This window comes from Odontesthes bonariensis, chromosome 3 (genome assembly GCF_027942865.1).
Source record: "Odontesthes bonariensis isolate fOdoBon6 chromosome 3, fOdoBon6.hap1, whole genome shotgun sequence".
In the NCBI taxonomy this organism is placed as follows: Eukaryota; Metazoa; Chordata; class Actinopteri; order Atheriniformes; family Atherinopsidae; genus Odontesthes; species Odontesthes bonariensis.
The window spans coordinates 5,855,571-6,143,928 of NC_134508.1; the positions used below are offsets into that span (position 1 = coordinate 5,855,571).

General features: G+C 41.3%; 6 protein-coding genes across 7 annotated transcripts; 2 read left to right on the top strand and 4 right to left on the bottom strand.

Annotated features, from left to right (window-relative positions):
• The first annotated feature begins 14,160 nt into the window (after window positions 1-14,160).
• Window positions 14,161-87,798, top strand: cdk18 (cyclin dependent kinase 18). Its single transcript, XM_075460140.1, has 16 exons — window positions 14,161-14,534; window positions 43,916-44,051; window positions 60,059-60,195; window positions 65,518-65,649; window positions 67,618-67,674; window positions 69,333-69,447; window positions 70,563-70,657; window positions 70,765-70,827; window positions 71,356-71,479; window positions 71,916-72,036; window positions 75,736-75,833; window positions 77,412-77,517; window positions 77,853-77,895; window positions 77,987-78,077; window positions 82,176-82,253; window positions 86,035-87,798. The coding sequence occupies exons 2-16, from the start codon at window positions 43,934-43,936 to the stop codon at window positions 86,067-86,069; spliced, it is 1,413 nt and encodes a 470-aa protein (XP_075316255.1). The 5' UTR covers window positions 14,161-14,534; window positions 43,916-43,933; the 3' UTR covers window positions 86,070-87,798.
• An 8,025-nt stretch (window positions 87,799-95,823) lies between these two features.
• Window positions 95,824-114,571, top strand: mfsd4aa (major facilitator superfamily domain containing 4Aa). Its single transcript, XM_075461992.1, has 9 exons — window positions 95,824-96,129; window positions 102,820-103,018; window positions 103,283-103,537; window positions 107,128-107,257; window positions 107,343-107,458; window positions 108,559-108,732; window positions 111,093-111,240; window positions 112,262-112,332; window positions 113,968-114,571. Exons 1-9 carry the CDS (start codon window positions 95,897-95,899, stop codon window positions 114,112-114,114), a joined length of 1,473 nt encoding a protein of 490 aa, XP_075318107.1. The 5' UTR covers window positions 95,824-95,896; the 3' UTR covers window positions 114,115-114,571.
• A 3,678-nt stretch (window positions 114,572-118,249) lies between these two features.
• elk4 (ETS transcription factor ELK4) lies at window positions 118,250-140,163 on the bottom strand. Its single transcript, XM_075460141.1, has 6 exons — window positions 139,934-140,163; window positions 131,886-132,100; window positions 127,868-128,623; window positions 126,257-126,496; window positions 121,465-121,584; window positions 118,250-121,373 (listed from the first exon to the last, which is right to left on the bottom strand). Exons 2-6 carry the CDS (start codon window positions 132,090-132,092, stop codon window positions 121,275-121,277), a joined length of 1,422 nt encoding a protein of 473 aa, XP_075316256.1. The 5' UTR covers window positions 132,093-132,100; window positions 139,934-140,163; the 3' UTR covers window positions 118,250-121,274.
• A 10,553-nt stretch (window positions 140,164-150,716) lies between these two features.
• LOC142376678 (Krueppel-like factor 15) lies at window positions 150,717-169,580 on the bottom strand. Its single transcript, XM_075460142.1, has 3 exons — window positions 169,439-169,580; window positions 164,701-165,857; window positions 150,717-153,584 (listed from the first exon to the last, which is right to left on the bottom strand). The coding sequence occupies exons 2-3, from the start codon at window positions 165,789-165,791 to the stop codon at window positions 153,416-153,418; spliced, it is 1,260 nt and encodes a 419-aa protein (XP_075316257.1). The 5' UTR covers window positions 165,792-165,857; window positions 169,439-169,580; the 3' UTR covers window positions 150,717-153,415.
• An 18,232-nt stretch (window positions 169,581-187,812) lies between these two features.
• Window positions 187,813-211,756, bottom strand: nucks1a (nuclear casein kinase and cyclin-dependent kinase substrate 1a). Of its 2 annotated transcripts, none has more exons than XM_075460144.1 (8): window positions 211,440-211,756; window positions 199,270-199,319; window positions 196,303-196,393; window positions 195,262-195,308; window positions 194,246-194,398; window positions 190,956-191,105; window positions 190,623-190,775; window positions 187,813-190,390 (listed from the first exon to the last, which is right to left on the bottom strand). In XM_075460144.1, exons 1-8 carry the CDS (start codon window positions 211,454-211,456, stop codon window positions 190,134-190,136), a joined length of 918 nt encoding a protein of 305 aa, XP_075316259.1. In that variant the 5' UTR covers window positions 211,457-211,756; the 3' UTR covers window positions 187,813-190,133. The 2 variants fall into 2 exon arrangements, with proteins under 2 accessions (XP_075316259.1, XP_075316258.1); XM_075460143.1 differs by having other exon boundaries at window positions 196,282-196,393.
• A 1,397-nt stretch (window positions 211,757-213,153) lies between these two features.
• On the bottom strand, window positions 213,154-220,473 carry LOC142377981 (uncharacterized). Its single transcript, XM_075462317.1, has 3 exons — window positions 220,248-220,473; window positions 213,556-219,994; window positions 213,154-213,302 (listed from the first exon to the last, which is right to left on the bottom strand). Exon 2 carries the CDS (start codon window positions 219,758-219,760, stop codon window positions 213,878-213,880), a length of 5,883 nt encoding a protein of 1,960 aa, XP_075318432.1. The 5' UTR covers window positions 219,761-219,994; window positions 220,248-220,473; the 3' UTR covers window positions 213,154-213,302; window positions 213,556-213,877.
• Window positions 220,474-288,358: the final 67,885 nt, after the last annotated feature.

The following is a 288,358-nucleotide window of genomic DNA, read 5'->3' on the forward strand; positions in this document are numbered from 1 at the left end:
GTTTTTTGGACATATGCGTCTGAAAAAATACATCTCATCCTATATGAGATTGAAATGAATGTGATGTTTTTGTAATTAAATTATGAGTGCATAAGGCTGTGCATGAATACTTGCTGCTGTGTTCTGACACTGATGATCATAGCCGTGGCTAATGTAAAACTTTCCAACTTTGATGACACTATCCTACCGCCTAAAAAGGACATGTGAATTCTGGACCTGTTCCTGTTGTTAGTGCTGCTTAGGGCAGATGGAATGGTAGGTAATAATTAAACCTAAACTTCATAAGCCTCAATAATGAACAGTTTTGTCTGTGACATGTTTCAGGACATATTCAGTGGAGTACAGTTGTGTATGATTGAGTCAGTCATCGTGTTGATAGTAAGGTTTTTCATTATAGCCTTGTGCATGTTTGAGTTTGTGTGCGTGATAACGGAGAATGACCAGCCACAAACACGATCCAGTAAACAGTTCACGTCAGTCTATGTGACTTCTTGTTCATAACTCATGGAAGGTTTATACTGTTGATAAACCAGTGTCAACAAAGCCTTACCTCTCCCCCTTTGTGTGTTGTGTGTCACAGGAACAATCCTTATTGGATCTTCCTTGTTGTGAATCCAGCTTCAGTTCAGAATACAGTTCTTTGCTGTTACAGTCCTCGCTGTATTCTGCAGCCTACACCGTCATGGCTGACATATCATAACATATCTTTGATGGCCTGTGTGTTGTTGTTGGTAAAGAGGTGCCAAGGACTTATTGATGGAAACTGTAGTGACTATTTGTCTATGAAAATAATAGAAAAAACTTTTGACTTTGACCGAACTAAAATTAAACATAACTCAAATAGTCACTTGACGCACTGTGGGTTTCTGGTTTACGCAGTACAAAAGGTCCAAAACGTCAAAAATATAGTTCATCATGGATTTATTCCAAGTTTCCAGGCAAAACCAAACATGGCAAGCTTCACCGGATCCCTCCCTGCCTCTCCTGCTCTGATTCCTGCTCTTGCTCTTTCTGCCTGCTTGCCTCACCTGTTCAGCCACCGATTGACTGACGACTGAGAACTGGTAAAAATGTGACCACCCAAGTGCGTCCAGAGCTCCCTTAAAACCCAAGTATTTATGTGTGAAACGCCCATTTCCCAAACTAAAAATGAATTAAATTAATTACAAACCAATTTATCCTATATTCTATATTATGAAGAAACAATAGCATTTCCAGCAGCATTTTGGCATATTTTGTCAGGTTTTCAACACGTTGGGGATCTAAACGACTACTTTCTCGCCTGAAAATGTTTCAAATGTTGCTTAAGTTTACAGAGTTTAGAGCTTAAGTGAAGTCAGCTTCAGGCCGGCTGATTTCGGCTCGGGCAGGAACGAAATGCATTGTGGGTAAACGCTCTGCATACTGTCTGATCGATGAGTATGTAGTATGTAGTATGCAGTTTTGAACACAGCCTGTGTGTGAAGCTCACGGAGCTAACCAGCGCTACTTCCGGCGCAACAACTTAATTGTTTCAACATAAAAGCACGTATTTCAAAATAAAAAATCTCCTGCATTTACAGCCAAGTTGAATTGTCTTCTCAGCGTAGTAGTTCCAGTCTAAAATATCACTTAAAGGCAAAACACACAACTGATAGCAGCAAGTCATTCAAGGAAACAGACAGTGGAGCGAGGCTTCTACATAAAAACTACAGAAAGATGCTGATGTTAAAAGTGTGTTTGCACAACAAATGTTATGGCACTTTCATTCATATGGCAGCACATTTAAAATAAAACTAAATGCTAAAAGCTATACACTACTTTCAAATTAATTCTTGGATTTTGCGTACAAATGCGATTAATTGTGATTGATCAGGGAAATCATGTGATTAATTAGATTAAAAATTGTAATCGTTGCCAAGCCCTAGTCATAAGGATATATTAATACTGTGAGATGCCTTCAGATTCATATCATATAAAGCCTGATCAGAGATGTTACAGTAAAGGTGTACTCTGGTTTAAAACTGGTGTTTGTTTTTGGGGTTTATTTGGACCTGCAGTGTTGGAAATTTGGCTATGGGAGTGTCTGCAGCACACGGCCAGCCTCATCTCGCTGAAATTGAACTGACTGCCAAAGACACTGATTGCTGAGCCCTCGGCTGATTAATCAGGACTAATGACTGCCTCTGAGTTGCAAATGATAACTGATCTGGCATGATTCTAAAATTACTAAGGGACAGCCATGCGTGTAGAGGCAGCATGACTTTAGCTGGAGTTTTTATACAGACTGGCACCTGTGCATGCTGTGACACCCCAGCAATAATGAGTTACTCTGCCTGCTGCGATTTTCTGACCCACAGCTGACAGACTTGCTCTGCTTTATATGACTCGGCTGTCTGTTGCTTAGTCAGGTGCACATTGAGATGACAAAAATAACCACCAGTTAGTTTGCTGTAGTAACACATTGCATAGTTGTGCGATTCAATAGGTTTTAAGGTATAATCAAACAATGTAACTTAAGAACGTAGACAACGTGAACACAAGTTTATGAAAATTTGCTTCAAAACCAAACTTTAGCCAGTGGGCCCTCTACAAGATGAATTCTTCCCTCAATGATGCTGTTCTCAAGTAGCACAAGTCAGGAGAAAAATGAACCAATAACTAAACTTCTAAACTAACATTAGATCAGAAGGCCCAGTAAAGCTAGTCCAAACACGACTACACCAGTAAGGTTATATCCACTACAATCATTTTTTCTTATCTAACCAACTTAATTAATGTGACCTGATAAGCTTAATGGAAACATGGAAGTCTTGGATATCTAAGAATGAGTTCCCAATAGACTTTAACTCCTCCACTTGAGGCAAGACCAAACCCTGACCTGGAGGGAGCCCTCCACACTTTTCCATTTTTGAACCATAGTCTCAGATCTAGACTTTTAAATAAATTTTTCTTTCTTTAGATATTTCAGCTTTGCTCTCACTTGCAAATGGTTACAGTTAGGAGTTAGAAACACAGGGTAAGTTGTTAAAATCTTGACTTTTGATGATTTACGGGTCCAGGGTTAATGCCACATGGACTCTGTCCGACAAAAAAACAGCAGGACTGGTTGTCACCCTTGTTGTGACAACATTTAACTTTGAAAATGTGGACAAACGTACCTGCTACATGCTACATGCTAAAACGTGCAAACACGATGTGACCTTTTAGAATCACAGATTTCAGATTCCATGCAATCTGTTGGTTTCCTAAACTTTGGGCCTTTCAGCTGCTCATGTCCAGTTTTTTTTTTTCAACAACAGTTACTCTCTGTCTCCTCCATCCTTTATTGCCTGAAGGAACTATTGAGCATTTCTGATTGAATTTGTCGGTGATTGCATCATCAAATTTAAACTATTTCTTCTGCAGCTTCGTCCAGGGTTTCCCAATCCAGTCTACAAAATAAATTTAACTGGACTTGATATGGTTAATGACAGATTAAGACAATGTTCACGTGCTATTCAGATGTCTTTTCATTTCATTAGAATGACACAGTACATGGTGAGGGTCTCTACACCCTCAGCAGGGTCCTAGAGGGTGCATGGGAGTTCGCCCAAATGATCTACATGTGTTTCGTGGACTTGGAGAAGGTGTCCCTTGGGGAGTCCTGTGGGGGGTGCCCCGGGAGTATGGAGTGCCGGACCCCTTGATAGGGGCTGTCTCTGTATGAGCAGTGTCAGAGTCCGCAGTAAGTCGGATGTGTTTCTGGTGAGGGTTGCCCTTTGTCACTGATTCTTTAATATGTATGGCATTGTTTTTGCTGGCATTGTTAGTGATTGTAGGACTGTTTAGGTGAGTTTGTCTGCTGAATCTGCTAGTGTGTCTTGTCTTGCCTCCATCTCTGGCACCCTCTATATTTTCATTACCCCCTACCCGAACCAGGGTTCGCATCTCCACCCCGCTGTGACTGGTGTGCAGTTTGTGAGAGGTAGCTTGTGGCTGTAAAAGATGGTTGTTGTGGTGTGAGGAGCAGTGTTGGCTGGCATTAGGGGGGTGACTCTGGGACGCCAGTGGTCATTGTCTAGCCTCCTGGAGGTGTCGTGGGCCCAACTAGACGAAACACTGATGAAAGGAGGTTCCCACCTGATGACCCCAATGACATGTTGGTCAGCATTGCTCACTGATCTATAGGGAGTATAGGGAATTATTCAGAGTCTGGTCCATTTTTTTTATTTTTTTTCCTTTAGCACAAGTTTCTTGCGTTTACCTTGAATCCATCATTTTTGTGGACAGAATTTCTAGGTGCAACCAGGGCGTTTAGGGAATTTGGCGACCTCAAAGACGGGTCTCTGCTTTTTGCGGATGATGTGGTTCTGTTAGCGTCGTCGGGCCGTGATCTTCAGCTCTAACTGGAGCGGTTCGCAGACAAGTGTGAAGCATCTGGGATGAGAATCAGCACCTGCTGCTGCCCCCGCGACCCGACCCCCGGAGAAGCGGCAAATAATGGATGGATGAAAGAATTATTATTATTATTATTTTTTCATTTTGATTAGTATTCTTTTTCATCTTTGTCATTAATATCATAATCATTAATATCATATCGGTTCATTTAACTACTTTGCATTTCTTCTTGTCTAACTTTGTAAAACGTGCTGTCTGATGGGTCACGGTGGGGGGTTTTGTTTCTGTGTTTGTATTGTTTATGTTTGAAAAACTATGAAATATGTTTAAAAAAACAAACAAAAAATTCTACTGAATTTGTTTATTCTTTTGCATGACAGAATCGCCTCACTAGTTCTTTCTTGGTCTGTGTAATACATGCACTCAGCTCCAACTGCACCTATAAAATTATCTTAGAGATTGGACTGCTGCTGGAGTCTACGGAAGCCCAGAGCGGACGTGGTACGTATAAACTTTTTTTTGATGGTTTTCGAGATCACGAGATGACTATCTTTTCTTGAATGCTCATGATCAGTTTCTCAGTGTTCTTAAAGCCTTTCCAAGAACGGACTCAAGCTGAAAATGTCAGATTTTGGAGAAACCGACATAGACCAACACATCAGACTTTACTTCTGTCAAGGTCTAACAGCTGAAATTGCAATTTGTTTGTCTTGTGGAGATAACTTTCATATCAGCCCGCGTCCTTTAAGGAGACGGCCGGCTCGACTGCAGCTCAGCAGGCGTTTACACCTCAGGGATCCTGCTGATATAGTCAACTTCATCAGTGACCAGCTGAGGGGACCAGGCCGTCTCCATGGTTACCGAATGATGCACGAGGTGCCGTTATCGTTTTCTCGAGATAACGAGATAAATAACTCGTTATCTCGAGAAAACGAAATGCTTGTCACACCAGTGGGATTTGCTTTGTGCATTTTCACAGCAGAACTGTTACACAAACGCTCCACATTCCATGTTTGATTCATAGGCTACTTTATTCAGTTTTCAATGAAAGGGGGGTAACAATGGGTACACCTTTGCCAGAAATACATATAAACACATATAAACAGGGGCGGACTGGGGAGAAAAAGTGGCCTCGAAAACCATCAGTAAATTATCTCGTTATCTCGAGAAAACCAACAGAAAAAAGTACCACGTCCGCTCTGGGCTTCCGTAGTCCTCGGTCTTTATCGGACAAATATTACATAAACACCACATTGGGTTTGGTACAGCATCTTGTCTCTTGTCTTCAGGTGTCACAAAGTGTGAATGAACCAACTCATAACCCTTGTAAGGAAGTCCTGTGAACAGAAAACAAGTTGGTATGAATCATGTGCTCTCCTACTGCTTTCTATAAATCACCACTGAAGGAGACAGAAAACAGCGGGGCTGCTGTTTTTTGTACAAAGCTATCCACTTGAATTGTGTGCAAATTACTTTTGACTGTTACCTGGAAGGGGGAGAGAATGGCCTATCATTCTTGTTTTTTCGTTATTGCATCACACATGGGTGCGTGTCTCTTTATCTCAACCTCATTAAGTCAAACACCAACACAGAACCACAGGTCTTCAACACCAAGCAGAGAGGAGATAGCTATGCAATTCACATTTTAAAAACATTCAATAATAAATGTTGATTTGTTTATTGAAGTAAAAAATGTATTTGATGGATTTAGGAATAGAAAATTTAAAAATATTCAAATGATTAAAGTGTTTATGATTATTTTGGTTGTCCACCTTCATTTTCTACATTTACCTCTTGCAAAGAATTTGGTTTGGTTCTTTCTGCCATAGTATTTGATTCCTTTAATTATTCTTTAACTTTACTCTTTAACTCTTTTGATTTTCTCATTTATTGACTTGTATTTCGAATGTGGCAACTTCTCGATCCAGCATATATCAGCTCTTCACAAAGCGTACTTCATTTCTAAAAAAGTGTTGTCATACTTTCTCTAATTATGTGATTTTTATGTCAGATTAAATCCTTCTCCAGAGAAGAAAGCTAATACATAAAACCTACTTTACCTGCTCCATGCTGATTTTCCCTTTGGAGGGTCATCCATGGCTTATCTCAGTTGGAAATGGATGAGAGGCCAAGTATTTTCTGAGCTAAACACCAATCCACCACTGGACATGCCTGTTGGTGGGACCGTTGTGTTATACCAAAAGTAGCATCAACCGGAACATAAGTAGATTCAATACGGACTGATAGTTCTTAAATATAGATATTCACTGTCCATTGTAGATTAAAAAAGGCAATTTTGATGACTGAGGCATTAGTTAACTTCAAATGAACATATATGTTTATGTTAATGCAGTTAGCAGACGCTTTTGTCCAAAGTGACATACAAATGAGGATATAACATTACAGCTAACATCAAAGGCTAACAATAAGCTACATAGGCAAGGCAAGTTTATTTGTACAGCACAATTCAACTACAAGGTGATTCAAAGATACATTAAAACAGTAGAAATAAAAAGCACGATTTAAGTTTTAAACAAAAAAGAAAGAAATAAGAACAATAGATAAAATCAGGAGTTAAAATGTGATTAAGTTTTGAAACTCAAGCTTCAGATTTGGAGCTTTATTCAAAAGCAGCTGAAAATAGGTGTGTCTTCAGCCTGGACTTAAACACACTGAATGTTTCAGCTGATCTGAGGCTTTCTGGGAGTTTGTTCCAGACATGTGGAGCATAGAAGCTGAATGCAGCTTCTCCATGTCTGGTTCTGACTCTGGGAACTGATAGAAGACCGGATCCAGATGAGCTGAGGGGTCTGTAAGGTTCATACTGGGTCAGGAGGTCACTGATGTATTTTGGTCCTGGATCATTCAGAGCTTTATAGAGCAGCATCAGAACTTTAAAGTCTATCCTCTGATGGACAGGCAGCCGGTGTAAAGACCTCAGAGCTGGACTGATGTGGTCCACTTCTTTGGTCTTAAGCCTGATTTATGGTCGGTGACGCAAGACGCAACGCAAGAGGCAACGCAAGCCCTTGCGCGGTTGCAAGCCCCCCCTTGCGTGCTTGCGAGTGTCAAGGCTGAGTTATACTTCTTTTAACTGCCCTTGCGCTTGCGTCTTGCGCGTATGTTAATGGCTTGAGACGTTTATACTTCATTTTGCTTTGTCGGCGGTTGCGTGTGCTGCGTGGCGATTCACCGCCAGGACAGTAGGTGGAGTAGCGGGTTTTTTCAATGACAAGCCTACTATGATGAAAGCAAATTCACCGCCAGGACCTCTTCGAGTGGATTCATGCTTCTTCTTCTTGTAAACAGCCGGTATTTTGTCAGATTTTCAACACCTTGGGGGTCTAAACGACTACTTTCTCGCCTGAAAACGTTTCAAATGTTGCTAAAGTTATATATTTACAGAGTTTATAGCTTAAGGGAAATCAGCTTTTCAGGCTGGCTGATTTGGGCTCGGACAGGAGTGAAGTGCACTGTATGTAAACGCTCTACATACTGTCTGATCGATGAGTATGCCGTTTTCAAGTAGTAGGCGGTTTCGAACACAGCCAGTGGCTTGTGCTTGCGTCTTGCGTAAAGTTTAGAAAATTGAGGTGACACACGCAAGCACGCAAGGGGGGGCTTGCAACCGCGCAAGGGCTTGCGTTGCGTCTTGCGTCTTGCGTTGCGTCTTGCGTTACCGACTATAAACCAGGCTTCACCTCAATTTTCTAAACTTCACGCAAGACGCAAGCGCAAGCCACTGACTGTGGTCGAAACCGCCTACTACTACATACTTGAAAATGGCATACTCATCGATCAGACAGTATGCAGAGCGTTTACACACAGTGCACTTCGCTCCTGCCCGAGCCGAAATCAGCCGGCCTGAAAAGCTGATTTTGCTTGAGCTCTAAACTCTGCAAATATATAACTTTAGCAACATTTGAAACATTTTCAGGTGAGAAAGTAGTCGTTTAGAGTTTAGACCCCCAAGGTGTTGAAAATCTGACAAAATACCGGCTATTTACAAGAAGAAGAAGAAGAAGCATGAATCCAGTCGAAGAGAGACTTGCCGAAGAGGTCCTGGCGGTGAATTTCCTTTCATCGTAGTAGGCTTGTCATTGAAAAAACCCGCTACTCCACCTACTGTCCTGGCGGTGAATCGCCACGCAGCACACGCTACCGCCGACAAAGCAAAATGAAGCATAAACGTCTCGAGCCATTAACACAAGCGCAAGACGCAAGCGCAAGGGCAGTTAAAAGAGGTATAACTCAGCCTTAAGTGAGGACTCGAGCAGCAGAGTTCTGAATGAGCTGAAGCTACTGAATAGAAGGAAGCCACTAGTCAGACTCTGTCAGAGGTGACAGTGTAGATAAGGAGTGCAGGAATAGAGGGAAGTACAGAAAGAGAAGTGCAGTGGAGGGGGTAGGGAAGTACAGGGTAAGTGCTAGGGTAAGAGATGCTCTCTGAAGAGCTGGGGTCCTCAAGAGTTTTTTCAAGATAGATAGGGAGGCCCCTGTTCTTGAAGCGCTCTGTAGGTCATTCCACCATTGTGGAACGACACATGAAAAGAGTCTGGATTGTCTTGCTAGACGACAATCCTTTGACGACCGGAGTGACCGGCTCTTGAGCCTTTGCAAGAGCATTCAAGTAGATGGGAGCCATTCCATACTTTGTAGGCTAACATCAGTGTCTTGAATTTGATATATATAACTAAAGACTCTGTTGCATTTGATAGTTTTCGTTTCACTTCACACTTTACTTTGATGTACAAGCCACACATATATGTTGATTAAATGATTTCTTGGTGGTTTGTTTTACCATTTGTTTTATCTTTAAATTGTAAATAGAAACAGAATGCAATCATTTGCATACTTCATAATGTATTATTTTATTCAGAGTTGAACACAGAAATCATATCAAATGTTGAACCTGAGACAATAGACTATTTCATGAAAAATATTAGCTCATTAGCTCTGACAGCGACATGTCTAAAAAAAGTTGGGACTAGTCCATGTTTCCCACTGTGTGTCCCCTCTTCTTTTAACAGCATTCTGTAAACATCTGTGAACTGAGGAGACCAATTGCTGGACCTATGGAAAAGGGACATTGTCTGATGTGCTTAATGCTTCCTTTTGGTGAAAGGTCTGGACTCTTCTACTACAAAGCCATGCTGTTGTTGCCAAAATAAGCCAGGCCTTCCCATTAGATGAACTAATTTGGAATGGGAGCACCTGCATATACCTTTCAGTGTTGATGGAACCATTCCAGATGTACACGTTTCCAGTTCCATAGGCACTAATAATACCACCAGTACACATCGATCTCCTGGTACAAAAGATGGGTAAGAATATATCAGTAGTCAAAAGATGTTCTCCTTTTTTAACACCTCAGCTGACTAAGCAGGTCTTGCAGACTCTTGTACTGTCACACCTTGACTACTGCTCAGTGGTCTGGTCAGGCACAACAAAAACAAATCTACAGAAGCTTCAACGGGTGCAAAATAGAGCAGCCAGGCTTGCCCTTAAATGCACCCGGAGAGCCAATACAGATGACCTACATGATCAACTCTCCTGGCTAAAAGTTGACAAAAGGTTGAGAGCATCCCTTCTTTCTTTTATTAAAAATGTTAATACATTGAGCAAACCTGACAGTTTGTTTAAAGGATAAGACCGGTTTTTTGACATTGGGCCCTTGATTTCACATTATAACATGATGTTCTACTCACCCCTGCTTGTTGTTGGTCATTTGGAGCTGTTCCGAAGATATTCGCGAGGCGTCTGGCTGCTCTCTTGAGATATTCGGCCATGAAACGGTTTCCTATGGGCAAGTTTATACAGGCACAAACTATGCTGTTTATAATTTATTAATTACTCTACACCAGCACTGATAACGTGGAGGTGCGTCGCTTACTTAAAAAAATCCGGGTTACTAATTTTGAATTTTAGCCGAATGAATAAATAGGCAGCAGGTCTGTGGGCTGTCTGCGGTAGTAGCACGAGGAGGACGTCAGTAACACCCACTTTACGACAAAAAAATCAAAATTACAATAACCCGGATTTTTTTAAGTAAGCGACGCACCTCCACGTTATCAGTGCTAGTGTAGAGTAATTAATAAATTATAAACAGCATAGTTTGTGCCTGTATAAGCTTGCCCATAGGAAACCGTTTCATGGCCGAATATCTCAAGAGAGCAGCCAGACGCCTCGCGAATATCTTCGGAACAGCTCCAAATGACAAACAACAAGCAGGGGTGAGTAGAACATCATGCTATAATGTGAAATCAAGGGCCCAATGTCAAAAAACCGGTCTTATCCTTTAAGCAGCTCACTCTTAGCTCCACTCTGCACACATATCCCACCAGACATGCTACCAGTGGTAACTACACAATACCAACTATCAAAACAAACTCAAAACAAGGCACAGTGTTATGCAGAGCCATGGCGGAATGGAATTCCCTTCCAGACCATATTTTAAAAACCCAAAGTAAAGGTAGTTTTAAAAAACAAATAAAGCAGTATTTTATGGTCAACTGTACTTGAGATTTGATGTAAATTAAAATGGAACACAGTGGAAAAGTAAAGTTTGGTTTAAAAATATAAATACATTTGATGGTGCAATTTTAGTCAGATTTCAACTTTTGGTGTAGTATCTTTTCTGTTGTGGTAGAGTTTTGTCATTCACCTATGTACTGTCATTTTTTTTGTTTTGTTCAGTTAGTTACTTATTGTTGGTGTTTTGTTGTTTGTTTTTGTTTTTGTCTGTTTCAGTGTATTATCCCCCAAGAAGAGAATTCATTATTTTCTTCCTTTTATACATGTATATATATTGTCTTGTATGTTGATGTTTGTTTTTATGTTCTGTGTGGACCCCAGGAAGAGTAGCTGATATGTTTATCAGCTAATGGGGATCCTAATAAAATACCAAATACCAGAGATGCAGGCTTTCTAACTGATAACACTGATAACAAGTGTCACACGGTGAGGTCAAGCTGGGTTTTTGTCTTGTCTCCATGTGTTGTCATTTCCTGTTTTATTTTGAAGAGTAACTCTCCTCTTGTTTCAGGTCACTTGCTCTTCCTCATGTGTCACCCGTTGGAGTGTCTTCCCTGGTTCCTGATTGTGTCCACCTGTTTCCCGTTGCCCTCATGTGTCTCATAGTCCTCGTCTCCCTTTGTCTTGTGCCTGAGTGTTTCGTTTTGTCGTTCACCCAAGCCTGCCACAGTCACAGTAAACCTTGGCTGTGTTCGAATACTAAGCCACGAATCTTTGCCTCCTTGCGAGTGATTTTTTTTTGTTTGTAAATTACGTAAACTAGTCTTAAGTTTTCATAGCCATTTTTGGTAGCCTCCTTTAGGAGTAATTTTTGTTATAGATAACGTTTCAAAGATTTTGTAGAGCCTCCGGTTTTTAGGAGTGCATTTAGTTGTTTTTGTTTCTAGTACGAAGTTGTTTTTCCTCCTTCGGGAGTGATTTTTGGTTTATAGTTCATAGTTAATTGCCCTCCTCTTAGCAGAGTTTTGGTTGTTTTTTCCCTCTTTTATTTATTAAGTTTTATATTATATATAGAATAACATTTTCATAGCTTATTATTTCCTCACTTCGTATTGGTGGTTGGATATTTATATATATATATATATATATATATATATATATATATATATAAATATATAATAAAATCTGCCTAATTGGATTCTCTGCATCTGAGTCCTCTTTCAAGCCTCTTGTCTGACAACAAGATGCTGTTTTACACTTTGCCTCAGTTAATTTTGGATACATATTATCCCAAAGAAGATGGTGAGGTTTCTGGATCATGTTCACATATGGCTTCTTCTTTGTATGATAGAGCTTTCAGATGCATCTGTGAATTGCACAGTGAACTGTGTTCACAGACAATGATATCTGGTATGATTTCCATGACAGAATCATATCTGTTTTTAAAGTAGTGCTGCCTGGGCCCAAAGATAATGGTCATCCAATATTGATTCTTCGCCCTTGTGCACAGATGAGTTCCCATGTTCTATTATATAATGTACTGCAGGTGATATATTCCAAAGTCAGGTTTATTGTTGTGAAATCACTCCACAATTTGTAGAAACAGTTTTTGTAGACTGCTGAATCTCTGCCCTTCTTTACTTCTGAGGGACTGTCTCTCATGTAACTGTGACCAATTAAACTAATTACTTGAAACATTTTCCACCAGCTTCTTGTTGCCTTCAGCACAATTTTTTTTGAGATGTGAACAATTCTGCACCCCCTATGTTCTGGTTCAGAAATGCTGAATAACTACTGGACACGGTCATCACACCTAAAGTCAAGCACCAGTTAACCTGACATGCATGTTTTGAAATGTGGGAGTAAGCCAGAGAGAACATGCAAACCTTCAGAAAGACGACATTATGAGCTCTGACAAATTCTACAACAAGTGACATCCTTTTTTAACTTTTTTTCATTCTCTTCAATCTCTGCCCCCTGATTGATGGACCCCCACTCACTCTTTCCTTCTCTTTCCTCTCTTTTTCCTTTTCTGTCTTTTGTCCTCCTTTTTATTTATACTGAGCAGCTTACACACACATGCACATATTACACTTATTATACTTATTCAATTGCCATATATAGATGTCCTTAACTGTAAATAGCCCCCCACTATTATGTATTTTTCTGGAATTGTTGTGAAAAAAAAACCAAGACTAGGAGGTAGACTGTATGCTTTTTTTTTTTTTTAAATCATCAAGATGCACAATATTTTGACTGTGTCAATACGTTTGCTCAAACTGACAGTGGTGATACAATGCTCAATGTAAATGGGACAATAAGAATATTAAACAAAATAAAGAAAGACAACAATATGAGCCACCACACAACTGTGCAACCCACAACTATCTATCTTAAGTTTATCTACCTCACTTTAAGGTTATCACAGGTAGAATTTTTGCATCCTTAGTTGTCAGTGATTATTTTGTATGTTTTGATTTAAACTAACTATTTCAGGGTATTTTTCTGAGAACTGTACTATCAGGTACAGAAATATGTAGAGTAAGTGCACATTTAAGACACAACATATTATTCACAGGGATATACTGCATTATATACGGTTGCATGGCTAACACTGCTCAGTACTTGCTCCAAGCTACCAGCAGCTGCTTTCCTTGTGTTTCAATCATTGCACAGTGGAATTCAATTTGTGTTAATGGCATAACTAACAGGAGCAGTCTTATCAGCGCAGGTATAAATATGAAGCTGATGGAGTCATATCAATTGCTACTGAAGGAAAGTCAAACATACGGTCTGAACCGCTTCTGTTTCACACTGACAACATGTAAACTCTCTCCATGACCGAAACCAAAAGAGAGCTGAGCCTAAACTCTACCTTTAACTTACACGCACACACCGTCTGTGCATCCATCCTCCCACATTTACATGTGTACATGGTGCTGGAAAACAATTACACACACACACACACATGTACGTACAGTATACATTCACACAGGCAAAACGGAGACATGCGGACACACAAAACACACATTCAGGCTCACACACGCATCGAGACGTTCACACACGCACTCTTTCTCACACGCAAACATACACACATTCTTTCAGACATGTCGTCAGTTCGTGTGACAATCCTGTCAACACCAGAGGCTGGTTCAGGAGGAGGAGGAGGAGGAGGAGGATGGAGAGGTGGAGGCTTGTGTTATTCTGAGCAATGATTGGTCGTTGCCATACCAACGAGGGAGGGCCAAAGTCAGAGGCTGTGGAGGGAGGAGCTGCAGACTGATTATAAAGCCCTCCCGAGCAGCAGTTTGTGCTCTGCTCAGCTGCCTGCACTGTAATTCTGTATCTTTGTTTAGTCTTTCCTGTCATCTGGCCAGAAAAGAGGCGCTCGGTGCTCTTTCTGGAGCACGGAGGGAGGGTAGAAGGGTAAGCTGTCAGACAGACCTGTGGATAGGTCGGCCTATATTTCCTCACCCACCCCCCTTCCCCTCCCCTCCTCTCCCCCTACTCAGCCGTGTGTGCATTGCTGTCACAGAGCTGTCTGCATCTTGTGGATTTATCTCTGCTGTGAGTGGCACCTGGGAAGGCAAGTGGAAACCTGAGCGGAGAGGCAGGGGACTGCTGACCCCCCCCTGCTTCCCACACCACCTCCGACCCCTGCACCCATCCATCCCGTGTGTGTGGATGACCTCTGCTCTCCTGTAAGTAATTAGCTTTTGCTGCAGTCTCACGAAACCACCATTTTCACGAGGACACGCCAACTCTGAGGCGAGGGTCCAGGGGTCCCAGGGCAGACGTGTGCATGGAGCTCGAAGATTGTTCTGATTAGGATTCCTCATTAGCTCCCTGGGCATCTGAGGGAGTCCCCATCAGATTTACTTCCCTCTTTTTTTGGTTTGAAGCTTCGTCTTGTGGTCGGTTGTTTATGCACGTCTTCATGTAGATTCAGAGGTTACATCGTACTACGTGTCTTAGAAAATTTAAAGTGTGAAAATGCTAATCTCTCTACTCCTGGCTCTGCGTCTACTGGTGGTCACTAGATCACACTTTGACACTGCATATGTATGTACAACAAGGCCAGTCGTTCTGTAATGTGCAGTGACTCCTGATAAGAGTACAAATAAGGCAGTCATTTTCAAAAAGTTTCAAATCGATAAGAGCACGTTAGGGCTTCTGAATCGCCACTGCCTGCATCCACAAACCTACTCACTCATCCACCTCCCTCCTCTCAGACGAGCCTCATGCATTAGTACTCACATGTAACCTGACACAGGTATACTCGGAGCTCACTCCAATTCACAGAAGCCCGTCTATAACCACTGCACACACAGCAGTGTTTACCTATGACAGGGCCTATGGGTGTAATTGGCTATCTAATTTGTCTGTGTGTGAGTGTGTGTGTGTGTGTGTGTGCACAAACCTTCTTCCCTTTTCCATGTCACTGCTGTGTGTTGTTGAGTCATGCAAAGTTTAGTCTGCTGCCGTGCTGAAGTGCGATCACAAAAATAGGCCGAGATGTTGGTCAGATATGGCGTGCTGAACACTTCTGATTTTAATCAATGAGGGTAAAAACAAAGGCTAAAAATAGCCTTTAACAGAGTCTCCAGTTGAAACGTTTTATGAAGACAGTGAACAAGTTTAAATGACACAAGACTGATAAAAGCTAATTATTATTATTATTATTTGGGCAGTCTGACCAAAACCAGACTTGTAACATGCATGTAAACACGTTATTCTGACCTAAATCATATGAATTCAATCTTTTCAAAACCGGACTAATACACCCAAATAACAGGGATCTGATTACTCTTCATGTATGCGCTCAACAAGACTCAAAGGCACCAAAGCTCTATCTTTTTGTAAAAACAGTACATTTTAAGTATGTCTTAATACAGCCAAATTCTCAATGAAGCCGTTCTCATTCACATATTTTTCTGTCAGAATGCTACACATTTCAGAAGCAGTGGCTGAAAATCAGCTTATTAGGACTACGTGTCAAGTCGTGGTTACTTAAAGCATTTCCAGCCTGTCACTCTGCTCTAATAAAACCTTCCTAATCTAATATAATCCATTTTATAACCTCATCTGACAAAACCACCATTCAAGTAACCTAAAGACAAAATCTGGGCAGTGAATTCAGACATTATTTACAACGGGACAAGGATGGAAATGACCTGGCCAAAGTGTAATCGTAGCTTGACTTAACTTTGGATGTAACTACTGTGACAAAAACTAAAATGGTAGTCAGTTAATAATCAGTTACAACGGATGTAACATTTTTTGTGCCTCGTTTTTGTTGCACAAGATTCACAATAATTGGGAGTTCATAATAATTTGGAACTCATTTTTGGAGCAGGTTCAGCAACATTAGAGTCATCGAAGTCATTGAACAATTGATTGTTTAAAAAGCTGTTGTCCACTCTTTAATGGAACAAAATGGGAGCGAGCTGAAAGATACATATAGGTCTACTCACAGGTGGCAGTTAGGCTGTAACCACAGCTTGACTTGACTGTGCACATAGATACAGGCCTTAAATTGGACCAGTGTCTTTGTCCAAGAATAAAGGGAGATCGGTTTATTGACCAAAGCATGTTCATTCCTGCGATATTTCTCCTTTCAGCTTGTTACTTTCAGGCTTTGTACAGATGAGCTGCTACGCTGATAAAATAAACAACTGACAAACAATTTATCTATCTGGCAGCAAATCTGTACCGTGTGGAGCTGTTTTATAAGACAGATTGACTGTGCTGTATTTTTTTCTTATAATCAAATGAATCACTTGTGAATATTTTTTTGTTCCCAGCTTCTTTTTCTTCCTCAGTGTACCTCTGTGAACTGTGGAGAATTAACAGAGGCCAGTTAGGGTCCAGTTAAAAGCATACATGCAAAAATAATTCAGCTCTCAACCGCTTCTGAATGGGTCAGGGCAGCACATTTATGACACTTTCGAATTGGTACAATTTCAATTGGATGAAAACGTTTACATGCATTTGAAAGTCCAGTTTTATTCGGGCTTTTCATGTAGAAGCACTGACTGGCTTCGGTATATTCTACCTTTTAAAGTGTCTGTAAAGTAAAAGTGCTAAATCTGAAGCTATTTATAAATGTGAGATGCATATGTGCAAAGTTAAACAGCACAGAATCCCAAATGTAGCAACAGTGGGGAAAAAGGTGTGTGACTGAGGGTGTGAAGGCTGAACTGGCTGCGAATGCAGAAACACTAGAGACAGATTAAGGGAAGTTAGACAAACAGGAATTTTGTTCATTAATGTTATATCATCAGACTTAAGAGGACATTTAATTTGCCATAATGATGTTTTATTTACTGTGATTTGAGGTTCACATCAGGTTTTTTTTTCTGTAACTTTAGCATGCTGTAGCTGAAGGACAGTAATAATGTTTACGTAAGCAGCTTATTATCAAGTGTCTGATTCATCACAAGTCTCTGAGACCCTGGCCCACTCAGTCATGATAATGTTCAGATAGACGTGACCGTACTCAACAACAGCCCTTGCACCATCACTAAACACCACTCAGAGATGGACAAATACACGGGGACATTTGGTCAAACACACCAAATGGAAGACAGTTTGTGTTTGACAGAGAACCAGGTCACTCTCTCAGCTACTGTGATGAAACACTTAAAGGTTAAGTGCTTTAGCAAGCAGGAATATTTTGTAAAAGAAAATCTGTCATGGGACTTCTTTGCTCCTCATTTAGTGTCAACAAACTATGAAAGCCCTATTCTTGCCATGGACGCTTTTTCCTAAACAATAAAAAGATCATTAACATGACAAATGCTGCATACACTGGAAAAAATGCCATTCCAAAAATAAGTAAGAAAAACAACAAATACAAGACGTTTTTGCTTGAAATAAGCAAAAAAAATCTGCCAACGGAACTAGTGAAAATCGGCTTGTCCAGATTTCTTGAAATAAAATGTGATATTTGGGACTTTTGAGATAAAAGTGATCTTGAAATTAGCTTAAACACCTCTTCAAATGTCAAAAAAAGCTTGTTTCATATGAAATCCGACTCAAAACAATTTGTTTTCAAGACTTTTTCATTTAACAAGATATTCCAGATGTATTGTCTTCCAACAAGTCCCTATATCTGGCTGAAATAGTGCTTGTTAGGCAGTTGTGTCTTATATTAAGTGTAATGAGACAAACATGCTTGGTAAGACTTTGATTTTTTTTCCAGTGTACAAGCTATGTTATCCAGTACAGTGTTCAAAGTGAAGGGTTTCAAGGGGAGGTTTATTACTTGTCTGCATGTTTTCTGTCTTTTGCAACTGGGACATGACCTGTCACTTGACGAGAAGATTTGTGAGCAGCTCACTTATAAGAGGGTCTTTTTTTTAAAGCAGGCCATTATGTTCTCCCCTAAACCAAAGCACATATTTTTGCCCCTAACCAGTCACCTTTTACTAAAGTACATTAAATAGCTGTTGTGTTCTGACAGAAAAGGACTGGTTGACATCAATGTTGATCAGTACACAAGCAAACCCTGGTCATCATGTTTTTTTGTTTCACAAATGGTGCTTAAATTATATTGTATAACAGAGGGAGAGGCATTTCAAGCAAAAATACTATTCAAAATAACCAAGAATAAGCCCCTTCGATATAATCACACACAGAGTGTGTGACAAGGACTCACACTTTTTTTTAGCTCAAAATGTGAAATGTCAAACTATTTCATACATCAGGGCTGTTCTAAAATGACATGGTCATTGTAGACTTATAGTAAGCTTGTGGCATGCTGGGTTTTTTTAAAAAAAAACATGATAGAGTTTAACACAGATCTTTTTGAGAGTTTTCTGTGTTTTTTCGTATTTTGACTCCATTAGCATAAGCTCACAGCAGTGTGTTTTCCAAAACCTGACAGTACTGACTTCTGTTCAAGGCAACAGTGGCATACACAGTTTGATTTATCAGAACTTATTACTATAAAAAAAAAATGAAAATCATAGCCTATCCGTTTACTCTCCCCAGAGATGGGGACTCGAGTCGGATCTTTATTTCATTAATTCCGATGTATGACAAGGCTGGTGGCAGGCTGAGCGCAACATAGCACGCATACGTGCAGCCACATATCAAAACAACCATGGCAACGTCAAGATCATCTGGAACCGTGCATGTTGTCACATTTGGTCATAAAGCGTTCAGGCAGACAGCAAACAAGCGAACAGGTGTTATGCCGACAAATGCATCCCCATTCGCGGGATCAGCAGGGGATGCATACTTAAGCAGACCTTTGCTGAAAAATGCGTCCCCTGATGTTCCCCTGCTTTAAAGAGAGAATGGAACGATATAACTACATTATCATTTGTTTACCCGATTGAATTAACAGATGCGAATTTCAATAAGTTCAAAATTGTCTTTAAAATTAAAATAATCAGATTTCCTAGTTTTAGGTTCATTTTTATGTTATTTCATCTGGGCTATACTGAGTGAAGATTGATATTTATAGAAAATGTCTCCAACTGTCTTCAAAAGTGTTAGTCACGGCCCTCACTTTGGAATATTTGCACAATAATAGGTGAAAGAGATATGTGCAATTGTCGGATTATCATAAGTGTACATGTATTATTAATCTGCATGAAAAAATGAGAAAAAAAGAAGAACGAATGAAACACCATAACCCTGAAACGCTCCCGCGAATGAGGATGCACTTCTCGGCATAACAACTGCCACTTGCAAAGTGTGTGGTCTCAGGTTAAATGATGCCGGCTCAACGTCCAACTTCATCAGGCACCTGAAAACACACAAGGGTCAGTCTGTGAAAGGGAAATTTAGCGCGTACCGACAGGCTACCGCATACTAATCAAAGTAAATAGTGTTGTAGACTACATACAGATTATAGCTATTAATTGTTCACTACACAGAATTGCTATTTTATCTGCAGCAACCTGTGCAGTAGCCTAGGTTAACAGTTACCAAATTAATTGCTAAGCCAAGTCTACGTGGAGCTTAACCCCAGTCATTTTTGGACGTCTAATTTTGGTCACCTGAGGGTGCAGACTGTTACTCCAGGCGACGTCTATTGAACGTCCATTCATGTCCACAGTACGTCCGTATAGGAGCTATCTCTAGTCCAAGGCTGTGTTCGAGACCGCATACTTACTACATACTTCCATTCTGCATACTGATCGATCAGACAGTATGCAGAGTGTTTACCCACAATGCATTTCGCTCCTGCCCGAGCCGAAATCAGCCGGCCTGAAGCTGATTTCGCTTAAGCTCTAAACTCTGTAAACTTTAGCAACATTTGAAACATTTTCAGGCGAGAAAGTAGTCGTTTATATCCCCAACGTGTTGAAAACCTGACAAAATACCGGCTATTTACAATTTTGTTCCGACGAATTCAGCGCTACTAAAGCTAGCCGCAGTGAGCAACGCACTTCCGGTTATTTTCACAAAATAAAATACCCGTTGCCTTTTATCATAGGGAAAGCCATAACGATACAATTGGTGCTTTTGTTTTGAAAACAGGAAGTGAACCTACCCTCGTTGTAGCTAGCTTGAAACTGCCGTTTTGACAGGAAATGACGATCGGCGACGTCACGTTATGTTGCATCTTGGGTAGTTTGAGTATGAGTAGTAACCTCATGATGCATACCCAACATTTCGGAGAATCTAGTATGCATCCGGGAACTTCTCGCTTACTCAAACTCGCATACTAACTCAAAAAGTTAGTAGGAGTAGTAGGAGTAGTATGCGGTTTCGAACACAGCCCAAATGTGGTTTTTGTGGACGTTTTTTACGACGTCATTTTGTGGATGTTTTTCGATGCCATCTTCGTGGAAGTCTTTTCGACGTCAAATTCGGACTCATTTTAGACATTGATTTTATACTGTATTGCTTATAGTTTCTCTGGATGACTGTAGTCCCACTTCAGAAGGTGGCATGCTGTTCCAGTTAATTTTCCTATAGCTTTATTTGACTTTCTCATCAGCAGATGGTAATTGGAAATGCATTCTAAGGCATGATACATTTCCACTTCAAATCTGCTGCCGAGCCAAATGAAGCTACAGTAAAATAAACTGGAACTGGAAACAGGTTCCTACCTTCTGGACATAAGACTACAGTCAGGTTAACAATAAATCACAATCCAATCCCGGATGTTGTTTTCCCCATCTTTATTGCAAACATAAATAGCAGGCAGCATAACCCTCAAGTTTGAAAAAAACAAAGTGGTAAATTCAATAAATAAAATTACACCTCTTGGACATTTATTTATAGATAGATAGATAGATAGATAGATAGATAGATAGATAGATAGATAGATAGATAGATACTTTATTAATCCCGAGGGAAATTTAAGAAGGAGTATAGCCTACTTTTACAATTTCAGGGACACCTGATAAAATTCCAGGTTGACACTCAAAAAAACTGAAAAATGCACTGAAATTGCGCTAAAAAAATGTATCAATGAGAGGTTCAGACTACACAGCCAGTTTTTAATATGTCTGTTAATGTATCTTGTCGTGCAGAGCAAGCACACATATTTCCAAATCCATTTATATACTTTAAACAAGCTTTCATGGTGTTTCTTCAGTGCATGCTCTGATCAATTTTGAGCCTGCAGTGCATAATGATATGACATGTTGATAATACAGTGCATGCTTTCAGTCCATAACATACAGCAATGCCGTCTTATCTAGAACAAATGGCACGTGTCTAATGATAGAACGTTCATTTCAGTCATTTGAGACTTGAAACTTGACTTAGACTTGGGTCAAAAGACTCGAGACTTGACTTGTTATTGCTCCCCAAAGACTCGAGACTTGACTTGTTATTGCTCCCCAAAGACTTGAGACTTGACTTGGACTTGGAAAAAAAGACTTGTGAACATGTCTGACTCTCCCATCACTGCTGTTTTCATTGTATGGTACTTTTTCCATGTGTATGTTGGTGTATGATATCAAGAGCTTTAGTAACCATTTGTGATGCCTGAATTGGTCCATGATCTGATCTTACTAATTCATCGCTGTGCACTCACAACACGTCTTTAGGATGCTATTTGAATCATATAATGATTTGATTGGTAATGTGTTGTTTATTGTGATTTCATCATTGTTCACTTCTTTGGTTATCTGTCTGTGTTAGCCCTGTGATTGGCTGGCGACTTGTTCGGGGTTGTAGGGGGCTTGTGGTGATCCTAGCTGACTTAAAGGGATAGTTCGCCTCTTTTGACATGAAGCTGTATGACATCCTATATTAGCAATATCATTTATTAAATTTGACTTACCCTCTGCTGCGTCCTGTGAGCTGAGTTCCAGCCTCGTTTTGGCTAGTTGGCTGGGGTTTAAAAAATAAAGCGTTTTGCTTCTCAAAACAATATGCGTAAGACATTTGCATCACAAAATCAGAAAAAGTCAGACCTCACAATCGCTTGGTGCTATTTCTCTCTACCTTCATATCATATTTTTTAAGCCCCAACCAACTAGCTGGACAATTCTACGATGGAGTATTGCATTCACTTAATAATAAAAAATTCACCACGCTATCTCATAATTACGAGATAAGATCTCATGAGATGATATGTCCGCTAATAGACTCAGCAGCTTTAGTTCGACTAGTGTCTGACTGATTTGCAAGACAATAATGGACGTTTCTCGTGGAATTTGTTTTTATTTCCTTCTTGGCATGAGGCATTGGGAAATATTAGCATTTCTCAGGATGGATGGGATTAAAATAAGCATGTCAACGCTACGAAGGCGACTGAAATCGTTGGGGTTGTACAGGAGGAAAGCCCAATCTGACCTGCTGGAAGTTGCGCTCTTCGTACAAGAGCAACTAAACCAATATGGTGTGTTGCATGGCTACAGATTCATGCATTTGAAATGCATCCAGGCTGGCTTAGTAGTTAGTCAGTACACTGTTCGGGTTCTACTGAAGATTAGTTCGGTAAAGTAGGAAAGATATTGGCAGATTCGGACTTCCGGGATCAATAACTCAGAAGTGAGACGTTGTTAAAACACAAAACAAGAATATTTCCAACCGTAGTAAGACAGACAACCTAACTTTCATCAAAACGAGCTATCCTCGGAGCCACACCAATAACATTAGTGTTTATGTGCAGCCGGCTGTGAGAGCAGCGAGCCTCTGTCTCTACAAAGTGCAACCCAAGAGAGACATTACAAAAAATAATCAATAAATATCCAATAACTTCACTAGGATACAGTGTAGTGTCACCAAACTCACTACACACTTCACTGGTCTCCTACAGATTATACTACAACTCTTGGTTTGAAAAAAAAATTTTTTTTCATAATTTCTGGGAATTTTTCTTAGAAATATTAATCAATAACTTCATGATGATACAGTGTAGTGTCACCAAACTCACTACACATGTCACTTGTCTCACTTGTCTATTATCTTTTTATGTATTAATTTATTAGTTTTAAATTCAATTTAGTTTATTTATATAGCGCTAAATTACAACAAATGTCATCTCAAGGCACCTAAATAACAAAGTCCAATTCGAGTTCAATTAATCGTAATCATAATTATTTACAAAATAATCCGATTCATTCATATAGAGCCAATTCAAAAACAATTTTCTAGCTAAGGAAACCAGATTGCACCTAAACTTGTCTTCGGTCCAATCTCCCGTCCTGAGCGTGCCTGAGGCGACTGTGGAGAGGAACGACTCCCTTTGAACAGGAAGAAACCGACCAGCTGGGGTTTGAGAAGACAGAAAAGAGGGGAAAAAAACTGTAACACCATACAAAGGATACCTGTTGGAATGGGGAAACATGAGTTAAATCAATAAGTGAACAGTGTTTGTCTATGTTTTTCGCTCCTTTTTGTGTAATAAACTATTTGAATATGATTCATTTGCTTTTGGAGTGCATTTTGAAAATTATCACGGACTCATGACATTGTCAGGATCTGACGGTATCCGACACACCTATCAGCTGTTACACGCACACACCAGATTTATAGGTAATTGTAACAACACTGTCCTTATGGATTTTAATTTTTAAAATCACATCCCTCATCCACTTGATCCTCCCCTCTGACTGTAGATTTGACCCTTAAATTATCATCCAGTATCAATTGAATATCATTCAAACATCACAAACATCGCTTTGAAGAACAACAGGCAGAGAGAGAGGGAGTGAGAGGCTTTAATTACGCTTTTAAAGACTGTATCACATCTGTACACATGTCTTAAAACATGGAAAATGCATGAACAGAAAGAAGGACTCACCTGTTGAGTAATGCACATTTCCTTATATGGAAAGCCTTGTCAGAATGGTGGGACGTCGGAATGGTGATTGCCGCCCATCATACGAGTTGAAGTTAGTAATGCTAACGTGCAGGGTTTATTGATAAGCTTTTTGCAGCAGTTGAAGAACTCTGCTATGGCCTTGAGTCTAGTTTCAGCACTCGTATTTTTGTTCTGAGGTAAGCCTGTGTTAATTCTTCTTTTCGTTTCTTTTGTGTTTTGTTTTTATGCTATTGGAGGAATGTCTGTGCTCAATATAAAAAAAGCATGGTAATTAGGTCAGTATACGATATGGTCAGGTATCAACTACAGCACCTTACAATGGTAGGATTTTTTTTTTCAGTCTGTGTGGATTAACAGCATCTACACATATTATCCTTTGCTTCAGCCTGGGTGGCTTTGAGGAAGAAAAAAGAAACCCCAAGCATCCAAAGTGTTGCTGAGCATGTTTTCCTCACTTACACCCAGCACGCTTCAAAAGCTCCCTGCAGGTGGGTGGGCATTCACAGCTGAGCGGTCCTGCTAATTTAAAATTATTCAGCCTATTTAAGGCAGCTAGTGCTCTGAAAAGAACGATGCTGTTTTCAGGGAATGCTGAAGAAAAGACAAATGTGACAGGGACACACCTATCAAAGCAGCACAGTAAAATTTGAACTTGAAAGTCTGGTCACCTTCAAGTTCACATTTTGCTTCCCTCCGTGGAAGGCCAGTGTGTTTATTTTTGAGACAAGTGGGGCTTTTAGGTGGTTACCATAATTGCAAGTGTTCTTTCTTGCAAGTTGCCAGACTAGTGCTGCAACTGTTATTGCTTATTAGACCCTGGCTCTCCATCTTGCAAGGGCAGGAAGCACCTTGGGAAACGTATGGTGTGTTGTGTGTGACTGGTGAGAGGTAAGCTGTGAGTCACCGAGCTGCTCCTGATGGAAAACATAGCCATCAGCTCCAACCTCAGGGAAAAGCCCTGACACTCCAGAATGATCAGACACACTGTGTGATGCAGCGCAGTCTGACAGACGTAAAGGTCTGAAGTATCGATGCGTGGCATCACACTGAGAAACGCTCAAACTGCACTGTTTGGTCACGTGTCATTACTTTGATTGTCATGGTTTGTTCTGTCAGCAAAGGCAAATATTTGAAGGGAAAGAGCGAACGATCACAAACAAAGACATAATGTGTCGTCAAAGAAATATTCTAAAAGATCTGAAGCAAGCAGTTAATGCGAGGACGCTCACCAACATCCCACCGTCAAAGCTCTTTATGGAGGAAGGAGCTAAAGTTCCTCCAAGTGAATGTGAAGGATTTATCAACAATTACTGTGTAGATTTAGCTGCAGGTATTTTCCACAATAAGGATTATACCTTATTGTTCATTGATGTATTTCTATTAATTCAGGTTTAGTATACTTTAACACTTGAATGTCTAAAATTGTGTGTAGCAAGCAGAACAAGTTCAATGATATGTTCACACTGTTATACAAACCACGATGCCCCAGTCTGACGCTGACCTCACTATTGTTGTTGTTGTTATTCACTCATCTCTTCAGAATACAGTAGGCTTACTGTTAACATGGGTGCAGGAGGCGACATGTAGATAAAAATGCACAAAGAGATTTATTGTTGCAGGAGAACATGTTGTCTGTTGGTTGAACAGTTGGCTTAAGGCTTAGCTTTTCTAATACTACTGCTAAAATGTACCGATGATGTTCTCTCTGATTCTGTTTGGGGTTACCTTACGGGAGCTAAATTGATTGATTTCACCAAAGCTTTTGATTTGTTTTATCACAGCCTTCTCTTAGATAAGTCCCTTGCAATTGTTATTTCCCAATATGCTTTAATGCAGTTTATGTTTTATTTGAACAATTGGTCTTTCTTTACACACCATAACACAATGTATGACAGACTGCAATGGCTTCCAGTAGATGTATGATCTATGTTTTTAAATGTAATCGCTTTGTCAATCCTTATCAGCTAAAACTTTGTTTTTTTTTGTCCCTTACACAATAGGTGTGTCCCTTTGGATTCTATGTTTAAAAAAAGTGCTATACTTTATGAATTAATTCATTCAAACACATTTTGTTTTCTCATATCACAACAGAATGTTTTTGTTTTCTTAAAGGGCTTCACCATTCCTTTACATTGTTTATTTTTCGTTGCTCAAGCTAAGATTCCTAGTGTTCAGTGTGGGTTTGCGTTGTTTAGACTCTTTTGTGTTTTCAGGTGTTTGTTTTGTTGTGTAACACTTTGAATCATCTTGTTTGTCTGCCCCCTGGAAAACAAAAATCTCATATAGATTTAACCAGTAACATAAACAGTATACAATAAATCAATTTTTTTTTCATGGGTGAAAGCCTTTTAACTATATTTTATCTTCTGGGCTACAAAACGCAGAAGAGACAGGAATAGGAAGAGGATTTAAGGACAATGAGAGATAAGAAAAGGGATTAAAATCCCAATGTCAAGTTGATAAACTACGGAACTGCAGTGTATTGGAATATAACAGAGAAAATAAGGCAGTAATTGTTGTTTAGTGAGACCTGAGACAAGATCGGAGGAAGCAAAAGGTCATCTTTATTACAATTTGTGACAACAACAGCCAGAAGACAAAGAGGATGCCAGCATGTGACACCAGATTTCTAACCACATGTATTGTGTAAGATGTCATAGATGTCCAGCAGAAGAATGTTGGTCCCTGCCTCTAATCAGTTAAGACTCCAGCACAAACACAAAAATGGTTACTCTCTGTCTCGATTTGACTTTTGTCGACACGACGCTGGACAAAGACATGTCTGGCAGAATGGATTATCACCGTGGGACATGAGAGAGCAAACTGGATTGCTTCGATCTGTTAAGCCAATCCCAATCGTCACAAATAAGACTTTAGAAAAACCTTAATCAAAGTCCATCTCTTCAATTAAATTCCTAAGTACTCAATCTACGTTAATCAAAAAGACATATTTAGACGTTGTTTCTACATCCCCTTTTGCCTTAGAATAGTTTTGATGTACAGTAACCCTCATCTCATTAAGTATAAATGTGCAGATTTGTCCTAGCTGCTCATCCAAGACTGTAAAAATTGTAGTATCGGAGTATTTCCACCACACACAAGAGAAAGGTTGAGGGACTAATTTGAACTTTCAAAAGTCACGACAAATCAAAACCAAAATTTATTTTATTTTCATTCTTGGAGGTCATATCTGTCATTGTGATCATGTGCCCATGGACACTTTTTGGGGAGGACTGTCTCCTCGAAAGTGAGTGACCAGAAGTGCCACTGCTAGTGAGTCAGCGACTGCAGTTAATGTTTGACACAATCAGGACCACACATGTGGTCAACTGCCACGTCAATCTGTGGCCAATTTATTGTAATGTTCTAGTTACCTGATCATGTTAAGTATTGTAGTATTTCCAGAAAGCAGAGATGGGGACTCAAGTCACTGTGACTTGGACTCAAGTCGACTCGAGTCGCTGTTTTGATGACTTGTGACTTGACTTGACAAAAAATAAAAGACTTGAGACTCGACTCGGACTTGGAAGTTAAAGATTCGGCACTTGACTTGACTTGAGACACGATGACTTGAGTATTAAGCATCTAGCATAACTTCGAACTTTGTTCGTCATTTGAAGATCCATTCTGACCAGTAAGTGCTTGTCAAAATAGCTAATATTTTCCTGTTAGCCTAGGCAAGGCAAGGCAAGGCATCTTTATTTATATAGCGCATTTCATACCACAGGCAACTCAATGTGCTTTACATAAAGACAAGGCATTTAAAAGAACAGGAAAAACAAGCAATTTAAAGAGAATAAAAAATAGAATAAAAATTAAAGCAATCAAAGAAGAGGGGAAAAAGAAAAATATAAACTCAACCATAAGCACACCGAAAGAGAAATGTTTTTTAGCTGGATTTAAAAGTGCTTACAGTTGGGGCTGATTTCAGTTCTGCTGGTAGTTTGTTCCAGTTGTATGCAGCATAACAGCTAAAAGCTGCTTCACCGGGTCCAGTTTGAACTCTGGGCTCCACTATCTGACCTGAGTCAGCAGATCTCAGAGCTCTGCTGGGTTTATACTTTACCAGCATGTCATTCATGTATTCTGGACCTAAACCATTCCGTGCTTTGTAGACGAGCAGCAGAACTTTAAAATCTATTCTGTATCTGACCGGGAGCCAATGTAAAGACTTGAGAACTGGGGTGATGTGATGTGATCTCTTTGTTCTGGTTAAAACTCGGGCTGCAGCGTTCTGAATGAGCTGCAGCTGTTTGAGACTCTTTTGAGGGAGTCCAGTCAGAAGACCGTTACAGTAGTCAAGTCTGCTGGAGATGAAAGCATGAATCAGCTTCTCCTGATCTGTTTGGGACATGAAACCCTTAATTCTGGATATGTTCTTAAGTTGATAAAAGGCTGATTTGGTGACTGATTTGATATGATAGTTGAAGGTCAGGTCTGAGTCTATCAGCACACCGAGGTTCCGGACTTGGTCTTTAGTTTCTAGAGACAGTGACTCAAGATGTTTACTGACAGCAAACCTCTTCTCTTTGTTGCCAAACACAATGACCTCAGTTTTTTCTTGATTTAACTGAAGGAAATTTTGGTTCATCCACTTTTTGACTTGCTCTAAGCAGTCGCACAATGAGTCTATAGGACTGCAGTCATCTGGAGACAGTGCGAGATATATCTGTGTATCATCTGCATAGCTGTTGTAGTTGACTTTAGAGTTCTTCAGAATTTGACCCAGAGGCAGCATGTATAGGGTGAACAGAAGGGGTCCAAGAACTGACCCCTGAGGAACTCCAGTTGTCATAGCCACTCGATCAGATTGATTACTTCCAATAGTCACAAAATAACTCCGCTCTTCCAAGTAGGACCTGAACCATTCTAGGACTGTCCCGCTGAGTCAAAAACTGAAAAACTGAAAAACTAGCCTAGTCGGTAGTTAGCTAACGTTAGCTTGATATGATACGGGGTGGACAGGTTGGACACATTGACCAATGATGTTTACTGACAGCTACTTATATCTTTGTCTTTTTTTCACTTTATTAAGATCAGATTCTGCAGGTGAAATTGCAATAATAAGGTGACTTGACTTTGACTTGACTTGCCCAAGAAAAAATTACTTGGGACTTGCTTGAGACTTGCACATGTGTGACTTGGTCCCATCTCTGCCAGAAAGCAAGTCTCCTGACTGCGGTTCAATGTTGTTACTTTGCATCAACTGGGTCTTCATTTCCACTTCATATTTTTTGAGGCTTGCATTGGTACATTGCTGTTCAAAGATGATGATCTTCAGCCACGTTATATCTTATAGTGTACTCCGCTCAGAATAGCTTTATTTACATATCATTTTTTCCAACACAGGTGCAACAAGAAGTGCTTTGCAGAGCATAAGTGAAACCTAAATACTGTGAACCTCCTAAAATACCTGCATAGTGGAAGAGCTTGAAACTGGCTTTGGTCTGATCCATTTTATTGGTCAGACAGTGTTGTTAAAGACAACAGTCAGACTGTTAAGAGGACAGCCTGTCTTCAAACATTGTTTTTGAGAATATGTCCTGATTGTCATCTCAGGCAGCACCATGAAGCTCTGTCTGTTTTGGACTAAACAAAGACAGCTCTGGCCCCAAGGTCTGATGAATGAAGAAAAGCAGATACGACTGGCAGACTGGCAGTTCCACTAACCTTTCATCTTGTTTTCCCTCGAAATGTTATCGGCATTGTTCAGCTTGTTTTGATTTTACTGGCCTGCTAACTCCACTTTCGTCAACCATGGAACCAACTAGCAGGCGTTTCTCGCCACCGAACACCTTTCTGAAAAAGGTCACTTAGCTGGTGATCATAGCTGAACTTAACTTTATTTTCCTACAGTACAGCTGTGGTATTTCAACTAAATTTATGTTTAGTGTTCACTTCAACAAATTGAAACACAATTACTGGAATCATTGAAGTTGAGCACCTGTAGAAAGGTAGTCATGCTAAATCTGTACTCAAATACCACAACACCACAACAGAGGAAGGAGGTGCAGCTAGATGGAAATATTAAGGGGACCTTTACACCAAGCGAAATATCAGCCGATGTACAAGCCTGTAGCGTCTGTAAACATCTGTCTCTCGTATTTTCTGTGTGCGCCCAGTCACATTGTCGGACTCAGTCTACGTCTTTTTTTGACCGATTCAGCATGTTGCTGTGTTTGAAACCGCATACTACATACTACATACTACATACTTCCATTCCGCATACTCATCGATCAGACAGTATGCAGAGTGTTTACCCACAATGCATTTCGACCTATTTACCGAAATCAGCTGGCCTGAAGCTGATTTCGCTTAAGCTCTAAACTCTGTAAACTTTAGCAACATTTGAAACATTTTCAGGCGAGAAAGTAGTCGTTTAGATCCCCAACGTGTTGAAAATCTGCCAAAATACCGGCTATTTACAATTTTGTTCCTACGAATCCGGCGCTACTAAAGCTAGCCGTATTAAGCGATGCACTTCCGGTTAATTTCACAAAATAAAATACCCGTTGCCTTTTATCATAAGGAAAGCCATTAGGATACAATTGGTGCTTTTGTTTTGAAAACAGGAAGTGAACCTACCCTCGTTGTAGCTAGCTTGAAACTGCCGTTTTGACAGGAAATGACGATCAGCGACGTCACGTTACGTTGCATCTTGGGTAGTTTGAGTATGAGTAGTCCCCTCATGATGCATACCCAACATTATTAGAAGGAGCAGAAGGAGTAGTAGGAGAAGTATGTGGTTTCAAACACAGGAGTCATATCTGTTCGTGAAACAGGCCATTCTGAATGGATGTTCATGGCAGCAAGAGAGCAAGAGAAGGAAGGCGGCAGAGACTATAGGTAGGAAAAGAGTGTGTAACTCCACGTCATACATACTTGAATCTGTATAAGACTTTTTAAACGTGAATTTGTCCAATGTGTAATAAGTAGAGTTATCTCATGTCTCAAGTTATTTCTCTGAAACAAACAACACTTTCACAACAACATGGCCATGTAGGGCAAAGACCATCTGATAATGGTTTTGAAAAATTATTTTTCATTTTTATTTTTTAATGTCATGATATTACTCTTTGTACAATATTTGTTCTAAAGCCTCCTTTTGTAGGGGTGAGCTTTGTCTTCTTGTGCAGGCGTAGAATGTATGTCTTTGGCTGGCAGTTGGAAGTTGTCGTTGATGTGTGTTCATGTGTTATTTTCTTAGCCCAGATGCTGATAATGTGAAGTAAGACTGGAATCCAATTAATTCCAGGCGGCAACCGCCATTCCGACATCCCAACATTCCATTTTAAGTGGCCTCATATATGAAATTGTTTAGATTTGCAGCATCTGTCATTGATGTCTGTAATTGCAATTATTAATGTTGCATAGGATGCCAGCGTGCAAAAGTTTCGGTGCAATCTGTTGGTTTCCTTAGCTAGGAAATTGTTTTTGAATTGGATTATTTTATTCATAATTATGATTACAATTAATTGAATTCCAATTGGCTTGAATTGGACTTTATTATTTAAGTGCCTTGAGATGACATTTGTTGTATTTGGCGCTATATAAATAAAAATGAATTGAATTGAAAAGACACATGGGCTCTGTGGAGAGCTCTGCTCCAGCTGGCTGCTGTGACAAGTCACTGTATTTCTGCTTAACCTTACATGTTTCAGACTCGCCCGATTTACATTAATACCTGTATTTTGATATTTGGACATTTCAGGGGATTTTGATAATAGATTATTAAAGTTTGTTGGCGAGGTTGTGGAGTTCCTCTAAAAAAAAAATAGGCTTTAATAGGATATTAAAGGAATTGTCAGAATGGCGGGATGTTTAAAAAATAAAAACATCCTGCCATTCCGACCATCGGAGGAAAAAAGTATCGGAATTACGGGACGTTTGATTCCGGCAGCATCCATAAGAAAGCTTATTGACTACTTCTACTTTCCCTGCTAGCCTGGTGCTAAGTAGAGTTTTAAAACAGGTTAGCCTGTAGTTCAAAATTGCTAACGACCAAGTCTAACAAAGAGATGTTTTTATTTAGATTCTCTTGACAAACTAGTTAAAACTGTCAGCCATTGACATGTCATGATAAAGTCTGTACCTTTATCTGGCTGGTTTTGATGTTGCTTTATGATCCACTTTGATACTTCATCTGCTAGCATAATCTTGCAAATACCATGTATTCATGTCCTGGTTATATAACCTCCTGTTTTTTGGTTGATTTCACCAACCGCCAATATATATAATATACATATACTGTCATTGGTAGGTGGTTGGATAATGACTGCTGATAATGGATTAGCTGCATCAAAGACTAACCACACCAGCTGTTAAGCATTGATTCTTTCTTACCTCTCTGCTTTCTGTGGCACAGCTGTCACCACCACACATTTCCTTCTGTGTAAGTGCTGGGGGATTTTTATTGCAAAGCTGTTTTTTTTACGCATATGAAGCACTGGAGCATGCGGTAATGTAACCCCAGGCTCAAGGTCAGATTTCAGGCAGATGACCCATCACACACATACGCAGATAACGCAAACAGATGCGTGTATGTGCCCCTATCTCTATCTCTCCCGCACAATAAACACACAATCTTTCTTTCTGATCAACAACACAGAAAAAAAGATTTATGGGGAAAGTGTAAGAGTTCATGACAGAAAGACTTCCTCACATGATTAGTGCTGAATTACTTTCCCTGTGAGCTCTTTTCATTATCTCAGTCGCAGTTATGTTTACTCTAAAACTAAAAACGTTCTTCTTTGTTCTTCCCTCTGTAGTCCTCACATCTTTTCCATGCTCTGCACTTTTGAGGACATTTCACATATTGAGTATTTTAGATATTTCTAATATCACTTTTGTCTTGTTTATGTTCATGTTACGGGTTGTTTGACCCTTATTTGGCGAGTGTTTCCTGGTGGGTTCGTTCTGACCCTGTGTGTTGTCGTAGAAGTCTGTGAGGTCAGTTTAACCTGCTAGTGTTTCTGAAAATTTGTGCAACAAAAACAAAAAACGATGGTCGAGAACGAGCTGCCAGTGTGTCCTGTTTTTTTTAGTTCAGCTTGCGTTAGCAGACTGTTTGGGAGCAAGGAGCCGTCGTGCCTGTGTTTGTCAAGTGACAAACACAGATGCTGAATGAAGCTTTGGTCACCACCTAATTTTCTTTACCACATCTGCTTTTCACCAGCCTTTGATTCATTAATTTGCAACAAACTGGGATAAAAAGGACAAAATAATTCCCAAGGTTTATATCTGACTGTAACTCATCATCCAATGTGAGTCACAGTTGTGCATCTTCAACCCTGTACTGTCCCTTGGCCTATATATAGATAAATGTACTGTTATAGCCTGTGTCATATTTTCTGATGACTGTGCCCACTGACCTGTATAAAACCATCTAAACTAGTTTCACATCAACTGGCCCCATTCTAGCTGAGCAAACACAACCGGAGCTATGTGAATTCATGTAGTGGGAGCTGACACGGGCCACTGGACCAATGACATATGGCTTTTTTGCTGAAACAAACACACTCCACCTCAGCTGCCCTCAGGCAGCAACCGCTGAGTTGCTCAAGTGGATTTGATCACTGGCTAAAAGAACAAAATATGTTAGCACCAGGCAGCTCATGTTTGGACCTGAGTTAATCAGGGTAATTACTCATATGTAAGTAACTAGGTTAACAGAAGCTTTCTGCAATAATCAGATTTATTCAACATCTTGTAAACAACAAACCTAGTTTTCAGGGATGAAAATACTCCAAATTAGATTTCCCGCAGGAAAAGTCTTATTCTCGGCCACAGGCATGCATTATATCACAGAGTTTGAGGTTTATGTAGGAAAGGCTTTATTATGTGACAGGAGTAATATTGACCCGACTTGCCTGGCCCAATTAGATAAGAGATGGCAGTATCTGAAGTCAAACGTGTAAACACTGCAGGCTTCCAGGACAGAGCAAAGCTGAAAATGTGGAGTACATACTCATAACATATTAGTGTACAGATGCAGCCTGAGGAGAAGAGTTGTCAGAGCTGAATGAGCATGATCTTATACTAATGTGCCTTGTATATATTTATTTCACCTCAAATACTCACAAGCCTGTTCAAAAGTGAAAAAAAGCAATTCTGCACATTCAAAAAGATCATATGTGACTTTTGGGATTTTCAATAGCTTTCCACTTGTTACAAACAGGAAAGCTGTCTTCTTCATGGAAATAGGACGCGGGAAAGAACAGAGAGTGCTAGAAAGTTAGCTTGTGCGGCACTATTAAATGTAACTTTTTAAACGTCTGTTAGAAAGTAACTCCCTAGAAAAAGTTAAATACCAAAATGTCCCTTTCGCACTAAATTTATGGAGTTATTTACAGTAATTTCATTTTTACACTGAGCTCTTCTTATGTCAAAAATACATTTTGAGTTTGTAGAATATTCTATGAATGTTCTGAAAATGTATTGTTGCCTCGCCACTGTCCTTTGTTTTACAAATAATTTCTCATTTTGTGTCTCGTGCAGAAGAAGAAACTGTCCACTTCACATCTCAGACACCTTGGGGATTAGGCTATTACTTCCTTGCTAGACATTCTCAACGGGAAAGAAAATCACAGTAACGAGCAGTGAACTTAGCGGTACCTAGTGCTAGCATTAACTGTAGCTAACATTAGCTGTAGCTAACATTAACGTGCTCTGTCAGCTCCCTAGCTGCTGGCTCCAGGCTGTATCCAACGTAGCGTACTCTTCCTGTTCACCAACAAGAGATGAATTGGTAGTGCACTTTATGGTGAATGAAAATTTTCAGTTTAAATTGGCCTCACAAAATTAACTCACTATACAGTGAACCCTCGTTTTTCGCGGGGGTTACGTTCCAAAAAGAACCCGTGATAGGCGAAATCTATAATATTTTTTTTACAATTATTATACACTGAAATACTGCATAATGCATTGAAACCAAAGAACAAAACCGTTACAGGCCCAAGCATTTGTTTAACTAATAAAAGTACTGTATAAACGTTTTTGTTTTTTTTTACAAATAACTACTGTAGCCTACTGTAGAATAATCATTTTCATCATCAATACAAACTGAAGGCTTCAAATTGCGGAGATCAGCGCCGCCCCAGCGCAACCCGAGTCACTGGATTAGAACGGGAGAAAATGAAAAATGATTTTGAAAAAAAATACAAAGTGCAGTGGGACAAATAGTGACTCACGTGTATTTCACTGCTCTTCTGACTGAGCCGCTGCATCCTGACTCCGCTCTGTAGCGTTTTTTTTCTTCTAAAGCCTGCGGTGCAGGTGTGTTTTTTCGAGAGAAGAGCTTATTATCGGTAGTTGTTGTCGCTCTTTTTTCTTCTGGGCAAAAAGATTCTTATATACCGACATGCCACCATCGATTATGTTTGAGAACTGTAATGAACGTGTACGTGTACATATTAAACCGCAACGTTATTGACACACAGGTAGAGAAGAAGCGGAGAGACTGTTTAGCCAATCAGAATGCAGAACACAATGCACGATGCAAATCCGTGAAGCAGCGAGACCGTGAAAGGTGAACCGCGTTATAGCGAGGGTTCACTGTATAGTGAACAATTGGACGCAGCAACTGTCCCTTTGGTTTTCCACCACTTGATAACAGGTCTTCTGTTTAGCCATCTGTGTCTGACTTTTTTAGTTTTTTAACTTCAGACAATTGCATGACAGTTTCTAGCCAATTAATTTCTTCTTTACTGATCTGGTCTCATGGGCTACACGGTGGTGTGGTGGTTAGCACTGTCACCGGGGCTTTTCTGAGTAGAGTTTGCATGTTCTCCCTGTGCATGCATCTGTTCTCTCTGGGTATTCAGGCTTCCCCGCACTGTCCAAAGACAAGTATGTTAGGTTAATTGGTGGATAAAATTACAGTTCTGTAATTCAATATTCAATCTAATTCAAAAGCAAAAGAAAAAAATTTAATATTAACTGCTGAATAACTATGACCGAGGTTAGATTTTGATTTAATATGTTTGTTTATTAATGATACACATAAGGTTGAACACTGACTCAGGAAAGGTGTCAGTTCTGGTCCTGTTGGATCTCAGTGCTGCATTTGACACTGTGGATCACAGTATACTGCTGAACAGGTTGGAAACCTGGGCAGGACTCAGCGGGACAGTCCTAGAATGGTTCAGGTCCTACTTGGAGGAGCGGAGTTATTTCGTGACTATTGGAAGTAATCAATCTGATCGAGTGGCTATGACATGTGGAGTTCCTCAGGGGTCAGTTCTTGGACCCCTTCTGTTCACCCTATACATGCTGCCTCTGGGTCAAATTCTGAAGAACTCTAAAGTCAACAACCACAGCTATGCAGATGACACACAGCTTTTAACTGTGTGTTTTAATTTTTATTCAATTTTTTTTATTCTTTTTAAATTGCTTGTTTTTATGCTGCTTTATGCTGTTCTTTTAAATGCATTTGAGCACATTGAGTTGCCTGTGGTATGAAATGCGCTATATAAATAAAGATGCCTTGCCTTGCCTTACCCTGATAACCTTACTTTACTAATTTTCATCTTGATTTTGCTACTACAGTGTCTTGTAATTGACAAGATATGAATGAACAAACAACAAATATTCTAAGAGCCCCAAATTCTCTTAGTTTAACAGAATATATGACCTCACCATACTGAGTTACTGCAATTGCAGCTCTGCCTACAGCCGGATCCAGAGGTGCTTCATTTGGTCTTTCATTCAAAAATATTTGACAATCCAGCAATGCTGGCGATCAGTTCTGTTCCATCAAGTGTGCCCATCAACAAAAGCAGGGAGTAGTGGGGAGTTACATGAGTAATATTACTGGAACTGGCTTACAGTGGTATGCAGATGTTTGGCATCCCTGGACAAAATTGTAGTTGTCTATGCGTAGTGAAGTTATCTCTAAAAGGCAAAAAAAACTCCAAAAGCTGAAGATAAAAATCTTCTTTTCAACATTTTAAGGACGACTGGCTTTGTTTATTTAGTATTTCTTTATAAATTTTATAGTGAAGATAAAGGAGCCCAATGCAAAAGAGATTTCACCTTTCAAATAACTTATACATGGTAGCTCAGCTGAAATGACCTTTTATTGCTATGGCTTAATTATAGTCCTAGTTAGGAAACGTTAGACATTTCAAATTTCTATGTAAATTCTATGACCCCCTAGCCTGGGAATTCCCATGCTGCTTTGCGCGCGATTTCATTCTCACTGCAATGTCAGCCTGGAAACTACCACCCTTATTTTTGCCAGAGTTTGGGAACCAATAACAGAACGGGGGGGGACAGCAAGACGATGACGACGTCTATGCGCTACACCGAAGCTTGTAGAGTGTTAATCCAACATGGCAGCGGACACAACGTTACCGTTCGATGCAGCCTTAGAAAGTGTTTTAAGTAGCTTAGAGCGCAAGTTTACTTTTATTTTACTTTTTTTTTCTTCTTCTTCCTCGTCAAATTTCTGTCGTCATCTGGTATAAGTGATACAATTGGCTATGAATCGTGCGCAAAGCACCATGGGAAGAACCAGACGCCATTTGATAGACATTCGTAGCGCCCAGTAAACGGCTCTAGGCATTTGGAAACCACGCCTCAAATACGAGAAAATGCACACCTAGTTCCCAGACCACCATCTCATCGAGATGTGGACGCGTCAGCCAGGCTTAGGACCCCCACAAACCATGTCCCAACAATCAACAGCCACAAGCTCCTGTAAGAAGAACCCTTGACATTGAAACAAGTGATGCATACAAAGAAGACCATTAGAAAATAGTGATTTACAATAGTTTACATAAGGACTTAAAAACTGGAACACCTAAACATATGACTGTCATGTGAGAGTCCCCCAAAGAAAAAGTTTCCTGCGCTTCCAGTTCAAAATTCTGTGTCAGAAGCTGTAGAAGATGAACATCCAAACAAGGCCGATGCATGCCCCATGGACTGTTGAGGTAAAAAAAACACGAGTCTTTTTTCAGTAATGTGCGAATCCACAGTATGTTTGCAAAGACAAAGGGAACATGCTTTCATAATTGAGCACCCCTTCATATGTTAAGCGTTGGGATGGCATGCCAAAAACATCAAAAACTACAATAACAAAGGGAAGAATGGATTCACTTAAAAACCGGACAAATATAAACATGTAAAAGGATCAATAACTAAAACACTAAATATGTGAAATGTCCTCAAAAGTGCTTGTAACATGGTCTAAAAACCTGACAAAATTCAATCTTATGAAGGAAAATGTGACAGAAAATCCATCCCTCCTGCAGAAGGAAGGATGTGGTGGTCTATTTGCTTCAGCCATGCCATTTTGCATGCTACTGTATGAATGACCTATTGCAGAATTCACTGTCGATTATCAAAATGAATGTAAAAATAAATAATATATTCGTGACATTTCTAAAAGCACAAATATAAAAGATATGAACTCATCAAAATGGATGAGAGCTTGAGGCTGTGGCAGAGGTACAGGACAAGCAGAGATCAAAGCGAGGTAAAAAAACAAAAAAACAAAGGGGGAGTGGGCGCCGTAGCAACCAGAAGCACACTGGTGCATGTGTGTGTCCATGTGTTTGTGGTCAGAACGTGTCACACTACCAAAACCACAAAGACGAGCTTCCTCGCTTTGATAGAGCAACTCTGAGGTTGATGCCAAAAACACTCCTGATTTGCTGCAGGAATCCAGATCCTCCAACTGTGCTAAACAGAGGAGTCTGTTGTCTGGAAGATAAATGGAGCACACCACCAGTCTCTCTGTCTCACACACACACACACACACGAACGCTGTCCATTGCAGGAACTTTGTCGCCCAGGACCCATGCAATTAGGCTGTGATGACTAAGGAAGATCTCATTTAGAAAAACCTCTCATTTGAAATATCCACACTTCTACAGTCTGCTGCAGAAACAATTACATTCCTATATACTCGGAGCTCCAGGCCAGCTTAGCCAAAACATAGAACGTACAGGACCACGTGTGCGTCACACAAACCATGCACCGAGCCACAGCGGCGCTACGGTCGAGGTCTTTCTCCGTGGAGTTTACATATTATGTGTGGGATGGTTTCTTCAGTCCAAACGCATATGTTGAGTTCATTTGAAAATCCTTATAGTTGTGAGTGTGCAAAGCGTCCTGTCTTTCAGCCCTGTGCTGGCAGCTGGGGTAGACAGCCAAAGGACGGACAGGATTCTGATCACTGCTGTTATTGTTCCACAGTGTCATACGACTGTGAGCTGCTGACCATTCGGAGGTTGGAAAAAAAAAAGTTTCGCAGCTGAACTCTAAAAGTTCATTGATCCAACGGTTAACATGGGTCATGTTGATTTAAATGGAGCACCGTGGTTGAGCTGTGGGGCTTTTCAAGTTTTTTTTAACAAAAATGAATACACAAAGTTAGTGTAGAACCTTAAAGGGATAGTTCGCCTCTTTTGACATAAAGCTGCATGACATCCCATATTAGCAATATCATTTATGAACATCTTCTTACCCCCTGCTGCGTCCTGTGAGCAGAGTTCCAGCCTCGTTTTGGTGTTGATGAAGGTAGTCCGGCTAGTTGGCTAGGGCCACAAAAATAAAGCGTTTTGCTTCTCAAAACAACATGCGTTCAAAAGAGTAATACATTTGCATCACAAAATCGTTCATCCAGAAAAAGTCAGACCTCACAATCGCTTGGCACTATTTCTGTCTACCTTCGTATCACTGCGTTCAGCCACCTAGCGATAGCTGCACCTGTTACTGTGTTTACTGCTCGGTCTGCACTTCGGTCTGCACGGTCTACAAAGCAGGCAGTGATACGAAGGGAGAGAAAATAGTGCCAAGCGATTGTGAGGTCTGACTTTTTCTGGATGAATGATTTTGTGATGCAAATGTATTACTCTTTTGAACGCATATTGTTTTGAGAAGCAAGACGCTTTATTTTTTAAGCCACAGCCAACTAGCCGGACTACCTTCGTCAACGCCAAAACGAGGCTGGAACTCGGCTCACAGGACGCAGCAGGGGGTAAGAAAATGTTCATAAATGATGTTGCTAATATGGGATGTCATACAGCTTCATATCAAAAGAGGCGAACTATCCCTTTAAGTCTTACTTCAGAGACAGAAACCAAATGTCAGCTGATTCTTAATGTAAATCATGAGGATGCTTAAGTGGCCGTGTAGTGAATCTGTGAAAACATCAAAGTTCCAACACTTGGCCAGTGCAAAAATGCCAGCTCAGATCACTTTGTCTGCAATGTTCCTTTAACTCTGCCGCCGCAACTCTTCAAATATCTGTTTGTTCTCTACTTTGTTGCTTAAGTTGTTTTATGGTACGGATCGACATTGTAACATATATCATTTAAGATTATTGCTTAAGTATGTACAGAGGTGTTTGGGAGGATGATATTTTTATTTGTAATAAAATAGGATTACTGCTAAAGACAGATTTGATAATTAGTCTCAAAATATCACTTTAATCTGTAAATCAATACACCATATGAAACATGACAGTTCCTGTGTCATGATGTGTTTCGGGGAGGACCCAGGTGCAGACACGACGGGAGGCAAAATAAATTTAAAGGGTTTATTTGACCAAGGAATATATACCAAAAGCGCAGCAAAGCTGGAATATCAAAAACTAAACTGGACATGAAACTAGAAAACAACCAAACACTAGCAAAAGGACAGACGAGGAAGGCGGACTCGAAATAACAGACCAGGGGGCATGACGAGACTAAAGACCAAAGTATCGAAGACCAAAGTTGAGAAGGAAATGAAGAGGATCCGGCAAGGAGTGGTTGGACTAGACAGACATATATACTGGGAGGTGATTACTGGAGTAGGAACTGGTGGTTGATTGGGAACAGGTTGCAGGTGAGAGAATGAGAGCAGAGGGCAGGAGAGAGACTGAGGAGAGAGAGAGATGGCAGAACACAGGGGGCGAGAGAGGATAAAATAAAACAGAACTGAATACTGAATAAACAGAACTAGAATGAAACAAAGACTAAATCTAAATACAGAAAACACAAAGTACTGAATAAAGACACCAATAACCAAGTACAAGAATACAACTTAAAATCCAGATCCTGACATCCTGTCAGTGTGTGTACTTTGCTAACAGGGAGTGGAGGTGAGCCATCTGCTCCGTGCTGTAAAATAATTTTCCGTGATAAGAATAACCAAGTGACAATTGTTACAGTTGCAACACGTGCCTGTTGCACGGACCGTGACCACTCATGATGCTCAGGAACATCATTTTCCTTCCACAGAATCACAGAGAATGCCATCCACCTCCACAGAAAGCGCATAACAAACTAAATAAGTAACTCAGTACGGCTAGTCAGAGTCTGACACAAAGAGGTCTTTGTATTGTAGTTTTTTTACCATTAATTTGATTGACTGCATACATGAGTGTTGTAAACCACGACTTGTGTTCATCTGAATGCCTGAAGTGTGCTGGAAGAACTCAGTGTTCAGAATACCCTACTGAGACCTTTATGAAGTCTGCGTCTGCATCACAAACTCTCGAGAGGAAAAACATCATCCACAACCACAAACACACCAGTGCTTTAGGGCGGCCTAGTGGTAGTTCATTCTCATTCGAAGCATTCTCAACCCACTGATCTGCTTCGAATCTGATGGTTTTAATCATATCAGCTTTCCAAACTTAGAGTCTATATTCTGTTGAGTTGCCATGTTCATTATTATTTTCTTATGGTAACACTGGTGAACTGAACCTTCCACATAGTTAATAACTGTCTAAACTGAGATATCTTTACATACTCAAGACAAAATCATTTTCAAGCTCTGTAATTAAAAAAGCTGCTGCTGCTTTCACTGTTTATTGGACACGACTTTATGCAACCAGCAGCATATAAAAAGGGGGGCCTTGCTGCTTTTAGCATTGCTTTAGCAGTGAATTGCTCTTTTGCGTTACCAATGGGGTATTTCCCTCCACAACGAAGAGTCACATGAACAGAATTGAATTGTTTTCCCCTTTTTGGAAGTCAGAAATGCATTTTTCTGCACTGATCTGGGGATTATTTGCCTCCACTGTTGCCTTTTTCAGCAGCTTCTGCTTTTAACTCATTTTAAACCATGGGTGCCACCTACACTCAAAATGTCTTCTTTCTCCACCTGGCCTGTGTGGTAAAAATGGACTGTCGAATTTTTAAAACTTGTCCTAAAACCCATTTTTATTCCCTGGCTTTTAACCCAGCATGAGACTCTGTTTCTGTTATTGTTTTAATATTGTTATTGTTTATTATTGTTTTTACATTGTTCTTATGTTTTATGCCTTGTACTTCGTGTTGTTTTCCATGTACAGCACTTTGTTTCAGCCACGGCTGTTTTAAAGGGCTTTATAAATAAAGCTGAGTTGAGTTGAGTTGGGCCTGTGTGCGTGCGTACGTAACCATGTTTTTAAATATTTTTCCCTTCAATAAATGAGTACATAAACAGTATGGTGCCTTAGTCTGATTTCTCATTTAAACCATCTGTAATTGAGTTTTAAGAGATTCACAACAAAAAAAATCCAGTCCAGCTGTGCTGAAAATACAGCTGTCACTGTCTGACTAGTCTTTTCAAAGATAACCAATGTTTCCCTCCCTTTATGACTCCAGCACATCTTATTGAATCACTTTTCGTGTGTTAATTGAGGTAAAGTTTGAGCATTGAAACAAAGCAATAATGAGAAATAATTCTGTCTTTATTTGATGGATGTAGGTTTTCTACATACAAAACTGTGTAAATAACAAGCAGTCATTCTACATTACATTACATTACGGTCATTTAGCAGACGCTTTTATCCAAAGCGACTTACAATAAGTGTGTTCCGCATCGGTAGGCAAAAGAACTTCAGGTCACAAGAAATCATAAGTGCGTTTCCTTCCAAAACCAAACAGCTAAGAGCATAACTAGTGCCAGAGTAAGTGCAGTAAGTTAGGTACCGAGAGAGATGGGAAGACAGTTTAGGAAACAACGACTCTAGTTTTCTTTAGACCCAATCATATATATTTCACAGTGACACTGCTCAGAGAGCTTTGTATAGTTTTAAATCATCAGAGACTGCTGCTCTTGGGTGTATATCATCTCCGTAGCACTGTTCAGGGGGGGCTTATTAACACCTACATCAGGCTGGTCCTGTCAGTTTCTATGAATTTTAGCTGATGTTTCTCACTGGGCTCAGGCAGTCACTTGAACAGAACCATGTTCCCTGTACCACAGTCGTATTCTAACAGCTTGTAATTATTTGACAGTTTTATCCGGATGAAATGTTGAGGCCCAAAGATAACAATAGGGAATGTGCTGTTTCACAGAAGCTGAACCCACCTCGCACATCTCTGAGCTTTTGGCAATAATGAGCGTACACACATGCACACGCATGCTTGTTCATAATCGCATGTCTGTAGGAAATCACTGAGCCCCTTTGACACCAGCCCCTGCATCAGACAGACCAGAAAAAACAAAGAAAATAAAAAGAATTGACTGGTGAAAAGAAACAGACACTTACAACTAACAAGCCAGACGTGCTGTGATGGTGTGACCTACAAAGGGAGAGAGTATATTGATCAGCTGCTTTCCTACTGCTGTCTGCCTCATTACCCAATGTCTTTGGTCGAGCTGCTTGCAAACATACATGTAAAGATAAATAATCCCAGCTACACAGCACACTCTGCGTGAGTGCTAACTGTTGTTTTTTGTTTGTTTGTTTGATGATGTACTCTTTATGATGTTTATTTTTCTGAATGTTTTGCATTTGAAAACAGCTTGGTTTCATAGATCATAGTTTTATTCTGTAATATAACAAATATGGCACTCTTAAGATTTCCTCAGAAACTCATGGTGAAAGGTAATGCTCTTTACCCCCTCTTCCAGAGTCTGCTCTTCAACACCATGAACAAGATGAAGAACTTTAAGAGGCGTTTCTCTCTGTCGGTCCCTCGCACCGAGACCATTGAGGAGAATGAGTTCACTGACCAAATCAACCAGCTCAACATAAGGCACACTCAGGGTAAGACATTTTTTTTCCCCTTAAGAAAGTCATTTATGTCCTACTAATCCATCTAGATCCTCAGTGTAATTTTTACATTTTGCCAAGTTTAAACACCAAACCTATTGCCAGGTGTCAGTGTTAATATTGCCATTTTTACCCCAAAAGTAGTGTGTTTAAATAGGGTTTTTTAAACAAATGTACACCTGCTAAAGCAAGGCAAGGCATCTTTATTTATATAGCGCATTTCATACCACAGGCAACTCAATGTGCTTTACATAGAGACAAGGCATTTAAAAGAACAGCATAAAAACAAGCAATTTAAAGAGAAAAATAGAATAAAAATTAAAACACACAGTTAAAAGCAATCAAAGAAGAGGGGGAGAAATATATATATACAAATAAAACAATTACGAGGATTTATAGCATTATGCTTTAAAATTATTTAAAGGAACTCAACCATAAGCACACCGAAAGAGAAATGTTTTTAACCTGGATTTAAAAGTGCTTACAGTTGGGGCTGATTTCAGTTCTGCTGGTAGTTTGTTCCAGTTGTGTGCAGCATAACAGCTAAAAGCTGCTTCACCGGGTCCAGTTTGAACTCTGGGCTCCACTAGCAAAAGCAAGCCGATTAAATCTACAAGTGAACACTACCGATACCTATGACAACACGAAGGGATGACACAACACGATATCCCGCAGCCTGTGTGGAATGATAGATTCTGATCATCATGATCCTCTGAAATGATTAGACTCGTCCATCAGTTTTGACAGGACTGTGGATGTCAGCCGCATAGAGAGTAAGCTGCCAATTGTCTTACAGACAATAAAATTGATCAATCTCCTATATTTTTGTCTGCGGGTTGTTTCAGAGCCTCCATCTGAGACATTATGGACAGTTAAATCTGTGTTTCTGTAAAGAAAAAGTGAGCTGTGCCCACTCTCATTGCCCCAACCCAGTACTCTCACTGAAAATGATCTTGTGCACCCGGGTATTGTGTTCCCATCAGTGCAGAGCTGAGCCGAATATTGCCTGCATGAACAAATGCCAAATGGATATGTTAAAAAGAGGATCGTATAAACTGCACACATAGCTATGAACTAGCTGTACCCAATTCGCAGAATGAGAGTCATGCAGGTACCACAGTGAGGTAACCTTTACCTTTATTTTACTGTTCTGGTATGTTCTCAACACTCCCTTCAAATTGAAGTAGAAAGCCTTTTTCAGTGCTAGAAACTCTCTGAAAGCCAGTTTTATAACACTGCAGACGGACAAAGTTAGCAACAAGCCGGGGGAAATTGGGTGTTGTCTTCAATGAATTCACATATAACATGCTCTTAACCCTTCTGTTGTCTTGCGGGTCAAAAGTGACCCACTACCATGTTTAGCTGTAGAAGAAATACCGTAAACTATCTTTTTCCAACTGGAAATTTTATGACTTTTCCTAAAGGGACCCCATCATTAGAAAAAGTCACACTTTATTTTTGTTTATGTTTCCATGTGGGCTTGTGAAGGAGACAAAATTACTCATTGTCTTATGAGTCATTTTTTACCCTTTTCCCTTTCAATATAATTAATTCAGAAGTAATTACTTCACATTTATATAATAGCAATAATAAACCTTTATTATGTAAAAGAAAACTGAGAAAACAAGAAAAATGTTGGTCCAACTGACAGTTGGTTTGTGGTTAAAAAAAAAGTGTAATCCTGAAAACTGGTGATTGTCTTTTTGTATTGTGTACCATAAAATACATGATAAGAAATGTATTGAATTGAGTTGAATAGATAAATAACAGGTGGTTTCATCATACAAAATAGATTTTGGATTTCAAATTCAGTTAAGTTGTTTTATTTTGAGGCTTTGGTAGGGCGGGTCATTTTTGACCCGTAGGACAAGGGGAGTAAACACAATGTTAAGACCACACAAGGGTTAAACAGTGAAAGAATGGAGATTTTATTGGTTAGTCTCAGTATGTTGTTGAGAATCACTCACTCCTGCTGGTGCACTTTTTAGGGTTTATGGTTGGAACCTACTTTGAATGGATAAATATGAAAAGGAGCAAAGGAGTTTGAACTTGTTTTGACTGAAGGAATTCATTTTATAGCAAAAATACCAATTTCGCCTTAACTCCGCAAAGGAAGGCTATTCCTGTGTTTCTTTCTCATACAAGGTCATTTAAAGAGGTTTATGCATGGAACCTACTTAGAATGGATAAATATGAAGGAATTCATTTTAGTCCCTCACCTTCATCAGTGTTAACTGTGTTTACCTCCACTACAATTAAACATTTGACTGACCTTCTGCACCACACTAATCTTACTAACTGAAATTCTTCCTTCCATGTTGTTCGAAGAGCTTTTTGGAATAATCACCCCTTAGCCTCTTGGCTCAACGAACAAATCTCTTCTGTGCAGCCTGGACTATTTTTAACCTGCACCTTCTCCTCAACAAACCAGTTTCAGTTACAGCACTGAACTTTAACTACAGTTGTGTGTATCTGTTCTGTATTCAAAGACTCTTTGGTGTAAAAAATTCTTAAAAGGTGATGGTGAAGTAATTGTAGAGATAACAGGATAGAAATAACTAATAACTAATATTTGGTAAATCCCAATCATGCAGTTGCTTTAGCCCTAACACTGGGAACATTTGTTTTTCATCTGCTCTAATGTTTTATGGGGTCCTTTCTGATGTTTAAACCCCAGCTCTACCATTGTTACATCTAATAGTCACAGCAGTTTGCATTGTTCAGCCCTGAAATCTGCACTCTGCGGATTACTGCCTTGCAGCCAGAAAAGACTGGATGGCCTCTAATTTCATGCATCTGAGCAAAGATAAGACTGAAGTCATGATTCAACCGTCACAAAGCTCTCAGCTTTCCAAATGGGAAGTGATGCGACCTCTACCTGGATTCAGCTTTTTTATTTTGTAAAAGAAAAAAACAAAGAAAACACAGATGTGACTCAAAACTATTTAATCTAACAGCTGGACATTCTGGCTTTTTAAAATTGTCTAAAAATGTTATTAAAATTTCCTAGAATATTTGTTTTTCTTATTTCTGATGAAGTGGAGGAGAAAGTAATGGAAGTCATGGTTGGGGTTAGACAATAATAATACATTGATAGGGTTTGAACTCGATTATGGTTAGGTGTAAAATACATTAGCTGTACAACAGGACTGTCACCATCATGGATGCCACTTTACCGGTTGCCTTGTTTACATGTAAACACAGCATGTGCTTTATAAAAGACACAGGTGAGGGCGTGTGCAGGAAAAAAAAGGTTGGAGACCTCAGGTCAGTAGTACAAAATATAATTGTGTGAGCTATACAGGTGATTAATAAGTGTTAACTTGTCACCACAGACACAGTACTTAACTTCGGAAAGAAGCCGTATGATTAGTGCATGTGCATAGCACTACACTGCTGACCCACATCACAGCTTAGTGTAAGGTTGAATTCTAACTTTTATGGGTATATATATATATGTATACCCATATATATATATATCACTCTGGGTGTAAAGAATCATTAGAGAAAACCATAACCACTGATATGCAACTATTTCTAAAAGTTCTAAGTTGTTCACGGGATTGTTAAGAAGCAATAAAGATAATTTTATCACCAATAAAGATTTGCTGAAAAAGCACATCCAAATTTTTAGATCCCTGAGCTCATCTACTCTCCTGTGTCATTTAGTTTCTGTGTGCTAATGAAATGGCTCATGCCTAATATTAGAGTGCAAATTGCACTTCTAATCTGGTTTTTAATTGCAAATACCTTTCTTCCGTTTCTGGAGCTGAACCTCACAGATTAACTGGAGTTTTCACTGCCATGACTGGTACCACCACGGCGCCTCAGAGGATCAGCGGGTTTCAAGGGGAAATTAGATTTATGCGAGGATAAGTAGGATTAGATAATGCAAAGGAACCAAATACATTCAAAATGAGGTCTTTGAGTGTCTCAACAAAGAAATGGAAATACAACTCAGGGTGCAAAATGTATGTGATTGACACATCCATCTCCTTGTTATATATGTGGATTGTTATGCCTTTGTGAGGCGTTATCTTTGTCATCCAAGTAATGTGCACAAGCATGACAATGTGAGCATGCTATACATCAGACTTGCTCACATATTATCTGAGTAATGATAATCAGACAGGCAGAGCTTCTGCAGCCAAATTAAAATCCTAGTCTGCTGGCTGTATAATTTAACCCCCAGAGTCCATCAATTTGCATCATTGTCTGCTCCTGAAGGTCAGGAAAGAGGTAAGCAGGCAGAGATAGAAAGAAGAAAATTAAGATAAACAGATGACTGATTAAAAAAACAGAGAAAGGTGTGTTTAACGCCAAACCAGCCAGCCACTATCTCATGTTTACACTTCTCTTAATTGTTAGTTGGAGTGTATATAATTCCATATTAAAAATTCTATTATGTTGTCATATACTCCTGGTTAAATTGGAAACATAATATATTTTTGCTTTGATTCCACTTGCCCAAAAACATTGTACATTTATATTGATACTATATCCAGCTCATTTCAAAGTCACTGTGCAGCTTAAAGGACGATTTGGGAAATAAATGTTTATGTTATGTTTATGCATTTGGCAGACGCTTTTATCCAAAACAACTTAGTTATGTAGGTAGGGTAAGGGGTCTTGCCTAAGGACCCCTACAGGAAGTAGTACCTTTAATGCTGGGAATTTGAACCCAGGTCACCTGCATGAAAGGTGGCAATCTTACCACTACACTATCCAGTAAACAAACTCTAAAAGCTTGATTTGACTCTCAGTCACAAGTCTGTGTGTGTGACCGATATTAATGTCAAGTCAAGTCACGTCAAATGTATTTGTATAGCACAAAACAATTCAAAGTGCTTCACATAAAATGAAAGCATTGCAGTATGCAGTGGAAGAAGCATTAAAAATATGTAAAAGAATATAAAGAGAAACAAATAAAATAATTAAAATGATTAAAAACGAGCAACAGTCCAGATAAGTTCAAAGATATCGTGCAGATTTCATGCATAGACACATGAGAACAGAAATGTCTTTAACATGGATTTAAAAATGTCTCCATCTGGTGAAAGTTTAATCTCCACTGGCAGTTTGTTCCACTTGTTTGCAGCATAACAGCTAAATGCTGCTTCTCCATGTTTAGTCTGGACTCTGGACTGGACCAGCTGACCTGAGTCCTTGGATCTCAGAGCTCTGCTGGCTTTATATTCTCTGAACAGATCACAGATTGTAAACCATCAGCAGGCTTTTAAAATATATTCTGTGACTGACTGGAAGCCAGAGTAAAGATTTTAAAAATGGTGTGATGTGTTCAGATCTCTTAGTCCGGGTTAAAACTCTACCAGCAGCGTTCTGGATGAGCTGCAGATGTTTAATGCTCTTTTTGGGAAGTCCACACTGGAAAAAAATGCCCCTCCAAAAATAAGTAAAAAAACAACAAATACAAGATGTTTTTGCTTGAAATAAGCAAAACAATCTGCCAATGGAACTAGTGAAAATCGGCTTGTCAAGATTTCTTGAAATAAGATGTGATATTTGGGACTTTTGAGATAAAAGTGATCTTGAAATTAGCTGAGATCATTCTGTTTGGTAGCATGGTAATCACAAACAGAATTGGTGATAAGGGGCAGCCCTGGTGGAGTCCAACACACACTGTAAACAAGTTCGACTTAGTGCCAAGAATGTAGACACAGCTCTTGCTATGGTTATACAGGGACCGGAAAGCTTGTAAAAGCGACTCCAGTACCCCATAGTCCCTCAGCACACCCAACAAAATCTCTCTGGGAACACGGTCATAAGCCTTTTCCAAATCTACAAAACACATGTTGACTGGATGGTCAAACTCCCATGATCCCCTCAGTAACTATACAAGGGTAAAGATCTGGTCCAATGTTCCACGACCTGGGTGAAAGCCACACTGCTCATCCTGAACCTGAGGTTCAACAATTGGTCAGAGCCTCCTCTCCAACACCCTGGAGTAATCTTTCCTGGTGAGACTGAGTGGTGTGATCCCCCTGTAGTTGGAACACACTCTTCGGTCCCCTTTTCTTTTTTTTTAAATGGGAACCAACCCATGATCCAGACCTCCATGCGACATTGAAGAGGCATGTCAGCCAAGACAGCCCCACTATGTCCAGAGCCTTTAGCATCTCAGGGCGAATCTCGCCCCCCCCCCCCTTGGCACTTTACCGGGAAGCTTTTTGACGACCTCTGCCAAGGTGATGAACAAGTCTTCCCCTAAGTCCCCACTATGCACGAACATGGTGTTTGTGATGGGCAATCCATGGCTAGCACAGAAATCCAAAAACAAAACACCACTTGGATTCAGATCAGGGTGGCCATTCCTCCAAATCCCACCTCTTCAGGTCATTGCCAACATTGGCATTAAAGTCCCCAGAAGAACAATTGAATCCCCAGGTGACACCCTCTCCAGGATGCTAGCCAGAGACTCCAAGAAGGCCAGGTAATCTGAACTGCTGTTTGGTGCATACGCACAAACAGTCAGAACCTTCCCTTACATTACACGGATCTTCTGTGGTGCAGAGTTAAAACTGTGTCAAGCTTTGTTTAGAATTGAAAGCCTCTTCACAGCAACATCCATGATCGTGTTATTTAACTGAATCTCTCCAAGGTAGTTATAACACACAGAACATTAGTCTAAATGAGTCTGGACAGATATGGATTCAACTTGGAATTAAGTTGGAAGAGGCACGCAACCTCAAGATGGTAATTCTAGCTGTTCATGCTTTCATAGACACACCCATAATATTAGATCATTGAAATGACTGAACTGAATTGTTGTATATTCAACATTAAAATTATTCTTATTCTCTCTGATATGGGAATAAAGGTTGCCCGGTCTTTTAGCGATCTTACTGAAAAACTGAGCCCAGTATTATGCTGCCTGATGACTGTATTGACTAGCTCGTGGGTTGAAATGAATGTGATTATGAAAATGTTCAAAATTGGATATTAATTACACCATTTTTCAGGAAGGTTCCATTACTTTCCTAAATCATTTCTTCTTTTCTTTCCTTCAAGCACAGTTTCAGCTGAAAAGGCTGCAAAATCATGTGGTGTACTGTGGATCGTCCTTTTCATTACAAGATGTCAGACCATCAGATCCATCTATATCTCTTAACAATCAGGCGCTGTGTGTGAGTGTGTCTGTGGCTCATATCGGACTCGGCTTTACTGGAATAAGCATCAGGAGATCAAAGGAGCAGGCAGCTGTGATATTCAAATGACCAGCTAACAAGTTGTCATTTTATCCTCCTAGCCCATTTACACTGTCAGTCAATATTGCCCAACGCATGGCTTGTCAACAGCCTATCTGTAATGCTGCTTAGATGTCTCGTTAAACTCCTCCAGGCATTTTGAAGTCTGAGAGCTTCCCTGCCCTACTGTTCTGCTTTATCTAATGACTATTAGCAGTAAGTTTAGCTCACAATATGAAGTCTGTGTATTCAGTGTGAAAGAGGCCATAGGTTGAGCAGTAAATATTCATGATTTGTGCATGCATATAAATACATGCAAATAAATGTGTCAATAAAAAACAGTATTCAGAAGGAGACTTCAAAGAAGCATACTGATGGGGCCTCCTCTTCAATACGGAGACCTTCCCTAGTTACCCAATGTCCCCATGGAAACTGTGAGTGCTTTATGTTATAACGCACATGTGCATACGCTCAGAGGCTGCCGACATGTCTACCATACCCATGCGGTTGCCAGTATTGGCCACTAAAACATGAGATCAAAGTGCTGCTTAAACTTCACAGCAGGTAGCATTCAAAATATGCATCAAACACACATCCCTTACTGAATACAATAATGTATAAAGACTCTTCTTCCCACTACTCTGGTTGGTAGTTTTGCATTACTAAGGCTGGTGTGCTCACAATATATTTGTATGAAATTTTGCTTCAGTGGTCATTATTGTGACTTTCACTTTAATCATAGCAAGCCAATCTCTACAAACAAGAAAGACTCCATTTTGTGGTGTTTTTAGGTACCTAACTTCCTTTGTTTTCTGCATTTATCAGTAGAAATGTCAAAAAGGTTGGATTTTCAAATTGTTAAAAAGGGCATAACATGCCACCTGTAAAGGAACAGTAACCACAGAACCTATGGCTTTCACAGAAGAAATAATATCAAATAAACAGATAATATGTAAGCATCTTAACTATTTGAAAACACAGTCTCCACTTTTTTCTCTCCTTTTTTTTTTTCCTGAAGCGCATTTGTGAGGTCAGACAATGATTTTGGACAGAAGGCCTGCCTCGCAGTCTGCGCTCTAATTCATCCCAAAGGTATTCTATCAGGTTGAGATCAGGACTCTGTGCAGGCCAGTCAACTTCTTCCACACCAAACTTGCTCATCCACGTCTTTATGGACCTTGCTTTGTGCACTGGTACTCAGTAATGTTGGAACAGGAAGGGGGCATCCCCCAAACTGTTTCCACAAAGTTGGGAGAATGAAATTGTCCAAAATCTCTTGGTATGCTGAATTATTCAGAGTTCCTTTCACTGGAACTAAGGGGCCAAGCCCAGATCCTGAAAAACAACCCCACATCATAATCCACCCTCCACCAAACTTTACACTTGGCACAATGCAGACAAGTACCGTTCTCCTGGCAACCACCAAACCCAGACTCGGCCATCAGATTGTCAGATGGAGAAGCGTGATTCGTCACTCCAGAAAACACCTCCCCACTGCTCTAGAGTCCAGTGGCGACGTGCTTTACACCAGAACATCAGACGCTTTGATTTGCACTTGGTGATGTCTGACTTGGATGCAGCTGCTCGGCCATGGAAACCCATTCCATGAAGCTCTGTACGCGCTGTTCTTGAGCTAATCTGAAGGCCACATGAAGGTTGAAGGTCTGTAATGATTGACTCTGCAGAAAGTTGGCGAGCTCTGCACTATGCGCCTCAGCATCCATTTTACATGGCCGACCACTTTGTGGCTGACTTTCTTATAATACCACTGACAGTTGACTGTGGAATATTTAGTAGCGAGGAAATTTACCAACTGGACTAGTTGGACTGGTGGCATCCTATCATGGTACCACACTGAAACTCACTGAGCTCCTGAGAGCGACCCATTCTTACACAAAGGTTTGTAGGAGTCAGCACGCCTAGGTGCTTGAATTTTTACACCTGTGGCCATGAAAGTGATTTGAACACCTGAATTTAATTATTTGGATGTGTGAGTGAATACTTTTTTTGTAGATACGTATTTATATATATTTATATGTATGTATATGCATTGAACCAGGAAAAACATTTAGATGAAGAAAATCTTACCCCGTCTGTGTTGTTATTGTTTCATGTTAAATGATTGTTAATGTTTGTTCAGTTTCGTCAAAAATTAAACACAAAGTGTGGATTGTTGCGGGTATTTTACTGTAAACAGAAATGCTTCTCACTCCTGGTTGTGAATCCAAATTAATGTGTAGAGGTCAGGTCTGGAATCAATCATCAGAACTTTTTTCATCATAACGAGATTAACTTCAATCACACAAAAATTAACTTGATAACAGCAAAAAAATATACTTGCAACCAATGCTGCTCTCAGCTTGGTGGAATCACCCCTAGAACTGTAGGACAATAAACTTTGAAAAATAAAAAATCAGGGTTATTTAACATAGATAAATATAAAAAAAAATGGATGTGGTCACCTTGATGTCCTCTGAGCTTTGAATTTAGCGTTGTAGCCACTGATATTTTGGTTTTTAAGAACGCATGTTTGAAATGACTGATTAACATCACCTGTGCAATAGGCCTGCCGCAAGTGGAGCATTGGTGGTCCACCAACAGCACAGTTTGCATGGTTAGTCCACAGATTCTCCACATGCTCATATGTGTCTGAATAAGCCTCTCAGCCCAGCTCATCCCTTTGACAGCTGCTTGAATAGGAAGTACCTTGCATGGTATCTGCGTGTGAATGTGTGAATGAGAAACACTTTGTCCAGTGCTTTGTAAACACAGATAAGGTAATCCAGGTTTATATAAGTGCAGCCCTTTTACCATATGTCAGTAATTTGTCACTAACATATGGTTATGCCAGCCTTGGGAATGAGAGCATGAGAAGGAAGGCAGCAGTGATGAAAGATAACGGCTAAAATTTTCACGACACGTCCATGTGTATTGAAAAAACTGAAGATAAAATGATAATCATGAGTCCAGAGAAACTGTTTGACCGTTACTGAAAGACACAAGGAACGAACTGCCATGTTTACATTTTATTATCATCTGTTTTTTTCTTGTTTGCTTATTTTTAATTAGCTCGGTCTTCCAGTTTTCCTCATTATACAACATACTGTACCACTGGCATAGCCAGAAAAAAGACATTGGGTGTGCACCAGCAAATACTGGGTGTGCCAAATTTAGTGTGTTACACCACAAACATTCAAAAGAATGTATCTCTGGAATACAACATTATTAACACAAAACATATCCACACATTGTGCGCGTTCTCATCGGTAATAGTCAACAGTAGTTCACAGCAGGTCTAAAGATTCACACATGTGACATGTGTTCTCAAATAAATCAATAACAAAATAATACAAAAAGCACACTTTGTGTTCTCAAAAAAACACACAGACATTGTGTGCCCAATGAGATGAACATAGTGAAATATAACACACTCGTGCATTCTCACAGAGCCATAACGTATCCACATTACGCATGATCAACAAAGCTATTTAACCATCTGAACACAACTATTGGGCTCAGCAGCAGAGTACAGGACAGAAAGATATTGCTGCTTACCTGTGCACACTGCGCAGCTCTCAGTTTAAAGGGGAAGACGCTGTGGCTTGGCAATTGAACGCATTTATTATTTCATCAGAAATAACGCTACGCCAGGTTGGCAGGTGTAGGTGTCGCAACGCATCGTCTGACTGGTATTTTTTGGGTGTGCCAGCTGCCTCTTTGGGTGGCACCGGCACACCCTGGCACACCCGTAGCTACGCCATTGTAATGTACGTTGAAATGGCATTTTATTGGTCAACTTGTTACATAACCAAAAAAAGAGAAGAAAATAATGACCTATTGTGTTTGAATTGACAATCGCCTACATATGCAAATTCACCTATGATTTCACACGGGACTCTAGAAAGGTTTTTTTTTTAAACTGAGTTTAGCTTTTAATATACCTGGCTTTTAGTGATGTTGGGGTCAGTTTGAAATAATGCACATCTGTAACAGGAAGTCTTTTGTTGTGGAGAGTCTGGGGAGGATCAGGAAGAGATGTATTGTTTTTTGTTCAATATGTTAACGAAAGGAACAGGAGAATAGTGAGTTAATTTTTTTCCTTTTTGGGCAGAGATTTTGCTTTTCTGTGTTCCGCTTAACATTCAAAAATAAAAAGCTGAGCAATAGTTAGGTGTTAATTGATTGATAAGAACTACAGCAGGCGTCACTATGATCATTTTGCAAATATGTGGCAGCATCATAGCAAACATAGTCAAAATATAACACACAGATGTGGATTTTTGTGGAGGAGGCATGAGTAGAAACCCTGCTTGATGGGCAAAACACAAACTGATTACAGTTTTTGGTACAGAAGTGTCATAAACCTCCTGTTCCAAATGAGGGAATCCTTTCAATTTTAATCATTAATCATTTAGTAGCTTAACAGAGAAATAAATAAAGCAGGCTATGCTCTATAGCGTGGCTACCTTGCCATTGTTATAATGTTATAACACAAGTCACAATGATGTTTGAACCCCTCTCAGTCACATCTAGCCTTACTGGCAGCATTATTCTTTTTTCTTTTCTTTTTTTTTTTGGAATAAAATATGGCAGGAGCCAAAATAGCAAACATCCAGATGGCTAAAGGTTGTCTTTTTTCATACAGTCATTGCTCACTCAGTTGGATAACTAGAGTGCATTATGATCTCCAGCTTATGTCAGTGTCACTAATATTAAAAGCAGTATCAAAGCGAACTAATCATACAACAGAGCAGCATTCATCTGGCCCAGTCACATGGAAAAACATGACATAGTCACATAACAGAAACTACATTTTTGCTGACAAAGAAAAAGACAAAATCTGTTTTGTGCCATCCAGCCTTAAAACTACTGTTTTGTGTAACTAGTATATTTTGTGTGCTCAGCCAAAGGGGTTGGACTCAGAAGCCAGTAATCCAAGATATTTGATGTGATGTTATTACAGGGCATTTAAAGGCAAACAATTATGTTTTCTAACCAAAACCATTTAGTTTTTTTATATCTACCCTTAACCGAGAAGCTGGCCTTGTGTGAAAAAAAAAAGTGATGAAATGGTGAGTGAAAGCGCAAGGAAACAGCTGAATCCAAAAAGAAGATATCAAAGTAGTTACTTGAGGGCAGTCGTGGTCAGGGCAGGACAAGAGCCTTTCTCTCCTACTGAGCAGTGGGTGGGTGGTGCCATTTTTCAACCCCTCTAACCTCCACATGCAGATATTTTTTTTGCCTATTAAATGTGATATTTTATGTATTTTATAAACTTGTTCACATTGTCTGTCCTCTTACCTCATTTTCATCTTCATCATCTACTTATTTAGGTTCACCAGCTACCTTTACCAGTTTGCATTAAGTTTTTACTGAGGTGCATGCTGCTGGAAAAGTGTTTGTCAAGAGCAGTGAAACTTAGCTAAACTAGCTTAGCTTTAGCTTAACTAAAAAGAAATACTAAAATGTTCCATGAAGATGATGGACTTTTGGGTTCGGTGGCAACTTTTATTAGTCCCTCTTACCCTTTTGTATTGTATATAGTTCGTAAAATTGGTAATTACTGTAAATGACTATCCTATTAAGAGTAATGTAGGGAGATTGAGGTGCTAATTTCTGAATGCTAAACATGACAGAGCCAGAATTCTGTTGGGTTCAGACTGGGATTGGGGAAACAGCTACAGTAGCTCGGTTCAGTGGTTAAAAACAAATCAGCATACCATAAATGAACACATTACAGTAAAGAAGAAGAAGAAGAAGAAAAAATATGAAGGCTAACTGTTTAACTTTGTGTTACTGTAGACTAGGGTTGCCAACTCCTTGGAAAAAAAATAAGGGACACCTCATTGGCAGGAACCTTCCTGGCGTGGTGAAATGATTTTTTAACTATTTGACTCGAATCTGAGTTGAATTAAATGCATTTGTTGAGTGATATAAACACATGAAAAACAAAAGTTTAAGCAGAAATGTACTTTATTACAAAATAACAAAATAAACTGAATAAAATAAATATCTTTTTTAAACAGAAATCTGTCTTAAACTTAAAACTGTATAAATAAATATAAAACAATAGATAGACAATAACAAAAGTGCAAACAGACTTGTAAACTTGCAAACATATTTAAAAATAGAACTTATGAACTTAATGCAATTTTGCTTGTGCAACTCAATGCTACTTTTTCCATCTGTACTTCCTCTGAGCTCTTGCTGCAGCAAGGAGCTGTTTGCCTTTGAGTGCCACAGAGTAAAACTCTGAGCAAGACATTTCAAAATTGAGGTCACAATGAGCGGAGGAGTACGGTCCGAGAACTTTAACGCAGCAGTGCCGGCGTCTGTGTCACTGTCACCATAGACATAGAACACGGTCACCCATGCTGCTTTGTTGTCTTCCGCCATCTTCTTCGCAGCTAGGCAACCTCGACCAATGAGATGAGCGGTATTCCGTATTGTCGTACTTCTTTATGAATGTGCTGTCAGCTCATTGGTCACAGAGCAGGAGCGGGCCAGGGAGAAGGTTTACCTTACATTTTCATATAAAGCGCCGTGTTATTCATTTATTCCACTGACATTTTATGGACGATCTTTTATTCTTACGATAATACGGGACAAAGTGCGTCCCTTTTCAGCTCAATACGGGACGCGTCCATTTGACGATTCCGTTTTTCAAGGGACGGTTGGCAACCCTACTGTAGACTATGGCTGTGTTCGAAACCGCATACTTCTCCTACTACTCCTACTTTAACTTTTTAAGTTCCCGGATGCATTCTAGATTCACCGAAATGTTGGGTATGCATCATGAGGTTACTACTCATACTCAAACTACCCAAGATGCAACGTAACGTGACGTCACCGATCGTCATTTCCTATCAAAACAGCAGTTTCAAGCTAGCTACAACGAGGGTAGGTTCACTTTCTGTTTTCAAAACAAAAGCACCAATTGTATCGTAATGGCTTTCCCTATGATAAAAGGCAACGGGTATTTTATTTTGTCAAAATAACCGGAAGTGCGTTGCTCACTACGGCTAGCTTTAGTAGCGCCGAATTCGTGGGAACAAAATTGTAAATAGCCGGTATTTTGTCAGGTTTTCAACACGTTGGGGATCTAAACGACTACTTTCTCGCCTGAAAATGTTTCAAATGTTGCTGAAGTTTACAGAGTTTAGAGCTTAAGCGAAATCAGCTTCAGGCCGGCTGATTTCGGCTCGGGCAGGAGCGAAATGCATTGTGGGTAAACGCTCTGCATACTGTCTGATCGATGAGTATGCAGTATGCAAGTATGTAGTATGTAGTATGTAGTATGCGGTTTCGAACATATGTTTTACTTCTCGGTCTTGGTTTTTCTGTTCCTTACCCTTTTGCGTTAAGTTAAGCGGAGCTAACTGGCTTCAATTTCATGGAAGAAAACATCTCACTAGGTCAAATTTTCTCCTCTAGAGAAAAGTAAATAAGCCTGTGTTACAAACTGTATATCAACTGAAGGATCAAAATTGCACATGTTAAAGCAAATACCACATAACTATAATGTCTGTGTTTTGATACCTGGCTCTTGAGACCTTCATTGCACGTCTTACCTTCTTTTCTTCTCCGCATCTCCTCCACAAAACACTAATTATCCTCAAATAACATGTTATCTTCATTTCACCCAGTTAACTGTGGCTTGGTGTGAAGGGGCTGCCTGAGCCCCAAACACAGACTCAGAGAGCAGACGAGCCAAACAGAAGCAGCAGGATCAGAAATAACAGCGAAATGTGTATATATTTTTTTCTTTTCATTAGGAAAAAAAAACGCTGCTGTTTGCTCCAGTTTACTGAAATGTCTGTGACAGATTTATGTAAACAACAAACACATCAGGTAAAATGGAGGTCAGCGTAGATGATGTAAGTCCACATACTGTATCATGAGGCTCGGCGATAATTATATCATTACCATGACAGGCCTAATTACACTTTGCAGCCACACGGACTTCAGGTTCAGATATGGAGCTTTGAAGCTGAATTTATTGATTCACATGGACCAGAGAAGGATGTTTGCCCTTGATGTTCAAACGTTAGTTCTAGTTCTCTAATTAACAAACCATCTGTTCAGCATCTTTCTATGTCAAAAGTCAAAGTCAAATTTATTTATATAGCACATTTCATGTACAAACAATTCAAAGTGCTTCACATAAAATAAAAGCATTGCAGCAGGGAGTGGAAGAAGCATTAAAAATACATAAAAGAATATAAAAATAAATTAAAAGATATCGTGCAGATTTCATGCATAGACACATGAGAACAGAAATGTTTTTAACCTGGATTTAAAAATGTCTCCATTTGGTGAAAGTTTAATCTCCACTGGCAGTTTGTTCCACTTGTTTGCAGCATAACAGCTAAATGCTGCTTCTCCATGTTTAGTCTGGACTCTGGACTGGACCAGCTGACCTGAGTCCTTGGATCTAAGAGCTCTGCTGGGTTTATATTCTCTGAACATATCACAGATGTATTTTGGGCCTAAACCGTTCTGGGATTTGTAAACCATCAGCAGGCTTTTAAAATCTATTCTGTGACTGACTGGAAGCCAGAGTAAAGATTTTAAAGCTGCTGTGATGTGTTCAGATCTCTTAGTCCTATGGGAAAATCAAAACAAATGTGCACAGAAATATGACAAATGCAAACACTTCAGGTCCCTGAATGTTCTGATTAGCATGAAAGCAGTGTGATTACTATAGTTTCACAGTCACCAGATTTTAACCCAGCTGGATGATGCTAAAACCAATCAGAATGCACAAGCGTGTTAATGGTGTTCTCCTTCTGTCAGGCTTGACTCCAGACAGGCTTTGTCCTCCATCTCACGATGCCAGCCCAGTGAGCCCAGAAGCAACAACACCGGGAGCTCAGTCTCCATCCCAGCTCCACTTCCACAGCAAGGCCCAGCACAGACGGTTCTCTATGGAAGTAAGTAGCAGGGCTCCTTAGTGAGGAGTGAACCTGATGGTTACTATCCCAGATGGAGGAGTTGGCACGCCATATGTTCACATCGTAAACACATGCAACCAGGCTTCTCCTCATCAAGAATCTGTGTTTCTGATTCAGTGCGGATGGGAAACTGTGCAGACTGAAGTACACCAAAGTCAGTCAGACAACGTATATTATCAACAACGTATAATCAGCAACATAAGCAGTTCTGTTCTTCTAATTATTAAACTCTGAGCTGGGATTTATACGGAAGCCCAGAGCGGACGTGGTACGTATAAACTTTTTTTTTTATGGTTTTCTCGAGATAACGAGTTAATTTACCGATGGTTCTCGAGGCCACTTTTTCTCTCCAGTCCGCCCCTGTTTATAAGTGTTTATATGTATTTCTGGCAAAGGTGCACCCAATTTTTACCCCCCTTTCATTGAAAACTGAATAAAGTAGCCGGAGATGGCCGGCTCGACTGCAGCTCAATAGGCATTTACACCTAAGTGATCCTGCTGATATAGTCGACTTCATCAGTGACCAGCTGAGGGGACCAGGCCGTTTCCATGGTTACCGAATGATGCACGAGAGGTGCCGTTATCGTTTTCTCGAGATAACGAGATAAATAACTCTTTAGCGGGATTTGCTTTGTGCATTTTCACAGCAGAATTGTTACACAAACGCTCCACATTCCATGTTTGATTCATAGGCTACTTTATTCAGTTTTCAATGAAAGGGGGGTAAAAATGGGTACAGCTTTGCCGGAAATACATATAAACACATATAAACAGGGGACTGGGGAGAAAAAGTGGCCTCGAAAACCATCAGTAAATTATCTCGTTATCTCGAGAAAACCATCAAAAAAAAGTTTATAAGTACCACGTCCGCTCTGGGTTTCCGTAGTTTTAGGTCCTGGCCACACTAACGTGTATTACATTTTGCCAAACAAACTTTTTCTTCTGCGTTTGCACCTCTACACAGCGTTTCTGGTCAGAAAAACGCAACAAGATTTTTAAAAACAATTTCTGAAAGTGAACATTTATGAAAACCCAGGCTCAGTGTAACGTGTAAATGACAAACAGGTTTATGGCATCTCATCCTACTTCAGTGCCCACTGTTGTTTTGTATCATGAGCATGTGCTGTAAACTTAACAAAAAAGGGGCTTTTTCTTCTGGTTTTTCTTTTGTTTTTCTGGGCTTTTGTCTGTGCTGATCTGTTGGGCAAAAAAAATGTTTAGGTTCTGAAGTTTTCACCATAAGACAATCAGCTCACTGGGCTCGCTCAGAATTTTCTTCTTAAGTATTTTGACATGTCGTTAATGTAGACACTACCACCCTCCACTGGCATGATTATTTCAGTGTTGATGGAAATTTATACATTTTCATCTGGATGGAGATATTTTTATGCAAACCAAGGGAAAAATAAGGCTTAAAAAAGTATCTGGAGTAATATAGTCGAGGTCTTGATCTCCCACTAGATAAACTTCTTCAAATCTTACTGGTAACAGATTAACCAATTTAAAATTAAAAAGAACAACATCAGGCCTTATGGATAACAGACACTGTGAATTATGGAAAACAGAAAAACGCAAAGTGTTCCTATGCTTATCATGAGGTCAGAGTGAGATTTTTAAAGAATCCAAAACTGAGATTTTCCTCTTGAAGAGCAGCTATGAAATAGAATAAACAATAGTTTCATTGCTAAAAAGTCTTTGATTTCCATGTTATTGAACATATTTTGGAAAAAATCTTCTAGTCTAAAAATGACAAAAAATGAAGGCACATCTGTTTTAGCCATAGTCATTCCAGGGGGCTGCATTTTCTCATTAAATGGAAAAATATCATTTATCTTTTTCTTCTTGGAAACTTCAACAAGCAGCATTAGATGCATTCTCATAATAAATACAGCCAGACCAACCCAATACCAGAGTGGAGGAGCATAACTGTTCCATTTCCACTTCTGCCAGCTCAATGAGATGAGTCACCCCCGAAACGTTTAACCCTCCCACAGCTCCTTTTTTTTTTTTTTTTTTTTTTTTTTTTGGTGATGTGAGAATATTCACAGCTTCATCTTTTAAAAAGATCTCCATATAATAAGTATGATTCATTAAGGGTTGTTCCATCTCATACTCGACATTCAAGTGCTCAGGAAGGAGCAGCGAGGACAGAAATGTTGGTGCGACAGCCAGAAGGCTCTTTGTAGCTATTTTCAACTGGGAGGAGAAATCCAACTCAGTGCCTAGAATACCTTTAGAATATTACATATCGTTTAATGTTTGTGACAAATCTTTTTTTTGGGATGTCTTTCTTTCATCACAGGGACTATTTAAATGGACTCTTTAACTACTTTCCCCCTGAAAAAGAAGCTGATGACGGTGCAGTTACATGCAGCACTTTTAATCATCCAACAGTTGAGCGTGGGCACGCCGGCTTTCTCTCGGTTAACACAACAACACTTTATTAAAACATTATTATCACTTCCTGGTTGGGTTTAGGCAACAAAATCACTTGGTTAAGCTTAGAAAACAACCATAGTTATGGCTAAAATACATTCACTTTACAATGCATCCCTTTACCTTCATGGACCCCATTTTTACAAGTAACACACCGTTGCTCTCAGGACCACAAAAGGTCACACATTCGTGAATTCATTCTTTATTTACCATGTCAGCTTTATCATATTCAGAGTCACAGTAGGGTTGGAGCTTGTTGCAGCGACCATCAGACGAGACGCAGAGCACACGCTGGACAGGTCACCAGACCATCAGAGGGCCAATAGACAAACGAGATAAACAACATGCATGCTAATGTAACAGGTGTGTGTTTGGGGCACGGAGGAAGAGGACTCAAGACGCTGCTTTTCTGTATTTATTTTCTGCAGAAGACATCAACAGAGATTATTAAGCTTCTGTCTCTTCCTACACCTCTGCTCCCTCAGCAAAACACAGCGGGATTGTTTGCAGAGCTTTACATTTTCTTTTTTACAGAAGAACGTTTTATAGAAAAAAAAAGAATACACATGAAGAAAATGATGCCACCTCGTGACGAAATTAACACAAGAGCGTGGGGTAACAAAACAGAAAACAACAAAAGTCATAACCCAAAAAATGAAAAACACAAATCTTCTGTCTCTTCCTACACCCCTGCTCCTAAACATGCACACATATACTGTTAACACCGCCAGGAAGTGCAAACTAGCAACCTGATGCTACATGGGCTACACGACTGCATGATTAAATCGCGCCAAAACCGCAAAACTAAAAACATCCATATAACTTATATTAACGATAAAAAGTAACACAAAGACAGCTTGGTAACAAAAGTATGTAACAGAGAATAATGTACAACGAATATTTCAATCATAAATTACAACATTTTCAAAGGAAATAACACAATGTCCCTGCTGCTGCAGGGAAAATGTATAAAATAATGGTAAATGAATATAACTCAGAGATAAACTTCATAAATACTCAAAATAATCATGAAATGATCAATAAAACTTACAAATACAATTTGGAAATAATAAATAATAAAATGCATTTTTAACTACGTTACACTAACACTACAGTTATCTACAGTTCATTGAGAATCATCAGTCCACCTAATATGCATGTTTCTGGACTGTGGGAGGAAGCTGGGGAGTACCATGTATGGAGAGAACATGCAGTCCAAAGAGAAAGGAAATTTGAATCAGGAATTTTCTAGCTATGAGGCCACAGCTCTAACCACCGAGCAGCCTGTTGCTGCATATTCTTTGAATATCATTACAGGTCACTTTGGCCTGCATGAGCAAAGAGTATTCTTGAAAATGGGAAATGCTGTACAAACTGTGTGATGATGTCATTTGCATACACAATAACACAGGAAAGTTTTTATATTGGTGAATATAACCGATATAACTGTGCTAGTTGTTAACAGATGCATCAGTTCGGCTCCAGTCCAATTTCTCTAAATATCACCTTTTGGAGATGACAGCATATCCAGCGGGACAGACATTACACCTTAGTGATCTTCTCACAGTCAGAGTTTCAGTTGCAGTGTTTGCAAAAATGACTCAAGATGTGTCACCAACTACTGATGTTCAGCACAACAATGGGAGCTAAATTTAATGTGAGCATCAACTTACCGTAAATTCCGGACTATAGAGCGCACCTGAATATAAGCCGCACTTTCTCAATTTAAAAAGAAAATCCATTTTGTGCTTGTATAGGCCGCACCGGATTATAAGCCGCGGGTGGCCATATAGTAATATGAGATGTTTACACAGAAAGATGAGACATGAGGATTTTTAAACTTTTAATTAAATGCATATGGTAACAGAATCAAATACATACTGAAAATGCTTTTTTCCCTGAACAGGGCCTGTAACACGGCTGGTTTTAACTTAAATACCTATCGGTAACGCACAAATACGTGGTGTAAATGCTTTTTTTCCCGAACAGTGCCTGTAACACGGGTGATAAAAAAAAAAAAGCTGCATCATACGGATTTCTTCGTTTGTTTTCCATGTTGAGGATGAGTTCAAATGACCGATTTACAATAATTTAGTAGTGTAAGTGTGTTTGATTTATCGTACAATTTCAGTGGATCACTGAACTATTCCTTAATTGTATTGGTCTAATGTTACGAGGCAAAATGTTTTTGGCGGCATGAAAACAAAAGAAAAAAAGCATATATTAGCCGCACCGTATTATAAGCCGCAGTGCTGAAAAAGTAGCGGCTTATAGTCCAGAATTTACGGTACACAGATGTTTAAAGACACATTTAACCCTCCCATGCATGGGCAGTTTTGTTCTTTTAAACACCAGACAGATTAAATTAAGTGCGTTTCTCATCTTTTATGGCTTCCCAAGTTAAGAATAGTTCAAGATAACCCCCCCCCACACACACACACACACACACACACACACCTCTGAGGACAGAGCACTAATCAGAGTAATCAGGGTACAGCTTCATCTGCAGATCTGTGGCAATAAAGCACACAGACACTCCTCTGTATATTTGTGCTCGGGTGTAAGCTTTGTGACAGAGAGCTACCACCGTCGTCATGAGAACGAACGAGAAATAACAGGATTGCCCCCATTCTCAAGCAGCTTACTATTACAAAAAAAAAATCTACAATGTGAGATATCGTCTTAGATCTTCATGTATGTGATACCAGGACTCCCTGAAACAAGTAGAGAGTTGGAGAGATACAAAATCTCTCTCAGCGGTCATATCACTCATTTATCTTCAAATACATTCATGAAAAAAATCTTTCTTAATTGTGTAAATTAAAATGAATTACCTTGACTAGATGTTGTTGTTGCTTCCTTCAGGATGTGAGTAAGCGCATGTCTCTACCGATGGACATCCGCCTGCCTCCAGAGTTTCTCAAGAAGCTGCAGCTGGAAAGTGAAAAATCGCCGCCCTGCAAACCTCTCAGTCGCATGTCTCGACGTGCTTCGCTGGTTAGTAATTTGTTTATTTTGCAATCCATTTTTGACGATCTATCTTTATCCAGTAAATGTCTCCGTTCACATTACATGGGTTACTGTATTTCTTCTCCAGGCTTCTCATCTTACCTTGTTGTTGTCATTGGTCGTACTTTGTTACTCCCAAATGAGTACTTTGATAATAACTCATACAAAACGAGTCATTATTGTCTTTCTCTCTCCAGTTGTCAATTAAGAGATACAGTCATGTCAAAAGAAAGTAGTTTTCAGTATCTGGAGAGAATAAAAGATCATATGGTCCTTACCGGAAATGTGTGAAAAACGACGTGCATCCTGTGATTTAACAACCTGTAGAACGATAATGAAGTAATCATTTTTTGTATGATGTTATCAATCTCTCAAATCGTTGGGGAGGAATTTTTGGGTTTAAATCACTTGTTTATGCACAGCTCTCTGAATGTCCCACCACAGCATTTCAACCAGGGAGAGGTCTGGACTTTGACTGGACCATTGCAACAGTTTGATGCTTTTCTTTTTCACACATTCTGTTTTGGATCCGCTGCTGTGTTTGGGATCATTGTCCTGTCGACGAGCCAGTTTGAGCCGAGCTTTATCTGTCAGACAGATGACCTCACACTGACTACTGCATTTTGGCTTATTTTTGTGAAATAAATCACGTGTAGTATGTCATGTCTTGCTGCTCGTCTGAGGTTGGATTAAAGGGGAAGTTTTTTTTTTTTTTTAAATAGCATAAAATAGGTTCATCTACTCACCGATAACCGTTTGGTGAAAGTTGGCATCCTCACCGGAGTGGTTACTGGTGTGCACTGGTAATCCATATCAAATTTCGTGGCGAAAAGTTGCTTCTGTCGTGTTTTATTTGGCAGCTCGTTCATGCTCGCACTATTTTCTTAGCGGTGGCGGAGTAATATCAACGAACATCCAGTACAAAATGTCAAATAAAACACGACAGAAGCAACTTTTCGCCACGAAATTTGAAATGGATTACCAGTGCACACCAGTAACCACTCCGGTGAGTTGATGATTTTGAAAACGGACGTTTATGGTGCTTTTACGGACCTTTTAAGACATGCATATGACTTGCCATTCTGAAGCAGGTTGAGATGAATCAAAATTAGGCAAATACCGGAGACAGCAGTAAACATCAAAAAGCGGTGAGGGGGGTTCTAAAACATTGCAGACGACTCAGAAAAGAGGCTTAATGTTGAAAATACCGGAGTTCCCCTTTAAGCTGAAGAAGCTTGGAGGTGGTTCCAAATTATGGATGTTATTTGTTATTTGCTATTTACGCTTCGGCACGCACTCCGCCCACCCCTGAGGGTCCCCTTTGTACAGTGGGAACGCAAGCTGACCCCAAAGCGATCCGAACCGACCCGTACCGGACTGCATAGTGGGAACGAGGCTAAAATAAGGCATTATCTGTCTTTATTTCACCAATACTTTAAAACTAATGAATGAATGAACGCGTTCTATTGCACTGTTAGCTCAGAGCTGCCGTGTTGTTGTTATTGGGGGGTTTCTACACACGCATCTACTGGGATGACGTCATCGACGCGCGCCGCCGCAGCAGCATCTTTACACAGAATTTGCTGCTGCTGCTGGTAACATGGTTCGTTATTGCGTATTTCCAAATTGCCGTGTTGCACAAAACTAGCAAACTCCGTGCAAAGATAGCCGACTGTCTGTGCTGCAGCGGCGCGGTGGCGATGACGTCATTCCACTAGACGCGTGTGTAGAAAGTGTAGAACTTCCCTTTTAAGCCAATTTTTAATTTTTTCTTTTTTCTTTTTTGATGACCAAATGCTTTTCTTTAAAATTTTGTCTAAATATATAAATCCCTGTAATTGAAACAGGGTGTACTTTCATTTTCACATGACTGTGAAAGGTGTAATCAGAGGACAGAATGAAAGCAGTGGAAACTACCAATGTAAGATAAATCTGTCTCTTTCTCTTTGCCTCTAGTCTGACATAGGATTTGGGAAACTGGAGACGTATGTGAAGCTCGGAAAACTGGGTGAGGTACGTCTCTGCCAGTTGCTCACACTTTTTAGCAATTTTAAGATGGTCAATGTAGACATCTGAGACACAGTCCAATTAGGGATGATTGTGCAACAAGTAAACCCTCTAATTTTGGGAACAACGTCTTGAAGCTAAAATTGTCTTCAACAAATGAGGACAAATAAGCACCTTTTTGATGGATTATGCCGACCATTTTGTTAATTTACCTGGCTGGCTGTCAATATTTCTGCTTACATACAAGGCAAACTATAGTGCACCCATGTGTCCAATAGGACTTCACAAAATTAGATGTACTTTATTGACGAAAGCTCATGAGTCTATGCTTTTAAATCCCACAGCATTTATGTGAAACTGGTTATCACCTTTAGCATTTGTGAATTATTATTGACAGAATCTGTCTGCATCAGTCTCATTCACGAGGCCGTGCAGTAGATATCGATGGCGAAAGGATCTAAGAGACAACTTTATTGTCAGTTATTGGTTATACTGGCTATACATGTGGCCATGAGAAAAGTGCCTAATTTTCTGATGTTTATTTTCAAAATATAGAAAAGATTCCCTCTCTTTTTAACTTGCAGTAGTTCACCTAGAGTTATAAGAACACCTGAAGAAGAGTCTGCAGTGTAAAGCCGTTAAAGATTAGGATCATTAAAGCTCAACAAAATACATTTAATTAAAAGTAAATACGTAATTTAATCATTGGATTAGACCTAAATCCATTTGCGAGTCGTGCATGACCTCACTGTGGGCGATGAGGATCTGATCTTGCTTGTGGATGATGGTGATTTAAACTACTAACCTCATTCAGTCAATCAGAATTTATTATAGGCTTACGTTTATGTACTGCACAGTGAATGAGAATGAAAGTAAACAGACAGAGGATCCAGTCAAATTAACTTTGTTATTCTATTCCCATTATTAAAAATAAATCATACCTGCTGGCATATGAGTATCCTCAGTAGATCCATCCATCCATTTTATGCTGCTAATCTATTTGCATTCATTTATGCTGGACTAATGTCATGTTGGTAGCTCCTCATGGGGTATCCTAAGTTTATCCTCCCTGTCCATATGAATACATGTGAGATATACTAAATAATCACTGTCCCGTAGTTCTTCATCAGTCACATTTGTCTCAAAAATGGCATTCAGAAGCACTCTAAACAGATGTGTAAACCACCTCCATTGGTTCCCTTTGATGTTATGTGACATACCCCCTCTCGAAATGTTTCAGAGCTCCTAACCCTGTTTCTCAGGCCGGCCATACTCATTTTGGGTATTCTTTTGATCACTATCTAAAATTGACTGACATAATGAACCAACATAAAAAGCTTTGCCTTCTCGCTCAGCTCTCCTCAACTCAACTATCTGGTATAAATGCTGTAGCCACCCCGATCCATCTGTCAGTCTGTTCACCCATTTGATATTTTGAGGACACTGAGGACAGCAACCCAATCCCAACCAAGAGGGAGCAATTCAAGGTTTTCTGGAAGAGAACCAAGGTGTATCGGATGGATCTGATGAAGCAGAACAATCCTGAAGTTCCAAATTTAAAATCTCTCCTCCCTTCAGCCGCACCAAAAAATATCTTTACTCAAGTATATTCTACTTTAGTATGATATTTGTTATATTATCAGTATGTTTGCATGTGTTTCCAGGGGACGTACGCTACCGTGTTTAAAGGGCGGAGCAAACTAACAGAGAATCTGGTGGCACTAAAGGAGATTCGACTGGAGCATGAGGAGGGGGCACCTTGCACTGCCATCAGAGAGGGTACACAGACAAAAACTCTCTGACACACACCCACGCACACCGGGTTTCTGTAGTGTTTTTATCAGCCTGTCATGTCTCAGAACTGGTCGTACAATTGGTCATTTCATAAAGAACCTGATTTCGCAGATAACATCTGCCTACTTTAGTGATAAACTGACATTCTTATTCATGCCTGACTTAATTTATTCATACTGAAATCTGTGACTTTCACAAAAGATTTCAGCATGGCTTAAGTAGGTACTAGAGAGGAGACTGCAGTTCTATGATTATGCTTGATTTGCATAATTTAATACTTTTACTTAGACATAATGGCTAACAGCATAGAGTTGTACTTTGGAAACTTCGATGGGAGGTTAAAATTCTTCTGTTCTATGATCCACAGGTAGATAAAAAAAAAAGGCAAATATATTAGGCTTTGTCATTTATCTATTGTGAAAAGTTATCCAGTATTATCTATCTTTGAGTTTCACTATGTAAACCTTGGCTTACCTGCTGATCAGTCCTGCACTCCAGCTTGAAGGAATAGCTTTTGCTCCACGTAGAAAAGCTCTAACTCTGAGATATTTCCTCATATTAACTATTCATTTTAGAATCTTTCTCAATATTTCAGTGGGATTGAAGTCAGGGCTTTAAATTGACCATTCTAAGGCTTTTATTCAATCATTTTTGATAACTTATAATTAGGGTCTTGCTACAGTTAAATCACATTTCCTATACACAAAAGGAATTGAACAGCAAATCTCACATGCTGATTGCAAATGGTGCAAGGATAATCAGCAAGTCACAAATGCATTTTCAGGTTATGCAATCTTTACTGAAATGTGTTCAACAAATACTAAGGAAGTATTTACATCTTATGTTTAAGTAGAACTACTACCTCTTTTTCATTACAAGTTAAAGTCCTGCACTAAAAATCTTAAGAATCTTACTTAAAGGGATAGTTCGCCTCTTTTGACATGAAGCTGTATGACATCCCATACTAGCAACATCATTATATCATTCTTACCCCCTGCTGCGTCCTAAGCTGAGATGCAGTAAGATAGCTGTTGTTGTGTTGCTCGAGGCACCTGAGAGAAAAACAGAATGCTTCACGTCTCCCTTCTTTTTCCAACCAGTGTCTCTATTGAAGAACCTCAAACACGCCAATATTGTTACGCTGCACGACATCATCCACACGGACCGCTGCCTCACTCTGGTGTTTGAGTATCTGGTGAGTACATCAGCAGTTAGGGATTTGCACAGTTACTAAAAGTCATTTACATTAAAGGAAGATTCATAGATTTTAAGGGAGAACACTGTGACTGATCTCTCTTGCAGGACAGTGACCTTAAACATTACTTGGACAACTGTGGAAATCTCATGAGCATGCATAACGTCAAGGTGAGCCAATTCATTTCTTAAACCTTCAAATAGCAGTAATTATCCGTGGGGGCCTCAGCCTGGTCCCCAAAGTCCAAGGAGGTTCTCGTGGGCTGGTGTAATCTCATTTCAAAGTTTCCAAAAGAGCATATTGAGATAAAAACACACAACTTAAATTTTACTTCAACCGGTAGCTGAATATTGGTATACTTAGTGAGTGATAATGTTAAATTTGATTTTATTTTACCCCTGAACATATTTCCAGCAGAATCACTTGCTTACGGTAGCTTTGTTTCAAATAACAGTAACACAGAGGGGTGTTGGTGATTGTGTTAATCTTATGCTCTTTAGCTATTTAGTAAATATGAGAAAGTTAAATTCAGTTCCAGCTCTATAGAGAACAGAAGGGAACATTAAGGTGAAAAGGAGCACATTTTGATGATTTCTTGAGGAGGTTTGACAAATGCACTAGTTTTAAAATTATTATTCCTTTTCTGATCATGTATATTGCCTTTCTTGCTTTCTTTTTCCTCATTATTATATTTGCAGATCTTCATGTTTCAGCTGCTGCGTGGCCTGTCCTACTGTCACAAAAGAAAAATCCTCCACAGAGACCTGAAGCCTCAGAACCTCCTCATCAACGAAAAGGGCGAGCTCAAACTAGCTGATTTTGGTAGGAAGGATGGTACACCTCCACATTATCAACAGGCATCCACATACAAATGTGGTTTTCAGGCACAAACACTTGGCAATAAAATCATTTTTTCCTGACACGAACGCTCGCCAGTTTTATTTTATTGCCACTCTGAGGTTTTCTTTTCAGATTACTTTTGCAACCTTACTTCCTGTATCCTAGCAACCACGGCCCTCTCTTCTGAGTTTTCTTAGTTTTGTGCTGGAAGGAGGTAAATTAACCCAACAGCATCTCTCAAGATTTTTAATAGCTTCAGCTGAACACAACTAATGAGATGATTGAGGAACCATCTTGTCCTTTTTCATCTGTGTAGAACTTTCATGAGAACTCAGTGTAGAGATATTAGTGCAAAGATGCCAAGATTTGCTAACACAAACTTTAAAAAATCCATTTAGTTAAACCCTTTGCTGTGCAGGTCTCGCACGAGCCAAGTCCGTTCCCACCAAGACCTATTCCAATGAGGTGGTAACCCTTTGGTATCGGCCACCTGATGTGCTGCTGGGCTCCACGGAGTATTCCACACCCATTGACATGTGGTGAGTAACACAAAACACTGTAGATATCTGAGGAGGAAGCCTGCGCTTTTAATCCCACTTCCAGCTATAACATCTGCCCTTTTCCATACAGTTCACACGATAGGGCTATCATTGTAGTATCTAAAAAGCAAGAACAGGTTGAAGCTCCAGAATTGAACAAATATTTTGAATTAGATAAGAAAAATTTCAATTTGATAATATAAAAGTATGAATGACGTAAAGAATATATTTATTATAAAATTTTGTTGTAACACTTCACTGCAAAAATATGCAAATTAGTGGGCAAGAGAAGTCGTTAGCATCAGTTGACAAAAAAGTTTTTGTGAAAAGAAATTGGAACCCTTATTGGAATGAAAATTCAGTGACCGGGGGTTAATCAGGGGCTGCACGATGGTGTGGTGGTTAGCACTGTCGCCTCACAGCAAGAGGGTTCCAGGTTTGATTCCTGCCTGGGCCCCCTCTGTGTGGAGTCTGCATGTTCTCCCCGTGTATGTGTGGGTTCTCTCCGGGTACTCTGGCTTCCTCCCACCGTCCAAAAGCATGCATGTTAGGTTAATTGGTGTCTCTAAAGTGTGAGCGTGCATGATCTGTTGTCTCGTTTGTCTCTGTGTGGCCCTGTGATGGACTGGTGACCTGTGCAGGGTGTTCCCTGCCTCTCGCCCAGTGACCGCTGGAATAAGCGGGTATAGAAAATGAATGAATGTGGGTTAATCTAATCAACTAAATGTCCAAAATATTAACTGTTAAAACAATCTCCACTACAGTCTGTGGCGTAGTGGGCACAGCAGACGCTCCATGTATAGAGGCTATAGGCCTCGTGCAGCTGGCCCCGGTTCGAATCTCGCATTGGATGGCCCTTTGCTGCGTGTTATTCCCCCTCTCTCTGCCCCCTGCTTCCTGTCTTTCTTCACTGTCCTATATAATAAAGGCATAAAAAGCCCCAAAAAATAATAAAAACAAAAAAACAACCTCCACTACCTCTGGGATGTGCAGGCTCTAACCAATGAGCTGATAACATCAGATGCAAAAGTATATTTAATCACTTTCAGAGGCAGTGGACCAAAAATTTGTGTCTGTAGTTATTGCCAAAGAGTAGAATTATTCTACCTCCTGATCTTTATTGTCACACAACTTCAACTTCAAATCGTGCTGCATTTACACAAGCTTGGAAGTGGGACGTTGAATTGTCCCTCTCTTCACTCCTTCCTCGGACCTCTGGCTGAGATGGTCTTTACCAACACAGAGGCCCTTAAGTTTTTTCACCCTTTCTTTTTGAAGTAAATGTGGACTTCTTACCACGGGATACCATTGGGAGCGTTTCATGAAGTCCCATTTCAGTTTCTAAGGCAAAAATCCTTTCTTGTAGCTCACAAATTTCTTGTTGATATATCCGACAGCTTTCACAGGGCATGCTGAAAGGATTGTAGTCGCTGGCTCGTCAGATAAGTTGTAAAAAGAATAAAAATGATTTTAAAAAAAATGTCTTGGTTCACTTAAAAGAATCAAATTATATCCAAGACTTGTGGAAAGAAGTAAAATGAGCAGCAGGAGGAAGCAGAGACACGTCTGCACTCTTCAGAAGCAGGAAGCAGAATTTTCATTTGCCACAGAATCAGACGCTATGTCATCACTAAAATAAACTTGTGAACCTAGTTTGTGCTAGTGTGAGTATGTCACAGACATTTTCTTAAGACATAAGAAAAATGTTTCAGCTTCTGAAAAAAGGATATAATATGTCTTGCTTAAAGGAACCAAACAAAAGCTCTCCCAAGCAGGATATCCAGAAACTTAAAATGTTAAATATATCTCAAACAAAAATCCCACTGATAATGCAGAACTGGCACGAGAGACAAGCCAGGAGCCAGAAAGAATGACTGTAACAAGGATTTTGCTATGAACATCGGAAACAAAGGTAGATATACTGCAGGAAGTAAAGGTGAATGAAACACAGGTTTGGAGCAAAGATCAAACTTTAACTTGGTGTGGAGAAAGTGCAGGAAGCCCAACAAAGGTTCACAATGAAACCCAATTTCTAAATAAGACAGAAAGTTGACGAAGAAATAAAATATCTAAAAAAACCACACAAATCAAATACAAAGTCCAGATGGTCTGAAGCCAAAAGCCACAGACCATGACAGATTTATTATATTGTTCTAAATGTATTTTAGTAATGACTAAATCAATTCTTTTAAGAAGATACAAGTAGTTTTGTTCCCAAGAATCCAGTTAGGAAAACAGCACGTATTCCGTCTGTTCTTGGGACATAGCTGTACGACTAATTAGTCGTCATAATATAACGTCACCAATACTGATAATCACAGTGGATGTTGTGGAGAAAAAGGAGTCGGACTCACCTTTGCAGCCTCTTATGGGGAATTTATTGAACAGACCGTCACAGACATGTACATTTCAGCATGCACGGAAATTCCCAATGACCTTAGTTTGTGAGATCTTCTTATACCTCTTTGATATCATTCTGTGTGTATGTGGCCCAAACCTAATCTCTATCTGGCGCCTGCTGTCTGAGAATGCTACTACATCTTCGTCATTGTGTAGACAGAGTTCACTCTGGTCCTAAACAATATGCGGTTTGAGCAGTGTTAGCCCTGCTACATCCCTACATGGACAGTACCAGAGACATAGGCTCCTTATTGTTAGTAACAGGCGTCGCACCTGTGGGGGCACCTGTGTTTCGACATCCCCACTTTTACAGCAAGATGATTTCAGCCTCCCCCCCATATTTTCCAAAGGTAAACCCGTTTTCCCCATGGATGTATTATATTAACGGTTTGCCCACCCTTGTAGTGCACCAACATAAAATGTGTTTTAAAGACCCTGTACCCTCTTTAGAATAATTCCATCCATATTTGAGCAGTCTAACTATTGTAGTTTCCATACAGGACCTAGTTTAGGGTGATGAGAATACAAAAAAAAAGCAGTAAAATGGCTCTGTTCTGCATTTTCACAAATCAGAAAAAGGTTTCAAAAATCCCAAACAAGATTTTAATGAATCTATAGCCCCTTTAGCATAATTCTATCCAGATTTGAGCAGTGTAACTATTGTAGTTTCCATACAGGACCTAGTTTAGGGCGATCAAAATGCAGTGAAATGAACCTTTATGCCCATCCATTTAATTCGCGAATCGGAGGCTGGCGAATCGGATGCTAACTTCAGCGTCGTGTCTATGGGCTTGATGTGGCGCTCATCTGCCCCCCCTGGAACACCCCCACATTTAAAATCACTGCTCCACCCCTGGTAACAGGAGAATAGCTTGTCATAATTCATCATTATTTATTTGAAGAAACCAGATATTATCAAAAATTAGAGTCATAGAAAGATGCATAATTCATGAGCCGTCACCTTCTGTATGCATTTTTGCACGTTAGCAGTTTGCTGAGGTAAGAACACCCCCGCAGCTTCGGTAAACCACAGAGGATTGAACTTGGCTCTCTAGTAATGCAAACGCCTTTTATGAGCACACCTAACTACATATCCCCCTCATCGGACCGCAGGGTGCCTCTTCACCCGGCCGCCCCACATGAAACAAAAGGCTATACTGTGCCCACTCACATACGCACTTATTATCAGCACCCTTTAAAGTGTTTGTGCTTCTTTTAATTCACCCCAAGTTGAAATCCTTGAGAACTGCTTGTTGTTTCCTTCTCCTCTGTGTTTTCACCCTGTCCCTCTTCTTTTAGGGGCGTGGGCTGTATCCAGTTTGAGATGGCAACAGGGCGCCCAATGTTTCCTGGTGCTACCGTGAAGGAGGAGCTACATCTGATTTTTAGGCTCATTGGTAAATAGCGACATAATACGACAACATGGTAAAGACCAGATTAAAATGTATAAGGAGAAGTGTGCCTTGAGGAACGATCTTTATCCCACAATGAACGGCTAAAGTCTTAAAGGGGACATATAATGAAAAAATAAAAGGATTTCTGATTCTTTGGCAATTAGGAGAGTTAGCATTGTGTACATTGTTTTATTCGGCCAACCTGCATACTTTGCAGTGTGCAGGTACATGTTACTGGCAAAATGACTTTGAAGAAAGCCTAAAAGTTCCTTTTTAGGATAAGAATTGCAGAGATTCAATAGGCTACGTAGCTAAAATAAATTGCTAAAATTTTGCCAGAGAAATTTTTGTTCTATCAATTTGGTGTGCGCGACTTTGGTTTACTGTGTGTGCTAATGTGAGTTCTCAGGCTAGGTGCTGTATGCTCTCTCATCTCATATATTGAGCTTTGATGGTTATTGAGTGTAATTTGTATTCAGATTTATAATTGTAGCTAAAAGCTGTGACAATGATTGCAAAAAAGGCACACACCTTCAAAGAGTGGGGTTTGCCCAACCCCAGCTGCTCTAAACAGGGATGTTGAGAATGGGTCGAGAAGGGTGCTGTTGCACTACATCCATGTGGTATTTTGTCCAAACTATGTCATAGACAGTTAGTGAATACCTGTGGAAATGTTGTCAACTTGTTAAAAAAGCATAATATATCCTCTTTAAAGAAACCATTGTCACTGGTTTGAGCTTTCTGCTTTTTGGTCTGGTCAGCTTGCCTTCTTAGAGGGGAAAATTAATTCTTAAGTTTATCAGCGCTAACCTCTTAATGTTAAAGGGATAGTTTGCCTCTTTTGACATGAAGCTGTATGACATCCCATTTTAGCAATATCATTTATGAACATCTTCTTACCCCCTGCTGCGTCCTGTGAGCAGAGTTCCAGCCTCGTTTTGGTGTTGATGAAGGTAGTCCAGCTAGTTGGCTGGGGTATAAAAAATAAAGCGTTTTGCTTCTCAAAACAATATGCGTTCAAAAGAGTAATACATTTGCATCACAAAATCGTCCCTCCAGAAAAAGTCAGACCTCACAATCGCTTGGCACTATTTTCTCTCCCTTCATATCACTGCCTGCTGTGCAGACCGAGCAGACCCCTGCCAGTCGGCAGGTGGCAGCACGCAGTGATACCTTTAAGATGAAGCAAGAGAACAAGACCATATGCATCATGGAGGAATTTTCCACTATTACTCCAGGGTATTGTGTGGGTCTGATTTACAGCTACTCAAAGCGGTTATTGAAGTTATTGCTGCCAAAGAAGGTTACACCAGTACGAGTTTATATGCTGTCTCCACTGGCACTTTTAAATACATTATTGGTGTGTTTATCAAAGACACATATAATTATGTATCTTTGTGTTATTAGTATTGCCTGACAGTGTTTATCTGTGATTATGTTCTCCACGAAGATCAGATCTCATTTTATCACCTATGAATGTAGGAAACCAGGTTATATAAATGGTCCACACGCTCCTTTTCTGCCGCTGTAAATATCAGTGTCCTATGGCATGAGATGATGAAACTTTTCTTTATCTTGCAGGCACTCCGACAGAAGAGATATGGCCTGGTGTTAGCAGTAATGAGGAGTTTCGGTCCTACCTCTTTCCTCAATACAGACCTCAAGCTCTCATCAACCATGTTCCCCGGTAAAGCTGAATCATTTTTGTGACTGAAGAAAAACAACGAGCAGAACAATTGCAAATACTAAACACGGCAGAAATGTCAGCCGGAGAAAAACTGAATTAATTAAATCATGCTTTATTTTTATAAAAATTCAATCATACTAGGGCAATATAAATTAGGAAAAATAAATATTTTAATAGAAAATGTAATCAAATACAAACAAACATTGTGACCTGATAGAACAACTAGATAGAATATTAAGTTGTTTCAATTTATCATTTTGTTGGTTAATATAAAAGAAAAAAGAACACATGACCAATTAGAACTTGTGTCTGAACTTTTGCTTTGTCACCATCAGATTGGACACAGAGGGGATTGATCTGCTGACTGCTTTGCTGCTGGTATGACACAAAAGCACGATGATCCACACGCAGCCGAAACCGAACCGTCTTTCACAGATGCTTTAATCAGCTGTTTTTATTATGATTGCAGTATGACACCAGGAGCAGAATCTCCGCTGAAGCCGCTCTACGACACCCCTACTTCCTGAGTCTGGGGGACAACGTACATAATTTGGCAGACAGTAAGATCTGAAAACACACACATTATGAGATCACTTCAGGTGCAGTAAAGCTTCTGTCGATATCAGCATCTTTGGCAGTGAACAGCAGACTGCACTTAAACTGTAGATCTGCCACTAAAACTACACGCTGCCAGCACACAAACACTGGTGAGACATTTTCTCAGCTCACATTTGGCTAATTATTTTTCTAATTCCTATAGGTTAGTGAAAAATACCTCCAGTCTTAACAAGAGCAAAAGTGTTTTCAAACATTTCACTTATGTTTCCAGTGAAAATCCCTCTGTAACTAACTCCATTAGTTAATGAGGGCCTGTTCCTCTTTCAGCTCTGCCAGTGCGACATCATTCCATTATTACTGTTATTGAATTACATCCCGTTAATTGCACTTTATGCCGTGAAATGTCAATGTGTCTGCTCTGAAAAATGTCTGTAGCAGACCTGTCAGCAAGTATTTTATACTTTTGTTATAAGTAGGGCTGGGCGAGCTAATTTGTTATTATCGCGTTAACTTGTTAATTATTTAACGCCGATAAATATTTTATTATCGCGCATTAACGCAGGTTTTATTATTGTAAAAGTCTGTTGAATGCATCACATTCACACAGTTACAGCAAACACCTCGAAGCATGGAGTAATAAAATAAGAATAAACCAGCAGGTAACATCACAGCTACAGGTGCTCCTCGGTCTCTGTGTGAAGCTCACTGAGCTAACCGGCGCTACTTCCTGTTTTACTGGTTTCAACATAAAAGCACGTATTTCAAAATAAATTAAAAAAATAACTCCTGCATTTACAGCCAAGTTGAATTGTCTTCTCAGCGTAGTAGTTCCAGTCTAAAATCTCACTTAAAGGCAAAACACACAACTGATAGCAGCAAGTCATTCAAGGAAACAGACAGTGGAGCGAGGCTTCTACATAAAAACTACAGAAAGATGCTGATGTTAAAAGTGTGTTTGCACAACAAATGTTATGGCACTTTCATTCATATGGCAGCACATTTAAAATAAAGCTAAATGCTAAAAGCTACACACTACTTTAGGATTCATTTTTGGATTTTGCATACAAATGCGATTAATCGTGATTAATTAGATTAAAAATTTTAATCGTTGCCCAGCCCAGTTATCATTTATATTTACTATGTTCTATGCATTTACATTGTCTGCACTGACACAGCTCAATTGTCTCACATCATTTCAGAAATATTCTGCTCTCCAGTCTTTCAGTTTCATTGATATAAATCTTCTTACATACCATGTCGGGCCAGTATCTGTAAATGAATGACAAGGGATCAACACTGTTAGGTTTTAAATCAGTCGAGGCAGAAAAGGTAACCTTCTGAAAAGAATAATTCATTTATGGTTTTTGCACCTCCACTTTCAGAGTTTTTAAAGCTCTTGATATTTTTTTAAGTATTGGACTGTCATTTCATTTGAGTAGTTGAGCGATCATTGACAAAAAAATGTACTACTGTGGTAGTTGAATATGGTTATTTGCTGTATATGAGCACTACTTTGACATGTCTGATCATCTCATCTACATTAAGAAGTCGATGATAAGCCCCCCAACCTGCAGAATCATTTTAGATATCACCGTAACAATGGGTCAACATGTTCAGCTACTGGCAAAGAAATTCATCAAGGTTGGAGGATGTTCATTCAGCATTTTGTGTCATGCGGATATGACCAACAAAAAAAAAAAGATTTTTACCATTTTTACAAGAAAGCACAAGAAAGAATTATGGAATTATGAACCATACAAAAATGAATTTCCGTCCATCCATTTTGTATACCCATTTCATCTGATTTAGGGTCGTTGGGGGGCTGGAGTCTGTCCCAGCTGTGATTGGGCGAGAGGATGGGCAGGTCGCCAGTCCATCACAGGGCCACACAGAAACGAATGAGACACACAATCATCCACACTCACACTCACTCCAAGGGACAATTTAGAGTCACCAATTACCATAACATGTGATGAATCTGGTAATTCAATCATTTTTGCCAGGGGTTGTAGCGTAAATTTTTTCCAACTATGATTACAAGTGACTACAAAATATCTGTGTCATATCTGCGTCCTGGTTCAAAACTCAGCTGGGGCCTTTCTGTGCAGAGTTGGCATGTTCTCCTCATGCCTGTGTGGGTTCTCTCTGGCTTCCTCACACTGTTAAACAACATGCGTGTTAGGTTCATTTATTATTCTAGATTGCCCGTTAGGTTGAGTGTGAGCCTACATGTTTTTTTTTGTCTTATTTATCTCTGTGCTGGTTCTGTGATGGACTGACATCTTTTCTACCCCTTCTCCCACAACCCTGAATAACACGAAGCAGGTATCAAAAATGAATAAATAAGTAGCTGTATATCACAGGTGTCTAATACACAGGCTGTTTTTTATGGTCTCAATCCTAAAAATGATAATTAGTCAAGGCAAAGGCCAGAGAGACATTTCCCCGTGTAATGTTAAAATAAAAAGAGAAGATTAGTATATATCAGATGTCCTACATTGGATCTAACCCACTGCAGATAAAAAGTTTGAGCACTACTAGAAAATATAGGGTAGCGGGTGCGTCAGTGCAAAACAGACTTTGGTTTCAGGTCATACAAACTGTTACCATTTGTCCTAGAACGTTCCACTATCACGCTCCGAACAGGTGGACTTAAATGCGCGACTCAGACAGACAGTATTCCAAAATCAGTGTCGGTTTAATATTCCAAGGTCTGGGACACGGGTAGGCAAGAGTAGAAAGGCAAAGGAACAAAATCGGTTGGCAAAATCTCTTGTCAAAAAACATGAAAGCTAGACTTGAAATAAATGCTTGGACGAAGGCGAACACGCAATGAACAAGACAAAGGCTTGGGTACAAATACACTAAACAGAAAGGGAGACAATAAATGTGTTCGAAACCGCATACTGCATACTACATACTACATACTTGCATACGACATACTCATCGATCAGACAGTGTGCAGAGCATTTACCCACAATGCATTTCGCTGAAATCAGCCGGCCTGAAGCTGATTTCTCTTAAGTTCTAAACTCTGTAAACTTTAGCAACATTTGAAACATTTTCAGGCGAGAAAGTAGTCGTTTAGATCCCCAACGTGTTGAAAATCTGACAAAATACCGGCTATTTACAATTTTTTTCCCACGAATTCAGCGCTACTAAAGCTAGCCGCAGTGAGCAACGCACTTCCGGTTATTTTCATAAAATAAATACCCGTTGCCTTTTATCATAGGGAAAGCCATTACGATACAATTGGTGCTTTTGTTCTGAAAACAGGAAGTGAACCTACCCTCGTTGTAGGTAGCTTGAAACTGCCGTTTTGACAGGAAATGACGATTGGCGACGTCACGTTACGTTGCATCTTGGGTAGTTTGACTATGAGTAGTAACCTCATGATGCATACCCAACATTTCGGCGAATCTAGTATGCATCCGGGAACTTCTCGCTCACTCAAACTCGCTTACTAACTCGAAAAGTTAGTATGAGTAGTAGGAGAAGTAGGAGAAGTATGCGGTTTCGAACACAGCCAAAGACTTGGGTACAAATACATTAAACAGAGAGGGAGACAATGATACACAGGTGAGAATAATTAGGATGACGACAATGAGACTGAGACAGGAAGTGACTACCAAAATAAAGCAGGAAACAAAGAACGGATACATAGACCTGGCATGACATCCACTGAGTCTATCCTCTTTGAACAACAAAGTAAGTTACATTAATTAAGCAATCTGTTCCAAATGACAGTAAAATTTCACAGTCACCACAACATGTAACGGTAACTGATCTGTCCTTATTTAGCACCTTCAAAACTTAGTTAGATTACCCAAAGTAATGTTCTATGTGTCACTGATTTAATCATAAAGTCTCAAAGAGGGGCTGGTACAGGAACCATCGACCCTCTGATTGTGGATGATTTGAATTGTCACTATCAACTTTAAAAGAAATTGAATCATACAAAATTGCTTCTCATAGAATACAGGGTACACAATAAAATGTATGTGTTTAAGAACATGTTATGTTGTTTCCATATCATAGTTATACACATTGTGCTGCACTTGAGTCCTCTTTAATCCTCTTCTCTGCCATCATTGTTTTAGCTGCTTCAGTGTTTTCTCTCAGAGAGGTGCAGCTCCAGAAGGACCCCGGCCACCGCAGCTCCATGTTCCAGCCTTTAAGTAAGGGAGCAGGATATGACCTCACTGTGAGCTTCGGTCAGTCGCAAGAAGCCACAATTTTTATCAAAGTGGGCTGCAGAAATAACTCTTTGTGAATGCAAACTACAAATGTGTTGCAATAAATTACAAAATTTTGACATATAACAAGACTGACAAATTTCAAACCCAGAAAAGTTTGTAAAGGTATGGAAAATGGAAATAAAAACAAAAACGATCTCACCCTTATATTTCATAGCAGATTGTATGAACCCCCTGATATTTCATGTTCATTTTAAGTCACACAGTGGAAACGTGTACTGTGGTGACAACAAAAATGATTCCAGATGCAATAAGTGAATGTTAAGTGCTTCAAACCAAAGATATATAAGATTTATAAAACCAAATTTATTCAAATTTTCCCGTCATTCAAATGAATGGAAACTGCTTTCAGCTCTTCCAAATCATCTTCCTCTTTCCAAACTTTAAATGGGTCACAAGACATTCAGCTATTACCAATTGTTTCAGCTTTTTCAAATCTTCAGCCAATTTTGAAATATGACAGTTTGAAAAACATGAACATTTCGCTCCTTCTTGATTTTTATGAATGAGCACACAGTTGAGTGTGTGCTGATAAGTTTAACATTTTTCAAACAAATTCCTCTAACTTTCATACAGTTTAACTTAGAGAAACAAATTATACCTTAAAATGTAGGACAAATTTGTCCTCTTTCAGCCAATGTAACTACTAAAGAGCTCACATTTACAGAATTTCAGCTATGAGTTTTGAACCGAGATCAACCTCTCAAATTCTCTGACTAACTCCAATGTTAAGTTTGGTAGTACACAAAAAAAAAAAATCACAAAATCCCTTCAACCAATACCTTAGCAACAGTTTTTACTGCTAAAATTGAACTATTTTCAGCTTTTTTAGCACGGTCAGCTATCCCCATTCAGCTCATAAGCATTCTCGCTGCTGTTTCGCAGGAACAGCTCTTTCTAGTATAAATTTGCATTTTCCATAACATCACAACTATTTCTGATTTGAAGGTGCGAAGGTTTGCTGTGAATCTTTCTTGACCATGAGACAAAATGAAGTCCTCTGCTTAGTTCCTGAGCTTTGCTCCTGAGCAGAGCTCTCACAGAAGCAACTGTTGCTGTTTGTTTACTCAGACGCGCAGGAAATGACCACAGCTTCTCAGAGGAAGTGAAAGAAAGTGAAACTGAGGTGCCATGTGGCTATTCAAATACATCACACTCAACCAGTATACTCAAAAAACCCACTTCATCTACTCAGTAAGGTCTAAATAAGACTTAGGTTTATTTCTAGGCCCACTCTGATAAGGTTTCATAAGTACTTCATTATGTATTGCTACTGTTCCAGCGTCAAATCAAAGAATGTGTTACTGGGTGAGAAGTAAGGGAAAAGCATGAGTCACTGCGTCATTTTAAAGGGATAGTTCGCCTCTTTTGACATGAAGCTGTATAACATCCCATATCAGCAACATCATTTATGAACATCTTCTTACCCCCTGCTGCGTCCTGTGAGCAGAGTTCCAGCCTCGTTTTGGTGTTGATGAAGGTAGTCCGGCTAGTTGGCTGGCGCTTAAAAAATAAAGCGTTTTGCTTCTCAAAACAATATGCGTTCAAAAGAGTAATACATTTGCATCACAAAATCGTTCACCAAAAAAAGTCAGACCTCACAATCGCTTGGCCCTATTTTCTCCACCTTCATATCAATGCGTACAGCTACCTGCCTAATATGAAGGGAAAGAAAATGAAGGGAATATAAAGAGATTCTTCTTTCCCTTCATTTGCCAAAACGAGGCCGGATCTCGGCTCACAGGACGCAGCAGGGGGTAAGTCAATGTTCATAAATGATATTGCTAATATGGGATGTCATACATCAGAGATACTCATTGCGCGGCTCCTCAAGCTTTAATTGGCGGCTCGCACTCGCATAGTAGCTTATTCAATTCAAAAATACTTTATTTATCCCAGAGGGAAATTAAATGTTGATGTAGCTCAATTAAATCAAGGAGTTATTATAGATGCTGATGGCTGTGGGCAGGAAAGATTTCCTGTAGCGGTCCGTTTTGCATCCAAACTGAAGAAGCCTTTAACTGAAGAGACTCTGTTTTCTGATAACAGTCTCATGGAGAGGATGTTCAGGGTTGTCCATAATTCTCTTGATTTTATGCAAAATCCTTCTTTGCATTATTGTCTCCAGAGGTTCCACAGTCGTCCCCAGAACAGAACCAGCCTTCCTTGTCAGGTTGTTGAGTCTTTTTAGGTCCCTGGTTCTGATGCTGCTGCCCCAACAGATGACGCAAGAGGAAATGACGCTCTCAACAACAGACTTGTAGAAGATCTGCAACATCTTGTTGCAAACCTTGAAGGACCTTAGCTTCCTCAAGAAGTACAGTCTGCTCTGTCCTTTCTTGTAGATTGCTTCACTGTTGTGTCTCCAGTCCAGTCTGTTGTCCACATGAACACCAAGGTATTTATATTCCTCAACCACCTCCACTTCTTCTCCCATGATGGAAACAGGGTTTGATCTGACCCTGTTTCTCCTGAAATCTACAATCATCTCCTTTGTTTTGTTAACATTCAAGATGAGATGATTGTTCCCACACCATGCCACAAAGCGGTCCACCAGCTCTCTGTACTCAGCTTCTTGTCCATCTCTGATACACCCGACAACTGCAGAGTCATCTGAATATTTCTGTAGATGACAGGAGTCTGACTTGTACTGGAAGTCTGAAGTGTACAGAGTGAAAAGGAATGGTGAGAGTACAGTCCCCTGTGGTGCTCCTGTGCTGCTGATCACCTGGTTAGACACACAATTCTTCAGTCTGACAAACTGTGGTCTGTTTGTCAGGTAGTCATTAATCCAGGTGATTGTTGAGGCCTCCACCTGAGTCTTCTGGAGTTTCAGACGAAGCAGATCAGGCTGGATTGTGTTAAATGCACTGGAGAAATCAAAGAACATGATCCTCACAGTGCTGCCTGCTTTATCCAGATGACAGTGGGTTTGTTGAAGCAGGTGTATGATAGCGTCTTCAACTCCAACTCCATGGCGATAAGCAAACTGCAGGGGGTCCGGGTTATAACAATATGGTAACAATAACAATACATTTTTTCAAATAACATACAGCGAATACTGCTCGGTATTAAGTGTTTTTATTAAGTTTGCGTTTTTGTAGTATTAAGTATTTTTATTAAGTATTAATTAAGGCTTAATGGTGTTTCCTAAAGGGGGCTCTGTTAAACCTGGCAACGCAGCCCGCTTAAACCACCGTCACACTTGACCACAGAGCACGCTAGCTCCTTTAGCCAGCGCGAGATGCAGGCACAATGGATCGGTTTTTAATTAAAAAAGGGCAAAAACCAGCACAAAAACCATGCTCATCCTGAATGTCTCACTATAATTACAACAACAAACTACAAATACAACATGAAGAAAGTCAAGGACATGCACGCCAGCTTCCACTTATCCCAGTATTAAGGTAAATGTGGTCTGAATTGAAAATGTACTGGCTGTGTTGTTTCTTTTTTTGTGGGATGTTTTATATGTAGAAATGCATATTTGCAAAAGGGGACTTTAGTATGTTGCTGTAAAAGTGGCTCTTCCCTTGATTTTGCTCTGCCAATGTGGCTCTTGTGAAAAAAATAGTGAGTATCGCTGTCATACAGCTTCATGTCAAAAGAGGCGAACTATCCCTTTAAAACATGCTGTAGCATCTTGTTTGTGTGAAAGATTGTCAGCAACAACAAGCTTCTCCTTCAATCTGTCACTCATCAGGTCGGGGAAAGAATCGAAGGCAGAGCATCTTCTAGATGTCGCAGAGGAAGAGAGGAGCTGCGTTTTCAACCCACAGCACCAAGGCCAACACAACTCAGCACATCCACAAGCATCTGTACACACAGACAAACACACACCAGCACTCACACACTGACAACTGGTTTGCTCAGTTCCATCGTAGCTGACCCTGGAGGCTTGTTGTCTTTCTACAGACAGACAAACTTTTTCAGCACTTAAAAGGCTGCGCTAAAATACTCTCCCTCCACACTCACCCACGTTTTGCACGATCAGTGATCAGCTGCACATGCTGCCATTGCATAGTTGCACACACCAGAGATATTTTTTTCCCCCGATACACAAACGCCTCCCTGCCCAGGCCACTAAGCAATTTGCTCTGTATTGCCACGCTGCACACACTCACATGATTCTGCTTCTATCGTTTGATTTCTCAGATAACATGCACGGTTCTGGTCATATAAGGTCGTTGTTACCACATCTGGAACTATCACACAGTTGCTGTGTATGTGAGAGTCTGTTCACTTTTGGATTACATCCAACAAGGTCATTTTCTAAATTTTTGCTAATTTTGTTTGACTGAAATTCTAACCCAGACCAATTTCAATCCAGAAACTATAAGAAGAAAAAAGTAATAACATAATAATATTAACTTGTGCTTCACACTTGCAAAAGCAATAAACGAGAAACTGAATCCAAAAAGGAATCAAAGAATTGTTGTGATGAAGCTGTGGGACTCAAGAACAGACATTACATTAGCTGAAGCCCAGTTGATCTAATATTTAGCTATCTACCCACCCGAGCTAACACAGAACTTAAATGCTACAGAACATTCTGTTTCAAAAGGAAGACAACCATATCCAACTCATAATTAACAGCCTAGAAAAAAGTATTTTTTGACAATATGTGGTGAGGTACACTTCATTTTCTAAAGGTCTGGATATTTGTGGGGAAATTGTATCAATGTATTAAGCAGAAATGGACACAGATCCCACAGACTTGAACTCAAAGCGCTCACCTCACATTTCCGAGTTTGCTTTCGCATTTCCTCTGTAATGGTGTGTGGGTTTTTTAATGGTGGTACGATTAATTATGTTCTGCTCCAATAGCTTCCTGAAACTTTTAGATTTAATTCACAGTGTTGAAGAGCGTCGTAAAAATGGATCAAATCCAACTTTTACAACGATATGCTTGTTAATTTCCATCATAGGAGGTTTTTTTCCTGTGTTCACAGAGTAGCTGATGTGAAACTGAAATCAACAAGTTTTCTACGGAAGCCCAGAGCGGACGTATAATCGTATAAACCTTTTTTTTATGGTTTTCTCGAGATAACGATATAATTATGTCGTTATCTTGAGAAAACAATGATCGTGAAATTAACGAGTTAATTTACCGATGGTTTTTGAGGCCACTTTTTCTCCCCAGTCCGCCCCTGTTTATATGTGTTTTATGTGTTCGCAGTTTGTTTGTCTTGTAGAGATAACTTTCATATCAGCCTGCGTCATTTAAGGAGACGGCCGGCTCGACTGCAGCTCAGCAGGCGTTTACACCTCAGTGATCCAGCTGATATAGTCGACTTCATCAGTGACCAGCTGAGGGGACCAGGCCGTCTCCATGGTTACCGAATGATGCACGAGAGGTGCCGTTATCATTTTCTCGAGATAACGAGATAAATAACTCGTTATCTCGAGAAAACGAAATGCTTGTCACACCAGCGGGATTTGCTTTGTGCATTTTCACAAACGCTCCACATTCCATGTTTGATCCAGAGCCAGAAATACATATAAACACTTATAAACAGGGGCAGACTGGGGAGAAAAAGTGGCCTCGAAAACCATCGGTAAATTATGTCGTTATCTCGAGAAAACCATCAGAAAAAAGTTACAAGTACCACGTCCGCTCTGGGCTTCCGTAGCTTTCAGATAAATCCTGATGAAGAAGTTTTATTTTTGTCATAAAGAAAGATGACAGAAAGGCAGAGTGAGCGATTGCTTTGAGTTTGGATGTCGGAACAGATGCCTCGCCGGACATAAAGCGGAAATCTTGATTTGACCCTCCATATGTTGATGGAATTCAAGCTAAATCCTGTTTATCTGTTGCAACATTACATCTAGGTCAAAAGAGTCCCCGATATGGCAGCAATAGGTGTGTTGGGTGACTGGACGGTTTTCACGTTGGACTTAGCAGAGCAGTTTTGACATTACGGTAGCATCACACTGGTCTTTTACAGTACCTCTACTGACATGTAACAAACATGGAACCTTCCGTGAAACTTGACTGTATTACTAATATAAAGCTCTACAGTTCAAAGGATTTCTGTGAACAGACATGCCTTGCTACAGAACCTCTGATACGAGTCGGTGCCGGTTCTTTTTTTTCCATACAGTGTTAAGAGCTGACTTGCACTCAAGTTATTTGAAGTTGCCTTAGTAAACAGTGCATGATATTTTGGCTTGTGAAGAATCTATATTTGATCTTGTGTCGCCGATGTGTTAGAGGCTTTTGCTTTGTGTCTATAACTAACTGTAAATGTATTTCTTAGTCTCCTATTTGCACAAACCAAAAGTGTCCTCTCGAGCCTGTTCCCTTCCCTTTGTGTCTTTCCTTACAGAGTACCAAAACATGACCAGGTGTCTTATTGAAATCCCATACTCTCACAAACTGCAAAATGGGAAAATTGTGTAATAAAGTTAGTTTTAAGTAGCAGTTTGCATTGAGTAGTAGTCACAACTACCCCTTACATATTTCACAGTCTGACAGAGAGCAGCTTTTGGCTGTAGTTAAGTCAATCTGTGAATTACCTGCAGTAAAAATGATACTTTTGTGTTAAGAGATTTATATGTGAGAACCTTAAAATCACACTTCTGATATGTCTGGTAGTATTTCGGCCCGGACAATAAACTTATGCCATGGATGATGAAAAAATAATCTACAGAAACAGAAGTGACACTGGCTGGTAGGGAAGCAGAACTTTCCCTTCTCCTTAATCTGCTCTGACGTCACCTTGATGCTCTCCTTTATTGTAAAAAAAAAAGGAATGCTGAGGTTATCTTCAAACAAAACCACGCACAAAGGGTCATGGCGGCATTAGTGACGTGAGGTAAAATGAGGATTGCCTTTCTGAAAGGAAAAGTGTTTAAAAAATGAGTGACATCTAGTAGTAAACTTACAGACCGTGATAAATTGAATACCCTCCACTTCGTGCTTTCCTAGCTTGTAGGAGAAATGACAGAGGCTGCCAAAACTACAAACAAAAAAAAAAGCATTAGAGCCAGTGTTTGATTTCTTTATTTCAGGTTGCTATAAAAGCATCAAGCATTGTCCTTGTGGAAAAGTACCATAAACTAATGAAAAGATAGTTGTGAATATTGTATTACAATTCTGCCTGTAGAGCCATCCCTAAATGTTAACCCATAAGAACCCGGACCCATTTCTACTTAAATGAAAATTAAGGGGGTCATAACACAGACTAAATAGACCACATAAAACACATTTCTGATATTTTTTTTCAAAATGCCACCCCCCCACTGTCACATTGATGGATAATTTCTCCATGAAGGAAAATTATGGGGGACATAAAACAGACTAAACAGACTATATAGAACACATTTCTGACATTTTTCTCAAAATAACACTCCCTAGTGTCAAAGATGTGCCAATGGGTGTTAAATGGTTTGAATCTTTCCTTTAGCAACCAAAAACAAGCCATTTAAATTTAGCTAGCTCTGCCCGTAGTGGTAACCTGGCACACAGACATCTTGGAAATGTTATTATGGGAAGACTAAATCAAATAACCTGTCACATGACCCACCAGGATGTTAAGTATGGGTCACTCTGGCAATTCATGAGTTGAAATGAAGGATAAAGTTTTTCATGGAATTTTCCAGAACATTTTAAGGGGGTGTGACAGCTGTGTCATGGTGGGTTCTTGTGGGTTAAACGTTAGACCACTGAATTACCAGTGCAATGAGTAAGAGATGCTAAAAGTCTGAGTGGAACACAATAGTGGCTTCCTTTTTTGTCATTCTCTTCTTCCAGTCAGTAAAACTGTGATTTACTTTAAGATCGACAAAGACCAGAAGTTGTGTCAGCGTTTTCAATCTGCTTTGTATCTCTGTACGAGTTCTATGTTGAGGTGATAAATCACACACTGAACATAAGATAATGGATTTGGATTCTACAGTACGTCTGTGAAGAGACTAAAAGCTCTGCCAGCTCTGACTGGCAGCTCAGCTTTCAGACATTTTGCCTTTCTGCTGTATGTTTGTTCACTCTGACAGTCTTTAAGATCACATGTGGGAGGCCATCTGCTCATGCTAAGCCTAAGTAGCGTAGCCACATCTAAATATGAGGACAATGGTGCATGTTTTCGTGCGGGAAAAGCATTTTTTCTGTCGTGATTGTTGGTGTACAAAAATAATCTTGTAAAGAATGCCAAAGACAACTTTACAGAAAAGAAAAAACACCACACAGCTGTTTGATAATGTTCTAAATATTTTGTGCCCTTAAGCCTGATTTAAGCCTGGTTTATAGTCGGTAACGCAAGACGCAAGACGCAACGCAAGCCCTTGCGCGGTTGCAAGCCCTTGCGCGGTTGCAAGCCCCCCCTTGCGTGCTTGCGTGTGTCACCTCAATTTTCTAAACTTCACGCAAGACGCAAGCGCAAGCCACTGGCTGTGGTCGAAACCGCCTACTACTTGATCGATCAGACAGTATGCTGAGCGTTTACACACAGTGCACTTCACTCCTGCCTGAACCGAAATCAGCCGGCCTGAAAAGCTGATTTCCCTTAAGCTATAAACTCTGCAAATATATAACTTTAGCAACATTTGAAACATTTTCAGGCGAGAAAGTAGTCGTTTAGACCCCCAAGGTGTTGAAAATCTGACAAAATACCGGCTATTTACAAGAAGAAGAAGAAGCATGAATCTATGGAAGAGAGACTTGCCAAAGAGCTCCTGGCGGTGAATTTCCTTTCATCGTAGTAGGCTTGTCATTGAAAAAACCCGCTACTCCACCTACTGTCCTGGCGGTGAATTGCCAAGCAGCACACGCAACCGCCGACAAAGCAAAATGAAGCATAAACGTCTCGAGCCATTAACACACGCGCAAGACGCAAGCGCAAGGGCAGTTAAAAGAGGTATAACTCAGCCTTTATAGTCGGTAACGCAAGACGCAACGTAAGCCCTTGCGCGGTTGCAAGCCCCCCCTTGCGTGCTTGCGTGTGTCACCTCAATTTTCTAAACTTCACGCAAGATGCGAGCAGAGCTATAGAGTAGCCACTCTGGACGCGAGCACAAGCCACTATCTACAACACGTGTTGATCTTCCGGTTTCATCCCCTAATAAAAGACCGCTGTTTTCAAACGCCAAAGCGAAGAAGAAGAAGAAGAAGCATGAAACCCATAGACATAATATATATAATATATTATGTCTGTGATGAATCCACTCGAAGAGAGACTTGCCGCAGAGGTCCTGGCGGTGAATTTCCTTTCATCGTAGTAGGTTTGTCATTGAAAAAACCCGCTGCTCCGCCTACTGTCCTGGCGGTGAATCGCCACACAGCACACTCTCGAGCCATTAACACAAGCGCAAGACGCAAGCGCAAGGGCAGTTAAAAGAAGTATAACTCACCCTTTAGCAACACCAAGCTAGTTTGACTAGTTTGCTTCCTGATTCTGGTGAATCTGAAAGCCATAAACAACAAGTGTGTAAATGTATACAGCAGTCAGGCAAGGAGGAGGCCTGTGGAGCCGAGTCCCTTCAGGAAATAATACACAGTCATATGAAAAATAAAGCATACTTTCCTATAAATCTTATGTATGTTTTATGTATCACAGCATGATAACAAAAAAAAGTTCCTTAAAGGGAACACTTAAAGGGTTGTCTGAGTACACCTCATCATTCAACAGCTTGTCGAACCACCTTTAGCAGCAATGACTTCAAATCATTGTTTTCTGTATGTTGTCAGTCTCTCACATTATTGTTGGGGGGTCCCCTCTTCTTTAAAACACTGGTTTATTTCATTGAGTTTTGGAGCATTCCTTTATGCACAGCTCTCTTACCAGAATATTTTTGGTTCAGGTTGAGTTCTGGACTCTGACTGGACCATTGCAACACCTTTATTATTATTATTATTATTATTATTATTATTATTATTATTATTATTATTAGCATTTAAAAGAACAGCATAGAGTAGGATAAAAACAAGCAATTTTAAGAGAATAAAAAAACTATAATAAAAATTAAAACACAGTTAAAAGCAATCAAAGAAGAGGGGACAAAAGAAAAATATAAAACAATTAAGAGGCTTTATAGCATTATGCTATTATTTAAAGGAACTCAACCATAAGCACAGTGCAAACCTCTCCACTTTGGTCCGGTCTGTCCAAAGGACCTTGTTCCAGAAGTCTTTTGGTTTGTTCAGATGTAACTTTGCAAACCTTGGACGAGGTCTTAGTAGTCGGTTTGAGCATTGCACAGTCTGACCTTGGGGTGACCTTGCTGGGACGTCCACTCCTTGGAAGATTGAGAACTGTCTTGAATGTTTTCCACTTGTGAATAATCTTAATCCCTGTAGAATGATGGACCACAAAAACGTTTGGAAACAGCCTTATAACTCTTCTCATATTGATGGGCAGGAACAATTGCTTCTTTAAGATATTTTTTATGTCTTTCCTCCTTGGCATTGTGTTAACACACACCTGAATACTCCAGAGCAGCAAACTGACAAAACTTCTGCTTTTATAGAGGTGCTCCCACTTACTGACGACCAGTTAATCAAGTGAGTTTTATCAACAGCACCTGGCTGCTGCTTACTCTCTTAATTCCAATGGAAGCTGTAAGTGTGGACTTAGTTTTTTGTTGTTATTAAACACTGCCACAATATAACATGTTATTTAATGTGTTGCTGTTCATCCGAGGTTGTATTTATCTAATTCTAAGACCCGATATGGACAAGATGATTTTTTTTTTTTAAATGTCCTGACAAGAATTCTCACATTACAGTAAGTAAAGTGAGAATTAAAGAGAGTTTACCACATAATTATGGTCCTTTTGTGACTTTAAATAATCAGTAAACAACAGTACAGCCGTATAGTAACATCTTGAAATTCCCATCAGATGGTCAAAGGTGAAGAAGTCTTTGGCTGAGCCTGGTAATGTCATCTGCAGTGAGTTTTACAAGGCTTGTGCACATGATGTCACCCACAGATTCATTAGTTTTAAGTGCATGTGAGAGCTAACGAATGACAAGACCCTTCAGCGCAGACAGAGGTAGAACATTTAAGAAGAAGACAGAGAGCCAGGTGAGTTGGAGCGCTTTGAAAGCAAAGCACTGAACCCTGATAGCACTGGCCAAGCACCTACTTAGCACCGTCAGGGAAGTTTGTGTATGAGTGAAGAGACGGTTATGAGTGACACCTACATAGCTGGCGAAGGTTTCTCTACCTCTACAGGTATGAACGTGATGAGGAGAAAAATTCAGAGACTTTCAGGGGATGTATAGCTGAGGATGTTACGCTTCCAACCTTCCCTTTCGCTTCCCTCCATTGGCAAACGTGTGTGTTTAGTTGTGTTAAATGAAGCTATTTTCAATACTGTCATGAAGAAGAAATAATATATATGTATTTTAACAGATGTTTTCATCTTTCTCAGTGAGTTTTATGCTGTTGCAAATACTCAAAAAACAAACAATAGAGCAACGTATTTAATAGAAAATAAATAAGAAAACTGCAGACGATGTTTAAATGTTTTATGAAAGTTTAGATTTTGTATAAGATGTGATATTTTGTGTGATTTGTCTACACTGTAATACAATGAGAAATTGAATGTACTGTGACCGCCAACAGGCATAAAATTGAATAATTAATAAATTAATGAATAAATAAATGATTAGGATTCTGGGAAACCTTTTCAAGTGTCTTTTTTTTTTCTTAGCCCACTATCATATTCTATTATATTATCATCAGCTAATTTGACGCAGTTATTGTGGAATGCAACAACAGTGCACCACAAAGTGCAGTAACACAGATGAACTGAAGATGCTACTGTTGGACAACTTCATGCTGTTTTTGTTGGTGAATGCAGAGGTTTTTCATCTTTTATGGACAGGAAGTAATTGTACTTCCCACTGCTTCCCAGTGTTTCTTTTTGGTAGTACTGGAAAACAGAATGTGACAGAAAAACAGCATATTTATCTGAAAGCAACCCAAAAAAAAACCTCATTAGAGCTATAACACAGCCCAAAGAGCACAGCTGTTAAATGCACATCACATTGGAAAGAGAAAGTAAATGAATGAAATAAAATAAAATCAACTTTTTAACAAGGTGAAGCAGATGAAGACAGTTAATCACTGCACGAAACAGCAGCTGCAGAACTGAAAAACTTCTGGGGCTCTGAGATGGCAATTTGCACATTTAAAATGACTAAATCTTTGCACATGCATAAAAATAGCTTCAAATAAACAGTTAACTAGTCTCTGCCCTGACCACATAGCTGCTGTCACTGTTCTTATCGAGTCGCATCTGTTTGTTCCAAAAGGCCTTCTGCAGCTTTCTTGTTCCACCTGAAAAACCAAAGACTCCAACAACAGGCTTTTCTGCTCAAATTTCACATTCATGGTCATTGTTATCTGTAATTAAGGGGGCCGATGCCGAAGGCATTAGACACACATACTTATTCCGCTTCTTATAAAAACATCACGGAACTTTTTTTTTTCTTATCAAATCAAATCAAATTAAATTTATTTGTATAGCACATTTCATGTACAAAATAATTCAAAGTGCTTCACATAAAATAAAAGCATTGCAGCAGGGAGTGGAAGAAGCATTAAAAATACATAAAAGAATATAAAGAGAAACAAATAAAATCATTTAAATGAATTTAAAAACAAGCAACAGTCCAGATAAGTTCAAAGATATCGTGCAGATTTCATACATAGACACATGAGAACAGAAATGTGTTTAACCTGGATTTAAAAATGTCTCCATTTGGTGAAAGTTTAATCTCCACTGGCAGTTTGTTCCACTTGTTTGCAGCATAACAGCTAAATGCTGCTTCTCCATGTTTAGTCTGGACTCTGGACTGGACCAGCTGACCTGAGTCCTTGGATCCTTTTAATTTCATAATTGAACATATAAACAGGAAAATATTACATCACAATAGGACAAAAGGTAGTTACAAAAATAAAATATATTTCACCATTTTAAATTAGAGATCCATAAACAAAATAAGTGAAAGAAAATAAAAAATAAGTCAAATAAAAGAGCTTGAGGTATATGATTTAAATTAAATGATATTCTTCACATAATCTTCTTGTTTTGCTGGCTTTAGAATTTATACAATTTTTCCAAAGATCCTAAATAAGATGAATGTTTTAAATAACATCACGGAACTTTTAGTGTTATCTTTTTGTGTTTATACGTGAATTAATTTAACTTCCTGTTCTCCGCTGCGTTCCTTGAATGTAATGTTACATTAAAGTTCAATGTCAGCAGCCCTTTTCTAGAAACTTTTCCTCGCACAGTATTGCTGTTAAAGACGCAGTTAGCAGTAAATAACTGAAGTGTTCATGGCCTCTTCCTTCAGGCTTTTTGCCTCAGGCCAACCACAGATCATTTAAATTAATGAGGCAGTCCGGGAGAGAAAAAAAAAGGGCGGTGCGTGCAGGCACCCAAACACCGTCACATGAGTCCATAGGAAGCTGGCTCTGAGCTGTTTACCTTGACCGAGTGAGTGTTTGCTGAGTTTACCTTCTTTGTTGTTACTGTGTAAAGAAGGGAGCTCAGCAGTCAGCCGGGAGGGCCCCCGCCGCGCTCAGGGCTCCTGTCTCCTCTCAGGGGCCAACATGAAGCTGCTGGACGCGCGGCTCTGCTCGCTGTTCCAGCGACACTTGCGGCAGACTCTCACCTTCTGGAGCGTCTTCTTCAGCTTCGGCTTATGCATCGCGTTCCTGGGACCCACCGTCCTGGACCTGAGGTGTCAGACCAAGTCCACTCTGCAGCAGATCACCTGGGTCTTCTTTTCCCAGCAGTTCTTCCTGCTGGTGGGCAGCAGCATGGGGGGACTTTTTAATAAATCGTAAGTACGGTTGAGTGAGATGTTTCCTGTGTTTTAGTATCACAAACTGATACAGACAGACTGGTTAGTACCATAATTGATTAATCGTGTCTTCCTCTGTTTTTCCCCTTCATACTTGCTCATATTACACAGAGGTGTGACCAGAATGGCATGTGTGGGGGGGCAGTTAGCTCATCTGGGGGGGCAGAAAACCATACCTGAAAAAAATCGGTGGAAAACCACTACTACAACTTCAAGCATAATAATAATAATAATAATAGTAATAATTCAATTCGGTAATGAAAATATGGTCACACTAGCATAAATCATGACCGTCAATTTTGTTAACAGTGTGGAATTTTTTTATGAAGCTTTTTTTGTTTGTTTGTTTGTTTGTTTGTTTGTTTGTTTTGTAAAGAAATGTAGAACAGCCAACTCCAGCTTTCTATTACCTTCATTAAGTCTAAATTTCAGATCATTATATACAACAAAAACATCCGAAAATGTGAAAACCGCCTTTTTTTTCAGCAGCAAGAGGTTAAGGTTACGGGGGGGGGGGGGGGGGGGGGGGAGGCGACACGATAACAAAAAAATAAATAAAGCTATAAACTTTGCAGACATATGCTTTTTTTAAATCACCACCTGCATTTATTCTATCAATACAAGACACAAACAGAGATAATAAATCGTGGCCAGTTTTCTGGCCAGTTTTCTTTGGCTGGACAGGGCATTTCTCAGGGGGGCAGGACTTGTTCCTGGGGGGGCAGTGCTGCTCACTGGTGTCTTGCAGGCAGTGTCTGTAAATATTTCTTTCTCTGAGAGCAGCTGGACAGTTGGACTCTATTTGAAATTTGACTGTATTCAAATGGCACATGATTATTTCAGGTGCGTGTCTGATACAGGCAGCCGCCGAGTACAAACGTGCGCGTGAAATTTAAAGTGTCATGTGTGGGAACTGGTGCTTGTTACATGATGCGTGACTATTTTAATTCACCGTCTCAAACTCTTACTTAAGCCGTTTGGGAACTTTTAAGCCAGAGTTGGCAGCTGTAGCATGTTCTGCAGTGAGTGTATGTTGTGTGTGGAGCAGTCAAAGAAGTTTTTACAATAAATGGACAGACTAAGAGTAGTCATTTCCAACCCCACCCCACTCTGCTGCTATCTGGGCTTTTTCCCAGGAGCTGTTGGCTCATGTAGTGTTGATACAGTGACTCGCACTTTGGGAAGTTGGAAACTGCTGGACTGACTGATGTCAGCTTTGACAAGTATATTTCACATTAAGGGTCCTATATGTGTCATGATACACACCCGATTTCATTGTAAGTTACATTGTGCGACAGAAAAACTTCCCTGGGACTGGATGACAATAAAAATGTAAACATTTATTGAATAAAACAAATTGGTTAATTTCCTTAGGCAAGGCAAGTTTATTTGTATAGCACAATTCAACTACAAGGCGATTCAAAGTGCTTTACAGAGACATTAAAACAGTAGAAATAAAAAGCATAATTTAAATTTTAAACAAAAAAAGAAAGAAATAAGAACAATAGATCAAATCAGGAGTTAAAATGTGATTAATTTTTGAAACTCAAGCTTCAGATTTGGAGCTTTATTCAGATGCAGCTGAAAATAGGTGTGTCTTCAGCCTGGACTTAAACACACTGAGTGTTTCAGCTGATCTGAGGCTTTCTGGGAGTTTGTTCCAGACATGTGGAGCATAGAAGCTGAACGCAGCTCCTCCATGTCTGGTTCTGACTCTGGGAACTGATAGAAGACCGGATCCAGATGAGCTGAGGGGTCTGGGAGGTTCATACTGGGTCAGGAGGTCACGGATGCATTCTGGTCCTGGACCATTCAGAGCTTTATAGACCAGCATCAGAACTTTAAAGTCTGTCCTCTGATGGACAGGCAGCTGGTGTAAAGACCTCAGAGCTGGACTGATGTGGTCCACTTCTTTGGTCTCAGTGAGGACTCGAGCAGCAGAGTTCTGAATCAGCTGCAGGTGTCTAACTGACTTTTTAGGCACAGCACAGTTCTGCCGTTACAGAATTACAGAATTGCTGTATTTTCTACAGGTTACCCATGCAGAAATACAGCTCTTTTTTTCCCATATCCAGGTAGTTTTGCTTTTAACTTGCAGATGATGCTGCTAACCTAACTGTCTTTTTCAGTTTCAAGTGCATTGGAATATTTATTTTCTTAAATACAAACCTTTGGCGATCTCTTCTTTCAGCATTTCAAACAGCTGTTTTATTTTTCTATAGTTTGCTACTGTGGAAGTCAATGGGTTTTCCTCATACATTATGGTTTTGAATGCCACTCAACTTTGCAGCCTTCACAGTAATCAGCATGGGGGACTCATTTTGATTGCAGCTGTATTCATATTTGATTTTTCACCCTCGGGTGATGACTGACAGGTGGCCATTAAATTGACTGTTTTTCCACAGGCTCTTAGTGAATGTCACAGCTGCTAAACAGGGTTAAAAGGAGAGTGGAACATTGGCAGGATTGAGTACACAAGGTGAAGATAGCGTAGAAGTGTAGTGGGACTGGGAGACTGCGATAAAGGAACCTGGTAAATAAAATGCAATCTAGCGTTAGATAATCAAAAGTGACTTATCTTCAACAAGAACAAGCTGGAAATGTCCTGTTTAGGATGGCAGAATTGTCATTACCAAGTTTAATGACTGGAAACTAGGACTTGTAAAGTAAAATATATTAATAGGAGATTCATTAAATTCTGATTAATTAAAAGATAAAAAAATAAATTATTCTAGGGTGGCACAGCACTAGTGACAGCATGCTGCAGCAGCTCGGGACATTTTATGTCTTTATTCGCATCTTCTTTAGATTTTCTAATAAGCTTTTTAAAAAGATTTTTTAAAAGATTGTTGTATGCTGGTTTAGATGCTATGCAGTTGGAATGATTTAATGATTTGCAAATTTTTATACCTTGCAACAGAAAAGTTGTTTGCATGTTGGAGCAGCTGATTGAGCTCTCTGAAGCCAAAATAATGCCTGGAATAAGACTCCAAAGCCTGATAAATTAAAAAGAAGACATCTAGGATGCAGAGTAGGAACAAAACAGAGAGAAAGGAGGATTAGGTTTAAACCATGTCTTCACTTGATAATCAAGGGAAATGTGAGATCGCTGGCAGATAAAATGATGAGCTTGAAGCCCTGACGAGAACGCACCAGGAATATTTGAAAGGCAATATTTGTTTCACTGAGACATAGCAACAGGAACGACTCGAACACCTCTCTGTTCAGCTTTGGGACTCTATGGGCAGATAGGTATGGAGCTAAATCAGTTTCAAGATTCCCAAAGGCACAGGACAAGATTCACAAATGTATTTCTGATGCACACACAAATATAACTTCATTTACAAACTGCTTCTGGTCTGTGGACTTTGCTGCATTTGTGTGTGAATTTTGAGACTCCCCTGACTTGCGTCAATCCAGAAATGTATTTTTTTTTAACACGGAATGATCTGCAACCAATCAGATATCTTCCTTGTTTCAGCCAATCATAAGAACGCACCCAACGTGGGAGACCATTTACTCACAAGCCAATCGCATTAAGCCATTCAAACTGCGCTATATGATGTAGCCGGCGTGCCTTTCGCTGTGTATTTTTCCTCTGCAGGACTCGGATCCAATTCAACAGTTTTACTGTCAACAGAAATAGAAACAGTGAGCTCCGTGTGTGAGTGTGCGGCTCAACATCAGACACTCCGGTCAGCAGAATTGCCAATGACCAAAGCATGCATGCGCCGCCCTACAGGATGCTTTCGCACGCACACGTTCACATTACTACGTTATCAACAGGCAGAGAAGAAGGACAACCCAATAAAGAATAATACAAGTGGGTTGTTTGGGTGAAATGAATATAACGTTTTTTCTTTATATATTTTTTTTTTTAACAAACTGCTACATATGCATGTGAATTTCAGTCAGTTCAACATGGCTTCCAGCAATGACAGCGGAGCGCTAAAGTGAAACATTTCATTTAACATGTTTGGCTACTTAATCCCCAAACCCAACCCTGACTGCTGCATTCTCTCTTGGTGGGCTTGGCCGAGGACAGCTCCCGAACCAATAACTGCACAAAGGCCCGAGCTGCTTCCTCTGCTCGGGGCGACAGACCCTGTCAAACAGTCACTTTATTCTCAAGAAATTCATCTTTCTGGAAAGATACTAGCCTGAACCTCTTGGCATGCAGAAGCGCCTGCGTAACTCACTCGCTTAGCTGGCTGGCCTGTATTGATAGTTGCACAATTAAAGCGATTAAGATGAATAACTAAACAACTTCTCATAACAAGGGGATTAAGTAGCCAAACATGTTAAATCGAAGTCCACAGACCAGATGTGTGTGCATCAGAAATACATTTGTGAATCTTATCCTGCGCATTTGTGAATCTTATCCTGCGCATTTGTGAATCTTATCCTGCGCATTTGTGAATCTTACCCTGCACATTTGTGAATCTTATCCTGCGCATTTGTGAATCTTATCCTGCGCATTTGTGAATCTTATCCTGCGCATTTGTGAATCTTATCCTGCGCATTTGTGAATCTTATCCTGCGCATTTTTTAATCTTATCCTGCGCATTTGGGAATCTTATCCTGCGCATTTTTAATCTTATCCTGCGCATTTGTGAATCTTATCCTGCGCATTTGTGAATCTTATCCTGCGCATTTGTGAATCTTATCCTGCGCATTTATGAATCTTATCCTGCGCATTTGGGAATCTTATCCTGCGCATTTGGGAATCTTATCCTGCGCATTTGTGAATCTTATCCTGCGCATTTGTGAATCTTATCCTGCGCATTTTTTAATCTTATCCTGCGCATTTTTTGGGGAATCTTATCCTGCGCATTTGGGAATCTTATCCTGCGCATTTGTGAATCTTATCCTGCGCATTTGTGAATCTTATCCTGCGCATTTGTGAATCTTATCCTGCGAATTTGTGAATCTTATCCTGCGTATTTGTGAATCTTATCCTGCGTATTTGTGAATCTTATCCTGCGTATTTGTGAATCTTATCCTGCGAATTTGTGAATCTTATCCTGCGTATTTGTGAATCTTATCCTGCGTATTTGTGAATCTTATCCTGCGTATTTGTGAATCTTATCCTGCGAATTTGTGAATCTTATCATGCTAATTTGTGAATCTTAACCTGCGCATTTGTGAATCTTGTCCTGCGCATTTGTGAATCTTATCCTGCGTATTTGTGAATCTTATCCTGCGAATTTGTGAATCTTATCCTGCGCATTTGTGAATCTTGTCCTGCGCATTTGTGAATCTTATCCTGCGCATTTGTGAATCTTATCCTGCGCATTTGTGAATCTTATCCTGCGAATTTGTGAATCTTATCCTGCGCATTTGTGAATCTTATCCTGCACATTTGTGAATCTTATCCTGCGCATTTGTGAATCTTATCCTGCGAATTTGTGAATCTTATCCTGCACATTTGTGAATCTTATCCTGCGCATTTGTGAATCTTATCCTGCACATTTGTGAATCTTATCCTGCGCATTTGTGAATCTTATCCTGCGTATTTGTGAATCTTATCCTGCGCATTTGTGAATCTTATCCTGCGCATTTGTGAATCTTATCCTGCGTATTTGTGAATCTTATCCTGCGCATTTTTTAATCTTATCCTGCAAATTTGTGAATCTTATCCTGCACATTTGTGAATCTTATCCTGCACATTTGTGAATCTTATCCTGCACATTTGTGAATCTTATCCTGCACATTTGTGAATCTTATTCTGCGAATTTGTGAATCTTATCCTGCGCATTTGTGAATCTTATCCTGCGAATTTGTGAATCTTATCCTGCGCATTTGTGAATCTTATCATGCTAATTTGTGAATCTTATCCTGCGAATTTGTGAATCTTATCCTGCACATTTGTGAATCTTATCATGCTAATTTGTGAATCTTATCCTGCGTATTTGTGAATCTTATCCTGCGCATTTGTGAATCTTATCCTGCACATTTGTGAATCTTATCCTGCACATTTGTGAATCTTATCCTGCGAATTTGTGAATCTTATCATGCTAATTTGTGAATCTTAACCTGCACATTTGTGAATCTTATCCTGCGTATTTGTGAATCTTATCATGCTAATTTGTGAATCTTAACCTGCGCATTTGTGAATATTGAAACTGATTTAGCTCCATAGGTAGAGACTGCAGACAGAGAGGTTACAGTAAAGGAGGAAGGATTACAGTGCTTGTTAACTACAAACGGTGTAATCCTGGACATCACTGAGCAGGAGTGTCTCTGTACCCCAGCTGTTGGGACAGTTGGCTGTAAGTTTCTATCCAGTTTGTTTACTGGGATTGTACATGTTTTCCCCGTCAACAATGTATGACATCATCAGCTTGTTTGCCGCCAAGTAACAAAAACATCCCCCACCCCTCCGATCCATTCATGGTGACCTGAGAATATTTCTTCCACACCTCTCTCTGTTACACTCAGCAGATTTTGATTTTATTTCATTATCTATATAACAACCGCATATCTGTAATACTAATCTACACCGCAGGAATCCAATTTCTTTTTTAAGAATTAATAATGTGTTATTGAATTGAATTGAAAGTCAATACAATTTGCTATGTTCCAAAAATATTTTCTTCTCACGATTGACTGAATGTTATTTGCTCCATAATGTTGCAGGTCTTGTGTCATTCTCTGTGTGTTCTCTAGCCTCATGTCATCCCTGTCTGCCCTCTTCTCCTCATCTCTCATCATCTCACTCGTGTTTGCCATGATACCATTTTGTCATGACGTGATACTGCTTTGTGTCGTCATGGGGCTGGCTGGCAAAGCCATGGGGGTCATAGACACCGTTGCTAACCTGCAGCTGGTGAAGCTGTACCAGAAAGACTCAGCTGTCTTCTTGCAGGTCAGAAACATGTGAATGTGTGTGTTGGTGTGTGTTCTGTACTCTGAAGCAGCTTACGAAGTTACTGCTAATGTAGATCAATAAAAAATATACCTTTGTAAGAACTTAAATATCTTGTTCTGTTTTATTTTTATTTTTTTTTAAACTCAAAAAACGTTATCCAGACTACATTTATAATACTGTTCCAATTCCAAAAAAGCCCTGAAGCCAGGTGATGTTATTTCACATAATCTTATGATGGTCTGTGTTCATATGTCTCCTTAGGCTTTGCATTTCTTCATAGGCCTGGGAGCGCTGGTCAGCCCCCTGGTGGCTGATCCATTCCTAGCAGACAACAGCTGTGTCCTGGGAGCCAACTGGACTGCCAACTCATCCTCCACCTCAGACATAAATCACCTCCGTGACAGCCTTGTTGGTCAAGGAGCCGCACTGCGCAACACCTCTCAGTATCCTCTGTACACCAACGGTGTTGTTGTCACAAGGGTGTCGTACGCTTTCTGGATCATGGCTTTTATCAACGTGAGTTCTGATTCTGACACATATTTATTCAGTGGGAATGGAGGGCCTTTTATACAAGAAGCCAAAAATCGGCCATTGGGCACATCTTTAACCTCTGGGAATGTCTGCTTCACCCCATTGCCATTGTAAAACTCAGTTGGCAAAGTTTTTCAGCCAATTCAACTTGTGGAATGGCCTAATGGCTGTTTTGATAGAGCTCACTCTGATTGGCTGTCCATTGTAGCAAATTAGTACACAAGAAGGTTAGCAGGCAACAACAACAGAAAGCTAACGGCTAACTTTAACATACACTCAGGCTGTGTTCGAAACCACATACTACATACTTGCATACAGCATACTTCCATTCTGCATTCTGCATACTCATCGATCAGACAGTATGCAGAGCGTTTACCCACAATGCATTTCGCTCCTGCCCGAGCCGAAATCAGCCGGCCTGAAGCTGATTTCACTTAAGCTCTAAACTCTGTAAACTTTAGCAACATTTGAAACATTTTCCGGCGAGAAAGTAGTCGTTTAGATCCCCAACGTGTTGAAAACCTGACAAAATACCGGCTGTTTACAATTTTGTTCCCACAAATTCGGCGCTACTAAAGCTAGCCGCAGTGAGCAACGCACTTCTGGTTATTTTCACAAAATAAAATACCCGTTGCCTTTTATCATAGGGAAAGCCATTACGATACAATTGGTACTTTTGTTTTGGAAACAGGAAGTGAACCTACCATCTTTGTAGCTAGCTTGAAACTGCTGTTTTGACAGGAAATGGCGACGTCACGTTACGTTGCATCTTGGGTAGTTTGAGTATGAGTAGTAACCTCATGATGCATACCCAACATTTCTGTGAATCTAGTATGCATCCGGGAACTTCTCGCTTACTCAAACTCGCTTACTAACTCAAAAAGTTAGTATGAGTAGTGGGAGTAGTAGGAGTAGTAGGAGAAGTATGCGGTTTCGAACACAGCCTCACAGTGTGCTCATGTGGTTTTTTGTTCCAACACTGGAGACACAATATGGGCATCTCTTGGTTGCTGTTTATTTTTAATGTTGGTTTGTTGTAAAAAGAGCCCTAAGTGTTTACATAGCGTGTACCTGTTATCTCAAATTACTTCAGGATGCGACACTGACAGTAGCTTTTGTAGCTGGTGAGGCTTTGTGATCCAAATAAAAGTAAAGATATCTCATGATACATTCTGACATTAAGCTTCTACTGAGAAGTATGTCCGTTCTGTTCACTTGGACCTTTTTGTTTTTTTTTAATTTTCTAGTTTTGGACATGCAGTGAAGTCTTTAAACTGTAATTAATATCCACTAAAGATGATTATACAGTTTATTCACATGTTTGAATTAAAAAAAAAAAAGCCCTGCTGATATACAGGTTAAACAAAAGTCTTGAGCATTGTGAGGCTATGCTACATGCAAACATTAGCAGATAAACAAGCTCACAAGCTTAATATTCTGATGCTAAGATGGTTTAATGGTTACCATAATATTAGTTTACCATGTTAGCATTTGCTAATTATAATTAAGCACATACTTGGGCTTATGAACAGGCCACATGCCTTAAACTGAAGTACCCATGAAGTTCCAGGCAAACAGTGGATCTGGTTATATTGTCTGTTTACAAAAGATGGACAGAGTTATTTCCTGTGAAAAGTGAAGCCAATTATAACCACAACTCATAACATGACATTAGCTAGATTATCTTGTAATCAGTGTATTGAAAACAGCTACAGAACTGAGTAGACAATAGACCCGAAAGATTTCCAACCAAAGTTTGAGTATCACTCTGCAGTGGCACTCTCTTCTGACTCCAGAAACCCGATGGTCTGAGTGACAAACTGTGGCAGCTAAGAAACCAATTAGTGATGTCGCTAAGGCAAAAGTCTTCATACACTGCTCATTTCTTTAAGAGTAGTCTTTATGAGCTTCTATCTTTAGGGTTGTATAAAAATAGTGTAGCAAGACTTGTCAAAAGTGTAAGTAGACGTGCTATATACTTCAAGATGAAAAATAAACAATGAAAATGTAGCATTATTACATAGACAGACTGAAGTTGCAGAGTCACAAACACGATTCACCCATTCACTCCCAATGTCCCTGCAGTGTATGTCAGTCTTGGATGATAATGCTCTTAAAAACCCATTAAACACAACATACTGCACCATTTCATTAGCGGAAGACAGTGGATAGATGAATGGACATAAGAATTAATAGGGTATAATATGATTAAATAATAAAGGAACTGGACTACAAAGACTTGGATTGAACAGGACTCAGGATTTTCAAAGTAGTTTTTACTAATATCACATCAGAGAGCATTTAAGTCGTTTCTGCAAGCTGAAAAATATTTGTATAAACAAATAAATTGATTTTAACATTAATACATAAACAGACTGAAGTTGAAGATTGTAATTATTTGGCATTTTATACCAGCTGAAATTAGCAATGTACCAAATACTATGTTATGGTGACTAACCCTGAGAGTTTTTTACAATTCAAAGTGTTAAGTGTGTGTTAATGGTTAATAACATTGATACTATATTTCCTTACAATCATACCTATACTTTTTACCCCATTGGATTTGTCATTTTTATACAAAATGAATCAGTACAACTTTGCAAGAAATAGATGAGCCCAGACTTAACTCCTCCTTTTTTATGTTGAAATTATTTAGCATTTAACTCACTTTTATTTATTAATTTTTGGTTTGTAGCATTTCTAATTCACTTAGTGTATTGTCCCTGAGTAAAAGAGTTTTTTTTAGTTTTTTTTTTTTTTTTTTACCACAAGTAGGACAAAAGTGAAATCTTAAAATGCAGAACTACTTTTGAGCTTTTAGCTAGTTAGCTTGAACCATTCCTTCCTGATGCTAACTACCTAGCACAGCAGAGCAGTCTCCCCAGAACCACTTTCTTGCAATTTTTACTTTGTCAAATAAATCACAGACAGTTTTTTTATATGAAATCATTTCACTTTGTTGTATTTATGTTTATCACAGCATAACCTTTTTTGGTTTTGGGATTTTTGTTCTCCGACACAAAAAAATCCACAGATGAGAAGAAAGAACAGAAACCTTTAACCTATATTATTTATTATTGGATTAAATCCTTAAGTTAAGATTTTACAGCTTATATACAACTCTGGTGCTATGCAACACTGAAAGGCAAATTATGTTTTTTTAAATTTGCATGTATAATTATAGTTGTAGCATTGGCCGGTGATGCTGGTGGCTCCTTGGACTAGGAGGCCATAATAAAAAGCTTTGAAAAACTATAATACAACATCACTTCTACAACCGTTTTTTTCTTTGCTTCACACAAAAATGGCCCAAATAGACTTCTAAACATTTCTGTTGCTCTTAAAAGCAGTTCAGACTTGTGACCTTGTTTCTGCTTTGTTCCTCTCAGCATTGTTTGCGCTGCCTCATGGCTACAAACCGTCACACTACCACTTAAACACAGACTCCGTTTTACACAGAGGACAAGATAAGACAGGATGGACTCTACATTTATGACGAGACGTTTCCAAATTGAATCGGCTGACAGGAAGTGTTTACTGGAACAGTGATCTCTTTGTGTGTGTTTCTCTGGTAGCTCCCTGTGCCAGTAGCAGTGCTCGCATTGATGTACCACGAGAGGCTGCTGCCTTGCTCCAGAAACAGTCCCCGCCTGCTCGACAAAGAGCCAGAGTCCAGCTCAGAGCCCTCTGGGGTCAGCGGACGAGGTAGTTCACATGTTTTGTGTCTGATCACTGCATTCAAATAAGATGATAGAAGCTCACAGATCTCTGAGTTTCACTGTCTCTGCAGGACACGGCGATTTGTTTGATTGCTGTAAACCTGCCAAGCTCCGAGGTCACTCGTCTATTTTCTTCATCCTCCATGCACTGGCTGGAGCCATCGTCTTCATCACTGATGGAATAATAGTGAGCCTTCCTGCTAACACTGCACACACACTCCCACACATAGAGATTGTCATCATAGTTAGCCCTCCTTCTTTCGAGTACTCACTCAATCAGGTTTGTACACAGATATGAAACACATATTTTGCTTAAGTCCATTAACTTGGACTGATTGGGAACAATGCATCTGTGACACATTTTCTCATGTGTTTATGCATGAAATCTGCACGATATCTTTTAATTTATCTGGACTGTTGCTTGTTTTTAAATTAATTTGCTGCATTTGTAGCAAGCTTGACATGATATGGACGAAACTGTTGAAAAATATAAGCAGTAAAATCGGAGAAAAAGATCAAAAATGCTTTAAGTTTAGGACCATTTCAGACAAAATAAAAGCAATAAATACTGTACAGGATGTCCTTTGTAAAACCAAATTAGCTTACAACAATAGCAGAATATCAATGCAACAGCATCTCAGCAGAAAGCTGCCGGTTCACATATCAAGTCCACTGAATGGAACAAACACGAGATAACATTTCGCATTAGCCCTTTAATGTAAATCAGTAGGCTCGTTAGCTGAGAAGAACAGTTTAGGCCCGAAATACATCTGTGATCTGTTCAGAGAATATAAAGCCAGCAGAGCTCTTAGATCCAAGGCCTCAGGTCAGCTGGTCCAGTCCAGAGTCCAGACTAAACATGGAGAAGCAGCATTTAGCTGTTATGCTGCAAACAAGTGGAACAAACTGCCAGTGGAGATTAAACTTTCACCAAATGGAGACATTTTTAAATCCAGGTTAAAAACATTTCTGTTCTCATGTGTCTATGCATGAAATCTGCACAATATCTTTGAACTTATCTGGACTGTTGCTTGTTTTTAAATTCATTTAAATGATTTTATTTGTTTCTCTTTATATTCTTTTATGTATTTTTAATGCTTCTTACACTCCCTGCTGCAATGCTTTTTTTTTATGTAAAGCACTTTGAATTGTTTTGTACATGAAATGTGCTACAAATAAATTTGATTTGATTTGATTTGATAAATATTCAGGAATCCATTTAGATCATTACGTGAATTACTGATTTGCTGCTGTAGCTCATGCCGTGCTGGGTTTTTTGTCCTGCAGGGCTCCTACGCGGGCTTTGTCTACACCTACGCCGTGCTACCTCCTCTGCTGATGGGCCATAAGGCCGCCGGATGTCTGGACAGCATATTTTGGGCTTCGATCACAGTAGGAAGGCTGGCTTTCATCTACTTCTCCTACAGATATGCAGCACCCCTGCTACTCACAATTAGTCTGGTATGAACACACATTTAAAGGGCGAATCCTCTAAAGTTAATACAGTTGTTGACATCACAGTACACACAGAACCAAAAATAGAAACCACACATTGGGAATATTTAACAACAGGGCAAAAAGTCCGCCCTTATTGCTAACATAAGAATTGAGAAGGCAAACAGCAGTCAGGTACTGCTAATTAAATATACTTGATTCTCTGATCATCATCAAGTGTGAGTGTCTCTATAAAAGGTGTGTTAACACAATGCCAAAGAGGAAAGACATCAGCATTGATCTTAAAGAAGCACTTGTTGCTGCCCATGAATCTGGGAAGGGTTTTAAGGCCATTTCCAAATTATTTGGAGTCCATCATTGTACAATTAGGAAGATAATTCACAAGTGGAGAACATTTAAGACATTTAAGGTCCCAGCAAGTTCACTCCAAGGTCAGAAACTGCAAAAAACCCAAGAGCTCCATCTCAGACTCTACAGGTCTCAGTTAGCATGTTAAACGTTACAGTTCATGACAGCACAATTAGAACAAGACTGAGCATATAAGGATTGTTTGAAACGGTTGCAGGAGAAAGCCTCTTCTTTCTAAAAAATAACATGGCAGCACTTAGGTTTGTAAAGTTACATCCAAACAAAATGTTGATAAAGATTCTCAGCCATCCAGGTCATGGTAATCATAAGATATTGAAGAAAGGCAACTCGACTTGTTCTTTGATCTTAATACTCTCTAGACGATGGAGAGTATCATCTTATAAGCTTCTAGTTTAGAACTGAAAAAGCCTTTTGGGTTTCGGCAAGATTCAAGAATAAGTTCTGTTGCCCTTATTCAACCTCTTATGACATTGAAACTAACCACAAACGACACAGCGTATGAACACTTCCGCTAATATGATCAAAACTTATATGGCAAACTGATGTAGACTTCTGAAGCAATGTCATTTAAACACAAATGTTTGGTCATAGTGCACAGCAGCACCAAACACAGCGTATGAGCACAAACACCTCACACCAACTGTCAAGCACGGTGGTGGAGGGCTGATGATTGGGGCCTGTTTTTTTCATAACATGATGTGATAATATGATGAATGTTTAATTGGTAAACTGATGTAACAGGACATATGCAGGATGCATGGAGCAGCCCACATGGAAAAGATAGAAACTGTATCACACACTACTTGTTTCATAAATAAAATGGATGATGAATGAATTCTGAAGTAAGGTCACTCACCCGATGGTCTGTTTGTGGGCCTGTTGGCCACTACACATGGGATCAATTTGCCGAAAAAGCTCAGTTGGGAGTGCGTTAGACTGAAGATCTTAAGATCCCAGGTTTGGGTAAAATCCAAGATGGAGGCCTGTTACTCTAATTCAACGCCTTATGAAAGCTAATTAAACCACAAGACTTCTGAATCAATGTCATTTAAACAGATGAGACAGAAATATTTGGTCATAATGCACAGCAGCACATTTGGAGAAAACGAAACAATACCTCCAACACCTCATGCCAACTGTCAAGCACGGTGGTGGAGGGCTGATGATTGGGGCCGGTTTTTCTCATCATATGATGTGATAATATGATGAATGTTTAATTGGTAAACTGATGTAACAGGACATACGCAGGATGCACGGAAACTGTATCACCACACTTCTTGTTTCATAAATAGAATAGATTATTAATTAAGAAGTGAGGTCACTCACACGGTGGTCTGTTTGTGGGCCTGTTGGCCGCTACAAATGGGATAAATTTGCCGAAATAGCTCAGTTGGGAGAGCATTAGACTGAAGATCTTAACACCCCTGGCTCAATCCCAGGTTTTGGCAAGTTCCAAGAGGGAGTGTAGTTTCTCCAATTCAACCAATTATGAGAGCTAAATAAACCACAGGACTTCTGAAGCAATGTCATTTCAACAGATATGACAGAAGAGTTGGGAGAGGTCCGTGGTTTCATTCCAGGTGTCGGCGAGATTTAAGAAGAAGTCCGGTTAAAGTGAATAAACTTTTATGACATTTTAAAGAAACCACAAAACCTCCGGAACAATGTTCTTTGAACAGACCAGACCAAAGTGGAGATATATGGACATAATGCACAGCAGCATGTTTGGAGAAAAGGAAACCGCGTATGAGCACAAACAGAACTGGACTTTATCAACAGGAAAATGTGTTTATTTTCATATTGATCCCTGAGATTTGGTCAGCTGACCAGTTCCTAACCGAGTCATATGAAACGTTCCACTTTTGGCCAGATCAAGTCCAAATGTACCCGGATCCGTGTGTGTTCATATTGTTTCCCTCAGCTGTTGTGTTTCAGCTGACAAAGCGAGCACAGACTTTGACGCCGCCATTCTCTCGTTGTGTGTGTGTTTCTGTCAGGTGGGGGTCATAGTGGTTCAGTTCCTGTTATTGATCTTCTACACCAGCCGTGTGTTTCTCGTCGTCGGCACGTGTGTGTTGGGGCTGTGTATCAGCAGTGTGTTTCCCTCCATGCTGGCTTTCACTGAGGACATGTTTGACTACAAAGGTAAAAAAAACAACATGTTCTCAGACACACTGCAGCTCACTGTAAGAGGCAGGATTCATTCGGATAAAATCTTAACCAAAAGTGAACAGATGAAAGCAGAAATAATTCTAAATATCAACTCGTTTGAAAAAAATATTCATTTTCACTGCGTTCTACATTTCAGCAGGTAAGTGTAAATGGCTGCTGTTGTTGTTCTTGTTTGTGATGAGCTTTTACTTTTGTCTGCTTTGATTGAATTATTTTCAACATTCGCATCATATTTCTATTAAAGAATTAGATATTATTCTTAGGGCAGGGCAACGATTAAAATTTTTAATCTAATTAATCACATGATTTCCCTGATTAATCACGATTAATCGCATTTGTACGCAAAAACAGAAAATTAATCCAAAAGTAGTGTATAGCTTTTAGCATTTAGTGTTATTTTAAATGTGCTGCCATATGAATGAAAGTGCCATAACATTTGTTGTGCAAACACACTTTTAACATCAGCATCTTTCTGTAGTTTTTATGTAGAAGCCTCGCTCCACTGTCTGTTTCCTTGAATGACTTGCTGCTATCAGTTGTGTGTTTTGCCTTTAAGTGATATTTTAGACTGGAACTACTACGCTGAGAAGACAATTCAACTTGGCTGTAAATGCAGGCGTTTTTTTTTAAATTTATTTTGAAATACGTGCTTTTATGTTGAAACAAGTAAAACAGGAAGTGGCGCCGGTTAGCTCCGTGAGCTTCACACCTGTAGCGGTGATGTTACCTGCTAGTTTATTCTTATTTTATTACTCTTTGCTTCGTGGTGTTTGCTGTAACTGTGTGAATGTGATAGAGACTTTTACAATAATAAAACCTGCGTTAATGCGAGATAGAATATTTATCTGCATTAAATAGTTAACGCGATAATAACGAGTTAACTCGCCCAGCCCTAATTATTCTAGATATTTATCTGTGAATTATAGATGCAGTGATGAACGGTTCATCTACGAATCTTCTGTAGCCGCAGGTTATTTCTTTGTGTGTGTTAAAGGTTGTGCCACAACAGTCCTGGTGACGAGTGCCAGCTCAGGAGAGATGATGCTGCAGCTGCTCGTCGGATCAGTAAGAAACGATTTGACTTGTAACCACAAGACGGACGTATTTCCACAACGATCAGTCCCAGTTATTTAAATAGAAAGTTGTGTTTTTGAAAGGTGTATATTTGGTTAACAGAGGCGTGCAAGTGACTTAGACTTTGTTAGATACAAAAGTTCAGCAGGTCCAAAGAGCAAATATTTAATCTTAAAGTGACGCATGCAGAAAGGTGGAAATCTTCAGCATATATATACAATAAACAAAAAAATTCTTAGCCATGTAAAGGTAGCAGAAAGTGATGAAAAACACTGCATGAACAAAACGTTTGACCAGTCACTGGTCTTTTCCTTTGGATTTTCCTCTTTAGCAGCACAATGCTTCTTAATGTTGACCTCTCTGTTTGCAGTTTGCTGCTGGGCAGTTAGTGTACATAAGGGTGGCATTTGCTGGCTGGAATACCAAATTAAAGCCCCAAAGTGACAAAAACTATGCTGTGTTTTACTCCTTAAAAAACTCAAAATAACAACAATCAACTTATGACAGTACCACTCAACTCTCTGCAGTGACTTTAAGCAAGGTTTTTCTCTTTGGACAGTTATAAAGGATGCCAAGCAAACTGCAGAATTTCAATGGCTATTTCACTTCATCAGTCATAGACCAAGGCTGTGTTCGAAACCGCATACTTCTCCTACTACTCCCACTACTCATACTAACTTTTTGAGTTAGTAAGCGAGTTTGAGTGAGCGAGAAGTTCCCGGATGCATACTAGATTTGCCGAAATGTTGGGTATGCATCATGAGGTTACTACTCATACTCAAACTACCCAAGATGCAACGTAACGTGACGTCGCCGATCGTCATTTTCTGTCAAAACGGAAGTTTCAAGCTAGCTACAACGAGGGTAGGTTCACTTCCTGTTTTCAAAACAGAAGCACCAATTGTATCCTAATGGCTTTCCCTATGATAAAAGGCAACGAGTATTTTATTTTGTGAAAATAACCGGAAGTGCGTTGCTCAGTGCGGCTAGCTTTAGTAGCGCCGAATTCGTGGGAACAAAATTGTTAACAGCCGGTATTTTGTCAGGTTTTCAACACGTTGGGGATCTAAACGACTACTTTCTCGCCTGAAAATGTTTCAAATGTTGCTAAAGTTTACTGAGTTTAGAGCTTAAGCGAAACCAGCTTCAGGCCGGCTGATTTCGGCTCGGGCAGGAGTGAAATGCATTGTGGGTAAACGCTCTGCAAACTGTCTGATCGATCAGTATGCAGTATGGAAGTATGCAGTTTGCAAGTATGTAGTATGTAGTATGCAGTATGTAGTATGCAGTATGTAGTATGCGGTTTCGAACAGTCCACACAGAAGAAGAAAGGCATTCCGTTCATTTCTACTTAAGACTCTTGCTGGCTATAGTGGGAAGGCTCATGATGCCATCAGACATGTGACTGTACTTAGGTCACATCCACTTTTTGCCATTCACTGGCTTAATGTCAGCGAACTACGTTATTTAGCATCTCCCTTTTATAGCGTGAGAAACTACATCAACATTTCTGCATTTGACGTAACAAACGACTTAAACTGAAACTCCTGAGTGAGAGCTGCTCTCTCAGGTTTGACAGCAGTGGTGTTTGAGGTTGGACTCTCAGAGTGCGTCTGCTTCCTGCAGGTGATCCACAGCCACGGCAGTTACGCCTTCCTGTTATGTTCCACAGTGACGTCCCTCATCGGCTTCTGCCTGTTCCTGCTGCTGCTCTACGCCCAGCGAATCCACACAGGTAGCCGCGTGCCGGGGAAACCCGAGCAGGGAGAGTGAACAAAAACACACCAGACTTCATCTGGATACTCAAAACGATGACGGTGATAATCTGTGCTTGTGTGGAAACGCTGGTGCCACGCAGCAACAGAGGGTGCTTTAAAGCTCAGACGGTTGGGACCAAAATGATCAACTCTGCATCGTGTTTGAAACAGGGTGGTGTCGCCCATCCACAGTTCGCTGGACACTTTCTATGGATGCTGCTGTTCTGCTGTAACAAGGGTTCCAGTAACTGTAACTGTTTCAAGAAACTTCTTTGTCTTTTCTGAGATAAAGTGACTCCAACACTGAAGAATCCATCAATTCTGTTTTTTTTCTTTTATCTGGACAAATCTATTGGTGAAGTTGTCAGCTTCATAACTAATCAGAGGTTGTGTTATGTTGCTGTTCTGATGTCAAAACACATTGGACGACCTGGATTCCGTTCTCCAACTATTAGGGCAGGTAAAAAAAATAATAATAATAATAATAATTAATTAATGAGTGTAAAAACGTAAATGTAGACCAGTGATCCTCACTATTTTTCTCACGAGCCACATTGGCAGAGCAAAATCAAGGGGAGAGCCACTTTTACAGCAACATACTAAAGTCCCCTTTTGCAAATATGCATTTCTACATATAAAACATCCCACAAAAAAAGAAACAACACAGCCAATACATTTTCAATTAACACCACATTTACCTTAATACTGGGATGAGCTGAAGCTGGCGTGCATGTCCTTGACTTTCTTCATGTTGTATTTGTAGTTTGTTGTTGTAATCATACTGAGACATTCAGGATGAGCATGGTTTTTGTGCTAGTTTTTGCCCTTTTTTAATCAAAAACCGATCCATTGTGCCTGCATCTCGCGCTGGCTAAAGGAGCTAGCATGCTCTGCGGTCAGTGTGAGGTGGTTTAAGCGGGCTGCGTTGCCAGGTTTAACAGTGCCCCCTTTAGGAAACACCATTAAGCCTTAATTAATACTTAATAAAAATACTTAATACTGTGCAGTATTCGCTGTATGTTATTTGAAAAATGTATTGTTATAGTTACCATATTGTTATAAGCTACTATGCGAGTGCGAGCCACCAATTAGAGCTTGAGGAGCTGCATGTGGCTCGCGAGCCGCGTAATGAGTGACTGTGTTCGAAACAGCATACTTCTCCTACTACTCATACTGACTTTTTTTCCCGAATGCATACTAGATTCTCTGAAATGTTGGGTATGCATCATGAGGTTACTACTCATACTCAAACTACCCAAGATGCAACGTAACGTGACGTCGCCGATCGTCATTTCCTGTCAAAACGGCAGTTTCAAGCTAGCTACAATGTGGGTAGGTTCACTTCCTGTTTTCAAAACAAAAGCACCAATTGTATGGTAATGGCTTTCCCTATGATAAAAGGCAACAGGTATTTTATTTTGTCAAAATAACAGGAAGTGCGTTGCTCACTGCGGCTAGCTTAAGTAGCGCCGAATTCGTGGGAACAAAATTGTAAATAGCCGGTATTTTGTCAGGTTTTCAACACGTTGGGGATCTAAACGACTACTTTCTCTCCTGAAAATGTTTCAAATGTTGCTAAAGTTTACAGAGTTTAGAGCTTAAGCGAAATCAGCTTCAGGCTGGCTGATTTCGGCTCGGGCAGGAGCGAAATGCATCGTGGGTAAACGCTCTGCATACTGTCTGATTGATGAGTATGACGTATGTAGTATCGCTCCTGAGGGAATGGAGAGGCAAGACAGTAAAACCGGGTCAGTTAGGAGACTTTTTGTCTTTTTTTTTTATTATTATTGGTCTCACTTGACGTTCCTGTTCTAAACACTTCCTCTACGCTTCTTGCACATCAATATGCCACTTAAGACAAAGCAGCTTGTAAACATTTGAAAAAGCATCAAACGCAGAGACAAAACAAAGCAAGAACAGTATCGTTTTTTTTTTTAAAAACAAAAACAAAACCATAACAAGATTTTTACAATTTAAGGAAAAGTAAAGGGGAAAATACATCAGATGATACATATGAAGAAACGGTTAAATGACGAGTCCGACAGGACTCCATGGAGGAAACTTTTGAATGGCCTTTGGGGTCTTTATTCTGCTATTTTATGTTTTTTTTTTTAAATAAATTTATAGCAAAAATGCTCTATAAGCTACCTATCCTAATGGGTAGTAGAAACTCTAATAAATAAATATTGTGTGGTTGTGCCTAATTACAAGTTATTGAAAATTCTTTCATAAAAGAGTAGATTCAACTCTGTTTTGACGTATAAAATACAAGTGCATAATTGTGTCCTCCCTTTGGGAAAATATACATTTCTCTGTAAGCAAACGTCAGTCGATCGGAGGAAATCTGAGTCATTGAAAAGTGACAGAATCCAATACAACAGGAAACCCCCAAAAGATTTAAGTGCAAACGTTTCATCACAACATCTGCCTTTACAATATCAACACTATATCAAAACACTACATATAAAACATTAGATTTAGATCTCTCCCAATAAGGCTTCGATTCCCTTAAAAAAAAAAAAAAAACAGCCAACATCACCTCGAGGGCCGCCCGCCCCGAAAAGGTCCACAAAAGGAAAAACATGCACAAAGAAAGCATTAAGTCAGAGAACTTGGAATAGCAGACACCTAACTATTACAAAAATAGAAAATTAATCTTAGGAGTCTATTGCCAGCACAGGAAAATAAAGGAGATTACACTAAGCTAAACAGGTTTTCCTTTATATATATATATATAGATGTAGATAGTTTCTGAGGGGATCCGTTACAGCAACATTTAGAGGCGGGTCGGATGGAGACATGGCTGCCAGTTTAAAAAACGTGGCCCTGGTAGAAGTTCCCATGCCGGGCGCATCGACCCATGTCGCTGTGCGTATGTACAGTAATGCATCGAGAACAAAATCATTTGGTCTACACAGAGATATGGCCGATGGGACCTGGCCCACTTTGGGCGCAGAAACTTGAGCTTGGCTGTGGTAAGGCACCGTTTTTATTTTTTTTTATCTGTGAGCGGCTGCAGGATGAGGGGGGGGGGGAGCTGGTGGTCGGGTACGAGATTCACCGATTCATGCATCCCTGGGTTCGAAGGTGACACTTTGGCTAAACAAACACACTTCAGTGTATTCTATCCGGGTATAGTGTAAACAAGTGTGATGTACAATATCCGTGTCAGATGGCATAGAAAGGTGGGACGTGCCTGTTTGAGTCCGTGTCTCAGACCTATGGCTTTAAACTCGAGTTACAAAGTGGTGAACCTCACGTGGCCGATCATCTACGAGGGCTCCGAGGGGCAAAGGCAGGTGCTTAAAGGGATAGTTCGCCTCTTTTGCTCAGAGCTCAGAAGGGCTCCCAAGCTCCCAAATTGTGGAATGAACTGCCACTGCACATTAGATAGGCCTCCTCACTGTCTAATTTTAAAACTCTTCTTAAAACGCACCTCTTTTCCTTGGCTTTTAATACTACGTAGGCTGTTGATTTTATGTTCACAGATATTTTATTTGGGGTGGGGTTGACAGTCTATTTATTTATTATGTTTTATTGTATTTATTTTATTGTACAGCACTTTGGAAACCTTTGTGTTTATTTAAACTGTGCTTTATAAATAAAGTGGATTGGATTTTGACATGAAGCTGTATGACATCCCATATTAGCAAAATAATTTATTAAAATTTTCTTACCCCCTGCTGCGTCCTGTGAGCAGAGTTCCAGCCTCATTTTGGTGTTGATGAAGGTAGTCCGGCTAGTTGGCTGGGGCTTAAAAAATAAAGCGTCTTGCTTCTCAAAACAATATGCGTTCAAAAGAGTAATACATTTGCATCGCAAAATCGTTCATCCAGAAAAAGTCAAGACCTCACAATCATTTGGCCCTATTTTCTCTCCCTTCATATCAATGCGTTCAGCCGCCTGCCGACAGCCGCGCCTCTTACGGTGTTTACTGCTCGGTCTGCACAGCAGGCAGTGATACGAAGGGAGAGAGAAAATAGCGCCAAGCGATGTGAGGTCTGACTTTTTCTGGATGAACGATTTTGTGATGCAAATGTATTACTCTGTTGAACGCATATTGTTTTGAGAAGCAAAACGCTTTATTTTTGTGGCCCCAGCCAACTAGCCGGACTACCTTCATCAGCACCAAAACGAGGCTGGAACTCTGCTCACAGGACGCAGCAGGGGGTAAGAAGATGTTCAGAAATGATGTTGCTGATATGGGATGTCATACAGCTTCATGTCCAAAGAGGCGAACTGTCCCTTTAAATGTTCCAGAAGGTTTTCAGGAAACCTCGGGGTTAAAGGTCGAGCTGTGGCAGACAGGCCAAAACATCATGAGTGCGTGGGGATGAATGCAGCAGATTAGTTTGGTAACCGTGGTGCAGGTGCAGGTCTGGGATGTGTTGGACTGAACTGTCACACAGACCTAACGGACAGCGCTGCCATGAAACCATGAAACCAGGTGTCCAGGCGCCAGATACCACAGGGAACCATCAGGGGTCTAGTTCTAATGTGTTCTGGCAAAGGTTCAGCAGCACAGGCAAACAGAGAAACTATTTACTATTCCATCTACATTCCAACCCTCAGCTGAGTTGTGGGTAGTGACCCCAAAGTGTGAGACTGGCAATAAAAGCGAGAGAAATTAGTTTCTTCCACCTGTCGAGCTCAGAGCAGAATCGCTGCTGCGCTGAGGTTCGTCTGGTGAGGATGTCTTCTGTGCCCCTCTCAGGGGACGCTTTTTGGACACGTCCCATCACTCGGGACTGGAGATGTCGTCTCTGGCCGGCTTGGGAAAACCTCGACATCCGGGGTGAGGACCCAGACCTTAATAAGCGGTAAAAAAATGGACGGGTGGAGGCTGGTGGTCATAATGTTTTGGCCTATCATTGTACTTCAGATGGCTCAGGCAATTGGAACATCGAGGCCCGACTGATGCGAGTCCTGTTATTTGCGAGTTTAACCGCGTGCTCGGACACTGCAAGCAACGAGTCATCAGAGGCCTCGGCTCAGATCTACGGGGTCCCTTTTTTTTTTTTCTTCCTCCGATTTCATCTGCAGATCCATTTATTTTCGTTCTGAAAACGAAAGCTCTGTGCGGCGAGTTTGCAGCTTTCAGCTGGTGAGACTGGAAACAGAAGGAGTGAGCTCCGCCACCTACAGTCGGATGCTCAGCGGCTTCTCTCAGAAAGTCACGCCCATCACAGACCGGAGGACGCAGCGTGACGTCATCGGAGCTGATAGGGTTCTCCACGGGAGGAACAGTTAGTTACCGACTAGAACTCTGCTAACATGTGTATTTGGTAATGGAGTCAGATGCATTCCCTGGCTTTTAACCCAGCATGAGACTCTGTTTCTGTTTTTATGGTTTTAATATTGTTTTTACATTGTTCTTATGTTTTATTATGTTGTTACTCATGTTCAGCACTTTGTTTCAGCCACGGCTGTTTTAAAGGACTTTATAAATAAAGTCGAGTTGAGTGCAGATTGTATTTATCACAATGATAAACTCACAATTTGAGCTTTTGCTTGCATTTGGATCCGACAGGATAAATGATGTGCGTGTTTGACGGCTGCTGGTGAGCAGATTGTGTTCCACTCCTCAGTGTGACTGTGGGCTAATGCAGATCTATAATTCAGGTTACATGTTGCACAGATGGCTTCGCTTCTCACCTCCAAACCAAAACACATCCTTCTTCACAGCAACAGTATTAAAAGAAAAGATCTGAGCTCATGTTTGTGCAGGTTAAAGACATCCTTATGACATAATGTGTATCCTTTTTCTTATCCAAGCTAATTTAGACATTAAAAAGCAAAAAGGTGCCAAGTGTTCTACTAATTTGGAGGAACTCGCAGAGGCTGAAATACTAAATACTTGTTCAAATAAGTTCAAAAGTTGGGAGTCCACACAAAGCTTGCCCTCTCCTGATCGGCCAAACACCTGAGTTACTCTTAAATGTTGCTGTTGCCATTTCGGCTAACGTTACACAGCTATGTTAGCCAACGAGTGTTAGCTTAGCCTGCCAACAAGCTAATCTGTCTTCCTGAACACATAAAAGTTTTTTTTTTTGTTCTTGACATCTTGAGCATTGATGTTTTAAAGTAACACGACACCTTTAATTACATTTATCACATTGATTATAAATGTGGAACGTCTCACGCTATATTTTCCCATTTAGTTTGGAACCAAAGCGAGCCGCAAGGACTCATGGGTAATGCTGCTTTTCCCCTCCCTCTGAAGTGAAGGGACAGTTAGTTCCCTTTGAGCCGAGTGTTTCTGCTTCATACTTAATTGGCTGAACAACCTGAGCAATCAGAGTGCCGTTTCCAGGATTTGAAGCCGAGATAAGCTGATCAAATCAGCTGCATATTGACTTTATAATCCGACAATTATATCAAACTTCTCATCGTACGGCAATAAAGTTAACGAGCCCCCTTCTCCTATTGTCAAACTGTTTGCAAACACTGATACCAGAGTTACGGTAGACAAAGCAACATGAGGGCAGTGGCTGGTTGAGGGTTTGTGCTGTTGCTTGCAGTGTCGATGCGCAGTAAAGGTTTATGGCTTCGCTTTCTTTCATTCCCACGTGAAAAATGGCCAACTGGAGGCAGAGCAGGGCACCATGGCTGTTCTACTATTTATACACTTTTCCTTGCAACTAACGGATGATTGGAGGTTCAGCTCCAGGTTATGGCCACATCTCACTATAAGACAGATAAGGTAAAGGTCCTGTTGGATATGGCCAGAATTTCAGAGCAGCTGAGGCAAGGCTTGACATTTTAAAGTTCTGGTTAACAAGTCAAAGAGCTGCACGTAAACACGCCGGTTATCGAGTTAAAGCATTCCCTGTGGATGACCAAAGACGAATCCCCAGAAGAAACACAAGCGGCGGCGTCGGAGGGCGAAGCGGGTCAGGAGCTGCAGGAGGGAGATCTGCGATTCCCACCACACGGCGTGTCCAAGTGCGAAGCAGATTGTGGCGGCTGAAGACTCAGTCCGCACGCTGTTACCATGGAAATCCTTCCCTCCTTTGAATTGCTGTGGCTGAACGCTCCAAAATAAGCCAGACGAATGAGTGTGTGCGTGAGGATGGAGGTGGTGATGGCGTCAGCGTGTACGAGAACCCACGTCACTGTCCTGGATGTGGGCGCAGGTGGAGCAGGAGTGGGGGGGGGGGGGGGGGGGGGCGCATCCTATGTCTTCTGAGGGTCTGGTGAAATTGGACCAGGTGTGTTGGTCCCATCCAGGCTGTGCATCGGGATCTGGAACTGAGGGGTGAGGACTGAGGGGAACTGCAACAGAACATGAAGAAGAGTGAGAAGGATCAACGTGGAGGACAAAGAGCAGAAGAAGAAGCAGAGAGCGTGCTCGTGGTGCACCGACCTGGAACAGGTGGCCTCCCTGGCGTCGTGTGGCTGGGCTGAGCGGAGCGACGGGACTGAGCGTGCTCCAGAAGTGGATGTTGGACAGCAGAGGGCTGGGAGTGAGCAGGAGGGTCGGAGTCTAAGGAGGAAAACAAACGAGGACCGACACAAACAGAACCGCGCTTCGTTTACAGATATGACACAAAACAACTCTATTTCGACAGCTCAACATTCGGCCTTTATAACACATGCCTAAATAAAGATAATCAGGAAAAGTGTCGGTTTTCCAACACAGTTAAACCAAACTAATTATAGTAATTATCTGACAGACACCGAGTGCAAGAAGAAAAAAAGTGTGTGAGAGCATGAGAGGGCACATCAGTAGGTTTATTTTTCTTTCCGATTCTCTCTCATTGACAATTCACGCCGCTGGGGGAAAAAACGCCACCAGCAGCAGCAGCTGGCCACAAAACGGCTGCATATCCAAAGCCCCGTCTGCTGTTTCTCTGTGAAAAACAGACGTGTCTGAGGTACGCGGGCCAAGACGCCAACAGGAAAGCAGACTTTTCCCTGCATGCCGTGTCAGACTTCTCGCTTTCTGAGCGGTGAGTCAGACAGACCAGAGCGGCTGTACCGCTCTCACACAGAGTTAACGGCCCTGAACTTTACGTCGTTCTGCATTGCTGCGTGCCTGGCAGACATCTCGGAGTGGATGTCCATGCACCACCTTAAGCTCAATCTGGACAAGACTGAGCCGGTGTTTCTCCCGGGGAAGGGCTGCCCGTTCCGAGCCCCTGGCCATCACCATGGATGACTCCGTGGTGACGTCAACCCGGACTGCGAGGAATCTGGGTGTGACCCTGGACGACCAACTGTCGTTCTCGGCAAACATCGCATCATTACAATACTGACACGTGCATCCTATAAAGAGTTAAATAGTGCACTCATATCTTTTTTATGGCGTAACAAAGGCTCAAGATTGAAATTGGCAAGATTACAACTCCCAGTAGGGAAGGGTGGACTAGCTGTTCCCGACATTAAGTTATACCAATTGGCATGTCAGTGCAGATATATTAGACTGGTTTCAGGAGGATCCAGAATCCACATGGCTGGATATAGAGTCTGAGAAGACATCACCTATACCTTTAAAGAACATTCTATACATGTCAAAGAAATGGGCAAGCTCAGCTGTAAAGGGAGATTTTCTTTTACAAAACACACTTAAAGTTTGGAGGTTGATAAGGAAAATAGAAGGCCAGAATAAAGTCACATCGTTACTGACCCCAGTGCATTTCAATCCAGATTTCCCTCCCAGTCTTGAGAAAGGTTCTTTCAATATGTGGTATGACAAAGGTATTAGGACATTAGGGGATAGATGGGTAAATGGCTCAGTGTTAAAATGACTCAAAATTAGTTAGAAGAATTTATACAGAGTTCTGCAAGGTGATGAAAGAGAACACAACGACATTGCGTTCAAAATGGGAGACTGACCTTGGTGTTCAAATACAAACAGAGGATTGGGACGAGCTATGGGTTCATCTAAATGGCTGTTTTACCACTAATAAAGCAACGGAGCAACAATTTAGAATCACACACAGACTACACATCACCCCATTGCGACGTAATAAAATGAACCCGGACCTATCAAAGTTTTGTAACAAGTGCAAAATTGAGGCAGGCTCATACATTCACTGCCTATGGGATTGTGCTCACATTAATACGTTTTGGGGAGATGTACTTAAGGAAATCAATGTCATTGTGGGTAAAACAATTTGCATCTCTCCTTTATTTTGTATCCTGGGTATGGACCCCCCAGATATCTCTGCCACCAAGTTGACACTTGTAAAAATTTTGCTTTTCTGTGCCAGAAGATGTATTCTGTTAAAGTGGGTGTCAGAAGAGTCACCCACTGTAACACAGTGGATAAATGGGGTGTTGGAATTCATGCCTCTTGAGGCCCTCAGCTTTTACTTAAAAGAGGAACCTTACAACGTTGACAAAATCTGGGGGCCATTTATGACTTACCTGGGCCTAGACAGTTTGGAGGCACTAACAAAAGGGGTATGTGGGTTGGCCTGGAGATAATAGTTTGTGTTGTCCATGTGCTTGTGCCTGTACATTCCTTATTATTATTTTTTTTGTACTAAAGTATCATTGTGCCTATGTCTGATTCCAATTGTGATAACATGTAATTCTGTCTATGTTCAATAAAAAACAAAACAATAAAAAATAAAAAAATAAAAACATGGCATCAGTGACCCGTTCCTGCCGATTCCTCCTCTACAACATCCGGAGGATTCGCCCCTTCCTCACCGACAAGGCAGCACAGGTGCTCATCCAGGCTGGACTACTGCAACTCGCTCCTTGCTGGCGCCCCGGCTTCTGCCATCAGCCCTCTGGAGCTGGTTCAGAAAGCTGCAGCTCATCTGGTGTTCAACCTCCCCGAGTTCTCCCACACCTCTCCCCTTTTCTGGTGCTGGCCTACAGGGCAGTGGAAGGAACAGCTCCTTCATACCTCCAGGCTGTGGTCCAGCCCTACACCCCCGCCCGACCACTTCGCTCTGCGGCCTCCAGGCGGCCGGCTGCCCCCTCACTCAGCGGTCCCTGCGCACTTATGATTTCTTGTGACCTGAAGTTCTTTTGCCTACCGATGTGGAACACACTTATTGTAAGTCGCTTTGGATAAAAGCGTCTGCAGAATGACCGTAATGTAATGAGGGAGAAGTTGGAGAGTCGTGCGAGTTGTTTTTCAGGGAGACATCCTGCATGTGTGAGCTGTGCTGGTCAAAAACAAGCCAGAGTGATGCTAAAAACAACTGCTGAGTAAAGAGAAATAACACAGCAGCAGACACAAAGCCATGCCATGGAATGTACATCTTCACCACCTTTAAAGATTACTTTAAAGATTTGGGCCATCACTAGGGCAGATATTTCTGAGTATCATTAAGAATTAATCTGAGCTGTTGAACTCAAAGGTCACAGGCAGAGAAGAGAGAAAACCAAAGAAGAAGTCTGATCTCATGACCAAGCCTGACCCGACCAACACCGTCTGAAGCAGCAGATCTAATAGAGGCCAACGTTCTACGCTAATACACGATGTCATGTGACGTGCTAACAGCATCGCCAGGACCAATTAAACATCCCAAAAGAACTAATCAGAGAGAGACTGTCCCACGTTGCTGCAGCACTGCTGCCACCTGCTGGTCAGACGAGGAAACACAGCAGCTTTTTCTGGGTAGATTCTGGCTTCAGATCTTTTTGACATCATTTCGTTACATATTTGCTGATATTTTCTTAAAAACAGTCCACCACTTAAAGGTGGTTTGGGTTATGAGACCTCACTCTTTATCCATCTTTATTTAAAATAATTCTAACTTTTACAGACACTCCCTAAACTGTAGCAGGCAGCATTAAAACTAACCTAAAACTATCAACTAACAGTGGTAATTCACTTATAACAGCTGAATTATAATGAAGACTACTTCTGGATAAATGACAACTTCAAGTTAAATCAATCGCACAACAAATTGAGCACTGAATTGATTTCTGCTCCTGTAGATATGCAACAGTTTACAGAATACTGAAAGTCAAATAGTTGAGCTCATTTTGATGCTTTGTGGAGAAAAAACTGAACATCAACAGTGATCCTACATCATATCGTCTAATGCTGATTTCAACCGTCTCCCCAACATGTTCGCCCCATGCTGCGTAGGAGGAGCTGTGACTGAAAGAACAGACGCAAAAGAACATGGCCAAGAATCACAAATGTTGAGATGGTGTCACACTCCACTCCACACACTTTTCTGATCATTCGACACCAAAAGTGACTAAACTCCATCCACAGAAAGTACCACAACAAGAATTTAGACTGAAAGATAATTTTGAAGAAAAAGAAAAGTTTGTTTTTAAAACATCTTAAACATGTGCAGCTAAGCCAATGATCTAAAGACCTTCGCTCACCAAGTAGCAGAGATGGGGACTCGAGTCGCTGTGACTTGGACTCGAGTCGACTCGAGTTGCTGTTTTGATGACTTGTGACTTGACTTGACAAAAAAGAAAAGACTCGAGACTCGACTCGGACTTGGAAGTTAAAGACTCTGCACTTGACTTGACTTGAGACACGATGACTTGAGAGTTATTCAGTTCATGTTTTCAGTTTGAATATAAAATTAATGATTAAAAAAATAATATCGATTACCCGGTAGGAGCGCAGGATCAACATGTCAGTGGGAGGGGGACAGAGAGTCGCTGTCTTCGGCTTCCGTAATTACCATTTTGTCGGCAAAAGACGAACAGCACAGTGCAAGACATGCGGCATCAACATCTCAGACAGCCAGACGACAACTTCCAACTTTGTTCGTCATTTGAAGATCCATTCTGACCAGTAAGTGCTTGTCAAATTAGCTGATATTATCCTGTTAGCCTATTCGGTAGTTAGCTAACGTTAGCTTGATATGATACGGGGTGGGGGTGGGGGACAGTTACTTATATCTTGTCTTTTCACTTTATTAAGATCAGATTCTGCAGGTCAAATTGCAATAATAAGGTGACTTGACTTTGACTTGCCCAAGAAAAAATGACTTGGGACTTACTTGAGACTTGCACATGTGTGACTTGGTCCCATCTCTGCCAAGCACTGGAAAATACTGGACCCAGATCAGTTGAAACACAGCCTGACTAAACCGGCTCTGTGAGTGAAGACGACCCACTAACTAACAGAAACGTGGACTGAAGTTTGATGCACATAAGTCTGACTCAGCAGATGCTGACTGTCGTATTAAAAAACAATTACGAGCAGACGGCGCTCTCACCTGTAGCATTGCTGGTGTGAGGGAGGCGGTGGGTAGCGAGGGGCTGCAGATGTTCATGGGGGAGAAGTCGGAGGCTGTGACGAGCAGGGTGGGAGGGCTGATCTGCAGGATCTTTGGCGGCTTTCGAGTCTTTCCTGAGCTCTGGTTGCTGACTGTGGTGCAGCTGCTCACCGACGACGAACTGGTTTCAGCGTCCACCAAACTGGTCTCATCTCCAGAGAGACCGATGCCGCTGTCCACCTGATGGACACAAACAGTATAGTTGTTTGTCTGTTTAAAATGCTCGTCAGAGTCCAAAATATCCAGTTTATACAACAGGTAATCTTGTGTTTTCAGGTAGGATGCATGTTGGGAGCATTTTCCATCCATGACTGACCACTGGCTGTGTTACACCTCATCCTGACTGAAAGCGAGCGAGCGAAACTGACGCGATACGACGCCGAAATTTCTCGAGGGTGTCCTGATATGCAGCGTGACGATTATGTCGGGAGTGATTCTATTGGTTCAGAAAGTACTCACTCGAAACACCGAGTTCTCTGGCTCCCTTTGGTTCAGATCTTTGTGGTACAGGTGTTTGGGGTCATAAACCATGGGGTGCTGTTCCACGGTAAAGATCAGCTTCTCCTCGTCCGTTATTCCCTGAGTGATGCTAACCTGTTGCTAACTAACTTGTCAACAGGAAGCAGCGTGTTCATTTCAACCATTAAGAACGGAACGCCGCCGCGAAATGTCGTCAGAGACAGCGCGGACGATTTTATAAGAGGTCGGCGTGATCACTGGACGGAGCGACATCGCTCGCGGCCTGTCAGGACAGGCTGATTGAAAAGTACGCATTCTGATCAGTTTTTAATCAATCGCTCGCTCGCGTTCAGTCAGGATGAGGTGTTACAGTCCGATGTCTGGATAATGTAATGGCGCGTTTCCACTAGCTCGCTTCGGCTTGGCACGGCACGGCACGGCTATTTGTGTGTTTCCACTAGCACGCAGTACCTGCAACCGGCTACACTTTTGGTATCACCTCAGCCCTGGTTCCAAGCGAGCCGAAGCGTTACTAAAACGTGACGTCAGCCGACTGCCTTCCACTGATTGGCCGATGAGTGTCGTCACTGGAAGCGTCATAACCGCGCCACGACCGACTAGAATGTAAATAAATACAAGACTCAAGACAAGACTCCAAATTGTACTGCTTCAGTTTGTACTGCTACGAGATAGCTTCGCAGAGGAAATCCACTCCTTGGTCGGTCGAGGAGGTCCAGACGTTCCTGACTCGTACGTTGCTCGGCGCCGTGTAAATGACGTCACGGAGGTTTCGCGCAGCCGTGTTACGACGACCCCGCCCACGACGAGGAGGCACGAGGTGATACTCGGTTGTAATGGAAACACAACCAAACCGAGCCCTGCCGAGCTCGTCATGTAGGTGACCTGGGTTCAAATCCCCTGCATGGAAGGTACTACCTCCAGTAGGGGTTCTTAGGCAAGACCCCCTTACCCTACCTGTAAGTTGCTTTAGATAAAAGCCTCTGTATAAACATAAACAATGTGATGGACACGGAGCTACCCGACTTTTCCTATCTTTAGTAATGTGTGAGGCATGTTTGCGTGTGTACCGACCTTCTCCTGTGCATGAAGGTCAGTGGACTCTAGGGCGTCTGCAGGCTGAGAGGATCTCAACTCGATGCCGCTGTCGATCACCAGCTCCTGAGAAGAGTCGGCCATGAGGCTCGGGGACGTGCTGGCTGAGTTCAGGTCCGGTATGCTGAAGGCTGGCTCTGACGGGCGGGTGTGCTCGAATGAGTAGACGGACTGAGGCTGCAGGGAGGAGTGTGTGCCGATGTCCTCGGCCCTCTGAGGTGGAGCCTGGAGAGGATCCAGGTGGCTCGCTATCAGGGTTGACTCGATGGCAACTTGAGGAGGTGGTGCTGGCTTTGGAGGAGAGTTTCCAAACTTGATGACTGATGGCAGAGCGGCCGGCTGTGGCGGCTGAGACACTGTCTCTTGGCTCTGTGTGGTGGCAAGAACACCCCTCCTATCAGCAATCTTTTCTGCTGGATTCTCTATTTTGATGGACTTGAAGAGCTGGCGTCCATTTTGCAGCGAGTTGAGGTGAAAGGAGGTGTACAGGCCAGAGTGAATATAGTCGTTTCGGTTTGACTGCTTGGTGCTGGCGCCCACAGCCGCTGCACTTCCCCCCACCTTGGCTCTGTCAGCAGGCTCACCTTCCTGCAGAGTGCTGTCTGCCCTCTTTGATGTAGGCGGGATGCCCACATCTCCACCCTCTGTTCGGGTGGAAACATCTCCTTTCAGGATGTCGGGGTAGGATACAAAGCGATAGACAAACTTCTGACCATTCACCTTCTTTATGATGTTCTGCAAGACACAGAAAAGCAACATTAACTGCGTGGGCAGAAACACACACAGAGGGCAGTCAAGACCAAAAAGCAAGTGAAAAAAAAGTGAAACCACAGAGGACCTTGTGCAGTTGTGTCTTTTCTGTCTACCAAAACTAGCAGCCACAAACACTGCAGCCAAACATACCAGAGCAGCTCTGCCCCCGAACGCCCACAGGGTCGGGCTGTGCCTCTGCCAAACCACAAGCAGAGTGGGCGACAAACACAACTGCCCTTCTCTGCCACTTGTCACGGAGCAGAGGACTTTAAAGTCCTTCTCCACATAATTAAAAATACATTTAAAAAAAATACATTTGGCCATTGTGCGGAGACACGTTTGTTCTGATTGCTTTGAATCTCAGTTAAAGGTGCGCACATAGAGACAAATGTGTTGTCCTGTGGTTTAAGGTCATCTGTATCCACAGTTATATCATATGAGATTGCTGCTGCTTGTGCTTTTTTGTTTGTTTGTGTGTTTGTTCTCTGCTTGTCTGCTTACAGGTACTCCTGGTGGCTCTAAGGATTCCCCACAAAAGCCGTGGATTGTCTTCAGTTTTGTTTCTACAGGTGTAGCAGCTGGTTGTCTGATTTTTTATTGTTTTCTATGTTTGTCTCTTCATATTTCTGTTCCTTTTTTTCCCTTAAAGGGGAGCTTTACATTCATAAAGCTTCCGTTGGCATAGCAAATGTGTTTGGCATAAACAGTATTCAGATTACAATACTGCTGCCATAATGCTGGACAGGACAAAAACAAACAAAAAAAGGTGCGCACATAGATAGGAGACGGTTCTGTGACTTAAGTTTGGAGTCACTCATGTTGCAACTCACAGATAATAATTCACCTCGTGGTGAACAAGGAGGCATCGTCCACCACATTTAAGGTTTCTAAGGCTACGTATAACAGGAGACTGCTATGTTTGGATAATCTAACATGGAGGAATAAACTGTGCCAAATATTCATCATGTCATTTCCAAGTCTGATTGTGCATTTCCTGTTCGCTGTGGCACAGAGCAATTAAGTAAATGTCTGCTGTATGCAGACACGTTTAATTGGTTTTATTACAGGAATCGAACACAGCTTCAACCCCCTCTGATCTACAACCTGCTCGAAGCGGATGGAGAAATGATCGTGATATTTGGCTCATGATTAGAAACCCACACGTCTGCAACAGAGTCCTCACCAACAGAACAAGAGCTAATCATTTATCACTTACTGATAGCAACCATAAAGATAAGTCTGCTGTCATCCTGTTTTCTCTAAGCTCTCATCAGCAGGAAAATTCCAACCTGATGCTTATTCCTGTACTCTGTCTTGCTCATGCCTCATACCTTTTCACCAAAAGAGTCAGTTTTAGTCCTTATGATCTGTGACTCGCCCCAGTGGGCCGCTGTAGGAGCCAGTGTGCCAGCGGACAACTACCGTTACAATCCGCGTTATCTTCTTTGTCTTTATTAGCTTTCCAACAGACACAGCCCTGACAGATAACCAACCGTAAGGCTTCCAATGTCTAAAGATTCTTAGAAATCAAAAGTTAATTGTCCACTCCTACTATGATTATTTCACAGGCATGCAATAATATAATTATTTTTACTGCGACTGGGACAATACATCATCAAAACATCTGCGAACGCAGTTCTAAGAACGGTCCTCCTCGAATTTCATTCTGATAACTGTCCTTCCCCAGGGGAACTGTTTCAGTTTGCATTCGCACATGAGTCGGGACCTGATAGAGACTGATGGGACGCAACCGTCTGCGACAGTGACGTGTTACTTTAGCGCCACATTCAACAACAAAACAAAACAAAACAAAACAAAACCCGCGAAAGGTAAGGAGAGAAGAAAAAAAACACCACCAAGAAGCTAACATGGAGAGCGGGGAGGCCACTGTGTTCATGGTCTGCATGATGGTGATATTAATCATGGACGATCACATGGGGCGTCTAACATGGAGGCTGGAAGAGCTCACAGAGAGAGTCAGGAGACGAAGGATGGAGCGCAGGCCATACTTCTTGGTTTCATGAAGGAAGGAGAGCAGAGCGCCGCAGACAAAGGAGACCACGTGGAGGTTTAACTTATTAAACACGCGCAGGTTGTGTCCGTGTCGTATGAGGAAACATTTCAGCCGGACAACATGACAAGGGGCGGAGCTACCGACCACCAAACACCTCCGTCAGATGTGTTGCTATGGAAACCAGAACAGACCCAGCTGAGGAGAAGGAGCTGAAATGGTTCCAGGAACTGAGGGCGATGGCCCCGAGTTCCTGTATGTGCGAATCCGGGAAAAAAACAGCCCCGTTCCTTAAAAGGTTACAGGAACTGCAGAAGGTTCCTACAGTGGGAATGTGGCTAATGTTGAACAACGTGTGGCAGAAGGCTGCTGGATTATACTGAAAGTGCAGTAACTGTTACCTTGTGATGTAACAGTGATAGTTCGGAGTAGATTCACCCTAGGGTCATTTGAACCGTGACATCCAGCCAAGTAGCCCACCCGAAGTTTTTTTGATCTTGGCTGAACATCAGCTGAGTTACTGAGTTATCCCGAATAGCTTAGTACAAGCGCTAATGGAACATGGGAGTATCTCCAAAATTACCACACTATAATCACATGCCATGACACCAAACTTCTACAGTAGTACAAATATGGTCTGTACTCACAAAACGATGCATTTGGAAGGCTGCTCAATTTCTCCATTGATAAAATAAATTCACAACTCTACAACATAAAAAATCATGTAGAATATAGCATATAGTTTGTTGTCTACAGTAGTAGATCAACCCTCATCTTACTTTGAAGCTCCCAGATCCCTGAAGTGACGTCGACGCAGCTTTAGCAGCAGAGAAGCTATCAGGCTTGTGTTGATAATAATAAACTCCTGGACTATGTACAAACTTCCAAATGCATCGTTTTGTGAGTACAGACCATATTTGTACTACTGTAGAAGTTTGGTGTCATGGCATGTGATTTTAGTGTGGTAATTTTGGAGATACTGCTAGCGTCCATTAGCGCTTGTACTATACTATTTGGATAACTCAGTAACTCAGCCTGATGTTCAGCCAATATCGGAAAAACTTCGGGTGGGCTACTTGGCTGGATGTCACGGTTCAAATGACCCTAGGGTGAATCTACTCCGAACTATCACTTTAACGAGAAAAAAAACAAACAGAAAGCAAAGCGACGGTCTCCGGCAGCTACTTTCAGTCACTGACAATCTGCCGCTGCGTCTCCATCATGTCGGTTTACCTTGTCGTAGTAGTATCTGAGTGCCCGGCTGAGTTTGTCGTAGTTCATGTTTGGCTTGTTCTTGCGGGCTCCCCACAGCCGGGCCACCTCCTCCGCTTGCAGCAGTTTGAATTCTCCCTCCTCATTGGTCCAGCATATGAGCTGCTCGTTACTGGAATCCAACAGGAGCTGGAGAAGGAACTGCCACAGGGTGACAGAGTTGTCCATGTCTCTCACTGGGAAGAGAAAACAGAGGAGAACGGAGGGAATCAATGGCAGAAGATTTCTGTCTTTTGAGCTCTGAAGCTGAACACAACTGGAGCACATGCAAAAAAAAGATAAAGAATAAATCTAAAGAAAGCCCTAAATTCAGGAAGTCTGTTGAATACATAGAAGCTTTGACTGAAATCTGGAGGGAATTATTTTGAAACAACCAAAGAAATAATGGCTTGTTTTACAGGACCAGGTGCACCGTCTGCTGCAATCACCTCATGTGGCTCCCGTATTTCAGGATGATTGTGTTTCCACACGACCTGCTGGACAAATTCAAGTGGGCGTGATTAAAGAGTCAAACTTCGTGAAGCTCTCAGGAAAACAGAATAAGAAAAATCAATCTTCAGCTTCTTAATCAATGTGTGGAACCCTTTAAGTGGCTGACCAGCATGCCGCCTAATGTCAAACTGTGGAATGTACCAGGAGAAACGTCTATACTTTCACTTTACTGTAGACAGGGGCTGTGTTCGAAACCGCATACTACATACTTCCATTCTGCATACTGATCGATCAGACAGTATGCAGAGCGTTTACCCACAATGCATTTTGCTCCTGCCCGAGCTGAAATCAGCCGGCCTGAAGCTGATTTCGCTTAAGCTCTAAACTCTAAAAAAGTCAGTATGAGTAGTAGGAGAAGTATGCCGTTTCGAACACAGCCAGGGAGAAAGGCCTGCTCTGAGCTTTTGTTTTGTACTTCCTGTTAACCTGACAGAGGTCATTCTATGCGCCAACGGCAGGCCAATGACACGTGTGGTACACCTGCATAGGTGCTTTCACTTTAGCTAATCGGGCTTCCTCTCAGGACTGTGTGGGCATATGCAAAATGTTCCTGACAGACATCTTCCCACCAGTCAGAGTGAGACGACTTTTCATTTGTACAGTTTTTAACTCAGCTGCGTGACACTGAAGACTTACAGCAAAATAAAAGAGGTTCCTCCTCTCACTGGGAAAAGGCTTTTGAGACCTTAACGTCTTGGGGAAATATTCAGGAGCAGCTGGGGGTAAATGTCTGTCCAGGGCTACATCAGAGTCACACTACAGTTAACCTCTCTTCAGTCTGCTTTCTGTTGTAGAAACATGATCTTTGCACTCTCGTATGATCTTAATTGCAAACCCTTAAAGGGAAAGTTTTTTTTTTTTTTTTTTTTTTAAACCTGGACCATATTTCTGGCATAAAATACGTTCATCTACTCACCGATTACAGTTTGGTGAAAGTCGGTTTCCTTTCACTTTAAAACATCTCTGCTTGTGTACAGCCTGCTGCTGCTGGTGCCCAGAGTCAGGACTAAACAAGGTGAGGCTGCGTTTCAGTTTTATGCTCCTAACATCTGGAACAGTCTTCCAGAAGATGTGAGACAGGCCTCAACTCTGACAATGTTTAAATCCAGGCTGAAAACAGTTCTGTGCATATGACACCTGAAAGTATTTTATCTGCACTCTTCACTTTTAAATGAATGAATTAATGATTATTTTTAATGGGTTTTTTATTTTTTATTTCTTTTTAATGATTTTATTGCCTTCTTGTGATTTTATGTAGCTGTAAAGCACTTTGAATTACCTGGGTACGAATTGTGCTCTATAAATAAAATTGCCTTGCCTTTCACCAAACTGGGCATTGACAATACAGCCTCTAAATAAGGCATTATCCTTCTTTATTTCATCAATAATTTAAGATGAATGAATGAATAGCTGCCGTGTTGTTGTTATTGGCGGCTATCGGGGGGCTTATAGGGAGCTTTCTACACACCTGTCCAGTGGGATGACTTCATCGACGCTGCAGCACAGCTTATTTACTCCGTGCTCTGTGACAGTCAGCTATCTTCACACGGAGTTTGCTACTGCTAGTTTTGTGCAACATGGCAGGATATTTATCAGATTTTGACGACGTGGACGACGACTTTGAGCACGATGGACGTCCTTACCGGAGTGAATGAGCTGTACTGCAGCGGCGGCACGCGGCGATGAAGTCATTCCAGTAGACACGTGTGTAGAAAGCTCCCTATAAGCCCCCCGATAGCCCCGGATAACAACAACATGGCAGCTACGGAGATATGAGCTAACAGTGCAATAGTACGCGTTCATTCATTCATTGGTCTTAAAAGTATTGATGAAATAAAGACAGATAATGCCTTATTTAGAGGCTGTATTGTCTATGCCCTGTTCTCTCCCGTTATAAGGATGTACGCAGATCTCGAGTGATCTAAATATCTTCCGAAGGACGCCGACTTTCACCAAACTGTTATCGTGATTAGATGAACGTACTTTATTCCAGAAATATGGTCCAGGATTAAATAAAAAAAACGAACTTCACCTTTAAAGCTGTAGAGAACGACTGCGGCAAGAGCCTGAAAAAAACACGTTGTATTAAAGGAGTTTGTTATAAAACATTAACAAATGATCCAAAGAGCGAGAAACAGAAGGTATATGACAAATGGAAAATATAAACGTTTTTGATTATCAGGTCCCAGCAAACTTTACAGTCACACCATTTTTTGGAAAATAATCGTCCAGGGTTCCTACTTGCAAAACAATAACTTACAACACATCACATAAAGAAACCCAATTACCCAAAACTCTATGCTATGAAACATGAACTTCACATTCTCTGAAAGCAACGCAGAGCTCAAAGTATCTCTGAGTTATGAAAATAAGGACTGACCCTCTGAAGTGGCAGATTACTGCCATCACAACGTGGTAGCTGCAAAACGTTAAAGGCGATTCAGTTTCCACAAGACCCGCACAGCATAAATGTCCTCCTCTGCACCAGTCCGCTTGGGTCCATGAAGCCATCTGTGACCGTGTGCGTGCATACCGGAACTTTATAACCACTCAAACTTTGACGGAACCACACTCACACAAACACACCGATTACAGATGATGCAAATACCATGCTGGACAAAGGAGACGTAGAACAAACAGGGAGTTTGTTGGAATTGTGTGAGAAGTTTTTCCCTCATCCACCCACAGGACTGGACCGTAACCCTGCTTAGCTGTTCATTTGCATGTTTGGGCGCAGCTCAGCGTAATGCTAAAATGAAAAAGAACTGCTTGTTAGCACGGTCCAGATCGGTTCCTGGATGGAAAAACCATGAAGCTGGCATTAACAGCATCAAAGCCATTCATCCCACATTAAAGCTCTGAAGAGCTTTCTTTTCTTCAAATGCTGTTAATGTAAACGCTTCAGATTTCTTTCAGCATCCACATCAATCCTTTCACTGACAGGCAGGACTGGAATTGAATGCGGGATTGTAGGTATCGTGCACAATTGAACTACATAAAGCAAAATGTAGAATTCATATCGCAGGAGAGTCCTGCAGATATATGCAGCCATATCACTTGATGAAGTTCACCGTAATGTCACCGAGATGCTGCAGGACAGCGTGACTTCTGTCCCGGAGAAAACGCTCCGATGCAGCATTCCTTTAGAGCAATTCAGATTGGGAAATATATGTGTTCCAGCATAAGAGTAGAAATATTAGCAAAGAAAATAAACTAAATAAAAGCTCAGGCAAACAGAGTAGCTAACATAAAAGAAATCCCTACATTTCCCTAAAAGTGTATAAACAGAACAGAGGAGGTCATAAACAAAACTAACTGCAAGACACATCTGTAGGTGTGATCCGACCGGTGAAGTCTGTGCACATGTAAGATAAACTCATAGCTTGTATTTGTACTTTAAAACAAATGAGAGATTTGGTCAGATAAACAGGAATGGAGAGGAGACCGTGATGACAGAGCAGAGGAGATGAGGCAGACAGATGTGAGAAAACAGCTGGAGAGGTAAAAAAAAAAAAAAAAAAGAGGAAGATTATCAGAAAACAGACAGAGTTAAGACTGTCGAGGTTGTCTGGATGTTGGAAACATACAGTATAGCATCTGACTTCATGTGCGGGTAAGCTAGGAGTCACTTTATCTTCAGATCTAAACTGATTATCTGGTTCATTCATTTTGGTGTTGATCAGTGCAGGATTTTAGTATCAGTCAGACACAGGCCTGCGTGAAAACCTGCCTGCCTGGTTGTCATGTTGATCGTGTCTAAGATTGTGGTACAGTACTGTGTGTGTGTGTGTGTGTGTGTGTGTGTGTGTGTGTGTGTGTGTGTGTGTGTGTGTGTGTGTGTGTGTGGCTCTTTATTTGAGTGGTGTGTGAGTGTCAGTTTTGCTTTGAAGTACTTTTATTTTTTGGAATCAGACAACTACAAAAGCTGCTGTGTGGTAGAATACATGTCCTACGAGGTGTCGTGATGAATTTCATCGGTCACCATCTACGAGACAGCGGACTTTACTTTAAACGCCGTAAAACCAGTAAGTACAGGTGCTTCAGTTTAATGAAGTGTGCGCCAACAACGTGAAAATATCAAAAGTGCTAGACTTTGGGCCTGGTTACATGGAAACGTTTTTCACTATAACCGATATTTTTGCTTATCGTTTGGCTGTCGCGGCCATATGGAGCCGGCGTTCTGGGTACCCCAAAATGATATTTTTGGAGAACGGGTTCCAGAGTGGGAAGATCTAGGAACGCCGCCGTTCGCGTTTTCATTGTTACAGCCAGAACGGATTTGTTTACATCTGCGTCACAGCCACATGACCAACGCCAGTGACGTATACACATACGTCAGTGACCAGAACAAAAAGCGGCTTCCATTCAAAATCCGGAAGAAGAAGACAACACAACAAGGACAGACAGCGATCATCATGGACCCCACAACATTGATAGCAGCACTGCTGCAGACACTGCTAACTACAGCGGCGTTGTTGAAGGAACATTTACAGGTGATGCGCTGGTAGAAGTAGGGGCGTACACGCATTGCTTCTTCTACTGTTCTGGTGTAACCGGTGGGGGTGGCTTACAGCGCACCTATAGGTGTGGCGTGTGTACTGCATCGTTTTCAGCAAGCGTGGCGTTGCCGTGAGGACCTGATACACACAGAAGCTTTCCTGTGTGGTCGCAATAATTTTCGTACTCAGTTTAAAAAAAACCCTCGTTTCATTTTCGTGTAGCTGTAGCCTTTGAGTAGGGGACTGGGCCGTTACAGCGAGCCTCTCATCTCTCGTCTCTGTAAAGTTCCCACACGGCGATCGATGACCCCCGACTGAACCGCCGATTCGCCTCAGATGAGGGTCTGCAGCTCTAAGATCCGGCTTTAAGTAGTGTGAACTAGGCTTGAGAGAGGAAAGGGAGCACAACAAATGTCACCACGGTCAGTAGTTTAGAGAAACCTTAAAGCTGAAGGAAAGCAACAAAATGCAATCTGAGGAAAGAATGTGAAAGTGTAACAGAGTTAAGGTGTAGTGTGATTTGCCATAAAAAAAACTCTTCACACAACACACAAAATAAGTCCTGTGGTACTTAAATGGAGATGAAGGTTGTGCCCCCCGGGGGTAAACAACAGTCGGACCTCGCTGTCTCCCTGGTAGGTGCGCGAGTTATGAGCTCAACTATTGTTTTATTATATTAACTACTTTAATTTTATGACTAAGGCGTAGTTTAAGCTGTATTTTATAAACCTATAGCTCCCAAACGGTTGAGCACTTTCTTTTTCACAAATGTTGACGGTATTTTTTGTCTTTTTTTGTTTATAAAATGGCTAAGTGCTGCATGTCGTTAGCTAACCTGGACTTTCATTTCACATTTTTCAGATGTCTGTGTGTGTGTGTGTGTGTGTGCGTGTGTGTGTGTGTGTGTGTGTGTGTGTGTGTGTGTGTGTGTGTGTGTGTGTGTGAGGAAACCGGAACTGACTGTCTTAAAGGTTGGGTAGGGGATCTTTTTCTGGAACATTTATTTACATATTGCTTGAAATACTCTTCACACCCCCATTGCAACCAATTACTTAAAAGTTTTGACACGAATATGAAAAGTTTTAGTGGCCTCTAGAACGTACAATCCAGGAAAAACAGTATCCAATCATACTGAACGGACCGTTAACGATGATTGGATACTGATGCAGTCTATCAAACTGCAATCTGCTCCTCCCTCCCCCTCCTCCCCCCTGTGCGCGTACCCTGCTCCGTGAACGAATTACGCGTCCAGAAGCTTGGCAGGAAGCTAAACTAGAGCCAGCTTGGCTAGCACCTAGCATTATTAAACGTATAGTTAGCATATACTAAATACTAAATACGGCAACGATCGATGCTTGCTGTCAGAACAGCGCTCGTGCACCTTCGTGCTCGTGAACAAGCATTGCACGTTCATGTACTCTAGAGGCGTGGCTTCGGGGGAAAAGTCTGAAGAAAAGGGTTGGGACTTTTGACCCGTGTATTTTCAAAATGCAGCTTCGCTGGACTCCAGGATCTCCTACCCTACCTTTAACTCCCCACCAGAAATAAAAGGCGAGTTTGCCAACAGTGACCGTCTTCTTCAGTGCTAAACACAACACGAGAGAGAGTAAAAAGCCGCTACAAAAGCACAACACCTGAAGCTGAGGTGGCCTGGAACCACGGACAAAAAAAATCCACTTCTTCTGCAAAGACCTTTTGTTATTGTGATCCTCGGTGTTCATTCTCCAAAAAAGCTCCCGTTTGTTGTCTGTTAAACTCCTGATTTCATATCCTAACCCCTAGCGCTGCCTGTAAGAGCCACCGAAGAAGTCCCCATCACTGTTGACACAAGCGTTCACCATCATTTCAGGACTGGTATGTTGTTGGCTTTTCATGTGGCATCATTGGTTTTTTTTGTCCACTTTCGGACCGAATATGACTGGTGCTCTCTCCCTGTCAGTGTCTATCAATGTGTGTGTGTGTGTGTGTGTCTGTGCGTGTATGTGTGTTTGCATGTGTGTGTGTGTGTGCGTGTGTGTGTGCGTGTGAGTGTGTGTGTGTGTGCGTGAGTGTGTTAGTGTTTTTGCAATTTGTTTGTGTGTGCATGCGTGTGTGTGTGTGAGTATGTGAGTCTGTTTGCATGTGTTTGTGTGTGCATGCGTGCGTGAGTGAGTGTGTGAGTGTGTTTGCATGTGTGTGTGTGTGCGTGTGTGTGCATGTGTGCATGAGTGAGTGTGTGAGTGTGTTTGCATGTGTGTGTGTGTGTGCGTGTGTGTGCATGTGTGCATGAGTGAGTGTGTGAGTGTGTTTGCATGTGTGTGTGTGTGTGTGCATGTGTGCGTGTGTGTGCATGTGTGTGTGTATAAGCTTCTTATGGCTACGAATAAATCTGCCCTTACTCATCCTGACATGCTGGGATGGACACAACATACCCCCCCACCCCACACACACACTCACACTCTCTCTCCCACACAACACAACACAACACACACACACACACACACACACACACACACACACACACACACAATCTGTCACACACTGTCACGATACCGTGGGGGGTGGGGGGGAATTGGACAGTGTCAAAACTGCTGCCGGAGGAGAAGATTACCAGCGGGCATTATGTAATGTCTGACATTAGTAGAAAACCTTCTCTTTGGAATATGGAGAAAACGTCTACGAGATTAAATCAAGACGTAAAAACAAATGAAGAAAGAAAGGAAGGAAGGAAATATAGTTATTCAAAGAGGAGTGACTGGCTTCTGTTGTCAGACTGCCGAGCACCCACACTGGGCAAGATAAAAGACCACTTGTTGATGAGAAACGTTACGATAGTTTAGTTACAGCTACTATGGGTGTTAGTGGTTGTTTTCCAGTTAGTCGAAAAATCGCGAAGTAAAGCTGATACGGTACTATCGTAGTCAGTATGTCCGTGCGTGTGGTCGAGGTGACAAACAAATCAAAGGTAGTGCTGGTATTTTGCTAACTGTGAGTTAGCCGTTAGCTTAGCTTCCGTTTTAGCCTGGTTGCTAACGTTACCTCACTCGTAGAGCCCGCCGCTGAATTTCCGAGTCCGTCGAGCCGCGTCGAAATGTTCCCTCTTCATTTCCGGAAAGCTCGTTATGCTTCCATGGCTCCAAGAAACAAGTTTCCAAACAGACTGTCAAGCCAAATACCCCCACATATGAGATACATTAAAACTGCAGTTGGTTTGCCACTGCCGATCTTATCCTTTGACCAGGGAACTAATGCTGCATTCACTTGTTCTATGTTACAAGTCACTTCGCCCAAATGTCCACACAAAGTGCATCTGAGTGTCAGATTAGTGTTCCTTATAGAAAGTGTGAGGGGAAATGGTTGGAGTTGACAAAATAAACGCGAGTAAAATGCACGAAGGGTTACTATAAAAACATAATGAAAAAAACTCTTTTCTGGTTCTGCTTCTGTGGCTGAAAAGCAACAGCTGCTCGTGTATGTCATAATTCCTACGATTCAGAAATAACTTAAATGTGTCATTAAACTCACGCTGAGATCACGTCCTCTCGTGCTATTTACGTGCATTGTTTTTGTTATTATTTTGCCTCACCTTCCTAAAATAATCACATAAGTCGTTTTTTCAGGTTTTTCAGGAAACACAAAAAACTCCCCCCAAAAGTTAAATTATCGCATAAAATAATAATTTCAGTCAGTAACAGAGATGGGGACTCGAGTCACTGCGACTTGGACTCAAGTCGACTCGAGTTGCTGTTTTGAAGACTTGTGACTTGACTTGACAAAAAATAAAAGACTTGAGACTCGACTTGGACTTGGAAGTTAGAGACTCTGCACTTGTCTTGACTTGAGACACGATGACTTGAATGACTTGAGTGTTAAGCATAACTTAACTCATTTGAAGATCCATTCTGACCAGTCAGTGCTTGTCAAATTAGCTAATATTATCCTGTTAGCCTAGTCTGTAGTTAGCTAACGTTAGCTTGATATGATACGGGGTGGACAGGTTGGACACATTGGCCAATGATGTTTACTGACAGTTACTTATATCTTGTCTTTTCACTTTATTAAGATCAGATTCTGCAGGTAAAATTGCAATAATAAGGTGACTTGACTTTGACTTGACCTGTTACAGGACTTGACTTGACTTGACTTTGACTTGCCCAAGAAAACATTACTTGGGACTTACTTGAGACTTGCACATGTGTGACTTGGTCCCATCTCTGGTAAGTATGTATCAAAGGATGCTTGACATAAAAACACTTATTGTTTTTCATAAAAACTAAGATTAAATAAATTACTTAGGCACTTTTTTGGACCACACCTTTGATGCCAAAAAATGACTTAGGCGATTATTTTAGGAAGGTGACGATATGCATATTACATCCAAATGCAAATAGCAGTGTGTAATATCCTGTCTCTAATTTCGATTTGAGGCACATGTTTAACCTTTCTAGTTTAATCTGAGTCGTGAAAATTTGACGAGAATAAAAAAAAATCATATTATTCAGATCAAAAGTACAACTTTCCCATTTTTTTTTTTAGAAATTTGATGGACTGAATATTGCCTTGTCATATTGAAGTTGAAGCGCGTGTAATCAGTGTAGTGTAGATGTAACATAACTTACAAAGAGGAAATGAACTTCAGAAAAAATAGAAAAGAAAAAAATCTTGATCAAAACCACCTTCACGTTATTTATTTGAGTCATGTTGTACAGAATACGAATCACTCCATATAAGGAGAAAAACACAAAGGGCTAAAAGGGAAGTTAAGGCAACCACAAGGCACATTTCACCTGACCACCCTGCATCCTTCAGCATCTCTCTGAATTCAATTCAACTCAGTTCAATTCAATAAGATTTCATTTATCCACAAAGGGAAATTAATGTGCTGCAGTTTGTCAGACTGAAGAATTGTGTGTCTAACCAGGTGATCAGCAGCACAGGAGCACCACAGGGGACTGTACTCTCACCATTCCTTTTCACTCTGTACACTTCAGACTTCCAGTACAAGTCAGACTCCTGTCATCTACAGAAATATTCAGATGACTCTGCAGTTGTCGGGTGTATCAGAGATGGACAAGAAGCTGAGTACAGAGAGCTGGTGGACCGCTTTGTGGCATGGTGTGGGAACAATCATCTCATCTTGAATGTTAACAAAACCAAGGAGATGATTGTAGATTTCAGGAGAAACAGGGTCAGATCAAACCCTGTTTCCATCATGGGAGAAGAAGTGGAGGTGGTTGAGGAATATAAATACCTTGGTGTTCATGTGGACAACAGACTGGACTGGAGACACAACAGTGAAGCCATCTACAAGAAAGGACAGAGCAGACTGTACTTCTTGAGGAAGCTAAGGTCCTTCAAGGTTTGCAACAAGATGTTGCAGATCTTCTACAAGTCTGTTGTTGAGAGCGTCATTTCCTCTTGCGTCATCTGTTGGGGCAGCAGCATCAGAACCAGCGACCTAAAAAGACTCAACAACCTGATAAAGAAGGCTGGTTCTGTTCTGGGTACGACTGTGGTACCTCTGGAGACAATAATGCAAAGAAGGATTTTGCATAAAATCAAGAGAATTATGGACAACCCTGAACATCCTCTCCATGAGACTGTTATCAGAAAACAGAGTCTCTTCAGTCAAAGCCTTCTTCAGTTTGGATGCAAAACGGACCGCTACAGGAAATCTTTCCTGCCCACAGCTCCTATAATAACTCCTTGATTTAATTGAGCTACATCAACATTTAATTTCCCTCTGGGATAAATAAAGTATTTTTTAATTGAATTGAATTTGAATTTGAATTGAATTGTTATTGAAAATATGCTATTGTTATAGATAGATAACAAAATACAAAGCTGACAAATGTGTAGAAATTTGTCTCCTAGCAGAAAGAGAAGAGAGAGGTGTGGTAGAAGTCTTTGGCATGAACTTATTGGAATCGTGTTTTTGTAGCTCAGCAACAACTTAGCTGATGATGTCATACTCAGTGTTCGCAGGTAACTGGTGAACTCTCTCAGTGGACAACATGGACAGGAACTCACAGCCAACAGTTCAGCGTCTCTCTGACCATATAGACTTAAAGCTGAGTACAGAGTTGTTCCTGCAGCCATGTCTTAACTTTTGGCTTTTTAACAGTGATCGCTCACTGTGATGTTTTTCTCAAATTTATTTATTTATGCATTCATTTTTCATTATTATTATTATTATCATTGTAAATATTCTTTTTTAAGGAAAAAATTTGAGCTACTTGACTAATTTTGAATTTCCCCCACTGGGGGATGAATAAAGTATTGTTCTACTCTTTCTATTCTATTTCTACTAAATATTAAATAATATTGTCCTCCTGGTATTCCCACTGTGCCCTTGTCAGTGCTCCAAGCTTGTCCATTTTATTCACCAGTGATCTCACACTTCCCATGATGATCAAGGAAAGAAGTAGTTTTAACTTCCTCCTCCTTACTCTCCATGTTGTTTCCGCTCTACATCCCTTACATCTCCTCTTCAACTCATCTGGATTTGGGGTCTTATTGCAGGGATATACTGCTCCAGGATGCAAGCAGCTTTTCCGTTGCCATGGTTGTGCATCATAACAAAATGTTAGAGTTACAAGCAGAAATCATTCCAACAGCACAGCATCCAGATAAATCAACCAGCATAAAAACTTTTTTTTTTTTTAATCTGTGTTTAAACATATAAAAAGCTTATCAGAAAAATCTCAAGATGATGCAAATAAAGACAAAGTATATTCAGAGCTGATTCTAAAATATTCCTCTAAAAACCTTGAAGGCTTTCACAAAAGCAGAATGTAGGCAAATAAGCTGTAGGACAGGTATCACACCTGTCACAGATGGGATCGATGTTTGGTTATATTCTTTCCGGTTTCTCCTTAGTAGGATTAAGATATTTATTTAGCATATTTAGCAAGGACAAATAAGAGCTCATTTTCACCTTCTGAAACAACTCAAATATCAAAATATTCATAGTTATTAAGCAAACGCCGCATTGTTGATTTTTTTTTTTACAACACCTAACTATTGCATTAAACCATTGTTTTACTATAGCAGCATTCGGACAGAGCCGTTCTAAGAACGGTCCTCCTCGAATTCCGTTCTGATAACTGCCCTTCTCCAGGGGAACTGTTTCAGTTTGCATTCACACATGAGTCAGGACCTGATAGAGACCGATGCAACGCAACCGTCTGAGACAGCGACGTGTTACTTTAGCGCCACTTTCAACAACAAAACCCGGTAAAAGTAAGGAGAGAAGAAAAAAACACCACCAAGAAGCTAACATGGAGAGCGGGGAGGCCACCGTGTTCATGGTCTGCATGATGGTGATATTAATCATGGACGATCACATCGGGCGTCTAACATGGAGGCTGGAAGAGCTCACAGAGAGAGTCAGGAGACGAAGGATGGAGCGCAGGCCGTACTTCTTGGTTTCATGAAGGAAGGAGAGCAGAGCGCCGCAGACAAAGGAGACCACGTGGAGGTTTAACTTATTAAACACGCGCAGGTTGTGTCCGTGTCGTATGAGGAAACATTTCAGCCTGACCACATGACAAGGGGCGGAGCTACCCACCACCAAACACCTCCGTCAGATGTGTTCCTATGGAAACCAGAACAGACCCAGCTGAGGAGAAGGAGCTGAAATGGTTCCAGGAACTGAGGGCCGTGGTCCCGAGTTCCTGTATGTGCGAATGCGGGAAAAAACGGCCCCGTTCCTGAAAAGGTTACAGGAACTGCCAAAGGTTCCTACAGTGGGAATGCGGCTAATGTTACTAGTGTAACAAGGTTTAATTTGGCTTGTGTATAATTCCACAAAATTATTATTTTTAACCTGACATTTATAAGACTAGTCAGGTGGAACTTTTGTTTTCGTTTTCGGTTTCTGTACATTCTTTTATGGGGGAGCAACATTTGTGACAAAAGACACGGTCCCGCCTAAACTCTTCCTCTTTTTTCTGATGTTCGGTGAGGAAAGGTGGAGGAAAATAAAGACCTTCGGAAAGAGCAGCGGTGTGGTCCCCATTTGTTCTAACCTTAACGCAACGCAGAGGTTTCATACCGGTTCCACCAGTTTCTCAACCAAACAACGTCTGTGTCGTTCCGCATTGCTGCATGCGCTGCGGCTGCCTACCGTATCCTGCCGCTGATCAGGTAAGTCCGCCAGAAGTTGAATCAGAATTGGTGGAAATTTTGCACTCAGGGCTTTGCTTCTGCAAAGATTTACATTTATACTACCGCGTAGTTGTTGTTTTGGTATTTGTCCGGCAGAATGTGAGTATTATAACCAGGGAGCGTATTAGATGGTCGCTGAAATTCTTGAATTAATCCTCATAAACACAAAATGAACCACTGCAAAGTCAGTAATCAAATAGCTGAAAATGGAACCAATTGTTTGATGAGCTGAGTCTGTCACAACTATGATCAACAGTTTACAACAAATTAGTATAAGAATAGCCGCTGTCTGTTTCTGTGGTTGTTACTGATGATTTCAGTGACTTGGTGTTTCCCAAAAGATTTTTCCTTTGATTTCTACCAAATCTGGAATCGTATTTCATAAACACAGAAGTCTTTGTAAATAGTATAAATGTAAATGTAAATGTATTTTATTTCTGCAGCCCTTTACAGACAATCCTTACGATGTACCAAAGTGCTTTACAGCAGGTAATAAATAAAGAGAAGAATAAGTAAAAACAAATAAAAACAATAAAAGAACAGTGAAAGCAATAAAATACAACAAAATCATATAAGATAAAATAAGATAAAAGTGTCATCATGCTACTGGGTTTTAAAAGCCATCCTAATTAAGCAGGTTTTTAGCCTAGATCTGAAGAGGCCCAGGTCAGAAATAAGACGCAGCTGGACGGGGGGCTTATTCCAGAGCCTGGGGGCAGCTTTGGGAAAAGGCTCGCTCACCCCAGGGTTTGTATTCTGACCTGGGCACTTCCAGCAGAAACTGATCTGTTGACCTCAGAGCTCTACCAGGACTGTTAAAAGCTCAGATAAATACGACGGGGCGAGGCCGTTAAGAGCTTTAAAAACAAACATTAAAAGTTTAAAATCAGTTCTGTAAAGGACAGGAAGCCAATGGAGGGAGTTAAGAACAGGAGTGATGTGCACACGTCTGTTGGTGTTGGTTAAAAGACGGGCAGCAGCGTTCTGCACCAGCTGAAGGCGGCTGAGAGAAGACTGGGAGACGCCCACATAAAGCGCATCGCAATAGTCTGACCTTGAGCTGATTAGGGCACGGATGGCTTTCTCGAGGTCATGAAGACTTAAAAACATTTTAACTTTGGCCAAGAGACGCAACTGGAAAAAACTAGTCCTGACGACATAAACACATTTTTGATAAAGAAAATATCATCTCTATAGACATAGAGGCTGTAGGTCTTTGAATGAACCACCAAGTGGCAGCACATCACAGCAGTGGCAAACTGTCATCCATCAGTTCACATCACATTTCAATCCAAAGTCATTTTCACACTTAAACTCTGTACAATCCCCTGAAATCACCTCTGGATGTTATTTCTAGTTGCCTTTTCGCACACTTTCTTATCTGGTGCATCCAATTCAGAAGTTCTTGAGCACAAACGGGTTTTTACACAACACTGATGAGCACAATTTTTAAAGTGTGACTTTTCTGCGGTGGCTCCAAAAGCTGCTGATTATATCCCCGCATTACAGCAGCTGAGGGAGAATACTGCTCGTTATGGGTTCCCGTGAAGTGTCTCCTCTGCAAGTCGATGGAAGCCACCACTGTAGCAGAATATGCTGATGAAAACTTGTTGATTGGTGAAAATGAATGAAGCCACTGTAACCTGTTTGAGTATAGCTTTCAATCTTTGTCCACCGCAAGTGTGCATCTGGATTTCTTCCAACCATTAACTGTGTTAACTGTAAGTCGGCTGTAGCTCAGAAAGGAAGAGCAGTCGTATGCATATTGGATGGTCGGGGGTTCACTCCAGTCCCAGTGCATTTACATAGTTCAATTTGACACATGGGAAGACAAAACATTTGGAGATGATTGTGGATTTTAGGAGAAGTATAAATAAGTCAAACACTATTTCCATCTTTGAAAAAGAGGTGGAGAAGCACTTCAGACACCTGCTTGCACACCTGGACAACAGACTGGTTCCGGACTGGAAATGTTTTGCAGCAGGATGTTGCATATCTTCTCAAAGTCTGTGATGGAATGGGGAGTTTTCTTTGCAGACATTTGTTGGGGTAGCAGCATCAGAGCCAGTGACTCACAGAAACCGAACAAACCGATGAAGAAGGCTGGCTCTATGCTGAAAAAAACAACTCATAAGATTTACTTAAAAAAGCCTTTGTAAGTATTTGCACTCAAATGATTTAAGTATGATTGAATGCTGCAATATCAAGTAAATTTTACTTACCATAAAACATAACAGTTTTGAAGATATTAAGTAACATTTACTTAATTAAATCTAAGTTTTAAGTTATATTTATTTAAACAAATGATTAAAGTCTTGTTTTTCATAGGCAGGAACATAATTTTACTCAAAAGTTTAAGTAAATTTGATATATCTGTAGGATTTGCTGTTATGAAGTAACTTAGTAGATTTTAACGATACACTTTCAGAGTAAGGTTTATGTAGTGTTTCTAGGTTTATGTACATACAACTATTAAACATTTAAATTGTACGAGAAAACCTAAGTAAAACTTACCCTTCCCCCATAATTCATGTATTACGTTAATAAAATGTTTAATTTTACTTAAGAAGCTCTAGTTCTTACTGAATCTTAAAAATACAAGGTAGAACTGATGACAGTTACTCTAATAGAGTTTACCTCACCAAAAAGTCACTTTTGGAGTTGCACAGTTGCACAGTTGGAGTTGAGCTTCAGACAGTATGCCGAGCGTTTACCCACAATGCATTTTGCTCCTACCCGAGCCGAAATCAGCCGGCCTGAAGGTGATTTTGCTTAAGCTCTAAACTCTGTAAACTTTAGCAACATTTGAAACATTTTCAGGTGAGAAAGTAGTCGTTTAGACCCCCAACGTGTTGAAAATCTGACAAAATACCGGCTGTTTACAATTTTGTTCCGACGAATTCGGCGCTACTAAAGCTAGCCGCAGTGAGCAACGCACTTCCTGTTATTTTCACAAAATAAAATACCCGTTGCATTTTATCATAGGGAAAGCCATTACAATACAATTAGTTCTTTTGTTTTGAAAACATGAAGTGAACCTACCCTCGTTCACAGCCCTTTTACAGACAGCCGTTCCACTTCCTATTCGCCCCATTATAAAAAATTTGGCTGCAGTTCAGTTGATTTTCTCTGGGGGCGCTGGTGAGCGAGTGCAGAATGACCATTTTCCATAGGGCTGGCGCTAATAACTCAAAAAATGTCCCCGCTAGCGGCTGAAACCTGAAAATAATACTGTGATTTCTGACAGAGGGATGTGGATTTATATCGAAAGTACAATAACCTGGGAGTAATAGCTTTCTGTTTTCTTACAGGTCTGGCATTTGCGAGTCAGTATCCGCTAGCATCTAGCTAACGGAATCTGAAGAACGCACGGCTGATTACGACCGGCTGCTTTACGGCACTCGTCCACTGTGCCAGAGTGCTAACCTGGTGCTGCTAACAACAACCAAAGCTAAACCAGAGGCTAGTCAGAGAGTATGTAAAAGGGCTGTGCTGAAATCTGTAACTATTTGAGCTAACACCTCTCTGCTAGCTCAGCGCTAGGACTGACCATGCCGTAAAGTGATGCCACATGCGTGACGTCACTGGGGATGCAATACTGACAATAAATGTGTATTTTAAACAAATCTAGTGAGTCTAAAAAATCAAACCAAGTGCCGTTTGAAAGGATAATTTATCCTGCCTTTAGGAAAATTAAAATGAAAAAATATAACAAATTCTATCAAAAGCAATGGCTGCATCTAAGGTGGATTTCATAGTACCACCATAGAGTTCGGCGTGCTCTGCACTGCTTCGTTGGCGCCCCAAGAGTGCAGTACCACCCGGAAATAGCCGCCAGTTTTCCCTCTCCTCATAATAGAGACTCTCTGCCTCGTTGTAGCTAGCTTGAAACTGCCGTTTTGACAGGAAATGACGATCGGTGACGTCACGTTACATTGCATCTAGGGTAGTTTGAGTATGAGTAGTAACCTCATGATGCATACCCAACATTTCGGCGAATCTAGTATGCATTCGGGAAAAAAGTCAGTATGAGTAGTAGGAGTAGTAGGAGAAGTATGCGGTTTCGAACACGGCCATTGTCTTAATGGGCGGATTTTTGTCTGACAAAAAAAACAGAAAAATATGTGAATGAGAGCAGCTTTTTTGGGAATTCAGCTGTATCAATATACATGTATGGTTAAACATTTCAAAAAGAATAAGCAAACAAAAATGGAACTTCAAGCATTTATCGAGGTCCATGTCAGTGTAAATTAGCATGTGTAGTAGTGATTCGATCTTCAATCCCATCATCTGCCTGTTAGTCTGCTTTTGAGAAGCTTTTGATCGAACTAATGTGTTCACATGCATTTCAAAAGTCTGGTTTTGTCAGACTGATTCAATGATTCCTTTGGTTTTCATGGTGTCATGTAAATGTTCTGTGAGCTATTAAACTACAGAGAGCCTTACATCAGACGGGAAAATCAGTTGCAAAAAGGACCAACAGAGGCCGAGATAAAAGAGGGAGGCGAAGACGTAGCTTTAAGCTAGCCATTGAAATAGATCAGAACGCTTCTCTGGGCTCTTTAGCTTTAGGAGGGAGACGTTCTTGTCACCGATCACAGTAAATCTGCAGCTTTTTAAAAGGCAGCACTGTTCCTCTTTAAAAGACAGCACAGAGCTGTGTCCTATAGTAACCTCGAGCCATGACTGTTGTCAACCGCTCTCGTCACATTACTGCCCGTGGCCTCGTTTTATTTCTGAAAGGAAACTCCCTCACTGCTTCTGTCCTTCTGTCGAGGCGTCTTTTCATGTCCACGGCTTATAATTGAAACCACAGAACAAGGATGATGGAAAAGCTGTTTCGTGTTAGGCACAATGTGAACTAGCAGTGCAGGAAAGGAGGAAGCTGGGATGTATTTGCTTTGAAGCTGCTCCCCGGTTTCCTCTGAGTGCAGCCTGCCAGCCCGACACAACTGGAAAGCACCACCAGCCAGAAATACCACAATGGTATGCCTGCAGATAGAGCCACAGCTTCCTCTCTGCTCTGTAGAGCACAGAGCTAAGAGATTCTGCACCGTGCTGCAGGACTCACATCCCAATATGAAAGTAATTACAGGATTCTAACCTGCGCGTATTCTTTTTTTTTCTAGCCAGAGACTCAATGGCGAGGCCTTGATGTGGTTATCCTGACGCCCACTCGCTGCTGTAATCCCCTCTGTCTCTGAGCCCAGCAGGAGACTCGGATCACTGTCATTTCAATGGAACAGCCTCTGGTATTATGGCGCAGGTGTTTGGAGAAGCAGCCTTTATCCATATTTTTAGATCGACTCTCTTCACTCAGCTTTATGTAATTATTTGCTGCGGCGGCTAAACAAAAAACGTTCACAATCCTGTGTGAAAGTAGTGCATCGGGTTTGAATTTAAAGTTGCACCGATGGACTTTTTGGGAATTTGCAACAAATTGCTTCTTTCAGATCACTGCTGAAATCTTTCCTCTTTGTGTTATGACACACGCCCAAATGCTCCAGACCAGCTGTTATGCAATACGATGTCTTGACATGTAAAACCGTGGAATTGAAATCGGGTTTACTTTCCACTTCTGATGTGAAGCATTATGTTGGTTCCTCTCTTACTGAGAAGTCTCCTTTAAATACAGTGAGACGATTTCACTGTTCAATTCAATTCAGTTTTATTTATATAGTGCCAAATACAACAAATGTCATCTCAAGGCACTTAAATAATAAAGTCCAATTCAAGCCAATTAGAATTCAATTCATTGTAATCATAATTATTTATAAAATAATCCAATTCATTCATATAGAGCCAATTCAAAAACAATTTCCTAGCTAAGGAAACCAACAGATTGCACCGAAAGTCTGTTCTGTAGACAGGAAGAGGAAAGTTAAACCGATTCACATCATTTCTGGAACGGTCACACACGTGCTTTGTAGGAGCAAACAACAATTACGGAGAATTTTATTCCAGCTGCCCGATGACGGCAGGCGTCTCCGTCACAGTGTTTTTTTAAAAAAATAAAAATTCCTTAAAAGGCAACAGAACAAAGAATTCAGTTTTGTTTTTTTTTATTTGCTTTTTATTTGAGCAAATAGGAAAATAGCATTTCTGGTATTCAAAAACAAAACAAAACAAAAAGAAGAAAGCTTGCGTGTGTGTGTAAACACACAGGTTGTCTGTTCCACCGGATACTCAGGCATGGCTGAGAGAGAGAGAACTGGATGGTGATTAGGGAATACAGGTCTGGATGTAGGTCAGTGGAAGCAGCCTGGGGAGGCTCAGACACAAAGACAGCACTAGTTCAGACGGATAAACACGTCTGCCCGTCTGTCTGCTTCCTACGTTACAGAGTCGGCTTGTTTTTGTTGGTTTTTTTTCCTTTCCTTTTTTTTTTTTTTGTTTTTTTTTTGTTGTTCAAACAGAATGAAAGCTAGAGTATCCGAACGCTATGAGACTAAGATGTGAGGTTGGCTGCTGAGTGAGCGAGTGCTACATGCAGAAGTGCTCTGCGCTGGCGCCCATCCTAAAGCACCGATGTTGCTCCAGCTCGAGTTCAAATCACCAGTCGGCCTACAGTTTGTGGTAACATGTGTCTGCTGGGTTCAACAAAGACGATCCAGCTATGTGAGGCTTTCAGGTGTGCAGTCTCTTTTTGTGAAGCACCCGTAGGCTTAGCAAGCACCAAAGTGTTGAGAGCACACAACAAATGATTACCGAGACGGAAATCTCAGTAATAAAGTAATTTTTTTTTTTTCTTTTTCTTTGGAGCTGCCATTTGAGCGCCATGACAGTTTCTCTCTTTCCTCAAACACAAGTGCACTTGAGACCAGCAGACTGAGCTTAATGGTTTGTGAATGAGTGGGACTCCAAATCCCGACTATAAGCTGACATTCCACTGATTGATCACGCTACAATCAAGCTCACGCAACAGACCAAAACATTTCTCCAGAAACACGACTGAATAGCTTAATGCACTGTTTGAAAATCCTCTTTGATTAAAAAACAAAAACAAAAAACTAAACAAATAAACAACATATCTACATAAAGGCAACAAGCTGTACACGTTATCTTTGTATTCAGTACACATTATGCTGAGTATGCTAATACAGAAGATTGAATAGATGTTAGCTGCCTTTTCAGCTCTTTAAACTACTAGCTTTTCTTGCTGCTATAACCAACAGAATAATGTTTACAGTAAGTGCTACTGTAGTTAAAAACGACAAAAAAAGAGCAGTGTTTAACTTCACTTTTGCACCATTGGGTCAAAGTGTAAAATACAGGCCCGAGCAGTATTCTAGGCCACATAAGTCAACTGTGCCATGATTTTTTTTTTTTTTTTTTAAGAGAACAAGGAGCTTATGAACTGTCATGCACCAGGGTGTCGTTTTCACTCTGTCACAGGGCCAGAACAGGGATTTCTGGTTTGGCAACCCCTTGCTACAAGTCACAGTTAAATAAGAGCAGTCATATGATAAGAGCACGACAATAGGATCAAGAAAAGGTTTTTGTGACACAGACAAAGGCATCAATAAGGAGATTAGGTCATACAGGGGCTGAGAGAAGGCATTCAGATCCAAATGAGGTGGATCGTGATTGGACGACAGCAGTAAAGGCCAGCATTAGATGCAGGAAACATTGATTTAAGAGTTAGTCTCAGATTTGAGCAAAGTCGCTATGACTAGATTGTCTTTAAAATGCATGAGCAGCTCTGAAAACTGCATTTTTCTTAGAAGACTTCTGCGGCGTCAATCATAATTTCATCAAAAAAAAACTGCTGCTGCCACTCCGTCATATGGATCATGTCCGTCCAAGCCTTGTAATTAGAACACATGACACGTGGGACACGGGAGTAAAATGATTGGACGGTGCATGTGAACCCTGATGTTTTGAGGAAGAGGGTTGACGGCAGAAGACCAAAAAAAAGAAAAGAAGAAGACGATAGCAGATGTTCCCAACACTGGTTAGCATCCCACTTCCCACAGCACCTGGTAGCTTGGTTACAGGAGCAGTAGTGCAAAGCAATGGTTACAAGAGAGGCCTCTGTAAGGACGTCTCCCATTATGCGTTTCAGAACGCCAGGAAGTCCACTTTCAGTTCAGTTTTTCCTGCCGTGGCTGTTTGCTCTGAATAAGGCGAGCTGCTCAGATGGAACGCTCTGAGGGAAACAGCGGGGAGGAAGAGAAAGGAAGGAAACGACGAGGGTGAGACAACAGCCAGCTCTCCAGATTCTTCTGAAAAGACCTGCTTGTAAAGCACCAAAAGTCCTGAGGGACACCCGGGCCCCCACCCGCACCAGCTTGGCAGGCACGCGGGTGGGTGTTGGGCTGCAGGCTTGGTTTTTAGGGCCAGCTGAAGGTGTCACACGGTGGCTCTGATAATCCTGCTGGGCCTGGAGCTGCGGTGGACCTTTGTGTGTTTGGATAAATGGTCGCTGCGGGCAAACTTCTTTTCGCACAGTGAGCACTCGTAAGGCTTGATGCCCGAGTGAGAGCGGCGGTGGCGGGACAACTCGTCAGACCGGGAGAACCTGGAGACACAAGAGCAGAGAGTTGGAGTTACAAAGTGTAGAGAAGTCAAATGATGAGGCAAGCTTTTTTAGATGAACACAATACATTAATCATCCATTAAAAGGTACATTTTCATTTTTTTATTTTACTAGGGCTGGGCGAGTTGACTCGTTATTATCGCGTTAATTATTTGTTAATTACTTGTTAATTATTTAACGCGCATTAACGCAGGTTTAATTTAATTCATTTTAATTTTTTTTTTTTTTTTTTAATTAAAATGTTTTCAAAAATTTTTTTGTTGGGGGGGGGGCTTTTGTGCCTTTAATGGATAGGAAAATTCAGAGAGAAAGGAAGCAGGGGGCAGAGAGAGTGGGAACAACACGCAGCACAGGGCCAGCTGCAGCGAGGACTATAGCCTCTTGTACATGGGGCGCCTGCTCAACCCACTACGCCACGGACCACCCCTGTTTTATTATTTATTTTATTATTGTAAAAGTCTGTTGCTCACAGGCTTTTATTTTGTAAAAGTCTGTTGCTGTCTGCTGCGGAACAGGAAAAGAAAGTAATCGGCGGATCCACCAAACATGGAGAAGGGTACGGAACTTTTACTCGGCCATTTTCATTTTAAAGTTCTTCCAGAACCAAAGTCATCTGTAAACACTGCCAAGTTGAATTGTCTTCTCAGCGTAGTAGTTCCAGTCTAAAATATCACTTAAAGGCAAAACACACAACTGATAGCAGCAAGTCATTCAAGGAAACAGACAGTGGAGCGAGGCTTCTACATAAAAACTACAGAAAGATGCTGATGTTAAAAGTGTGTTTGCACAACAAATGTTATGGCACTTTCATTCATATGGCAGCACATTTAAAATAAAGCTAAATGCTAAAAGCTATACACTACTTTTGGATTCATTTTTGGATTCTGCGTACAAATGCGATTAATCGTGATAAATCAGGGAAATTATGTGATTAATTAGATTAAAATTTTTAATCGTTGCCCAGCCCTAGTTTTTTTTTACTTGTGTGGCACTACGTGCAAATATTTGATATCATGAGTAAGGTTAAAAAAAAAAGAAAATGAATATCTAATATTGACCTTTCATGCAGCCACTGACTCCTTTAAAGAAACACTAAAGAAGTTTGTGAATTTATGTGCCTCATTTTAAAGTACACAGACTTTTGTTATGCCCTGGAGCGCCTGCTGGCAGAGATACCGCAGTTCACAACTTTGGAATTTCAGCCCTGCCCCCACACCTTTTTCCGTTACAGTCTACCGTCATTTTGTGGGCTTTGGAGGCGTATTTGTGGCTCCTTTAACATGACAACAAATGTGTGTGTACGGCTCTACCAGTGCAGGGCTCACTTGAAGTTTTGTTTTTATGACAGCGGTTACATTCCACAACTGTAGGGGGAGCCAAAGAAAATCTTTAGTGTCACTTTAGCAAGCATGATATGGATGAAACTGTTGAAAAATATAAGCAGTAAAATCGGAGAAAAAGATCAAAAATGTTTTAAGTTTAGGACCATTTCAAACAAAAGAAAAGCAATAAATACTGTACAGGGTGTCCTTTGTAAAACCGAATTAGCTTACAACAATGGCAGAATATCGATGCAACAGCATCTCAGCAGAAAGCTGCCGGTTCACATATGAAGTCCACTGAGTGGAACAAACACAACATAACATTTCGCATTAGCCCTTTAATGCAAATCAGTAGGCTCGTTAGCTGAGAAGAACAGTTTAGGCCCGAAATCCATCTGTGATGTGTTCAGAGAATATAAAGCCAGCAGAGCTCTTAGATCCAAGGACTCAGGTCAGCTGGTCCAGTCCAGAGTCCAGACTAAACATGGAGAAGCAGCATTTAGCTGTTAGGCTGCAAACAAGTGGAACAAACTGCCAGTGGAGATTAAACTTTCACCAAATGGAGACATTTTTAAATCCAGGTTAAAAACATTTCTGTTCTCATGCGTCTATGCATGAAATCTGCACGATATCTTTTAATTTATCTGGACTGTTGCTCGTTTTTAAATTCATTTAAATTATTTTATTTGTTTCTCTTTATATCATTTTATGTATTTTTAATGCTTCCTACACTCCCTGCTGCAATGCTTTTATTTTATGTAAAGCACTTTGAATTATTTTGTACATTTAATGTGCTACAAATAAATTTGATTTGATAATTAGAAAATGTGATTAAGCTGAGGCTCGGGCTACCCACTAACAAAAAAAAAAAAAAAAAAAAAAAAAAAAAAAAAAAAAAAAATCAGAATTCCTTCACTATTTCTCTCTCATATGGTGCCATGGATCAAGCTGGAGGACATACAGAAACTACTGAACTACATCTGCTTCATGCCTGAATTCAACAAGTTCCATTTAGCTTGCTTTGCTTCCATCTACACTTTTTCTTTTTTTTTTAGTTTTTACACAACAGCACGAGCATTGCATTGATCGACTCCTCCCTCCAAGATACGTTCCTATTGGTTGGTTAGTGGATGTAAATCAAAGGTGGCAAAGAGGAATACGAAAAACATCTCAGAGATCACGGTGGAGAAAGTAGTCTGATTCGATACTGGGGATTATTTTGGTTTTACTTTGGAGCGGGTACGTCGCATTTCTTTGATATTTCCTGCCTGTGATAAATGAACAGTTGAGACAAAGAAGGAAATTAACAGATCTCTTCAACAACCAGATGAGCTGAACAAAAATCATCAGGAGCAGCTGCTGTCATCGTTTACCGTCAACATAGTACGACTTCAAAAATCCTCATCACAAGAAAAGCACGTTGTGTAGTGTGCGCCGTACAACGATCTGTCTGAACTTTGCTCAGGATGTTTGCAGATGAAATTCACAGTTCTATTAATAACACCTATTTTTGTCGGGGATTGATGCGAGTCTACAGTTACAGAATTTCCACAGCAGGAACATTCTCTGAGCACTGAGGAACCTTTTGAGGAACTCTCCTTCTACTTGCATCTCCACTGATTGTTCTGAGGGTTCAGGAAGTTTTAGGGTAGGAGTTTGGCGACTGGTTTTAGTTAGTCGTCTTTAACAGAAACACTTAAGTTATACAAAAAGGGAAAATCCCATGACTGATGAGGCAGTCATGATTCAGGGGTTAAGAGTGGTTGCTTCTAGTCACAAGACTGACGATAATGATCCACAACGACAGGGTTTATGATAAAAATGTGTTATGGTCGTCAGGTTGTTATGTAAGGGCCACAGTAAGACAGCTTCCACTTTCTGAAAAGTCGCCTGACTGAATCGCCTAATTTTTCCAGGGCTTTATACTGCAGTGCACATGTAGATAAAGAGCTGAAAGAAGCTTTAGTTTGTAGAGACGACCCCACACATCAGGCCCTGTAGAAATAAAAGGTCCGAGGTTTTTAGCAGGAAATCCATTTTCTGTTCAAACTGAAAGGGATGGAAATAGGTCATGGAATCAGAAAAAAAATTAAACTGTTTTCAGCCAATTTTACACGTTTTAAATCAATTCAACACATTTTTTTGATCAATTGTTTCAATATGTAAAAAGCTTAAAGTTTTAAAACTACTAATTATTCATTCAACAGTGGTCTTTGGAACGACAGAGCCCTGTTATTGTAGTTCCGTGTAAGAACATAACGACGTTCACACTGGGGAAAAAAACTTCCCAAAACATTGTTATATTCCTTTAATTCAGCTCTTAAATTATTAGAATGTAAACCACATCAAATTAAGCAACCGAAAAAGGAACGCTATGACATAGAGGTGCACCGAATATTCGGCAACCGAAAATATTCGGCCGAAAACGCAAAAAAAACACATTCGGCTTTCGGCCGAAAGCCAAATGAGTGGCCGAATCGGAGGCCGAATAGTGGTGACGCAAAATTATCCACTTCCAGACGGCGGAGTCGACAGAACCAAAGTCATCTGTAAACTCTGCCAATATGCCGCCCATTGATTCAATGCGAGACTCCGGTTCTTTTCACAGATGTTTATTAACGCCACATCAACACCGTATAACTAAATGTTCAAGTAAACAAAATAAAATACAACATTAGTTGTTGTAATCATTAAAGAAATAGCATTCTTAGCATTGTCGCTGGTACCAATAAATAATCAAAGTAATACTGGCCACTTTAGCTGCTTCTCAACCAACGGCAGAGTCATTCCCCAGGGGCAATCTTCACGGTCAGAACTAGGATTCTTTAACTTTCACTTCTCCTATGCATCACATTCACACAGTTACAGCAAACACCACGAAGCATGGAGGAATAAAATAAAAATAAACTAGCAGGTAACATCACGCTACAGGTGCTCCTCGGTCTCTGTGTGAAGCTAACGGAGCTAACCGACGCTACTTCCTGTTTTACTTGTTTCCACGTAAAAGCATGTATTTCAAAATAAATTAAAACTCCTGCATTTACAGCCAAGTTGAATTGTCTTCTCAGCGTAGTAGTTTCAGTCTAAAATATCACTTAAAGGCAAAACACACAAACTACAAAAAATGCTGCCACTGTTCCTGAAGGAGCAGGCTACCTAGACTCTATGCCAAAAAGGACACTCAGATAATTTGTTATATTGCATGTTTTTACATTTTTGTGTTGGAACGCTTTTATAATATGTTGTATTTTTTGTTGTATGAAATGAATGAAAAAAACCCCAGAATGAATTGAAAATGGGAATTAATGAAACTTATCTCTAGTTATTAGTTATAGTTATTAGTAATAACTTTTGAAGATTTCAAATAAACATTTATTTTCTTTGAAAAACATGTCTAAACATTTATTGTAAGGCGTAGATTTAAGCAATATTTAAAAATGGTGAAAAATCTAACTTTTGATAACTTAACTGAACTGTAATATTCGGTTTCGGTTTCGGTATTCGGCCAAGTGATTAATTATTATTCGGTTTCGGTTTCGGCCACAAATTTTCATTTCGGTGCACCTCTACTATGACATCATCATAGGCTTCATAAAACTGTCAGAGCTTTTATAAATCAGACATTTTGAAGAAAACATTTTTTTTCCTGTGCTTAAAAGCATATATTTGTGTCCGAGGTCACTACCAACACGAAATCTCGGACAAAAAAGAAACCTTGCGCTTTGTTCGGGGCCTCCGAAGGTCTGAAAACATGGCACATTTCTAGCTCAGTAGAATTTTCCAGCCTCCTCATCTTTACCTCAAACCATCTTAATCTTCAAATCATGCTGCTTTCACTGCACTTTAGAAGTGTTGAAACTCTTGTTGTCTGCTTTACTTTGAATAGCAAAGTTTCATCTGCACTTATATAGTTCTCTTAAAGAAATTAGTTAATAATGCTCCACCTCGTGCTTTCCGCAAGGTTTTATATCTAGACTAGAAAATCTGACTTCTAATTGGCATTCTTTCCTTCTTTCTGATTTCTAGTTTGACTTTGAATGCATCGTAATCCGTTGGTACAAAAGAAAAGAAAAAGAAAAAATAACATTGGTTAAAAGTAGCCCATATCGGGCGGTCCGTGGCGTAGTGGGTTAAGCAGGCGCCCCATGTACAGAGGCTACAGTCCTCGCTGCAGCTGGCCCCGGTTCAAGTCCCGTGGACGGCCCCTTGCTGCATGTCATTCCCCCTCTCTCTGCCCCCCACTTCCTGTCTCTCTTCAACTGTCATGTCCATTAAAGGCATTAAAGCGCACAAATTTATTTATTTTTTAATTAAAAAAAAAGAAAAAAAAGTAGCCAATATCATTGACAGTTAATGTCACCCCCTAAAAACTTAAACCAAACCAAGAGGACTAAAGCGAAGCCCAGAGTTTATGAATGATGTATTAATTAGGGATGTCCCGATCCCATCACGTGATCGGAAATCGGGGCCCATCACGTGGTTTCTGACTCGGCCGGTATCAGACGTTACATCCCGATCAGGGATCGGATATGTAGCCTATCTATATAGGTATATTTATTCTCATCATTTTTTATCTCCTGATGTGAGGTGTCCTGATATGCAGCGTGACGATTATGTCGGGAGTGATTCTATTGGTTCAGAAAGTACACACTTGAAACACCGAGTTCTCTGGCTCCCTTCGGTTCAGATCTTTGTGGTACGGGTGTTTGGGGTCATAAACCATGGGGTGCTGTTCCACGGTAAAGATCAGCTTCTCCTCGTCCGTTATTCCCTGAGTGATGCTAACCTGTTGCTAACTAGCTTGTCAACAGGAAGCAGCGTGTTCGTTTCAACCAATAAGAACGGGACGCCGCCGCGAAATGTCGTCCAGATAGAGACAGCGCGGACGATTTTACAAGAGGTCGGTGTGATTGCTGGATGGAGCGACACTGCTCGCGGCCTGTCAGGACAGGCTGATTGAAAAGTACACATTCAAGTGTACAAGTACACTCATTCTGATCACTTTTTATCAATCGCTCGCTAGCGTTCAGTCAGGATGAGGTGTGAAGGAGCAGCAGGAGCACAGATCGTGAAACCATTTTCAGTGGAAATCAGGCCAAGATACTTTTGCCTCGAGTCCTGTATAATCTGTAGTTGTTCTTACAACCTTTTCGCTTCCCAGAGTGTGTTTCCTGCGCCCAGTTCTCTGGCCCATGAGATCAGTACCCCCCTGGATTCTTCTCTCTGTCCCCTGCTTGGACCCATTACCTCTCCAGTCTCCATTGCCCCGGAGTAACTTGCTCACATGGTTTTTTTCTGCCTGCTCGTCCTCCTACAACCCCCGGATTCATCTCCCAGTCAGCCGATCTCAGCTTCACCCCTCCCCGTCGATGATTTTCCCTGCTTGGACTTTATCCAGCCAAGGTTTCACCTCATAGACTGACGCTGTCTATTGGAGCTGACGTATCAGCGTGGCCGCCATCTTGGATGGGTCTCCAATGCCTCCACATTACATTTATTTTGACTGAGGAAGGTGTATATCCCCAACTACGATAATCATATCTCCCTGAATTTTTATATCTATGGTCTGACCTACACACAGAAACAACGCATGCGGCATGACGTCACTTTGCTGCCGTAAAGCAAAGCAGAACACGGCAGCAGCTTGAAGCTGGGGGCGCGAATGTCCGCGGTGTGGAGGTATTTTAAAGTGGATGACAAAAACGTTGCGATTGCAAACTTGGGATTTCAAGAGGTGGCAATGACATCGCTAACATCCTTGATGAGAACAGGAACAGGCTCAAACCTGACACGGTACGGATGTTGGTTTTCATCAAGAAAACCGTACATTTCCTTCTATGAAGCCAGAGGAGGAGAGTAAGAACTAGGGCTGAACCTCCATACTGCATTCTCATCGATCAGACAGTATGCAGAGCGTTTACCCACAATGCATTTCGCTCCTGCCCGAGCCGAAATCAGCCGGCCTGAAGCTGATTTCGCTTAAGCTCTAAACTCTGTAAACTTTAGCAACATTTGAAACATTTTCAGGAGAGAAAGTAGTCGTTTAGATCCCCAACGTGTTGAAAACCTGACAAAATACCGGCTATTTACAATTTTGTTCCCACGAATTCGGCGCTACTAAAGCTAGCGGCAGTGAGCAATGCACTTCCGGTTATTTTCACAAAATAAAATACCCGTTGCCTTTTATCATAGGGAAAGCCATTACGATACAATTGGTGCTTTTGTTTTGAAAACAGGAAGTGAACCTACCCTCATTGTAGCTAGCTTGAAACTGCCGTTTTGACAGGAAATGACGATCGGCGACGTCACGTTACGTTGCATCTTGGGTAGTTTGAGTATGAGTAGTAACCTCATGATGCATACCCAACATTTCGGAGAATCTGGAATGCATCCGGGAACTTCTCGCTTACTCAAACTCGCATTAGGAATGCAGTTCCGAAAAGCACATTACTGGCCTTACTTTATAAAATTGTGGCACTTTTAATTGCTTATTTGTTGACATGCCTGCCAGGTATTTCAAGTTGAGCTGCTGCTCAAGTGCTCTGTTTATAAGGGTTAAATGATAAAATAAGTGAAGAAAATAAAAAAAAATCAGGGACATCCTGGATCTGTTTCTTCGTTGTTCTTCATTTTTTTTTTTTTTAAATGTTCTGTAGAAGTATCGGATCGGGACAAAATCAAATGACTAGGAGGCAAAAAAACCTGATCGGGACAGCCGTAGTATTAATGTTCCAGTACACAACTTCAGCGTTCTTATCGGTGGTGCTGTTTAACAACCAAGATCACTTCAATGTATAACTCCAGACAAGATTGTGCCTAAAAGAGGGATCAGAATCAGTTTATGGCCGAACTGCAGAAAAGGGAAATGTAAGTATATGAGAATTAAACTGAATCCTGTAATTTTTCAGTTTGGTATGTGCTAGTGTGAGCTCAGTATGCTGTGTGACCTCTCAGTCTAGGTCCTGTGTCTCTTTTATGTAATATTGTGCTTGTGGGATTGTGGAGACTAAACTGCGTCCAAATTTATGTTATCATGGCAGCTGGAAGCTGTAGGACAGGTAATGCGAGACACACCCCACAGAAGAAAGGCCTGAAACAGAACGAAGGTGCTCACTCCACGCTCTAAAACCAGCTGCATTTTGAGGACTGAAACTGCCACAATCTGAAATAAACTTTCAAGTTCATTATCCCTGTATTTATGTATTACTTTGAATATTTTTCCTGCATTTATCCCATCCAAATGACTAATTTCTTTATTTTATTCTCACAATACATTTCATTGTCATTTTTTAAAAAATTCTATTTACTTGTCTTTTATTGTCCCTTTGCATTTCCCCAAGTCCATTTTTTTTCTTTCCTTTTTTAAACTCCTGTGTGCATTTCTGCTTGATTATGCAAATGGCTGTCTTTCAGAATATGCGTGTGTATGGGGGTAATACCACAAGGTTAAATGAATGCAGTAGAAAATCAAAGCAGAACATGTAGCCCAATTTATTTTACATTCCATACATTTATTATGACATAAACGTTTATTTTAATTTATTGTTGTAGCATTTATCATCATATTAATTTATAGCTCAAGCCATTTATATATTTTTTGCATTTAAGATTATGGCAGTGTAAGTCCTCCATGGTTTTAATAAAAAAAAAAAAAAAAAGCTGTAAATTCATAGTTCTTAAGAGAAGTTTTGTGCTGACTCACTGTGGTATTTTGACCAAAGGATGTCACAGACATTTCATTAAGCTCTCGGGAATTGTTTCACAAAAAGGGGTACAAATTCTCTCCTTTAAGCTATTTTCAGACATTTGATAGACTAAATTCTAGGGATGTCCCGATCAGGTTTTTTTGCCCCCCTAGTCCGAATTATTTGATTTTGAGTATCTGCCAATACCGAGTACCGATCCGATACTTCTACAGTACATTAAAAAAATGAAGAACGACGAAGAAACAGATCCAGGATGTTCCTGATTTTTTGATTTTCTTCACTTATTTTATCATTTAACACTTATAAACAGAGCACTTCTGTGAGGTAACTTGAACAAAAAAAAGGAATAAAGTAATAAACAAATTCAGTAATGTGCTTTAACTGCACTCCTGTTCTTACTCTCCTCCTCTGCTTTACGGCAGCAAAGTGACGTCATGCCGCATGCGTTGTTTCTGTGTGTCGTTGAGACCATAGACATAAAAATTCGGGGAGTTATGATTATTGTAGTTGGGGATATACACCTTCCTCAGTTGAAATTAATGCAATGTGGGGACATTGGAGACCCATCCAAGATGGCGGCCGCGCTGATACGTCAGCTCCAATAGGCAGCGTCAGTCTATGTCTACGTATTTTATGTCTATGGTTGAGACGGTCTGACTCTGTACCACCACATAACAGGAAATACTAAGCTGTTATTTTTCCCCATTTGTTTTGAAATATTATAGTTCTGATAAAAAAAACAAAAACATAATGAGAATAAATATACCTATATAGATAGGCTCTATATCCGATCCCTGATCGGGATGTAACGTCCGATTCCGATCGGGTCTGAAACCACGTGATCGGCCCCGATTTCTGATCATGTGATCGGATCGGGACATCCATACTAAATTCAGAATTCACTTGTTTACACCACAGCTTTTGACCTGATGTGGACCTGCATGTTCTCTTCAGTAAGACCACTCGGTTCACACAATAGAAGTTGCCCATGTAACTGAAGTGGGTTCAGATTTAAGCCTCTAGCATGGTTGCTGCGTCTGCTACCGCGAGCAGTGTTGATGACGTCACGATTTCGTGCCGGCTATGTACGGTGGCGCGAGTCGATGCGCCAGTAGTTGTAATTTTCTCCGTCATAGAGGTGTCGCTGCTACGTGAAGGTTACCGCTACTCTACAACCACGAAAGTTGAGAAGAAAACGATGCCCCTGTCAAGAGCAGGAACACTGTCATTAATGATGCTGCTGCAGTATCTGGAAGATGAAATGCTTAGTGTGTTTCTGTGTTTCATGAAGTTCGTGAGCCAAGACAATTCAGTTAAAAGAGGTGAAGGTCTGAAGCCCCCGGCATCACCACTTGGAGTCTCTGCCCTCTTCTTTGCCTTCACGTATCTGTCCCGTAGCTTCTTCCACACATTCTTACAGAACTCTCCCTCTTTCCCCAAAGTTCTGCCAATCTCTGTCCACCAGTTTTGGACTGTGTAGACCGAGCAGTCCCCTGCTTCCGAGCAGGAAACACCGTAACAGGTGCGGCTATCGGCAGGTGGCAATCACGGAGTGATATGAAGGGAGAGAAAATAGTGCCAAGAGATTGTGAGGTCTGACTTTTTCTGGAAAATGATTTTGTGATGCAAATGTATTACTCTTTTGAACGCATATTGTTTTGAGAAGCAAAATGCTTTATTTTTGGGGGACCAGCCAACTAGCCGGACTACTTTTGTCAACACCAAAACGAGGCTGGAACTCGGCTCACAGGACGCAGCAGGGGGTAAGTCAAATTTAATAAATGATATTGCTAATATGGGATGTCATACAGCTTCACGTCAAAAGAGGCGAACTATCCCTTTAAAATGATTTGTACATTATTTCCTTATATTAATACAAACCTATCTGAATTGTTTCCGTATTTCCAGAGCCTTAAAACCAGTAGACCTGCTGCTCAAACTGGACGTCCTCGTTCTGACACAAGAGCATTCATTCAACCGCTGGAGTAATCTCCCAAAGCTCCCTGTATTTAAACTACAGTTCAGATAAGTGTGCTGTTATTGTGCTACAGTACGCATCACATCACATACCTCCAACCACACTCAGGCCAGCTACACGTGTAGGGTTTCTCTCCTGTATGTCGACGGAAGTGGGCTTTCAGGTGGCTGCTTTTGGTGTACATCTTCCCACAGCCTGGGTGGGAGCACTTGTGGACCCTCTCGGTTGGGGGCACTCTGGTCACACGTGGGGGCACTGCTTTTAAGATACCGTTGCTCTGCCCTCCAACTCCTGTTAGAGTCGTGATTTCTAAAGTCCTCGTAGTGATGGGCAGAGGGGCAATCTTTACATACTTCTGGTCAGCTGACTTGTTATCCCCGTTGTTTAGGGATAACAAGGTGGTGGTGGTGGGTGTGGAGGACACCTGGGGGGCCAGCAGGGTGACATTTTGTGCCATTGCACCCTGGAGGCCCATGACCAAATGAGTGAGCCAAATGCCCCTTTGGGCACCTGGAGGAGAGCCTGCTGGAGCCAGAGGCTGGGCCAGAGGTAAGGGCTGGAGCTGGAGCACCATGGGAGCTCCAAGGAGCATAGATGGGGTCAAAGTGGGTAGTGTGGGGTTGGAGTGGGCAGAAGGGGGAGGGTCCGACTCTATTTTAGAAGTATCTGGGCTGGAAGTGCAAAGGGAAGCGCTGGTTCCTGCATCAATTAGAGTCTCTGTGGAAGCAACAAGGGGCATGGAGGATGATGGAGAGTCAATGAAATCGCACGGCAGAGGGGAGGCTTCCTCTTTCGGGGTCAGTAGCTCCTCTTTCAAAAGTTCCATCTTTCCCTTCAGGAACTCCTCTATGTCATCCAGGGTGGGAGAAAATGGGGAAGAGGGATGGAAGGGGAACTCTGGCAGCTTGGGCTCCTGACAGGTTGGCCCCTCTTCTCCCACTGCACCACAAAAGATGTGAAGACGCGCACATTCGTCTTCGTCGTCCTCCTCCTCTTCATCTTCCTCCTCTCCGGGGCTGGAGCTGCGCGTGGCGGCCTGCTCCCCGGCCTCTGGGCTGTCGCAGGAGGCCGAGCTGCCGCCGTCGCAGTGGGCGCCATCCCCCAGGCAGAGGGAGAACAGGCTGCTGCTGTCCCTGAACAGCTCCGTCTCCACAATCAGTGTTCTGCTCCCGAGAGACACCATTGATCCGGGGCCCGACGCTGCACGGGGTGTGTTGAGGAAACTATCCACTGGAGGAATCTCAAAAACCTGGAAAAAACAGCACACATTGGATTATGGAAAGTTGCCAAACAAGCACTTTTTACATTTATCTATTTTTTTTCCCCCCACATTTTATCTGAAGTGTAGCAGAGAGATGGAGAGAGAAAAAAAAGAAAAAGAAAAACTTGTGCCATGACACAGCTCAACCTCCACTGCTTCGGCCTTGTTAAACAATGCGTCATCTCTTCAATATTTAATGATCACAACAATATTTTTCAGCTGGTGACCTTCCTACCTTCAAAACTGCTGAAAAATTCGACCAATTTCAGTTCATTCTATTGATTGAAAAGAGGTGGTGACGATATCTTCTAAAATACAATCCCCTCTCTGTAAACTACCTTCAGCTGACTTTGGATGTGAACTTGTACCAAATGAATGAAACTGGATTATAATACATATAAACACATATAGACAGAGGCGGACTGGGGAGAAAAAGAGTCCTCGAAAACCATCTGTAAATTAACTCGTTATCGTGAGAAAACGATCAAAAGAAAGTTTATGCGTACCACGTCCGCTCTGGGCTTCCGTACATTAAAGATTATTCATATCGCATTAAAAAGTCAAAGGTATTTGGTCCTAATATTTGTTATTTGGTAAACTAACACAATAGAACACAGAAAACATGCCTGACATTCTTTGAACAATACTCCAAAATTGCCTGACAACTACAAGTTTTTTTTAGTTTTTTTCCCAGAGTGCTGGACCTCTGCTCATCTTTACTCCTGGGAGACTCTGCCTCTTTAAGGTGCTCTTTTTAAGCCCAACAACGTCACTGAGCTGTTGCAAATCAAACTAATCAGCTGCAGCATGTTCCTCCAGATGTTTTATATTCAGCGCCGCTGTCTTTTCCAATCTTTCCTTGCCCCTGTCCTGACGTATTTTTAAGACGTGTCGCTGCCATCAAACTGGAGATGAGCTCATATTTTTCAGGATATCATAAAAAGTCTCACTTTCCACATGTGAAATGTTTTCTTTATTCTACTGCAAAAAAAAAAAAGAAGAGGTTTATGAAAATTGGAAATAATTCTGCATTCTGTTTCTATTTAATTTTACACAGCCTCCCAACCTTTTTGGAACATATAAAAACCTACTTATTTAGGATTGCTTTTAATACCCAGTAGTATGATGACACTTTTATCTTATTTTATCTTTTTCGATTTTGTTGTATTTTATTGCTTTCACTGTTCTTTTATTGTTTCTATTTCTTTTTTACTTATTCTTCTCTTTATTTATTATCTGCTGTAAAGCACTTTGGTACATCGTAATGATTGTTTGTGAAGGGCTGTATAAATAAAATACATTTACATATATATATTTCCATTACAGCAATAATACAGACCAACAGATTCCAGCTGGGTAATTACTCTATTAAATATACTGCCACACACCAAAAAAAAGGGCGATCACAAGGTTAAATACTGTTGTACACTTCAACAATTAGTTAAACTACCATAACTAACTGGGACATACTGATTCAGGGCTTTATGGCCTCAGTACATGTTTGCCTCGTTGGCAACCCAGACATGAAGCTTCTAGTTAAGAGCCCACAGCAGGATGTTGTTATTAGATACATCTGGATACATGCTCCTGTTATTTGCCCAAACATATCTGAAAAGTACAATATATGGACAATTAATGATGGGAAATCCTTGAGTTGACATCACCTGTTTCTTCCCAGCTCCTTACGCACTTATTTGTTTCCTAAATTGTCTTTGTTTTCTAAATTGTCTTCCCATCTGTCTCGGTACTTAACTTACCGCACTTACTCTAGCACTAGTTATGCTCTGAGCTGTTTGGTTTTGGAAGGAAATGCACTTATGATTTCTTGTGACCTGAAGTTCTTTTGCCTACCGATGTGGAACACACTTATTGTAAGTCGCTTTGGATAAAAGCGTCTGCAAAATGACAGTAATGTATTTGATACAGTTGACCACAATATATTACTGAAACGACTGGAAAACTGGGCGGGTCTTTCCAGAACTGTACTAAACTGGTTCAAAACGTACTTGGAGAACAGGAAGTACTTTGTGTCAATAGGTAACTTTACATCTGAGCACACAAGAGTCACATGTGGAGTTCCCCAAGGTTCCATCCTGGGACCTCTTCTGTTTAACATCTACATGCTCCCACTGGCACAGATGATAGAAAACAACAAAATAAACTACCACAGCTATGCAGATGACATGCAGATATATATATTACAATGTCACCAGGAGACCGAGGCCCTGTACAGGCTCTTGGTAAATGCATTGAGGAGATTAATGACTGGATGTGCCACAACTTTCTCCAGCTAAACAAAAACAAAACTGAGGTAATTGTCTTTGGAGCCAAAGAGAAACGATTACAGGTCACCACAGAGCTTCAATCTATACGCGTAGAAACTACCAACCAGGCCAGAAATCTGGGTGTAGTGATGGACTCAGACCTAAATTTGGAAAAACACATTAAGGCAGCAACTTCTCACTTCTGCACTCAGGACGGAGGTTCAGGAGTGTGAAATGCAAAAACCACCCGATTTAACAACCCTTTTTTTCCCTCTGCCATCAGATCACTGAACTCTGCCAAAGACTGAACCTGGGGTCACCTACTGTATCTTTTACTCACCGTGACTACCTGAATGTACTTGCAATTTTGCACAACCACCTTACTGCTGACTACTGCACAAAGACAGCGAATGTAGCGCACTACTGCACATTTATGTACACAGGCTAGATTTCTATATTTTTATTTCTATATTTCTATTTTATTTAAGAATCCTGTTATAATATTGTTGTTGCATGCTTTTTTTTTATCTCATCTTTTATTATATTTGGACAATCCAGTGCGGGCAACAAAGCAAAGAATTTCATTGTACAGGGAAACACGTTTCTAACTGCACATATGATAATAAACCTTTGAATCTTTGAATCTCTAACAAAGTCAGCCTACTATCACCTTAAGAATATATCAAGGTTAAAGGATCAGATGTGTCAGCAGGACCTGGAAAAACTAGTCCATGCATTCATCTTTAGTAGGCTTGATTATTGTAACAGCATCTTTACAGGTCTACCTAAAAAGTAGCTTATTCAGAACTCTGCTGCTCGAGTCCTCACTAAGACCAAAAAAATAAAAATAAATAAATCTACGACCCGTTTCAGTTTCAAACACCCCGGATTTTGGAATCCAAACAGCCGCCTGCAGCGGGAGGATAACCCCGGCTGCTTATGTAAAGGATGTCTGTAGCCGCTGTCAGACCGTGGAGCACATGTTGCAGCAGGGCCTCACACTTTCCACAGAGAGCGAGCACAACACGGCGCTGGGTAAACAGTGACACGGCCCGCAGCGACGCGCCCACAAGAACAAGAAGAAGAACTCCGAGCGAAACAAACCCAAAAACAAACCACCGCCGCCGGGCCGGAACTGTAGCGGCCGACAGCTCGGCGAAACCAACTGCGCCTGCACCGGAATCCACGAGTTTCAAGTTCGGCTGGGTTAAAAAAGAAAATAAATAAATATATATATATATATTTATACTAGCGTCTCTCCGGGTGAGCGGAGCAGGAGAATCCCGGTGAGTCGGTTGGACCTACTTCGCGCTGGAAGGGGAAGCTTCAGTCCGCCGTCGACGGCTTTCCGTATTTTCTGCTTTCTTTTCGCCTCCGTCGTGTTATTGTCGTGGCTCACTCGCATCCCGTCCTTGCCACGGGTCCATGTTGGCATTCCTGTTCCCAGTGTCACGTGACCGCACACCCCTCCTGCACAACTCGGAGGCACGGGTCCTATTCCGCGTCCGCGATTGGGCGAGCACCGCGGAGGCTCGCCCTAAAAGCAGCGCGCTGATTGGCTGCCGCTCGATAAATTCCGACTGCCATGTGTTGATCAGAAGCAGATTCAAAAGCCAAAAGGCAGGAGCAAGGTAAGACTTTTCCGGTGGCACTAGGGCCACATATGTGACACAGGGGAGTTAGAATTAGGGAAATGTCATGATGTATGACGAATATAACAGCAAAACAAGTAAGATGATGTCTAAAATCTTTTCCAATAGTTTTGAAATGAGATGTGACATAAAAATGCGACATGGGCTATAAACTACATGTGTGACCTTCAATGTAATTTCTACAGAATTCTTAATTCAAATGACTACAGAATGTAACATTTACTTCGTTTTATTAAAGACAGTGTGAACCCAAGATTTTTCATGTTTTGGCTCTTCTCAACTCAACTCAACTTTATTTATAAAGCCCTTTAAAACAGCTGTGGCTGAAACAAAGTGCTGTACATGAATAAAAACACGAAATATAAGGCATAAAACACAAGAACAATGTAAAAACAATAATAAACAATAACAATATTAAAACAATAACAGAAACAGTGTCTCAGAAACAGTGTGAAAGGGTTTGTCTAATGTGAAATGGGAGGTCGTTCCACAGTTTAGGACCAGCAGCGGAAAAGGCTCTGTCTCCTCTGAGCTTCCGTTTAGCCCTTGGTACCTCCAGGAGCAGCTGATCAGCTGACCTGAGGCACCTGGCAGGAGCATAAGGATGGGGCAGCTCAGAGAGGTAAGGCGGGGCGAGTCCATTTAAAGATTTAAAAACAAATAAAATAATCTTAAAATGGACTCTAAAATGCAAATTCAACTTCAAATTCATCACTTTGTTTGATAAACATCCATTCCACGTATGCCTTTCAGCTTTGACCACTTTGAGTACAGCAATTTATTGAAACATGCAAACATGAATGACGTACAAGAAATAAGGCAAAACAAAGTTTGTACAATTCTAACAAGCATGAAAGTCAATATTTGGTGTGAGCACCTTTATTCTCCAACACGGCCTGAACCCTCTGAGAAAAGCTTTCTTGTCCTTTCTTTTAGTAGTCTTCAGGAATAGTTCTCCAGGCTTCTTGAAAGATGTTCCAATAAAATAAACTAAAACAATAAAAACAGAAAACAATATTTTCACAAAAGAACAGAGAAAACATGCCCGACGTTCTTTGAACAATACTTTTTGTTGCCCAACAACTACAAGGTTTTTTTTTGCAGAGTGCCGAACCTCTGCACGTCCTTACTTCTGGACAAATTTTTTGGGGGGCTTTTTATGCTTTTATTATATAGGACAGTGAAGAGAGACAGGAAGCAGGGGGCAGAGAGAGGGGGAAGACATGCAGCAAAGGGCCGTTCCGGTGTGGGACTCGAACCGGGGCCAGCTGCAGCGAGGACTGTAGCCGCTGTACATGGGGTGTCTGCTGTTTCTTGACAGCCACCCTTCCATGGAGACCATTTCTGATGAGGCTTCAGTGAACAATAGCTGAAGGTCCAGATGCATCTCTCAGCTCCTGTGTCAGGTCTTTGCTGGATTTTTCACTCTTTCTTAGGGACATCACTTTCAGAAACTGTTCATCTGCTGTAGATCATTTTTTAGGCCTGACGCTTCTTCTTCTGTCTCCCACTTGTTTCTAAGGACACATTGCACACCATTCTACGGAAGCCCTAAAAGACCATAGATACATACATTTTATTCCATCCGTTTTCTCGTGATAACGAGATAATTAATTTGAGATAACGAGTTAATTTACAGATGGTTTTCGAGGCCACTTTTTCTCCCCAGTCCGCCCCTGTTTCTATGTGTTTATATGTATTTCTGGCAAAGTTTTTTACCCATTTTTACCCCCCTTTCATTGAAAACTAAATAAAGTAGCCTATTGGAGCGGCTGTGGCCCAGTGGTTAGAGTCGGTCGTCCAATAACCGGAAGGTTGGTGGTTCAATTCCCACTCTCGCTTGGTGGAATTGATAGCTGGAGGGGTGTCAGTCCACCTCCTTGTCACGGCTGAGGTGCCCTTGGGCAAGGCACCATACCTCCATGCTCCCCGGGCGCTTTCATGGCTGCCCACTGCTCCAGTTTGGCATCTGTCTCTGAGTGTGTGCATGTGTGCCAACCTGGATGGGTTAAAAGCGGAGGACAAATCTACCTTTGGGTATAAATAAAGTCACTTAACTTATGAATCAAACATGGAATGTGGAGCGTTTGTGTAACAATTCTGCTTGTGGAAATGCACAAAGTAAATCCCGCTAAAGAGTTATTTATCTCGAGAAAACGATAACGGCACCTCTCGTGCATCATTCGGTAACCATGGAAACGGCCTGGTCACTGATGGAGTTGACTATATCAGCAGGATCACTGAGGTGTAAACGCCTATTGAGCTGCAGTCGAGCCGGCCATCTCCGGCTACTTTATTCAGTTTTCAATGAAAGGGGGGTAAAAATGGGTACACCTTTGCCAGAAATACATATAAACACATGTAAACAGGGGCGGACTGGGGAGAAAAAGTGGCCTCGAAAACCATCGGTAAATTAACTCGTTATCTCGAGAAAACCATAAAAAAAGTTTATACGTACCACCTCCGCTCTGGGCTTCCGTACCATACTGAGATATATATATATAAGTTTTCAGCAAATAGCTCTACAATTTTCTCACTTATTTGGTGCAAAAATACTATTTTATGTCAGTCAAACTGTTTTATCGTTTTTTTTGTAGATGCAACTTTAGAAATTAGTATAAATTGTGTCTTTGCGACAGGCTGCTCATAAAAAAGTGCATACAGATCCATTTTAAAACTGTCTCGTTGTTTTCAGTTATGTGGAGACGCAACGCAGCCAATGTCCGAAGAAAAACTTTGAAAGAACTTTAGAAAGCCTGGAAAACCACCGCTCCAGACAACGTTGAAGATTACAAGAAAGTCTGGGTGCTATAAAGAAAAAAGGGGTTGCTCGAGACTTTTTAACTGTACTGTATGTAGTCTCTTTCTTCCTTAAAACAAAATGCAATAGTATGTGGTCTCAACGTTGTATTTTGTGTCTCAAAATTCTCCAACATTCTCTATTGAGGACAGGACAGGATCTTTACCCCCTAAAGAAGAGGGTGCAGCCCAGTGGCGTCCCTGGAAAAGATGTGGTCTTGGAGGCATCCAGACACGTCCATTTCTTCCATCAAAGATCTGGAGTATTGATCGGTGTGACCACAGTACACATTTCTGCTGTGTGATGGTTCATCCCAGATGCCTCCGAGCCCAGAGAAGCGGATGGTGCCTCAGCACAACCTTAAAGGGACAGTTCGCCTCTTTTGACATGAAGCTGTATGACATCCCATATTAGCAATATCATTTATGAACATTTTCTTACCCCCTGCTGCGTCCTGTGAGCCGAGTTCCAGCCTCGTTTTGGCGTTGATGAAGGTAGTCCGGCTAGTTGGCTGGGGTTTAAAAAATAAAGCGTTTTGCTTCTCAAAACAAAATGCGTTCAAAAGAGTAATACATTTGCATCACAAAATCTTTTTCCAGAAAAAGTCAGACCTCACAATCGCTTGGCGTTATTTTCTCTCCCTTCATATCACTGCGTGATTGCCACCTGAAATGTATTACTCTTTTGAACGCATATTGTTTTGAGAAGCAAAACGCTTTATTTTTGTGGCCTCAGCCAACTAGCCGGACTACCTTCGTCAACGCCAAAACGAGGCTGGAACTTTGCTCACAGGACGCAGCAGGGGGTAAGAAGATGTTCAGAAATGATGTTGCTGATATGGGATGTTATACAGCTTCATGTCAAAAGAGGCGAACTATCCCTTTAACACAAGGGTTCTGTTTTTGCACGGTAATATGTTATTTGTGAATGTTACCCTGAATAGTAGTGCTTGACGAAGGTTTCTCACAGAAATCTTTTGTCATGTCAGCCATTGATGCAGTGCTGTCTGAGGGATTGGAGATCACAGATGTCCAACTGAGCCCTGCACCTTTGGCCACGATGCAGTGATATTCCTTTGGATACCTTGAATTGTTTAATTTTCTGCACTGTTGAGTGAAAAATATGCAAATCCCTTAGAGATTTACTTTGAGAAACATTTTTTAAAAATGTCAACTATTTTCTCTGACATGTTTTGGTGAACTGGGGACCCTCTGACCTTAGCTGCTCAAAGACCTTGGCCTTTTGTGGAGAATGCTTTTGAACCAAAATCACATTTTGAGCTGTTTGAAAAAAACATCATTACTTTCTTTTCTTAACTCCTTGATATTTTAATCGTTTCTGGAATGTGCTGCAGGCCTTTCAAAAACCTTCACAGCCAATCGGAGAGATGCGTCTGCGTTCACTGATATCTGGTCCGCTGCAGTGCTTAAATCGATGGTTCAAGTCAAAGGAAGACTCTCATGAGGGTCAGGACACAAAGTTTCCCCGAGGAACACTGCATTTTCTCTTACAGGATGCATTTTCCCAGAGGCACAGCTAAAATTTACAGCTTAACACAAAACTTTGGGAAGAAACACGAGATCGGTTCAAATTTGATTTCTGTTTCCCGGAATATTCCAAACTTCTTAATCTCCTTGGAGCGTATAAACAGTCCAACTCATCCCCTACATGTACATACATCTAGATCATGTATCTACATGCTGCTGCAGGAGAAAGTGCAGCTGTTCCTTTCACCTGCATTTCGTCTGCTGGATTTACCTGCTGCTGGGCCTTGAGGTATGTTTTAAAGCATTTAATTACATAATATTTTAGGCAGTAAAATGCACTGAGTGCAAGAGTACACAAGCCCAGAGCGACCGTGGTTCTTATAAACTTTTTTTTTATGGTTTTCTCAAGATAACGAGATAATTTACCGATGGTTTTCGAGGCCACTTTTTCTCCCCAGTCCGCCCCTGTTTATATGCGTTTATGTATTTCTGGCAAAGCTGTACCCATGTTTACCCCCCTTTCATTGAAAACTGAATAAAGTAGCCTATGAATCAAACATGGAATGTGGAGCGTTTGTGTAACAGTTCTGCTGTGAAAATGCACAAAGCAAATCCCGCTGGTGTGACAAGCATTTAGTTTTCTCTATAACGGCACCTCTCGTGCATCATTCGGTAACCATGGAGACGGCCTGGTCCCCTCAGCTGGTCACTGATGAAGTTGACTAGGGCTGTGTTCGAAACCGCATACTTCTCCTACTACTCCCACTACTCATACTAAAGGCTCGTGTATACTTCGCAGCAGTGTGTCGCAGTGAGCTTGTCGCAGACACGACGCAGTTATTTTTGATTTATGCCTTGAAGCGCTGTCTGCGCTATGTTAATCCCACGCCACAACGCAAGAGGGACAATCACGAACAAGCTAGGATTGTGGGTGTTATGGTTACGGAGGTCATTCAACAACAATGGCGACTGGACGAATGCGCACTTTGATTGAGATGCAGCTGATCGATCTAGAAATAGAAGAAATATTGCTACTACTGGAGCTGGCAGAGAGGCGAAAGAATCGTGACGGTTAGCGTCAGCCGGTTAGCAAACCGGAAATACGCATAGTGTAGAGCGGATGTAGAGTTGACCAATCAGAGGCCACCTTTCTTTCCTCCCTGCGGCGATGTCTGTGGCACTGTCTGCGGTGAGTTACAATTTTGAGGAGGTGCACCGTAGTGTCTGCGTAGTGTCTGCGTAGTGTCTGCGTAGTGTCTGCGTAGTGTCTGTGTTAACTGCGACACACACGCAGACGACCTGGTTTCCGACCATAAATCAGGCTTAACTTTCTGAGTTAGTATGCGAGTTTGAGTATGTGAGAAGTTCCCGGATGCATACTAGATTCTCTGAAATGTTGGGTATGCATCATGAGGTTTCTACTCGTACTCAAACTACCCAAGATGCAACGTAACGTGACGTCGCCGATCGTCATTTCCTGTCAAAACGGCAGTTTCAAGCTAGCTACAACGAGGGTAGGTTCACTTCCTGTTTTCAAAACAGAAGCACCAATTGTATTGTAATGGCTTTCCCTATGATAAAAGGCAACGGGTATTTTATTTTGTGAAAATAACCAGAAGTGCGTTGCTCACTGCGGCTAGCTTTAGTAGCGCCGAATTCGTGGGAACAAAATTGTAAACAGCCGGTATTTTGTCAGGTTTTCAACACGTTGGGGATCTAAACGACTACTTTCTCTCCTGAAAATGTTTCAAATGTTGCTAAAGTTTACAGAGTTTAGAGCTTAAGCGAAATCAGCTTCAGGCCGGCTGATTTCGGCTCGGGCAGGAGCGAAATGCATTGTGGGTAAACGCTCTGCATACTGTCTGATCGATGAGTATGCAGTATGTAGTATGTGGTTTCGAACACAGCCTATCAGCAGGATCACTGAGGTGTAAACGCCTGCTGAGCTGCAGTCGAGCCGGCCGTCTCCTTAAATGACGCGGGCTGATATGAAAGTTATCTCTACAAGACAAACAAACTGCGAACACATAAAACACATATAAACAGGGGCGGACTGGGGAGAAAAAGTGGCCTCGAAAACCATCGGTCAATTAACTCGTTATCTCGAGAAAACAATCATTGTTTCAAAACCATCAAAAAAAAGTTTATATGTACCACGTCCGCTCTGGGCTTCCGTACCAGAGGACACAATTGTCAATGACGCTGTAGATGTTTCTTTCCTTAGTTTTCTCCAAACAGTCCTCTTTAAACTATTTTATTAGGAGAAAATAAGAGCAGTATTGAAAATAAGATTCGCAAGTATTTATTCAGTTTCAATTGCATTTTGTTAAGGTTCTGGGTTGCTTTAATGAATGCATCACATTCATGTCATCGCAGTTTTTGTTTAGTTTTCACATTTTCGCATAAAGGAGGACAGGGCACTGAAATTCATCCGTCGTTTTTGCTTTTTTTTGCTCAGTCAATAGAAACGGTCTTTTTCCAAGTCTTTGTACCTTCTTTGGGAGATGCAGGGTTAACCCGAAGACTGACCTTCTTACCAGTGACAACAGGAAAAACACAGATAAGGGGATTCGTTTTGGGACAAATGATGTCAGTGAGAGCACGAGGAAGGCTGCGTTATCACTCTGTGGCCTGGAAGTCACAATGATCCTGCCAAGGCTTCTTCCAGAGGGCAAAAACTGACGGTGAACTTGATTTTGTTAACCAGGTTGGTTTGATGGTGCCACTTCCCTGTTTATGGGTCATACAGGGTTATTATAGGAGCATAAGGGGGTCAAAGAGAGAATCCAGGATAAAGTGGACACAAGCAGTCTTCAGATGTATGCTCCCTTTGGGTCAGATATTGCAGAACTTTAACATCAATTATCACAGTTATGCAGACGATACACAACTTTATGTGTCTCTGTCACCATGGCGACTGCAGCCCAGCAGACATACTGTGTCAGTGTCTGGAGGAAGTAAACACCTGGATGAGAGAGAATTTTCTACAATTAAATGAAGACAAAACTGAGATCATTCTGTTTGGTAGCAAAGAGAAGAGGGTCAGCTTTGGTAAATATCTTGAGACTCGGGACCTTACAATCACTGACCAAGTAGGTAACCTCGGAGTGTTGATAGACTCAGATCTGACTTTCTGCAGCCACATCAAAGCTGTCACCAAGGCAGCTTTTTACCACCTCAGAAACATCAACAGAATTAAAGGTTTCCTCTCCCAAACAGACCAGGAGAAACTCATCCATGCATTCATCTCCAGTAGACTCCATCACTGTAATGCTCTTTTAACTGGACTTCCCAAAAAGAGCATTAAACATCTGCAGCTCATCCAGAACGCTGCTGCTGGAGTTTTAACCCGGACTAAGAGATCTGAACACATCACAGCAGCTTTAAAATCTTTACTCTGGCTTCCAGTCAGTCACAGAATAGATTTTAAAAGCCTGCTGATGGTTTACAATCTGTGATATGTTCAGAGAATATAAAGCCAGCAGAGCTCTTAGATCCAAGGACTCAGGTCAGCTGGTCCAGTCCAGAGTCCAGACTAAACATGGAGAAGCAGCATTTAGCTGTTATGCTGCAAACAAGTGGAACAAACTGCCAGTGGAGATTAGACTTTCACCAAATGGAGACATTTTTAAATCCAGGTTAAAGACATTTCTGTTCTCATGTGTCTATGCATGAAATCTGCACGATATCTTTGAATTTATCTGGACTGTTGCTTGTCTTTAAATTCATTTAAATGATTTTATTTGTTTCTCTTTATATCATTTTATGTATTTTTAATGCTTCTTCCACTCCCTGCTGCAATGCTTTTATTTTATGTGAAGCACTTTGAACTGTTTTGTACATTAAATGTGCTATACAAATAAATGTGATTTGATTTTGATTTGATAATTAGAAAATGTGATTAAGCTGAGGCTCGGGCTACCCACTAAAAAGAAAAAAAAAAAAAAATAAATAAATAAATCAGAATTCCTTCACTATATCTCTCTCATATGGTGCCATGGATCAAGCTGGAGGACATACGGAAACTACTGAACTACATCTGCTTCATGCCTGAATTCAACAAGTTCCATTTAGCTTGCTTTGCTTCCATCTACACTTTTTCTTTTTTTTTCAGTTTTTACACAACAGCACGAGCATTGCATTGATCGACTCCTCCCTCCAAGATACGTTCCTATTGGTTGGTTAGTGGATGTAAATCAAAGGTGGCAAAGAGGAATACGAAAAACATCTCAGAGATCACGGTGGAGAAAGTAGTCTGATTCGATACTGGGGATTATTTTGGTTTTACTTTGGAGAAGGTACGTCGCATTTCTTTGATATTTCCTGCCTGTGATAAATGAACAGTTGAGACAAAGAAGGAAATGAACAGATTAAACTTTCACCAAATGGAGACATTTTTAAATCCAGGTTAAAAACATTTCTTTTCTCATGTGTCTATGCATGAAATCTGCACGATATCTTTGAATTTTAGACTGTTGCTTGTTTTTAAATTCATTTAAATTATTATTATTTTTTCTCTTTAAATTCTTTTATGTATTTGTAATGCTTCTTCCACTCCCTGCTGCAATGCTTTTATTTTATGTAAAGCACTTTGAATTGTTTTGTACATGAAATGTGCTATACAAATAAATTTGATTTGATTAAATTTTTTGATTTATACAAAGTAAGGCAAGGCAAGTTTATCTGTACAGCACAATTCAACTACAGGGCGATTCAAAGTGCTTTACAGATACATTAAAACAGTAGAAATAAAAAGCATGATTTAAATTTTAAACAAAAAAGAAAGAAATAAGAACAATAGATAAAATCAGGAGTTAAAATGTGATTAATTTTTTTAACTCAAGCTTCAGATTTGGAGCTTTATTCAAATGCAGCTGAAAATAGGTGTGTCTTCAGCCTGGACTTAAACACACTGAGTGTTTCAGCTGATCTGAGTAGGCAGTAACATTTGTCTGATTATGGGAAGAATGTTGAAATGATACCAGAAGACAACAAAATAAAACATCATTGTGTTATATTTTTAGTCTGCATGCACACATCTTAGTCTGAGCAAAATCAGAGGGAGCCACAGTTCTCAAAACCTGACCAACACACCCAAAAAAAACTAGTTAGGAATGGAATCATAGCTTTATGCAAACACTCAACTCTGCGCATGTGCCAAAGTTCCAACTTTTTGTAAAAACAGTCAAATGTAAGTGTACATTGGTACAGCCAAATTCCCAATAATGCTGCTCCCATTCAAAAATATCTTCTTTTTCTTGTCAGACGGCTAAATGCCGTAAAAATCTGAAAAAGTGACTAAAAATGAGTCAACTGCACATCATCTTGCGGTCACTTAAAGCATTTCCAGTCTGTCGCTCTGCTTGAAGAAATTCCTGATTTTATAACCGCTGCGTCATCTCACAAAACCCCCGTTCAAGTAACTTGAAGACAACGCATCCTCCTCAAACTCTGTAAATGTGCAGTTTGTGTGAGAGAGGGATGAAGAAGAGTTGAATTTGGTCCAACGTGATCCTGAAAAAGCTCCTGAAACTTACCTGTCGGTTTGATAAAAGAAGTAACAGGCAAAATTCAAAGTCTCTTGTTCACCTCTCACACTGGCCTCCTTCTAAAAGCCGAGTTGGCAATCTGTTCATTTTGGACCGTTTAACTGTGAGATTTAAGGCTCGAAAAAATAACTAACCGAAGCATTTCAGAAGCATTGCACAGGTGCCAGTACCCCTATCAGAATGTACTGGATGAGCACAGTAGTGTGCTGTGCTGAGGGGCCCTCTGGTGGTTCATTAAAGCCATGAAAGGTCAAACTGCAAACTGAATTCATCTACAACGAACCTGCAAAACCATTGAATTAATCAATCAACATACTGTACTTCGAAGCCTACTTACATGCTTCTGAAAAATCTGAACATATTAATACACGATGAAACTGTTGTTGAGAAATGTTGAACACGTGGACAGTAACTGAAGCCCCGTTTCCACCATGCAGTCCGGTACGGGTCGGTTCAGAACGGTTCGCTACATACACATTATGGTTGCAGTACAGTTTTCGGTGTAAGCAATATTATTCTCCTTCCATCCATAATCTTCTGCTTATCCAAGGTCAGGTTTTTAGATGCGTTGTTATCACCACTGTGTGTTCTTTAATATAACTGTGACATGAATGTATGAACAGTATCAATGGCCAATGTTAGTTTAGCTGTTTAGAAGTTAACCTGAGTTCTCTTTTTGACTACGTGACTTCCTGACTATTAAACACCCAGCTCTTTGAGTCATCTTTGTTCTTCAGAGGGCAAACAATGGTCTTGAGGTGAGTTCATTTCAGTCAAAAATCTCCCCTGAATGTTGTTTGTTTTTAGCCAGTGAGATTTACAACTCCATTTTTTTTTTTTTTTTTATGGTTATGTTTTTTTTTTTGTGCCAGGTACTTCTTGTTTAATTGGATTCTCTTTCTTATTTTAGGGGTTGTATGACAAATTGTTAATGTTTTATGTGGTATTAATGCAGAATTGAAGGAAATTCTGTTAGAATATGTTCAAGCGTATACAGAAAGATACAGGTTGTGAAAGGAGAAAAAGAAACATTTTGAGTAAACAATCTGACTAAACTAAAATCTGACTACAGTATTGAAGGAGGAATCGAGAAAGATAAAGAAAGGGAAGTGAATTAAGAGATTATCTGAGAATTGAATAACAATGGAATGAACAGTGGTGGACAGATAGAGGACCAGATGTGTATAAAGCCGCGTTTCCACTATGCAGTCTGGTACGGGTCGGTTCAGAACGGTTCGCTTATTTCAGTGTTTCCACTACCACAAAAGCGTACCGGTCCCATGTCTGTAACCCTTCTGCTTGGGGTACCGAGCACACAGGACCGGTTCCAGGCTCTGCTCTCCGTTGTTGGTGAGGAGGCTGTGCAACATCTGATGTTGTCAATGAGTTCTTTGAAGCACTTTGAACCTAAATGTTTGACAGTTTGGCTCGTTTATCCAAGATGTTCATTCTGAGTATGTTCAACCAAGCCTCTGATCAGTGATTGTAACATTTGGAGTGCTGTGTGTGGGTTTTGCCGATGCAAATGATTTGCCCTTCTTTTGGGAACAATAAAGTTCTCAGTATTCAGATGAATGTATGTAGTATGCCAATTCTATACTGAGTCATCTTGGGCTCCAGATAAATTAGAACTAGGGCTGGGCGAGTTAACTCGTTATTATCGCGTTAACTTGTTAATTATTTAACGCCGATAAATATTTTGTCGCGCGTTAACGCAGTTTTTTTTTTTTTTATATATATAATTTTTTGGGGCTTTTGTGCCTTTAATGGATAGGAAAATTCAGAGAGACAGGAAGTAGGGGGAACAACACGCAGCACGGGTCTGTCCAATGTGGGACTTGAACTGCGGCCAGCTGCAGAGAGGACTATAGCCTCTGTACATGGGGCGCCTGCTCCGCGGACCACCCCTGTTTTATTATTCATTTTATTATTGTAAAAGTCTGTTGCTGTCTGCTGTGGAACAGGAAAAGAAAGTAATCGGCGGATCCACCAAACATGGAGAAGGGTACGGAACTTTTACTCGGCCATTTTCATTTTAAAGTTCTTCCAGACGGCGGAGTCGACAGAACCAAAGTCATCTGTAAACACTGCCAAGTTGAATTGTCTTCTCAGCGTAGTAGTTCCAGTCTAAAATATCACTTAAAGGCAAAAACACACAACTGATAGCAGCAAGTCATTCAAGGAAACAGACAGTGGAGCGAGGCTTCTACATAAAAACTACAGAAAGATGCTGATGTTAAAAGTGTGTTTGCACAACAAATGTTATGGCACTTTCATTCATATGGCAGCACATTTAAAATAAAACTAAATGCTAAAAGCTATACACTACTTTTGGATTCATTTTTGGATTTTGTGTACAAATGTGATTAATCGTGATTAATCAGGGAAATCATGTGATTAATTAGATTAAATATTTTAATCGTTGCCCAGCCCTAATTAGAACGAACGATATTTTTTGCTGTCATGTCCACTGAACAGACTTTAGGCCTGTGTTTAGTCTTACAGCTCAGGGGGACATCAGCTGCTTGTCATTCCTCACAAGAATCTTTTACCTGCAAGCAACACAAAATAAATCTGATAAGAAAAACTGACACTAGCGCAGCATTTCAGTGTCCATGGTCACAGTGTAGGTACAATAAGGACCAGGAAAGCTGACACATGCACTGTAAACTTTGATAAACTCAATACTGTCCATAGACGTCGACATAATGTGGCGTCAGAGGGATCATTTTCAGCCAGTTCACGGGTCACAGTTTCGCCAGTATACCTCCATCAGACTGGCACACACAGATGAAAGAAAGAAGATGTTTTCGTAGTGATTTGTAATCCCAGTCTAATTACCGGACATGCTAGCTGAAACTGATCCTCTACAGCAGCCAAGTGGAGCATATGGATGAGAGGACTGCAGCATAATGCACCACACAAGGAGTTTAAAGATTCCAGTGTGGTTTCTTAGCAACAGCGCACGGCAGGGTATCGCTCCTCATCACTCCCTGCACGAGAATATAAAAAGCAAACTTATTTGACATTAGATCGTGCATTGCATTCTGCGTTGGATTTTGTTCACAGTAAATATGATGAAAGCACAGAATTCTCACACACTTACAGCAGAGTCTGTTTTTTTACACAAAACATGTGCTGCTAAATCTTTACTGGGCTGCCGTATATAGGCTACTTCATGTTGCAAAGCCCACACGTTTTCAGATTCAAAATGATTTGATATGCGCTTTTCCAAACTCCAAAATCAGAAATTCCACATTTTTGTGTGCTGCTGTTCGCAGAGAAATTGTCATCATTGGAAGTCGGCTTGGCTGTTGTCAGCCATAGATGCACAGATTACAGCCAGCAGGCTCAAGTTGCAGCCGGGGGGCCAGGTAAGCCCTCACACCGTCAGACAGCTGTTCTATATGGAGCCATGGCTCGGTGAACACTGTTTGATTGCACATTTTATGCTTTCTTTTACCAATATCTCCTTTATCTTCTCAATGATCCAGATATGGTTGATGTAGAAATGCAACACTGAGCCGGTTTACAAAATGTGACAGAACAGACTCTGAAATGTTTGAGGAACTTTAGGTCCTGTAATCTTTACAGCCAGATGTTGCATAGCCTCCATCAGTCTGTGGTGGAAAGCGCTTTCTGCTTTGCAGCCATCTGTTGGTGCCGCAGCATCAGAGTTAGTGACTCAAAGAGACTGAGCAAACTGGCTGGCTCTGTGCTGGAGACTGCTCTGGAACCCCTGAAGCAGATTTAGCAAAGATTGTTGTAAAAGTTGCTCAACATAATAGAAAGCCCAGCACACCGTCTACGTAGCATAGAGATCAGAGAACAGGACAGTGGCAATCTTACCACTACACTATCCAGGTTCACGTTTGTCTGTTAGATACGTAGTGAGTCAATAAATGTCCACTTATCCAAAATATGCCGTGTTGAGTGTTTTCTCATAGCAGCAATAACTGGATTCTGTTCTTAAAAGCAAACCTTGTTAAGGCAACAAAATACTGCTCAAGCTTTAAAGTTTTTGTCTTTAAAGATCTTGTCTATTTCTTTTTATTCAACGACATCTGAAGAAAATTCTTCGAATAGTGATTTGATACTTTTCAATGGCAACACGCTGGCAATGTGACGTTCAGCAGTAATTCCAAATTGTTTGTTCTCTTGGAATTTTTTTTTCTTTCAGTTTTTCAAAAAAGCTGCATCACTCTCTGACACCTGTCTTTTAATTTGTTTGTATTTTTTAACACCTGGGCTTTTCACCTCATTCCTTTCATCTTTATACCAGCCAAACTTCTTTTCAAAAAAGCTAAGTGGTCTCAACCTCATTTGACAGTTCAGGAGGGAGAACGGCTACAGGCAGTATCTTCCATCAAATATGATGCATTTCTGAAGTCATTAGAGCAGAAGGTAAAACATGTACACTTTGATCAGATTAAGTGATTTAATGGTAGTCAAAGTAGTAATTTGTTTCCCTGGCTGGAGCTTTGGCCCAGCTGTTCATAAGCTACTCCAATCTCAATAAACTGGAGAGATTTACAACTATCCTTGGGAGAAATTCAGCAAGGCAGTGGAGGACTTTCAGTTGGCCTTACAGGTGTTCTGGCAAACAATTCTGTGACTCAGAGAGGGAAAACAGGGTCCATCCCAGGTTGTGCTGGGCTTGAGTGGAAAACTGCTGACCTGAACTAAGGATATTGCAAGGTGGTGGAAGGAGAAGTTTGATGGTTTCCTCGATCCAGCCAGCATGTCCTCCATTGAGGAGGCAGTCTTGGGACCTGGGGGAAGACCCGCCTATCGCCTTGGTTTGTTAGTTTCTGGAAAAGATTCGCCCCGAGATTATAAAAGCTCTGGACATTGTTGGGCTTTCATGGAACACACCTCTTCACTATGGCATGGAGGTCTGGGAAAACATCTGTGATGGTGTTCCCATTTTTAAGAAAGTGTATTCCAACTTTGGGGAGATCTAGAGGAGCAGTGTGGTTTTAATGCAGGTCGTGGAACAGTGGACTAGATCTTCACCCTCACACAGCTACTGAGGGGGTCATGGGAGTTTGATCGTCAAGTCTACATGTGCTTCGTGGACTTGGAGAAGTCTAATGATCATGTCCACCAAGCGATCTTGTGGGGGTTGCTGTGGTATTATGAACTACGGAAGTTGCTTTTGTGGGCTATTCAGTCCCCGTATAACCAAAGCAAGTGCTGTCTCAGCATTCTTGGAACAAAGTTGAGCTTGTTTACCACGCGTGTTGGACTCTAACAGGGTTATCCCTTGTCTCTGGTCCTGTTTGTAATTTTCATGGACAGGATCTCCAGGCATAGTCTCTGGTTTGAGAGCCTCAGGGTTTTATATATATATATATATATATATATATATATATATATATATATATATATATATATGTTTTTTTGCAGATGATGTGGTTCTGTTGGCTTCTCCAAGCCATGACCTTGAGTGTGCACTGACTGGAGCGATTTGCAGCCGAGCATAAAACAGTTGGGATGGACGTCAGCTCTCTCAAATCCGAGGGCATTGTTCTCAGCCGAAAAAAGATGGACTGCTATGTGGACCCAGCCTATGTAACCGACTCAAAAGTGACAGTGTAGAAATACATGACAATGGGCCTCATGCAACAATAATTTGTACGAACAGATTTGTTCTTAAAGGGATAGTTCGGGATATTTGACATGAATCTGTATGGCATCACCATAACCAGTGTCGTGCATTCAAACTGACTTACCCCCGACAGTGTCCTGTGAGCCGAGTTCTTGTCCAGTGTTGGTCAAGGCGAAAGTAGTCCGGCTTGTTTGCTGGGGTCAAGAAATTAGCGCGTTTTTCTTCCCAAAACAGTACGTGTGCTAAAGAGTGATTTATTTCATCACAAAAACCGAAGCCGGCAAAAGTCACTCCTCGTTATCACTTGGGCCCTATACTGTCTCTCATTGTGTATCAGTGCGCACGTCATTCTGACCGCGAGCTGTGCGCACGAGTCTTTCTGTTCTTTGGCAGTGCTCAACACTTACTCTGCAGACAACTGGCCATCGAGTCTAGCTGGTCTGGGACGCCTCTTCCAGTTGATCTTGGGAACATGGAAAAAAGTTCTCAAGACGCCTGCATTCAGGAGTGCAGGGAAGTCACCATTATTTGTGATGCAGGCAGCAGCTGTCCCGCGGCCGCCGACATCCTCATCTATGGAAAGGTTTTGTATCTGGGGCATAACTAAATCCCACTCGTGGCAGCAGTAACATTCCACCTCTGTCTGCATTACTTCGCACTTCAAACAAGTGCACCAGGATTTGTCGGCCACCCTGGGTATCGCAGCTCCAGCAGTGGCTCCAGCTTCTGTTTCCATCACTTCTCTGTCCACCCTCTCTCTTTCTGCCCGATCTAAGTCCATTTGGCGAACTTCCTCTTCAGTATAAACGGGTTCATAAAGATACCCCCTTGGCTCTGAACGGAAGTCAATATGTTCCTCGTCGCTCTTGTAGTCAGACATCTTCCCGAGCAGTAAACAAAGTGAATCGACTCGTGCGTACAGCTCGCGGTCAGAATGACGTGCGCACTGATACACAATGAGAGACAGTATAGGGCCCAAGTGATAACGAGGAGTGACTTTTGCCGGCTTCGGTTTTTGTGATGAAATAAATCACTCTTTAGCACACGTACTGTTTTGGGAAGAAAAACGCGCTGATTTCTTGACCCCAGCAAACAAGCCGGACTACTTTCGCCTTGACCAACACTGGACAAGAACTCGGCTCACAGGACACTGTCGGGGGTAAGTCAGTTTGAATGCACGACACTGGTTATGGTGATGCCATACAGATTCATGTCAAATATCCCGAACTATCCCTTTAAGTCGTGCATATGAGTGATCAAGACCTGTCATAGGAGTTTCGTGAAATAGTCCGCTGTTATTCGAATCAAGCTTGCTTGACAAATGGATTGTATATTTACTTACTTTGAAGATATCTACATTATACCCCATAATTATGCTGACATTATTCTGTTTGACTTAAATTATGCATTAACTGAAGGTTAATTTGACTCTGTATATAACAAGGTCAATGGGAAGTGTAACCAGCGGCTGACTTGCTACTTTTGGATGCCATAGTGCGTCAGGCTCTTAGAAGAGAGCGTGTGTTCCGAGACCATGTAGATATCCTTGCGGAGACAGACGAATGGCTGACATCGCGATTTAGAGGACTGTGCTGCTGCAAATATGCAGCTTGCTAGAGCCACAACTCCAGAGAGAAACACGCCAATCAAGTCCAATTCCACCACATGCCCAGGTCTGGAATTGACTGCTCACAAAAGATTTTCCACATAGCCCCATTTTAAAGAAAAAAATCCATTTAAGGCCTCTGGGAATTGAGTCAGCTCCTGACAAAAAGGAAATATGTAGCACAAATGAGCTTTGTGGATCTGGTTAAGATGTTGTTTCTTTGGATAGTAGTTTTGACTGACATTGTGGATGTAGCAACTAGCTGTGTTAGCTGACAATAATTTGAAGCCATTATCACCAAAGAAAACAGCTTGAAGCACAGAGGAGCCTCATGATAAGGAAAGCTTTTCTAAAATACTGGACATAATCGTCACTGTCCACTAAAACCTTTAGTACTCGGCCTCTGAATAAACTACAACTATGAAATAAAAAGCATTTCAGAAGTTATCCCTTCAATTTTTATTGGAAATTACTAAATTTGCCCTTGTGTTCTTTATTATAAAAAAAAAGTTGTTTGGAAAAAGACAAGCTTGATGCGATGTTGATGTACATTCAAAGGTAAGATAGTGAAGCACAAATGAAATTTTACAATTCGTTTGGAAATTGTTTTGACATTTGATATACTCTCTTCCATTTTGCATAAAATTTGGGATTACAATACACGATCTATGAAGTCATTGCTTTGTTTTTTTTTTACATTTTACACTGTTCCAAATTTTTCGGGGGTTTTACCACGTTTTCATAAATCCCCCCCCCCCCCCAACTCTACTTTGTGTTGCCAAGATGTTGTGTAACATATTACATAAAACGTTACTGGTCAGGATCAGCAGTGTCTCCAGACTGATTGGTGCCTCTGAATGTTGAACATTGAGCACTGCTGTTCATTACCCACCAAAACATCTGGCACAGTAACCCCCCCACACCCCCCAAGTTAGCACTCATACAGAGCTCAATGTCACAAAACAACTAGTTAATCTGTATAAAAAGTAGGTTGCCTTTATTAGAAGCTGGGAAACCAAAACATTATCAACATCATCGTTCATTTTTTTTTCCTTTAGACCACATTATTACCATTGCCAGCATAATCATCATTATCGCTTCGCACTTTTTCCAAAACATGCAAAAAGATTGAAGAGTTCAGCGTTCCTTTTTCACACGACTGACAAAGGCTTCTCCAGTTGGTCTCTGTAGAAATCACAACTTGGCTTACATTAACATTGCCAGTACAACTGAGAGTAGATTTAAAAAATGAAATGAAATAAAAACAGACACAGTACAACAGAAGAAACTGTAGTATGGATGAAAGTGGAGGAGATCATAGCCTCGTGCCATGTTCCCCCTGTGGGATGTTGAAGAGGGGCCTCACACAAGCCCTCAGTGTTGTGAAATACAAGACAATATCTGGTCCTACAGCAAACGGCTCTCAGTGTTAGGTTGGTAGAAACTTTTTGCTTGTTTATGTTGTTAAACATATCCAATAGTCTTAAAACGACTGTACGGATTTGGTGCCAATTCAGAACCTGAAAGTAGAAAAACACACTAACCCGCTGGCGAGGACAGGCAGAAAACAATCGCATGTGCTTCTGAACCGAGAAGTCAGCTCGCGCGTCCCGTTCACACCCAGGACACATCTCTTGGGACGATTCGATATGATAACGCACTCCCAAAATTGCAATAGCAACTTCGTTTTCTTCTTCTTTTTTTTTTTTTTGCTTTGACATCAAACACTACTTATCGCAAAAAAAGGATAATCTCACAAGTGCTGTACCTGATCTCCGAGTCACGAGTTTTGAGATTGCTTATGGCTTTGGGTCGTTCGCTGATCGTACAAATTGTTGACTTGTTTTAAGCCTAATTTGCTGTTTGAAGCAAAGACCTAAAACGTGAGGACTTGTTACATTCTCAGGCCTCCAGTGATGATATCAGAGCCACGACTGAAACTCAACTCAATGAAAATTAAGGCATTAACAGACAAATGAACGCCACTTGCATACCGAGCTGCCCGCTTTTAGTCTACTTTGAGCCTCAGTACTGCAGAATTTAGAATGGATCCACTTAGGAAATACTAATGTGGGTAACAAAAAGTCTCCTACAAACAAACATGGATACCAACAGTAACCATTAAGCTGATGGGAGTGGAAGGAGGGGCGGGTGGGGCAGAAGAAAACGTGAATAACGGGAATAAGTAGGGAGGGGATGGCTGCTCCAACCATCAAGCAGAACAGATTGGATAGGGTCGACTTTGTTTCTTTAAAATCAAGATACATTTTATTTCTTTTTCTTAAAAAACAAACATTACAAAAAAAAAATCTGAATAGAGAATTAGAACAATGAACCAACAGGAGAAAAAACAAAACCAAAAAAAACATTCATTCATTTTTTTAACTCTCAAAACAACAAAAACAAAACAAAACTGGGGGAAAAAAAACCAACAACAAAAACATCTCTTCTTGCATTTCGGAGAAACGGAAAGGATTTAGAGGTGCCTGGCACAAGGGCTTGGATGTGGGGAGGCCACAGCCATGCAGGGAGGTGTGTGTGTGTGTGTGTGTGTGTGTGTGTGAGAGAGCTGTGACCGGAGGGGACGCTTCACATAGCGTGGCTGCATCATGTCAAGAACAGAAAAGCATTTCATAAAGGCAGCCGATTGGCAGGAGAAGAAAAAAATACAGGAAGTAACTCAACAGGCGTATAAATCTAAGCATTTCTAAACACACATTAAGAAATTAAAAAAAAAAAGTCTCACACACACACTGTTTTGAAAGGTGTGAAGGTCTGGCAGGTAGCTAACACTCGACACCGCTGACTGGTCTACAGAGCCGCAGCCTGCTGTCAGGGCGGCCATGTTGTCTAACGGAGTCTTTCAAAGAAAAAACGGAAAAGAGACAGCGCTTTAAAAAGAAAGTTTAAAACTAACACCCAATGCTGGCCTGCTAAAAGCACGAAGCAGCAAAGAGGGCGGAGGCTGAGCCATGCGCACAACGAGGTGTATGAAATGCAGCGCTTTGCTCACGGATACTGAACAACATGCTCAGTGATCAGAGGGGTGAAACGCTCACACGGGACGGATGCTCACAAGCTGTCGAACTGTTCTACAGAGAGGAGGGCGAGGCTGCTGCTCTGAGGGAGAAACATTCAAACCGTTGGGCCAGGCCGTCGGGAGGGAGAAAACAAAACAAAGAAAACAAAAAACACTCTAAATGCAGAGCAAAAAAAAACAGACAAAAACAAAACAAAACACAAAGAAGAGACAGAGAGAGAGATGTTGAGGATGGGCTTCAAATGGTACCATCTTCTAGTCTTCTCCAGAGGGTGCCTCCTCTTCTGAGCCATCCTCCTCCTCTTCATCTTCCTCCTCCTCCTCCTCTCCTCCAGTGGCCTCCTTCTTTGTCTTGGGGGGAGGAGAAGTCTCCTTCTTCTCTTCCTCTTCCTCCTCCTCCTCCTCCAGGGGACTCTCAGGATCCTCCTCTTCCTCCTCTTTGGGCGAGCTCTTCTCTACGGTCTTGGTGCTGGGGCGCCCCTTCCCCTTTCCTTTCATCGGGCTGGGGGTCACTGCAGGGAAAGAAAGAACTCAGTCAGCCTGGGTACTTTGTGCAGTTTTCTGTACAAGTTACAGAAAGATGGGAGCCTAAACTGGACCCGATAGAGAAGTGATGTGGCTGTCAAATGGACCTCGGAACCGCTACACGGATCCTCTTAATAAATCACGAATCGACTTTGAATTCTGCGTTTCTGCTGGATCTCCAATACGAAGGCAGCTCCAGGATCAGACGTTTTCCCTCACCTGTGGCCTTTAGCCGGGGTTTGGGGCTTTTCTTCTCTTTCTTGTCAGGCCGTCCCCGTCGAATCACTTTCTTGCTTCTCTTCTTGGAGCGACCGTAGTCGCTGTCATCATCATCCTCCACCATGAAGTCTTCATCGCTGCCGGATTCGTCAGCTGCACGTGAAGATGGAGCGCAGAAGAATGAGGCACAGAACACACGAGCTGCTCTAACATTAGCTCATTAATGTCCTGGTTCGTTCAAAAAAAACACCCCATCAGACACTTTTTTGCTTTTGCTTTTGCCACAGATGTAATATTGGGTGAAGGCTTGTGCCTCTGCTGTGTTGTACATACGGTCCATGTAGGATTCCTCCGGGTCTTCCTGCTCCTCGTCCTCGCTCCCTCCGTCTCCCAGCAGAATCTCTCTCTGTTTGGACACGGCCTTGGAGGCCGCCTGGCGCACTGTGCGCTTTCGACTCACTTCCCTCTCGTCATCACTGTCGTCTATAAAAAAACAACAACAAAAAAAAAAAACATTGTACGGTTACACAATGAGTCAGAGTGGCAGGTGGAGAAGAACCAGACAAGAGTAAAAACAGTAAAGAACCTGGAAAGAGGTATGAATACATTTTTTTTCTTAGGGCTGGGCGAGTTAACTCATTATCGTGTTAACTCGTTAATTATTTAACGCCAATAAATATTTTATCGCACATTAACGCAGGTTTGATTTATTAATAAAAAAAATAATAATAATTTTAAATTAAAAAAAAAAAAAAAAACAAGCGTTTTTTCAGGCTTTTGTGCCTTTAATGGATAAGAAAGTTCAGAGACAGGAAGCAGGTGGCAGAGAGAGGGGGAACAACATGCAGCACAGGGCAGTCTGATACGGGACTTGAAACGGGGCCAGCTGCAGCGAGGACTATAGCCTCTGTACATGGGGCGCCTGCTCAACTCACTATGCCACAGACCACCCCTGTTTTATTATTTATTTTATTATTGTAAAAGTCTGTTGCTCACAGGCTTTTATTTTGTAAAAGTCTGCTGCTGTCTGCTGCGGAACCGGAAAAGAAAGTAATCGGTGGATCCACCAAACATGGAGAAGGGTACGGAACTTTTACTCGGCCGTTTTCATTTTAAAGTTGTTCCAGACGGCGGAGTCGACAGAACCAAAGTCATCTGTAAACACTGCCAAGTTGAATTGTCTTCTCAGCGTAGTAGTTCCAGTCTAAAATATCACTTAAAGGCAAAACACACAACTGATAGCAGCAAGTCATTCAAGGAAACAGACAGTGGAGCGAGGCTTCTACATAAAAACTACAGAAAGATGCTGATGTTAAAAGTGTGTTTGCACAACAAATGTTATGGCACTTTCATTCATATGGCAGCACATTTAAAATAAAGCTAAATGCTAAAAGCTATGCACTACGTTTGGATTCATTTTTGGATTTTGCGTACAAATGCGATTAATCAGGGAAATCATGTGATTAATTAGATTAAAAATTTTAAATCGTTGCCCAGCCCTACTTTTTTTTTAATTCATGCAGAAATTCTTCCCATCAACTACTCAAATACTGGTTAACTGTGTGTTAAATGCTATCAACTCCTCTAAATACAACTTAACAACAGGAAGTCACAGAAGAAATAAAGCTCCGAGAGTCCAAGATGGAAAACATCCTGATGATTATTGGTCCTCAAAGAAACATTTGATTAGTCCAATCATCATGTGTCACTCTCCAGTTCCCCCCCCCACTTTTAACTCCGAGGCTTCGACGAGGTAGTTGTGGTGGCTTCACGCCACACAGCGGCTCAGCAGCAGGGGGCCACACACTCCAAGACTTTTAAACCGCATGTGATGAAAACGTGCGAGAGGTAAAGTCAAAGAGCAAAGTGCAGCGTGTTAACGGAAAAAAAAAAAAAAACATCACGAAAGGCACAGGTGTTTTGTCCAAGTTTGGCCAAACTCCTGCTCAGTTTCTCGAGTCCAAAGAGACTCTCAGTCCAGGAGGGACCCTTAAAGGTTGCGTTTCTGGGACGCCACGTCGTGAGCTCTCGTGTCAGGATTGCTCCGATGTCAAAGATCCTCGCTGGAATTTCAGGTTCTGTGTATGCTAAGCATTCTGAAAACTAAACTAAATACTTTATGCAGGTCAAAAATGTGCAAATGGAAGATGAATCTGGATTCCTTTTTTAGGTTGTTTTCACCATACTGTTGTTAATGTAAAGTTATTTTTAGCATCCTAATGTGTGTGTGTCAAAGTATAGATTGACGGTTTAAATGGCTGGTGGGCAGCCAGCTAACGGCCAGATATCTAACAAGTCTGACCGGGTCTACCTGTCAGAATTTGAGCTGCTAAGTGTGTGTCGGATGGAACTGATTGTGGGAATTTCTCACCTGCCTTGGGACTAGAATGCAAATTAGGAATTTTGCAATCATCCATCTTTTTTAAAATTCCCCTAATGTTCATCAACTTGCAGTATCCAAATTAAATAAACATAGCAAAGTCAGCGCTTGTCCAACTGAGGACTCTTTCCTAACCTAAAATCACAGAATAAATTTTAAAAGCCTGCTGATGGTTTTCAAATCCCAGAACGGTTTAGGCCCAAAATACATCTGTGATCTGTTCAGAGAATATAAAGCCAGCAGAGCTCTTAGATCCAAGGACTCAGGTCGGCTGGTCCAGTCCAGAGTCCAGACTAAACATGGAGAAGCAGCATTTAGCTGTTATGCTGCAAACAAGTGGAACAAACTGCCAGTGGAGATTAAACTTTCACCAAATGGAGACATTTTTAAATCCAGGTTAAAGACATTTCTGTTCTCATGTGTCTATGCATGAAATCTGCACGATATCTTTTAATTTATCTGGACTGTTGCTTGTTTTTAAATTGTTTCTCTTTATATTTTTTTATGTATTTTTAATGCTTCTTCCACTCTCTGCTGCAAAGCTTTTATTTTATGTGAAGCACTTTGAATTGTTTTGCACATGAAATGTGCTATACAAATAAATTTGATTTGATGATTTGATAACCTTTCAGGGTCCCATCCTACCAAAAAAACGCAACCACGACTGCTTAAAGTCGAGTATGCTTGACTTTTGATGATTTTCTTACGAACACCCGGCACTTTCTTAGCCTCGGTCTCTGCTATGTATCTGTTATGTTGTTTGTTGCTTTCCTCTTCAACTCCTCCATCAGGGGAGTGAAGGCAGGCCACGTTCTGCTGTGGATGACCACACTTTGCTCACTGAGAGCACACACACATATTGTAACAGGAAAGGTTAATTATTCATTCCAACTTGGCTGAGGCATTTCAGTGATTTAATTCAGCTACAGAAATAAATATTTGACCCTAAACTGCCCATCCACTTGCCAAAAAAAGCTTAAAATGAAAGCTTTTCATTCCTCGTAGGAAAAAGGCCGACAGGGATGGAAACATATTTAATGAGGATATTAAAAAACACGAAATAGATTACAAATGCAGGTGACAGCGTATGATTAATCTTGTAGATGCACCGTAAAGATGAAGGGTCCCACATCAGTGAGGAAAATATATACAGCCTATCAGATGATAAAGGAAAAGGTGACACACTATAAACCTCCACACCGGTGGATCATTTCAAGGTGTTAAAGTAAGAAAGTGGAGTTACCTGCAGCCCTTTTCCTCTTTGGGCCCCTCTTGGTGGGCTTCTCTACCTTGGCTTTCTTTGCCTTTTTCCCTCTTTCTTCTTCGTAGTCGCTTCCTCCGTCTTCATCTTCCTCCTCTCCAAAGTCGTTGTCTTCTTCGTCGCTGCCGAAGTCGTCTGCGGCGGGACACAGAGAAGCAGTCAGTGAGCCGACCGTTTGGTGTCATGCACTGTGTTCCAAACCGCATACTTCTCCTCCTTCACTGATCACTTTATATTGTTATATTTTATATTTTTAAACAGTTTTTTAAATTCTTAGATTGTTTTTAAAGTGTTTATTATTGTATAAACATTTTTATTGCTTTATTATTTCTGCTACTGGATGCTTGAATTTCCTTCGGGATCAATAAAGTATCTATCTATCTATCTATCTATCTATCTATCTACTACTCCTACTGACTTTTTTGCTGGATGCATACTAGGTTCTCTGAAATGTTACTACTCATACTCAAACTACCCAAGATGCAACGTAACGTGACGTCGCCGATCGTCATTTCCTGTCAAAACGGCAGTTTCAAGCTAGCTACAACGAGGGTAGGTTCACTTCCTGTTTTCAAAACAAAAGCACCAATTGTATCGTAATGGCTTTCCCTATGATAAAAGGCAACGGGTATTTTATTTTGTGAAAATAAACGGAAGTGCGTTAGCTCACTGCGGCTAGCTTTAGTAGCGCCGAATTTGTGGGAACAAAATTGTAAACAGCCGGTATTTTGTCAGGTTTTCAACACGTTGGGGATCTAAACGACTACTTTCTCGCCTGAAAATGTTTCAAATGTTGCTAAAGTTTACAGAGTTTAGAGCTTAAGCGAAATCAGCTTCAGGCCGGCTGATTTCGGCTCGGGCAGGAGCGAAATGCTTTGTGGGTAAACGCTCTGCATACTGTCTGATCGATCAGTACGCAGTATGTAGTATGCGGTTTCGAACACAGCCAGTTTCATCGTGTCGGGAGTAAACGTCCTAGAAATACCAGGCCGACTTACCTGCTGAATCATTTTTGGGTTTGGAGACCTTTTCATCAGAGTCCTCGCTGCAAATGAAAAAAAAAAAAAGACAAAGAATTGGCTTTGGTAACTAAAGGAGTTCATCAACAACCCCCCGCCTCCGACACAAAACTATCAGATGACTCTCCTCTCTGAACCGTGGATTTGTTAAACTACCAATTTCCTCTTTGCTCTCCCCATTCATGCCATTATCCCCAAACCCGGCTGCACCTCCCCACTAGTATCCCGTCATCTCGGTGCTACCGTTGGCTTCCAGAAGCTGCTCTTGAACCCTCAGGCTTATTCTATTCCTCTCTGCAAGTGTTGAAGTGCTTAAATCGTAGATATTACATGATTGAATGCGACTGTGTTGTGCATTCAGACTGATAACATCATGGAGAAGATCCGCTACTCAATCCATAATTCATACAGAAAGTTTTTGAATGTGTGGGGGACCTTTCCTCGAACACTTTCGGGGTCTTTCTTCACAATAAGCTCTCATTTTCACAATCCTGTCTACTCTCACATGCCGTGTAAATCTTATTCACCTCGATAACTGATTACAGATAAATTCTTTATTCTCAATTTATCCCTGCTCACCCCATTCCTTCCAGCTAAGATGTGTTAATCAGCTACAGTGTGCTAGTGTCCTGATTTAATCAAATGTATATATGCATATATATATATATATATATATATATATATATATATATATGTGTGTGTATATATTCTTTACCCTTGTGTATTTATGTGTACAAGAATGTATGAATGTGACTATGTATGTATATATGATTTCATTATATGGGGAATAAGGGCTCGACAGGGTGGAAGGGGTTTTGAGTTCATATTGTGCTTCCACTGTTAATATCATATACAAATGAACAGATGTATTATGTTTAAAACAAAAAACAGTTAAAAAAAAAAAAAAGATGAAAGAAAAAAAACTGATAACATCATAATAATAGTAAAAGAAACACTGATAAGAACACAGAAAAGAAGGCCGACTTTTATCGGTCTCACCGACTTCCACTCAGTGCCGACCTGTCATCCTGTGAGTTCTTTGAGCGCTTGTGCTTGGGCTCCCGGGGGGCTGCGCGCACCTTCTTCGGCTCGTCATCCCCGTACTCCTCATCTACAGAGAGCGAGGAAGGACAAGAGGTCAGAACATGCTCTTGTTCATGATGATGCAAACTGTTTTCTTTCTAACTGGTCAAAGAGAGCAAATGAGGCTCTTTGATGATCACTACGTGTTGGTATCAACACCACCTGGATCTGAGCGTTTCCACAGTAGCCAGGAGTGAGCACATGGCACCGCTACAGAACACCGGTAGAACATTTCAGCGCATGTGTGAAAAAGGTTCAAGTTTTACGTCTTTGCTTTGGACGGATGACTTCGCAGGACTCGTCTGAATCACCGCTCTGCTGCCACGCCAGAGACGGGCATCAGGACTTCACCAGTGTTCTGAAGTGTTCTGGTAAATTCGATGTCTGCAAACCATTTGTCTCTTAATTAACACCTAGACAATAATTGTTTTAAACTACTCTTTAATGATCAATGGGACCAGATCCCGCATCCTCTCCAAAGTGTGAGACTTTCCCCGGGGGAGGGGGTGGTGGTAAGGTGACGGGTGAAGAATACACATCTGAAAGAACAAAGCCCCTTCCCTGTGTATAAATGGTTTGCACCCCTTTGGCTGCGGCTACACGAAAACGTTTTTCACTGTAAACGATACTTTTTCTTATCGTTTCGCTGTCGCGGCCACACGGAGCCGGCGTTCCCACTACCCCAAAACGATAGTTTTTGAAAACGGGTTCCAGAGTGGGAGAGTTTGAAAACGGCCTCGTTTCGTTTCCATTGTTACAGCTAAAACGTTTTTGCGTCAGTCACACGTTGACGCTGTGAGCCAATTTTAACACCTCTCTATTGTCTCACAGCGTGGCGTGACACAGCGGCGTGTGTACTGCATCGTTTCATCGTTTTCGTCTGGACCAGCAGCGCGTTTCCGTGTGGTCGCAAGAATTTTCGTACCCGTTTTCAAAAAAAACCTTGTTTCGTTTTCGTGTAGCCGTAGCCTTTGTCCGGGGTCTTTTTTCACCATTACCACTGAATGGTGAAGACTGACCTTTCTCATAAGAGGTATTAGGAAGCAAGGGAAGTTTTTCCACCATAGTTGTCTGGGAACATTTCAGGGAAGTGATCAGGAGTCGGTAGAACTCTGACTCTGACTCTTCTGCAAGCACATCCCCGGGAGGAAAATCCTGCAATCAGTTCTCCCGCTGCACAGAGGGTGCTGTTGCAACCTCCCGTTGCAGTTCTAAGAACGGTCCTCCTCGAATTCCGTTCTGATAACTCTCCTTCCCCAGGGGAACTGTTTCAGTTTGCATTCACACATGAGTCGGGACCTGATAGAGACTGATGCGACGCAACCGTCTGCGACAGCGACGTGTTACTTTAGCGCCACATTCAACAACAAAACAGAACAAAACAAAACCCGGTAAAAGTAAGGAGAGAAGAAAAAAACACCACCAAGAAGCTAACATGGAGAGCGGGGAGGCCACCGTGTTCATGGTCTGCATGATGGTGATATTAATCATGGACGATCACATGGGGCGTCTAACATGGAGGCTGGAAGAGCTCACAGAGAGAGTCAGGAGACGAAGGATGGAGCGCAGGCCATACTTCTTGGTTTCATGAAGGAAGGAGAGCAGAGTGCCGCAGACAAAGGAGACTACGTGGAGGTTTAACTTATTAAACACGCGCAGGTTGTGTCCGTGTCGTATGAGGAAACATTTCAGCCTGACAACATGACAAGGGGCGGAGCTACCGACCACCAAACACCTCCGTCAGATGTGTTGCTATGGAAACCAGAACAGACCCCGCTGAGGAGAAGGAGCTGAAATGGTTCCAGGAACTGAGGGCCGTGGTCCCGAGTTCCTGTATGTGCGAATGCGGGAGAAAACGGCCCCGTTCCTGAAAAGGTTACAGGAACTGCCAAAGGTTCCTACAGTGGGAATGCGGCTGTTGATGAGCTCGATGGCCTCCATGTTGCAGTTCTTCAACAAACTGACAGTAAAATATATTTAGTACGGTATGAGGTCAGCCGTGATGCCAAAACAGCCAAACAATGCACAGCCCCGTGTGGACGGCAGGTCGATGTGTGGCTCCTGTCAGCACCAACTACATCTCCCCGTCTTCTAATGTGTCAACAATGACAGATTTCATCTAAAATAAAAAAAAACTAGAAAAGATTAATGATGGAAAGTATTCAAAGAACGGAAACCTGCTTCCAGCGCGTTTAGAATGTCAACCCGCTTGCTTACATGACATAACATGATGGTGCAAGAAAAAACCAGATGGTTAGCTGAGTCAGTAAAAGGACCCCGACTGTTAACCGTGACTGAAGAGTTGGTGTTGTTTGGCGGAATGTGGAAACTCTTATCTGGAGTTTTTTCACTCTGAAAGAAAAACATGACAGATTCACCAACCTTCAGTTTAACAGTAAAATATACGTATCCCCTTTGGAAAAATGTTATCCATTGAACGTGAAGATGGAGAATTCATATTGGGAACAAGACGGGATCATCAAAATCATCTGGGTTCATCTTTAAATGACTTTTAATGTCCGCGCAGACTGGACCAAATCCAACTGCTGTTCAGATCTTTCTGTCTGGACCAAAGAAACTGGCAGATCACTCAGCCGCTGGTTATGTTGCAGAGATTATTCTTTAAGGTGGATGTGAACATTGCTTGTCCTGCTTACAGTCACATTTCCACCACCGTCGCTGAATGATTTCAGGTTTTTTGGTTTAAAAAAAGAAATCAAAGGTTTGAAACCACTAAAATGAAGCGATCCTTCAGCTAAATGTTGGACTACTGTGTGATTTTTGACTGAGGTTGAATTATTTGACTTTACCAGCTGCTCAGTTATCCATCTATGTAATATGAAAACTACATTAAATAAATAGATATGGTGACAACTGTTTCCACATATATTGAAACTTGCTTACCTGCGTCGTCAGACTCGTTGAATTGTGAATAGTTCACCACTTTCCTGTTCCTGTGAACACACACACAAACACACAGTGTCAGATTTCAGAGTCACAGTCCTCATCTAATATCAAACAATGCAAAATAGAGAGGAGGGGGCTGGCTACTATAAGTGGATACGTGTCATGTCCGATGATTGAACAGGAAGCAACAGGTCAGCTGTGTATGAATGTCTGTACTTCTATGACTGAGAAGCCACAAACAGCCTCTAACCGGGGGGGGGGGGGGCACTGAACCGGACACTGGACTGTCTTCTACAGTTACCCCGCTTCATTTGGCCAGGTGGATGGGTAAAGCCTCGGGTGACAGACAACTACATTTCAGATAACACACATTCAGAAAGTGGTGCAGCGGGGCTGACTTAGAGAGGACTGCTGCAAGCTAAAAATCCAGAAACTTCCTCCCCCAAGATACATTTATGCAAAGTGTACATTAAAATACAGTTATTTATGAACAAATAACAAAAACATTTAAAAATAATAGTTCAAACCATCACAAAAAAACAAAAAAAGTCTGAATTAGAGGAGTTCTAAAAGAGATTTGGAAGCGAAAAGGCAACTTATTGCTTATATCTGTACAAACATCTGACTGGAGTGGAGACCACAGCATATATATATATATATATATATATATATATATATATATATATATATATATATATATATAAAAAAACATGGGAGCGCGTCAGTGTCCAAGCTGCGGCAGACTCTGAACCGGCAGGACGGCCTGTGTCAGGCTGATGTTGCCAGTCTGAGCCGCCTTGTTTGGGGAGTTTGTGCAGCAGGAAAAGGGATACGACCATATATTGATGACCTTCTCATTTCTACTGATAGTTCTTAATATTTCATAAAATCAGATGGCACACTATAAGTGTGACTGTAGCTATGGCTGCCAAGATTAGAATGATCCTAACTAACAGAAATGTTTTCAGCCCTTTTCACAATTTCTTTATGTCTGTTGGAAATAACCAATCTGTCATTTCCTTCCCGTTCCTCTTCTCATACAGACACCTCTCACCACTGCGCTCAGTAAAACTGATAAAATGTTGACTTTTTACATTTGTGTTACTACAGGAAAAGGAAATAAACAACAAAAGGTACCACAGTAATAGTAAATATTACTAGAAAATACCAAGATAAAAAAAGATGCATATATGTACTACATGTACAAATATGTGTGTGTATTCAGTACTATGCAAGCATTGTGTGTCCCTAGTAGTGAGTGCACATTCATATTCACAGTTGGTGAAATGTTGTTAAAGATATTCTGCATTTACTTCACGAGATTCATTTTTTTATACTTTGATCAAAATACCTACATCAGTCGTTAATGCTAAACAACCACCTGTCTGCCTATTCCGCGCACCAAGCATGATGATCATGGCAGATGATGCAGGAGAGTGTATTGCTGCCACCATGACAAAACTCTACAATTGTCTCTGCAGTTAACATAACTACTCGGAAGCCTGACGTCCCAGTCGCTCACAGCAGTGAACATCACGCCTCAGTTAAACCCAACTCGCCACTTGTTGAATAAGGAGTGTCTGCGGAATGGAAGTTTCTCCATCAGTGGGACTACTTCAGTCGCAAGATTGACTAGGATAGATCCATTTCTAATAGGGAAAGAAGACCGTGAAGAACGAGTGATTTTTCTACCATAAATAGTCTTTGCAAATTTACAAAGAAAAGAAAGTCATTCTGGATTTTTACTGTCACAAATCTACATTTAAACTGCACTGTAAAATTTCCCCCACAAACGTATTTTACCTGATGGGGATGGAACATGTTAGCATCTCCAGCGAGTTAGCTGCAGCACAACATGGCAGCAATGCTGCAATTCCAGAGGCAACAGGTCCAGGTGAGAAACCTAGACATCCCTCTCTCCAGCTCCTCCAGGAGGATCCCGAGGCGTTCCCAGGCCAGAAGGGAAATATAATCCCTCCAGCGAGTCATGCGTCTGCCCCGGGGCCTCCACCCAGTAGGCATCCAAACCAGATGCCCAAACAACCTCAGCTAACTCCTTTCAACGTGAAGAAGCAGCGACTCTACTCCGAGCGCCCTCCGAATGGCCGAGCTCCTCGCTCTATCTCTAAAGCCTCTATCTAGCATGGTTGCTGCGTCTTCTAGCGGGAGCGGTGTTGATGACGTCACAATTTCGTGCCGGCTACATACGGTGGCGCGAGTCGATGCGCCAGTAGTTGCAATTTTCTCCGTCATAGAGGTGTCGCTGCTACGTGAAGGTTACCGCTACTCTACAACCACGCAAGTCGAGAAGAAAACAATGCCGCTGTCAAGAGCAGGAACACTGTCATCAATGATGCTGCTGCAGTATCTGGAAGACGAAATGCTTCGTGTGTTTCTGTGTTTCATGAAGTTCGTGAGCCAAGACAATTCAGTCATTAGAGGTGAAGGTCTGAAGCCCACGGCATCACCACTTGGAGTCTCTGCCCTCTTCTTTGCCTTCACGTATCTGTCCCGTAGCTTCTTCCACACATTCTTACAGAACTCTCCTTCTTTCCCCAAAGTTCTGCCAATCTCTGTGCACCAGTTTTGGGAGTTTAAGTGCTCCCTGTGCTGTTTCACTGGAGTCGTACAGCTGCCTGTACAAACGCACCTCCTGACTGAACCGAAGTTAACTCATTTCAGCCGCTTGTATCTGCGATCTCATTCTTTCGGTCACCAAGCATATAGCTAATATACGGTATTAGCAGTACAGTATATAAACAGCATGACCAAAACTATTTCTAAGCCACTGTAGTCATATTTACATGTCGTCAATAATATACACACAGTACTTACATTCAATTCCCCAAAATGATCAAATCAGACAACACAGCAGCATCAAGTTATGAGAGGAAACTATGACACAGTAACATGCTCCAGTGAAATACCAAAACTACTGCAATCAATGTCATTACATCACGACTAATCCCGCTAGATTAGTTTAGATTAGTTTATTGCAAGGGTTATATTTGTATTTTTGTTTTCTTTTTGCTGGACAACTAGCAGCCCTGTAACCAGAACAAAGAGGGAATTGTCTTAATTTTATTGCCTGAAACATTACAACTCAGTTGGTTATTATCATTTAGCTTTTATTCCATTGATAATTCAGAACACGTGATTTCATATATCATAAGAAAACAATTTCAAAGTCATTTTGGTTTTTTTATGCTGTTCCCACTGCAGTTTAGTTCTGTGGTTTAAAACAGTGATATGATGCGCATGTTGGCCAACAATAAATCAGCTGCTGTCAAATCACAACACCCTCCCATCTCTAAATGTAACACTTATCAAAGAAAGTTTAAAATTGTACATCAGTAAATATGTCACATTATGAATCAAAGGCTCCCAATACACCATGTTGCCCCCAAGAAATCCTGCCACGGAGCATCTTTAGCAGAGATTTAAAAATCCAGAGTCGGTGGAGCTTCTCCTCTGCTTAATTCAAGAGAGAACGGTTAAAAACCGAGCTTCAACGTGTGACATGAAGCTGAGGCAGCAGTGCAAGCGCATGGGCCCAGTGCCCCTTTCATTTTTCTGATGTTTGTTTTCATATCAGCAGTCGCATTCGGGAACCCTGCCCAATCACCATTTTCAGCTGAATGCAACTCGTCACTCTGTTTATGTTCGTTCATGCACTTGTACCTCAGATCTTTTACGGCTTCTGTTTGGCTGCAGCTCAGTGGACCACTGACAGCATGATATTTTTCTAGACTTCTCACAAGCAACTGAACTACTGACGTCTGTACATGAACTGCTGAAACACCACATGTGCTACTTTAAACCGTGCATGTGTGGCAGAATATTTCTGTGGTGAGTTTATGACTCACCACAGCAATAACTGGTCGCCATGACAGTATCGTCTATCTGCTCAAGAGAATCTCTACAATCCACATAGGTACGGTTGATTTTCATTTAACCCTTAAAAATGAACTACTTTGAGGAGCATTTCCTGCTTAAATAAGTGTCAGACTCACAAATCATTTAAGTTTGGGCTCTAGTGATTTATATAAATTCCCCATCCAGAGTCGAGCTTTTCACCGTGTGCTGCTGCCAATGAGCTCAACCTTTTTCGGAGGATGTTACTCTGTTACGGACATTAACAACAGCTTGTCTAACAAATACAGAATTTAGGATTTATCAGTTGTCACTCTTCTGCCATACTGGTTTTTACTTATGCTCAGTTTCACATATTGGTTGCACCTCATTGTTAACAGAGAGGCTCGGTGCTGCATCAGTGTGTTTTTACGCACATCAAGCCACCGTCACAGAATAAGTTGTGTTGGAATCTGCATTTGTCTTCACCGTTTGAGTCACCATATATAATGAAAGCTCTGCTTAGGACAAGGGTGTTTCAATATAAATAAATCCAGAAAGCATTTTAATCCGATACAGTCCAGGAAGTATTAAATGTGTGTGTGTGTCACAGCTCGTCAAGCAAATGCTTCGTTAGCATATTAGCAACATCATTCAGTGGATTTACATGATGAGATAATTCGATTATAGCTATAGTTGGGTTATGCTCCTTATTTGAGCAAGGGTAATTATCCTTGGATATATGGCGGTGAATGAATCAAATCATAGGCACAAAGCGTGTCATACTCCGGTACGATAGGTGGCGCTGTACCCATTTCAACTATTGCTAATAGAGCCACTTCCTGTTGACCGCTTCCCCACCAACAACAACAACAAACTCAGGCGTTGGAGAAAGATGGAGAACGCAGAGCCAGATGAAGCTACGTCCCTCTACATTTGGTCTGTGATGAGCTGCTTGTTGCACAAACTCGATGCCCAACGGAGCATTCTCCATCGCGTTGTTTGTTTCTTTCTGACGGCGACAACAACAGGAATATCGTCTCCTTTGACTTCCGGGTCACGACCCCGGGAAAAATCTTGAGCATGCACAGAACGCAAAGTCTGATTCACCACGTGCTTCACCGTCTAGAAGGCCTCAACCTCCTTTTGAGGAAATATAACATTTTCATTCGACGTTAGCTATGCAGCAACAGTTGGCTTATGGTCCTGGTGCATTCTGCCACTCGCTGAACAGACTGCAGTCAGAAGGAGTCGGCCTCCACATCTAAGTCTATATTTCATTGGTAATGCAGCGGTGCACGGTCGCCCCGTCTGTGCTTGAAGCTGAGAGGCGCTGTGCCAGGAAGAGATAGTCTTAAACTTTAAAGGATAGACTTTAAAGTTCTGATGCTGCTCTATAAAGCTCTGAATGGTCCAGGACCAGAATACATCAGTGACCTCCTGACCCAGTATGAACCTTCCAGACCCCTCAGCTCATCTGGATCCGGTCTTTTATCAGTTCCCAGAGTCAGAACCAGACATGGAGGAGCTGCGTTCAGCTTCTACGCTCCACATGTCTGGAACAAACTCCCAGAAAGCCTCAGATCAGCTGAAACACTCAGTGTGTTTAAGTCCAGGCTGAAGACACACCTATTTTCAGCTGCATCTGAATAAAGCTCAAAACTTAATCACATTTTAATTACTGATTTTATCTATCGTTCTTATTTCTTTCTTTTTTGTTTAAAATTTAAATCATGCTTTTTATTTCTGTTTTAATGTCTTTGTAAAGCACTTTGCATCACCTTGTAGTTGAATTGTGCTGTACAAATAAACTTGCCTTGCCTTGCCTAAACACAAAAGTAATTAAGGTTTGTTTGAATGGTTGTTACATTTTTCCTTCGGCTTTTTTGCACTAACATGCAGCAAGTGTTCCTATCGTGACGATGTTGATGCTTTGTTTACGCGCCCTAGCACACAGTGTTGTGTAGCAACACCGACGTTATAAAAGCCGGGACTTTGGTGATGTTTAACAAGGCACATGTTTGAAAAAAAGCCGGAAAAAACAGGACCGGTTCCAGGTTGGAGGTGGTTCCAAATTATGGATGTTATTTGTTATTTGCTATTTACGCTTCGGCACGCACTCCGCCCACCCCTGAGGGTCCCCTTTGTACAGTGGGAACGCAAGCTGACCCCAAAGAGACCCGACCTGTACCGTTCTGAACCGGCCCGTACCGGACTGCATAGTGGGAACGAGGCTAAGCAGAACAGCAAGAAGCAAAGGGGGAGTAAAAAAATTCAAGTCTTGAATGTGTACAGACTACTGTAAGTTAATAGCATTTATGTGAAAAGTTAAAACAAAGATCTCACAATGTCTTCCTTCCAATATATCAGAATTCTTGTTGGCACCAAACCTCGAGTACTCCACAGAGACCCAATGATCCACTTTTTTAGATTATTACTAGATTCAGACACGTAAATTTGGATATCTATCGATACCAACACATTCTGATAAATTCTGGGTAAATTCTGGGTAAATTCACGCGGCGTAAATTTGTGCGACTGCAGATTTTATTTTATTCGATTGATTTGCACACATTCATTCAAATATATATAAAAAAATACACAATAAAACACAACAAATTAAAAACAAAAAATGGAATATGTGCTGGAGATGTCAGAAACCCTTGTGGGCTTATGAGGAAACCTCATCTTGTCATTAAAACCCAATGATAACAATTGTAATAGAAAATATTTACAGGTTAAAACTTCATGAAAAATATGAATGGATCATATACAGTGAGTACTTATGCCTTTTTTAGAAACTTGAAAAGGTTTTCCTTGATAACAAAGGGTGTGGGAAGTACACAATGAGTTCAGGAACACATCAGAAGTGGTTTGGTGTTGATATCTTTAAAAACAAGAGAGCTATTACAAAATAAAAGTCTAAAATGGAATTAACTATGCACACTGAGTAAATGTTCTACCTAAAATGATTTTTCTGGAAACTAAAAGGCTGTGAAAGCTTTATAGTGAGTTCACAAACCCATTAGAAGTGGTTTGGTCTGCATTGGTTGAATATCCAGTGAGAACAAAAAAAGGCGTTGCACTTTTGCGACGGTCCCTAAGCGCTCCGGCTGCCGTAGTTCACTTAGAAGTATATTCGGCGCGGTTACTCTGATCTTTCAGGCTTACTTTGGTGCGTTGATAAAGCCTGTGGTATGTTAGTCTTAGTTTTCTGTAAATATTAATACCATCCTGAGGCTAATTGGTGCAGTTTTCGTGACGCTATTACACTTACAAAGCTGGAAAATAGGCGAATGTCAAATATAAAACCAACTTCACCCCGCTCCGCCTAGTCGGGAGGATGAAACACCTGGAAACTTGAACAGAACTTAAACAGAAACTATTGAGCTTACTATTTTTTTTAATGCAACATACCGGACAACATACAAGTGAACTCGTCATTGCTCAAATTTCACATTATTTCTCAGAATATAAATAGGTCAAAAAAATGTTTGTCAACGAAATCACGATGATTACAGCTGACCTTTATGCACGCGCACCCACTGATCTATAGCGTGTGTCAATCGCCCCGACAGCGACTAATAACACATAAACCTTTTTGCCACTAAACTTCAAAACTCTGACATTGCACACTTTAGGACATGTTTAATTACTAATTCACCTGTTGTATAGTAATATTGGTTGGTTTTCGAGGAAATCGCTGTGTTTCAAACGATTGGGATTCGGAAACTATGGCGGCCAAAAGGAAACTATGGCGGGCCGCCATAGTTTCCTCAATGTATGGGAAACACTGACACGGTTTAAATCGATTTTTTTCTTCCCTTTTTAAAAGCATATTTGTTGTGATGGAGTAAAAAATACCCCCTCTTTTCACGTGAGAAATAGGGTGGGGCAACTTCGGCAAAATGTTTTTCTAAAGTCGGGCTTTTCCCCCGTAAATGGACACCATATCTGTAACGATATGCAACGCGACCACGTTAGTGACTGCCTTCCATTGAGCCCCTTTCTTATCATACAGGGTACACTTTGAAAACAATTCTCCTCATGTGGGCTGACAAAACTGATGACACTGCCCTTTTTTTTTTTTAAATGGGAACAAGCCCTTCCTTGCAAACTGCCATTTTGTTTTTGTTTTTTTGCGAGTCTCTGTGGGACTCTGAAATACAGAAGCCCAAAGAGAGCATCGGCGGTGCATATTGAAGAAAAATAAATAAAAAAAATTCTCGTAATGCTCATAAACGGCAAACTAAAATGGATTGATAAAACCGATTAATTGCCCAGCCCTATTATTACTATTGTCGTTGGAATTGTGGAAGGTTACACGCGGCTGGAAACATCCCAGCACTCTCGTCTCAGAGATGCTTTGTCCTCTGCGCCACAAAGTGAAAAGAAACTCCGGTCGGCTAAATTTGGAGCACACTCCGTATTCTGATCAGGACAGTAACGCAAACTGCAGTGACGTTTCTTCTGTGTGCCTGAAGAAGAGAGGAACGGAGAGAGACTGCCACAGAAACTTTTGCCGTCTTCAGAAGAATTGCTCGGCGTTTTGTTGGGTGGGTGAGCGGTGGTATTGGACGGCTGCAAGTGTCGGGTTAAGACTATTGGCAGCAACAGTATCTTGGATGGCTCAGATAGGCATCAGGGACAGAGAGATCTTGATCGGGACACCCCCAGTGTGTCCTAAAATGTTGTGTGTGTGATATAGAGAGAGGGTCTGAATCTTTGTCCCCTTTGTACAGTGGGAACGCAAAGCTGACCCCAAAGCGACCCGACCCGTACCGTACTGCATAGTGGGAACGAGGCTTAAAAGAAAGTAACTATTTTGTACTGCACTCTCTGTTTGGCACAACATTTGTGGGGAATACGAGCTTGCTAACTTCATTAAACATGAGAAATAAAGGAGTGTCCAAAGAGAACATCCAGTCAACTGTAACACGTCTGCCTGCAACATTTGTAAATCAGGCCTGTACTGATCGGTCTGCGTAAGGCACTGAAATGACATCCTGCCACAGTATGAAGGAAGAACTTCACTAAAGGGAGCAGCTTGTAAATCAAACAGTAACGAAATACGGTTCTTTTTTTTTTTAGGGATTGGCAATATTGGGGGTTTAATTTGGTTTTAATTAAATGTTTTTTTTCTTCCTCTCAATATTCTACGTCACTGGTTTTTTTTCATTCAAAGTCAGCATGTGCATACACAAACACGGGGACTCTGCTGTTATGTGGACATGGAAGCACTTATATTCGTGCTTTGATGCCAGAATATGTGCCGATCTTCTCCATGTTGTCATGGCAACAGGAGACGCCAGCGAGACCTCGTCTATGGATCCTCGTTTCTTTTTTATTGAATATATTGCTTACATTTAACATTTAATCACCCAAATTCTGCCGTGAATATTTGGCTGTAGGTTTAAAAAGAACACAACACGTGTATGTATCATTAGTAAAAAACTTGAGACCGTGGAATCCAGATCTTTATGGGGATCAGGACAAGGATCGGTGACTTCAGTCCAATATCCAACGAGGCAAATCAAGCATCAGATTACATACACATTTAATGATATCAGATTAAAGAGAGTTTGTATTAGGCGTTACAAATAAATAGTAAATGAAAGAGAGTGGTACATATGTGTGAAGTCCCCTTGACCTGCCTTCTTCGGGTGCTTTTTTAACACGGGCCATACACCAGACACCCATCGCCAAAGCAGACCACATAACTTTGTAAGCACGCATGTATCAGATCTCACTAGTTTATCTTGCACGGTTGTGGTGCCACAAAACCTGCTCATTAACAGATAAACAAAGTACTTAAATCTACCTATGAGCAGCTTTCAGGGGTCTCCAGGACCACCTCTGCCACAGGCACAGGGACCCATGAGCACAATTTAAATTGACCAAAACAAGGCACATCCCACTTTTCATTAAAACAGAAATTAAGAGGCAATAATACACACCGGTAAAACCTTATTTAGAGTCTGTGGGAAAACATCAGGCATCAGGGACAGAGAGATCTTGATCGGGACACCCCCCAGTGTGTGCCTAAAATGTTGCGTGTGCGATATAGACAGAGGGTCCGAATCTTTGCGCTTAACGTCGTCATTTAATATATTTAACACCTTTTAAAGGTAGGGTAGGAGATCCTGGATTTTGAGTCCAGCGAAGCTGCATTTTGAAAATACACAGGTCAAAAGGCCCAACCTCTTTCATCAGACTTCCCCCCCGAAGCCACGCCTCTAGAGTACATGAACGCGCAATGCTAGTTCACGAGCACGAAGGTGCACGAGCGCTGTTCTGACAGCAAGCATCGATCGTTGCCGTATTTAGTATTTAGTATATGCTAACTATACGTTTAATAATGCTAGGTGCTAGCCAAGCTGGCTCTAGTTTAGCTTCCTGCCAAGCTTCTGGACGGGTAATTCGTTCACGGAGCAGGGTACGCGCACGGGGGAAGGAGGGGGAGGGAGGAGCAGATTGCAGTTTGATAGACGCATCAGAATCCAATCATCGTTAACGGTCCGTTCAGTATGATTGGATAGTGTTTTTCCTAGATTGTACGTTCTAGAGGCCACTAAAACTTTTCATTTTTGTGTCAAAACTTTTAATTAATTGGCTGCAATGGGGGTGTGAAGAGTATTTCAAGCAATATGTAAAAAAATGCTCCAGAAAAAGATCCCCTACCCCGCCTTTAATGCTGCAAACTGTGACCACGCTATTAGTTTGGCTACAGCAGCTACTCCTTTATGGATAGTGAACTCTAAAACTTGATTCAAAATGTTCCAACAGCCTGTAAATGTGTTACAAGTTGATGTCTCGCTTTTTCTGTTTCCAACCCTAAAATATCTGCAACAGAAGGATATACTTCATCTTGCACGGCTGTGGTGCCACAAAACCTGCCCATCAACAGATAAACAAAGTACTTAAATCTACCTATGAGCAGCTTTCAGGGGTCTCCAGGACCACCTCTGCCACAGGCACAGGGACCCATGAGCACAATTTAAATTGACCAAAACAAGGCACATCCCACTTTTCATTAAAACAGAAAATTAAGAGGCAATAATACACACCGGTAAAACCTTACTTAGAGTCTGTGGGAAAAACAAATGGACTCCAAAAATTCAAGTACGTTACGGGCTAAACGGAAGCTCGGAGGAGACAGAGACTTTTCCACTGCTGGGCCGAAACTTTGGAACGACCTCCCATTTTATATCAGACACTGCCCATTTTTAAAACTCATCTTAAAACCCATTTTTATTCCCTGGCTTTTAACCCAGCATGAGACTCTGTTTCTGTTATTATTTTAATATTGTTGTTGTTTATACATTGTTCTTGTGTTTTATGCCTTGTTTTATTTTGTGTTGTACAGCACTTTGTTTCAGCCAAGGCTGTGTTAAAAGGCTATATAAATAAAGTTGATGATGATTTTAATTAGGATTAAAAGAGCCCAGAACCGCCTCATGCGCTATCATCACAGTGGGAATCTCGCAGTGGAGAGGCGGGTGGAGGAGGAGGAGGAGGAGGGGGTGTGGTGACTTTTGTAGTTCTCCGCCTTTCCTCTGACATCAGCCAAGCCGTGTTCATTTACAGCCAGCGCCGACCATGTACCCGCTTTTTTTTTTTTTTTTTTTGCCTCCACAAACCACGACATTTTGACTCTTACACGGTTTTCCATTGTTCTACAACGCACAAAACGAGGCGTAAATACGCGATAATGGCGACAACACCGACATGCCCAGTCTGCGCGGTAACAAGATCAAAAACCCGAGGCCAACCACCTCCTCCGGTGAATTTCTTTTCCTTTTTTTTTTTTTTCTTGTGGGGGTATTAGCAGCATTTTGGAACCTCCCCTGGATGAATGGGTAGCCATATTCTCATTCTCAGTCAGAGAAGGGGGGAAAACGTTTTTCTGACCCGATTAAAGTGAGCTTAGTGGCTAGTGAAATCACACCCGACTAATATTTTTCCGCTTGGCCTATGTTAGCAGGCAACAATGCACATCGTGGATTAATTTAAAAGCATGACACACACAACACACGACACCGCGGCGGGCTGCGCGTTATCTCCACAAGACATGGCCGAACGGTCCACACCGCCTGGGATCCATGTTAGAAAGAGAGGGTGCACACACGCGAGCAGGGACACACTTCACGACACATTCCCATTGTTTTTCTCGTGAAATAAACACATCCGCGGCTCATAAAAAAAAAAAAAAAAAAAACCAACATGGTGGGGGAGTGTGCGAGTTATCTGCGTTACCAGACAGCACCCAGTGTCGTTATTTAAACTTGCAGACAGGACAGATTTAGCACACCTACCTCACTGGTCTTGACATTTTGCAGGAATACTGTAGAGGTTAAGGGTATGAGAAAAAAGGGGGGAGAAGAAAAAGCACAGGAGGAGGGGGGGAAAAAGAAATAGATTCCCGCTCTGCAACACCAAGGGAAGCGAGGTTGACGCACGAGTCCGCCGTCCAAGCTCAGCGCGTGAAAAAAAAAAGGTACGGCAGCGTCTTGTCCACCAAATACAAATATTCTTATTTATTTTTACCCTCAGCTACTCAAAATGGTGAATAAAACAAACTGAAACTGCAGCTCGTGTGCAACCAAACGCCGCGGCCTTGAGGGGTGGGTCCTCGCCGACAAGTCCCGCCCCCTGCGGGTCGTGAGAGGACCGGGTACGGCTCTCCGCTGCTCCCATTGGCTAATTCGAACGCAAGAGTTCCTTCTCATTGGACGACGTAGGTGCTCCTTATGGCATTTTTTGCAAGTAATTCTCCGCCTCCGTCAGCAGGCTCGGTTGAAACTGCACTGTTGAGAAAACAAAAAGAGGCCCTCAGGTTGGATTTTAAACATGCATTTTCAGCGCGTGGGTCCCTGAAGAGCAGAAGTAACATTGCAATTATAGGTTTTACAACGTGCACGGGTATCGTGTGTATATGATGATAGCATATAATATGTTTTAGCAGGCACCATTGACTGTGCTCATACTGAGACTGGCCTTTCTTCTGTCTCACCTGGCAGACTGCTGCAGCAGGAGATGTAGGAAGCAGATGCATCTTCATTACAGGTTTTTATTAAGGCCTATAAATCAAATCAAATCAAATATATTTATATAGCACATTTAATGTACAAACAGTTCAAAGTGCTTTACATAAAATAAAAGCATTTGCAGCAGGGAGTGGAAGAAGCATTAAAATACATAAAAGAATATAAAGAGAAACAAATAAAATCATTTAAATTAATTTAAAAACAAGCAACAGTCCAGATAAATGAAAAGATATCGTGCAGATTTCATGCATAGACACATGAGAACAGAAATGTTTTTAACCTGGATTTAAAAATGTCTCCATCTGGTGAAAGTTGAATCTCCACTGGCAGTTTGTTCCACTTGTTTGCAGCATAACAGCTAAATGCTGCAAACAAATGCTTAAACTGTGTATAAGATTACACAGTTTAAGAATTTGTCATTTTAACGCAAGACTTCTTACAGATTGACTTTTTTTGTTGTTGTATAGTCTCAGATATTAATGAGAATAGGTAACTTAATCCAAGTCTGTTACATTTCCTCTAATGTTTATGCAAAACGGATCTCAAGCAAATTTCATAATAAAATTGCTACTCCCAGTTACTGTTTAAGTGATCTACTCTGGCGCAGCACTAACCGTGTGGTTCAGGTACATTTGAATAGGTCAACAGTACTCAGGTCGCGCTTGAGTAACTGTACTTGTCTCACATTGCTCCGCTTTGGTGTAAATGGATGAACAGGACACTTGTGTAATGAAATGATAGGAGTAGTACACTGTACAGTTTACTATTGATAATGAGCACAGCTTTATACATTCCGTGTTGAATCTCCAGTACAGTATCAGGTTAAAGGTAACTTATTAAAAGAAAAGCGAATGGTCTACGGCCCCTACAGCTGCAGATCCTGACCGATGGAGACCACTCTGGATTTGTTGTTTTAGTATTATTGAGTACATTTGTGAAACAATGTTTGATTATTATGCTGCCCTCGGACTGCGTTACTGGTGCAGAACTAGACAGCTAGCGAACAGTTCAAGAGAAGGCAAGCTGAAGTGTGTTTTTGTCCTTTTATTTTCTTTCTTTCATTTCCTTGCTGATTTTCAGTTGCACTTGCACTTTCACTTCTTTTACACTTCTCTTTACTTTACTGTAAAACTGTAAATAAAATAAGAAATAACGTACATGAATTCCTGTAATAAATCATTTACATATAACACGTGTCAACAGCACAATCAGGGTGATCTATTGTCTGCCAACACAAAACGAGACCTAGCATAGCTAAGTAGACCTGACTAGCCAAACATTACAGGCAAGTAAACATCATCTCTTGAGCCAAATAAATCGAAATATACAACCAAATATCAATGTAGCTGTACTGAACTAAATCCAACACAAAAGGGTTACTTACAGACAAATAATGTCCAAGGCTCAGGTGTGAAAAGATACGGAGGCAGGACAGTTGAAATCCGTGTCATTACGGTAGGTGAAACTTAATATTAACCGGAAACTACACAGGAAGTAGTTTTGCGCAGAAGGCGTAGTACCGCGTAAAGTCCACTAGATGGCGGTATTCACCATACATTCATTCACCATTTACGGGAGTCATACTAAACTAATGCATGACATGAAGTGGAGGGCAGAACACTCCCCGCTTGGCATATAACTAATATGCCACTACAAACTTATACTTAAACACAAAACGCACTTAAGGATCAAAAGGATATGGTCTTCTAGCTTTCATCAGGAAGCAGAACGACGATCTCTGAGATAGGTCTCAGAAGGACTTTCACAGTTCCGTCTCTTATAATCTTTACTTGCACCTTCCGGATCCTCTTGTCCCCGCTCGGCAGCGTGTTGACTATTACTCCCACAGGCCATTCGTTCCTGTGGGCTTGGCTGTCCTTGAGCAAGACAATGTCGCCGGCCCTGACGCTTGGCCTTTCCTCGGTCCACTTTCGGCGGCCCTGCAGCGTGGATAAGTAGTCTCTCCTCCATCTCTTCCAGAAGGTGTTTGCGAGGCACTGGACGTGTTTCCACTGCTTCCCATGCAATTCGGCCATCTGGAAGTTTCCAGAGGGCGCGGAGACGGTGCTCATCTTCTGGGTCAGAAGCATTGCCGGGGTAAGGACGGTGGGCTCGTCAGGGTCGGAGGACACAGGCACCAAGGGTCTCGCATTCATTATAGCCATGACTTCGGCCATAAGAGTGCTCAACACCTCGTGTGTCAGGCGAGTGTGTCCGGTCTGGAGCAGCATTGCATCCAGGATGCGTCTGGCGACGCCGATGAGTCTTTCCCAAGCCCCCCCCATATGTGAAGAATGGGGCGGGTTAAAGACCCAGGAGCACCCCCTGCTCTGGAGGTAAGTTGTAACTGGTGAGTCTTCCGTGTCGATGCCCAGCTCTTTACAGGCACCGACAAAGTTGGTCCCTCTGTCGGAGCGGAGAAGCTTGGCCGGGCCCCGGATGGCGAAAAATCTTCTTAGGGCATTGATGAAGCTGTCGGTGGTCATGGACTCTATGAGCTCGAAGTGGACGGCCCTGGTTGACAGGCATGTGAATATCACTGCCCAGCGCTTGCTGTCCGCACTTCCTCCTCTTGTCCTCCGAGTCATAATGGCCCATGGCCCGAAGACATCGAGGCCTACGTGGGTGAAAGGAGGCTCTGGAGTAAGCCGGTCGGGAGGCAGATCGGCCATCTTCTGTTCTTGCAGACGCCCGCGTAGCTTGCGGCAGCTCACACACTTGTAGATGACAGAAAACACCAGGCGCTTACCTCCGACGATCCAGTATCCAGCTGCTCTCACGGCACCCTCTGTTATGTGACGCCCCTGGTGTACTACCTGTTCGTGGTAGTACCTCACCAGCAGTGTAGCGATGTGGTGAGTGTGCGGGATAATCAGAGGATGTTTCTCTTCTCTTGGCAGGTCCGGGGCGGATGAGATACGACCTCCGACCCGCAGCAGGCCGCTCTCATCGGCCACTGGATTGAGCTTCTTGAGTGGACTCTTTTTGGGAAGTGCTTTTCCCTCTCTGAGGCATTCTAGTTCAGTTTCATAGGCGTCGTGCTGGACAGCACGGATGATGACACTCTCTGCGTGGGACAGCTCGCTCGTGGTGGGTGCGTCTTTGAAAGAGCCCCACCTGTTGCGCACCGAGCTGGCTGGATTGCCTCTGAAGGATGCGGCTACATGGATTAGCCTGGCTGTGGCTTTGCAGAGGTTCCTCCAGCTAGAGAATCTTTCGAAGCGCTGACAGCCCAGACGAGCATCCAGGGCTTTGGTAGCCAGAACTGCAACCTCGGGCCGGATCTCTGTGTCTGCTTCGGGTTCCACGAGGGTGAAGATGTTGGGTTCTGGAGTCTCCTCTGTGGTCTCACGTGTGAGGAAGTTGGGACCGGAGAACCAACTGCTTTGCTGTAGCTCTGCTGCCGGCATGAACCTAGTAGCATGGTCCGCAGGATTCAGGTCCGTGGGGGTGTAGGACCACTGGTCTGGATGGGTGGCTTGTCTGATGCGGGTCACCCTGTTGGCTACGTAGACATAGAATCTTCTTGACGAATTATGGATGTAGCCAAGCACGATTCTACTGTCTGTGAAGAACCTGACAGCATCCACATCGATGTCCATCTCGTCTCTGATAAGTTCGTACATCTGGACAGCTAGCACGGCCGCACAGAGCTCGAGGCGGGGGATGGTATGGGCAGGACGGGGGGCCAGCCTGGACTTTCCCATGACGAAGCCCATGTGTGGTTTGCCGTCAGCGGTGATTGCCCTCAGGTAAGCGACGGCGCCTATGGCTATTGTGGAGGCATCGGAGAAGATGCAGAGTTCTCGCCTCTGAGCTGAGGTCAGTAGCACAGGGATATAGCACCTATTTATGCGCAGGTTTTCCAGAGCTTTCAGTGAGTCTTTCCACGTGTTCCACTGGGTCTTTTTCTCCGGGTCGAGTGGAGTGTCCCACCCCTGCTCTGTTGACAGTTCTCTCACTAATGCTTTTCCTTGCATTACAACGGGAGCGACGAACCCCAGGGGGTCGTATAGGCTGTTGACCGTGGACAAGATACCTCTTCGTGTGTACGGCTTCTCTTCCTGAGACACTAAGAAGGTAAAGCTGTCCATTTCCAGGTTCCAGGATAGGCCCAGGCTTCGCTGGAGGGGGAGAGGATCGACGCCGAGTTCCAGGTCTTTCAGGTCCCTGGAACGGTCTTGTTCAGGTAAGGCTTCCATCACCTGTTCGCTGTTTGATGCTACTTTATGCAGCCTTAGGTTGGACTCTGCGAGCATTTCCTTGGTTCTTGTGATGAGGTCTATCGCTTGCTCGGGTGTGGCGACAGAGGTCAGCCCGTCATCGACGTAGAACTGGCGCTCCACAAACTGTCTTGCATCAGAGCCGTATTCCGCTTCGCCTCTCTCGGCGGCTCGCCTCATACAGTATATGGCGATGGCTGGGGAAGGGGTATTCCCAAAGACGTGGACTTTCATCCGGTAGTCCACCACAGGCTTGCTTAAGTCGTTGTCCTCATACCAGACGTAGCGGAGGTAGTCTCTATGATCATTTCTGACCACAAAGCAGTAAAACATTTGCTGTACATCAGCTGTAACAGCGATTGCCTCTTTTCTGAATCTAAGGAGCACCCCTAGCAGCGTGTTATTCAGATCGGGCCCGCTGAGGAGTACGTTGTTCAGGCTGGTGCCTTCGCATTCGGCGCTTGAGTCGAACACTACTCTAATCTGACCCGGCTTCTTCGGGTGGTACACACCGAACGTGGGCAGATACCAGAGTTCTTTACCTGGCTCCGGTGGTGGTGCACGCTCAGCTTGATCGTTGTCCAGCATTCTCTGCATGAACTCGGTGTAGTGGCTTTTCATTTCTGGCTTTTTCTGCAGAGTCTTCCTGAGTGAGGCTAGACGATTCACTGCTTGTTCCCGGTTGCTGGGGAGGAGTCGTCGTGGCGAACGGAATGGCAGAGGTGCAACCCAGCTGTGGTCGTCATCCTGATAGACCTCTTTGTCCATGATGGTCAGGAACGCTTTGTCGTCCATCGACAGCGCTGGTTTGTTGTCGTCTTTTGAGCTCTCAAAGACGGAGTGTCCCAGCCCATCTGTGCTCGTTGTCCTGTCCAGGTCATCCGGCTGGGTGGAGGAGAGGCATTGACGACTGTGTGGCTTGCCACTGTAGTCTTCCTTCACCTGGATGTTGTTCGGACAGGGGCGGAGAAAAGATGCACGGCCGTTGGGTAGCACACTTGCCTTGTACACGTTGACTTCGGCTGGTTTGTGGACAGCCTCCAGACATGCCTCACCCACGATGACCCAGCCTAGGTCGAGCCGTTGCGCATAGGGAGCGTTGTGTGGCCCGTTGATCTGCTCCCGTACCTTGTGGACTCTCAGGATGTCCCTTCCTAAGAGCAGCAGAATGGGTGCGTCAGGGTCTAAAGCGGGAATCTTGTGCGCGACTCGCTGGAGGTGAGGGTGGTTGTATGCCACATCTGGTGACGGGATTTCTGATCTGTCATCAGGCACCATGTCACACTCGATCAGCGTGGGGAGCGGGAGTTGCAGTTTTCCATCCATGGACTCGAGCACGAAGTTGTTGGCTCGCCTGCCGGAGGTCTCTGTAGTCCCCGAGCAGGTTTTCAGTGTGTAAGGTGCTGGGCTGGCTTTGACACCGAAGAGATTGAAGAACTCTGCTTTTGCGAGAGACTTGTTACTCTGTTCATCCAGCACTGCATACATCTTGATTGCCTTCTCTTTTTTTCCTGCAGGAAAGGCTTTGATCGGGCAGATCTTGGCACATGAGCGTGGGGTGTTGGCATTACCGCAGACCTCGGTGCAGTAGTTGGACACGGCTGCCGGGGTGTCCTCGGTTGGCTCCCCGCTTTCCTCCTTGTTTGCTTTGGCGTTTTCTGCAGGAGGTGGAGGACCAGGGTGGAGAGCTGCTATGTGTCTTTCACTGTTGCACTCAGTGCATTTGATGGGCGCTTTGCAGTCTTTTGCAATGTGCTGAGTTGACCCACAACACTTGTAGCATATGTGGTTTTCTTTCAGGTATGCCCTACGTTCATCGATAGTCTTTAATCTGAAACCCCTACACCTCTTGAGTGGGTGTGGCTTCTTGTGCAGTGGACACTCACGATCTGGTTCGCTGGTTTTCCTCTCCGTGGAACCGGCATGACTGTCGCTGGACTTGGATGTAGCATCCGTCTTGTGCACGGTGACCGTGGCTCTCTGGCTGGCCTTTATGGCCTTGTCGGGTTTGGACGACGTGGAGGTGGCGAAGGCAAAGCTGGGGTCATTTCGGACTTTAGCCTGTTGGCGGACGAACTCTGAGAAGATCGGGAATGGAGGGAAGGCTACCCAGTGTTGTTCCTTGAACCTGGACCCCTTGGTGATCCATCTCTCTTGAAGGCTATAGGGCAGCTTTTCCACGATGGGGTTTACTCCCCGGGCCGTGTCTAGGAAAGCGAGGCCGGGGAGAAATCCATCTGCCTTCGCGCATTCCAGTTCGAGCAGGATGTCGCCCAGTTCCCGGAGCTTGGCGTTGTCTCTGTTGGTTAGCTTAGGAAATTCTTCCAGCTTTTTAAGCAGCGCGTGTTCGATGATCTCTGGTGTGCCGTAACAATCTTCTAGGCGTTGCCACACCATGCTCAGGCCGGCGGCGGGATTGAGGACGTGCACTGAGCGGATCCTCTTTGCATGTTCGGCTGATTCGGCACCAAGCCATTTGACTAACAGGTCCAGCTCCTCTCTAAGGGAGAGGTTTAAATCTTGAGTGGCGGTCACAAAGGATGCTTTCCATGACCAGTAGTGTTCGGGGCGGTCATCAAATTTGAGAAGGCCAGAGCTGACGAGCTCTCGCCGCATGAGATACCTGGCGAGATCTTGCGCTTGTTGTGGCTCGCGTGAGGTCACTCTCTGGGGGCTGGTGGGCGGCTGTAGGTTGTCAGGATGTGCCCTGAGTAGGGGCCTCACGCTGGGTTGTTCCCTTTTTATGTTTGTGACATTCAGTGTCGGGTGTTGGCGAACAGCTGGCCCGGCACTGACATCTTGGTGTCTGAGTGATCTTTGGGGCTCCACTGGCGTATATTTCAGTGGTTGTGGTTGTCTGTGAAACAGCTCTGCATGTTGCTGGACATAATTACCGGCTCGTTCAGCTGCATTGAGTGGCCTTTCTGAAAGATATGGCCCGTGACGCCTCTCCCCGCTTTCAATCTCCTCTTCCTCCTCGTATGCGGCTGCTTCGGCCTTGCGTGCAGCAGCATTCTTTTGGCAGTTGAGGAGGTGGAGACTGGCTTCGAGTTCAGCTTTTTGCCTCATTGCGTTAGCCTCAAGCTCGGCTTTCTGTCTCATCATGCTGGCTTCCTTTTCAGCAAAATCTAGCTCTGTCTGTGCCACTTTAAGTTTGGCGTGTGCTCTGGCTCTGGCTGTTGACGTTGATCTCCTGCTGGAGCAGTGTGAGGGGTGATGGGATGTTTGTGACCGGTCATCTGGTGTTTGGAATGGCTCTGCCTGTTCAGTTGACTGGTGAACATCTGCTGTGGTTGGCTTTAATGCAGCTCCACCAAGTGCCTGTTCGAAGGCATTCTGCTCTGGGTTGATGGAGTGTAGACTCATGATTTCTATTCCTCCCTAATCTTCTGACTTGGGCCCGCTGCGCTGTTGTCTTTTTACTATGCTGCCCTCGGACTGCGTTACTGGTGCAGAACTAGACAGCTAGCGAACAGTTCAAGAGAAGGCAAGCTGAAGTGTGTTTTTGTCCTTTTATTTTCTTTCTTTCATTTCCTTGCTGATTTTCAGTTGCACTTGCACTTTCACTTCTTTTACACTTCTCTTTACTTTACTGTAAAACTGTAAATAAAATAAGAAATAACGTACATGAATTCCTGTAATAAATCATTTACATATAACACGTGTCAACAGCACAATCAGGGTGATCTATTGTCTGCCAACACAAAACGAGACCTAGCATAGCTAAGTAGACCTGACTAGCCAAACATTACAGGCAAGTAAACATCATCTCTTGAGCCAAATAAATCGAAATATACAACCAAATATCAATGTAGCTGTACTGAACTAAATCCAACACAAAAGGGTTACTTACAGACAAATAATGTCCAAGGCTCAGGTGTGAAAAGATACGGAGGCAGGACAGTTGAAATCCGTGTCATTACGGTAGGTGAAACTTAATATTAACCGGAAACTACACAGGAAGTAGTTTTGCGCAGAAGGCGTAGTACCGCGTAAAGTCCACTAGATGGCGGTATTCACCATACATTCATTCACCATTTACGGGAGTCATACTAAACTAATGCATGACATGAAGTGGAGGGCAGAACAATTATATTCCCAACTAGCTTCCCAACAGAGTTTAGTGTCAGTAACTGCAAATTTAATGTTTTTACGATCAATCGATTATATCAGGAATTTTTGTTCTTAAATATATAGTTATTGACACTTATGATTGGTTAATAGTTCTGATCGATGCAACCTAAAAAAAAAAAAAATCCCCATTATTCTTTAATATCTCCACAACTTGTAGACAAGGTTTTTTTTCTCAGATTGCCAAACCTCTGCCCATTGTTACCTCTGAGAGACTCTGCTTTTAAAAGGTGCTCTTTTCATACCCAATCATGTTACTGAGCTGCTGCCAATTTCTGTTTCTTATTAGTAGCACTTACTTTTCCAGCCTTTCTTGCCCCCATCTCAATTTTTCTCAACGATCAAAATGTAATATTTGATGTGTTCATGTTGATGTGTTATGTTCTTTTTGTGAGAAAATTACTTCTATACCTACCTACCTACTGACAGCCCAAAATAAACTTAAAGGACAAGACCGTTTTTTTGACATTGGGCCCTTGATTTCACATTATAACATGATGTTCTACTCACCCCTGCTTGTTGTTGGTAATTTGGAGCTGTTCCGAAGATATTCGAGAGGCGTCTGGCTGCTCTCTTGGGATATTCGGCCATGAAACGGTTTCCTATGGGCAAGCTTATACAGGCACAAACTATGCTGTTTATAATTTATTAATTACTGTACACTAGCACTGATAACGTCGAGGTGCGTTGCTTACTTAAAAAAATCCGGGTTACTGTAATTTTGATTTTTTGTCGTAAAGTGGGTGTTACTGACGTCATCGTCGTGCTACAGACCTGCTGCCTATTTATTCATTCGGCTAAAATTCAAAATTACAGTAACCCGGATTTTTTTAAGTAAGCGACGCACCTCCACGTTATCAGTGCTAGTGTACAGTAATTAATAAATTATAAACAGCGTAGTTTGTGCCTGTATAACGTTGCCCATAGGAAACCGTTTCATGGCCGAATATCTCAAGAGAGCAGCCAGACGCCTCTCGAATATCTTCAGAACAGCTCCAAATGACCAACAACAAGCAGGGGTGAGTAGAACATCATAATGTGAAATCAAGGGCCCAATGTAAAAAAAACGGTCTTGTCCTTTAAGCCCAAAAGTCTGTAACTGTCAGGACTTTCTTAGTGCTGGCCATAAAAAAAATCACATCATGATATAATAATGATAATAACAATAAGTAAGAAGAAAATTAAAAATCTAACACACATGGCCATTTCCTGCTCTGAGTCTCAGCCAGTCCTTTCTGTATGGAGTTCGAATGCTTTACCAATTTCCTTTTGCACATGTATGAGGTTTGATGATTCTAAACTGTTGTCAGTTTCTTTGCGTAGCCCTGTGATGGATGCAGCATGTTCTTGGTGGACCACACCTCTTTCCCAGACATCTGGGAATCTCTGGTATAATCTCCCAGAACAGCAGACAGCCTTTACTGAGATGACTATTTAAATGTCTGGGCTTTTTTTTATTTACTTTTAAACTCTTGTCTGTTTATTGTTTGTTTGCACTTTAATAAAACATTACAAACAAGAGTATATCACATAATAGAAAGAAATAGAATAAAATAAATAAATAAATATATATACAATAGATAAGAAATGATAAGCTGCAATGAATCAGTGCTGGGAGGGCTTATCGAGAACCTCCCCATTAAGATAAATAAACAAAATTTATCAGGATAAAACAACAAATGGATTAATGAGAAAAAAAAAAAAGAAAAAAAACTACATCACAAAAATCAATAATCAAGCAATGAATCAAGAAATAAATTACAATAAATCAAAAGACTAAGTTGCAATGGCAATTATTATTTTATTGTTAATTATTATTAACAATTATTAAGACAGTCCATAGAGTACAGGTGATCTTTTAATTTCCTTTTATAGACGGTAGGGAGGGAGAGCTGTTTGTCAGGTGAATATACTTGTTCCATAAAGTTACACCTTTATATTTGATGGAAAACTGTGCTCTAGTGGTGCAACAGAGTGGGATATGAATATCTCCATCATTTACTTGCCTGGCGACCTAACAAGGAAGAACGACATATAACCAGCCTATTTCTACTTACTCACTTCAAATTATGTTTAATTTTTGTGGAACAGTTGACTAATTTGCTCCTCATCTACTGTTGAAAACTGCTAATCAGATGGAATCAGATTTAAAGGGACAGTTCGCCTCTTTTGACATGAAGCTGTATGACATCCCATATCAGCAACATCATTTATGAACATTTTCTTACCTCCTGCTGTGTCCTGTGAGCCGAGTTCCAGCCTCGTTTTGGTGTTGATGAAGGTAGTCCGGCTAGTTGGCTGGGGTTTAAAAAACAAAGCGTCTTGCTTCTCAAAACAATATGCGTTCAAAAGAGTAATACATTTGCATCACAAAATCTTCCCTCCAGAAAAAGTCAGACCTCACAATCGCTTGCCGCAATTTTTGCCTCCCTTGATATCAATGCGTTCAGCCACCTGCCGACAGCCGCACCTGTTACGGTGTTTACTGCTCAGTCTGCACTTCGGTCTGCACGGTTTACACAGCAGGCAGTGATACAAAGGGAGAGAGAAAATAAGGCCAAGCGATTGTGAGGTCGGATTTTTTCTGGATGGACGATTTTGTGACGCAAATGTATTACCTGCGTGACTGCCACCGTCCTGCTCATAACCTTTTCCAACTGCTGCCCTCAGGTAGAAGGTACAGGTCCCTTCAGATCCGGACTAAAAGACTCGCCAACAGCCTATACCCTCAAGCCATAAGACTTGGGAACCAATCACTACTGCCTAAACGTTAACGTTTAATTCTTTATTTATACTGGGGCTGGAAGGTTGTTGTTTATTTATTTAGATGTATGGGTGTGTGTGTGAGGGGGGCGGGTAGCAAGCACCTAAAATTCTGTTGCACTTTGTTGTAAGCGGGATGGGGGAAGGAGGGAATCAAGCACTGGTGTCACTTTTGTCTTTGATGCACTTTGTCACTTTGGATCTACTATTACTGTGTTTGTACTCCAAACTAAATTTCGTTGGCTTTTTTGACAATGACAATAAACTCTTGAATCTTGAATCTTGAATCTTGAATCTACTCTGTTGAACGCATATTGTTTTGAGAAGCAAAACGCTTTATTTTTTAAGCCCCAGCCAACTAGCCAGACTACCTTCGTCAACGCCAAAACGAGGCTGGAACTCTGCTCACAGGATGCAGCAGGGGGTAAGAAGATGCTCATAAATGATATTGCTAATATGGGATGTCATACAGCTTCATGTCAAAAGAGGCGAACTATCCCTTTAATGTTTTCTTTCACAATTGGGATTCATGAGTCATTTCTCATAAAACCCTCACTCAACATAAGTATGTTGGTCCGATGAACATCTCAGTCCCCTGACCTTACATAAAAGCTGAAGGGAAAAGTGTCAGTGAACTCTAATGGGCTGTAGATGGGCTGCGACTTGCTCTTGCATCATGTAAGCACTATCCTCCATTTGTCAAATGTTTACCCTCAGAATTCTCCCCAAACAGCATCCACGACCATATTTCCTCCACTTCCTCCTTTTTGTTGCCTTCTGATAATGACTCTTCTCCTAAATACTTTTTATGGTGGTAATATTGTCATTCTCTTGTGTAGAAGTACCCGCTGCAGAAACGGATTCAAATGGATCCTTCTAAGGTAATAAAACGTGACAATTCATTTAGCAAAGCAATTAGAGACAGTTTTTCATTGTCTGAACACATTTTTCACTCCAATCTTGTTACTGTTACACGTTAATGAGAGTACAGCCGCTACTTGTTTGTTCTTTGTATTTTGTGACAGAACATCATACATTTTGTGTATTCATGAGAAGTCAGTTTCTGTTTCTAACATGGTTTTGATTAAATATGCAGCTTAGGGCTGTCACATCATAACATTTTCACTTCACAGTTAACATCGTCCAAAGAATCCAGCATAACAATATAACAGTATATGAGATTAATATATATAATGAAGAGGGAAATAAGATAAAATGTCAATACAAATGAATACAAAGAATTGTAATGCTATTTTTTAACTAAGTTTGTGGTGGGCTATCTTTTTACACACAGTCCAAATCCATATCTAGGAAATTGGGGAAAATGTGTAATTGTAACTGCATAGGGCTGTTAAAACAAAACAGCTCCAAGTTAGGTTTAGTTTTGACTTCTTTTTTTTTTTCTTTTTAAATGAAATGACACTGTATAAGTGCGACACCCAGTGGTTTTCTAAGGTCATGTATTCCACATTTAATGGACAGTAAAAGATCCAGTGGGGATACGTTAGTGACGCATACTTATGCAAACTGTAAATTGCAAGCAACTGAATACGTGTTTGGTGTATCCCTCTTGGGCAACTTTAGTAGCTTAGCAGCACAGCAAAGCAGAGATCAGTCCATGGATCCGGCAAAACAGTTAAAAGAAAAACAACAAAAAAAAACTCCTTTAGTGTTTTCCTGTTGGACAATGAGTCATGAGTTTGAGGAAAGATGGATAGAAAAATGTGTAAAGACTTGGGAAAGGACAACTGTGCTGCAACAAGAACCGGACCATGCTAACTCTAAGCTGTGATGTGGATCTGTGGTGGTTAAACTGCAGATATTTAAAACATTTTTAAGTACTTGGATAATAATGTTCTTATTACATTGTTTCATAGAGGTTCATATTAGTTTAACAACTTCACTATTAAGGTTTGTTATTCTAACAAGTAATGAAAAAAGTACGGAAGCCCAGAGCGGACGTGGTACGTATAAACTTTTTTTTGATGGTTTTCTTGAGATAACGAGTTAATTTACCGATGGTTTTCGAGGCCACTTTTTCTCCCCAGTCCGCCCCTGTTTATATGTGTTTATATGTCTTTATGTATTTCTGGCAAAGGTGTACACATTTTTACCCCCCTGTCATTGAAAACTGAATAAAGTAGCCTATGAATCAAACATGGAATGTGGAGCGTTTGTGTAACAGTTCTGCTGTGAAAATGCACAAAGCAAATCCGCTGGTGTGACGAGCATTTTGTTTTCTTTATACAATAACGGCACCTCTCGTGCATCATTCGGTAACCATGGAGACGGCCTGGTCCCCTCAGCTGGTCACTGATGAAGTTGACTATATCAGCAGGATCACTGAGGTGTAAACGCCTGCTGAGCTGCAGTCGAGCCGGCCGTCTCCTTAAATGACGCGGGCTGATATGAAAGTTATCTCTACAAGACAAACAAAATGCGAACACATAAAACACATATGAACAGGGGCGGACTGGGGAGAAAGAGCGGCCTCGAAAACCATCGGTAAATTAATTCGTTATCTCGAGAAAACCATCAAAAAAAAATTTATACGTACCACGTCCGCTCTGGGCTTCCGTAAAAAACACTAAAGCTCACATATGATTTTACACTATCCCCACTGGATGAAAGCAACAGAACTTTGCGTTCAATTTTGGATGAAAGTGTGGAGTGTGGAGTTATCTCTGTTCTTTTCATAAAGTCTGATCCGATTGTGTCCTACGCTTCGGAGATTCTACAATGAGCTAATTAATTGCTTTCTGTAGCAATTTTAGTGAACTCTAAAGCTCTCTTCATGACTGTCACTCAGATACTTCTGGGTCATTTCACCCAGTTTGGAGCCTTCCAAAGGAAAAAGCTCTATTCAGTAAAACCCATCAGAATATAGTCAGTACCTGCAACCCCTAACTCAGTTTATGCGTTTTGCTTCTGTAAATTAGGTTCTATTGGATTCCTCCCTTCCTCACTGCACAGTGGTGTGGCTTTAGGAGTGACCATGCCTGCTTTGCTGGCCCTGTGTAGCCAGTCCATGACCTTGTCTTTCACCTGATGGCAGCTGCGATAACTTCCAGTTCCCCCGTGACCCTGAATTTGATAGAAGCAAGTATTTGTCTCTTGTTTGTTTGTTATTTATTCCTAAAAAGAGAGTCAAATCTTTTGTGGCTCCAAATGGAGAATAAGAAACAGCTGTTTCTTATTCTCCAGCATTGGTTGAAGGCTACATTAACTGTGAGGAGCAAAACACAGCCTCAGCTGTTGTGACTTTAAAGGTAAAAATAAATGCAAGGGGGAAAAAAATGAAACCCCAAAGCATTTATAATTCAAATGAATCAATATTCACGGTGTTCATTTTTCGTTTTCAAACTCAGTTTAAACTTGATACCCAGCCTTTGGAAATGAATGTGTTCCTCAGCTTATGGTAAACTGTCTGTTACTCTGTCTGTGTTGATAGACGCAGATCTGACTTTCAGCAGCCACATCAAAGCTGTCACCAAGGCAGCTTTTTACCATCTCAGAAACATCAACAGAACTAAAGGTTTCCTCTCCCAAAAAGACCAGGAGAAACCCAGACTAAGAGATCTGAACACATCACAGCAGCTTTAAAATCTTTACTCTGGCTTCCAGTCAGTCACAGAATAGATTTTAAAAGCCTGCTGATGGTTTACAATCTGTGATCTGTTCAGAGAATATAAAGCCAGCAGAGCTCTTAGATCCAAGGACTCAGGTCAGCTGGTCCAGTCCAGAGTCCAGACTAAACATGGAGAAGCAGCATTTAGCTGTTATGCTGCAAACAAGTGGAAGAAACTGCCAGTGGAGATTAAACTTTCACCAAATGGAGACATTTTTAAATCCAGGTTAAAAACATTTCTTTTCTCATGTGTCTATGCATGAAATCTGCACGCTATCTTTTCATTTATCTGGACTGTTGCTTGTTTTTAAATTAATTTAAATGATTTTATTTGTTTCTCTTTATATTCTTTTATGTATTTTTAATGCTTCTTCCACTCCCTGCTGCAATGCTTTTATTTTATGTGAAGCACTTTGAACTGTTTTGTACATGAAATGTGCTATACAAATAAATTTGATTTGATTTGATTTGTTATAGTTTTTGAATCGCCTGACTTCAGCATGGAAAGCTGAAAAATATAGATTCTTCATCAAGATGAACTTTTATATAAATTATATAAATATGTTGCTACAGTCTTGTGTTGAGAGGGGCAGTTGCATTTTGAAGACTCTGGGTGGAAGTGGCCTTTGTTCTGTTGGGCTTGTTGAATTTCAGGTCCACCCACACAAGTGGTGAGCTCAAGTAGGTTCTGTCAAATTGTAGGCTGTGCTGAGGGCTTGTTTGGAATGTGAATTATTTCAGTCATGCTGTGTGTGTGTGTGTGTGTGCGTGTGCGTGTGTCAGACCCTGGAAATGATGCGGTGTTGGATTTTAGGAGAGCTGTTGAATCCTGATCGCTATTTTGAAAGTTGCTTGTCACTTGATGAGAATCTGTTAAAATGCAATGCTGCCTCGTCTCTCTTTCTTTACAGACTTCTGTTTCCATGTTCGCAGATGATGTTTTAGTGAGGAGCAGGTATGTTTCCATGGCAACCAGGGAAGTGACTCCAGCCTCTCTTCAAGCTTTCCTTCATAGCTGCCTCCAGATCGATCTCCAGTATAAGCTGTACATCCTTCAGTGTTGAACTGCAGTAGAAGACCTTGACTTTCACAGTATCCCTCCTGTGGGTTTAATGACTAATGCAGTTGGAGCACCATTAGTGTACTGGGTAGCAAACAACAATTTAGAGTCAACTAGTTGCGTTCATGTGTTGAATTCATTTTCATCCCCTTCTCATGCCCAGTTGTTCAGGTGAAATGTTGACTCACACTTCAAATGAAATATTAGCCGCATTCGGACAGAGCAGTTCTAAGAACGGCCCTCCTCAAATTTCGTTCTGATAACTGTCCTTCCCCAGGGGAACTGTTTCAGTTCACACATGAGTCGGGACCTGAAAGAGATTGATGGGACGCAACCGTCTGCGACTGCGACGTGTTACTTTAGCGCCACATTCAACAACAAAACTAAACAAAACAAAACAAAACAAAACCTGTGAAAAGTAAGGAGAGAAGAAAAAAAACACCACCAAGAAGCTAACATGGAGAGCGGGGAGGCCACCGTGTTCACGGTCTGCATGATGGTGATATTAATCATGGACGATCACATGGGGCGTCTAACATGGAGGCTGGAAGAGCTCACAGAGAGGATCAGGAGACGCAGGATGGAGCGCAGGCCGTACTTCTTGGTTTCATGAAGGAAGGAGAGCAGAGCGCCGCAGACAAAGGAGACCACGTGGAGGTTTAACTTATTAAACACGCGCAGGTTGTGTCCGTGTCGTATGAGGAAACATTTCAGCCTGACAACATGACAAGGGGCGGAGCTACCAACCACCAAACACCTCCGTCAGGTGTGTTCCTATAGAACCCAGAACAGACCCAGCTGAGGAGAAGGAGCTGAAATGGTTCCAGGAACTGAGGGCCGTGGTCCCGAGTTCCTGTATGTGCGAATGCGGGAGAAAACGGCCCCGTTCCTGAAAAGGTTCTAGGAACTGCCAAAGGGTCCTACAGTGGGAATCCGCCTATTTAGTTGCAAAAGAATCAGTCGTCAGTGCATCAAATCATTTTCTCATCTATCTAACACTGACACCATGAGGCTGAAATAGTCAACTGCAGTGCAGGGCGACGAAAAATCCTGCAAAGATCTGCAAATAGGTTGAATTATCACACTTTCCTAAAAAGATGAAAACCATCCTTCTGAAACGTTTGGCCTCATTTTGTGTTTATGCTGGTGATGATGAGTAACATAGTTCTATCAATATTTTCTTTCTATGCTGCGTTACGTTTTTGAATAAATGGAATAAAGTATTATTCTTCTCTATTAAACTGAGTGAAATGGTGTGTTTTCTGTTCTGTGAGATTTGTGTCAAAATCATATGATAAACCCATGAAATACATTCAAATTGTAAAAGATTTCCTAGATTTCGGGGTTTTGATCTCCTTGAAAAATGAATAAAAAATGTACGAATAGTTGGGAATTCTTGATACTTTTCAGACATCTTATGTCAGTTAGTTATTATGAGTAGAAATAAGGATCTACCTGTTGCCCCACCTCATTCTGCTGCGTTTGATCAGTTTGAGCTGGTTTCCTTCTCTTCTCTCTGTGACGTAGTGAAATCTCAGAAACCTACAAACTGCCCTTTGGATATTGTCCCTGCCAAAGTTTTGAAAGTGTTTTTTTAATACTGTGGGGCCCAGTCTCCTGGTTTTTATTAACTCCTGTCTGAGATTAGGAACTGTCCCAGCTGCCTTTAAACATGCTGTGGTCAGGCCACTTCTTAAAAAGCCGTATCTTGACCCCTCAGTGTTGTCAAATTTTAGACCCGTTTCCAAACTGCACTTTCTTTCTAAGGTTTTAGAAAAGGTTTTTTTTTTTACAATTACAGTCCTTTCTTGAGGATAACTCTGTTTTTTGAGAAATTCCAATCTGGGTTTAGGTCTCGTCACAGCACTGAGTCTGCACTGTTAAAGGTGCACAACGATATTGCTCTGTCTGTGGATGCCAAGTGCCCTGTTGTCTTAGTGCTGCTTGATCTCACAGCAGCCTCACAGCAGTCCTCCTGTCACGTCTAAGGAATAATGTTACTGCATTGAAGTGATTTGCGTCTTACTTGTACAGCAGAACCTTTTCTGTTATGGTTGGTGACCTTTCCTCTTCCAGTGCTCCTCTCTCCTGTGGAGTCCCTCAAGGATCTATTCTTGGCCCTATCCTCTTCTCATTGTACATGCTACAACTTGGGTCAGTTATAGCCAGGCACAACCTTTCTTTCCACTGTTATGCAGACGATTTACAAATGTATCTACCATTGAAACCAAATAGTAACAGTGCACAATGTTCTTTGTTTAATTGTTTTGCTGACTTTAAGCAGTGGTTGGCCCAAAATTTTCTCCATTTAAATGAAGACAAAACTGACTGCATTGTGTTTGGGGATACTGTGACGGCTGGCTTTGCCCCCTTGTCTTCAAAGCTTAGTTCAACCGTCAGAAATCTGGGAGTGACCTTTGACCTTTGATATGAGGTCGGACAAAAAAATTAACAATGTCGTCGGGACTAGTTTTTTCCAGTTGCGTCTCCTGGCCAAAGTTAAAATGTTTTTAAGTCGTCATGACCTTGAGAAAGCCATCCATGCCCTAATCAGCTCAAGGTCAGACTGTTGCAATGCGCTTTATTGATTTTAAACTTTTAATGTTTGTTTTTAAAGCTCTTTAATTCGGATCTTAACTATAAATCCTTCTGTGTTAATTAACATTTTGTGTAAAATAAAACAGGCCTCTCAAATAAATGTTTTTAAACTTGATTTTTAATTTCCTTTTATAAAGATCAATTCTGACACAACTGATAGCAGCAAGTCATTCAAGGAAACAGACAGTGGAGCGAGGCTTCTACATAAAAACTACAGAAAGATGCTGATGTTAAAAGTGTGTTTGCACAACAAATGTTATGGCACTTTCATTCATATGGCAGCACATTTAAAATAAAACTAAAGGCTAAAAGCTATACACTACTTTAGGATTCATTTTTGGATTTTGCGTACAAATGCGATTAATCAGGGAAATCATGAGATTAATTAGATTAAACATTTTAACTGTTGCCCAGCCCAATAATAAAACATCCAAAATATACTAAATGTAAAGCTATATAAGAGTGAAGAGTTTTTTAATTTTGTTTCTGTATTTAAAGCAGTAGAGTAAACGATTACATTTTCAGGACCCTACACTGGTGTTTTCAGATTTAGTTAGATATATTTGTGTCACGTTTATCGAAATTAAGAATTCCAGATTGACAGTTAGTTCTCCTACACTAGTAAATGTCTGTGCATTACAGTAGTCTAAATTGGTGATATTGAAGCCTGTAAAATATGTTTGGCAAAAGGAAAATACTGTGTTTCACCGTAGTAATAGAACCTTCCGTGACCATCTGCGAGGGCTATTATATATAAAACCCCTGCTGGGTCCCCTTGCATGGCAACCGTCTGGGCAAACAACACTTGAACACACAGCAAAGATGACCTCCAACTGCTGGCGAGGATGTACAATCAATGCCTGCACAAGAAGACATAGCTTGGGTGCAGTGGTAAGTACATCAGACAGGAAAGGAAACTGGACGACAACAAAAAGCAAATATAGCCGTATGTGCTTTACAGAGATGTCAAACTGGGTTGGTTTTTCTTAAGCCATGATATTTTTGAAAAATGAAGATGACAAATAAGAAGAGCTTGCATCTGACATGTTAAGACAGCTATTTGTCATCTCTGCTGCGTCTCTTCAGGCGCACTCATTCGCCATTCTGAAGCTGCCGATCAGAGTAAGTTCTCTCACTGACAGATGCAATGCAGACATAAGGAATTCGCTGAAACACAACAAGGGACTCTGACAATGCTAGGCAAGGCAAGGCATCTTTATTTATATAGCGCATTTCATACCACAGGCAACTCAATGTGCTTTACATAAAGACAAGGCATTTAAAAGAACAGCATAAAGCAGCATAAAAACAAGCAATTTAAAGAGAAAAAAAAGAATAAAAATGAAAAACACAGTTAAAAGCAATCAAAGAAGAGGGGAAAAAGAAAAATATAAACTCAACCATAAGCACACCGAAAGAGAAATGTTTTTAACCTGGATTTAAAAGTGCTTACAGTTGGGGCTGATTTTAGTTCTGCTGGTAGTTTGTTCCAGTTGTGTGCAGCATAACAGCTAAAAGCTGCTTCACCGGGTCCAGTTTGAACTCTGGGCTCCACTATCTGATCTGAGTCAGCAGATCTCAGAGCTCTACTGGGCTTATACTCTACCAGCATGTCATAGACGAGTAGCAGAACTTTAAAATCTATTCTGGATCTGACCGGGAGCCGATGTAAAGACTTGAGAACTGGGGTGATGTGATGTGATCTCTTTGTTCTGGTTAAAACTCGGGCTGATAGCTGATAGTGCAGAGACACAAAAAGATTCAGAAACTTTGTCGCAGCAGTTGTGTTGGCCACGCTTCGCCTGTCGTTTGTGATTGGAAGAGGCAGAGACGAAAAAAAGGACAAACTGAACTTCGTGGGTGAAATCATGGATTCTGAACAGCCAATCAGAATGCTCTCTCATTGAGACATTTCAACTTTTGAAATTGAATTGGTCCATCAGAGCTGATAGTGAATAAGCGAGACAGACGTCACCAACAACCGACGCTCTGCTTTGTGGTTCGCATTCGTCTTTCTACGGCCAATATTTGAGCTGATATGGATAGGATGTGCAGAAAGTTCCAAAATAATATAATCTGACAGATGTTTCAAATGGCTTTCAGCACCTGAAACAACAAAGGGAGCCCCAACTAGTCTCAGATGTTTCTATAAGTAAACAAAAGGAACCCACAAAGAGATATAAATGCAATCGATGTAAATAAAAAATAAAGGATATAACATTGGACGAAAGTGTCCAACCAGTTGAGAAGAGTAATCAATAATGTCCTACGTGATTCATTTTCTTTAGGATCATTACATAACCATCATAAATGCTTCAGTGTACATTTAGCTGCTCATTTATTTTGTACACAGCACGGTAATTCAGGCCACTGCTTTTAGGGGTCATGAGATGATTAATGAAAGAGGAAAGGAGAAGAAAAAGATCCGACTCACTTGCTCTAATGCTCTAATCCTCCAGTTTATATATATAAAAAAAAGGTTTGAGGCTCTAGTAGGTTTTAATCACTTTAAGAAGACAAGAGAAATACATGAATTGGGCTTTGAGAGCCCACCACTTAGTTTTTTTCCCAACAGAGGATAAACTGTAAAGGTACATTTATTAAGTTACTGATACTGATGAAAGGAATAAGACGATAGGTATTTTTTTCACATCAAGCCCTCTTCACTTCGCAGTTGGACCCAAAGAGGGCAGTGCAGGCTCACAGATTACAGGTCGTCAGCATGAGGCACATTTCCAATTCCACTAGTGGTGGATGCCTGCTGGCCGAGTGTTTAGCTCAGTACCTCTCGACATGTGCGTGTGAAAGTCTGATTAAAATGTCTCTTGACCTGACTATGACACCCTCGGTTGGTGAACTCATTGTCTGGCAGTCTGCAAACAACCCACTGATGCACTGAGAGAAAAACAGAAAAAGCAACACGGTTTAAGAACTTCCATAAATGAACCTCCTATTCAAAGGCTTATCGTGCCTCCTGGCACAATGATTGTTCTTACACATCAGGCTCCTCCACTTTGGAGTTGATTCCCTCATTTTCTCTGCTCTGTTCTCAGATGAGTAGCTGCAGGCAACGCTGTGGATAAGTGGAGCAAGAAATACGGAGAGTGTGAGAGAGATAGATGAAGAGGACGCTGTGCTGCTTAACTCAATTCTTAACTCTGTGATTTATGTAAAGCATGGGTGAGAAATACTGCTAGATCCACACAAACAAAGCAAAAAGTGTGGTAGAGGAATCAAATATCAGCCAAGATACAGATGTCCAGTTTGTCTCTGTTAGTTCTGTCCTCTATTGTTAACGATAAGGGATACTTTCAACAATAATACAGTAAAATGCTACAAAAACAGATTCCTTTATTTATTTTTTTGGTCCAAATTTTCATCTTAAGTGCAATTTCAACACCGCATTAATGATAATTAAGAAGACAAAATTACCCAGTGATGTGAAAAAGAACGAGCGAATTAAGCAAATACAACCTCAGGTTAACAACAGCACAGGACATGTCAAACTATTCCATTATTTTTTATCAAAAACTGAGTCAAAATGCAGAGGCATTGTGTGGGAAACTAAGTACACCACAGTGGCTTGTAGAAGCACCTTTAGCAGCAATAAGTTGAAATAATTGTTTTCTGCATGACGTTATCAGTCTCTATCATCACTGTGGAGGGATTTTGGCCCCCTGTTCTTTACGACGTTGCTATAGTTCAGTGAAGTTTGCGGACCTTTGTTTATGTCATGGTCCCACCACAGCATTTCAAACAGATTGTGGACTGGACCGTTCATTTTTCAGACATTCTGCCGTAGATCTGCTGCTGTGTTTGGGATCATTGTCCTGCTATATGACCCAGTTTCAGGCAGGCTTTATCTGCCAGACAGATGTACTTTGGTATATAGTGGAGTTCGTGATCAACTCTATGACTGCAGAGTGTCCAGGTCCTGGGGCTGCAAAATGAACCGAAATCTTCAGCACTCCACCACCACCGTTGACAGTTGGTGTGAGGTGGTGCTGTGTTTGGTTCTCACCAAACACGGTGCTGTGCTTTATGTTCAAACGTCTCCACTTTGGTCTCGTCTGTCCATAGGACAATGTTCCAGAAGTCTTGTGGTTTGTTCAGATGTAACCAAAGTTGTGCAGCCATATTCTTTTTCATAGAGAAGAGGCTTTCTCCTGCAACCCTTCCAAACAACCAATACTTTTTCAGTCTTTTTCTAACTGTGTTTGTCATGAACTTTAACCTTTAAAATGCTAACTGAGGCCTGTAGAGTCTGAGATGTAGCTCTTGGGTTTTTTGCAGTTTCTGATCGTCTAAATCTTGCCGTGAACTTTCTGAGACATCCACTCCTGGGAAGATTGGCAACTGTCTTGAACGTTTTCCACTTGTGAACAATCTTTCTCACTGTAGAATGACGGACTCCAAATAGTTTGCAAATGATACATAAATCCATAGAATTGAAAGAGGGAAAACTCCTAGCTGTTTAAACACACTTCATCTAAATCAGAGGTCTTCAACAGGGGGTCCGCGACCCCCAGGGGGTCCGCGGAGGTACTGCAGGGGGGTCGCGAAATCTTTGGTTGATTAGACGATTTAAAAAAAAAAAAAAACATTTACATTTTTTTTTTTTTTTTTCCAAACAGTTTTTTTCTCACAAATTGTGTGCAAACATGTGCCATCCACAGATGGTTTGAGGATTCATTGTCCCATCTACATGCAAACACTCTGGAGTCTAAATCCCGCCGGCGGGATTTTTTTACACATCTCCAAAAACACATCTGTAACTCTGTGAGTTTTTGTCATTGAAACATATAAGTGACACCATTAAAAACCTTGAAACTTCTAGTTTTCAAATATATATATATTAAAATAAATTATATAGCTGGCCCTTTTTAAAGAGTGTGAACAGAAATCTTTGGATTTTCTGTAGTCTCAGACTGCAGCAGCCTCCTAGGCCACACCTATCACTATTCACATGTAAAGTACCAGGTGATTGAGTGGCTATTCACAGGTGAGAACACGCCCCATTCAGCCAGCATGTGGGGGAAGGCAGCAATGTCCTGCCAGTGACAGACAATTATCACATGGAGAGTGACAGGGGGGTGGGGGGAATCAGGGGTGTTACACACCCATCTAATTAGTATTCAACTCTCAGAGACACTGCCTGGAGTTACTTTTTTACAGTTTGTGTGAAAACAAAAAAACATTTCTGACTGCACTTTTTACTTTTATGCAGCCAACACTTTTGTTTACAAGGTTCAACCTTCAAAAGTCTTGGCTAGATATATTTATAGTGTGTTTTCTTACACTGTTTGAAGACCTCTAAAACTTGTTTTTTGTACAGTTGTGTTTCCCCTCAATTTAAATAAAACTTGTTTGTATTACATTCACTTCACTCTCATATTGTTTTTTGTTAGGCTTTTCCGAATACAACCATATGTGTCACTTTTGCATAGATGTTTACAGTTAGTTGAAATACTTGAAAATGTCAAGGTGGTGACAACTGCCTCAAAGTCTCTGAAAAGGCCTTAGACTCCTGAGGGTTAAAGTTAAAATCTGTGGATTATTTGAATAGCTCAGTGTTGTATGCAAGATGTTTGTTTATAAAAGGCAGTGGCACGGCCACCCTGTACCTTGCACATGTTTAAAATAAAAACATGAATATATTAACCTGTGTATTATTTGAATAGCTTAGTATTGAATGTACAATAACAGAGGACCTATGTTTATACACGGCACTAGGCCCCGTTAAATATAAAACACAATTGTATGCCATATAAATAGTAGGGGGTCCCTGCTCCAACTCTCCATCAGTTTGTGGGTCCCTGGCCTGTAAAACGTTGAAGACCCCTGATCTAAATCATTTACATAATAAGGAGTTATTATTATATTAGAAATAGTTTATGCTACTTATACAGTTGACATTGCAGCTGTTCCTAATAATTAAAAATATACATTTTACATTGAACATCATATTAAAGTTCAAGTGTGCAACATTTAAGACACACCAAACACTGACTTTAAAGTGGAAAGGTTTTGCCATGCTCACTATTATTTTGGGGTGGGTGGGAGGTATTCTGTGTCACTGCCCTTAACTGGATGTCTTCCCCAACTCTCATCTGCCTCCATCTACTGTCAAATAAAGGCCACTAGCACCCAAAAGATCTTTTAAAAGTCATGTCAAGAGCTAGATGACCCATAATCCCATCATTACAAAGATATTGATTGGAAAATACAATTTATTTTAGAACGGTAAAAGTCTCATAGTTAAAGAAGTGTACGTAAATCCATCTACATTCTGCCATTGTGCCACCTGTTGATGTAAACCGATACCATGTTTGGTTAGCCTGGCTGACGCGTCCACATCTCGATGAGATGGTGGTCTGGGATGGTGGTATTTGAGGCGTGGTTTACGAATGCCTAGAGCCGTTTATTGGGCGCTACGAATGTCTATCAAATGGGGTCTGGTTCTTCCCATGCTGCTTTGCGCGCAATTCATAGCCAATTGTATCACTTATACCACATGACGTATGTAGAGCGACAGAAATTCGACGAGGAAGAAGAAAAAAAGTTAAATAAAAGTAAACTTGCGTTCTAAGCTACTTAAAACACTTTCTAAGGCTGCATCGAACGGTAACGTTGTGTCCGCTGCCATGTTGGATTAACACTCTACAAGTTCGGTGTCGCGCATAGGCGTCGTCATCGTCTTGCTGCCCCCCCCCCCCCCGTTCTGTGATTGGTTCCCTAAAGGCTCGTGTATACTTCGCAGCAGTGTGTCGCAGTGAGCTTGTCGCAGACACGACGCAGTTATTTTTGATTTATGCCTTGAAGCGCTGTCTGCGCTATGTTAATCCCACGCCACAACGCAAGAGGGACAATCACGAACAAGCTTGGATTGTGGGTGTTACGGTTACGGAGGTCATTCAACAACAATGGCGACTGGACGAATGCACACTTTGAATGAGATGCAGCTGATCGATCTAGAAATAGAAGAAATATTGCTACTACTGGAGCTGGCAGAGAGGCGAAAGAATCGTCACGGTTAGCACGGTTAGCACGGTTAGCGTCACCATTAGCTGGTTAGCAAACCGGAAATACGCATAGTGTAGAGTGGATGTAGAGTTGACCAATCAGAGGCCTCCTTTCTCTCCTCCCTGCGGCGATGTCTGCGGCACTGTCTGCGTAGGGGGGGGGGATGTCTGCGTTAACTGCGACACACACGCAGACGACCTGGTTTCCGAGTATAAATCAGGCTTAACTCTAGCAAAAATAAGGGCGGTGGTTTCCAGACTGCCTTTGCAGTGTGAATGAAATCACGTGCAAAGCAGCATGGGAATTCCCAGGCTAGTGTTTGGTAGTAATAGAACGCAGACACCAACCATTGTGCATCTATTGCTGATTAAGTTTCTTTGTGTCTTGACAACAACAGTCTTGCAAATCTAAATCTAAAAGAGCCAAGCTTTTGTTGTTAAACAAAGGTTAACCCTTGTGCGGTCTTAACATTGTGTTTACTCCCCTTGTCCTATGGGTCAAAAATGACCCGTCCTACCAAAGCCCCAAAATAAAACAACTTAATTGAAGTTTAAATCCTAAATCTATTTAGTATGATGATACCACCTGTTTTTTATCTATTCAACTCAATTCAATACATTTTTTATCATGTATTTTTTGTTACACAATACAATAAAAACAATCACCAGTTTTCAGGATTACACTTTTTTTACCACAAACCAACTGTCAGTTGGACCAACAGTTTTCTTGTTTTCTCAGTTTTCTTTTACATAATAAAGGTTTATTATTGCTATTATATACTGTAAATGTGAAGTAATTACTTCTGAATTAATTATATTGAAAGGGAAAAAAAACTGAACTTTTTTCCGGTGTTTAAATGTTTTTATAATTCACGGGTCAAAAATGACCCATAACACAATCTTTGTACCCTAGTGGTGTACAGCCCCCATGGAAACATAAACAAAAATAAAGTATGACTTTTTCTAATGATGGGGTCCCTTTAGGAAAAGTCATAAAATTTCAAGTTGGAAAAAGATAGTTTACGGTATTTTTTCTAAACATGGTGGTGGGTCACTTTTGACCCGCAAGACAACAGGAGGGTTAAATAAAAATCCCTCCATTTTCTACTTCCGCTTTTTCCAACTCAGGGTCAGGGGGCTGGAGGCTATCCCCGCCGTCAATCGTCTGAGACAGAGTACACCCTGGACAGGTCGCCAGATCATCACAGGGCCATATGACAAATGGGACAAACAACCATCTACGCTCACACACACACACACACACACACACACACACACACATATAACACCTAGGGTCGATTTAGAGAAACCAATTAACCTGACGGGCATGTTTTTGGACGGTGGGAGGAAGCCGGAGTACCAGGAGAAAACCCACGCATATGAGAACATGCAAACTCCACACAGAAACTCCCCAGACGGAATTCAAACCAGGAACCCTGTTTTTGTGAGACGACAGTGCTAACCACCACACCACTGCGCAGCCTTGAATAAATAATATGTCATTTGGTAATAGATCTAGCTATCTTATAACCTCACTCAGTCAGATTTATCTAATCTAGAATCATCTGTTATGGATAGGTGCGGTGCTGATGGGAGTTCAGACTGTTTCCTTTCGAGTAATCATCTATTCATCAGCTTTTGCTTTCTGGTTTGCTTTCTTTCAGAAAAACCTCTGAGCATAGGAGCTGTTAAGCTTTAATAGGGAAAAGGAGTTCTTATGAAACCATCTGAATAGGTCTAGACTTTGAAAAGCAGCACTATTCACGCAGCAGCCTATGCCTGCTTTTAATGGGTCAGTCTGTTGTGAAGCAGAAGGCAGATAAACAGAATGTATAAAAGAGAGATAAAAAAAACGTATCTAACAGATAAGACTCAAATTCCTGCTGGTTTCTCAGAGGATGGGAAGTAGTTGAAAAAACATGGGATTTGTAAACAAAATTAAAGATGACCAAAGTTTCATTATCAGCTCTTGATGTGAGAGTTTCAACCCGTTTATTTTGTGAGTTTTAAAGGTTGGGATAAAACTAAGAGCAGACGAGAACTGTGTGTTCTTGACAATTCCCCACTCTTTCCCTGAAACAGAAATGCACTGACAGTTGTTCGGCTTGAAATGTAAATAGGTCCGACATTAGTATTCAACTGTTGTCCCGTTCTCTGTTTCTATGTCTGTGCATGTGTGTGAATTAAAACATGGGGGGTAACAGCAGGGAATTGGACTGTTTGATCAGGCTCCCCTTCGGTTTGCTGTGAGTCTCAATAGCAAAAGTTCATCTGTGGGACAGTCATTAACACTGTGAACATCAGCTGGCACTGTTTGAGAATCCTGCATACATGTCACTGTGAGCACCAACATATATTCAAGGTGAAATGATTTTCTATCCCACAGATTCAGTTAACAAGATAATGCAGCGCCGTGCAAACGCTAACCCGGGAAGCTCCCACACAAGCCAGTCAGTGTGTGTGAGCGTGGGTTTTAGTGTGGGTGCTTCCAGGGCTCTTTGTCTGCCGCGTTCACCTATAAGTGAACTCATGTCCCTGAAAATCCAAGTGACACGGTAGACTGTTCCTGTTCAGCAGAAAATCCAGGCAATTATCCACACACATGCAGAGGTATCGTGTGTGTGCACCGTTTTCAATGCATGTGCCACTGTGTTGATCTGGCCTCTCTTATGCCAGTTGGCTAGTACTAACGAACAAGAAGGTTTTTCTTAAAAGCTCTCGGCCTCTCTTCTGAACTTCTCAGATTAACTTAATATCAGCAAAAAAATGTACCACAGTCAAGAAAATGCATTCAGTGTTTGTTGAATTCCAACCATATTTTTCCTCTGTGTTAAACTCCCAGATTAGAGTGGCAGTTATTCAATTCAATTCAATTCAGTTTTATTTATATAGCGCCAAATACAACAAATGTCATCTCAAGGCACTTAAATAGTAAAGTCCAATTCAAGCCAATTGGAATTCAATTCATTGTAACCAGAATTATTTACAAAATAATCCAATTCATTCATATAGAGCCAATTCGAAAATAATTTCCGAGCTAAGGAAACCAACAGATTGCACCGAAACTTGTCTTCAGTCCAATCTCCCGTCCTGAGCGTGCCTGAAGCGACTGTGGAGAGAAACGACTCCCTTTTAACAGGAAGAAACCTCTGGCAGAACCAGAACCAGGAAGGGCGGCCATCCGCCTCCACCAGCTGGGGTTTGAGAAGACAGAAAAGAGGGAAAAAACACTGTAACACCATTCAAAGGATACCTGTTGGAACAGGGAAACACGAGTTAATGACCACAATAATGTCACATGTACATAATATCATTTGAGAAATTAAACAGGGGAAAAAGAGAGTAAAGTGAGGAAAGGTGTGACAGATGAGGCCCCCCAGCAGTCCAGGCCTATAGCAGCTTAACTATGGGATGTTTCAGGATCACCTGAGCCATCCCTAACTATAAGCTTTATGACATCAATGTGTGAATAACACAAATTTGTTCAATCATTTTGTTAATATGTTCAGTTATGGGTTGAAAGAGACACAATTTTGCTTAGTGTAAACACATTTCAAATTATTTCAACATCATTTCAATAAAATACCTCATCAAGTTGCTAATTTGCCTCAGTGTGGGTTGCAGTGAGGGGTTGGTCCAAAATCACCTTTCACTGGTGGGTAATAACCTAAAACTCTGGGTAAATGGAGACCCGCTATGTTCGTTATGTTCAGGTACTGCAACTCTGAGGCATATTTTATTTTGTCAGGCTGTAAGGTTAGTCTGTCACAAGACCGGTATACGTGGCGACATGACCAAGTATTAAGAAGCTTAGCTGCAGGTATTGAAGATAAACGAAGGCAGGTAAACTTAGGAGGGTCTAAGGTGAAGAGAGTGGCAATTCAAGTTTGTTCAAGAGGGGGAGAAACTTAATAAGACAATAAGGGAGTCGTTTCTTTCCACAGTAACCTCATGCAAGCTCAGGACGGGAGATTGGACCGAAGAGAAGTTTCAGTGCAATCTGTTGGTTTCGTTAGCTAGGAAATTGTTTTTGAATTGGCTCTATAGGTATGAATTGGACTCATTTTTAATTTGATGAATTAGATCTGATTGGATTATGACTACAATGAATTGCACTACAGTTGGCTTGAATTGGACCGTGTCATTGAAGTGCCTTGAGAGGACATTCATTGTGATTTAGCGCTATATAAATAAACTGAATTGAATTGAAGCTGAGGTATAGTCCCCGTTGGTACGCCCCTGTGAGTCCTGTCAGAGGGTGCAATTTAAATGTGTATAATAGGGACGATTTGAGCCAAATATAAATTATATGCAGACTATCCTGTGGTGAGTGTCAGTAATGTACAATGAGAGGCTGGATGATTTCAGTTGTTTTTTAGGTCCCTCTAAGTTCGTGAGTTGTTACCTACTTATGTTATATGACGTGCCACATAGAGATATGTACCCCATACACTGTACGACACAGTACAATGAATATTGCTGCTTTGGTTTGGGACAATATGGAATGAGATATTGTACCACATGTGTTAAATTCTTGAGCTGAGATGATGATGTGAAATTGAAAAAAAAACTTAATTTACAATGACTGTATGCCAAAAAATGCTTTTTATAAAAACAGACATCCATTTTTCATCCACTTTTCTTGTTATTTTCCAATATGAAATTTCTTGAAAGAAATCAATCATTTTGAAAAGGCTGCAAAAAAACAATGCTTAAATTTCCCTATAAAATGAAAAAAGGTTAATTCAAATAAAATCTATTTCAATCACTTTACATCAGCCTTTTAACTTTGACATGAACTACCATCCCGAAGCCAAAGGAGTTTAAAATGACTTAAGTTGTCACTAGATTGATGAGTGAGTGAATTGACTTTAACATCATTTTGTAAATAATGAAATGTATCTAGAAACTGTTTAAACTTATACAGTGCTTTGAAAAAGTATTTTCCCCTTAGCATTTTTTTTCTGTTATGTTGCATTACAATATGAAATTTTAAATTGATTTATTTGGGGATTTTATGTAATTGCTCTACAGATATATCATAAAGAGGCGAAAATTAACTTAGCAGGAGCATCAAAGCTGCACAGCACTCCACAAAGATAGTCTTTTTTGGAAAATTGGCCATTTAAACAATAAAGCCTATTTTGAGTTTAACCAAAAGGTCCTGAGGACACACAGGAGGGGAAACTCCACATGGCACAAACACCATCCCCACAACGAAGCATGGTGGTGGCAGCATTATGTTATGGCATAATCAAAAATGTATGAGTATGTTTATGTTTAAATGTTTATCATCAGCAAGGTCTGGGAAAAGGAGTAATGTATGATGCTAAATCCAGTCACCAATCAGCATACCAGAGTTCCAGAAAAACTCAAATACTTAAAGGGAACATTTAAGTTTGGGAAGTTCGTTTTTTTTAAACCTGGACCTTATTTCTGGCATAGAATATGTTCATCTACTCACCAATAAAAGTTTGGTGAAAGTTGGCGTCCTTCGGACGCTATTTAGATCACTGGAGATCCGCGTATACCCATATAACTGGAGTGAACAGGGGCATTGACAATACAGCCTCTAAATAAGGCATTATCTGTCTTTATTTCACCAATACTTCAAGACGAATGAATGAATGAATGAACGCGTACTATTGCACTGTTAGCTCAGAGCTGTAGTGTTGTTGTTATTGGAGGCTATCGGGAGGCTTATTGGGGGCTTTCTACTAGAGGTTGACCGATACATTAGCTTTTCTGTGTGTGTCCGTTTCACTCTGACTGAGAGCAGTGTGTGTTTCTTTCTCTTTCTCTCTGCCACTGAAATTAGCGGGTCAACGCGGCTGTTTAAACGCTGGTTGAGCCGCTTTTTGGATTTTGCATACAACTGCGATTAATCAGGGAAATCATGTGATCAATTAGATAAAAAATTTTAATCGTTGCCCAGCCCTAATTGTTATATATTTAAATGTTCTACATTGTTTGCTGTTAATATGTGTTGTTAATAAATGTTTCTTTTTTGTTTGAATTGAGACTTCTGTAACATTTGTTATCATTGTGTCATTTTTATCATGTAAATGAAGGTAGAAAAACCAATATCGGCTTCAAGAATCGGCCCCGAAAAAATCGGCAGCAGATCGGTTAAGACTGATGTCAAAATAATCGATATTAAAAAACCTGTATTGGTTGATCTCTACTTTCTACGCACGTGTCTACTGGGATGACATCATCGACGTGCGCCCGCTGCAGCACAGCTTATTTACTCCGTGCTCTGTGACGGTCGGCTAACTTCACACGGAGTTTGCTACTGCTAGTTTTGTGCAACATGGCAGGATATTTATCAGATTATGACGACGTGGACGACGACTTTGAGTACGATGGATGTCCTCACCGGAGTAAACTGCAACTATTTTGCATCTTCAAAGTGGTAGGCTTGTACTGTTGATCACATGATAGACATCGATTTTTAACAGGTCATGAGGCAACAACATGAGAACAATCTTTTCAAGGAAATCTTTTCTGAGTAAGAAAAAACATCAAATCGAATGGCACGATTGTCCCAGCACATTGAATAGAATAGAATGCCTAAAGAATAACCAGACAAGCCTGTGTGGAATTACACTGCTTCTTTTCTGAGGATGCACAGATGACCTTCCCTGCATGGGGCAATCTGATAATTACTGAAAATGTATATGTTTTAATTTGTACGGTGGGTTAAAAAGATTTCTAAGAAACTTACTGAAGTTGGGCACCATAAATCTCAGCAGGTTTGACTTAAACAGGAAGGTACCATGGATTTGTTGGGCACTATTTTCAGCTGTGGATTAGTACGTATTTTGCTGTAGCAAGCATTTCCAGTTGAAGGATGTTTTTTTTTTTTGTAGGACTGAGTCGAAATTAAATGCAGTGTGGGTGTTCATGGAAATGCATGAATGCCACTCACTGACGTCACATGTTTTTTGCATCTATGAGGCACCGGAGAATAGGATGTATCTATCCATAGATGCATAAGCAGGAGGAATTCTTACTGATTTTAGACTTTGTTTTTTGTCAACGAGTAAAATCCTTGGCCAGCGGTTAAGTTGTTGAGTTCTATCGGTGTGTTAGACAGCTGCAGAGGTCCAACTGAGGGTAAATAGAGTCAGTTAACATAGTATGTGTGTGCACTAGAGAAGCAGGGAGCGTGTGTATGCTCAACCCATCTAGAGCAGCTTTTGATGCTGCATACATCTCCTCCTCCTCCTCCCATGGTGAGAAGCTCATCATCAGAATAGCACTCTCCTCTTTTTCACCCCCCCCCCCTTCTTCCCTGATGCTCCACACTTGTTGAGGAGCTGTCATGTTTTCCTCTCCTCCTGCCTCCCCTCTCCATTCTCCTTTTCCCCCGTCTGTCATCTCTCCAGCTTGGCTGCAGGGGCGGATCAAAGCCAGATGGAGGCGGAGGGAGATGAGGGGGTGGAGAAGGAAGAGGAGGACGGGGGGGGGTGAGATGAAGAGGGAGTATTTCTGTTTTTCGGGGTGAAAGAAAGGACAGGGTGCCTCTGTGACACACATACAAACCTCAGCTGAAAATGTGCAGCTTTAAGGAAAGCAGAGATTCGGGCTGCTGCGGCTTCAAGCGGCCACACAACAGCAACAAAACAAAAACGTGTGATCGCGTTGGTAAAATTAAAGCCCGCATATTAATCTCCCAGCCATCTCAACCAATACATTTGTTAAAATTGGCTTTGTTAAATGCTGTACTTTTCCACGATGGACACGATATATGACCTTAAAGCAATACTATGTAACATTTCTACCTTAAAATAACAGCTTGAAAAAAATTGTGCGGCTAGAATGAGTTTTAATATTACCATTGGCCTGTCTCCTATGCCCTTCGGGGGTCTGAGTTGGAAAAACTGTGCTATGTAACTTTGCTGGAGCGGCCCGGGAGCTGAGCGGAAGTACTTCGACTTGCTTTCTGGCACACCTACCGCAAAAACAAATAGACCCCTCTCACGCTCCCAGGTACATTTGATTACTCTTACCTTCTCGGTCGACATAGCTTGCACCTTCTGACTCCTCGCCGGTTCGTCAACAAACGTGAAAGTGAAAGTGAAAGGGTGTTGTATTTACGACAGTGTAACCGTACATTACCTCCAAGCCTGTAGGGGGAGCTCCATAATGGACTTTTTGAGAAGTTACATTGTATTGCTTTAAGTGATCCAGGAATGGGGAGACAAAACAATTAGCCTGGGAAAGCAGGTGCAAGATTCACACACACATTATTCGGTTTATTCAGAGACATTATTTGACTTATTCAGAGAATATGACGAAGCATGTTGAACATACTCATGTCCAATTATATTTGGTCGACAATGAGTCCAACCTATGTGAAACCCATATGGGCAAACACAGGTGAGGCCACCGTGGAAACTGCGGACAAACCCGCTTGGGACCCTTATCTGCAGCCCAAATTTAAACCTTATGGGCCCCACATGGACATGCTGGTTGATGACTTTTTCTGTCTTTACCATTTATTTGCAGTTTTTCTCTCTGCCACTAGGCGTTAGTGTAAGATGACGTGACCACGCAATGGTAAACAACACGATCTCACAGATTTGACTCAATAAATCACCTCGTACTGCAGACATTAGATATACTAACAGGAAGAGGAGGCATATGTGGCTGGGTTTGAAAATGCCCACATGGAGCAGAGGTGGTGAAAGATTCAATTCACTGATATTTTTCTACAACATATATATATATTTAAAAGATCATCAAATTAACAGTTTAAATATGTGGTTCCCAGAACCTCGTGTAGGCGAATATTTCAAGCAGTAATTGTGGTGGGAGTTTTCTCTGAACTTCCTATTAAGGTTTGCTTACCTTTCAATTTAGTAATAGGAAGGTAAGCAAGTCCTAAATAGTCCTACTTCCAGACTGAACTTGGAGAAGCAGCATTTAGCTGTTATGCCTCAAACAAGTGGAACAAACTGCCAGTGGAGATTAAACTTTCACCAAATGGAGACATTTTTAAATCCAGGTTAAAAACATTTCTCTTCTCATGTGTCTATGCATGAAATCTGCACGATATCTTTGAACTTATCTGGACTGTTGCTTGTTTCTAAATTCATTTAAATGATTTTATTTGTTTCTCTTTATATTCTTTTATGTATTTTTAATGCTTCTTCCACTCCCTGCTGCAATGCTTTTATTTTATATGAAGCACTTTGAATTGTTTTGTACATGAAATGTGCTACACAAATAAATTTGATCTAAAAGAGATGAAATTTGAAACAATTTTGTTTTGCGATAAGATTTGAATGCATCCCGATGGAGCAGTAATACGAGCGAGGGTACGGGATAGGATAGGATCCCGGAGTATCGACACGGGCGGTGGATGTGCGGTTAGGAGGTGGCAGAGACTTCTGATGAAGTCCCTCTGGACTTCCTGGATAAGGAAAGGTGGCGATAGGGAGGAGATGTGAAGGACAGCCTGGACAGCAAATGACAAACAAGAGTTTTGGAGAACGGGGATTGACTGATTGGCTTGAGTAAGAGCAGACAAAAAGATTATTTGTCATGAACATGGGGTTTGGCGCCATGTTTTTAGTTTAGTGTTTTATTATGTTTTAGTTTCTCATGCTTTGGTGTTTAGTCTTTAGTTTTCGCAGAACTGAAATCAGCCCCAACTGTGAGCACTTTTAAATCCAGGTTAAAAACATTTCTCTTTCCGTGTGCTTATGGTTGAGTTTCTATTTTTCTTTTTACCGCTCTTCTTTGATTTTTTTTAACTGTGTTTTAATTTTTATTCTATTTTTTTTTCTCTTTAAATTGCTTGTTTTTATGCTGCTCTTTTAAATGCCTTGTCTTTATGTAAAGCACATTGAGTTGCCTGTGGTATGAAATGCCCTATATAAATAAAGATGCTTTGCCTTGCCTTCTAGTCCATGTTTAGTTAAGTTTTGCCACGCCACGCCACGCCACGCCACGCCACGCCACGCCAAAAGTTAAGTCTTTTGTTTTTCCATGATCATGGTTTTTTTTTTTCATAATTTCGTTCTTGTCATCCGCCTCAGCCGCGCCTTATGTTAACCGTGTTCTGTTTTTTGTGATTAATAAATCAAGCCTTGTTTTTCTAAGTCCGCATTCGTGTCCTTACGCCTCGTAACCCAACGCATTCTAACATTACTGGACCAGAGTTGTGATGACAGAATCAAGAATGAGGCTAGTTTGACAGTGTAGGAAAATGGCAGTGACAAACTGCAGCAGAATGAAAAGCCCTCTTCAAAATGAGCTTGAAAGTCAGGAACTACTATCAGCCACAGTTCCTGGGTTGCAAACACAAAAAAGAACTTGTTCCGTGCCACTCATGATTTGTGATGTTTATGGTGGGTTTTATATGTGGACCAAATATCACTGAGACTTAAACACTTGTAACATTTGCTAATAATGTTCACCTGGTCAGAAATGATGTTAATACGTCTATTTACTTCTTTATTGATTATATTTTACCACATCATTTCTATTATCTTAATTTAATCAAAATGACCCACCTTCATATGCTTCACCTGGTGCTGCATAGACCTCTCCAGGACCCCTGAGAACCACACATACAGAAAGTGAAACAAATTTTATTGACCTACATTCATCCAGAGACCTGATAGTTCTTCAGTGGATGTCCTTACCCCCCTGGAGATCTGACACACTTGTTCTGGTCATGCCCTGAATTAGTTATATTTCAAAAATCCTTCCTTCATGTCTGAATTTTTCAACTCTAATTTGATATCTTAGCTCACCAAATGCACATGACCTAAAACGGCTAATATTGGAGAATGTTATTAAAGTGAAAGTCATCAGCTTGTCAGCTGTAAATGTCTGCTGGGAACACTAGACCCCGATGAATCCAAGGACCTGAACTGAGCGAAACCTTCACTCTAATACACCATGCTCTGAATCACTGTAGGTTTGAGACCAAAGGATTACGATTTATTAAAAATGACAACAGAGCTGCATGAAGTCAGAAATTGTGCCTGATACCTAATACACGTGTTGTATTTCTAAGACGTTTACATTTTTATTTTTGTGTTCTGAATTTGAAGCATATTGTTTCTCTGCTGCTGAGGTGAACTACGCAGTAAAATCAAGGGCCAGACATCAGCTGCAAAAGCCTAAATTCATTGTAATCAATAGATAATTGACTAACTCTTCTTAGAATTTCTCCAGGGCTGACACAAGTTCAGAACTCTGTTGAACTCTGTTTGTACTTTGCATTGTAGGTCTGCTGGTTATAACATCTCTTTGGATAGATTGTTGTGAAATTTTGTGCAGATATTCGTGGTTTATAAAGGATCAATGCCACAGATCTCGGTGGTCCTCTGACTTGTCGTCTTGTGGTACCAGCAGGCTGCCTTTTGGGATGTCTCGATTAATATAAAACTAACTCCACACATTCATAATCCCCTCATGATGAATAGCAGTCACCTCAGTGATCCCTTAACATTCAATCTGGTACCATCATTTGGTAAAGATTTTAATTTGCAAAGTACTGATTAATTAAAAGGACTGAAATGCTAATTGCGTTTTCATCTGTCTCAGTGCAGTGGGATTTATGCTCATACACTAAACATGGTCAACATTATGCCAGCAATGACATATCATAGTATCATCACTGTACGAGGCTCTTGGTAAATGCATTGAGGAGATTAATGACTGGATGTGCCACAACTTTCTCCAACTAAACAAAAACAAAACTGAGGTAATTGTCTTTGGAGCCAAAGAGAAACAATTACAGGTCACAGCAGAACTTCCATCTATACGCGTAGAAACTACCAACCAGGCCAGAAATCTGGGTGTAGTGATGGACTCAGACCTAAATTTGGAAAAACACATTAAGGCAGTAACAAAGTCAGCCTACTATCACCTTAAGAATATATCAAGGTTAAAGGATCTGATGTCTCAGCAGGACCTGGAAAAACTAGTCCATGCATTCATCTTTAGTAGGCTTGATTACTGTAACAGCATCTTTACAGGTCTACCTAAAAAGTCAGACACCTGCAGCTCATTCAGAACTCTGCTGCTCGAGTCCTCACTGAGACCAAAGAAGTGGACCACATCAGTCCAGCTCTGAGGTCTTTACACCGGCTGCCTGTCCATCAGAGGATAGACTTTAAAGTTCTGATGCTGGTCTATAAAGCTCTGAATGGTCCAGGACCAGAACACATCAGTGACCTCCTGACCCAGTGTGAACCTTCCAGACCCCTCAGCTCATCTGGATCCGGTCTTCTATCAGTTCCCAGAGTCAGAACCAGACATGGAGAAGCTGCATTCAGCTTCTATGCTCCACATGTCTGGAACAAACTCCCAGAAAGCCTCAGATCAGCCAAAACACTCAGTGTGTTTAAGTCCAGGCTGAAGACACACCTATTTTCAGCTGCGTTTGAATAAAGCTCCAAATCTGAAGCTTGAGTTTCAAAACTTAATCACATTTTAACTCCTGATTCTATCTATTGTTCTTATTTCTTTCTTTTTTGTTTAAAATTTAAATCGTGCTTTTTATTTCTACTGTTTTAATGTCTCTGTAAAGCCCTTTGAATCGCCTTGTAGTTGAATTGTGCTGTACAAATAAACTTGCCTTGCCTGTAAGAATATCAGCTGCAGTGATAAAGTATAGCATGGCTATATGAGTTATTATGGTTACTTATGGGTTAATATTCTTTAGACAGTGCAGACACAAAGACAGTTTACATGACAATAAAAACACGACACTGTCCAAAACCAGACTTTTGAAATGCATGTAAATGTAGAAATCATATAAAATTCAGATTCTTAAAACACACCCATATAATGCTATTGGGGAATAAATCACTTCTGCATGCATACATTTAACTAGAATCACACAGGCCCAGGAGCTGTTCATGGCTAAACGCATCAGAAACTGAGTGAAAATCAGAGTATCAACTTACTGTCAATTACAGATTGTCAGTGCTTTAATAAAATCCTAATTTTAAAACCTGGATCATCTGAAAAAAAGTCACTATTTAAGCAACTTGACAACATCTGTGTAGTGAATGCAGGTGTACTTACATGAATGATGATCTCTCACAGAGTGCTGAAAGTTTGAAATGGCAATTGTGCAGGTAACATAGATGTAATATCTATGTTACCTGCTCTATATACTAATAAACATTCAGCCTGCATGAGGAACAAACAGGACATCAGCATGTCTGATGATGTTTCTATAATCACAAGTACATGAACAATAGTGTATATATTCAGACATTAACACATTTCAGACCAAAATTAGTCACTTGAGTCACAATCTTCTACAAATATTTCAATACGCTCAATTATGTAACAGACACAATATGCGATAAATGAAAAGGCATAAAACGATTTATTTGTGATGTTTCAGAGCTCTGCGTCAGCACATCTCTGCTGAAAAGACACACAAAGTGCAGTTTTAAGAATTCCTTTTTCATTCCGAATTGGTCCCTGAAGACAATGCTGAAAATCAGCAAAACATATACTCACAATAAACAGTTAATATAAAGCCTGTAAAACATCCACCGACATCTATCCCCCTTCCTTTGACGCTGCATGTTTAGTTCTGCTGTGTTACCACAAAGAATTCATTTTTTTTCAAGTGGGTCTGTGTGAGGTACATCTGAGTATTAAGTGTCTTACCTGCAGTACACGACAGTCGGAGCACTTGCAGTTTGGAAAAACAGGTGAAGAGCAAATTATCACCATCTAAAACAACGTAAACTCATAAACTTATAGCAGCTTAAAGGGATAGTTCGCCTCTTTTGAGATGAAGCTGTATGACATCCCATACTAGCAATATCATTTATGAACATTTTCGTATCACTGCGTGCTGTGTAGACTGTGCAGACCGAGCAGTCCCCTGCTTCCGAGCAGTAAACAACGTAACAGGTGCGGCTGTCGGCAGGTGGCGGCACGTAGTGATACGAAGGGAGAGAAAATAGCTCCAAGCGATTGTGAGGTCTGACTTTTTCTGGTGAACGATTTTGTGATGCAAATGTATTACTCTTTTGAACACATATTGTTTTGAGAGGCAAGACGCTTTATTTTTTAAACCCCAGCCAACTAGCCGGACTACCTTCATCAACACCAAAACAGCTTCATGTCAAAAGAGGCGAACTATCCCTTTAAAGGCGAAGTTTTTTTTTTTTTTTAAACCTGGACCTCATTTCTGGCATAAAATACATTCATCTACTCACCTATAACAGTTTGGTGAAAGTCGGCGTCCTTCGGAAGCTATTTAGATCACTCGAGATCCGCGTATATCCATATAATGGAGAGAACAGGGCATTGACAATCGAGGTGTGCTGCGGCAGCAGCAGAATTTTTACACCAGTTAACCTTCATCAGACAGTTTTTTTTTGGCACTGTATGTTGCACAGGTAGCCTGCAGCCATTGGTTTCATTACTTGCACAGTAACTCCACACCAAAACAGATATTCTTCACTTGAGAAGATGTAGTGCCTGTGCTCTAAAACATTCAAGGTAAGGCCCGTTGAAAGGCCACTCCCAATCCTGTGAGTTTGCATGGTGCTTTTTACTGTTTAGATTTCCTCTGGACATTCAGAGGAGCGAGAAAAGGATGTCAAAAGAAGTCACGTCAAGAAAATAGATGGTCCCTAAATATGGACCCCAGACCACCTCTTAATGTGGCCCGAGTGATGGGATCTGAATAAGTCACTTCTATATTTAGTGTCCAGCAGCTTATTGGAGCAGCCAACCATCCCAGCGGGCAGCTGGACAGTTAGGCTGATAAACCATGTAGTACTGGAATAGAACAAGGAAAAAACTTTTGTTAGAATAAAATGGCATATAACTTGATAAACTGGCCCCTAGTCTGTGGTTATGGGGTGTGGGGAAATGGTGTAATATGATTGGCTTTAGTGTTTCAGTCATGTGTCACAACAATGTAGCCAGGTAATTTAGGTCTAGGCGGGTCTGCCCCCTCCCGTTTCTCATGTTGCTTTCAATCAGTTAGGCACAGTCTGATGGAACACAGATGCATAAAGTGACTTGGGTATTGATGGTACCGAAAAGTTGAGAGATTTAAAAAAAAAAAAAAAAAAAGTCAGGGTGCTCCAGGCCAGTGCATCAAAAACACAAACTTTTATATTATGTGGTGTTGCTGTGACCATTCAGTCGGAGCAAACATGTGTGAAACAGACTGTTTAGATGAGGGCAATATACAGCGAGCCCAACCCCAGTGCATAAGAGCAGCTAAAGGCGGCACAGCCCAAAAAAGATGAGGAGAAGCACCCCTTCTTACAACACAACACATTACAATGAAATCACTTACTATTCGGCTTCAGAAAATGACATCACTTGGTTAGGGTTTGAATTCAAAACCACTTCGGGTTGGGTTAGAAAACAAAAAAGTTTTCAATACCAAATGGATGCCATTTGTATCCTTCACGTGCAGTTGCTCCGTCGACCACTAGAGGTCGCATATTCTTTAAATGTAATTCTTGAACATGTCTGCCTGCATGAACAAATGCCACGTGGGCACATTTTGAGGAGGAGGACAGTCTCTGTGAGACACAAAGTGTAGAGTTCAAGCAGGTGTGAGTTACTAGCGCTCCGACTCTGCTTTCTATGAAGCAGAAGACCTGAGTATTCTGAGACCTGGCTGAAGCCACAAAAAGAACCATAGTTTGGAGTGTCAGCTGCTGCTGTTGAGCATTAGCCTGCAGCCCTCTCCGGGGTTTCTGTGGCAACCTGTCTCACAGCTGGAGTCGCAGTATAGAGCCGTCACTCTCTGACAGCCACACACAGCTGAAAGCACTGCTGCTCAGAGTAAAATGAGCATTAAAAATGCAACATGGTAGTAAAAATGCAGCATAGGCTGTTGCTTTTTTATTCAGTTTAGCTTCTTATATGACATATAGCGTATACTGTTGGAAACTGTCCCCCTGTGGGTGATGCATTATTAAAAGTGTGATTCCTTGATTGCCCTGAGCAGTGGTTTCTATTGAGCATTCAGTGGATGGTGCATGCTGTCAGTCGTCTTTCATTGAGTGTGGTGAGGCAGGACTACCGTCATGCTGTGTAGCTAATTATGAATGATCTCCTGTGTGAATTGTTTGCCGTCTGAGTGTGCATGTGCATTAATGTGGCTGTGGTTACCTCAGAAGCACAACAGTTGGGTCAAGGTTGAAAAATGAAGAAGGAGAAGGACGTTAATGCGTCTCTGCTGTCGCTCTTCATCTGTCTCTCTCTTCATATAAGCTCTGCTAACATCTAGAATAATCATGAACATAGCTACAACCCATGATGGTAGCCATCCCTGCTTCAGAGCTCCCGTCCTATTGGTTGCGTGTTCTTGCTGAGCACGATCGATCCACTTTTAAGTTCACACAATTCCTGTTCCTCACGCTGATGCAGCAGCAGATGTGCTCAGAAGCTCTTTGTGAGCTCGGAGTCTGACAGCAAGGACACTCAGTGTAGAAAATGGAAAACTTTACAGTTGGCCAATATCGATGAATTCATATATAATGATACATTTGACCAAGTAACTCAGCATCTCCAATGTGACAGTTTTCAGATTTTTCATTTGTCAGAACTTTAACTTCATTTCTTTACTCGGCCATATCTTTTATTGCATCCTTTTTCCATTCTTAGTTATGTTCAAGGACATCTGGTTCTTACTTTGTCTTGAAATAAGGTAAATACAACCTAATACAATACAAAAACAATATGTAAAATATATAAAATTATGTATATGTATATATATAAACTTTTGGCCCATTCTTTACAGTGTTGCTTCAGGTAATTGAGGTTTGCAGCATCAATTTATGAGTAGCTCTCTTAAACCTCAACATTTCAGTGGTTGAAGACGGAAATGAACAGTCTGCAGGCTAAACTCATCTCAGATGGTTTTTGTAAGGTGCTCCACAGGCACACGCTGTACTTGTGCCACTATGCTATGTCCCCCTAAAGTCTGAAATAAAATATGCTGCAGCAGGAAAAATATTTTTCTGTGCTTGCAGATTTTTATTCACTGGGAGAAACCTATGAAATAATTCAGATCGCCATCAACAAAATTAAATCTCATGATGTCTCATCACACCTAGTTTTTTTCTGCAGTTTTATTGGATTGGCCTTACTTACTATGAAAGTTAGGTGCAGTGGTCCAGTGTGGCACAGAAGACTCCATCTGAATGACACTACTAAGAGTCCAGGCTTTGTTTAGCCGTGTATTCCTTTAACTCTCATTAGTGATGATTTCATGAGCTTCTTTACCTATCAAATAGTTTATATTAGAGAGAATATTAATGGGATCCTTCCCACTATTATTACTAATATATCATCAAGTACAGCAGCTTTAGAAGTATCATTAGTATCATATCAAGTATTATATCAAACCAGAACCTGGTTTGTATTAAGAAGACTTCTGTCCAGTTGATCTCTCTGAACTAACAACAGCAATAGTCTCTTCTAAACCATCCACTTGTATTTTTGACCCAATCCCAACCAGACTGTTCAAGGAGCTTTTCAACCTTAATCAACACTTCCATATTGGATTTGATCAATCTGTCTTTGTTGACAGGATATGTACCTCAGACTTTTAAGGTTGCTGTAATTAAACCTTTACTTAAAAAACCTACTCTATATTCAGAGGTGTTGGCTCATTATAGACCTATATCCAATCTCCTTTTTTTGTCTAAAGTTCTTGAAAAAATTGTGGCAGCTCAACTTTGTGATCATTTACACAGAAATAATCTGTTTGAAGAGTTTCAGTCAGGATTCAGAGTGCATCATAGCACAGAAACTGCACTGCTGAAAGTTACCAATGATCTCCTCTTAGCCTCTGATAGCGGACTTGTGTCTGTGCTTGTCCTGTTGGATCTCAGTGCTGCATTTGATACGGTCGATCTCAGCATTCTATTACAGAGACTTGAACATGTTATTGGGATTAAAGGAACTGCATTAGGCCGGTTTAAGTCATATTTATCTGATATATTCCAGTTTGTTCAGGTATACGAAGAATCTTCCTCATACACTAGAGTAAGTCATGGAGTTCCCCAGGGTTCTGTGCTTGGACCAATTCTTTTCACTCTGTAGCCTATATGCTTTCATTATGATTAGAATCTTATTAGACGGCATGGCATAAATTTCCATTTTTATGCTGATGATACTCAGCTGTACTTATCTATGCAACCAGATTAAACTACTTAGCTGGTCAGACTACAAGCATGTCTTAAAGACAAAGACCTGGATGACTCAGAACTGTCCGCTTCTAAATTCAGACAAAACTAAAGTTTTTATCTTTGGACCTGAGCGCTATAGAGAAAAACTGTCTAGCTATATAGTTACTCTAGATGGTATTTCCTTGACTTCTAGTTCTACAGTGAGGAACCTTGGAGTTATTTTTGACCAGAATTCATAATTTGACGCACATATAAAACAGGTTTCTAGCACTGCCTTCTTTTACCTTTGTAATATTATTAAAATCAGGAACATCTTGTCTCAGAGTGATGCAGAAAAACTAGTCCATGCATTTGTTACTTCAAGATTGGACAACTGTAACTGTTCATTATGTTTATGCATTTGGCAGATGCTTTTATCCAAAGTGACTTACACTCATATCCCAGTTAAGCAGGTAGCGTGAGGGGGTCTTACCTAAGGACCCCTACCTGAGGTACTACCTTTCATGCAATATGAGGTGTTTCTTTTTCTCAAAAAACGCTGCTGTGCATTATGTCCGAATATCTCCACTTTCGTCTCATCTGTTCTTGTGGTTTGTTTAGATGTCATAAGAGGGACCTCTGGACCTCTTCTTGGACCTTGCCAAAATTCAGGACTGAACCTGGGACTTTCCGGTATTTAGTCTAATGCTCTCCCAACTGACTATTTCAGCATGTTGGGCTACCCAAACAAGCCAGAATTGTAATGAGAACGGACAGGAGAGATAATATTTAAAATTCTTCTACTCACATATCAAGCTCTTAATGACCGAGCTCCATGACATCTGAAAGATCTAATTGTTAGATATTTCCCCAAACTGCAGGTTTACTTGAGGTTCCCAGAGTTTCTAAAAGTAGAATGGGAGGCAGAGCCTTCAGTTATCAGGCCCCTCTCTTGTGGAATAAGCTGCCAGTATATGTCCGGGAAGCAGACAGGCTCTCTAACTTTAAAGCAATACAATGTAACTTCTCAAAAAGACCACTATGGAGCTCCCCCTACAGGCTTGGAGGTAATGTACGGTTACACTGTCGTAAATACAACACCCTTTCGCTTTCACATTTCATGTTTGTTGACGAACCGGCGAGGAGTCAGAAGGTGCAAGCTATGTCGACCGAGAAGGTAAGAGTAATCAAATGTACCTGGGAGCGTGAGAGGGGTCTATTTGTTTTTGCGGTAGGTGTGCCAGAAAGCAAGTCGAAGTACTTCCGCTCAGCTCCCGGGCCGCTCCAGCAAAGTTACATTGCGCAGTTTTTCCAACTCAGACCCCCGAAGGGCATAGGAGACAGGCCAATCATAATATTAAAACTCATTCTAGCCTCACAATTTTTTTCAAGCCCTTATTTTAAGGTAGAAATGTTACATAGTATTGCTTTAAGATTAGGCTTAAAACTTTAATTTTTGATAAAGCTTATAGTTAAGGATGACTCCCATAGTTAAGCTGCTATAGGCTTACACTGCTGGGGGGCCTCCTATGACACACCTTTCCTCACTTTGCTTCTTTTTTTACACCTTTTATTTCCTCATATGACATTATGTACATTTGGCATTATTGTTGTCATTAACTTGTTTTTTTCTCTGCAGGTATCCCTGAGTGGTATTCCACGAAGCTGGATTAGCGGAAAGCCAGGCTTTTCTCGATAGTTCTGGCTAATCTAAGAGAGAGTTCTGTTCCACGAACGTGGCTTATTTGAACGCCCGCTGAGTAACCATGGTAACTTATGCCGCTGAACTAGCCTGCTCCCGGGCAGGCTAAAGTTGAAGCTTAGCTTAGCTGCGTCTCAAAGAATGTCCGACCGGCTGAAACAGACTCCCGAAAGAAATGTTCACCAAGAATTCTGCGCTCCCGCAACTCATGTCTTGTATAAAAAACGAAACAAAAACTGTGATTATCATGTCACCACTTTCACTGTCTCGAAAAATCAATCAGTCGGTGCCAGTGCAACTAAACGCAACTATACACACGTATAGAACATGAAATTAAATGAGAGAGAACATGGTATTCAATAAAACTAATCAATACCTAACAAACATCTACACACACGTAGGACCCGACTCAGAAAAATGGGGGACAGGTAATAATGTTAATGATACAAATTAATGAAAGCTCCTTTCAAAACAGTCAAAGACACTGTACAAACAAGATATTAGATAAAAACACAGGAATTAAAACATCATACCATATTAAAAATACACAGAACGGATCAATCATGAATTGGACTAATTTTGAATTTAACAAATTGGTTTTCGATTTGGATTATGATTGCAATTAATTGGACTGTAATCTGTTTGAATTGGACAGTATCCTAAAGATGACATTTGTTGTGATTTGGCACAAATAATAAATAAACTGGCATTTGGCATAAATAAACTGAATTGAACTGAAATTGAAATACTCCTTCAGGTATGCCAACTGGCTGAAATCCACTGAAATCCACCAACCTCTTTAGCTTCCAGTCTTTGAGTCTCTGGCTCAACCAAGCGGAAAGCTTGGACAAATAGCCTTAAATAGAATTTAAATTTCTTGAAGTGAATTATGTACAGCATGTAAGACCCTTAATGCATTGCATCATAACTGGGTATGTATTGTCTATGAGTAGAAGGCTTAAAATGGGTTTGTTGCCAAATGGCAACGTCGTACCATAGAGGGTTAACACCTCTCTCACCATCTTGCAAATCAGCTTCTGCCAACATTGATGGCATTTACTGCAGATAGAGCTTTCATAGAGCAACAGCAATATCTGGAAGTTCTGCAGCTCACAAAGACTACAAACTTACCCTGAGCCTCAAAATCTTTCTACTTTGTTGTACCTAAAGCTTTGGTTTGACTAGAAGTGTTGTAATCTAACTGTATCAGTTACTATTTCTAATAAGCTCATGATCCACCACCTTGTACTTCTTTTAGTGACTTTTGTCCTCATTTTTCATCCTATCTAACTTTGTCTCAATGTGTTTGAGCAGGAAGAACAAGAACAGTGTGTGTGTGTGTGTGTGTGTGTTACTTTGTACAGAGTGACCATCAGGGGTTGAAGTAACGTCAGTGTCAATGCTCTCCCTCCCTTTTTGACCCTGTCATGGTGACTGCCGTCTAAGTGTCTCCATACAGGCGATGCTTCTCCCACACACAGACACACGAAGAGTTGACATGCAAGGGCAACAGTTCTGTCAGCACCAAGGGTGAAGCCGACAGGGTGGGAAACTTCAAGTTACTTCCCTGAGTCACCTTTTCTCCAGCCCAAACTCACTTTCACCACCCCACCCTTTCTTTTGTTTGATTTATCTTTTTTTAATCCAAGCAGTTAATCCAAGACAGGTCTTATCTGTCTTGTTGGGTTATTATTGTGGGCAAGTACATGCGACAACATGCTTGGCTAAATGGAATGCGATAATTATTTGAATGAATGTGGAGCTGTCTAAGCTTTTCATTTTTTATTCAAACAGGAGGAACTGTAAATGTGACTGAATGGGTGAAAAAAGAGTTGTCTCGCTGGTCCACATTACTTTAAAGGGATAGTTCGCCTCTTTTGACATGAAGCTGTATGACATCCCATGTTAGCAACATCATTTATGAACATCTTCTTACCCCCTGCTGCGTCCTGTGAGCAGAGTTCCAGCCTCATTTTGGTGTTGACGAAGGTAGTCCGGCTAGTTTGCTAGGGTCCCGAAAATAAAGCGTTTTGCTTCTCAAAACAACATGCGTTCAAAAGAGTAATACATTTGCATCACAAAATCGTTAGCCAGAAAAAGTCAGACCTCAGCGTGGCGCTATTTTTGCCTCCCTTCATATCAATGTGTTTAGCCACCTAGCGATAGCCGCGCCTGTTACAGTGTTTACTGCTCGGAAGCAGGGGACTGCTCGGTCTGCACAGCCCGTAGGGATACGAAGGTAGAGAAAGTCTACCCCTTTGTACTATTTTGATGTTAAATATTAATATATATGCTATTTGCATTGCTTAAGTGTAATGGTTTTTCAGAGTTTATTTGTCCCTCACAGATGTGTGAAGTTGCCCCTGTACTGGGGGTGAATTTCAAGTTTAACAGTCCCATAAACTGCTCCTTAAAGGTGACATATTTTGCCCTTTTTTTCACAAGCTGACACAATTTCCTAAAGTCTTAATGAAATTGCTGTAAACTAACACTGGATGACAGTGCAGCAGTTAATTCTTCTTCCATTAGTTTACATCTCTGTCATTGGGAACAAATAAAGAATTCACCCTTTTTCCCGCAATAGTTCATCCATACGGCTGAGATAAAGCTCCACATTCATAACTTACTGGAATCATCGAGCTTCAGAGAGCACCAATGGGCGCATCAATCAGAGCAGTTGCCATCTCCGTTATCCCTCTCAAGTTACCAGCTGCTTTCACTCAACCGTATGCTCCTGTACTTCCATCTTTAGAAGAGTTCTGTTTCAAAATAAATGTGTGCATGTGTATGAGAGCGAGTGAGCGTGTGCAGGGATGTTCAGGTGGAGCTGATGCGGTCCAATAACTGATTGCTTCATCCCCTATTTGCAAAGAACTTATTTTGTTTTGCATCTGTTAGCCCACAGGCGAACAGGACCTCTCCACAATATAGAGTGAGTGTGTACGCACACAGACATGCTTGTGTTTTGAGGGTGATGTATCGAGCCAATCACAGAGTGACGTCTCATATATCACTTTTATTGCAGCGGTTTGGCCCTAACCCTCTTTCAATTCTTTCAGTTACTCAATCTTTCCATATCTCCATTTTAGGCACAAACGGCAGAGAAGAAGATAAATAATAAAGTTTTCATGAGACTTTTCTATTCTCGGAGACAAAGAGGGCTTGTTGGTGCACTCAGATACTGTCAACCCATTTAACAAGATTTACCATGTCGACCTTAGCAGCACTGGCTGACATTAGCCTCCTGACCTCTTGCACCTGCCTACAGGTGGTGGCACCACTTTTTTGGGGCTACATTTTAAGCCAACACCATGCAGGCCATGACATTTATAGCTGAGGTGGATGTCATAAATAATAATGACTGAGATCAGCCGCTATGCCTTTCCATGTAGAATACCAAGTGGGCTTTTTACTTCTTAAACAAAATGTTGAGACTAAACACTTGAAATATCCAATCACAATCATTACTTTAAGTGCTTTTCTTTCTCTCTTAATATTATAACTGAGCGTTGTGCGGTTTTAATTTGTCTCATTCTCAGCTTTAATGAGTTTTGATGGACTGCCTCTGTCTGGCCAGCCACATTGTTTGGCTCACTCAACACAGCCTTTATTATGCTAAATAAACAGCCACAAGATTTCTTTGTTGTTGCTAATGTCACTGAATAAAAGCGCCATTTCACCACTAATTGTCCTCTAATCTTCTCACACATAATTGTTTTTAATACCAGGGAAATCTGTTTTGCCTTGCGGTTCATCAGCCATTTGGCCACACAATTTGGTTTGATTTGAATTCCATCGAATTCCCATTTGTTTGTCTAAGGAGGCCCATATGAAGCTTGTGTTGGATTGTGATCTTGATCTTTTGATGGTAAATTCTCATTGAGTATAAATTTTCTGGGATGATTCCATAGAGTTTTACTTAACATAAGGGTCAGGTCTCTTTTTGGTTGATAGCAAACACCACGCAGTATAACCTCAATAACGTCTACAGATCATTTTTACAACAAATAAACAACTTTCTGCCATTTATATATGGCTATGCTGTCTCTTAAATTGTCCCCTTTATATCTGACTGACATATTTCTGGATATTCGTGCAATATGCTTTGTCATCAAATCAGTCAGAAAAAATCTCTTTGTATATAAAACTATATTATCTATGTAATAATATAGTAAGTTTTTTAAGCAGCTTTTCTTTCTGCAAGCTGCACCAGCTGTGTTTCTTTTTGATCTCACTGGAAATGTGTCATTGTGACCGGTCATCTAATGTTAATACCATCTGTTTTACATTAACTTGCAGATAACCAGAGTAATAAAACCTGGGTTGACTCATTGAGTTGATAGCAAGCACTGTAGTACCGCTTAGCAAAAATCACCATTATTAGGTTTAGTTAAAGGACAAGACCGTTTTTTTGACATTGGGCCCTTGATTTCACATTATAACATGATGTTCTACTCACCCTTGCTTGTTGTTGGTAATTTGGAGCTGTTCCGAAGATATTCAAGAGGCGTCTGGCTGCTCTCTTGAGATATTCGGCCATGAAACGGTTTCCTATGGGCAACTTTATACAGGCACAAACTATGCTTTTTATAATTTATTAATTACTGTACACTAGCACTGATAACGTGGAGGTGCGTCGCTTACTTAAAAAAATCCGGGTTATTGTAATTTTGATTTTTTTTGTCGTAAAGTGGGTGTTACTGACGCCCTCGTGCTACTGCCACAGACAGCCCACAGACCTGCTGCCTATTTATTCATTCGGCTAAAATTCAAAATGACAGTAACCCGGATTTTTTTAAGTAAGCGACGCACCTCCACGTTATCAGTGCTAATGTACAGTAATTAATAAATTATAAACAGCTTAGTTTGTGCCTGTATAACGTTGCCCATAGGAAACCGTTTCATGGCCGAATATCTCAAGAGAGCAGCCAGACGCCTCTCGAATATCTTCGGAACAGCTCCAAATGTTCAACAACAAGCAGGGGTGAGTAGAACATCATGTTATAATGTGAAATCAAGGGCCCAATGTCAAAAAACCGGTCTTGTCCTTTAAAGGTGGGGTAGGGGTTCTTTTTCTGGAGCATTTTTTTCACATATTGCTTGAAATACTCTTCACACCCCCATTGCAACCAATTAATTAAAAGTTTTGACACAAAAATGAAAAATTTTAGTGGCCTCTAGAACGTACAATCTAGGAAAAACACTATCCAATCATACTGAACGGACCATTAACGATGATTTGATTCTGATGCCGTCTATCAAACTGCAATCAGCTCCTCCCTCCCCCTCCTCCCCCCTGTGCGCGTACCCTGCTCCGTGAACGAAGCTTGGCAGGAAGCTAAACTAGAGCCAGCTTGGCTAGCACCTAGCATTATTAAACGTATAGTTAGCATATACTAAATACTAAATACGGCAACGATCGATGCTTGCTGTCAGAACAGCGCTCGTGCACCTTCATGCTTGTGCGCATTCATGTACTCTAGAGGCGTGGCTTCGGGGGGAAAGTGAAGAAACGGGTTGGGACTTTTGACCTGTGTATTTTCAAAATGCAGCTTCGCTGGACTCAAAATCCAGGATCTCCTACCCTACCTTTAAGTCAGAAGATAATCAGAAGATGCTTTGTAGAACAGGCCTCTGCTCATGATTCCAGTGTTGTTCTTGAGGACCTTGACGTACATATCAAAAAGACAAATTTGATACCTAAAGTAATGACCTATCTTAACTTAGTTTGAATGAAAAGAAAACAAAAAAAGCCTTAAGAACTGCAACCCTTTGCACAAAGGGGTCTTAATGTTTACTCCTCCTAGACATTTATGTCCTCCTTTGGCAGCCTTCCTCCTCCTCCAGACAAGCATAGAGCAAACTTTTCAATTTTCAGATTGAATGCCTCATTCAGGAATAACGAATTTAAATATTTTATCAATGTGCACTTTATAACCTATGATTTTTTTACGATTTGGCTCATTGACTTTACCACAAAGTGTTAACTAAACTCAAGTTTGGAAAAATAATGGTATATTATAAAACTGCAGACAAGAATAAACATTTTGGGAGACACCTGTACATATAAAATCATGGTGAGTTGTAGCAAGAGTGGTGACCTCTGCAAACCACTCAAGCATGTTTAATATCTACACCTTTAGAGGTGCAGTCAGTGAAGCAAATTAGGACAATGAAGCCCATGCAAACTTCTGCCCTGCCCAGTTGGTCCATTTAAAACTTTGATCAATATCTTTCAATCCAGCAGTCGGATTTATGACATCTTTTTAGCAAATTCATGGTTCAAGGGGTGTTAAACTTGTTTTTTGTGTTGACCTCATTGCCTTTTATTTGGCGTAATAATCAAAATGTCAGCCTTGTGTTGATATCGGTAAATCCAATTACGATGATCTGCCATGGTGATCGTGTCCTTATTCCTCCACCCAAGCCACCCCATCGCCCTTCCCCTGTCACCAACCTTAGGTTAATATCTAAATGTCAAAATATAGTTGTGTTGTTGTGACATTTGGCCAGCACGCTCATAATCCAAAAAGATTAACCCAATACACTTCTATAATCTCATGAGCCTTTCTTGGTGCCAGCCTCTGGAAAAAAAAAAAAGAAAGAAAAATGTAAAGCTACCTTAACTTGCCCGAAGCTTTCCTCTTAAAGGCCACAGACAAGTGAGGGCCAGATGTTGATGTTTCAAAATCTGAGTAAAGAAGATAGAAATATGTGTTCATCACAACACAGTGTCTTGGACACAAAAATGTGTTATTATAACACAAAAGGCATAACATCCAGCCAAACACCCATAATTCAAACAATTAACAAGTACATAATTAAGGTTTAAAAGTCAGAAGAAAATGTGCAGTGTAATTTGCTCCGAGACACTGGTGGCATTTCCATTGAAGACACTGACTTACAGATCCCAGAAAGGCTTAAGTAAACCACACAACAGAGCAAACACATTTGAGTGTGACCAAACCTAACTGCTTAGATACGAAATTGAAAAGGCACATTGTAGCAATTTATGTCACTTTGTAGCTGTGGAGTAAGATACCAACATTGTTAAATTGTGCAATCTACTTGTGGCAGCTATATTTTCATGTGGCAGCTGTTGGGTGTATCAGTCAGTGGGGTCACATGGCACTGAAAGGATCGGATTATTGGCTACATTACAAAAAGAATGAGTTGCTCCTTATTTATTTTAGAACGCAAAGTCTAATTCACCACGTGCTTCACCGTCTACAAGCAGGTTTAGTGTGACTTTCAACTGAGTTATCTCGGGGTCTTAATCCGATCCGATCCAATTTCTTGTCCGATTAACGTGTCTACATGCACTTAATAACTCAGTCTTATTGTAATTTAGCCAATAATCCGATCCTTTCAGTGCCATGTAACCCCACTGAGTGATGGACAAGAGACTGAGTACAGGAAACTGGTCAATCACTTTGTGGCACGGTGTAGGGTCAATCACCTAATCTTGAACACAAATAAAGTAAAAGAGATGATTGTGGATATTAGGGACCAGTAGGTCAAGCACCATCTTCATTCTAGGAGAAGAGATGGAGCTGATTGAGGAATACAGATACCTGGGAAATGCAGCACTGAGACTGTGTTCACAAAAAGGACATCACAGACTGTACTTCTAAAGGAAGCTTAGGTCCTTCAATGTCTGCATCAAGTTGTTGCATATGTTCATTAAGTCTGTGGTGGAGAGCGCAATCTGCTATGCAGCCATCTGTGGGATCTGCAGCATTAGAGCCAGAGAGGATATGATTAGTTAGATGACCCAACACATCATCTCACTCCATCTAAATTACTTTCTTTGTTATATCATTGAGTTTTTCCTTCACATTTGTATAAACAGTTATGAATTGTATTTACTGATGTTGGGTTTTCAGATTTGTGTCTGAGCCCATTCAGTGATTTCCACGTGGGAATCATGCTTACATTTCCATGTTGCCTTCAGACTAACTGCATGTACATGGCACAGAGTACAAACAATACTCGAGCTGGACGGTAAGACAATAAACAGAGCAAAAGAATGACTGAAAAGAAAAAGATGGATGCCGGTGATGATCCCATTGAAAATCTAAAGAAAACTGAATTTTTTGCAAAAAAAGACCCCTACACACTTTAAGGAGCTTGACCATATTCCAATGGAAGAGTCAGGAACTATCATCAGACAAGACCAAAAAGATTTTAGATTGCTGCAAGTTAACAGGATGCCATCAATGCCAAAGGTCCTGACCATGATGTTGTTAGTGAAGAATGCAACTATTTGTGTCCAGTATGCATTTTACATTTGCATTATATATTTATTTGCATTTATTTATGAAGATATTATCAATTATCTACTTGAACTAACTCACTATTGCTTGTTTGACCAAAGATAATGGATGCCTGCCAAGCAGAGCTAGAATATAGGACCCGTATCTGGCCCAAATGCTGTTCAGGGTATGTGTGAAAATGATGTGAATTTGCCAAGGTCATAGTTATCTTACTTGGAAGGACGTATATAGGAAAATGTTGCACTGCACATTTTCTTGCCAAAACGACGGCAGAGCTGGAGAGGGGAACACGGGGAATTTGTACGTACTAGGAGAATGTTGATTAACTGAGCACAGGTGTGAAATAATCATCAAACTGCAACAAAGTGTGTAAGAAAGCAAGGCAATAAGTTAATCTGACACAAGTGCACCTAATGTGGCCACATGTTCAGGGATCATACGAGTCTTCTGCGAGTTTCAGCTGCTTTTGGGGAAAAACTGACATCTATGTGTCAAAAGGTGAGAAAAACCATTGAGGCTGTTGTCAGAAAAAGGTTCCAAAGCCAGCGTCTGTGATGGTATTGGGGTGCGTCAGTGCCCGTGGCATGACAGACTTGCATATGTATGATGATACCATCGATGCAGAGGTGTATACTGGGATTTTGGAGCAACATATACTTTCAAAAGGGGACATCTTTTTGGCAGGACATTGCCAGACAATGGGCCTCATGCAACAACCATTCGTACAAACAGATTAGTTCTTAAGTCGTGCGTACAAGTGATTTAACAGAATGTGCGCATTCACCAATTTTTTTTCATATTTTAAGTTTTCTTTCAGGTACGAACACAATTTACGAGTGACGAGACCTGTTGTAGGAGTTTCGTAAAATAGTCCGCTGTTATTCAAATCAAGTTTGCTTGACTAATGGATTGTATATTTAATTACTTTGAAGATATCATGAATAAATACATACATTTTCCCCATAATTAAGCTGACATTATTCTGTTGGCAATCTGACGTGGTGCGTTCGTACGAGACCTTACGAAAGAAGTGAGAGAAATTTAGAATAAAAATACCAAAATGTTCTTGCATGAGGCCCATTGTTCTTTAATGCATCTGAATGTGTGTGCTTGACTCACCTGCCCTCAGTCTTGATCGGTCTCCTGTTGAAAATGTATGGAGCATCATGAAGAGGAGAATCAGACAACAAGAACCACAGAATGGACACAGATTTCTTTGACAAACTGCAACAATTACAATCTTTAGTTCCCAAATTATTCCCAGAGCGGACGTGGTACGTATAAACCTTTTTTTTTATGGTTTTCTCAATGAAACAATGATCGTTTTCTCGAGATAACGAGATAATTTACAGATGGTTTTCGAGATCACGAGATGACTATCTTTTCTTGAATGCTCATGATCAGTTTCTGTTCTTAAAGCCTCTCCAAGAACGGACTCAAGCTGAAAATGTCAGATTTTGGAGAACCCGACATAGATCAACGCATCAGACTTTACTTCTGTCGAGGTCTAACAGCTGAAATCGCAATTTGTTTGTCTTGTAGAGATAACTTTCATATCAGCCCGCGTCATTTAAGGAGACGGCTGGCACGACTGCAGCTCAGCAGGCGTTTACACCTCAGTGATCCTGCTGATATAGTCAACTTCATGAGTGACCAGCTGAGGGGACCAGGCCGTCTCCATGGTTACCGAATGATGCAGGAGAGGTGCTGCCATTGTTTTCTCGAGATAACGAGATAAATAACTTGTTTTCTCGAGAAAACGATAACGGCATGATTGGTGTTAAACCTGATTCCAATCTTGAAATGCTTGTCACACCAGCGGGATTTGCTTTGTGCATTTTCACAGCAGAACTGTTACACAAACGCTCCACATTCCATGTTTGATTCATAGGCTACAGAAATACATATAAACAGGGGCGGACTGGGGTGAAAAAGTGGCCTCGAAAACCATCGGTAAATCAACTTGTTATCTCGAGAAAACCATAAAAAAAGTTTATACGTACCACGTCCGCTCTGGGCTTCCGTAGGAAAGGCTGATGTAACAGTAGTAAAATGTCTCAGTCACAACTCTATTGAGTGTGTTGTTTTGTTTTCACTATTCAACACAAACCAGGCACCTTTGGCTCTGATCACAATTCTGCAAAAACTGTGAGGATTCTGGCCGTACATTTTTTAGGTAACTTGATGTAGATGCCATGGCGACATGGATCACACCTTTTCTGTAAGATTGAGGTTGGGGGACAGAGATGATCGTCACTTCTCCCTGTACCCTTTGTACAGCCCATACCTGAACTTGAGGTCATTTTTTATTTTTTTTGCTGCATGAGTTTGTGCTGATCAAATTATTTTTTTGTAGATACAACATGACACTTTAAGCTGGAAGGATATCCATGTTGGTTCAAGATCACCAACTCTGCCCACAGCATCTGTAATCCTCCCCGTGCCTCCCGGTGGATTATGCGCTGAGTAATCATGCTTTCATCTAATGAATAAAGAGCATTTATGCAGCAGTTTGCACCAAATGTCTTTAATCTGGTCTGTTGGGGATATTCTGCTCCAGTCATCCTTCGTCCATTGTAGATGGTCCTTGGCTAGCTTTATCCTCTTTCGTTCTTGGCAGTGTAAGAGTGACTCTAGAAACTCTGCCTTGCAAGCCTGCAATTGGGAGCCTTATTTCAGGCTGATAAAGATAATATAGTTAAACACGTGTCATTAATGTGTCATTAAAGTGTCTGTTACTCAGACTAAACACATAAAGAAACTTGACCTTTGCACAGGAAGCCATCCTGTGGCTCCCACTGCAGGACGGATCAGAGTTGGCCCCAGTGAGATTAGTGCACCTGCTAATATTTCAAGTTTTGCCAATTGCTCTGTGGGGTTGCCTTCGTCTAATAACACCAACACACTCTCTTTGGTTATAAGGAAAGTTACATCTGGTTCTTTATTGTTTAAAAGAGTGCTTGAAAATTAGGTTTGGAAGCCATGAATAATTTCGGATTGTCAATAAAAAAGATTTTGAGACATGAGAGCAGTACTGTCTGCTGACCCTGATCCTTTTGAAGGTGTTAAATCACTCTGAATTACAAAAAAAAGGAAAGAAAAATAGAAAGCATTAGACCTGAAAAGGCACTTGAAAGCCAACAGTTTGTAATACTGAACCATGTGTTTTGTAACGTTAAGAATCTTTCAGCATTCCTTGATTCTACTTTGTCTCAATAAAAAGCTCAGAAACTTTCAAGGGTCCTTCATTTTTTTGGTATTTTAGTTTTAGCACGTCTTTGTTTATCATCAGGCTCTTTTAACGCCATGTGCACTGACAGACAGCCATACTCAGACTGTACTTGTACATTTAAATGACAGCAAAATCGGCCGTAATGAATGGCTGCTATTATTTATTCTATTAGTGGTTAAAGCAACGCTAAAGAAGTCTGTGAACCTTGAAACTATGTGCTTCTGACTCATTCTGAAGTACACTAACCTTTATTATGCACATTTCAAGGTCTAAAGCATTTAGTCGCAGCTGACCTGTGACATCAAAATGGCGTTTCAGGCCTGGCGCTTGCCTTGAAAAGACGGCGCAGCGCGTTGTCGTGCACCAGTCGATTTTTGTAACTTGGCTGCGCTGAGAACGACAAACCGGATGGACCAATTTGAGACCAGGCTCAGTCAGGAGGTGCATTTGTACAGGCAGCTGTACGAAACTGCAGGGAAACAGCACAGGGAGCACGTAAACTCCCAAAACTCGTGGACAGAGATTGGCAGAACTTTGGGGAAAGAGGGAGAGTTCTGTAAGAATGTGTGGAAGAAGCTACGGGACAGATACGTGAAGGCAAAGAAGAGGGCAGAGACTCCAAGTGGTGATGCCGGGGGCTTCAAACCTTCACCTCTAATGACTGAATTGTCTTGGCTCACAAACTTCGTGAAACACAGAAACACACGAAGGATTTCATCTTCCAGATACTGCAGCAGCATCATTAATGACAGTGTTCCTGCTCTTGACAGCGGCATTGTTTTCTTCTCCACTTTCGTGGTTGTAGAGTAGCGGTAACCTTCACGTAGCAGCGACACCTCTGTGGTGGAGAAATTTACAACTACTGGCACATCGACTTACGCCACCGTATATACCCGGCATGAAATCGTGACGTCATCAACACCGTTTGCGCTAGCAGACGCGGGAACCATGCTAGAGCCTTAAAGCTGCCCGGGGGCTGAGATACCGAGGTTCACGACTTTGGTTTCCAGGCCCGCACCACATTGTTTTGCTTTACAGTCCCATGAGGGCTTTTGATGGTGTCTTTATGGCTCCTGTCACATGACAAAAAATTCATGTGTATGGCTATAAATGTGCGGGGATCCCACAGAGTTTATGACAGTGGTGTTACATTCCACAATTGTAGGGTGAGCAAAAGAATTAAAAAAATCTCTAGTGTTACTTTAACAGATACAAACCTGCAAGAATGAAAATGTAAAAAAATGTTTTTATTATTTATATTATATTTAATATTATATTATATTAAATTATTATATTTTCAATAAAAAAAATTTCAATACGTTGGTGGTAATTCTTTCAGCGGGATACTCAGCTGCACCACCGTGACTTGTTCTGATCACGTGACCACTGTATCCGAAAAATATGGTTCCAAATATGAAACAGAAGCCAACAAAAGCACAGTGGCAGCTCTACAGCCATGCTGTGCCAGAAAACAAAATGCATTAGCTGGTTTTTGAGCACTTTAAGCAATTAGTGCGGAGGACAGACCCAAATGAGCCATTGATTACTGTTATTTATAAACCTGACAACACCCTGATGAGGAAACAAAAACTACCTCCTCCATTTTTGTCTCTGCTCTTCCTCCTCCCTCTCTCCCCCACCTGAGTTCACCTTTTGTCATTCCTTCCTCCCTCAACCACAAGATTTCAGTGGCCTTCATATCTACTTCCCCCTCTCTTTGTCTGCTCCCCTTTCCTGCCAGAGCATTCTCACACATTTCTTAGCTTTTTTTGGAAGAATAAAAAAAAAAAAACAGAAAGTAAAAGCAGAGAGGTAACCTTATCAACAAAGAAAAATGTATTTCTGCTTTTCAGTTTGAAAAACCAATACTCCCTTAGGTCAAGTGTTGGCCTGCAGAAATGTGGGAATGCCATGAGACCGAGAGCAAACAAGAACAGCCCCTCAGACAAGCAGGGACATTCTTTGGAGATTGTCTTGCATGCAGGTATGGCTGGATGAGTGTCACAGAGTGGGAATAGAGGCATTCAATCTATTCCCAGGCTCTGTGGCCAGCGGGCCAGCAACTCCTCAAACAGTCTTGTCTGTCAGACCACCTCACATTTGACTCTAGAATACTTTGGTATACAGAAGATTTTATGGTGGACTAAATGAGTGCAAGGTGTCTGAAGCCTGTAAAGTTTGAGATGTAGCTCTTGGGTTTTTCGCAGGTTCTCTGAGGATAAGGCAGACTGACCTTGGGGTGAACTTACTGTTGTCCACTTCTGGGAAGACTGACAGCTGTCATCGGACCCCTTTCTTGTGGAACCAGCTGCCTGTTTGGGTTCAGGAAGCTGACACCCTCTTTACTTTTAAGATTTGATTTAAAAAATTCCCATTTGATGAACCTTAAATTTAAATGGAAAAAAAAACAACTTCAAGATTAGTTTAGGTCCAAGGTTAGGTTAACCTTTAATGAGGCTTTAATGATAATTAGAAGTATTTTGCTGCCTTCCTCTATAAAACGTGGCAAAGAATGTGAGATTTTTTGTTTTGTTTATGCTTCTGTTTACGCAAGGTTGAGAGGGAAACATTGGTTACTGATAAAGGCAAGATGTGAAAAACTGTTGACAGAATAAATGATGGCATCCTTGAAACAGAGAAATTTCTGCCCCACGGCAAAAACAACTGAGTGTGACAGATGAAAACATCATATCCATACAGTGAGAAATTTTGAAGTTCCTCAAAGTAATGAAATAAATTTTCCGTGTTCCGAGCATTTTAATGTTTTAGGTTTAACTGGCACTCTCTCAATTACAAAATCCCATCTTCTCTTCTTCCCAGATGTTTAATGGAATCTGATGAAGAAAGAATATCATCATCAGTTGTTTGTGTCAATAAACTAACTACTAATTAACTCTTAATGGTAGCGTATCAAAACCCTTAAATTCACACTGTATATTCTTTGCAGATTTTTAGAAATTAATTAGAAAACTATATTTCACTTGAAAGATACTGTACATTGTCAGTATCCCTGGGGCCCTGTTACTTTGAGGACATGGCTGCCCTGGCACCTACCGATGACAACTCGGTGCATACAAACACCAACAAGGATATTACTGTACTAACCTCAAGGAAGACATCCACAAACTTTCCGATGAACTGATATCCAAGAATGAAATGTTGAACTCACTTCTGGACCTGGCCCACAAGAAGGGGCATGTGTAGACATGTGTAAGAGACATGTGTACTCACAACAGAGGACACACCCTGCATTTGGTCACAACCTATGGCCTGTCCACTGGTGTGTCCTCTGTTGTTGACCTGTCTGTGTGACATGTTGTTTAAAATCCATGCTGTTCAAGAGGCTTGAAAACTCATTTGTTTTGAGTGACAAAAATTAAAAAAAAAATTAGTATTTAAAAAACATCAACAGTCTCTGCAGCCCTGAGGTTCTCTGGCAGGCTGTTCCACAGATGAGGTCCATAATAGTGGAACGACGTCTCACCATAAGTTTTTGTTCGAACTTTTGGAACAATTAAAAAGGCCGGTACCAGAGGACATCGGATCAGATAAATAAGAAGGCCCAAGACCTTCCTAGTGTGAATTTATGTATGTATTGATTTTATTATTGATTTTATTATGTAAAACACTTTGCGCTGCTTTTTGTATAAAAAGTGCTATATAAATAAAGTTTGATTTGATAAAATCAGAAACAGATATCAAGAATCGAAAAAACAACGAATAGACCTAACTATTCCAAAAGAATACATTATTGTTCCCTGAAATATTTTCTGCATGTATGATGCATTTGAACTTTGTGGAACCCACCAGATAAAGAACATCACTGAGATTTAAAAAGGAAAGAAGACATGCATGAGGAAACAGTCTGGAATTTGAAATAAGTGGGACAAACTCTAATTGGTGCAGCATCAGTAACTGAACATCAACATTTGTGACGGAATAACAAATCAGGCGAGGAAAGTCGCTCAATAACTGCTTTGTGTTAGGACTATTTTTAGGTTTTTATCAACACACACACACGCAACACTCACATACAGGCAGAAACTCTTTTCAAACTAACAAGTAAACAGATTCCATCTACAATGAAACATCTGAAAATAAACAACCAGTTGGACGGATTTAGTGTAATCATGGTCTCCAGAGGACAAATCCTTGTGATTTTAGATTTGATTTGGGATTATTAATATCAGTATTATAATTATTGCTGTTAATCTCTTGTAATTGAGGTGCAATGCTGAGCTTTTTTTTTGTGCTGATCAAAAGCACAGTTTGGAAAAAGCAGAAAAATACTTGAAATACAAAATGAATGAATAATCCATTGGTCTTCCCTTTAACACCAACTGCCAGTCTCAATTTGAATTTATCTAAAAATATTGCAACTCTAAAAGACTTCTTGGCACAAAATGTTGTACAAGCATTTATTCCTGAGGGTGAACCGTGATGGATTAACCATAATGATACTTTCAAATCGTCCTGAGGAAGACATTTGTGTGTATTTTCAGCCTGTTTTTGGGCCGGACTCATCACCTGGTAAACCAGAAAATGGAGGTAAAACCTAATGATCCATCCACTTTCTGAACATGCTTAATCCAGTTTATGGTCGTGTTGGGGCTGGAACCCATCCCAGCTTCCACTGGGCAAGGGTGGGGTACACTCTGTACAGATGGTCAGTCTATCACAGGGCAACACAGAGAAAAACAAGTATATTTTGCACTACCTGGAGAGAACCTATGCATACACATGAATGACATACAAACTCCATACAGAATGGTCCCTGCCAGGAAACCTAAAGATTTACTACTTCATTTGGGTTGGATGGAGAGACCAACTCAGATCACCTACATGACAGCTGTGTGTCGCGTGTATCCGTCATCAAACCCCTACGACTTACCAATTAAGACCTTTTAATCTGCTAAGTGTGACCATAATTTTCATTGTGAGAGTGTCAAAAAATTGCCTGAAGACTGTATTCCTCTAAGCAGGTTTCCACGAGAATGAAACAAAGAGAAATTCATGTTCCAGGACACGAATCAATAGATTAGGGTTTGTGACCGTTGCACAAACGTGAAACTGTTGGCCGTGAACCATATAAAAGCTCTTCCACCACTTAACAACAGTTTGAATTAAACATAAAGTCCGCTTTTAACATGCTGACTTGGCTTTTAGCTCATACTATGTTTTTTCTCACAACTGGAAAGAACAAAAGCCCACTGCCAACGTTTTCAAGAATTATTAAGGCAGAATTTTACACGCATACTGCTTGTTTCAGGAGTAAAAAGAATAAATAAATGTCAGGAACAGTTAAAAAACACACTTTCAAGGAAAAACCACAATTTCTCCAAAGTAGGCAGCTCTTGTTTGATTGATTTTTTAGTTTTGCTCTTTGAATGTACAGTAAGGCTTTGTGTGCAAAGTACAACCACTTCAAATAATTCACTTTCTGTATGTGCTTGACCTTCATTCCAGCTGTTATACACTTTGAGATGATTTGATCAGCAAAACTTCCAAACATGTGTTGTCTGGAAACAAACATAACTCAGTCTTAAAGGGATAGTTCGCCTCTTTTGACATGAAGCTGTATGACATCCCATATTAGCAATATCATTTATGAACATCTTCTTACCCCCTGCTGCGTCCTGTGAGCAGAGTTCCAGCCTCGTTTTGGTGTTGATGAAGGTAGTCCGGCTAGTTTGCTAAGTTCCGAAAATAAAGCGTCTTGCTTCTCAAAACGGTTTACACAGCCCGTAGTGATATGAAGGTAGAGAGAAATAGCGCCAAGCGATTGTGAGGTCTGACTTTTTCTGTATGAACAATTTTGTGATGCAAATGTATTACTCTTTTGAACGCATATTGTTTTGAGAAGTAAGACGCTTCTAACAAACTAGCCGGACTACCTTCATCAACACCAAAACGAGGACGCAGCAGGGGGTAAGAACATGTTCATAAATGATGTTGCTAATATGGGATGTCATACAGCTTCATGTCAAAAGAGGCGAACTATCCCTTTAATTCAAACATTTCAGGTACAGGTAGAAGGAGAGGCAGAGACAAAGGAAAAGGCAGCAGTTGTACACGGGCTTTCTCAGACTTGTCACCATCAAAAGGTCACCGTGACACATCTTACATTTCTCCTGCGCTTTTTCCCCTGTACCACCTCCTCTTTCTTTTCACGGTCTCCTTTTCAAAGTCGAACTCCCCTGTGTGAGTAAGACTGAAAAGGGAATAGAAAAGTTGCGAACTTTCCTCTGCATGTGCGCGTTGAGATGAGAGGGAAACTGAGATGAGTGCGAGTGCGAGTGTGTGCCTGCCTGCCTCAGAGTGTGTGTGAGTTCCAGAGTGGGAGCAGAACTCTAAGATGAGAGGGAAGTGTAAGCTGTCATATTTGAGGTGAGATGTGGGTTCATGCTGAGGTTAGACTTTTCTCAGGGGTCTGGTGAACCTGCTGAATGAGAGATCTAAAAATGCAACGAGAAGAGAAGATGGAGAGATTAACACCGTCCACACATTGGCATCAAATCAACAAGTCCTCCATGGAGGCTCTCCAAGCTATCCACGAGCAAGCAGATTGATGTAAGTGACAACCTGTGGAACCCCCCCAAGCAGATCAATGTGGTCGGTGCTAATTTCCTCAACAGTCAAGCTCATACGACTCACTGATAAGTCTTGTTGTCTGGGTATACAAATCATTTTTAACAAACGATTGAGTTTTGTTTCGACACAAAATCTGTCAAACAATACAGACAGTTTTCCTGAGTAAATCTCTCTCCACTCATACCTCTTCTTAAACATAATTAAATGGATTGTTCTTGATTAAAAGCAAAACAAAAACAAACAACCAAAGTTGAAAAAAATATGGTCTGCCTCCACGTTTGGTTTGGTGCTTTTCTGGCCCAATGGTACGCCTAACTGGAAGAAAAAGGCTCAAAAGAGTGTCAATATTAAACAAAGAGGATTTTTCCTTTTAACGTGTGAGCTGACATTTTTGGCAATTACACGAGATGCCCAAATCAGGGTAATTGAATAATCATGTGGCAATACAGGACCTTTTGGTGGAATTTTCTATTTTTTGTTCCAGCCAAACATGAAAACTCCAAGTTCCCAGCTGCCACTGAATGCATCCGTCCAGCCATCCATGCATTTTCTGTACCTGCTTAATCCACTTCAGTCACTCTGGGCTGAAGTCTATCCCAGCTGGGATTGAGCGAGATACGAGGTAAACCCTGAACAAATTGCCAGTCCATCACCGGGCCACATGGAGACAAACGAGAAATACAACCTTTTAGAATCACCAATTGACCTAACATGCATGTTTTTGGATGGTGGGAGGAAGCCGGAGTGCCTGGAGAAACAGTGAGGGAAGAACTCAGTTTGAGCTGAGTTAAGTTTTGTCACTTTGCTGGTCTGGACCATTTATGTGTGTGTTAACACAATGCCAAGGAGGAAAGACATCAGCAATGATCTTAGAGAAGCAGTTGTTGCTGCCCATCAGTCTGGGAAGAGTTATAAGGCCATTTCCAAACTAGTTGGCCATCATTCTACGGAGAGAAAGATTATTCACAAGTTGAAAAGAGTTGCCAATTCCAAACAATTAAGTTCTATTTGGTGCTGTTGCTGTTCATAATGCAAAATAAGCAGGTCAGAATGTAAATGTGGCACCAAAGAAAGATGAATGTGGCATTCGAGAAGCAAACCTTGGTTTTGATGATTGTTTTCTTTGTTTTCCAAAAATTCTCCATTTATTGTGATTTCCAGTGTGCCTACTTCTTGTTTCCTCCAGAGTGATGAAACGTATCAAAGTGCCATGCTGGGAGATGTGCAAATTTTAACAACACACTCTGTGATTAAAGTCAGTCCCTGCCACTTGTGAACAAATTTAGGAGCCAATTGTCATCAAAGAAAGGGCTGAGACTGGGAGGAAAGACTCCTTCGGCACATCATACTAATGGAGAGCTTTTCTCAGCTGAAAAAAACAAAGAAAGAAAAACTAATACACTTGGATATTTGTAACTGAACAATGAATTAAAAAAATGTACTTGCTTTGGATCAGTGTTATCCTATTTGCTTATTTTTTTTTTTAGTTTTAATGGTCTTAACTTTAGTTTTTGTTTTGTCTTGCATTTAATGGGGATTTCCCCATTTGCATGACATCCATCCATCAAAAGGCTATTTTAGACTAAGAGAGTTGGGAGAGTTCTAGGAGCTTGAAGCGGCCAGGGCGGATGGATTTCTGCCTGGTCTCAATTACTTGGACACTTCTCATGGCATTACTCTAATCGTCCAGAAGCTGCCATATTCCCTGCATGACAAGTGGGTCTCTGTAGCATCACATTACAAAGAAAATATCACACATCATACCCACCTTTCTACGGAAGCCCAGAGCGGACGTGGTACGTGTAAACCTTTTTCTGATGGTTTTCTAACAACATAATTATCTTGTTATCTCGAGAAAACAATGATCGTTTTCTCGAGATAACGAGTTAATTCACCGAGGGTTTTCGAGGCCACTTTTTCTCCCCAGTCCGCCCCTGTTTATATGTCTTTATATGTATTTCTGGCAAAGGTGTACCCATTGTTACCCCTCTTTCATTGAAAACTGAATAAAGTAGCGGCCGGCTCGACTGCAGCTCAACAGGCGTTTACACCTCAGTGATCCTGCTGATATAGTCAACTCCATCAGTGACCAGCTGAGGGGACCAGGCCGTCTCCATGGTTACCAAATGATGCACGAGAGGTGCCGTTATCCTTATCTTGAGATAACAAGATAAATAACTTGTTATCTCGAGAAAACGCTAACGACATGATTGGTGTGTGTTAAACCTGATTCCATTCTTCAAATGCTTGTCACACCAAGGCAAGGCAAGGCAAGTTTATTTGTATAGCACAATTCAACTACAAGGCAATTCAAAGTGCTTTACAGAGATTTAAATTTTAAACAAAAAGAAAGAAATAAGAACAATATAAAATCGATAGTTAAAATGTGATTAAGTTTTGAGCTTTATTCAAACGCAGCTGAAAATAGGGGTACTTTGTGCATTTTCACAAGCAGAATTGTTACACAAACGCTCCACATTCCATGTTTGATTCATAGGCTACTTTATTCAGTTTTCAATGAAAGGGGGGTAAAAATGGGTACACCTTACTCACAGAACAACGCCATAAAAAGTGGATTTTAAACCTACGTCTGCGGTCGGGAGGAGCAAAGACCGCTAATGCCCGCATCTGCGACGACCACTTTGTCAGAGGTATGTTAGCTCGCTAACTTGGTTGTTGTGGCTGTGTTTATATAGCATTAGTGTGTCTTTACATACTCATTTACTTAGTAATGATTATGAAGTTACCGGTAGTCTAATATGGACTTCATTGAGACCTTTTAGGCTGCCCTAGCGCTTTGGGTGACGTTGAGTCGGTAGACTGGGCTCCAACGGTCAACCTTGGTTACCAAAAACCAGTGTTGGGAATAACGGCGTTTAAGTATAACGCTGTTATTAACGGCGTTATTTATCCAGTAATTGAGTAATCTAATTAATTACTTTTACCATCGTTACAACTCCGTTATCGTTACTGAGAATATAAAGTGGCGCGTTACTACAATTTGGTTGTAGGCTTTCGGCTACACATCAGCTGCCTGGACAGAGCAGGGGTGGGGATGATGACACCGTTGCAAATGCGATGATGATTGGCTGTGTGATGACGATCTTCTGTGCTCACGCTGTCTCACTGCACGCGCTGACGACTACTACTAAACACACACGAGACAGCGACAATGGTGACGAGCCAGGGAAGTTCAAAGGTAGCGTTCTGTAACTGGAAGTACCGGCACTACTTCTCACTCGTGGAGATAAAAGGCAAGAATGTGTATGTAACATGGACGCTATGCCCAGGGAAAAAAACTTTATCCACGTCTGCCTCAAGTAACTCAAATCTAATGAAGCACCTTACATCAACCCATGCGAATATGACACTTGTTGCTTCTGCAGCTGCTAACCCAACCCCAGGCCCAAATGCAGCTAGCTAACCCAACCCCAAGCCCAAATGCAGCTAGCTAACCCAAACCCAAGCCCAAATGCAGCTAGCTAACCCAACCCCAAGCCCAAATGCAGCTAGCTAACCCAAACCCAAGCCCAAAGGCAGCTAGCTAACCCAACCCAAAGCCCAAATGCAGCTAGCTAACCCAACCCCAAGCCCAAATGCAGCTAGCGTGAGCCCCAGCGAAGGAGACGGAGCCACTCGAAAACAAACAACACTCGATTTTTCGGGTCAGAAACAGGTGACCACCATGGTTACATGCTGCCATTCCGACATACCGACATTCCGACATTGACGTTCAATTGTCGGAATGGTGACATTTTTTTAAGAAATGAAACGTCCCGTCATTCCGAATTTCATTTTTTCTTTTGTTGGAATGGTGGTATGATTTTTTTTTCAACATACCACCATTCCGACACGCGATTTCAGCACCACACGCGTGGACAGCTCGCCATGCAATAATAGGGCTGCACATGCCCGAGAGAGAGACATTCCAACACGCAAGTCAAGCAAGACTGATCGCACCCACTCAGAAATTTACTGATGAAGAGGGCTGACGAGGGGCTCGTTGTGTAGCCAATATTTCATTTGGCAGTGTAAAACGGATGCTATTTGTTTTTGTGACAATTGCCTCAATTTATTTTACCTTAAACCACTGAGAATGCTGTCAAAGTGAAGCGGAGATGCGCATCGCAAAGACAGCACAGCACCAGAAAACCAGCAAATGCAATGTTTAGCCTATGTTACCGTGGGAGTTAAGATGCAAAAAAAAGATCAAATCTTGTGCAAGTTTTTCGATATTAGGCCTATACAAATCAAATGTAATTCAACGAAAAGCTTCATGACGTATTTCAGTCATTAACAAGATCGCGGCCCACACAGAATCGGAGATGACTTCAATTAATTCATGCATGCCTTGTGCTTGTGGAGGGGACAGCAGGTTAGATAAATGCACGTGGCTGCAAAAGGAATACCAAATTTAAATGTTGCTTTCAGTTTTCAATTGGGGTGCGCAGAGTTACAATCTTCATCGCACATTCAAGGCTGTGACAACTGTCGGAAGACACGCAACCTGCTGTTGTTAAAAATATTGCCCGTCGACATCTCCACAAAGGAAGGTGAGCCCCGATCTTAAGGGATAAACTCACACAGAACGTCCTCCCTGCTCGTAAAAAGAGCAACGGTTAAAGAAACCAGTGGGCACCTTAAAGTGCAATCCTCATACAATCACTATGCAAAGAAGGCAAGGCAAGGCAATTTTATTTATAGAGCACAATTCATACACAGGGCAATTCAAAGTGCTTTACAGCTACATAAAATCACAAGAAGGCAATAAAACCATTAAAAAGGAATAAAAAAAAAAAGAAAGAAATTAAAAAAGAAAGAAATTTAAAACCCATTAAAATAATCATTAATTAATTAAAAAGTGAAGAGTGCAGATTAAATACTTTCAGCTGTCATATGCACAGCTACATAGAACTGTTCTCAGCCTGGATTTAAACATTGTCCGAGTTGAGGCCTGTCTCTCATCTTCTGGAAGACTGTTCCAGATTTTAGGAGCATCAAACTGAAACGCAGCCTCAGCTTGTTTAGTCCTGACTCTGGGCACCAGCAGGAGACCCCTCCCTGAGGTTCTCAGAGCCCGAGTTGGTTCATATGGCTCTAACATGTCAGAGATGTACTTTGGCGCTTGACCGTGAAGAGACTTGTACACAAGCAGAGCTGTTTTAAAGTCTATTCTCTGAGCGACAGGAAGCCAGTGCAGAGACCTGAGCACTGGACTAATATGGTCGTATTTCCTGGTTCTAGTCAGGACTCGAGCAGCAGCGTTCTGGATGTACAGCAGCTGTCTTACAACCCGTTTAGAGCCCAGTGAGCAGGCCATTACAGTAGTCTAACCTGCTGGAGACAAACGCATGGATCAGTCTCTCTAAGTCTGGTTTAGACACTATTCCTTTGATTCTGGCAATGTTTTTTAGATGGTAAAAAGCTGCTGATGTTACAGATTTAATGTGGCTGTTAAAGTTCAGGTCTGAGTCCAATATTACCCAACACAACACAACAACAAGATCCACATCAACAACAGCATTTTATTAACTTTTCATTCAAAATGAGGTAAATACAACTAAAATTAGCAACAAAAAAACAATAATAATAATTAATTTCGCCTAAACTGTAGGCTTTCTTTTGTCCCTATATAAACATCTATTAACATCTACAAACATGATCAGGGACACAAAACCCAACGATTTTAAAACAAGGCCTACTATTCTAAATTTACGATGCAGCGCTGAGCAGCGCTCCAGTACTGCTCCAGCGCCCTGCCTCCCCGCCTGTACTGTCTGCGCAGCCGCTGAAGGCGCTCCTCCAGCTGCCTCCACTTGCGCCGCTGTGGTGGAGGTGGGCCCCCACCGGCCGCCCTGTGGCACTGGGACTCCACCAGCCGCTGTTCGTCTTTAAGGCGGTGGATGAATACCCATAGCCGTTTTTTTATTTTTATTTAATTAATTAATTAATTTAATTAGATTGGAGATACTAATTAATACTGGGGGGGGGCGATTTTTTTTCCCAGTCCGACCCTGACAGCTCCCAACAAATGTCGGAATGGTGGTATCAAAGTGTCGGAATGGCGGGATGTCTGAGTGACGGGATGTCGAAATGCCGGTTGCATACCGACCACCATCACCATTTTATATTCAATATTTATGTTTTTATTTCTATGCATCATATGGCAGGCTGCAATCTATTGAGTTCAAATAAATACCAAATGTTCTAAATTACTGTATATAATGTTTTTATTCTTCAATCAGTTAATATAAACATATTTGATGTTAAAGATGTTATAGAACGTAACAGCATTATAGAACATAAAATATAAATCCACAGTTACTTTGCTGAGTAGCTAATTACTTTTACAATGTGGTAACTGAGTTACTAACTCAATTACTTTTTGGGAGCAGTAACTAGTAACTGTAACTAATTACTTTTTAAAAGTAACTTTACCAACACTGCCAAAAACCCTTCAACGAGAGCAGTGGATGAAGCTCAAGGAAGACCAACAAAGACAGTTGGAATGTGCAGAGGCTGTGTTGTATCTCCAACAGAAAGCTGAGAGCCCTGGTATGAGCCCGGATCTGAAGCAGACAGACGAGTGTTTCGCTCGATCTCTAAGAGTGGTTTACCTTGAAACATAAAGGACTGTCAGGCTAACGTCATCGTTAAGATGTGTTGCATGTTTGTTGACATTAGCCGCTACTGCTAGCTGCTAGCATCTTAACACATAAAACAATATAAGAACAAACACTCACCCTGGCAAAGACCAAACAATAATCAACGTGGAACCGTTTGGTTCCTGAGGTTGTGGACCCACCCGCTGACCAAAAAATGATATACCTCCAGTCTTTTATATGCTTTCACCTGCTGTTTGGTGTAGTAGGATGTGTGAAGGACCAGATAGTTTGTGATGTCAACAGCCTCAATTTTCAGTAAATCTTTAGGTTCTGTTGAAAAGTCACTCATCTTCATGAGATACGGCTCACTTCCAACATATTTGTTGATTAATTGTTTGTATCTTTGTGTCGAAACTGGCTCTAAATCCGTATAATACGGACTCTCTGCAATGGTTTCCTCCATAGACGCATTCTCCATTTTTACTTCCTGCCCTCCATCTGAACTCGCACCGCCTTCATTCTTCAAGTTGATAAACTCTAAAAAGTCATTTATTGGCTTAACTTCTAGAAAAAAATCTAAGTAACAATTTACATGCACCGTTTTAAATCACAGCAACTATCTATTATTGAGTAAATATCTTAAGTTTTTCATTTTGTTGATACAAGTTGTAAAATGACTTAGTTCAAACTATTCTCACTCAATTGCCGTGCTCAGTTCTACTCAAAAAAGTGGATGCAAATTGTTACCTTAATTTTTTTTCAGGACAGTTAAAGTAATACTATGTAACATTTCTACCTTAAAATAACAGCTTGAAAAAAATTGTGCGGCTAGAATGAGTTTTAATATTACGATTGGCCTGTCTCCTATGCCCTTCGGGGGTCTGAGTTGGAAAAACTGCGCTATGTAACTTTGCTGGAGCGGCCCGGGAGCTGAGCGGAAGTACTTCGACTTGCTTTCTGGCACACCTACCGCAAAAACAAATAGACCCTCTCACGCTCCCAAGTACATTTGATTACTCTTACCTTCTCGGTCGACATAGCTGGCACCTTCTGACTCCTCGCCGGTTCCTCAACAAACGTGAAAGGGTGTTGTATTTACGACAGTGTAACCGTACATTACCTCCAAACCTGTAGGGGGAGCTCCAGAGTGGGCTTTTTGAGAAGTTACATTGTATCGCTTTAACTTACTTTACTTCAGACAAAACGAGTAGCACAATTGATAGTTTTGTGTTTTAACTGTTTATTATAAAACCAGTGTCAACGTGACTCTTTATTCTCTTAAAATTCTAATACTCTGTGCACAAAATAAATATTCCTACGTGCAATATCATTAAAAAAATGATGGCAGTAAATCAGGTTTGCAGGCATTTAAGAATGTAATGTGTTGCTGGTTTGCCAGAAACTAATTGCTTACATGGCCCCTTTCTGAAAAAGACGTGATCTCCAAGGTTTTACTGTTTTTTTCATTTTTCAAAAAAGAATATGAATGTATAAGGTTCTGATTTCAACAACGTAGAAACAATTGCCTTTAAAGATTCAATGATTCAAAAAGCTTTTGTCAAGTGGTGGAGTAGAAGGGGAGGACACGGATGCGGACTTACAAAGAATAAAGGTAGATTTATTAACAAAAAAAGCAAAGTATCAACATAAAACGCGGCAGAGCCGGAGAAAAACTGAGCTATAAACAAAAACAAAAGAACAAGGACATGGCATGGAATAAATACTTAGCTTTGACGAAAATGTGGCGTGGAAACGTGGCATCACAACTAACAGCAACAGCAGTAACAGTGACATCAACAAAGATCCGGCAAAACTGAAAGGGGAGGCAGGAAACTAAATAGGGAGTGAGTGATTAAGTGAGTGGGTGCAGCTGGTGGGGAATGAACAGGTGAGGGGAATGAACTAATGGCAAAACCTAAAACTCAAAACCTGGACATGAACTGAACACAAAAACATAACCTAAACATGAAAACTAAAAACATGAGTCTCTGGGCGTGACAGAGCCCCCCCCTCAAGGGGTGGATCCCAGACATCCCACAAAAGTCCAAGGGTGGGAGGGAGGGGCTCGAAGCCGGTCGGGGAACCAGAAACGGGCGTGGTACCGGCTTCGGGCAGCAGGAGGCAGTGGTCTGGCAGATGCCCAGACCGCAGACGGCGTAGCCGGAACAGGCGGTGGTCTGGCAGATGCCCAGACCGCAGACGGCGTAGCCGGAACAGGCGGTGGTCTGGCAGATGCCCAGACCGCAGACGGCGTAGCCGGAACAGGCGGTGGTCTGGCAGATGCCCAGACCGCAGACGGCGTAGCCGGAACAGGCGGTGGTCTGGCAGATGCCCAGACCGCAGACGGCGTAGCCGGAACAGGCGGTGGTCTGGCGGACGCCCAGACCGCAGACGGCGTAGCCGGAACAGGCGGTGGTCTGGCGGACGCCCAGACTTCCGTCGGCGTGGCAGCAGGCGGTGATCCGGCGGACGCCCGGACCCCCGATGACGTGGCAGCAGGAAGCGGTGGTCTGGCGGGCGGCCAGACATCCCGTGGCGTGGCAGCAGGAGGCGGTGGTCTGGCGGGCGGCCAGACATCCCGTGGCGTGGCAGCAGGAGGCGATGGTCTGGCGGGCGGCCAGACTTCCCTCTGCGTGGCGGCAGGAGACGGCCCGGCGGACGCCCGGACCCCCGATGACGTGGCTGGAGGAGGAGCCGGGGACCGTCCCAAGGTCGGACGGACCTCCGACGGGGGGGGAGCCCCCCCTTTAAGGGATGGATCCCAGACATCCCCAAAGTCTGGGGGTGGGAGGGAGGGGCTCGAACCGGTGAGTCCATGTCGGGCTCTGCCGCCTTATGGTCAGGCCCTGTGGCCTCTTGGTCAGGCCCTGTGGCCTCTTGGTCAGGCCCTGTGGCCTCTTGGTCAGGCCCTGTGGCCTCTTGGTCTTGGTCAGGCTCTAAAGCCTCATGGTCAGGCTCTAAAGCCTCGTGGTCAGGCTCTAAAGCCTCGTGGTCAGGCCCTGTGGCCTCGTGGTCAGGCCCTAAAGCCTCGTGGTCAGGCCCTAAAGCCTCGTGGTCAGGCCCTAAAGCCCCGTGGTCAGGCCCTAAAGCCTCGTGGTCGTGGTCAGCCTCTAAAGCCTCGTGGTCAGGCTCTAAAGCCTCGTGGTCAGGCCCTGTGGCCTCTTGGTCGTGGTCAGGCTCTAAAGCCTCGTGGTCAGGCTCTAAAGCCTCGTGGTCAGGCTCTAAAGCCTCGTGGTCAGGCTCTAAAGCCTCGTGGTCAGGCTCTAAAGCCTCGTGGTCAGGCCCTAAAGCCTCGTGGTCAGGCCCTAAAGCCTCGTGGTCAGCCTCTAAAGCCTCGTGGTCAGGCTCTAAAGCCTCGTGGTCAGGCTCTAAAGCCTCGAGAACGGCTGGGGCCGGGGCCAGCTCTGGAACGGCTGGGGCCGGGGCCAGCTCTGGAACGGCTGGGGCCGGGGCCAGCTCTGGAACGGCTGGGGCCGGGGCCAGCTCTGGAACGGCTGGGGCCGGGGCCAGCTCTGGAACGGCTGGGGCCGGGGCCAGCTCTGGAACGGCTGGGGCTCTGGTGACTGTGGCTGAGGAGAAGCTGTACAGCATGGTTACCTGGTGTGGCTCCAAGCCGAAAATGTCCTGGGTTGCTGAGCGCTGCACGCTCATGACCTCCGCCCAGATGTCTGCCACATCAGGCAAGTGCTGGAGGACCTGTTTGTTTAAAAAGAAGTCCACCAGGTCATCAGCCACGTTCAGTTGTTGCCAGGCGCTGTCGTCCCGTGCCAAGCAGCCCCAGAACCTCCCGACCAGCTTCCAAAAAGCGTTCTCGTCCGCCGCGTCCATTTCTGGCCGGATCTTTCTGTCAAGTGGTGGAGTAGAAGGGGAGGACACGGATGCGGACTTACAAAGAATAAAGGTAGATTTATTAACAAAAAAAGCAAAGTATCAACATAAAACGCGGCAGAGCCGGAGAAAAACTGAGCTATAAACAAAAACAAAAGAACAAGGACATGGCATGGAATAAATACTTAGCTTTGACGAAAATGTGGCGTGGAAACGTGGCATCACAACTAACAGCAACAGCAGTAACAGTGACATCAACAAAGATCCGGCAAAACTGAAAGGGGAGGCAGGAAACTAAATAGGGAGTGAGTGATTAAGTGAGTGGGTGCAGCTGGTGGGGAATGAACAGGTGAGGGGAATGAACTAATGGCAAAACCTAAAACTCAAAACCTGGACATGAACTGAACACAAAAACATAACCTAAACATGAAAACTAAAAACATGAGTCTCTGGGCGTGACAGCTTTATTTATCCCGAGGGAAATTGCTTTTTAAACAAATAAAACATAACACAATTCGACACTGCAGAAATGTTCTGAAATGTTTGCAAACAGTTTTAAACCATTTTATTTTTAGCTATAGGTGTAAATGCCTACAGTCAACAGTGGAGCTACTGAACCATGCCCCCCAGTGCAGCTGAGAACAGAACATGTCCTTGAGAAGCCGCCTTCATTGTTCTAACCGGTGGAATGAGAGTAAGAAAAGAGTGTGGGTCTCAGAGGGCTAAGTCAGGAAGTGGGGTGAACTTTAAGAGGGACTTAAATTTACCCCACAAATCTGAATGGCTTGTTGAATTAGATATTTTCAAACCTACGGGGACCAAAAACAAAATGCCAAGGTTGTGTTTTTTGTGAGTTTTTTTAGTTGGTACTGACTTATGACACCTTTTAATGCCACATACATCCATAAATGTGCTCTGAAGCGCAGAAGAAAAGTAATTTTTCAGAAATATGTGCCCTTGAAAGTTTTATAGTAGCAGCGGGCCACATGTCTCTGATATTCAAGTTACTCAACATTCCTATCAACAGTGCATCGTATGACTGAATAATATGAAAATAATCCATTTTAGGGGAAAATCAACAGAGAAGTCATCCCCTGGCTTTAGTCCTTGTTGGCTTTTTACTGCTAAATTACTATTTAGTTCAGTCTCTTGCCCTGTAGACAGAGCTGAAAGGAGACAAATATTTGGCTCACATTGCTCTGATTGTCAGAAATAAGACTCCAAACAGTCTCCTATGTTCACTGAAGTGATGATCTGCCCCAGTACAAACCCCTTTTTGTTTTTTCTGGCTCTATCATCCTTTGATTTATCTCATTATCTGAGTTTTTGTTTTGGTGAATGTCCTACCTCATATCTCAAAAGCCTTGTTACCAATATAGCACTTCTTTGTTTAGGAATAACCTTTGATTAAACCAAAGAAGTAAATAGTCTAGTCAACAGCTCAGACTGCTACACCCTCCCACCCCCCAAGTGGCAGCAAAACACGAACATAAAGGCTATAACATGACATGCTTTTGCAAAGCCCGAACACTGCAGAAGTTCAAGGCTTAAGATTTTGCTCTTTACTGCCATTTATAAAGTAGCATACAGTGCAACCCTACTATCTGAAGACCGTTTTCCACTTAATTTGTTTGCTCCAAATCATGTTATGGAAATAAGTCTGAAACCCATTTTTAATTAAGCACCATCAGAAATTTGATTCAAACACACCTTGCAGTTGGATGTAAATGCAGGTTGAGATACTGGTGTTGTGCTGTGACATCCAGGGCCATAAACTGCACTTTTACTTTGCAGAATGAGAGGTGTCAGACCAATTTTCCATCCATCCATTTTCTATACCCATGTTCTGCCCTTTAATTTGTTGTGAGATAGGTGTTTAATGTTAATTTAGTCTCAGTTTGTGTATGAAACAGGAAGTGTGCAATCTTCTTTAGTTTTCAGTCAGCCTTATGTGAAGAAGTTCATCCACTGCAATCTACCTTTTGTTTATGCCATCGACACCACGGGGTCAGCTCTATGTTCCCACAGCCCATTGGTCCCACATCATAAAGACTTTTAACATTATTTTGGTCTAAATTTTTGAATTTTAATGAAAGTTTTCACTAATCTTTATTGTCACTTAGCACAGTGAGGGAGGCCCATACAGAATTTTTATGTGGGGTCTGCATGGGAATATTCCTCAACTACATGAGGAACACATATATCCAATAAATAAATTTTATTTTATGGCAGCTTACCACTGGGTCATGAATGATACTGGTCAAGTGCGCCACCCCGGACTGTGGCTTTTATTGTGTAAAGCCAATTTAGCCATGAAATACATATTATTATTGTTATTATTAGTAGTAGTATTAGTAGTACCAGTGCAGTTGTAGGTGTTTTTCTACT

Coding starts and splice junctions, on each gene's coding strand:
- nucks1a (XM_075460143.1), bottom strand. Junction 195,309..196,281: donor TCGGCACTGAGTGGAAGTCG/GTGAGACCGATA, acceptor TTTCATTTGCAG/CGAGGACTCTGATGAAAAGG. Junction 191,106..194,245: donor AAAGAGGAAAAGGGCTGCAG/GTAACTCCACTT, acceptor GTTTTTTTATAG/ACGACAGTGATGACGAGAGG.
- LOC142377981 (XM_075462317.1), bottom strand. CDS start 219,760: ATGAGTCTACACTCCATCAACCCAGAGCAGAATGCCTTCGAACAGGCA.
- elk4 (XM_075460141.1), bottom strand. CDS start 132,092: ATGGACAACTCTGTCACCCTGTGGCAGTTCCTTCTCCAGCTCCTGTTG. Junction 128,624..131,885: donor TCAGATACTACTACGACAAG/GTAAACCGACAT, acceptor TGTGTCTTGCAG/AACATCATAAAGAAGGTGAA. Junction 121,374..121,464: donor AGGGAGGCCACCTGTTCCAG/GTCGGTGCACCA, acceptor GTTCTGTTGCAG/TTCCCCTCAGTCCTCACCCC.
- mfsd4aa (XM_075461992.1), top strand. CDS start 95,897: ATGAAGCTGCTGGACGCGCGGCTCTGCTCGCTGTTCCAGCGACACTTG. Junction 96,130..102,819: donor GGGGGACTTTTTAATAAATC/GTAAGTACGGTT, acceptor TGTGTTCTCTAG/CCTCATGTCATCCCTGTCTG. Junction 111,241..112,261: donor GGACATGTTTGACTACAAAG/GTAAAAAAAACA, acceptor TGTGTGTTAAAG/GTTGTGCCACAACAGTCCTG.
- LOC142376678 (XM_075460142.1), bottom strand. CDS start 165,791: ATGGTGTCTCTCGGGAGCAGAACACTGATTGTGGAGACGGAGCTGTTC. Junction 153,585..164,700: donor TGGCCTGAGTGTGGTTGGAG/GTATGTGATGTG, acceptor TTGTGTCTCCAG/GTTCTCCCGGTCTGACGAGT.
- cdk18 (XM_075460140.1), top strand. CDS start 43,934: ATGAACAAGATGAAGAACTTTAAGAGGCGTTTCTCTCTGTCGGTCCCT. Junction 70,828..71,355: donor TGAGCATGCATAACGTCAAG/GTGAGCCAATTC, acceptor TTATATTTGCAG/ATCTTCATGTTTCAGCTGCT. Junction 78,078..82,175: donor CGTACATAATTTGGCAGACA/GTAAGATCTGAA, acceptor TCATTGTTTTAG/CTGCTTCAGTGTTTTCTCTC.